This window comes from Podarcis erhardii (genome assembly GCF_964252035.2).
Source record: "Podarcis erhardii genome assembly, chromosome: 11".
NCBI lineage: Eukaryota > Metazoa > Chordata > Lepidosauria > Squamata > Lacertidae > Podarcis > Podarcis erhardii.
Window position 1 is genome coordinate 12,163,829 of NC_138501.1, and position 256,339 is coordinate 12,420,167.

The 256,339-nt window shown below is 43.4% G+C and overlaps 1 protein-coding gene and 2 long non-coding RNA genes across 4 annotated transcripts; 1 reads left to right on the plus strand and 2 right to left on the minus strand.

Annotated features, from left to right (window-relative positions):
• Positions 1-30,273: 30,273 nt before the first annotated feature.
• LOC309352273 lies at positions 30,274-35,234 on the plus strand. Its single transcript, XR_014161221.1, has 2 exons — positions 30,274-30,374; positions 34,894-35,234. It is a non-coding gene; the product is annotated as an uncharacterized lncRNA (long non-coding RNA).
• Position 35,235: 1 nt separating this feature from the next.
• ROR2 (receptor tyrosine kinase like orphan receptor 2) lies at positions 35,236-199,409 on the minus strand. 2 transcript variants are annotated; one of them, XM_081880397.1, is made up of 9 exons: positions 199,061-199,409; positions 81,568-81,645; positions 75,297-75,584; positions 72,934-72,964; positions 59,230-59,357; positions 48,192-48,506; positions 44,425-44,670; positions 39,964-40,166; positions 35,236-38,313 (listed from the first exon to the last, which is right to left on the minus strand). In XM_081880397.1, exons 1-9 carry the CDS (start codon positions 199,131-199,133, stop codon positions 36,874-36,876), a joined length of 2,802 nt encoding a protein of 933 aa, XP_081736523.1. In that variant the 5' UTR covers positions 199,134-199,409; the 3' UTR covers positions 35,236-36,873. The 2 variants fall into 2 exon arrangements, with proteins under 2 accessions (XP_081736523.1, XP_081736524.1); XM_081880398.1 differs by lacking the exon at positions 199,061-199,409 and adding an exon at positions 197,964-197,982.
• LOC309352254 lies at positions 154,372-155,812 on the minus strand. Its single transcript, XR_014161200.1, has 2 exons — positions 155,711-155,812; positions 154,372-154,595 (listed from the first exon to the last, which is right to left on the minus strand). It is a non-coding gene; the product is annotated as an uncharacterized lncRNA (long non-coding RNA).
• Positions 199,410-256,339: the final 56,930 nt, after the last annotated feature.

Below are 256,339 nucleotides of genomic sequence, written 5' to 3' on the forward strand. Positions count from 1 at the left end.
ACAAGTTTGGCTCCCCTAAAGAAGCTCAACATTTTCGCCCTGCCCCTCCAAAAATGGGCCTTCCCCCTTCCTAGAAAAAGCTCAGCAACTTTGACCTGAACCCCCAAAAAGGGAGTAGATCACTGCCAGTTTTTAACTCTGTGAGTCAATCGTAGTCTCCTGGGAGTTGGCCACCCCGATCTAGAGTTCCTATTGCAACTTCCAACCAGTGGCATATTTGCTCATTTGCAGATTTCATTTTTATTTTTTTATGGCATGTTCTCGGAAACTGTGGTTAATGCTTAATGTTGTGACATGCTGAATGACATCACTAGACCTCACCCCATGACATGACTGGGGCCATCCCATATGATATCACACCACGGGGTGGGGTGGCCCTCTAGGTTTGGGTCCTGAAATCTCAAGGTCTGGCAACTCTAATGCATGTACGCTTCTTAGAATCAGAGCCAGTAGAGACAGGTGACTGATTCCTGTCAGTCATTAGCTGCCAAATGATTTCTTGGAGTTAAATGCAACTGGGCCTACTGTACACTGAGCAGTGCTCCATACCAGATTTAAGGAAGCAAACAGATATTCAAATGTGTTCTTCCATCTTTGTCAGATTAGCCTCCTTCTTGCTTTCCAGAACTTCAGTGACATAATCAACCACGCCACAATTCATTTCATGAGCAAGCTGCTAAATAACTCACAGCTGTACTAGTCAGGACTCAGAACGAAACAGTCGCTGAAAGTCAATATTTGCTCAACCAAACAGGCCCATTCTAGCATAAGGTTTCCATGACCTAGTGAGTCAAACTGCCTGAAGAGGGCTGTGAATGCTGCATCTATGAAAGGCTGATTCATTTCAGAGATTTAGGAGATCATTATGGTTTGCTGCCGAGTGCCAAAACCCAAAAATGCCCATGCCCAGTCTCTGTCTTTTGATGGCAAGCCAGGAGACGACTGATGAGGCGGGAGATGGGTCCCAGAGACAGAAACAAAGACAGGCAAGGCCACAATTGGTGAGCGCCACTAATGACTATCAAATGGCCTGCACCCACAGGTGACAGAGTCAGGCATTCATTTTCAACGGGAGCTTTCTCTTCAGTTGTCATAACAGAAGCTACAGAGGCTGTGAGGTCCAGAGCAGGGGTCGGCAAGGTTTACCGGCCATGGGCCGGATTGCTCCCACAGAGATCGTCCAGGGGGCGGACTGGCACAGTGCAATGCCGAAAATCACTTCTGCGCATGTCTGTGGCACCGGAAATCGCTTCTGCGCATGCCCAGATGCCAAAAATCAGGCCTGCGCAGAAGCAATTTTTGGCGTCTGGACATGTGCAGATGTGATTTCCGGTATCTGCGCATGCACAGACATGATTTCCAGCACTGCTTGGCGAGTCCCTATGCCGTGCCGCGCTGGTTTAGTGCAGCGTGCAGGGGACTCACTGAGTGGGCGGCTTGGTTCGGGGATGGCTATTGGGCCAGTAAAACGGTCTTCTGCTGACCCCTGGTCTAGAGTATTGCTGGAAAACGTCTTGAAAAGAAACACAGAGCCGCCCTGAATCAAAAGTCAGACTGTCTACTTCAGCGAGCCCTTGTAGCTGAGTAAGATTGTCTTCCACCATCAGGGTCTTAACAGTGAGCCCGTAAGTGACTGTGGGGGCCAATTCTGGATCTGCACATCTTTTCACAGTGGGGACATAGGTTTCCGGATGGGAGTTGATCATGGTGAGAGTTTGCCAAACGTGCCTCTCCCCTTTCGTCCTGAGTTTGAGTGTCTTGAAAGCTTGTGACACCTTTGGTAAAGTCTGTTCTCCAGTTGGAGTGCTCTCAGGCCAGTGTTTCCCAGGGATATAGGCAACTTCAGTCTCAGGGGCCACATGTGGTCCCCCCAAATCCTCCTCTGGCTCCTCCCTCTTCCCAGGTGAAATCCCGCACTGGTCTTTCTCCATAGCCCCTTGAGTGTTTTCTCTGGTTGGACCAAGATAATTCATTTTGCTTGTTCATTTGGAAGAAGGATGGATATATGCATGCAGAAATCTCTAGCACTTGTGTGGGAAGAATGTAGCCTATTGTTCAAAGCCACTTTGACCTTTGGACTTTCCCCCTACATGCAGGCCAAAAAGGTTGCCCACAGAAGAATGTAGCTCTAGGACTCAATAAATTCCCCATCTTTGATATAGCATTAAGACGTAATATACTACTCATTCTGAATAAACTTGCGACCTCGCTTTTCTTTTTTCCTTTTTATTTATGATTTTCAATTTTATGCCTTTCAATAATTTTACAATCATTTTAACCTTTCAAAACTTGACTTCCTTCCCCCTCTTTCTGCGATTCCTTAAATTTATATTTTCTGCCTATTCCAAATCAACTCATTTATTCATCTACTTTAAATATATACTCTTACAAAACTGCAGGTTATTACAATAACCCTGCCAATGTACTTATCTGTTTACAGTTTATTTGTAAATATTCAATAAACCATTTCCATTCTATTATAAAAAGTTTGTAATCTTGATTTCTTATTCTTCCGGTAAGTTCCTCCATTTCTGCATATTCCATACGTTTTTGTCTCCATTCTTCTTTTGCTGAGACTTCTTCTTTCCATTTTTGGGCAAGTAACATTCTTGCCACTACAGTTACATACATGAATAAATTTCTATATCGTTTGGGTAGTTCTGGTATATACTACTCATTTTGGATAAACTTGTGACCTCGCTTTTCTTAATCCTTGAATTATTTATGCTCCTAATCTTAACTCCACTTTAATGGATTATTATTTTTAGTCTGGGAGCACATAGGTATTAAATATATATGAGAAAATGTTGCGCCTGGCATACATGAAGCCAAAATGCATTCCTGTAGAATGTTAAACATAAAAAATCAGGACTCTCACCATGTCTTCAAAGCATAGCTTGTCGTAAACCGTGTTTGTCAGCTTATGACGAAAACGATTAAAAATATGTCTGTTTTCAAACGTATTCTTTTCTTACTTAGTATTACCTGCCTGTTAGGACAAGGATAGTTTCAGAGTGTAATAAAGATGAAGAAATCGAGGTAAGAAATTACAAAGACTTTACTGAGGATTGTAAAGTTAATAGCCTTTATTAAAAGCATTTAATTTTATATGTTAGAGCATTAAACACAAGGAAAACAATCAAAACTCCCAGCGAGTATGTGAGCACAGAACACTTTTAAATTCTTAAACGGTTTATGCTGCGTCAAACACACAGCTATACTTGCATAGAATTTAAATAGCTTCTTTCATGTTTGGTATAGTTGATGGGCAGTTATTCATTAAAACACACTTGTGTGTGATAAAAATCCCTTTGCCATCATCAGAAACAAGAGAGGAATATTAAGCCACACAAACCATATATCCATGACACCACAGGGCGTCCTGACTCTTAGGTTTGGTGAACAACATTATGCATTTCCTGGGAATGCCAAAATATATTTTTCTACCAAAAATGAAGGTGAAAAGGTAACAAAATGCAGCTAGGCTTGATTCTGACCAATATTGGACAGGAAAGAATTTTGGAATGTTGAAAATCCTAGCCCATAAACTCAGGGATGGTGTGTCATGTTTTGCCGCCTGAGGTAAAAAATGAGGGGCTGCCACCTCCCTTACCTGGGTTGTGCAGCGGTGGTGGGTTCCAGCAAGATCTCACCAAAATCTAATGAGATCTCAGCAGATTTTGGTGAGATTTCACGACATTTCGGCATTATCTCACCAACAGCTGCCACTGCTTCTCTGCCTGTTTGCAGCCAGATCCTAATAAGGTTTCCTCAGCATAACTCCTATCACGACTGACCCAAAGCAGCAGGATTTACTATGAAAGGCAAGAAATTGTCAGGTTTTTAGGATGGAATCTACTGGCTGACGAAAGGTACTCATCAGCAAAATGGGAAGGGAGGCAACGTCTGGCAATTCCTCCCCTTCTTGATACCAAATGTGTTCCAGGAAATTTGTGGGACCCCTGAGCCAGATTTCAAGGGGTGTAAGGGGAAGCAGGAATTATTAAAAAAATGCCTCTTTCTTTGTTCTGATGACAGACATGTTCCATCAGCAGTAAAACACCCATTGGTTCCCTTCCTTATGTGGGTGAAGTGTTGAGATTTTCTGCCTCTGGTGCCAAAATGTCTTGCCTTGGCTTGGGCAAGGAATGGGGCAGGTTACGATTTACTGGGCTGCCTCAGATAGCCCATTATTTTCGATGAGCCTCTTGGGCTTGCCGATTGGAAGGTTGGAAGTTTGAATCCCTGCCAGCGCCGTAGCGTGGGTTGTCAGCACCCGGGGCAAGGCAAGTAATTTGCGCCCCCTAACCTGGGGCAAGGCAAGTAATTTGCGCCCCTAACCCCTAACTTGCCTCTGCTGCCAGCTTCTTGCTGCTGCCTGGGCTGGTCGGGTGTGGTTCTCTCCCGCGCTCAGCGCTGCGCTGGGCGGCCGCTGCACTGTCCCTCCCCCAAATAGTCCCTCCCTCGCTCTCTCTCCGCTCCGCACCCCAACGCATGCCTGGCACCCTCCCCCTCCACAGTGGGCGGCGACCCGGCAGCTCGGATCGGATTCGCACAGCCAGCACTGCAGTGAGAGAGAGAGAGAGAGCCAGGTAGGGGCAGAGAGCTGCGAGTGCGAGTGCGCCCCCCCCAATGTTGCACCCGGTGCGGCTGGCCCCCCTGCACCCCCACACTACGCCACTGATCCCCGCAACGGGGCGAGCTCCCGTTGCTCTGTCACAGCTCCTGTGAACCTAGCTGTTCAAAAGCATGCCAGCGCAAGTACCGTATTTTTTGCTCTATAAGACTCACTTTTTCCCTCCTAAAAAGTAAGGGGAAATGTGTGTGCGTCTTATGGTCCGAATGCAGGCTGTGCAGCTATCCCAGAAGCCAGAACAGCAAGAGAGATTGCTGCTTTCACTGCGCAGTGATCCCTCTTGCTGTTCTGGCTTCTGAGATTCAGAATATTTTTTTTCTTGTTTTCCTCCTCCAAAAACTAGGTGCGTCTTGTGGTCTGGTGTGACTTATAGAGTGAAAAATACGGTAAATTAATAGGTAGCACTGCGGTGGGAAGGTAAACAGAGTTTCCATGCGCTCTGGTTTCTGTCAAGGAGTCCCGTTGCACCAGAAGCAGTTTAGTACTGCTGGCCACATGACCCAGAAAGCTGTCTGTGGACAAACACTGGCTCCCTCGGCCTGAAAGTGAGATGAGCGCCGCAACCCATAGTCGCCTTTGACTGGACCTAACCGTCCAGGGGTCCTTTCCCTTACCTTTTTTACTCTGTATACAGCTAGGGTTGGATACAAGTTACCCCACAAGAAAAAACACCCTTCATGGAGAAATGCAGCCTAGCCTTTTCCCTAGCATGCTGTTTGGTTTGGTTTGTTTGGTTTGGTTGTGTGTGTTTTTTTAAAAAAATTTATTTATAAAATTTTCAAATTTAACAATAAATAATAAAGAAAGAAAAAACATTCCATTTGAATTATACATCCAAATCTAATCTTTCCACTTTCAGACTTCCTTCAGTCTATCTGGAAATTTTCATGTTTTCACAATTATTCACATTTCTTGCATCTATATTGTTTTGTTTTTTTAACCAAATTAATCTTAACAATTATTATAAAACAATATTTCTTTCCATTATTATCCCAGAGCTTCTTGAAAACCTACAAACGTTAATTGACCTTCACATATATTCTTAATATACTCTGTAAATTTATCCCAGTCCTCGGTAAATCTCTGGTCTCGCCGGTTCCGAATTCTGCCCGTTAGCTTGTCTAATTCTGCGTATTCCATCAACTTCATTCTTCTTTCGTCGGGATTTCTTCCTGTTTCCATTTTTGTGCCACCAAAATTCTTGCCGCTGTTGCTGCATATAAAAACAACTTCTCATCCTTCTTTTTTATGTCATTTCCTAGTATTCCTAACAGAAAAGTTTCTGGTTTTTTAACAAAGGATCAGCGGACCTCGGAAAATGTGATTTTCAAAACCTTTATGCACTCTTTTTTTCTCATACCATAAAAATGCTTGCCAACCAAATCTATTATCATATCCTTCTAGATCCTTGGTTTGGTTGTTTTGTTTTAGCAGATTATGAAACCATATCCTTTTCCCCATCTGCAGAAGTTGTACAGTCAAGCGATAAGCTTTGCCACATTTCTGCTGCATGTATAAACCAGTCAATTCAGTGGTGCTTCCTTCCAAGTGTTTAGGTCAGATTAACCTGCAGCTGCTGTTCTTCTACCCCCTGACATTAGAAGGAAGTCATAAGCAAGGAAAAGAACACATTAGCAAATCTCATGAGATGCAACTGAGGAACAGAGGAGTGAAAAGAGATAATAAAAAAACAGAATGTTCCCCCACGGCATAAAGTCCTGCAGCTGATATACTTGTTAATAGATGGCCATATAGTTTTCATCACTGGAGAGATGCACTGGGAACTATTGGGAGCTCAGATGTGTGAAAGCATTGTGGGGCCACATGGACTACCCTTGTTCCCTACTGAGAAGGGCCTGGCACCTGAGTTTCTTGTCATTTACATCCGGAGCTGAGACTGAAGAACCTTCTCAGATAACCTCACGGTATAGTGGAAAGGTTGATGCATGGAAAAGCCATCATACCGAGAGCCCTGAATCAAAAGATAGCCACCCTGAAACCATCAACGGGAGCTTCACCGCCATTTACAGGGAAGGAATAAAATAGAAGGTTTCTTCTTCTTCTTCTTCTTCTCCTCCTCCTCCTCCTCCTCCTCCTCCTCCTCCTCCTCCTCTATGTGGAGCTGGCTAAACTAACAGCAAAAATAGGAAACCAACATGGCGGACTATTCATGGGAGAATTGAAGCCTCCTTTCAAGGAGTTGAAGATAGCTTTTCAGTTTGGACTTTGGACATGTGGATTGAACCCGGTTGGAGACTTGACATACTGATTTGGCGCCAGGACACTGAACAACAGCCCTCTCCAAATAAGAGAACAATTGTTGGGTCAGTTTCCAGATTCACACATGATGTTAAAGGGGAGCAGACAGGATTCATTGTGTATTGTTTTTAACCCCCACCCCCGGCAGCCATTTTGTGTTATGCCACATTCCAGCAGCAGCCTTTTTTGTGTGTAAATAATTTTTATTAATTTTCAATTAATAATATTCCAATTGATATCAAATCAAATCAAATGTTGCCACATCATACAAACAATAATGTCAATTATACATCCGAATTAAAAAGGAATTTCAAGGGAGCTTCCCATGTTCTGGATGTCTAGAGAAAGTCTCTTTCAGTTGTTCCTGCATTTGTCTCTCTTGTTTTTTCCCCAGTTTCACCATTCTGATCTTAACGTCTTCTTCCAATCACAGGTGTGCAGCTTTCTATCGTGATTCATAAAGCCATAAATCTGTTTGAGAGGCATTTTCCCTGTGTTGTTCTTCTTTAAATGATATAAGCGCAGTCATCCCAGTTGCCCCTTCCTTCTGGGTGCTCTTGTTCTGGGTGCTCTTCCAACTCTTCTTCAATTAGTAAAATTTATGGCACAGCGACCTTCCAAGTCTTTTAACCAGTTGTTGCTCCAAATACAAATTTTCCAGAGAAAAACAATGCCGTGGGCTATATCTAACCGTTTCAGTAATTATTTGTTCATTGTTTTCCTCTGGGATCCAAGCCAGCTCCCCCTGGGCCCTGGGGGGAGCGAGCCACAAATCACAAATTCACCTTCACTTTAATCCAGGTATAAAGATAATCCATGCAGAGAAAATGCAGCTTTTGCATGAGATGTTCCCAATCTCAATTGATGTCTTTTGTCCCCCCCCCCCCGGGAGTTCATTTATTTTCTTTCTGTGCCACAGAACTGCCACAGCCACCATATTTCTCAGCCCGAGCCTCCTTCTTATCAAATCTTATCAAATTTTGCCTTGGGGCTCTCCGCAGATGGCTACACAGCCAAATATTAAATTGATTTTAAGAGTTCCCCCCACATTCCTGTTGAGTAATTACTTCTTTCTTGGTGAGGTATGCAAATGTAAGAATATAAAAGAGAAAATCACTCACCCTACTTAAATCAAAGCGCAGCGATGAAAGTCCATTTCAAGTCCACACCTTGGACAATCCTGTGATAGTTTTGTTTGGCAGGTCTTTTTTTAAAAATCTCCTTCTTTCCAGAACATGCCTGTTTCTTAGTCCAAATTTTAATGATTTTAGGAAACAGGAATCTCCCACTCATGGTGATGACTTTGGAGAGTTGCCAGTTCATGCAGTGCTCATACCCAGCGCCCCTGCCCCCTGCTGTAGCGAGCAGCAGTTACCAGACAAACTGCGGGTGACGGCCAGTCCCCCACTACCCTGGGGGTTTGGCAGGGCCAATTGCTTCCATATTAACCCTGAAAACCTGCACAATTGGGGTCTGGTGTTCTGGGAAAGCAGCCAACGGCCATGGCAGGAAACCAGAAACTGGAATCACTCCATCAAATACTTACGTACCCCTTAATGTCAGGATTCAGAGAATTGGCTTCCTCCCCCCGCCCCCGTGGCAGTAGAGAAGAAGATCAAAGAAAGGAATGTCTTACCAGTTAGAAACTTTCATAATCACAGTGAGAGAACAAAGAACACATCTCCTAGAAATGGCGGTGCTCCCAATTAAGGATCACCCCCCCTTCCGTCCCTATTTATCTACATCATTCCTATGTCTTGTAATCTGAGCTTGTACCCTCTGCGCTTTCTGTTCTGAGACTTTCTGAGCTCTTCTTGACCTTGGGGAGAGCGGATGAATGCTGTCCCGAGACTGTGAATCTGTTAAGCCTCTCTCTCCCAGTGTTTCTTCTCCTGGCTGTTCCCCATCCAGTATTTCCCGGCTTCTGCCTTCTGAACTATGTCCCTCTGAAAACCACTGTTCCAAATCTATACTGTCCTCCTGCTCCTGGGAAGATTGATCAGGATCAGGGGGAGGGGGTGGCTCCCACTATTTCTTCTTAGTGCAGCTCTCCTCAGCACAGTCCCTGGCACTTAAGCAATATTAGGTGGAGGTTTGTGGATTTCCCAATCTGTAGCATCAGATTGTTCCATAGAGGCAGGATGAACTATATTCCACAAATGAACCCACTTTCACCCCACAGAAGTCATAGAAAGCTGGTCACACGCTTTTATTTATTTATATTACTTTCCCTGAATATACAAACATGTAGAAAATTCAATTTCTTCCTCTCTCTCTCTCTCCCCCTCCCCCCATTCATTGATGCCAATTTCATTTCTTTTAAAGTGTTTATGGATTAGTTTCAGTCCGCAGATTGCAATTTATCGCATGAATAAAAATAAGGAGGAGAGCAAAACCCAATTCACTTTTTTTTTTTTCTGAAAAGAGAAAATGATGCAGCTGGGTGGATTAAGGTTCAGCTGGTTTGCACGCACGCATGGAGTTACCCAGTCACTTACAAAGACAGCAGTGTGCTTGAGCGTTTCAGAAGGCAGCGAACATTATACACATAAAAACTTCTAAAGAAATTGGATTCCAATTAAATGCATCTATTCACATCATAGTCTGTCTTGGAAAAATGAAACCCTGGATTGGATAGATAGATTTGGAGACCCATTTGTCTCAAAAGCCTCAGTGTGTTTTTACCCCTTTCATTTATTTAATCAAATTTTCGATACAAGCATACAACAAAAACCATAATAACAGTAATAACACAATTTGACAATTCAGATTTGGATACACTAATATACCTATGCCTCAGTGTATTATTTTATAAAGAAACCCCCAAAAACCCTCACTCCACCATCACATATTGTACAATTACCATCTCATACTGAATTTTGATATAAAATTAAGGGAAATCTTGAAAATGTACCCAATTCCTGCTAAGAACCAAACCTTTTATCACAATGTACATGAATAGGAATGAGTTGCATTGAGCCTTCAGTTGTACACTCCCTCTCCTCTTGCAAGTCTGAGGAGCAGTTTGAAACTTACCATGCTGTCCAGATCCAGAACTCTGGTTAATCTTAACCATGGTTAGTTTAAACAAGCCAGTTTCAGGAACCATGGCTTGACATTGGGTTGTTTTAAATGAAGAATTGTTAGTGCAAACCAGTTTATGTCTCCAGATGACATGACACATCATGGTTAATCAAAAGTGGAAGTGGAAGCATCCAAACATCTCTCCGACCATGTGGGAAGAAGGGAAGAGGTAGGGAGCCTGAGAGCCTGAGTCTCGCTACAATTTGCTCCTACCCTTGTAAGGTAAAAGGTAAAGGACCCCTGGACAGTTAAGTCCAGTCAAAGGCGACTATGGAGTTGTGGCGCTCATCTCGCTTCCAGGCTGAGGGAGCCGGCATTTGTCCACAGACAGCTTTCCGGGTCATGTGGCCAGCAGGACTAAACTGCTTCTGGCACAGTGGGACACTGTGATGGAAACCAGAGCGCACGGAAACGCCGTTTACCTTCCCGCCACAGCGGTGCCTATTTATCTACTTGCACTGGTGTGCTTTCAAACTGCTAGGTGGGCAGGAGCTGGGACAGAGCAATGGGAGCTCACCCAGTCACAGGGATTTGAACCGCCAACTTTCTAATTGGCAAGCCCAAGAGGCTCAGTGGTTTAGATCACAGCACCACCTGCATTCTACACAACTCTAAATCATTATTTAGTATGATAATATGAATGCAGGAAGGATCAGACAGCTTCTTAGCTTGTGCAAGATGACCTCAATAAATTTGTGTGAAGCAGGGCTCCGATTATAGCAGGGTTCAAATTATAGGGCAAAGCTCTCTCTCTCTCTCTCTCTCTCTCTCTCTCTCTCTCTCTCTCTCTCTCTCTGTGTGTGTGTGTGTGTATGTCTTTGGATTTAATTTGACCCTACAATTTTAGCCAAATCCTATGCTTTTCATGGCTTTCTAAAAACAGCAACTAAGGTGGCTACCCCTTTAGTCCCCACTGCAATAATGGTGTGGCCACTATGGTATTACATTTTTAACACTTTACTATGCAGCCCTATGAGATAGCCATATTGAGCATGAGAACAAGCCATAAAAGGCTCTCACTGAGGCAACTAGTTTTCTCGTTATGAACTCTTGCCGAGAAAAATGGGCGTTTCATTAGAGAACATCTGTTTATATTGCTTAATTATTCTACTCCACCTAATATATGCATATTAGGCACATGCAGCTACATCAGATCAATATCAGAAAAATGTGTGATCCATTAGCAGGCGACCCTTTGAGGTAGAGAAGTTTCGCTATTAGGAATATTATTGTTTTCCCTGTAATCTTTTGTCCCTCTTTGTGATTGTGATTGATGCTTTGCTTGATTAGGCATCTTTTTATAAGATGCCCCATGAGGATGATAGAAGTTGGAAGCAAGTCAAAAACATTTTCATCATGCGGATGAAGGGAATGATTTGTGAGAGAGGATTATTTTGGGCCAACTATTTTTATACACACGGAGTGGTTTATTTTTACAATGCTATTTGATTAGTTTCTTCGTCATTACTGAACAATTCCCAGAAGGTGGAGGCTTATGTGAATTCTTTATGAGATGACTGCTCTAAGTCCTGGATGCTTCTAGTAAGTTGCAGTGTCAAACATTGGCATTTTAGGGGGACGTTGTGTTATGATTTTAGGTTGTTTATATGTTCAATTCGGTATAATCATTTAGATATGTTTATTATCTATAAAATAATAGACAAATTTGACCATTCCCTTGTGGATTAATATATTTAAATTAAATGAGAGAGAAATGCCGGTCATATTTTCAAATATGCAAAGTGCTTGAAATCTTAATTTTATCTGACTTATCTTTGCGATAGAAACCCCAATGGGTAATTCATAGCATAATCCTCTATCCATTCAGGACTTAACCCGATTGATTTCAGGGAGGCTTCTTACAGGCAAGTGAGAGCAATTCAATTAATAATAATACTAATAATAATAATAAAATATTACCCGTATTTATAACCCGCCCATCTGGCTGGGTTTCCCCAGCCACTCTGGGTGGCTTACAGGACATTAAAAAATGTAAAACATTGGACATTAAAAATTTTCCAATACAGGGTTGCCTTCAGATGTCTTCTAAAAGTCAGATAGTTGTTTATTATCTTGACATCTGATGGGAGGGCGTTCCACAGGGCAGGCGCCACTACTGAGAAGGCCCTCTTCCTGGTTCCCTGTAACCTCACTTCTCTCAGTGAAGGAACCGCCAGAAGGCCCTCGGAGCTGGACCTCAGTGTCTGGGCTGAACGATGGGGGTAGAGACACTCCTTCAGGTATACAGGGCCGAGGCCATTTAGGCTTTAAAGGTCAGCACCAACACTTTGAATTGTGCTCGGAAACGTACTGGGAGCTAATGTAGGTCTTTCAGGACTGGTGGTGTATGGTCTTGATGGCCACAGTGAGTCTCCGATCTAGCTGCCGCATTCTGGATTAGTTGTAGTTTCTGGGTCACCTTCAAAGGTAGCCCCACATAGAGCACATTGCAGTAGTCCAAGCAGGAGATAACCAGAGCATGCACCACTCTGGCAAGACAGTCTGCGGGCAGGTAGGGGCTCAGCCTGCATACCAGATGGAGCTGGTAGACAGCTGCCCTGGACACAGAATTGACACACTTTCTTGGGAATAACTCCTGCTAAACAAATCCTGTTAGAATGGTCCACCCTTGAAGACTCATGGATGCAATGGGTTTCCAAACAGCTCAGGGAGCTTTTTCCAGCCTATATGACTGGCACTCCTGTCAGAGCCCTGGCCAACCTCTGCAATGTTCAAATGCCTTGGGCCACTGACATGATTGCTCCCGAGCACTCTTTGCCCACTTGGCTTCCTGGTATATGGCAGAGCTTAGGGCAAGGAAACAATTATCGTGTTTTTCATATTCTGCTGGGAGTCACCCAGAGTGACTCGGGCAACCCAGCCAGATGGGCAGCATAAAGGTAAAGGTAAAGGGACCCCTGACCATTAGGTGGCCGACTCTGGGGTTGCGGCGCTCATGTTGCTTTATTGGCCAAGGGAGCCGGCGTACAGCTTCCGGGTCATGTGGCCAGCATGACTAAGCCGCTTCTGGTGAACCAGAGCAGCGCACGGTTGTAGGAATGAAAACGGTAACACCATTTACCTCCCCACCGGAGGTAACACGGTAACACCATTTACCTCCCCACCGGAGCGGTACCTATTTATCTACTTGCACTTTGATGTGCTTTCGAACTGCTAGGTTGGCAGGAGCAGGGACCGAGCAATGGGAGCTCACCCCATCACAGGGATTCGAACCACCGACTTTCTGATCGGCAAGTCCTAGGCTCTGTGGTTTAACCCACAGCGCAATGGGCAGCATACAAACAATAAAATTATTATTATTATTATTATTATTATTATTATTATTATTATTAGCTGGGAAATGACTCAATGATGAGTGGAGGAAAATTCCAGTTGAATGCAATTGAACATTGGCGAGGGTTCATTATCAGGTCTACCTAGTGGCAGTGAAGGCAGCAAAGAATGCATACGAAGAAATACAGATATTAATGAACATTTTGGGGCATATACTATAATGGTTATAAGGGGTTGCTTATGCGTAAGTTACCGTCACTGCTGGCTAGATTGCCTGGTTAACCTTGTCTCGGCTGACAGCCCTTCACTCCGTGGCCGTTCAGTCGCTCGCAGAATCCGTCAGTGGACGTTTCTTGAGCCTCTTCCAGCAAAGAAGTTGTTTGACGCCAAGTCTCCTCCTACTCTCCCTGCGCGGAAATCTTCTGCGCAGGGAAGGAGTGGGCAGAGGTGTGCCCGTGCTCTCCCCACTAGTGTGCTGGTCCCAGGGGGGATGAGGTACTATTACCGTAGGCCAAGATCAACAGGGAGCCGGACGGGGTAGCAGGAACGATGGTAGGGCAGAAACAGGAAGCCAGGCGAGGAACCGGAACACTGGTAGGGTAGAAGCAGGAGTCCAGGCGGGGAACAGGAACACTGGTAAGGCAGAAGCAGGAGTCCAGGCGGGGAACAGGAACACTGGTAAGGCAGAAGCAGGAGTCCAGGCGGGGAACAGGAACACTGGTAAGGCAGAAGCAGGAAGCCGGGCGAGGAACAGGCACACTGGGAGTGCCGAACAAGGACTGGGTAAAGCAGATACTTCACAACGACGTTGCTCCCGCAACCTGGGACCGGGCTGCCTGACCTTTATCTTCTTCTAAGGCCGGGGGCGGTCCCGGCCCCCAGAAGCCCCGCCTCTCTTGGCCTTAAGGCGAGCACTCCTCCTGGGAGACACCAGTTCCCTTCGCCTCTCTGCCCTAAGCCTCTGCAGATCAGGAGAGGCCGAAGGGTTACTGGGCCCCGGGGGAGGCTCACCTGTAGCCACTGAGTCTTCCAGCACCTCTGGGGCCTGAATGATTTCACCTGGTGCCTGCTCTTGAGTTTCCTCAGCAACTAGGCCTTGCCCCAGTTCAGCCGGCCCTGGAGGCGGGGACTCCTGCGCCGGCTGGGATTCCTCCGGATCACTCTCAGACTCAGAATCCCAGGCCATCACACCATCCCCCCTCCCAGGCCCCCCCCTCACTTGAGGGCCCGGACCCGGCTTGCTGGGATACGCTGCATGAAACTCCCGGATGCAGGCAGGTGCGTGGACGTTGACCGCTGGTTCCCAGGAACGGTCCTCTGGCCCATACCCCTTCCAGTCAATGAGATACTGCAGCCTTCCCCTGCGGTATCGGGAGTCCAGAATGCGTTCCACCTCGTACTCAGGCTCTCCCTGCACCAAGACTGGCTGCGGTCGGGGACGGTCCGGGTGGAACTCGTCGGGTGGGGCCACCGGACTCAGAAGGGACCTGTGGAATACCGGGTGAACCTTCAGGTTTGCTGGCAACCGGAGACGGAATGCCACAGGCGAGACCTGGTCCACGATAGGGAACGGGCCGGTGAACCGGGCGTCCAGCTTCCGCGAAGGTCGAGAAGGGTGGAGGTGGCGAGTGGAAAGCCATACCAAGTCACCGACGTGAAGTTCCGGCCCCACCTGGCGGTGGCGGTCGGCCTGGACCTTGTACGCCTCCTTGGCCTGGTGCAGCTGCTCCATCAACAGCTGTTGCTGGGACTGGAGCTCCTGAAGCCACTCTGTCACCGCAGGGACCGTAGATGCCGGCAGCACATCCGGAAACAACCGTGGATGAAGGCCATAACTGGCTTGGAACGGGGTCTGCTGGGTGGACGCATTCACCGCGTTGTTATAAGCGAACTCCGCCAATGCTAGGTGGTCGACCCAGTCGTCCTGCTGGTAGCTGCAGTAACACCGGAGGTACTGTTCCAGTACCGCGTTCGCCCGTTCCGTCTGGCCATCAGTCTGTGGGTGATAAGCAGATGAGAGACAGACCTCTGTTCCGAGGGCCTGGTGCAAAGCACGCCAAAACCGGGACGTGAACTGAACGCCGCGGTCGGATACTACACGCTCAGGTAGGCCATGCAGGCGGAAGACATGCTGAAGGTACAGCTGCGCGGTTTCCTTAGCTGAGGGTATGGATGGGCAGGGGGCACAGTGCACCATCTTCGTGAAGTGGTCGGAGAAAACTAGAAGGCAGGTGCAGCCACGAGACGGGGGTAACTCCACTACAAAGTCTAGAGAAACTGTGTGCCAAGGACGTGGTGGAACCGGCAACGGCTGAAGGAGGCCGGGGGGTCGCCCGGTAGGCCCCTTGGCCCGCCTGCAGACGTCACAACCAGCGACGTAGCGAGCCACGTCAGCCTTTAAACGGGGCCACCAAAACTCACGGCTTACCAGATGGGTGGTCCGATACCGCCCAAAGTGCCCCGCCGCTGGAGCGTCATGGGTCATCCGGAGAACCTCAGCCCGCAGCGGCCCTGGTGGGATGTACAGGCGCCCGTAGTGCAGCAGAAGACCCTGATGCGAGACCAGCCCTGGATACTGAGGGCATGATCCTTCGGCCAGTTCCCGGAGTCGTTCCTGGGCCCAAGCGTCGACCCGCTGCTGTTCCCGCACCCGAGCCTGCAGTGGCTCGACCTCCTGGGTGGCCAGGAACGCAGCTGGTGGTAGGATCGTGGTGGGTGCTGCTTGCTGAACCGTGTCTGCGTTGTCTTCAGGTTTCCGGGACAGGGCATCCGCCTTCTGGTTTTGGGAGCTAGGGATGTAGCGGATCCGGAACTGGAACCGGGAAAAGAACAACGCCCACCGGATCTGCCTTTGGTTCAGCTTGCGGGTGGTCTGGAGGTATTCCAGGTTCCGGTGGTCGGTTCTCACCTCCACCGGGTGTCTTGCTCCTTCAAGATGGTGGCGCCAAACCTCAAAGGCCACCTTGATGGCCAGCAGTTCCCGCTCCCACACGGTATAGTTATGCTCCGCTGGAAGGAGCTGGCGGGAATAGAAGGCGCAGGGTAAGAGTGGCGCTTCCGGTCCGTGCTGCTGAGACAAGACGGCACCGAGAGCCGTACTGGAGGCGTCAGTCTCTACCACAAAGGGTCGAGAAGGATCCGGATGTTGCAAGATTGGCGCTCTCTGGAAACAGGCCTTCAACCCTTGAAATGCCTCCTCCGCCTCCTTGTCCCAGGAAAACGGCGTCTTGGGGCGCAGAAGCCGGGTCAACGGGGTGGTGCGGTGAGCATAATCCGCAATGAAGGTCCGGTAATAGTTGGCGAACCCCAGGAAACGCTGTAGGTCCTTGCGGTTCCGAGGTGCCGCCCATTCTCGAATCGCTGCCACCTTCCCAGGATCCATTTGCACCCCACCTGGTGAGAGTCGATGACCCAGGAAGTCCACTGACTGCTGATGGAACTCGCACTTGCTGAGCTTTGCATACAGACGATGCTCGCGCAAGCGCTGCAGCACGGTCCGGACATGGCCCTCGTGGCACGCCGGGTCACGGGAGTAAACCAGAATGTCATCCAAGTACACCACCACGTACTTGTCTAGCAAGTCCTGGAACACGTGGTTGATGTACCGTTGGAACACAGCAGGCGCGTTGCACAAACCAAAGGGCATAACCAGGTATTCAAACTGTCCGTACCGGGTCCCGAATGCTGTCTTCCACTCATCCCCGGCGCGGATCCGAATCAAATTGTAGGCTCCCCGGAGGTCTAGCTTGGTGAACACCTGCGCCCCTTGCACCCGCTCCAGTAACTCCGAAATAAGGGGCAAGGGGTACCGGTCTGGGATGGTAATTTTGTTCAGGGCCCGGTAATCATGGCAAAGGCGGAGCTCCCCACATTTCTTTTTAACAAAGAGCACTGGTGCAGCAGTGGGCGAGGTAGAGGGTCTAATGAACCCACGCTCCAGGTTCTTGCGCAAGAAGTCCTGCAAAGCCTCGCGCTCTGGCTCTGTTAACGAGTATAAGCGACTCACCAGTAGAGGCGCTCCGGGCTGGAGGTCTATGCCGCAGTCAAAGGACCGATGCGGCGGCAGCTGGTCTGCCCCCCGTTCCTCGAACACGTCGTGATAGTCCCGGTACTCAGCGGGGAGCGTCGCAGCCGCCTCCTCAGTGGGCGCAGCTGCTAGCATCTCAGTCTCAGCAGGAGAATTGGGGTCTGGGAAGTGTACAGTCCGTTTGACCCAGTCAATCTGCACATTGTGAGCCTCTAGCCAGTCCATCCCAAGCACCAGGGGGAACCGGGGCATGGAAGCAATATCCAGAGTTCGTATCTCACGGTGCTGCTGGAGGCACAGGACCAGGGGCTGGGTCTCTTGAGTGACGGCGCCCGAACGCAGTGGCCGTCCGTCGATTGCCTCCACCTGTACCGGTTCTGGCTTGTTCCGAAGTGGCACCCGATGCTGGGCAGCAAAAGCAGCGTCCATATAAGAGCGGGTTGCCCCTGAATCCACCAGAGCATGGGTAAGAATCCATGGCCCTCCTGGAGGGTATAGATGTACCGGAACCATAAGGTGTTGTAATTCAATTGGTGCGGCCCCATTCTGTGCTGTTTGGGACCCCCGGTAGCTAGGGCCATCAGCTACTGGGGTTGGCGGTTTCCCTGCGGCTGGCGTTTCTCTGGACAAGACCGAGCGAAGTGTCCACTTCCGCCACAGTAAAGACAGAGATTTCCCTCCCGACGCCGCGCCTTCTCTGCAGGGGAAAGGCGTGGCCGCACTGCCCCGAGCTGCATAGGCTCCTCCGTTAAATCAGTTGTGACCGTGGGGCTGCTGGAAAAAGCTGGTGCCGTGAAATGGAAGTGTCGGCGACCCCGGGCCTGACGACGATACTCCAACCGATCGTCTATTTGTAGACACCGTTGAATGAGAGTGTCTAGCGTGGTGGGGCGTTCCATTGTGGCCAAATGGTCCAGTACCTCGTCTGAAAGCCCCTCGAGATACTGGTCCCGCAGTGCCGAATCATTCCAGGTCAAGTCCTGTGCCAGCAGCCGAAACTCCGTGGTATATGCGGCCACCGTGGACTTGCCCTGTTTCAAACGCCGAATCGCCCGGTTGGCTTGACTCCCTTTCTGGGGATTGCCGAACGCGGCCTCCAAATGATTGCAAAACCCCGTATAGTCTGCCAGCAAGGGGGAGTCTTGCCTGAGTAGCGGCAACGCCCACTTGGCCGCCTGGTCCTTTAACAAACTAATCAAAAAGTGCACCTTGGTGCGGTCGTCAGGAAAGTTCCGGGCTCGCCCCTGAATATACAGCTTGGCCTGGGCCAGGAACATGGGAAAGCTGGCCGGGGCTCCATCAAATTTCTCAGGCAAAGCCACTGGGTACTTGCCAGGAGCCGGGGCGTCGGCCCCAGGAGCCGGTAGGGCCTCCAAGCGTTGCTGAAGTGCCACAACCGCGTCACTGAGCTGCTGCACGGTGTGAGTCAAGGTCTGGTTCCTCTGGGCCAAATCCACCAGTGCAGCCGCCTGGTCAGCCATGGCCTCTGGCTCTTCCCGAACGCACCCCTACGAAGGGGGAGTGCGGGTATGGCGGGAGCAAACTGTGCTGGTCCCAGGGGGGATGAGGTACTATTACCGTAGGCCAAGATCAACAGGGAGCTGGACGGGGTAGCAGGAACGATGGTAGGGCAGAAACAGGAAGCCAGGCGAGGAACCGGAACACTGGTAGGGTAGAAGCAGGAGTCCAGGCGGGGAACAGGAACACTGGTAAGGCAGAAGCAGGAGTCCAGGCGGGGAACAGGAACACTGGTAAGGCAGAAGCAGGAGTCCAGGCGGGGAACAGGAACACTGGTAAGGCAGAAGCAGGAAGCCGGGCGAGGAACAGGCACACTGGGAGTGCCGAACAAGGACTGGGTAAAGCAGATACTTCACAACGACGTTGCTCCCGCAACCTGGGACCGGGCTGCCTGACCTTTATCTTCTTCTAAGGCCGGGGGCGGTCCCGGCCCCCAGAAGCCCCGCCTCTCTTGGCCTTAAGGCGAGCACTCCTCCTGGGAGACACCAGTTCCCTTCGCCTCTCTGCCCTAAGCCTCTGCAGATCAGGAGAGGCCGAAGGGTTACTGGGCCCCGGGGGAGGCTCACCTGTAGCCACTGAGTCTTCCAGCACCTCTGGGGCCTGAATGATTTCACCTGGTGCCTGCTCTTGAGTTTCCTCAGCAACTAGGCCTTGCCCCAGTTCAGCCGGCCCTGGAGGCGGGGACTCCTGCGCCGGCTGGGATTCCTCCGGATCACTCTCAGACTCGGAATCCCAGGCCATCACAACTAGTTTCGGGCGAAGAGTCTTGGAGACCCCTCCTGCATCGCTCGAGAGCCTTGCCTCCACCTCTCACTCCGATGTCAGTTCCCTGACATCCACTAATGAATGTTGATGACCACATGTAAATGACCCGGGTGGGGGGAATTAGTGTTCTTCTTAATTTTTGGGCAAACACAAAATTTGTCTGGGATTGCCATTGTTTGGCAGTGGAAGTTGACATTTAATCAAGTTTAGGCAAGCAGCCCAACAAGAAGAAGGGTGTTAGCTATTTACTAAAAAAACACACCATAAGATATGTCTGCTGCCAGAGTTTCTATGGAAGACCAGAGCAAATTTTTATAGAGCAGTTCATGACACAGACACACAGGAGAAGAGAAAGCTAATATTTCAAATAGGAGCTACTGTGTTAAAGTACCTAAATCTTCATTCACTTCAGCAGAAGTGTTTTGGCTTTCAAAGTTGCGAAGCTTAGCACTTAGCGCTTCACCGGTAAGATTATACAAAATTGTTTTTGAATAATTGACATCCTTGAGAAGAGAGATTCCTGAAAGATCTCGGAAAGGAGCCGTGGCACAAAAGCATCTATCATAAAAAAAAAGACATTTTCTTGTTGCTTGGAAAGACAGGGGCAGGTCCCCTACTCTGCACACCTGAAAATCACTTTCCCCTGCGAGGATGCAACTACCTGTCGCCTTTTAAACTGTGCATGCTCTTATAACACGCTGGGTATTTGATATGGTGGCCTTCAGCCAAGCTATTTCAAAATTATTTCTGGAGAGCAGAATGCTACAGAAATGGCTTAGAGCAACTGCAGTAAACAAAGGAAAAACAACATATGGTAAAGGGGGCAGGAGGCGGAAGAGGAGCCCGAAGCTCTGGTTCACCTTACCGACAAGTTATTTTTGTTTTGCTAATGACAATGGATGCGAAAGATACTACTGCATTACATTCAGGCCCCATCTGCAGTAGTATTTTTTCCCCTTTTTTCTTTTTATTTGATATTTTTATTAAGTACAAATTAGAAAACATACATATTTACAACAAAAGAAAATACAAAAGCAAAAGAAAATACATATAACCAAGGGGGGAAAAATGGAGAATATTTTGTCTCTTCTCATATTTACAGTTATTTATACCTATATAAAATGCTATTCACAATAAAGGAGTGAAATGAAAGATATCAGAAAAAAAGAAAAAAAGGAACAAAGAAAAAATAAAGAAGTAAAAGAAAAAGATCATAGGTGAAATTTTTTTAAAGTAGATAAGTACTCACAATACATAGCCGTTTCCCATCTATATTTATATGCAATTGCATAATTTCATCTTGCCCTTATCTACCTTAAAGTGTTTATTTTTTTAAATAAAAAAAAACTTCCACTGTTTACCTCACGCGTTTTTAATAATCCGTTTGTCAGATCCTCTGTTCTTCATCTTTTCCCTTTGCATTTCCTTAATGTCTCACTTTGTATTTTTCATATTACACACAAGATTATTCTAAACACAACCAGATTTTTGTAATCGAGCCCTGGTTTTTTAAATAATCGTTTAAGAACTCCCATTCTTTCATAACCATAGTTTTGGATTTTCTCCTTATTATATCTGTCAGTTTTGCCTAGAACTAGTAAGTTTTTTTCTCTTTTACAACAGCTCTTTTGTGAAGAACTGCTCTTGCAGAAAAGAGGTGTGACAAAAATAAAAACAACCAGGGGCTATGCATGCTTTGCTTGCTAAACCTGCCAACACCTCCCTCCCCCTTTACACATGGCCAAGGGCCCCCCCTTGTTGTATATCACTAAAAACCCATTACCACCCAGTCCAAAATCCCTCAGACCATTATCCTGCTTCCCCAGGCTGCCTACCTGCATCTTCATCCTCTAAATCTTCTTCCTCTCCTTTTCTGGGCCTCCCCCCTGCTCACCCAGCAGCTCATCACACTGTAGATTGCAGTGCCACCTTTCTGTGGCCAAGTGAACTGCAGCATAACAACACACTTACAATTTTATATACAGTATTATAGAGAAGAGAAATTTGCCCTTGCAGGTACAAGAGGCGAGAAAGGGAAGGAAGCAGCAGGCTTTTATGAGAGCGATGCCAAACCTTTGCCTGGCTTTTATTTTTATTTTATTTTTTACTGCCTTTTTATGCAAATCTTATAACAACCCCCCCCCCTTTTGCATTTCAATTAAAAAAAAAATACCTGCATGCATGCTCACAAATAATCTCAGGATTCCAGAACTTATGCTGGGTTGAGAAGTAGCAAGAATACTTTTGACATTGGAAAGGACCATTGCTGAATAGGATTTACTATTCAGTAAATATTATAAAATGATTTTGGCTTTGCTGGATAGTATAGCACTACATTAAGGGCTGACGGGTGGCACTGTGGTCTAAACCACTGAGCCTCTTTTTAAAAATATTTTTTATTAAATTTCATATTTCCAAATTAAACACATCAAATCAATTAGTCCAAATTATAACAATACATATCATATAATCCAATTGTTTTCCAAATTATAAATTTTTGTGGGGGGTACCTATGCTTCTTGATTGGCAGGAGTCCAATCCTCGAATATTTGTTCTGCTTCCATATTAAGAATGATGTTTCCAGTTTCCTCTTCTCAATACTTGTCATTACTCATTTTCCTTTCCATTTTCCTCCGATATGCTCCGCAAGTGGGTTGAAAAAGACAGTCTGCGAGAAGCCAAGTTAGAGGGAACCAGGCAGAGGGCCTTCTCGGTAGTGGCACCCGCCCTGTGGAACGCCCTCCCACCAGATGTCAAAGAGAAAAACAACTACCAGACTTTTAGGGAAGTTTTTAATGTTTGATGTTTGATTGTGTTTTTAATATTCTGTTGGAAGCCGCCCAGAGTGGCTGGGGAAACCTAGCCAGATGGGCGGGGTATAAGTAATAAATTATGATTATGATTATGATTATGATTATGATTATGATTATGATTATGATTATGATTATACTGTGGGTGGGGGAGCTGTAAGAGGTATCTGCAGGTATCACCTCTTTCAGTGCTTAATCTGAAAAGGATCCTGATTGATTTCAAGGATTTATCTTGTACAACAAAATAATGAAAAGGGTGGCAGTGGGAGCAGAGAGATAAGATGACAGCTGTTTCTGGTTAGAACCTCTTTTGAGCAGAGAATATACTGTACTTGCCAAAGTAACACACTGCTCTGATGATCTATGACTGTGAGGAGAGGCAATTAATGCAGCAAACATAAGATTATTCATGCAGTCACTTCGGAATCAAATAAAGTTTTAATGGAATGAATCTGAATGCAAGAAGGTGAAAAAAATAAAGAGTTTCCCAATGTCTTTGTCCCATCTTTGTTTACAATATCCCCTCCCCATCATTTCAAAAAAATGTATTTCAATTATTTACGTCCTTGTTATTCGTTCATTCTCATAGTACTGTCTCATTAACTAGGATGTGCTCTCGATTCTCAGTTCCCCTTAAGTATTCGGGGCATTAATTTTACACAAGGAAACTCTCTCTCTCTCTCTCTCTCTCTCTCTCTGTGTGTGTGTGTGTGGTTTCATTTGGACATGGACTGAAAGATGTTACCTGCTGATGTTTCAGTGCAAATGAAGAACATGCATTCAGTCATCTCTTAGATCAGCCTTAACTGGTTTAGATGAAGTTTAAGGGCATATCTGAACGTGATACTTCTTAAAGGGGATTTAACTGCAAGATGGTCACTTGATTATAAAGACATTCCTGAAGGATAGCCGTAGCAGACTGCTGCAGAAAAATTAACAAAGAGTTTTGTAGCATCTTAAAAGACTAACACAGGGGTCAGCAAACATTTTCTGCAGGGTGCTGGTCCACTGTCCCTCAGACCTAGTGGGGACTATATTTTGAAAAAAAATATATATGAACGAATTCCTATGCCCCACAAATAACCCAGAGATGCATTTTAAATAAAAGGACACATTCTACTCATGTAAAAACATGCTAATTCTCAGACCATCCGCGGGCTGGATTTAGAAGGCGATTGGGCCAGATCCGGCCCCCGGGCCTTAGTTTGCCTACCCATGAACTAACAGCATAGGCTCAGCTGCGTCTGCTGAAGGCAGCCCTGTTTAGGGAAGCTTTTAAAGTTTGACTGACTATTGTATTTTAATATTTTGTTGGAAGCCGCCCAGAGTGGCTGGGCAAACCCAGCCTGATGGGTGGGGTATAAATAAATTATTATTATTATTATTATTATTATTATTATTATTATTATTATTATTTGCTGTTGTTAGGTGCTTCTTACTCAAAGCTCTCCAAGTGGCTTGCACTTAAAAACATATACACTTTTTACCATTAACAGAATTCATATAAAGCACCTGCAATTATATATACATAACCCTCCGCCCCACCCAAAAACCCCCACGAATAACCCTACGGCAAGGTTTGGCAGCGCAGTAACAGCAAAATAGCATTATCTCAGTCCATCTAAAGCCTGGGAGGGGAAAAGTACTTGATGCTGGAAAGATGTCAGAGAAACCACTAGGTGGACGTTGTTGCGGAGAACATGCCTCAGAGGCTCTCTAACTCCTTTTGAATTCAGTGGGGCTTACTCCCAAGCAAGTAGGACTAGGATTGCAGCCTAACGAAGTTATCAAGACATAAATGTTTGTGGGCTGACTTCATTAGGGCATCACTTCATTAGAAAGCTTATGCCATAATAAATGTGTCAAGTCTTTAGGATGTCACTAGGCTCTTTGCCAATTTAAGAAATATTTGTTAAATTGTATGGGTGATAGTCAGCGTTAGCCAGTAGACGCATTAACATCTGTGGACTTAGGGCCTACAATGAGCATAGCTAACACTGGAGATTATCCTATGAGCTTGTCAATTAATAAATATATTTATTTGCATATGACAATACAATCCATATGAACATTGTTTGTGCACATCAACTAAAAAGTAACATCATCTCAGGAAAGCTCTTTTCCATTCTCTCTCACACAGAAAAGGGGATGTCTTTCTCAATATGAGGATTGTGATTTGCAATTTTCATAAGTACTCATGCTGAACTTCCGTGCAAGAAAGCTTGCTGCCCAATTAATCAAGGCATCTTTTTATGCTATCAACTTTTTAAATATATCAGTTAATCAATTAATCAACTAAACACTGTAGTCCTGATGTTTGAAAAGAGGGTTCAGGATCCACTGTCATCCTTGATTGTTCCTGCCACCTCGTCATTGATCACCTTTGTTTCACCTCTTTAGTCTGAATCTGTTACAACATCCATCTTTGTTTCTCAGAAACCAGGGACTAGTCACACCAATGTGGAGGATGCCTGCAGCAGAAATAGGAAATCTGTGCTTATTCCCCTTAATATCCAGTATGCCTCACCCAAAGATTTCTTTTGTTTCCCCCACTTCAATGTTAAGTCACAGTTGCCATCTTTGATGCTTGCTGTTACCGAAGTCAATCGTTTTTCTGCTTCTCCTTCAGATAGCAGCCTTCACAGACACTGTAAGAAACATCACATTTCACATGCTTTCCTATTCTTAGTTACCGGTACTATTACAGAGGATTCTGAAAGTAGCCTGGTATTCAAGGTATTTTAAAATGGCCCATTAAAGAGAAAGGGGGGGGGGGAGAGAGAGAGAGAGAGAGAGAGAGAGAGAGAGAGAGAAAGAGAGAGAGAGAAGGACCTGTCTGTAATTGTGTAAAAAGCTTGTTATGTTTAATACCATCATAAACACAAGCAGTCACTGGCGATAAAATTTAACCTTTCATTTCGATGAGGAGTTATTGAATGTTTGGGGTTTTCCAGTTGCGCAGCAAGTGACCAGCATAGCAGTAAGTCCCCGATGGTGTAACAGATGCCTTGATAATTTAATTCATGTGCAGTTCATGAATATTCATGCATGTTACTTGAAAACCATTCAGCAAAGCAAACAGTTCCATAGCCTCGAGTCAAGGCGGGGGGAAGCGCTCATCATTGGCAAATGTTTTATCAGTTATTAACGTCCAACAACAAGCACCACATCCTCAGCGGAGAAGATTATTTTGTAATTGCTTTGTTATTGCTTCGCATGCTAGGAGGGCATACCGGTCCATCGGAATTGGGATGCAGAGAACAACATTGCGCTGCTAAGCACGAAGCCAACAATTGATTGCGGGCACCACCTTGTGGGAAAGCACACAAACTACATCGTAGGCTCACCAGTTCAGAATTTTACAACAAAGGCTCACATTACAGGTGTATTAGGTTCTCAACAGATGTCAATGCCTTCTTTCCAGGGCTGAGTGGAAGAGTTGAATAGCAACAAGATCAGAAAATACGGTCTTTAATGAAAAGCACATTCCTTCTGGATGATCTGATTGTGAGAATGTTATCAGGAGCCTTCTTCACTCCTTCCAATGGTCTTTCTCCACGGCAATTACAATTTCTTTACTACAACTGCTTAAAATACAATATTTCTCTATGTATGACTTGAAAGGGACGTGGGTGGCGCTGTGGGTTAAACCACAGAGCCTAGGACTTGCTGATCAGAAGGTCAGCAGTTCGAATCCCCGCGAAGGGGTGAGCTCCCGTTGCTTAGTCCCTGCTCCTGCCAACCTAGCAGTTCGAAAGCACGTCAAAGTGCAAGTAGATAAATAGGTACCACTCTGGTGGGAAGGTAAATGGCATTTCCGTGCGCTGCTCTGCTTCGCTAGAAGCGGCTTAGTCATGCTGGCCACATGACCCGGAAGTTGTATGCCGGCTCCCTTGGCCAGTAAAGCGAGATGAGCACCGCAACCCCAGAGTCGGTCACAACTGGACCTAATGGTCAGGGGTCCCTTTACCTTTACCTTATGACTTGAAAAACAAATCCCCCTTTATTTTTACTGTAGAGGAAGCTGCCTTATACCTAGTCAGACCATTGGTCCATGTAGCTCAGTGGTTCCCAACCTTTTTATTTTTTATTTTTTGCTATGCCCCACCTAAGCATCTCTAAAAACTTGACCCACCCCCGGTGACAAATAATTCTTATTATTCAAAAAGTGAGCTCCTATTCACATGAAGGAATCCCTAAAGGCCTTTCACTGTTAATAACTCATTCTCCAATTGTCCCCCTTAAAAATCAAATTGCCCCCCTGTGGGGCGTGTGCCCCATATTGGGAACCACGGATCCAGCTGAATGCTGGTGTGACTGGGAGTGACCGACCAGCATTTCAAACAGGAGTTGTCTTTGGCCGTACCACGAGATGGTGGGCTTTAGACAAGGGACTTCCTAGCTGCAGAAAATGTCCTACAGCATTTCCTGATATATAGTTCATTACAATGAGCAGGGTGTAACATGGTTTGCAAAGAACCCCATGAAGAATTCAGATCAAGGACCAATATTTGGACACTATGTAAAACACCACCCTCTGATCCTTAATCCACCTTCTCAGAAAAGTGTTTTGCACATGCGTAAAGGTAAAATGTAAAGAACCCCTGGACGGTTAAGTCCAATCAAAGACGACTAAGGGGTTGCGGCGCGCATCTCGCATTCAGGCCGAGGGAGCTGGTGTTTGTCCACAGACAGCTTTCCAGGTCATGTGGCCAACATGACTAAACTGCTTCTGGCACAATGGGACACCATGACGGAAACCAGAGAGCACAGAAATGCCATTTAGCTTCCTGCTGCAGCGTTACCTATTTATCTACTTGCACTGGTGTGCTTTGGCAGGAGCTGGGACAGAGCAACGGGAGCTCAACCCCTCTCAGGGATTCGAACTGCTGACCTTCTGATCAGCAAGCCCAAGAGGATCAGTGGTTTAGACCCCAGTGCCACCCATGTCCCGAATAAACAAGCACACAATCACTGATAGGTCAAGCCACTATTGTGAGGCTCAAAGCAATGAAAATGATGCCTCCTCAGCTGTTGCCATTGGCTGTGGGTTTCTTGTGATGTCACAAAAGCACCTATTTATCTACTTGCTCTGGTGTGCCTTTGAACTGCTAGGTTGGCAGGAGCTGGGACAGAGCAAAGGGAGCTCACCCCATCGTGGGGATTCGAACCACTGACCTTCTGATTGGCAAGCCCAAGAGGCTCAGTGATTTGGACCACAGCACCACCCACATCCTCATAAAAGTGTTTTGCACATGGGTACAGATACGCAAGCACTATCTCACTGAGTTATTTGAAGTTCAACAGATCACTCTCATTCCCAGGAAGAGAGAGAAATGGCAAAAACAGGATATTTATTGGGACGGTGTGACTTTTGCAGCTGCTGCTCAAGTTGCAAAACAACGAAGCATGAGATGGAGGGATGGAGAACTTCTGAAACAACAATGGGATATTAGCTCCGCCCACAGCATGATGGAGAACAGCAATGGCTGGGAAAAGATAGATATAATATTTTACAAGGACAAGAAGATACAACACGGACAGAATAACACGGACAGAATTGCCACACACAGGAAGAACAAGGATATAGTTTGAATGCTTCAACTGTAAGTTTATAAATCATTTAATGTGTCGATACAAATGGAAGTCATTAAATTTGCAGTTGTATAAGGGATTGTTATTTTGAGAGTAATTGAAATTAGTAAGATTTTGGAATGCAGAAATAAAGTAAATAATCAAACCATCAATTCTAGCACATGGAGGGCACCTAAATTGTATAATTTGGCATCTGAATGATTGGTATTATAATTTGGCATTGTTATAATGAGGCTCTTACTGGATTATTGTAATTGAACACTAATAAAAATTATTAGAGCCATGTGACTCATTTCATATAGACTCATACGAAAGGGACTTCATAGTCTAGGGGAATTTGTGGCCTTCCATTTGCTGCAGGAATCCCATATGCTGGTTGGGGCTGATGGAAGCTGGAGCCCAAACACCCACTTTCAGTGTGACAGCTGAAAGGCTGCAGCAATGCAGGAAACCTTCTGGTACAGCATCTCAGATAAGTGGATATAGAAAAAAGGTAAAGGTAAAGGACCCCTGACAGCTAAGTCCAGTCACAGACAACTCTGGGGTTGTGGTGCTCATCTCGCTTTACTGGCCGAGGCAGCCAGCGTTTGTCTGCAGACAGTTTTACCGGGTCATGTGGCCAGCATGACTAAGCCGCTTCTGGCGAAACCAGAGCAGCGCATGGAAACGCCGTTTACCTTCCTGCTGGAGCGGTACCTATTTATTCACTTGCACTGGTGTGCTTTGAATTGCTAGGTTGGCAGGAGCTGGGACCGAGCAAGGGGAGCTCACCCCGTCGCGGGGATTCAAACCGCCGACCTTCTGATCAGCAAGCCCAAGAGGCTCTGTGGTTTAGACCACAGCGCCACCCGCGTTGGATATAGAATCATAGAATTTGTAGAGTTGCAAGGGATGACGAGGGTCTTCCATCCCAACCCCCTGCAATGCAGGAATATTTTGCTCAATATGGGACTCAAACCCATGACCCTAGCATTAAGAGTCTTATGTTCTACCGACTGAGCTGTCCCAGGAAATGGAGCCTCTGCTTAAACATGGGTAATGAAGGAGAGTCCACCACTGATGCAGTGAGTTCCACACAGCCGCTATGTCAACAGTGAGCTAAAGCCGCTGTCAATGACGTTCATAGAAATAGTCAGCCTTGCACTAAGGAATGCAAGTGAAGAGCCTGTTGATTGTTCTGTGACATTACACTTTCTACAGCAATCTGCTGAACAACTGGCTATTAAAAGTCTGCCTCAAAGTGACAGATACTGAAGGCCTCTTCCTACCTTCAAGGACACAGGTATGGTTTTCCGAAGGCATGTGATCTATTTTTTTAGATACTTATAAGCATCATGTTGGGTCTGTCAAACAGCTGTTTGGGAGCAGAGAAGCAGCTGCTTTTTGAAAACAGTCATACTTTGGATTTCAAACAGCTTAGTTCCCGGAAGTGAATGTTCCGGTTTGTGAACTATTTTTGGAAGCCAAACATCCAACGGGGTTTCCGAGGCTTCTGGTTGGCTGCAGGAGTTTCCTGCAGCCAACCAGAAGCCACAATTTGGTTTTTGAACATTTTGGAAGTCGAACGGCCTTCTGGAACAGATTCCGTTCGACTTCCAAGGTACAACTGCATATGCATCTTCCTTCTGCAAGAGATGCCTCAATTACAGTTTTGTTAATATATCGTATCTCCTCCCTGTTCTCTTTAATCCAGGCTAAACATACCCAGCTCTCTCAACCGTTCCTCCTTTGATATTACCCTATTTGTGACTTTTGAGGGGGAACTGTCCGACATTTAAAAGCAGAGCGAGAAGTGACTTGTGAGTCACACATCTCTTATTTGTTCTCTGAACGACCCTGTGAATCAACTACTTGGCTGCAATTTGGGCCACTGACCTTGCTACAGACTATTTTGAGAGCCTCCTTTTTTATTTGATTAGAAGAAGAAAAAAGCCGCAACGTGGTCACTGAATTTTCCCCACACAGGGCAACACAAAATGTTCGTTGTGCATCAGATTATTGTAGTTTGGTGTTAGTCATATTTTCCAGCAGGTGGCTGCATAGACTCACTGTTCTGTACTCCAAGTCATACCATAATTACTCTTACTAATGGCAAATGTTAACACTGTGTGTGTGACTAATTTATTTATTTATTACATTTCTGTACCCCCAAGGAGGTGTGCACCTAGTTCTCTCTCCTTTCTCATTTTATGTTCTCAACAACCCTGCCGGGAACTAAGGGGAGTTAAGAGAGCCCAGCCTTGGGAGAGCACCACGTTGGCTACTGCAATGAGCTTCCGATGAGGCTCCATGGGGAAGCAGGAGCATTTTTGTCTGAAATGGGCCTCCTTGGAGAAATCAGTTCCAATATTCGGGATGAGAAGCCCGATTGAAGAGAGCAGTCAAGGTGTGTCTCTTCCCCCGAACATCTGAGCTTATTTCTTCCAGGCTTTATTTCTCTCACAAAGGCTGTGACAAAACCAAACTCTCACAGATAATAAGGATGATCCCTTCTTCCCTACTGAACTCTGGCTGGGAGCTCCCAAGTAGTAGTAGTAGTAGTAGTAATTATAATAATGATTATTTCTTATTTATACCCCGCCCATGTGACTGGGTTTCCCCAGCAACTCTGGGCAGCTCCCAACAGAATATTAAAAGCATGATGAAACATCAAACATTAAAAACTTCCCTAAACAGGGCTGCCTTCAGATGTCTTCTAAAAGTCAGATAGTTGTTGATTTCCTTGACATCCGATGGGAGGATAGGTGCCACTACTGAGAAGGCCCTCTGCCTGGTTCCCTGTAACCTCACTTCTCGCTGTGAGGGAACCACCAGAAGACCCTCGGAGCTGGACCTCAGCGTCCGGGCTGAACAATGGGGGTGGAGATGCTCCTTCAGGTATACTGGGTTGAGGCCATTTAGGGCTTTAAAGGTCAGCACCAACACTTTGATTTGTGCTTGGAAATGTACTGGTACCCAAGGTCTTTCAGGACCAGTGTTATATGGTCTTGCCGGCCACTCCTAGTGACCAGTCCAGCTGCCACATTTTGGATTAATTATAGTGTCCGGGTCACCTTCAAATGATGTACAAGTGATACATGACTCAAAATAAACTAGCTAAGATCTATAAAAATCTAGTGGCGCCAGCCCTGTGGAACGTCCTCCCATCAGATGTCAAGGAAATAAACAACTATCTGACTTTTAGAAGACATCTGAAGGCAGCCCTGTTTAGGGGTTTTTTAATGTTTGATGTTTTATCATGTTTTTAATATTCTGTTGGGAGCCACCCAGAGTGGCTGGGGAAACCCAGCCAGATGGGTGGGGCAGAATTATTATTATTATTATTATTATTATTATTATTAGCCAAGATGGTAAGCTTTGGTATTGCCAGAGGGGAGAGGATTGGAATGGAATCTGAGGCTGCCTGTAGCTATTGGAACTGATGGTTGTCACAGGTACCTGGAAGCCCTAGATGCTGTGGACGCGTCTTCATAAGTCCAAGAAATAATATTTTGTTCATGTGGTTACTCCATAAAAAAGATAATTGTGAACCACTGCAGTTCTTCAGAATATCACCTTCACTTGCTGTCTCTCATTCTTCCATGCAGGGTGTGTAAAATAAAATAAAATACTTAAAAGTCTCCCACTGGCAACTAGGGTTAATAGAGTTCTGTCCTCTATTAGGACAGTTTTTGGGAGGTTAATAATCCAAAGTTATGGCAACGCCTTTCTGTTACTACCCAATTCTGTTGCTACAGTTGAGCGGCAGACTGTTGTCATACTACATCTGTTTAATTCTGAGGGTAATTTGAAAGATAATTCAACAGTACTAAGTGCCTCAAGCCTTCTGAGAATTAAATCACTTTAAATGAACATAATTGTAAGATATTCTTATTCAACAGTGAAACGCATGTGGCAGCTGAAAAGTGGAGTGCAAAAATTAATGCATCAAACACAATGTTCAGTGTTTCACTTCAAACAGAAAATTCATTTCAGAAGTCATTAAAATTAAGAAAATATTAGCTGAGCATGCATTTCCAACTCAACCCCCATCATTGTATTAGAAGGATAATATTTCTGCAACAGAATGAAGCTTCTAGTTAGGTTTTTAAATTCCTTAATGAACTTACCATATGAATCTCCATCAAGCTGCCTGTTCAAGAAAGTCCCTTCCTGTCAGGGAACTGACATCAGAGCCAGAGGTGGAGGCAAGGCTCCCAAGCGATGCTGGAGAGGGGCCCAGCAGGGAGAGAGGGAGCTCATCGGCTGGGGAAGGAAATCAGCGCAACACCAGTAGAGAAGAGGGGCAGATGGGGGATTCGGAGAGGAGGCTCCAAGACTCTTTGCCCGAAACCAGTGGGGAGAGCACGGGCACTCCTCTGCCCACTCCCTCCCTGCACAGAAAACTTCCACGCAGGGAGAGTAGGAGGAGACTTGGCGTCAAACAACTTCTTTGCTGGAAGAGGTTCAAAAAACGCCCACTGGCGGATTCTGCTAGCGACTGAACAGCCACGGAGTGAAGGGGCTGTCAGCCACGACAGGTTTAACCAGGCAACCTAGCCAGGAGTGGCAGTAACTTACGCACGAGCAACCCCTTATAACCATTACACTTCCTTTTTAAAACTATTGATGATTGATGTTTCCACACATCAGCAGCTACTTTTAAATTCTGGCTGTGAACTGGTGGTTTAACTTTATGCCCTAAGCCTGTACCATTTTTAGGACTTTCTTCTCCTTCACTGTGGTGTTTGGAGGAATGAAACAGCCAAACAGTGAAATTGTCATGGATGGAGAGAGATCTGGCAACTTGGAGTGAACTCAGAGGAAAAAAGCTATCAAATCTCTGGTGCTTTACTAGGGAAAAGAAATGAAGAAGCATAAATGGAAGAGTTTCTAAAAGATAAGGATGGAAAACCATGGCAAACACAACAGGAAATGGGAACTGAAGATAAAGAGCTGGGTGCAAATTAATGGCTATATAACAAGAACTATGGAATAATATCTCAATATATTTGAATAATATCTCAATATATGATCACAGCAGAGAGATTCCTATATGGACAAAGACAGAAATATTTATTATTGTTTAATATGGAGACATGGTTGTTGAAGTTACTGGAGGCAAAGGTGATAAGTTCAATTAGAGAAAAAACATTGCTGGCCTGTATTAATTATAATAATTAGAGAACTCCTTTTGGACTTTTTGTGTGAAAAGGAAATTGAACAAATCTGTATTGGGAGCAATGAAGAAGTGAATTAAAATTGACAACACCTTGTTTCTTGACTCAAAATCCATCCTTAAAAATTCCTGTGCAAATAAATATATATAAAATGAAGAAGTTGTTTATGGATTCAGTAGCTAAATTAGGACATTAGACAGGAACAAGACGCAATTATCAGAAGTGTACAAAATTGCTAGAGATGGAATTTTGACCAATGGGCTTGTTATACAGAGATGCCACCAATGGCTGGGGATCTAAAATTCATAAGATCGGCAATGTTCCTATGTGTCTCCTATTTTTTTCTTCCAGATTTGGAATCTAGCACATATATGGAAAGCATGTCTTCAGTCAAATTCTTCCTCCTGGTTAGATATGTGTCTGAGATTAGTTCAACAAAAAATAAGGTTGGCAGTCTATTGGCCTCCTGAAGGTTGGTGGCCAAAAATACTGCTGGAGTCAACGATGATGCAACGGGTAAGGAGTTCTCTGGTAAGAATTAGGTAACCTACTATGTTAGGCAAGAGTGGCTCCCATTATCCCAACAGTGTAATTAAGAGTTCAGCAATAAGTACCGATGTCCTATAAGTCAAAAATTCAGACATTAGTGACCAAAGAAGTGGGCACTAAAGCACCTTCAAAACATTTTCAGAAAACATCTCAGTGCGTATGGGATTTATTCACACTAGTGGCCAAAATTGTGGAAACCTTTTGGGGAAAGTGTATTTCCGAGGTTTGATGGCTCATAACACAATGACAAACCTAGACAGCATCTTAAAAAGCAGAGACATCACCTTGCCAACAAAGGTCCGTATAGTTAAAGCTATGGTTTTCCCAGTAGTGATGTATGGAAGTGAAAGCTGGACCATAAAGAAGGCTGATTGCCGAAGGATTAATGCTTTTGAATTCTGGTGCTGGAGGAGACTCTTGAGGGTCCCATGGACTGCAAGAAGATCAAACCTCTCCATTCTTAAGGAAATCAGCCCTGAGTGCTCACTGGAAGGACAGATCCTGAAGCTGAGGCTCCAATACTTTGGCCACCTCATGAGAAGAGAAGATTCCCTGGAAGAGACCCTGATGTTAGGAAAGATGGAGGGCACAAAGAGAAGGGGATGACAGAGGACAAAATGGTTGGACAGTGTTCTCGAAGCTACCAGCATGAGTTTGACCAAACTGCGGGAGGCAGTGGAAGACAGGAGTGCCTGGCGTGCTCTGGTCCATGGGGTCATGAAGAGTCGGACACGATTAAACGACTAAACAACAACAACATAATTGGCTCTCTAAACATTCATGCTCAATGGCTACATTCAAATGAAGAAAAGTTATTGCATATCAACCTAAGAAAGTTGTGCTTCCTTTTTCTGGTTATTTGGCTATAACTTTTGATAGAATACAGATAATTGGACACACTTTGTTGCATTACATTCTTCATTAAGTTATCTTTCCACTGATATGTAATTTTATGTTATTACTCCAAAAAAGGTGGTGTTATGAGTAATCAAACCTCAGAAATACACTTTTCCCAAAAGGTTTCCACAATTTTGGCCACTAATGTATTTATTGCATTGTAAAGCTATTGAGATGTCCTCAGGTTGTGTCCTGTTAGTATGCTCTATGGATGGAAGGCTCTTTGACCCAGTGGATTCTTCCATCAACAGAACAGGGATCTTCAACAATTCCCCTCCTTTCTTGTCATCCCGAACCCAGATCTGTTGCAGAGGTTTGAAGGATCCTTCGGAACAGCATGGAAGGTGGCACAAGATCGCTGAAGATCGCCTTAGTCCCCATTCCTTTGGTGGAAGGCTCCACCAAATGAGATAATTTTCAGTCGACAGAGGGGCACTGCTTGGATGCAAAACATTCATTTAAAATGAACGAATGAATGAATTGGTCTCCCATATTGGACTTTGGGCATACAATTCTCTTTGTGCCGCCATGGCAATGCTCATGAATAAGAAAACGGGTGCATAGGAAGAGAAAGCTCTTAAATTGAGCTGCATTACAGTATCGAAGGTCATCAACACATTTAATAAACTAAATAAACTTCACTTTTATTTGTATGATTTATTGATATTCTCCAACTCGCATTTATATTAACAAGCAAGAGAGCTTCTCATTGTTTACCTACCAGTGCATAGCAAATTTCAAGAGATAAACTGGAAACCAGTTAAGCAGTTCCTGTTAATAAGACAGGCTGCAGATTGCAATGTGTGCTTCACGTAACCCAAATGTACTTCGCAAAGGCACAGTTTATTATGGTAAAACATGGCAGAATGGAAATGAGAATTTCCACATTTACAGTGTATTTTTTTCTTTTTTCTTTTTACAACATCTTACAAATTAATCAAATATTTATGTGCTGCTTTGTTAGATAGTCCATGTGATGGATTTACAGCCTAGAACTACAATGTATATGTAGCTACATTATAATACAATTCAGGGAATATTTATATTACAGAATGTATGAAATGTATGGCTATGAAATGTTTGGACCAGTATTTATCAACATATCAAAGCATACAAATCCCAATCCCAATAAAATATTACAAAGCATAATGTAAACAGTTAAGTTATATAGGCATTCTTTTCAAAGATCCAAATGCTGCAATAAAAAACCCATATAAAATGTAACAAAACATAAATTACATTTCAAAGTCTGTACATGATTCATCTCACAAAAAAGCATCAAACATGTATCCACACATTCTATACAATATTGCTTATTTTGGTCTTTAAAGATCTACAATCTCTAAAAATGTTCTTTTTAAAAAGAAAAACAAAGGAGGGCATGTGTTTTTCTAGCACCTTTTTAACTAAATTCAAAATGAGTTTAAAATTCTTATTGATCAACACGATCAATAATATGTGCTAATGTATTTCTGAGCCCTTTATCAAGATTTGACCACAACAGGTAAAAGAGGTTGGCTTATTCAGTTAGTGCAACGCCTACCAGATCACTTACTCTAGTTAGAAAAATATATTTGCTGCTAAAACGTATGTTATACTTCCATTCCTTTATAATGGAAATCAATTCACTTCTTCAGCGGGGGCGGGGGGGGGGATGCAATGCTCAGTCACTAAGATATACCAGTCATTCTGCTTTCTTACCTGAACTTCAGCTATATTTCAAATTTGGAAGAATATTCTTACCTGTCTCTTCTTACCTATATTTGAATAACCCCCCTGCAAATCAATTCTATCAAAAAGACAAAGATTCTGTTTGTAGGATGTCCCTTATACCTTAAGCACTTTTCCACATGCAGAACAACCCTGTGTGTTATTGTTGACCAACTCTCTCTCTCTTTTTTTTTGGTTACTGATTTTACCAGAATTCTTAAAAAAAAATATTACAATCAGAGTTCAAGATATACATGATGTGCAATGCATTTCCACTTTCTGTTGCACAGCAACAGTATATTATAAAAGCAGCCTCCCTGCAAAAACTGCAATCAACCCTAGATTCAGAAACAGCAATTCCCAATCTTCATATTTGCATACATCTGTCGGAAAGAAAAATCCTTTAAACATGATATGTCATTATTGTTGCATCTCAGGTGGTTTTGGATTATAGTGTGTGTAAAAGTCCAATGGGGGAGGGGAACACATTGATTATGCAAGTCAAAAGGACAACAGTCTCCAGTGGACTGAAGACGTGCCCCATTTTGTCTTTGTAGTAAGGCAACACCTCTAGGCTTCTGTCTGGAATTCTGCCTCGTCCATCTGAAGAGTGTCATTATCACCCAATAATTCTGTCTCGGGCACTGAGCCCTCTTCCTCCTCCTCTTCCTGGACCAGACTCTGAGCAACATCTTCTGCGGCGTGAGCATCATCTGCACCTTCAGACAGCAGAGCAGCCCTGTCTGCCACCGAGGCATTGGAGGGAGCGGTTGTTACGTATCCCGTGCTTGTGGAACCACTGCCACTGTGATGGGAGCCTGGTTTTGGAATCATCTGAGGAGCCATCTGCTGAGGAGCCATGTGCATAGGGATCTGCACGGGATAAAAATTGGGCAAATAAGCTCCGTAGGCTGGCATCGGTTGGTAACCATTGACGGGAATGTAGAGTTGAGGTGGTGGAACCATCGGCCGTATCTGTCCTTTCATTGGGATGAACTGTGGCTGAGGGAAAGCTTGTGCTTTCTGTTTCGGTCCAACGTACCTAGTGTTGCTGACATTGCTAACGGGGCTTGTGCTGAGGGAACTGGTTTGCGTGGTGTTGCTCGCCCCGGACGTTTGTGCCGAGCTGTTGTAATTCGACAAGTTCCCCCAGGTTCTCAGCCTGTTGTGGATGTCTTTGAATCTTGGCCTTCGGTTGGGAAATTCGTTCCAACATTCCAACATCAGCGAGTACATCCACGCAGGGCAGTCGTCGGGACACGGCAAAAACTGCCTGTTTCTTATCATCTCGATGACATCTTGGTTGGAATAGCCACAGTAAGGCTGCAAGCCGTAGCTGAAGATCTCCCACAATACCACTCCGTAGGACCAGATGTCGGAATCAATGGAAAACTTGCCGTACATGATTGCCTCGGGGGACATCCACCGTATAGGCAGCGGAGCATTCCCCATGAGTTTGTAGTAGTCAGCAGAATAGACTTCCCTGAAAAGGCCCAAGTCGGATATTCTCACACTGAGTTTGTCAAACACCAACACATTTCTAGTGGCTAAATCTTTGTGGACGACGTGATGGCTTGACAGGTATTCCATCCCTGCCGCTATCTGAGTCACAATGTGGAAAAAATCTGCTGGCTCCAATGTGGACTTCACGGTCTTATCGTCATCAGTGCTGCCGACGTCAGAATGAGGGGATCTCATAACCAAAAACTCATGCAGGTCGCTATGGGAACAGTAGCTAAAAATCATACTGATGGGCTGCTCTTTTGTCACTATTCCCAGTAAGCAAACGATATTTGGGTGCTGTAACCTTGACCTCATCATCGCTTCATGTTTAAATTCTTCCCGGAGGGCTAAGTCGGCTTTATCCTTGAGGGTTTTGATGGCAACTGTCTGCGTCTGCTCGCCTGGCGTTGCACCAAACAGGTGACCCTTATAAACTTTCCCAAACTTCTCCTCGCCAAGCTCCTCCATGAACCTCACCGTGGAGAGACTGATCTCTTTCAGCTTAGTCTGAAAATAAAACATACCCAAAATCATTCTCTTAATGGTTTCATTCTAAATCAAAGGAAAATGTTTATTTTTGAATAAACATCCACAAACTGGTTTTGAATACACATTCACAAACTTTTTATTGATAACAAGCAGCTAAATAGTTTGAGGATCTATACAACTGTGTAACATGCAGAAAACAGCATTTTTAGAGAAATCAAAGACTGGAACTGAGGGAAGTCAGGGGGTGGGGGTGGGTGGGTTCTGTTGGGGGAGGGGGGAGGGAGGAAAAATGGGGGGGAATAAGGATGATATGTTTCTGGATAATATGTTTTGTTTTAATTTTGAATAAAAAAGTTATTTTTAAAAAATCAAAGGAAAATGTTGCAAATTATTAGGTGGTTCTCACAAGAAGAAAGCTATGGATCAAAGTGTGCATTCAGCTTACGTTTATACTCAGAAGGATCTCATTTGTTTTACAAACACACACAGGACAAAATATTTCATGTCTGAGTATTTCAATAGTCTTAAAGCAGAAGTAAAAGAAACTGCCATGCGTTTAACAACAGGATCATCCCAGTGGCTTATGATTTTCCTCATGTACTAGAAAGCGATGTTACTTTTTAACACAATGGCCTTTTTGCTAACCCTAAAAGTCACAGGAACTGGCATCATTTCCACCTCAATATCTCATAATTGAAGATTTTCAATTCAATGGGCATGTGAATGGCTTGTGGAAACAGGCTTGAGTCCAATGATGGTTGTGTGCTATCTGAAAATTAGCGTGCACAGGGTGGGGAACTTGAATTTCACTAATCCCACTCCCAACTTCATCTAGCCCACTATGTCCCCAAGAAAGCTGCTCCTGATTTTTGAGGGAGCCTCTGGAACAGTGGAGGATAAAAGCTGGGGAACCTGCAGCCCTCTAGATCAGGCTTCCTCAAACTCGGCCCTCCAGATGTTTTTGGCCTACAACTCCCATGATCCCTAGCTAGCAGGACCAGTGGTCAGGGATGATGGGAACTGTAGTCTCAAAACATCTGGAGGGCCGAGGTTGAGGAAGCCAGCTCTAAGGTAAAGGTAAAGGGACCCCTGACCATTAGGTCCAGTCATGGCCAACTCTGGGATTGCAGCACTCATCTCGCTTTATTGGCCGAGGGAGCCGGCATACAGCTTCCGGGTCATGTGGCCAACATGACTAAGCCACTTCTGGCGAACAAGAGGAGCACACGGAAACGCTGTTTACCTTCCTGCCGGAGTGGTCCCTATTTATCTACTTGCACTTTGACGTGCTTTTGAACTGCTAGGTTGGCAGGAGCAGGGACCGAGCAACAGGAGCTCACCCGTCGCGGGGATTCAAACTGCCGACCTTCTGATCGGCAAGTCCTAGGCTCTGTGGTTTAACCCATAGTGCCACCCACTTCCCTATGAAGCCTGCTTTAGATATTGTCAAACTACAACTCCCATCATCACTGAAAACTGTCCATGCTGGGACTGTTGTACCTCCTTAAGGACCCATCTCTGGTCTAAGATATGGCATTGAGAGCTGCAGATGGTAGGGGAGGATTGGCAAAAATCGAGTTTCTTGCCTTGTGCAAGGAGATGCTTCCTGTCACTGTAAAGCTACTACTGGATAAAACCTGGTGTCTTTTTTTCTTGTTTAAATGGTACCTGTTTGTGCTGATTAATGAGAGGCATTTCCATATCCTGGCTAGGAGATGCCATCAGCTGGCGACGCTGAGGAGTAGTAGCAGATGTCTTCTGCTTGTTCCTGCACATACACACCAAGAAGAAAAGGCAGGCAATAACCAGAGGAATTGCTATGCTGGGTACCAGGATGTAGAGGATCCCCATCTTGCTGTTGTCACGTGGACCTGTTTGAAAAAAAATCACATTTTCAGGAGGAGTCTTAAACATTCACACGTAATGGAAATAAGTGCATGCACACAACCAGCACCAAGAGACTAAACTTCAGCACATACACCCGCACATGGAAACCCAGTGGTAAACCCAATAATAATATTGCATTAATTGCCAACAGATTTCAAATTCCTAAGAATAAGGGGCGAATACGGTCCAAGAGAAGTTGATATGCAAAATAAATACAAGCTCCATGGATCCAACCAGCACTCACTGGTCATGCATAGATAACACTCTATAACTGAACTTTCTGAATACACAAATAACAATGCTTTACAGTCACACCTTGGAAGTCGAACGGAATCCGTTCCAGAAGCCTGTTCGACTTCCAAGATGTTTGGAAACCAAAGCGCAGCTTCTGATTGGCTGCAGCATATTCCTACAGCCAATTGGAAGCCGTGGAAGCCCCGTTGGACATTCAGGTTCCAAACAACGTTCGCAAACCGGAACACTCACTTCCGGGTTTGTGGCGTTCGGGAGCCAAAACGTTCAAGTACCAAGGCGTTCGGGATCCAAAGTACGATTGCATTTCTGTTTGAAAGGATGCAATCCTATGCCACTTACCTGGGAATAGGTCCAACTGAATACATTGGGGTTTCCTTCCAAGGAAACACACTAAGATTGTGCCACATTATCAAGGTGTGGCCCAACAGCCACTCATATGGGCCACTACTAATAAGGCACACTAGCCTTGCTATAAGCCTGCAAACTTTTTTACTAGTATATTTGGGTTAGCCAACCTTTTCCCATTAGCCCACTGCATTTCTATATTGGGCACGGAGAAGGGGGCTTTCTTCCCCGATGGCCTGCTTTGTCCCTTAGAGACATCCCCCTCACTTGCCTATGGCCCCAGGTGAGTGCTTAAATAAAAAAGGTAAAAGGTAAAGGACCCCTGGACAGTTAAGTCCAGTCAAAGGCGACTATGGGGCTGCGACGCTCATCTCACTTTCAGGCCAAGGGGGCTGGTGTTTGTCCACAGACAGCTTTCCGGGTCATGTGGCCAGCAGGACTAAAACGCTTCTGGTGCAACGGGACACTGTGACGGAAACCAGATCACACAGAAACATCGTTTACCTTCCCGCCACAGGGATACCTATTTATCTACTTGCACTGGTGTGCTTTTGAGCTGCTAGGTTGGCAGGAGTACAATGGGAGCTCACTCCATTGCGGGGATTCGAACTGCAGACCTTCTGATCAGCAAGCCCAAGAGGCTCAGTGGTATAGGACTCTGATGCACATATAATTCATGCTCTCAGGAATGCCTTATTCATTCATTTGAGCAGGAAATGCAGCAGCTTCACATGCACATCAGCATATCCAGAGAGATATCACATTGGAATGAATAAGGCAGAATTCAGAGTATCCCCAGCAAATATTCATAGATAAAATAAACAAATGTTTCAACTAGCAATTATATATTTGCACAGTTAAATTTTATATGGCCTTTGCCCTCCTATGTAACTTTCCAGTTGGATCACTTACTAATTTCTGACTAAATTATAATAAAAGTAATTCAAGGTCTGAAATAAGAAGTGCTCTTTAGGAAAAATCTATAAAACCAACAGGACCTTGACTAATATGTCTGTTCAGCAGAGTCATGCAACAGAGTCTAGTTTTAATATTTATAGCCTACTTATATGTAAGAACCATAAAAGCAGTTCACAGGAAAATGCAACAGGACAAAAATGCAAAGTTAAAAACAACAAATCAGTAACAATAAAATGGAAGCAATTAATATATTAATACAAGATTAATAAATCAGGGAGAACATGATCCCATTGGGATTTTTGCTTTGTTTTAACTATTTATTTTGTGCTTTTATGCTGTATTTTTATCTTGTGAACTGCCCCGAGATCTTTGGATAAAGGGCGATATATAAATTTAATAAATAATAATAATTTCCCAGCTGTCATCTGGGGAAGTAGTACCACCCAGGAAGGCCTCTTGCATCCTTTTGCTGAGTGTGAAGCTCTGTCCTTTAGGACCATTTAGTGTGACACAAGAATGAAATACTGGTACATGTACAAAGCATTCATTTGCATGTTGAAATTTTAGGCTATACTCCCAAACTCTCAGATATGAAATTTGGCACACTACAGAGAACATTTTCTGAAGAGAGTTTATAATGCCAATCATCAATCACAACCCAGTTCACACATTATGTTAAACCATAGTTTAATGCTACAAAAATGGGTCTTCTTTCTTCCATGCCCTCTCTCCTCCATCTGTTACTTGCTGAAGAGAGGGGAGTGGGACAATCTGCTTCTTAGTTTTGAATGGCCATTGTTTCTTATTATATCTGCACTGCAACTCTGGTCAGTCATAAACCACAGTTTGAGCCTGGTTTTTCAATAAACCGTTGTTTAAACTAAATACAAATTGCCCTTGTCAGATGTAACAACCAACTGCAATTACCGTATTTTTCGCACCATAGGACGCACCGGACAATAGGACGCACCTTGTTTTAGAGGGGGGAGAACAAGAAAAAAAATTTCTCTCCCTCTCTGGCCAGAGGCCCTTCAGCGAAGCGGCAGGAGGCACTGCGCAGAGAGGGGGAGAATTTTCCCCCTCTTGTTTTCCCACTCTAAAACAAGGTGCCGTTCAGGCGGCTACCTTGGAAGCCTGGAGAGCGAGAGGGGTCGGTGTGCACCGACCCCTCTCACTCTCCAGGCTTCAGGTTCCTTTCGACCTGCTCTTTGGGGCTGGCGGGGGAAGCCCACCACCAGCCCCAAAGAGCAGGTCAGGGAGCAGTGGAAAGGCGCAGCGGGGAGGCTGCTGCCATAGTCGCGCGTCACCTCTCCAGCTGGGAGAGGGTCGCGGGGCTATGGCTTCTTTAGCCCCTCATGCGCTCTCCCAGCTGGAGAGGTGGCGCGCGGCTAAAGAGGATCCTGCCATAGCCACGCGTCACCTCTCCAGCCGGGAGAGGGTCGCGGGGGGCATCTTTTGCCCCGCGCGCGCTCTCCCGGCTGGAGAGGTGACGCGCGGTTATAGAGGCTCCAGCCATAGCCGCGCGTCACCTCTCCAGCCGGGAGAGGGTCGCGGGGCTATGCCATCTTTGCTCCATAGGACGCACACACATTTCCCCTTCATTTTTGAAGGGGAAAAAGTGCGTCCTATAGAGCGAAAAATACGGTAGTTTAAAAATGGACATGGGTGCTCTCAATCCATTCCTTGCAGCTGTGATTGAGGAGCGAGGAGGGCACAAGCCCAAGGAGCACTGAAGTTGACTCCTGTAAAAAAGTTAAAGGTAAAGGACCCCTGGATGGTTAAGACAAGTCAAAGGTGACTATGGGGTTGTGGCGCTCATCTTGCTTTCAGGCTGAGGGAGCTGGTGTTTGTCCACAGACAGCTTTCCGGGTCATGTGGCTAGCATGACTAATCCACTTCTGGCACAATGGAACACTGTGATGGAAACCAGAGTGCACGGAAATGCCGTTTGCCATTTGTCGAACCTATTTACTGTATTTTTCGCTGTATAAGACACACTTTTTCCCTCCTAAAAAGTAAGGGGAAATGTGTGTGAATCTTATGGAGCGAATGCAGGCTGCGCAGCTATCCCAGAAGCCAAAATAGCAAGAGGGATCGCTGTGCAGCGCTCCCTGTTGCTGTTCTAACTTAGCCCCTCTGTCTCTTCCCCCACCTCCCAGAAAAGCCCCCAAGAGCTGCGCTCCCTTTAAAGAGCTGCACAGAGCGTGTGTGTGGCTCTTGGGGGCTTCTCCCTCCTCGGGGAAAAGCCTGCAAGCGCCGCACACACACTCCACGCGGTATCTACCTGCACTGGCGTGCTTTCGAACTGCTAGGTTGGCAGAAGCTGGGACAGAGCAACGGGAGCTCACCCCACTGCGGGGATTCAAACTGCCAACCTTCTGATTGGCAAGTCCAAGAGGCTCTGTGGTCTTGACCACAATGCCACCCACACCCTGTACATTGTAAGTACAATCTACATAATCTTGACCAAGGACTCTTGGCAAACTTTCACCCAATAATAGGTAAGATCATTAGATAAACTGCAAACCTGAAAGATTAGTCTTGCTTTCCTCAAACCCAAGAACAGCAGCAGTACAGGCCATAAATTACATGCCCCCTGGCTTCAATGTTGACAAACAAAGAATGCATTAATACAAAATGGTGCAGCGAAAAGGCCTTTGATTTGCTTTACAACTATTTTTTTCTACAAACACTCTAGAAGCAGGGAAGAAAAATAATACATACTACAAGAAGGTACTTCACACAGTTCCATGCGTACGTTTTTGTTTTGCGTAAAACACCAGGGACCATCCATCTGGCTTCCAGGATTGCGACAGTATGCGTGTCCCCCTCCAAGCTCTGGAAACTCTGTGCTTGACAAGTGATGGGGATGAGGATGCTGAGAGTCCCAATACTGGCAATGGTGGCCTGACTTTGTGACACTGATGGTGCCTCTATAATCGGCTCCAGAGCCATTGTAACACTGGTGATCTGCAAGAAGTAGTTTGGCAGATGATTAACACAAAGCAATCCTCTCCTTACAAAACAGTTCCCCATGTCTAGTAAATCTGTTGTTTTGCCGACCTCTATGTCAGGAAAAGGCAAATTCCCTCTGTGGTGCAGTGCAGAAATGTATGCATCATCACTTCTTAGCAAACTCATCTGCTTCAACATGACTTAAGCCTCTTTTTTATAGAACAGCTTCACCTAAGATTAACTAACTGATCCAAAAGTGAAAGATGAGTGAAAAGGCTCTTGCAATAACAAACAAGAATAACCCAATATGTATGACTTTCCCATCAGCTAGACTATGCTATATGAATAAATTAATATATGAAACATGGACCACTTATAAACGCCATCTCCAACTCCTCGAAAGATTCCATCAGTGGTGTCTCCAAAAAATTTACACATCACTTGGGAGACAGGCGAACCAATGCCAGTGTACTGGAAGAAGCAAAGATCGCCAGTGCCGAAGCAACGATTTTCAACATCAACTGGTTATGGACTGGTTATGTTGTGTGGATGCCTGATTATTATCTTCCAAAGCTACTACTCTATTCTGAACTTAAAAATGGAAAGTGTATTGCTGGTGGTCAACAAAAGGGGTTTAAAGACTCTCAAGGCAAATCTTTAAAAATGTAGTATAAACATCAACAACTGGGAAACACTGGCCTGTGAGTGCTCCAATTGGAGAACGGCCTTTACCAAAGGTGTCATGGGCTTTGACGATCCTCAAACTCAGGACGAAAGGGAGAAAAGTGCTAAGAGGAAGGCACGTTTGGCAAACCCTCACCCTGATCAACTTCTGCCCTGAAACCTATGTCCCCACTGTAGAAAGCATAGCTGTCAATGTTTCCCTTTTTTTAAGGGGAATTCCCTTATTCCGAATAGGATTCCTCGCAAGAAAAGGGAAAAGTTGACAGCTATGGCAGAAGAATGTGTGGATCCAGAATTGGCCTCCGCAGTCACTTACGGAGTGAGTTTAAACTGTGTTTATGGAAGACAATCTTACTCGGCTATGAGTGATCACCAAAGAAGAAAAAGATGAATAAAGCAGCAATTCAGAAACCAAATAGGTCACGGCATGAAGGCCAACAAACCAATATCTGAACCACATAACTCCCACCAAAATTTGTATCCCATTTTTAAACTGCTGTTCCCCACCCCCTGCTTAGCCTCCTCTACTCCTTTTTAAAAATTCTTTTCCTTGTTCTTTCCCTGCAACTTTCTAATCCTCAGCCCTGTTCTTTATTTTTATCCTGTATCTGGTTTTGCTTCACTTCCATAAACACAACTGTACCAGTTTCATAATATTTATGTATCCCATTAAAAATTGCTCCAGTTGCACAAGGTGATCTGTACTGGCCTGCTGCCTCAGGCGTGTCATTTTGTGGGTAGAGAAATTCCCTTTCCAGAGATGTCAATGCTTCCCTTTTCCAGCAGACTTATTCCGCTGTGCATTCTTAACACCTCAAGCACTTCACAACAGCACAAAGGTTGTGCCATAGCACTGTGTATACATTGCATCTTACTGGAAACAATGAAGCTGGAAGAGGTTAATATGTACGAGGGCAGCCTTTTCTAACAGGGAGGTCTGGCAGTATCTCAGGTGCCTGGGGCAGCATCTGCATTCCTCTGGCAACAACCCTTTACATCATACAGAGAGAAGCTGGACAAGAATGATTTGACATCTGCTGTTCCTCTTTCTCACCAGCGGACTTCACTCCCCCCTTTCAAGTACGCCCCAAGCAGCCGAGAAAGAGAGAACATGAAATTCAGCACATTGCTTTTGCTTTGCAGAGGAATGCACATTTAAAGCATCACAATGGAATGAAACAACCCTTGCTAATTTTGCAAGAGAGTTTTAGGATTTCTCTTGCAAAAACACTGCACTGAAATGCAGTTCTTCTCTTGTATTCCTCTATTGTTTTACAGTCGGTGTTAGATCCTTTCAGATCAGAACAGAAAGACAGGATGCCAAATCTAGGTATGTTTTTCATCAGGGGAAACTTCACCATCCATCTTGCCTCCTTTGCCCAATCCAATGCATTGCTTTTTGGATACCTAACTGCTTGCTCTCAAAGCCTAAGCAAAGCTTACTTGCTAATTTAGACCTGAAAAGCAAAAGAGGAGCAGCCAACATTATCCTACCACCAGTAGCTGAAAGATCTTAAAAATGTAAAAATAGGAAAACTGTCCCATTAGAGCAAGTATGTCTGCCTGCACAATGGGAGTTCCTTTCCCACCCTTCTCTGCCCTCACCAATCTTTTCCAGGCATTTGAGAATTCCCAGAACAAAATGGCGGATGGGGTGGGGATGGGAATCCAAGAGGGAAAGGAAAGCTCTTCTTGCAGAAGTCCTTGCAGTAACGGGACAACATGATTAGATGCAACCCATACTTTGTAGCACAGTAGTAAAATGTACTTGGCCCGGAAGTCTAAACAATGTCATGTATCTTGTGACACATTAAAGGTAGAGTGAGGAAGCGAGGGCCCAAGGGCCACATAGCCTACTTTCACACAAGCTTCAGCCTAGTTTCAAGCCTCTTGCCAGCTTTTCTCTCTCTTTTTTGCCTCCCTTTTTCTATAATTTTTATTAAATTTCCTGTTTTACATTTTAGAATATTCATTTAAACAACCTTAAAATACCAGTGACTTCCCTTCTTCTCTTTCCATTGCTTTGAGTATCTCAAGGTCATGCCAAGCCAGGAGAGATAAATTCCTGCGCTCAGCGATCCGCTCTCCATCTCTCTCATTCACTTTCGTTTTTACCTCGTGTGTCTGAAGTCTTTTTCGAAAGTTTTGTAACAAGCTTTGCCTTATAGTAAAAGTTTTTCTTTTGGACCTTTGACTCTGCATGCTCTTTCTATTTATTTACTGCAAGACACTGTCCATCAGGATCATCTAGTCCAACCCACCTGCAGTGTAGGAATATGCAGCTTTTCCTTACGGGGATCAAACCTGCAACCTTGGCATCATCAGCACCACATTCTAACCAACTGAGTTTCCCAGGCTCTAATGGGTAATTTAATATGTTAATTAACTTATTCATCCTTTTTAAACACAATGCTTAAATGTATAAACCCAATTATTTGATTTTGAGAGATAAAGGTAAAGGGACCCCTGACCATTAGGTCCAGTCGTGGCCGACTCTGAGGTTGAGGTGCTCATCTTGCTTTACTGGCCAAGGGAGCCGGCATACAGCTTCTGGGTCATGTGGCCAGCATGACTATGCCGCTTCTGGCAAACCAGAGCAGCGCACGGAAACGCCATTTACCTTCCCACCAGAGTGGTACCTATTTATCTACTTGAATTTTGACATGCTTTCGAACTGCTAGGTTGGCAGGAGCAGGGACCAAAGAACGAGAGCTCACCCCGTCGCAGGGATTCGAACCACCAACCTTCTGATCAGCAAGTCCTAGGCTCTGTGGTTTAACCCACAGCGCCACCCGCGTCTCTGTTGATTTTGATACATTTGCACAAAAGAAAAAGCAAGAAAGATAACTTACACCTGTTGAGCCGATCTACAGGTATTCCAATCCTTATGCAGTTGGCAGCCTCCAGGGTTTCTGGCAGTGGCAGGTCTTCACATTTGGGTGGCTGGAGTTGCATCAGAATGAGCGGATTAGATCTAGCAATGTTGTATTCCTGCCTACAGAGGTCATTCTCCAGAACTTCACACTCATCCCGACAGAGCTCCCTTGGTTTAGGTGTCCGAGCACGCTCGTCGCAGAGAGGAAACACAAAGTGGCAGAAAGATGGGATGGCAAACTGAGAGCACTGATCTGATAAATGGGTGGATGTGCCAATCATGGTAAATGCAGCTGGAAAGAAAGGCAAGGCAAACATTAAGACTTACAGGCAAAAAATGAGACACAACACATTATGATTGATCTCCCACAACTGAAACAACTTCAAAGCAGGCTACCAAATTAAAAGCATTAATAAAAGAACTGAGAACATACTATGCTAGATACATAGGCATCTCATGTGTATAACCAAAGCTGATATTTTGACAACGTCACATTCACAGAGTACAAGAGGACTCATCTGCACTGCAAATTCCAGACTGATTTCTCTCTCAGATGCAGAATTTTCAAAAAATTCATAATCACGAATATTCCCAGAGTTCTTTGGTGTGAGAGGTGGTGGTCAAAGCAGTATAATCTGGTTCATGTCATTACACAGTCCTTTGCAACGGCTGAGTAAGTCTGATCGCACCTATATTGTGGTGTATATAATATGATCACCCTGAATTTCACAATGGTAGCCGCTTGAAAAAGCACCCACCAACAGACCACCCACCCCTTGGCAATTTTTCCTTTTCTACTGCGTGTTTTTCCATTTTCTCAATGGAAATTGCCAACAGTCCTTCATGCCTCGGTTGTTGAACATTTCGGAAGTATATGTTCCAGTCTTCTGAACAGATTACGTTCGACAACTTAGGTTCCACTGTATCCGGTCAGCCACCTCTGCATTTTGAGGCATCTTTGCATTGTCTCCCTTTGATGAGTGACCATCTGATGAGGCTCTTGACAGATCAGGATTGTGAAAGGAAAGCTTCACATTATCCTACTGGTTCCAAGCAGAGATGCTCAAACCTGTCTGGAAGTCGCACCCTGTATTCTGCCATCAAATCCCAGATGTGCTGAGGTTAGCGGTACTCACTGAGTGATGAGATAAAGCCCACAATGAACATGATCAAAGACATGTTGTTCCACAGTATAGCCTCACATGTTTCACTGCTGAGCCCTGGCACAGGAAGCGAGTCCCATGACTAAGCCCTAGTGAGGTCTGCCTCAACTCATGCTTTGTTTTGTTTTTAAATCACTATGCTGGATCAATGTATAACATACATTTTTCCACTCCAGAAGCTGAAACACGCACAGCACAGTTTGGAAGGAAAGAAACACTGGATGGAAATGTAATAATACATTTTTGGCGGATACACAAGCTAAGGAGAAAATAATATTGCAAAGTTCAGTTGCATTGTTCGTCATAGGTTGTATGTCAGGCATAGGCAAACTCCGGCCCTCCAGATGTTTTGGAACTACAATACCCATCATCCCTAGCTAACAGGACCAGTGGTCAGGGATGATCTTCGATATTTAAAAGTTAGGGAAATAAAAGACGTATCACAGGTGTGATACATGAAACAAGTCCCACCTACATATAAGTAGATTTCCACTTTCCCAATTGATCTATAGCTTTCAGCTCATGACAAATCTGTATGTCCTGCCAATGCAAATTGTGACAAGCAAGGAAATGACAGAATAATGAAATTCCTTAGTGCCCCAAGAAATTGCCACCTTCCCTTCCTAATGCATAGGCTGTTCCTTCCCATTGGCACAGTTCACACTACATGTTCATCATAACATGTTCCTTTGTTTGGCCTTTTATTCAAAAGCTGTGCTCACACCATAACCATAAAGCACATTTGAAGCATATTCCATCCCTCAAAGAATTATGGGCACTGGAGTTTGTTAATGGTTGCTGGGAATGGTCACTCTGTGAGGGGAAAACTACAGTGCTCAGAATTCTTTGAGGGAAAGTGTGTGTTCTTAAGTTACAGAGTGTACATTGCCTAGGACTAGAAATGCTTGTTTCAAATACACTTTTAAACTGGTTATCAGATCTTACACAAAAGCACATTCAAGCATGTGTGTATACTTACTGAACACACACACAGAGGTGTTCACACACTATTACAAACACATCTCTGCATGTGAAGGCAGCTCTCTGGCAGGCAGCTATGCTGCGAAGCAGGAAAAAGTCTACTGCCCCACTCTCGAAATGGAACAAAATGGAAACTAACTCTCCCTTAAAAAGGTAAAGGGGCCCCTGACCATTAGATCCAGCTGTGGCCGACTCTGGGGTTGCGACGCTCATCTCTCTTTATTAGCCGAGGGAGCCAGTGTACAGCTTCCGGGTCATGACTAAGCCGCTTCTGGCGAACCAGGGCAGTGCACGGAAACATCGTTTACCTTCCCGCTGGAGCGGTACCTATTTATCTACTTGCACTTTGACGTGCTTTTGAACTGCTAGGTTGGTAGGAGCAGGGACCGAGCAACGGGAGCTCACCCCGTCGTGGGGATTCGAACTGCCAACCTTCTGTTCGGCAAGCCCTAGGCTCTGTGGTTTAACCCACAGCGCCATTCGCGTCCCAACTCTCCCCTGGGTACTTTCATAAAATCATAGAATCTTAGAGTTGGAAGGAATGCCAACAAGAGTCATCTAATCCAACCCCCTGCAATGCCGGAATCTCAGCTAAAGCATCCATGACAGATGGCTATCCAACCTCTGTTTAAAAACCCCGAAGGAAGGAAAGTCCACCACCTCTTGTTGGAGTCTGTTCCATTGCAGAACAGCTCTTACTGTCAGAATGTTTTTCCAGATGTTTAGTTGGAATCTCCCTTCTTGCAACTTGAAGCTATTGGTTCGAGTCCTACCCTCCAGAGCAGGAGAAAACAAGCTTGCTCCCTCCTCCACATGTCAGCCCTTAAGATATTTGAAGATTGCTATCATATCTCCTCTTTTCCAGGCTGAACATACCCAGTTTCTTCAAGCACTCCTCGTAAGGCTTAGCTTCCAGACCCTCAATCATCTTGGTTGCCCTCCTCTGCACACGTTCCAGCTTGTCAACATCCTTCTTAAATTGCGGTGCCCAGAACTGGACACAGTATTCCAAGTGTAGTCTGACTAAGGCAGAATAGAGTGGTACTATTACAGTGGTACCTCTGGTTACGTTTTTCTGGGTTACAAACAGTTTCAACCCAGAAGTGAGTGTTCCGAGCTCTTGGAGGCCTCACCACTGGCTGGAAAATTTGGGATTCTGCAAGGGATTTTGGGATTTGTTCATGTGTTGTCTGCCCTGTGCCTTTGTCTCTGCTTTGCTCCTTTGTTTGGGGGACTTCTGGGGGACTCTGCCTTCTGCCATTGTTTTGGGGATCATGTGGGGTTTGGGGTTCAGCTACTGGTTGACTGTGTGACTGCAGAAATGGATAAAAGCCCCCCATTCAAACAATCATCAGTGCATGTAAAAAAAAAAGTTACTTTTTTCATCTACAATACTGGCTTATTTATTTTATAGTACAGCACATTGATTATTGCCTTCATTTTATGGATCAATGGTCTCGTTAGACAGTAAAATTTGTGTTAAAATTGCTGTTTTAGGGGGTGTTTTCCATTGTCTGGAACGGATCAATCCACTTTTCCATTACTTTCAATGGGAAAGTGCGCTTCAGGTTAAGAACAGACTTCCGGAACCAATTAAGTACTTAACCTGAGGTGCCACTGTACACCCCTTGATCTCTAGACACTAGACTTCTATTGATGCAGCAGCAGCAACCCCTCTCCCTCTCCCTCTTTCTCTCTCTCTCTCTCTTTTGTAATTGATGGGCTTATAGTGAGTCTGTTTGGTCTACCTAGTAGCTCTCTCGTTAATCATCCTATTGTCTTATCCACATAGTGTTCCTACACTCTTAGAATAACCTTTGAACTCAGTGGCAAAGATAGTACTGATTAATTTTCTTGGTTGGGCAGAGATTTTTTCAAGAAGCTGAGTAACTGAACAGAGCAATTCCCAAGATGGCCAAACCGGAGTATCACGGAGCTTATAGTCAGATTTTTGGGCTAGGCCCTTTACAGCAGTCAGGACCAGGTTAAGTGAAAAGTGTGAGTCTACCAGAAGAAACCTGATATTTGCTAATGACTTTGGTAAGCTGCACTAAAGATTATAATGAATTACCAAACGACTTCAAACAATGGCAAAGCATCCTTGAACAAGCCGGCCTTTAAAAAGAATGCAGATAAGAAGAAGGCCAAGATAAGTAAAGATTGTGGGCACACTACAAAAGGAATACTTGGAAGGGAACATAAAATAGTTGAGGAATTTTCATATTTGGGATAACTGCTGCCAGAGAATTTCCCTCTTTAGCAACCCTGGATCAAATTTGCTTGCTTCTATTCCTTTGCCGCTTTTTATTCAAATAAATCCCAAAGTGGCTTACATAAAAATAACATAATGGAACATCACGAATACAGCATAAATTGTATAGAATATTTAAGAAATCATCAGTAAAACAATCCCAAATACTGTAAAACAATTTCCAGCTATGTAACACTATTAACAAAACTAAAAAATAAGCTTAACATCACAGTTACACCAAAAATCATATTATAGGACTCACAAAGTACGACAGCATTCATATCTATAAAACAATATTAATGACATTATCAAAATAGCAACAAAACAAACAAACACAAATGGTTCACATCAGGAATCAACAGAAGGAAACTCAGTCAATAAAAGCAATGAGACTTAACTGCCTACATGTGGGAGGTCTCGAGTCATGCCTGAACACACCTGTTTCACCATGTGATCACATATGCAAATGTGAATTTACAATGCAGTCAGCAAGCAATTTCTGAAAGTGCAACCACAATTTGGTCACCTGCTACAATCACGTATCCGTATACTGCTCGTCAGTTTACATTTTACAGTTCTCTATGCCTCCAGGACTGAGGACATGTTTACTAAAAAAAACCCCCTAAAGCTGGTTGAAGTGAAAAGGTTTGTACACTTGCCCCATGATAATCTATAGAAGTTGCCAGCTGCTAAGTAAGAACCGCAGTACCTCAAGGACCGCCTCTTTCCATATGAACCTACCCAGTCCCTGAGATCATCTTCTGAGGCCCTCCTTCGTGTGCCTCCTCCTCGAGAGGTCTGGAGGGCGGCAAGACAAAAATGGGACCTTCTCTGCAGTGGCTCCCCATCTGTGGAATGCTCTCCCCAGGGAAGTTCACCTGGCGCCTTCATTACACACCTTTAGGCACTAGGCAAAAACGTTCCTCTTTAACCAGGCCTTTGGCTGATCCGATTTACATCCTATGCCCTTTTAACATGTATTTTTCAGGAAGGGGGGCTATTGAGTTGTTGTTTTGATTTTTATTATGTATTTTGTGGTTTTATATTTTGATTTTATTCTGTGAGCCACCCTAAGACCCCCAGGTATAGGGTGGTATAATAATAGTAGTAGTAGTAGTAGTAATATTTTGTGCAGTGGAAATGGAAGATGTCTAGAGAGCTAAACAGATGGGGCATATGAATGAGAAACGTTACAGAGATAATCCCATGCAGTTATTTCTATAATCTTCTGGACAGTGCAGTCATAGCTGTGTCAGCTGTACAAGGAAAAGCACCAGAGAATGAACCAGCTGTGGTCGGTACGATGGGAGGTTGGTCATCAACAGGCTCCAGTGTCTTGGGTAGAGAGAGGCTGGATGCTTGAAAGGAGCATATCACAACTGAGACTCAGAGCTCTCCTTGTAGAAAAATGCACAGTGCTATTCTTTGGCCAGGAATAACTCCGTGCACCATGTTACAAGTCAGAAAAATAGATCCAGTGGTTCAGAAGGTTCACGGTTCAATACAAACTAGTTCTCTCATGTTTTGTATCTCCTGTAAGAGGTGCTTGGATATGGAATCTCCTTGCTCACTACTGGCTGATGTCTGAACTTGTTTGCAAAACATCAGGAGCTGTATATGCATTGGGCAGATTAAGCAAGATAACATCCACGCTTTGTATATTTTTGCCATCAATTGCCTAGCAAATAATTCTTTTTATTAGATGACAAAACAAAGTACAGGCATTGAAGCGGAATATAGAACTCCCGTGGAAATTGGGTGCATGAAGATGGCGTTTTAGCAATATATGGCAACGCACACAAGTCCTTTCCAGTACTGCAAAGCAGCTTATTCCAATACTGACTTCCCTAAACACCGATAATAGATTTGCCCATGGCTCCTTTTAGAAGTACAGTGGTGCCCCGCAGGACGAACGCCTCGCAAGACGAAAAACCCGCTAAAGAAAGGGTTTTCCGTTTTGGAGGTGCTTCGCAAGACTAATTTCCCTATGGGCTTGCTTCGCAAGACGAAAATGTCTTGCGAGTTTTTCCGACTCCCCCCCCTTTCCCCCCCTTTTTCTAAGCCGCTAAGCCGCTTATCCGCTTATCCACTAAGCCGCTAAAAGCCGCTAATCCGCTAATGGGCTTGCTTCGCAAGACGAAAAAACCGCTAGACGAAGAGACTCGCGGAACGGATTCTTTTCGTCTTGCGAGGCACCACTGTTCAGGAACCCATGCGAGTTTTCTTCATTGCCAAAAACAGTAATAAGAGGTGTATTGCACAGATAAAATATACGAGTCAGCTGGGCTGAAAGAAGCCATGCCACACGGCCTCAGGGGGATAGGGCATTATTATTATTATTATTATTATTATTATTATTATTATTATTATTCTGAACTGCAGAAGGACACAGGAAGTTTAAAGACAGAAAAAAGACAAAAGCACAGCCTGTATCTCCCCTTTCTTTCTTTCTTTCTTTCTTTCTTTGCAAAAAAAGAGATATTTCAGAAATGTTTCACACTTTACACTGAAGAGTTTTACTACCACAGGGCTTGAAGCAGTCTTTTAAAATTAATTTTCCTGTTTGGACTGCAGATGTCACTATTTTCCATTCCCATAGCCACATGCTTCAGTGGCTTAAAGTGAAAACTAATGTAACAGTTACAAGTGTACACTTCCTTTTCTTTTTTCCTTTTTTAAAGAAGAACTGCCAGAAAACTGATTTTTCCTAGAACAAAAATATCTTTGTTCTAGTTCCCCCATTCTAAGATTTGCCACCTTCAGTTTGATTCTCATGCTTTTACATTGAACAGACTTTACAGTGAACTACTCATCGACCCAAAATATCTGGCACAACGATAGGAGGGAACTTCTATACTTTAAAAACAATGCATAATAAAGAACTGTCTCAATATTACAAGTGTCCCAAATGTGCACACTTTCAGGATCCCATGCCTTCAAAAGTGTTTTCCAAGGAGGCAAGGGGACCATCAGGTAATAAAGTAAAAGTTAAAGGACCCAAGGATGGTTAAGTCCAGTCAAAGGGGACTATGTGGTTATGGCGCTCATCTCGCCTTCAGGCCAAGGGAGCCGGCATTTGTCCATAGACAGCTTTTCTGTGTCATGCGGCCAGTAGGACTAAACTGCTTCTGGCACAACAGAACACCATGACAGAAACCAGAGCACACGGAAACACTGTTTACCTTCCCACCGCAGCGGTACCCATGTATCTACTTGCACTGGCATGCTTTTGAACTGCTAGGTTGGCAGGAGCTGGGACAGAGCAACAGGAGCGCACCCCCTCACAGGGATTCGAACCACCAACCTTCTGATTGGCAAGCCCAAGAGGCTCAGTGGTTTAGTCCACAGCGCCATCTGTGTCCTGAACAAACAAGCACACCATTACTGATAGGTCCACCCACCACTGTGAGGCTCAAAGCAATGAAGGTGATGCCTCCCCAGCTGTTGCCATTGGCTGTGGGCTTCTTGTGATGTCACAAAAGCACTTGGCAACTGAGTGGATATACAGGCAGGCCAAGGGGAAAGCCCTTTTCTATTTCCAGCAGGACACACCTGGCAATGGATGTGACATTCAGCACTGCCCAGGTTTCTTCCACTTGGAGGAGGCAAACTGGTGAATGGAAAGAGGCAATCCTCTGGCAGTGGGATGCTAGGGAGCAATAATAAGGCAGGTTTGCTTTCTTGAAGGCTGCTGGTATCTGTGGTTGGAAGCTGGCGGATGTCTCATGATGGACCTAACAGTAGCTTCTGGCACAATAGGACACTGTGACGGAAACCAGAGTGCACGAAAACACTGTTTCCCTTCCCACTGCAGAGGTACCTATTTATCTACTCACACTGGTGTGCTTTTGAACTGCTAGGTTGGCAGGAGCTGGGACAGAGCAATGGGAGCTCACGGGGATTCAAACCATAGACCTTTTGATTGGCAAGCCCAAGAGACTCAGTGGTTTAGACCATAGTGTCACCCACGTCCCATCAGGGTATGCAGCTGGAGTGCTCATTCTAGTTTTCCCTGGCTTAACTCCCGGTTTGCCTCTTCACTGTGGAAGCTATGATGGCAAGACCCGAGGAGAAAGCCAGAAAGCCTTGGTTATTTCTGCAGTTCATTTATAGACACATGTAAGCAGCCCATTTGGATTACTGTGTGCATCTCCTGCATTCAAGTTTGCTCATGCCTTTTCGCAGAGCACAGCTGTTCTTGTTTCTACATGTGGAGGAGCACGGTTCTCTGGATTATGGCTTATTACAAGCCCCGATAACTATGCGCACTGAATCACTGGACCCTTTGTATGTAACTGCAGAGTTGTCTGAAAAATCACTGGTGTACAACAGGAGCCTGAGCCTTTGCTGTGAAAACCTATTAAATAAAAGCAAATATACACCCTACGTAAAACTCTGAATAGGAGCACAGAAGTACAGGAGCTGACTGGCACTTCCTCTCCCGGGTTTCAGACAGAAGATTTTTCCAGCTCTAGCTTGGGATGCTGGGAATTGGACCTGGAACTCGGTACATGCCAAACATGAGTTCTATCACAGAGTCCCAGGCAGCCTTCCCCAACCTATCGCCCTCCAGATGTTTTAGATTCTACTTTCATCAGACTCGGCCACGTGGTCAGAGAAGATGGAAGTTTTGAGTTTTGAGTCCCAAACATCTGGTGGACATACGGCTGGGGAAGGTGGTTCCTGGAAGAGATCCACCATAGGAAGCATTTTATTTTTTGCAGTAGACTACAGAGGGTATATACAAATAGTTAAAAACAAAACAAAAGGTTGCATAGTGAGACCCAGTGTTGACAGGTATTTGATTCCAATTACTACTCAGGTATGTAACTGCTTTGCAAGAGCATTGATTTAGCCGCAGGGAGGTTAAATAACATTGTATTATTATTATTAATTATTAGGTAAAGGTAAAGGTAAAGGTAAAGGTAAAGGACCCCTGGATGGTTAAGTCCAGTCAAAGGCGACTATGGGGTGCAGCATTCATCTTGCTTTCAGGCTGATTGCCAAAGACTAGGACTAGCCGCCTGAGAAACAGTTTCTATCCAAATGCGATTTTGGTTTTAAACGCAGTGTAAGGTAATCCCTATGGGAGTATATTGTATTTAATTATGGGGTATCAGAGTTTTTAGGGGTTAACCAGGCTGGGATAGGTGGGATAGCAAGCTTGTTGGTTTTTGAATGTCTGATGTAGATTTTTTCAATTTCGTTGTTCTGTATGGGACAATGACAATAAAGATTATCGTATCGTAATTGATGCTTTTGAATTATGGTGCTGGAGGAGACTCTTGAGAGTCCCATGGCCTGTAAGAAGATCAAACCTATCCATTCTGAAGGAAATCAGCCCTGAGTGCTCACTGGAAGGACAGATCCTGAAGCTGAGGCTCCAATACTTTGGCCACCTCATGAGAAGAGAAGACTCCCTGGAAATGACCCTGATGTTGGGAAAGATTGAGGGCACAAGAAGAAGAGGACGAGATGGTTGGATAGTGTTCTCGAAGCTACCAACATGAGTTTGACCAAACTGTGGGAGGCAGTGGAAGACAGGAGTGCCTGGCGTGCTCTGGTCCATGGGGTCACGAAGAGTCGGACACGATTAAACAACAATGAAACAGTACTAAACTGTGATCTGCCATGGCTACCCTACCATGCTACTTGTAAGCAAAATACAAAAGTGCCACCACTGCCCACCACTAAGAGACATCCAGGAGCCCTGCAGGGCATGATGGTGGTCAAAAATCACTGGGCAGAGGCCTTGTGGTTTGTTTATTTTTGGAGGGGTGAGATCCTCCACAGTACCATGGTTTGTTGTTGTTGTTTAGTCAGTCATGTCCGACTCTTCGTGACCCCATGGACCAGAGCACGCCAGGCCCTCCTGGCTTCCACTGCTTCCCGCAGTTTGGTCAAACTCACGTTGGTAGCTTCAAGAACACTGTGCAACCATCTCGCTCTCTGTCGTCCCCTTCTTGCTAAAGTCTGGCACCAGCCTTGCCACGGAATAACACAACGTGAGCAGAAAAGAAACCTCATGAAATTCATCAGTCTCCCCCTGCAACACACAAGACATCATTCCACTTCAAGAGTTAATCCAGATACTCCAAATTCCTGTGCCCTATAAGAAGCGAACAAGACCATGTTCATCAAGGTGCCATAATATGAGATAGCATCCAATTATTCATGCAGGTCAGCAAAGGTGTCTGCTTTAGGGAAAGTATCCTCTTCTTGACCTGGGATCACTGCCTCCCAAACAGTTTAACCCTGGGGGAAAAAATCACACCGGTTTTTCCAAAAGAGGTTTCTTTTTTGTGTGGACAGCTCTGCATTCAGGCTAGAGTTGTACTCTTGTTGCCCCGAAGCAGGAACTAAAGTGAAGGGAGGAAATCCTTCCCCAGACATATATTAAAGCCCTGAGAGCAATTCTTTGCACTTCAAACTCCACCTTAGGAGGACTGCAAAAGCTACTGCATAATAGGGAAAACACATTGCAGCAATTCATTCTATGATGCAGGCTGTAAAAAGCTGTACCTAGTTTCATTTCCATTCATTACAGTGTTAAAATTGGATTTCAGGCTTTTGACTGAAATACAATGTTTTCGGACAAGGATAGAGGCGTGCAGGCTTACCAGTGATTCGGTTCTCGATTTCCCCTTGCATCTGGAGGGAATCCACGTAAATGGTCCTATTTCCGATGATGCGAGCACAAGCAATTCCCCTGTAAGGCTGGCAAAACCCATCTTCGTGGTAATCTTCCCTGCAAAAGACAAATTGGGGAGCCTGTAAGTACATCTGCAGATGTCTGCCTGTCCCTGATGAATTTTAAGAAATATGTCCTTCAACAGCAGCAGAGAAATGTTAAATCTGACATTTTACATTCCTCCAGATACTGGTCTCTCGCCTCAAGTTTTCACCAGACAATGTTTCTGGAAACAAGAAGGGCATCAATGAACATATTAATTCAAGGAAGGAAAGGGGGGGACCTTTTAAAAGTGAAAACAAGAATTATCTTAGAAATCCTATGCTAATGATAATGGGATGTGGCAGGTTATTCTATTAAAAGGCTGTACAACTGAGACCACAATGTGTATCATGTTACACCTCATAATACATTGCTGGCATTTAACGGCATGCGATGCAATTAGGCAAGCAGTTGTTTCTCTTCTCCTGCCTCCTCCTGCAATTCTTCATTTCCTGCAAGCGAATAGCAAAAGAGGCCTTGCCAAGATTTAATTAAAATATGGCATAATTCTGAACTATGGCTTAGATAAACAGAATGAAATCAGGGCTTAAACGTCCTTCTCTCCCACCCCCTCCTATAGATTTAATGCCAAATTCTTTTTTTTCTTCTATAGAACCTAATGCATATGTTGAATTACTGTCTGGGCTGCTAAAAATCTGCTTAATGTATCCAGCTTAAATGGAGTTGCTCCAGAGTACCATTGCTAGGGGGAAAAGGCCATTCCTTTTAATGCTAGGGATGGCGGGTTACTAAGACTTTGAAAGTTAATAATAATAATAATAATAATAATAATAATAATAATAATAATACCCCACCCATTTGGCTGGGTTTCCCCAACCACTCTGGGCAGCTCCCAACAGAATATTAAAAACACAATAAAACATCAAACATTAAAAACTTCCCTAAACAGGGCTGCCTTCAGATGTCTTCTGAAAGTCAGATAGTTGTTTATTTCTTTGACATCTGATTGGGGGAGGGCATTCCACAGGGTGGATGTCACTACTGAGAAGGCCCTCTGCCTGGTTCCCTGTAGCTTCACTCCTTTGGCCCTCCAGCTGTTTTGGGACTACAATTCCCATCATCCCTGACCACTGGTCCTATTAGCTAGAGATAATGGGAGTTGTAGCTCAAAACATCTGGAGGGCTGCAGGTTGGGGATGCCTGATTTGGTCACTACCGCATTTCCCCTGCTATTTTAGTCAGCAATTGCTTGGCTAAGTCAGACGGAAAGCCTCCTATTCTTAAGCCAGAGCATCAACATTTGTCCTTCTCACCAAAGAGATGCAGCCCAGGAGGGATAGTATGAAGACTTTCAGATTCCTGAACCGACTTATTTTCTTATAATGGATGTGTTAACTTTGCAGAGAAGGTCAAAGATGGGCTACAATAAATGTACGGTTTGTTGTGGCAATTAGGCAGCTGCATTGTTGTAATTATTGCTGCAATTATGGCCAAGAACAGCACAATGGTATTTGCAAGCTTTAGGTCAGCCAAGTTCATAGAACATAGGAACTAAATGGATGTAGGAAATGTTGAGCACAGACATCTATAATTTAATATAATGTATTTATGTAGGATGCAATATTTTTTTGAAAACGAAGCCCTTTCTGCACACGTGGAGTTATTGTTTCCCAACAAAACTTCAGCAGAAGCACCAATTAGGGCAATTTCTTCTCCCCTGACTGGTATTCAATACACTTTACAATAACTAAAGTCATCACAGAGTGTGGCACTAAACAGAAAGGGGAACCGATGTAACAAAACAGGAACAGCCTCATTCCCAGTTCATAAAGAGTTCATGTACTTTTCACTTAACCACACGGTAGTGACTCAGTTTCAAACCAGAGATTGCCAATTTGACTGAGGTTAAACATGAAATGAAATCTAGACCTTTCACATCTTCAGAGCCAAAACATGGCTTAAGGGGCCACCTAGAAGATCATTTTAATTTTGTCTCGGTAATGACAAGAATTCAAATGAGTGCTTTGTGTTCAGTAAATCTACATGATGCCGCTGGGAGAGATCATCAGGGGGTTTGGGCTGGGTGTTCATCAGTATGCGGATGATACCCAGCTCTACCTCTCTTTTAAATCAGAACCAGTGAAGGCGGTGAAGGTCCTGTGTGAGTGTCTGGAGGCAGTTGGAGGATGGATGGCGGCTAACAGATTGAGGCTGAAGCCTGACAAGACAGAACTACTCTTTTTGGGGGACAGGGGGAGGGCGGGTGTGGGGGACTCCCTGGTCCTGAATGGGGTAACTGTGCCCCCTGAAGGACCAGATGTGCAGCCTGGGAGTCATTTTGGACTCACAGCTGTCCATGGAGGCAGAGGTTAATTCTGTGTCCAGGGCAGCTCCATCTGGTATGCAGACTGAGACCCTATCTGCCCGCGGACTGCCTCACCAGAGTGGTACATGCTCTAGTTATCTCCCACTTGGACTACTGCAATGCACTCTATGTGGGGCTACCTTTGAAGGTGACCCAGAAACTACAACTAATCCAGAATGTGGCAGCTAGATGGTGACTGGGAGTGTTTTAGACCACAGCGCCACCCGCGTCCCATGTGGACAGAATGGCTCAATGGGGCTGGAACAGCCATTTCCAATCTAGCACCCTCCAGCTAATTGAGAGTACATCAGCCCCAGCCAGCGTGACCAAGCGGTAGGGATGATGGGAGAAGGTAGTCCAACAGCATCTGCAGAACACCAGTTTGGGGAAAGCTGGGCTTGAGTAAAGCTTTCACGGAAGTTTAGGATTTTGCTCTTGAGATCCAGAGGTCCGGGGCATTAATCTTATCCTCTTAATTTAAAGGAAGAACAGAATACAATTACCCAGAAATACAGCTCTAAAGGAATTACCAAAAGGGGTGTTATCAGTGCCCTTTAGCCTGAAATATGTTTCCTCTCAGCCTGATATATTATATTTTCTGAACCCAGCCAAAGAGAGTCATTTGAATGTCAAAACTGAGGCTAATTCAAGCTTTACATTCATGTTACAGGATATGGGAAATCCATTTGTGAAACTACCCTTATCAGTAACTGCAGCAGCACAGACCAACTTAAAATAGTCACTGTGGGGGGCGCTTCACACATGATATCATTTTGTAAGTACAGTGGCGCCCCGCAAGACGGAAAACTCGCTAGACGAAAGAGTTTTCCGTTTTGGAGGTGCTTCGCAAAACAAATTTGCTATGGGCTTGCTTCGCAAGACGAAAATGTCTTGCGAGTTCCTGCAGGTTTTTTCCCCTCCCCCCCTTTTTCTAAGCCACTAAGCCGCTTATCCGCTAAACCGCTAATAGCGCTAATCCACTAAGCCGCTAATAGGGTTGCTTCGCAAGATGAAAAAACCGCTAGACGAAGAGACTCGCGGAACGGATTCTTTTCGTCTTGCGAGGCACCACTGTATAAACTTAATGTACCCCCCGGACCACTTCAGCATGCATGTTTGAAAGCTTCCCTGTAAATAGCTGTCTATGGAAAGCTAACAGGCAGAGTTCAAACCTGAACTTCTCCCTAAAGTGCTAGCTTTCTACAAGAAGAGTCTGGGGTTCTCTTTTTAAACATGGAATAGCAATCAAGCATGTGATCACCAGCCCCCTTCACACAGTGTTAGAAACTGAGATGTGAACGCTAGGAGTTAAATGGCACCTTAAACCGAGGTTATGGGTGCAACAATGGACAGTCAAGGCGTGCATTCTTATAACAAGAATACAAAGCTGAAAATGAATGAACTGCAGCTAAAATATTATCTTCATTTTTCACATGGCCTAGTCCTTCCTCTGCCCACCCCCTAATATTCTTCAGCGGGTCTCTCCTTTCCCTCCACACTGCATTGCTAATCTGAAATCTTAGGCGCCGCACTGCAGCCAGAGCTCAGAAACTGCTCACACTAATAAAATTCCCTCTTGCAAAATGCGCCTAGAACAATGGGAGTTCCGAACACTGCAGGGTACGAAGGATTCTGCTTTGGGGGCTAACCATGGTTTGCCCAGTTTGAACACTGTTGCTAAGCACAGTAAGTAAATGAAGTAAAAACTGGAAGCTCCAGATATTTGAGTGTGTAAGGGGAGCAAGAAGGAGCAAACAAGCCAAACACCTGTTCCTGGAGATCCAGTATGATTTGCCTGCAGACCAGGTCAATAATCTAGATTTTTTTACCCTCCATTACCAAAGCTTTCTGCTATGTAAAACAGGATATAAAAGTAAAGCTTAAAAATATGTATGTTTCCTTAACCCAAGAAAAGTCATATGGATGCATCCAACAAACTTGTCCACTTAGCACAAGGACTTCTGCCTGTACAATGCATCTTCTTCTTCCCATGTATAATGTACACTCCTTAAGAGATTTGGTATAGAAGTATGGGGGGGGGAATCTGTGCTGGCAGTTTTCCCAACCCTCTGGAGCAGATCAGGCATGGGGGCAATGGGAAAGGATGTCCCACTGGCCAGGCGGAAGATGATGTTCTTGGAAACAAGTCATACAAGCAATACTCAACAAAAAAAGGCAGCAGTTAGTTGAAAAGGTGAGTCTTTGGGGCAATTATATTTGAAATACAGCACCTATTAAAGAAAAATTATATTTTATCTTCCAGAAGACTCCTGGCACAAAAACAATAACAAGTCTTGTGGCACTTTAAATTTATTAAGGCAAAGCTTTGAGGACTACAGGCCGCCTCATCAGATGAATGAAGCATTCTCCTGGATTACATGCCTGGGGGAGGTTAGATGGAAACAAAATGCAGAAAGTAGAGAGACAGTGCTAATTACATAATTAGCAGTAGTCATTCACCCATTTTGTGTGTGTGTGTGTGTGTGTGTGTGTGTGTGTGTGTGTGTGGATAGCATATATCCTGGTGTCGGTCATTTACAGCAGTGAAATTGCTCTCCTCGTGAGTAGGCAAAAACACACAGAGAGTGATGGTCCTTAAAATCAACAGCACCTATCCCTAAGCCATCGTTCAACAGCAGCATTACTCAATTCATTAGAACCAATAAATGCATTTAGGAAAGGCAATGCCCAATTAATGAATTAGTGACTAATGGAATAAAATGTGCTGCTGATTTTTTAAGTGGCCCTGAGATTTTGTTTCACTCATTAACTAAAACTCAAATCTGCAGACTTCACGTCAAAGCAATATTTGAAGATTTACTAGAGATAATTTCCTCTGTGCCATTAGATTCATGAGTTAGTGAAATTAGGCTTGTAGCATACTAACACCACCCAGACAAAGGTTTGAAAGATACCTGTAGAACAAAGGAGCCTTTCTTTACAACTCAAACAAGCTAAATGCAAGAATAAATGCAGGCAGAACCCCGGTGCATGTTAACTGCCTAAGATATCTATTATACACAGGCTGTCATGTGATTGAGCCGGAGGGCATATAAACATAATAACTATATTGTCTTCAGTAGCAAGAGAATAGGTAGGCACATAACCTAATCTACATTGAGAACATAAAATCATGCTATAAAGAAGGCTTACTTTACTCAGAACTGAAGTACGACAGATGCTGATATATATTATGTGTAATATAAGTAACTGGTGCTTCTCTGCAGGGATTTTTCTGCTTCTTTTATGTCTATTCCTTATCACTGCAGGCAGATAAAAGCTGCTCTTGTTCTTCATCTCTCGTCTGCCTTCTTAGGGGCCCCCAGTTTGGACAAACTCTATGGAGAAACATCGTTGCAGCATCTCTTCCTAACCCCCTTTCTGCCCCAAGCACCTTGAAATGAAAGCAGGCTGCTTCTTGCTGCCTACACCCCAAAATCACACCTAATATTATTTGAATCGACTGCTCTTGCCTGATAGTACGCAGGTTGCAGGAACAACCAATGCCAGAGAGAACAAGGAAGGCAAATTGTGTGGATTTCACCTCAGTTCTGGAAAGAACAAGTCTCCTGAAACAGTCGTGAGTGGGCTGTAGTGGTGTCAGTCATTTTTTGGACTGAATGGAACAGGAAAAATTGGAAAAGGGGTTCTCTAGCCTAGTGGCAGCGAACCTTTTAGAAATCAGGTGGCCAAACCGCAAACAAAACCCACTTATTGATCGCAAAGTGCCAACACTGCAATTTAATATTGGGTAATAATGATTGTCTGCATGTGCACATACAAATAAATATAATGTAAGGAAATGGGGTGAGATTAACCAGAGTTATTGATCTTTTCTTGGGAGGAGTGCCCTGAGTTCTTCTGCCTTTTTTGGGGGGGGGGCATTGTCTGGAGTTGTTGAGATATTTTTTTGAGGGGGGATTGCAAAGAGTTGTTGACATAATATTGGGGGGGGGGTGTTGCTGATAAATACTAACACACTTCAGCACGCAATGCTGAGGGGGGAAAAATACAAAGCTCGCAGGAACGAACAAATTAATAAAAAGCCCTTGACTCAGCCAAAAAACACACTCATTACCGCCGCTTTCTATCTCCTGCTTGCGGCACCAACCAATTACACCAAACATGGCGGGGGGGGGAGTGGAATGGCCAGAAATCAGCTGCTTGGCGGGCGCGCAACTGCACCCGACGCTGCTGTGGCCAGTGCATGCTCTACAGAGCGATTCCCACCTGGAGAGGCATTGGGGGGGCAACTTTGGAAAAACCCCAGGAATGGCGCTGCAGGGGCGATGCCACGCGTGCCCACAGAGAGGGCTCTGAGTGCCCACTCTGGCACGCGTGCCATAGGTTCGCCACCACTGCTCTAGTCAGACATGATGCAAAGTACATAGAAGACTTGAAGTGCAGGGCAGTGGCACACCTTTGCAAACACTTCCCCCCCCTTTACGCTCAGCCAGCGTGGTTGGGGGTTAGGGATGATGGGGATTGTAGTCGAACAACATCTGGACACCCAAGTTTGGGGAAAGCTGCTTTAGAACATAGAAGCTGGCCACACATTAACCTGCATTAAGGCTGCTATATCTTGAAGAAAAGCCATTGCTATCTGAAATTTAGTTCACTTAAACCTTGCCTCTGTTGCGCTTCTCCTTTAGTTTGGTGTTTCTTTCTTTGCAGGCCTCTCAATCTGCAGTGGCCAAGTTGCCAATTGTGGACTGATACTGCTTTTGCAAAATTCTAGATGCAGGTAGGCAGCCATGTTGGTCTGACACAGTCAAAATAAATAAAAAAATTGTCCAGTAGCACCTTAAAGGTAAAGGGACCCCTGACCGTTAAGTCCAGTCGTGAACGACTCTGGGGTTGTGGCGCTCATCTCGCTTTATTAGCCGAGGGAGCCGGCATACAGCTTCTGGGTCATGTGGCCAGCATGACTAAGCCGTGAAGCAGCGCAGCGCATGGAAACACCGTTTACCTTCCCGCCGGAGCGGTACCTATTTATCTACTTTTGATGTGCTTTCTTACTGCTAGGTTGGCAGGAGCAGGGACTGAGCAACGGGAGCTCACCCTGTCGCAGGGATTCAAACTGCCAACCTTCTGATCGGCAAGCCCTAGGCTCTGTGGTTTAGACCACAGTGCTACCTGCATCAAAGTGTGCATGCACACGGAAGCTTATACCCAGAACAAACTTATTTGGTCTCTAAGGTGCTACTGGACAATTTTTTGCTTTTGCAGAAGTTTGCAAATAATGGTCAATGGCTAATTAAATCAATTACACATTGGAAACAGTCAATGGCTAGAATAGAATAGAATAGAATAGAATAGAATAGAATAGAATAGAATAGAATAGAATAGAATAGAATAGAATAGAATAGAATAGAATCTTTACAATTTTCAGATCCAATGTGAATCCGTATGTGGGGGGGGGGGAGCCAACATGGTGCTCTCAGATGTTGTTGCATTTAAATCTCTCATCATCACTGGACATGTTGATGGGATTTGGAGTCCAACATCTGGAGAGCCACATGTTGTCTACCCCTGCATAGGCCAGTACATTCGTATCTTCAACTTCCCCATAGTTGAGCTACTTTTAGCATCCTTTTAAGCTACCCGAGAACAAAAAATCCTTCCAAAAAGAAATGCAATTAACTACTGGCAAAAGAGGTAAGGCAGTGTTCTTGTATTATTGAAATAATGGTGCCTCTGGCCACAGAGTCTGCTGGAGACATATAATCAGTCTATTGTAGACATGTGCGAGGATAGCAATACAGTAGTGAAAAGCAGATGTGGCTGCAGACGTTGATTCCTTATGAGAGTACATTAAACTATGGATCAGCTTTAAGCTCATTTCTATTGGCAACTGTAATGAATACCTTAGCAGGGGCAACTGGGGGGAGGCCCTAGGAATATTATGGTGTGACATGAGGATAGATACAGTCCAACCCCTTCTTATGTCTGCCTCTACTTGCGTCCATTTTGCCCAACGTCCGCGGCAAACCTGGAAGTAACTGGCAGGTTTGCTGCTGTTTGCGCATGTGCAGAGGTGGCCCACGATCACCTTTCACACGTGCACAGAAGCGGGCAATTGCTGCACTTCTTTCTTTCTTTGTTTTTTTCAACTACAGTGGTACCTCAGGTTACATATACTTCAGGTTACATACACTTCAGGTTACAGACTCCGCTAACCCAGAAATATTACCTCAGGTTAAGAACTTTGCTTCAGGATGAGAACAGAAATTGTGCTCTGGCGGCACAGCGGCAGCAGGAGGTCCCATTAGCTAAAGTGGTGCTTCAGGTTAAGAACAGACCTCCAGAACGAATTAAGTTCTTAACCCGAGGTAGGTGGTGCAAATCCCCACAACGGCGTGAGCTCCCGTTGCTCTGTCCCAGCTCCTGCCAACCTAGCAGTTCAAAAGCACACCAGTACAAGTTGATAAAGAGGTGCTTTTGTGACATCACAAGAAACCCACAGCCAATGGCAACAGCTGAGGAGGCATCATTTCCATTGCTTTGAGCCTCACAATGGCAGCTGGACCTATCAGTGATGGTGTGCTTGTTTATTCAGGACACGGGTGGCGCTGTGGTCTAAGCCACTGAGCCTCTTGGGCTTGCCAATCAGAAGGTCAGCAGTTCGAATCCCTGCGAGGAGGTGAGCTCCTGTTGCTCTGTCCCAGCTCCTGCCAACCTAGCAGTTCAAAAGCACACCAGTACAAGTAGATAGATAGGTACCGCTGTGGCAGGAAGTTAAACAGCGTTTCCGTGTGCTCTGGTTTCCATCACGGTGTTCTGTTGTGCCAAAAGTGGTTTATTCATGCTGGCCACATGACCTGGAAAACGGTCTGTGGACAAATGCCAGCTCCTTCAGCCTGAAAGCAAGATGAGCGCCGCATCCCATAGTCAAATTTAACTGGATCCTTTACCTTTACCCTTATTACTTGTCCAAAGATATATGGAACACTGCTTTCCATTTTCCTTTCCTCTTGTTTTCTCTTCCCCTAATGCCCAATCAGCATTCCATGCCTATCAAACATAACCAGTCTTTACTGAGCTATTTATATCCTCTCTTAGGGTTTTGTGGCTCCCCGGTCTTTATTTTCTTTTTCTTCTTTTTTTTGGACTTTTGTGAAGTTTTTGGTTCCCTCTAGCTTGCTGAAACACCCCGTCTGCTGTGTAGATAGTGTTATTTTAACTCAGGCATAGGCAAACTCGGCCCTCCAGATGTTTTGGGACTACAATTCCCATCATCCCTGACCACTGGTCCTGTTAGCTAGGGATCATGGGAGTTGTAGTCCCAAAACATCTGGAAAGGCCAAGTTTGCCTACGCCTGTTTTAACTACATAAGCACCCACTTTCATATGTTTGTTGTTATATATAGGGAAAAGTTAAACAAAGGCAAATAGCTTGACTATTCCCCCCCCCCATTAATTAAAAAGCTTCCACCTGACAGTCCCTTTGCTATTTTTGTGCTTTTAGCTCACTTATTTGCGACCAATTCAAGCTCACAACAATGGATTGCCATTTTGGATGGAGTATTTGGTTTGTTTTACAATAACTGTTGAAGAATGCCCCCTCAACAAATAATCAACAATGTGAGATTTTTAGAGAAAGAACATTTGATTTCCACCCCCCATCCCTGTTTTGTCAACAGAAAACACATGGCAATTTAAAATGGCATTTCTGAAGAATGAATTGTTCGATTAGTTTGACTGCACTTAAAAACTGACTTGATTTATACAATATGTGGTAATCTATTTAGATTTGCATTAGACATTCTAGAGGGCCTCAGCTTCATAATCGTGATAATAAGCAATGAGCTTAAGAACTGAATAAGGACATTCACATAATATTCAGAAACCAAAATATTGTGTTGGCTTAGTGTGGCACAGTGTCTTAAGCTCTGTTTCCACTGAATCAGCCTATGTAAAACTACGAAATGCCAAAAAAGTTCTTATCTTCTGCACCCATGGCTAATCAATATTAGGAAAGTTAAATATTTAAGTGACAAACTACAGTGGACACTCGGGTTACGAACATGATCCATGAGGGAGGCATGTTCGCAACCTGCAGCATTCACAACCTGCAGTGCCGCATCTGCGCACACACGGGTTGCGATTTGGTGTTTCTGCACATGCGCAAAGCGCAATTTAGTGCTTCTGCGCATGCGCGAGTGCAGAAACCCGGAAATAACCCGTTCTGGTACTTCCGGGTTTGGCGCAGTGCACAACCCGAAAACACATAACCTGAAGCGTCTGTAACCCGAGGTATATTTCCAATCATGTTACCAGAAATAGCTATGAACTACAATGAAATTAGGGTTAGACAATACATCTCTTAATTGGGAATCCACCTACAGGTGCTTTTAAAGAACACACTATTTCCTTAACACTTCTTATACCTAGAAGTGGGACCTGTAACAAAATGTTGCAGTGTGGAGTGCTCTGCTTGGGGTTCCACCCAGCTTCCCATGGCCTCTCCCAGTACACTCTAGTTCATGCCTCCCCCCATCCTGCAATCCAGTCCCCTCCCCCGAGTCAGTTAGCATTCTATGCCTGCTGCGCATTCTCAGTTCTGATTGAACGGGAATTCTAAGTTGTCTTCATTTCTGAAAGCCTTAGGGTTCCCCCGAACCTGCTAATACTTATTTTGTGTCTGTGGATGGTGCCATTTTGGTTACAAACAGATGAACACTTGGAGAATGAGTTCATTATTACAATATAGGATTAAGGTCCTATATAAGGTAGGACCTGAATGGGGTAACTGTGCCTCTGAAAGACCAGATGCACAGCCTGGGAGTCATTTTGGACTCACAGGTACCCATGGAGGTGCAGGTTAATTCTGTGTCCAGGGCGGCTGTCTACCAGCTCCATCTGGTACACAGGCTGAGACCCTAGCTGCCCGCAGACTGTCTCACTAAGGTGGTGCATGCTTTGGTTATCTCCTGCTTGGACTACTGCACTGTGCTCTACGTGGGGCTACCTTTGAAGGTGACCCGGAAACTACAACTAATCCAGAATGCGGCAGCTAGACTGGTGACTGGGAATGGCCACCGAGTTTATATAACACCGGCCCTGAAAGACCTACATTGGCTCCCAGTACGTTTCCAAGCACAATTCAAAGTGTTGGTGCTGACCTTTAAAGCCCTAAACAGCCTTGGCCCTGTATACTTGAAGGAGCGTCTCCACCCTCATCATTCAGCCCGGACACCGAGGTTCAACTCCGAGGGCCTTCTGGCCGTTCCCTCCCTGCAAGAAGTGAGGTTACAGGGAACCAGGCAGAGGGCCTTCTTGGTCGTGGCGCCCTTTCTATGGAATGCCATCAGATGTCAAGGAGATAAAGAACTACACAATTTTTAGAAGACACCTGAAGGCAGCCATGTATCAGGAAGTTTATAATGTTACATTTTTTATGTTTTTGTATATGCTGGAAGCCATCCACAGTGGCTAGGGCAACCCAGTAAGATAGGTGGGGTACAAAAAATAAAATTGTTGTTGCTGCTGTTGTTGTCTAGGAGGCTTTAAGGATACATTATACCTTGCCACTTATGTACTTAAGCCTCTTAAACTGACAAAGCATGATGACAGAAGCTGTTTCCAAGCAGAATCTGACAGGGGTTGCTTTTGTAGTGGCATGAATGTACCACTGGCATATGATCGGGAAAACTATTAAATGCACAATTGGAGCAGGATTTCTAGAGTCTGAGATTCTGGGATGGGTATTGGGAGTTTTGTGGGTATTCAAATCCAAATTCCCTCAACTTTTTTCCAGAGTACAACTCAATAGTTCCCAGTCATCTCTAATAAACATGTGAACGTGAAATACGTGAACGTATATGGGTGCTTTATACAAAAAAACAATACGTGAACGTATATGGGTGCTTTATACAAAGAAATAAAATCCTGAGTAGAAAATGGAGAACATGAAACAGCCCTGAAACAAAAGCTGAACAATGGACAATTCAACTCTTTATTGATATGTGTGTGAGTAACTGAGAGAATGAACACACGTTCTCCTATAAATTTCTGTCTCCATGTGGCCCCAAACAAGTTTAACCTTTTGGGGTGGGAAATAAGAACTTACATCTGAGTCATACATTCTGGCTGTCCTTCAGGCCCTTTTGATAAATGAGATAATACTCACACTTGACAATATTATGAATTTAGTTTCCAACTGTGCAGTCTTATCTCCTCAATCCTTGAGATACCATACAAGCAAATGTGTGCAGTTATATAAATGGATGCAAAATACATTCAGATATCTTGAAAGGGAAAGGGAAACATTCCCATTTAATATGAAGTTGAGATAAATTAGAGCCAAGAAGTACAAACCAATTTCTATTACAATGTTACTCAAAAATAACGTCTTCAGAATCTGCTTTAACTTGAGTTTTTGGGTAATAGTAAAACTATCGCCATACAAATACCATCACAATGTAGTGCTATATTGCCCTCCTAAAACATAAAACCTGCCTGCAGAAACAAGGCAAAAGAATTTTATCAAAGTGAAACCAAATAAAGCACAATGCTCTGCTTGTTTCCAAGTACCGTATTTTTCGCCCCATAGGACACACCGGCCCATAGGACGCACCAAGTTTTTTTGGGGGGAAATAAAGAAAAAAAAATTATTCCCCCCCCCCCAGGTGCTTGTGGGGCCGGCAGCGGGGAGAAGCGCTCTTCTCCCGACTGACCGCCTGCAGACCAGGTTCGGGGACGGCGGGAGGACGCGCTGCGCCTCCCAGCTGTCCCTGGAGCTTGCGGGGCAGGCAGCGGGGAGAAGCGCTCTTCTCCCCGCCGCCCGCCTGCAGATCAGGTCCGGGGACAGCGGGAGGATGCGCTGCACCTCCCCGCTGTCCCCGGAGCTTGCGGGGCTGGCGGCCGGGAGAAGCATGCGTCTCCCCGCCGTCAGCCTCCAAACCACATCGGGAGACAGCGGGATGGCAGCGTTCCGCCTCCCCGCTGTCCCCCAACCTTGTGGGACTGGCGCTGCGGCTCTCCTGAAATCTGGAGAGCAAGAGGGGTCGGTGCGCACCGACCCCTCTTGCTCTCCAGGCTTCAGCGAAAGCCTGCATTTGCCCCATAGGACGCACACGCATTTCCCCTTCATTTTTGGAGGGGAAAAAGTGCATCCTATAGGGCGAAAAATACGGTATCTCTTCAATCGTTCTGAAAAATAAAGACATAAGATGACTTCCATCTTCATTTAATGGTTCTATGTGAGCCTTTTGCATCAAAATACTAAGGGCACCCAGTAAATTAATCACAAGTAGTACTTACTGGAAATTGTGGTTCGGACTGTGTGTTGGACCTAGAAACGAATAAACAGAAATTATTAAATAGTTTTGGCTCTTGGAAAATACCATTAAAACAAGTACACTCTTTTTAACAATGCTTTTTCCTCAGTGTAGGGGGGAAAAGTATTTTCTACCCCACTATTATTTTGATCCAGCAATTATAAGATACTGATTTGCACTTCTGAAAGTAAGTGCAAATCAGTATCTTATAGTTGCTGGATCAAATATAGTAAATGAGGTTTTGTACACACAAGAAAGCATCTCTCTTGTTGGTCAATGCATCATTCTCTTGCTAAACACTATTAAAGCCAATTCAACTGTTAATACACGACTCACAGGTACTGCTGTAGGACCTTTGTTGCAAAAACAGATAATTATGAGATGCTGCGATTTGCTGTCGCTCGAGGTTCAGGTGGCCTCAGTGGCCTGGAGTGTTTTTCATTGGCTTCGGCTGGTGGCCCAGCTACACCCCATCAGGACAGGGATAGCCTAACAACTGTTGACTATGCTCTGGTAATCTCAAGGTTAGATTATTGCAAAGGGCTGCCTCTGAAGACAGTTCAGAAACTTCAGCTAGTGCAGAATTCAGCGGCCAGGTTGCTCCCCGGAGCAAGACGGTTTGAGCATATTACACGGATCCTGGTCCGACTGCGCTGGATACCAATTAGTTTCTGGGCCCAATTCAAAGTGCTGCTTTTGACCTATAAAGCCTTAAACGGCTCAGGACCACAGTACCTCAAGGATCGCCTCTTTCCATATGAACCTACCCGGACCCTGAGATCATCTTCTGAGGCCCTTCTTCATGTGTCTCCTCCTCAAGAGGTCCAGAGGGTGGCAACACGAGAACGGGGCCTTCTCTGCAGTGGCTCCCCATCTGTGGAATTCTCTCATCAGAAAAGTTTGCCTGCTGCCTTCATTGCCTGCTGCCTTTAGGCGTCAGGCAGAAACGTTCCTTTTTAACCAGGCTTTGGGTTGATCTGATTTACATCCTATGCCCTTTTAAAATGTTTTTTTTGGGGGGTGGGAGGGGGCTATTGGGTTGTTGTTTTTATTTTTATTATGTATTTTGTGGTTTTAGATCTTGATTTTATTCTGTGAACCGCCCTGAGACCCCCAGGTATAGGGCGGTTGTGATGTTAACATATGAGAGTGCTGGAGGTGAAATAGTTAAACAGGTTACCCAATCAGGACCCAGGGGGTGGAGTCAGAGGGACTATAAAACCAGCTCTGGGAGGGGAAAGGGAGGGCTGTTTGTTGAGAGTTGGGTGGCTGGTTGGAGTGGGAGTGAATAGCGATAGAGTCTGTGGGGAGGTTGAGTTAGGGTAGCGAAATAAGCTGAGTCAGGAACAGTTAGGGGCTAGGAAGACAAGTAAATATCTGAGAGGTGAGAGCAGGTAGCGGAAGTTATAGGTCTGGATAGGTACCCCATGATTGTAATTCACCGATACCGTTTATGAAACCACACGCTTGTTAAACTGCAATAAATAAACAGAAGTTTATGTTCCAATTGAACCCTGACTGGACTCAGTATTGTACCAGGTAGGGCCTGGGTGGTGGCAGTGAGAAATAAAGTGGTGGCACAGGGATCAATAGACGGTGAAACGTCCGGGGATCCTGAGTGATCGCCACAGCGGTATATAAATTTAATTTATTGTTCTTCTTCTTATTATTATTTATTTAAGTAACCTGTTGCAATTATTATAACAAATATGCATAGAGGATACGGCATCCTTCATAGTTAGTGCCATTACAACAAAGACTTCAAACTGGTCCGTACCCCAATACAAAACCCAGTGTGCAACTTATTACTTCAGTCAATACAGTTTTGGGGATATCCTTCGTACAGTAAAAGACACGTGTTGATTTTTAGCAAACTGTCAGCTGCTAGCTGCCACAGGCATCATGTGCAAAGATTGGGGCCAAAGCTATGAATACCAGATGGGGAACAGCTACTTAATTCTTCTGGCCAGTGAGAACAGAATGAGTTCAAGCAGTACTGTGAAATGTGAAGTAATGGAAGTTTGCCTCTCTGTGCCTTCGACTAAACCTTAATTCACATTTGTGCTGTTCTCTGAACTTCATATTTACAGACCATTCCATCTGTATCTACTTTCTTTTATTACTAGTAAATGGTATCAGGTTCAACCCAGACGTTCTGTGCTGAGGAGGACGCCTCGGGCAAGGACTTTATTGATTTTCTTTCATGTTGCAATTTATTTTCTAAAAGGGGGGGGGGGAACGAGCCAGTGAATTAATTTCTCATTTTGTGATTGTGAAAACTAGGAGCTAGTCTATAAAGCAATAAACCTAGCTATAAAAGCCACAGTTTAAAACAAAGTGACTCACCCAGCCTTACAAACAGAACTCCTGTTGCAGTGATCGTCTTCATCCCATTTGTGGCCACGCATTGATAATACCCCGTGTCGGTGGTGTCAAGATCTTGGATTCGAAGACGTGAGCCATAGTCTGTTTTCCTAATGGTGATCCTTCTTGGTTCTTGAACCACGGGCGCATCGTTTTTTAGCCATCTGACATTTGGTGATGGATTCCCTGCGACTTTGCAGTGGAGAATGGCCGTCTGGCCCTGGACTATGGTGATATTGTTTACTGGTTCCAAAAAGGTCAAAAAGTAGCCTGAAAAGGGGAGAGATCAAAAAGAGATCAAAGCTGAGCTGGGATAAGCAACTGCCTGGGGGCACTTATTTATGAACAGTTTTAGAAAATCATTTCAGGTCTGTGGTTTTTAAAATTAAGCATTATCTGTGCAGATAAGAGACATGATGATCTGAGACCTGGGTTGACAGTTCTTTGCTTCTGTAGAAACAAGTTCAACCCAAAAGTTTTCTCAATATGTACTCTGATTTGATTTGTCACTTGATCAGAAATCCTCATGCCTCACTTCAACAAATCATGACAGAGTTGGAATAATTAGGAAACTGGTAGTTTCAGCTTAAAATCAGCATGCTCAAAACATGCTCTTCAACAAAAAATGGTTACTTACAATACAAAAAATTCCTTCCAGTAGCACCTTAAAGACCAACTAAGTTAGTTCTAGGTATGAGCTTTCATGTGCATGCACACTTCTTCAGATACGAAAGCTCATACCAAGAACTAACTTAGTTGGTCTTTAAGGTGCTACTGGAAGGAATTTTTTGTTTTGACTATGGCAGACCAACACGGCTACCTATCTGTTACTTACAATATTCTGTTACTTCCTATTAACAAACACAAAATTAGGCAATAAAATGAAATAACAAGCCTTAAGTAGACATATAGTTCAAATCATTTCTAGTAAAAAAAAGTTTCAGTTTCAAATTATTGTTTTAACATTTTTATTCAGTTTTGTGAATGAATTTGCTCATAACACATAACACCCTGCCTTTTATAATTTTTTTGAGGCAGTACAGTAAATTGTTCCCACTCACAGAACACTGTTACACCTGCCTTTGAAATGGTGCAACAATCACTAACAGTTCTCAATATTTTTTTGCAGCAGTTTGAGATATCATGGCAAGGCTAGAGCCTGCAATGGATATAATTTAACTACAACTTATTTGGCTTGCTTTTGCCTATTGTTACCTGCTCCTTTTCTAGTAAAAAATGTGCCCCCTCCATTTTCTTTATTCATCATTTGCACACCTGCTGAGTTGTTGGGCTATTTCCTAGTGATGCACAAACAACCTCTGCAGTAGCAGGTCCTATGCCAAATTCATACCACAATTATCTTTAAAATCCAAATTGGGGGGGGGGGGGGAATAGGCACTCACAATTCATATATAAGAACAACTTGAAACTATATAAAAATAATACCCAAAATCATCAGCTGGACATTGCATTAAAAAATAGAGGGCCCTATCTCTTATACACCCTCATTAAAAACAGCTTTAAAAAGTTTTTACAGCCCACCTAATTGATAAAAAGGAGGGGGTTCAGCATATTAAAGGAACCCTGGACAGTTGCGGAACTCATCTCGCTTTTCAGGCCGAGGGAGCTGGCGTTTGTCCACAGACAGCCTTTTGGGTCATGTGGCCAGCATGACAAAACCACTTCTGGCACAACAGAACATCATGATGGAAACTAGAGCACACGGAAACAAAGTTTACCTTCCTGCCACACCAGTACCTATTTATCTACTTCCACTGGCATGCTTTCAAACTGCTAGGTTGGCAAGAGCTGGGAGAGAGCAACGGGAGCTCACTCGGTCGTGGGGATTCAAACCACCAACCTTCTTATTGGGAAGCCCAAAAGGCTCGGTAGTTTAGACCACAGCACCACCCACTTCCTGAATAAACAAGCACAGAATTACTGATAGGTCCACCTGCCATTGTGAGGCTCAAAGCAATGAAGATGATGCCTCCCCAGCTGTTGCCATTGGCTGTGGGTTTCTTGTGATGTCACAAAGGCACTTGGCAACTGAGTGGTTATAAAGTCAGGCCAAGGGAAAAGCCCTTTTCTGTTCCCAGTGGGACACACCTGGCAATGGATGTGACATTCAGCACTGCCCAGGTTTCTGCCACTTGCAGGAGGCAAAGTGGTGAATGGAAGGAGGCAATCCTCTGGTAGTGGGATGCTAGGGAGCGATAATAAGGCAAGTTTGCTTGCTTGAAGGCTGCTTGTATCTGTGATTGGAAGCTGGCGGACGTCTCATGATGGACCTAACAGTAGCTTCTGGCAAAATGGGACACCGCGACAGAAACCAGAGCGCATGGAAATGCCGTTTACCTTCCTGCCACAGCACTATCTATTTATCTAGTTGTACTGGTGTGCTTTCAAATTGCTAGGTTGGCAGGAGCTGGGACAGAGCAACAGGAGCTCACCCCATCGTGGGGATTCGAACCGCCAACCTTCTAATCGGCAAGCCCAGGAAGCTCAGCAGTTTAGACCACAGTGCCACCCTCCACAACACTAGCCAACACCGAAAAAACCCTATTTCTTCTGATTTCAGTTTATCCTCTCTTCCTAGAGAAGCCTTGTAGGGCTTTGATCACCATACATAATTCACTGTGCAAGTAATAAGAGCAACAGAGGGACAAGCAAGTAAGGACTCAGCAACGATATCACACACATGATGATTGTCAAGGCCTAGAACAAGGGTGGGAAAATTGTGGCTCACAGGCCAGATTAGGCCCACAAGGCCTCCATATTTGACCACAAGGCTGTGGACCACCTGAGTAGAGGAAGCAGAGATGCCACTGGGCCGATTGGGGGTTCCAGGCATTGCTGATGACCTGATAGTTAGCAGCTGCCAAGCTGATTGTCCGGGCTTGCAAAGCACAGTGCATAGAGCTAATCAAGCTCTGTCTGTGCAGGCAAAAAAAAGGGTCACCTGGCATTATTGTGATGGCCAGTGATTAACCAGGCCAGGGTGGCAGTTGTGAATAAGGAATTGGCCTACCAGCTGAATCCAGTTCCCCATGCCTGGATTATTATCAAGGCACAATTTTTGTTGGAATTTTATTGGAAGTTTTAAAGCAGAGGTTGGATTGTTAGCTATCACAGATGCTTTAGTTGAGATTCCTGCATTGCCAGGGTTTGGATTAGATCAGTGGTTCCCAAACTTTTTTTGGCCATGCACCCCAAAATCCTAAAATCCTGATGCCCCCCACCTCATGACATAAAATTCTTATTATTCAAAAAGTGAACTCCTATTCACTTGGAGGAAGCCTAAAAGGCCGTTCACTGTTAATAACTCATTCTCGAATTGGTATTATAGGTCAGGACATTAATAGGCAAGATGTTAAATAGTTTTTATATGCAACAACTGCGGCAAGAGTATTGTTAGCTCAGAAATGGAAACAAGAAGAAATTCCGACGAAAGAAGAATGGCAGACGAAATTAATGGACTATGCAGAATTGGACAAAATGACAGGAAGGATTAGAAACCTGCGGGACAGAAGATTGGAAGAAATATATGAATTATTTGAAGAGCAACTGTAATCAACAAATTACGCTAGTAGGACTAAAATAAGTTTTGTAAGGAGAAATAGACGAAGTGTTACAAAGTAGAAAAAGATAGAGATATTGGTTATGAGTTTGAAATGTAATAGGGAAGATAAGAAATGCATAACGAGAGATTAGATTGGAAAATTTTCAGACAGGATTGATGGAAGTCAAAAATTTGAATAAGATGTAAAAGTATGTTTAAGTACTGTTGAAAATGATATGTTAAAAAAACTAATAAAAATTATATATATAAAACTCATTCTCGAATTGCCCCCCCTTAAAAATCAATTGCCCACCCCCCCGTGGGGCATGTGCCCCTTGTTGGGAACCACGGGATTAGACAGTCAATAAGGGCCCTACCAACTGTATAATTCTATGTTTCTAGGATGGTCTTAAGCTGTTGGGCAGGCAGACTACATTCAGTTTGGTGGCCCTTCCATTCTTCAGAGACATTTCCGAAGTCTCACAGTTCATGATGATACTTGCATGCTTCCCCCACTGTACTGAACAATTCTCTCAAGAACTTATTTCCACAGTCCGATGCGTTTGGCTTTGCTTTCTGTTTCTCGTGCTGTTATAAAACCTTGACAACCTACCATTTGCATTTACAGGCTGTTTACATATTAATAGCTGCTTCCACAAAAGCAAGATACAAAATCCATCAAGTACCATAAACCACAGCAGGTGCCCAAATGTGTATCTAATGTAGCTGTTTCAAATACAACACATGGATTTGCATTTTATAACACAGCTATCCAGAGGAAGCAAACCAGTTTGCCCCCCCCCCAAACCCCCAACAACAACAACAACAGAGCAGCTTGCAAAATAAGGAGAAACAGGACTGGAATTAAACACATCCATGTTCAGCTAAAATGAAGACTGCCTTAAAATGAATGCACCGTATTTTAGTTCCACTGCGCATCAGCTGCTCGACAGGTTGATTCAAACAGGATAGGTGTGTGTTACGCAGCCAGAAAGCATGCAGTCTGGCAGAGAGCCAAGCGCAATTATTAGAATGTTCCACAGTATAACATTCCAAATTGCAATTCGTGCAGTGAAAAAGCTTGTAAAGGAAAAGGCCTGCGGTAATCAAAAAGTTGTTTTTAAAAGGGTGTTCTGTTCTGAGATGCTGGAGCGACGCAGAGTGCATGTCAGCGGTAGCATTAGGAACATAAGGTTCACTTATTCAACTCTCAGATGTTTAAAGATAAGTAAGCATACGCTAGAGTATCTGAAGTTCTAGTAAATTAAACTCAAATCACGGCAGAGTAAATTAAACCAAATTTTAGAGAAGGCTTTCTTGTTGGAAACATTTCCTAACAGATCACTTCATTCCTTCGTGCCCAAGGCTACTCGGGATATTTAGGTATAATTCACTTTGCCCCACTCCCTCAAAAAAGAAAAAAAGAAATAGCAGACAGAGATTTGGGTGTGCAAAGAATGTCTATATAAAAATATCTTTCAATTTCCCCCAGCTCATTTCTTGATCAGTGGCATTGAGTAGGCACGAGGCACAAAGCAGAAGAGAAGGTAACTGATTTAGGTGGATTGGATGAAGGAGGGATAGCATACGAGACAACTGCTGGAGGCAAAAGCGCTGATGAAAATGCTGGACAATTTTGCACAAAACGCAAGAAATTCAGCCATCGCAGCAAACCTTGAGGAATTTTGGCAAGGGAACCTGCTGGCTCCAGGGATACATTTGGCTCATTATTTTAAAGCAAACCAGCGTGATTCACACTTCCCAGGATTATAGTCAAATCAGAATGCAGTTGTCCTTCAGTTCTGGCACTTCTCCAAATTCTGCACTGCAGATCGTTGCTCAAAAAGGCACAAAACTTTGAAGTCGAATGTTTTGGTTCCCGAACACCGCAAACCTGGAAGTGAGCATTCCGGTTTGTGAACATTCTTTGGAACCTGAACATCTGACATGGCTTCTGATTGGCTGCAGGAGCTTCCTGATTCTTTAGCCACTTGTAGCATCAACCAACATGTGCCAGCTTCCAACCACGGATACAAGCAGCCCTCAAGCAAGCAAACTTGCCTTATTATCGCTCCCTAGCATCCCACTGCCAGAGGATTGCCTCCTTCCATTCTCCAGTTTGCCACCTCCAAGTGGAAGAAACCTGGGCAGTGCTGAATGTCACATCCATTGCCAGGTGTGTCCTGCTGGAAACAGAAAAGGGCTTTCCCCTTGGCCTGCCTGTATATCCACTCAGTTGCCAAGTACTTTTGTGACATCACAAGAAACCCACAGCCAATGGCAACAGCTGGGGAGGCATCATCTTCATTGCTTTGAGCCTCACAATGGCAGGTGGACCTATCAGTGATTGTGTGCTTGTTTATTCAGGAAGCTGGTGGCGCTGTGGTCTAAACCACCAAGCCTCTTGCATTAGCTAAAAACCTTGCAGTTTTTGCGGCCACCTGATCATCTTGATCTGCTAGAAGGAAGGACACAATAGCAATGGTTGAGCGACCCAACATGGACAATAGTAGAGGGGTAAGAACCTCACTCCTCAAATCTTTATAAAGAGTGCACATGAGCCACTGACTCAATACTGCCATCTCCACAGGAACATAAGCGTTTTTTCAAGGGGGAGAGGAGTAGATCATAAAACAAATCCTTTGGCTGTCAGGTTTTGATAGGGCTAGTATTTAAATAAACTATGATTACCTTTGTGTGTTGGCACTGGTCTGTCATGTCCATCCATTTGGCTTAAAGGATCGTCAGAATCCGGTATTTCCATTTCGCCTAAATAAATAAACAAAAATACAAAGCACTTAACACAAAATCTCGTTCAGATACTCAGCTTATCTTTTTCCTCTCTCACTAGGATGTTATTTTGACTTGCAAATTTGGTAAACTACAAAAATGCACATCCAAATTTATATCCATCGTCTTCCCAGGAGATCAGATCTTAGCTTTTCTTGATGACAGTCACCTCATTTCACGCCAGAGCATTAAGATTTATTTCCAAGAACAGGTAAATAGAACAGAAATGCTATTACCAATATGTGTCTGGTAAAATGCCCCTGCTATTCCAATATATGTGAGTTTTCCTTCCTTCTCACTTCCAAAGGGAAGTGGAACTATATGTTCCTGGAGTCAGAAAAAAAGGACACAGTATTTGATTGTGCTTTGGATTTCTTCTAGAAAGGGGCCTGGGAGTGACCAGTGTTTTTGAACTACCCAAAACATGTTTGCAGAATAATTGTTTGATGCACATACAGGTCTTTACTTGAAGAGATTGTGGTGGTTCCTTATGCCTTTCCCCCCTAATCTTCCATAAGTCTTGCACCAAATTCAAGGGCAAAGAACAAAATACAAAACAGAGAACTTTTGTAACTCTCTGCTTCTGTAATCCTCGTATAATCTAACTGTGGATTGTTGTCTACCTGCCTGTGTCGTCATCAATACCGCAAGGCATTCTTTGGAAATAATACACTAGGAACTGTACAGACAAAAGCTAAGCTCCAAGAAACGGTTATGTCATGGGACTGCAATCTGGATATGGCAAAAAATGCTTCTTTAATTAGTTTTAGAGCCTTCTTATTTAACTCCTATCGATAAAGGGGGAATGAAGAAAAGGAACACTGGTGCCGGAGATCTGTGTTATTCCTATCCACCATCTGAGCGGAACATGCAACAAAATTGACGGGCTGCTCTTGAAATACACTGGCCAATGGTTCCTTCATTTGTACAGAATTTACTGGCTACAGAAAAGTGACATTTAGAAAATTACAGTGGTACCTCAGGTTAAGTACTTAATTGGTTCCGGAGGTCCATTCTTAACCTGAAATTGTTCTTAACCTGAAGCACCACTTTAGCTAATGGGGCCTCCGCTGCCGCCATGCCGCCAGAGCACGATTTCTGTTCTCATTCTGAAGCAAAGTTCCTAACCTGAAGCACTATTTCTGGGTTAGCGGAGTCTGTAACCTGAAGCGTATGTAACCTGAAGCGTATGTAACCTGAAGCGTATGTAACCCGAGGTACCACTGTATCAGGAATTGACAGTGTACACACCCAAACTATAAGTCCTAAATATAATCCTCAATTTGTTCATATAAACACACACACACACACACACAAAATGAAAAACAGATATATTTTTTGCTTAGAGAAAATTCAAATTCCTTCCCCCTTTTTTCCCAATTCTTTAGCTATTTAGAGGAATCCTGGAGACAGGGAAACAGGAGGAGTAAATTGATGACCAGACACAGGGAGGCTATCTCATTTCCCAGCTCCCACCCTCCTGCATTCCTTCCTGATTTCTCAATCCCTCAAATCAAGATGGAAAGAGACAAAAGCATTTGCTCATTTTTTTTTTTTTAAAAAGAGGAACTTTAATAATAGCTTTGTGATATTCCTTCTTGTGCTCAGTGTGTTTATTTCTGGCAAAAACATCTATCCCCATATGTGCCTTATCAGTGGATAATTACAAGCCACAGAAAGTTTTTAAAAACCAACAAAAATCTGTATGAATAAGCTGCATTAAATTTATAAGATCCTCTTTACATTATGTAAATTATACATCACAGGCAGACATGTCATTACAAACTTTTCCCTTTAAAATTTACTTTTAGGGGGGGACAACCTTGACCTAGAAAAGTCACCTTCAAAAAAATCTATCCTCTTTTAAATTTTAGACCAGATGTTTTCAAATTGGAAGTCAATGCAATGCCAGACTTTGGACTGTGTGTCATAAAGACCATGAGACTTTGCCTGTACATTTTTGTGAAAAACCACCAATGAACCACCTGGCCCAACAGATACTCCTTTCCTTTCACAGCAGCAGTGTAACATTTAAAGTATTTGTAGATGTTTCAATAACTACCCGTGAATCCATTTCTTTCTACTGTTACCAGTACTCCTCTCACAGATTTTTATTTTCCTTTCCAATTCCCGCATCTTAATCTGTGATCCTCTTTTAGCAGATGAAAATAACACTGGCACATCCTATCTCTTCAACAAAGATGGGAAACCTCAGATTCAGGGGCCGAATGTGCCTTCTACACCCCTTGATGCGGCCCTTAGAATGTCCCCCATGCCACACACCTCATTGACCAAGCTTCACATTCTGAGTGTTTTTTTCTGACTGGAATGGGTCCTTGAATGATGCCTCTTACTTGTCTGGAAGGAGGACAGAGCAGGGTGTATGAGTGCAAAGAAACTAGCCTACTCTACAAAGGTCAAGGTTGCTCGAGTTTATCCCCAAACTTTTGCTTTTGAACCCACAAACAAAATACACTTCCTCATTTGCGCCTGGTTAGAAAGTTCCATATGCCCAGGTTCCAGTCAACAACTCAGAAATAGCCAGTGAATTAATACGGTCCAAATCCTTACCAAGATCTGACTCAACTACCATGCCAGAAAAAGTCATTGCTTATCCCACAATGGAGTCATGAACTTTCCTAATTTGGCAGGTAAAATGTAAAGGTAAAGGACCCCTGGACGGTTAAGTCCAGTCAAAATTGAATATGGGATGTGGCACTCATCTTGCTTTCAGGCTGAAGGAGCCAGCATTTGTCCACAGACAGCTTTCCGGGTCATGTGGCCAGCATGACTAAACCGCTTCTGGCACAAAAGAACACCATTATGGAAACCAGAGCGCATGGAAACACTGTTTACCTTCCCACCGCAGTGGTACCTATTTATCTAGTTACACTGGCATGCTTTTCAACTGCTAGGTTGGCAGGCGCTGGGACAAAGCAACGGGAGCTCACCCCATTGCAGGGATTTGAACCGCCAACCTTCTGGTCAGCAAGCCCAAGAAGCTCTGTGGTTTAGACCACAGTGCCACCTGTGTACAGGCAATGTCAGAAGCCTATTGGTCAAAAGTTATTTGGCCATGAAATCATATACTTGTGTTGCAGAAGAAAAACAGCAACAGAATAATTTAATATTGGTCCATATCACGGAAAAGAGCATTAGTCTATGGGAAGGGTGGGAAAGTAATACAATTAGCTAAGCTAATCAGATCCAGATTCTTGGCTTCAGTTCAGATCAAACCTTTTGCCCCTGCATTCACCCTTTATCTTACCCCTTTGTGATTCACAGCAATTAACCCTGAAGTCTCCAATTGACCATAGTTGCCTGTTACCAGTATACTATGGTTACCAGGTTCAGAACAAATCAGGATCTTAAACCAGTTCATTTAGTATCCTGGTTTGTTCTGAACATGGTAACCATGGTTTATTTGTCTGAACAAAACAGGAAACTATGGTCCATAAAGGGATGAGAAGCGGGGTGAGCGTGGGCAAGAGATTCCTGCATATCTCAGGTTCTAATGTCAATATATGACCATGTGCTCATGTCTCTTAAAGACGGACTTCCAAACTGAGGATCATATACAAACAGAATGGAAAGAACTACAATGTCCTGAAAATCTAATAAAGTATGGGAAGTGTTATTATTAGCAGAGCATTTTGATCCCAGTTTCTCCTTGCTGAAGTCATTCCCATAGTGTAGCCAAACACGACTCCTACCACCAGTTCATTCTCATAGGCATATATCCAATTCAAATAGATTCATTCTTCCCAACATTCTTCGTTATTTCCTTCTTATGTTTTTCAGCACGTAAACTATACAAAGCCCCTTTTACTGATATCGGAAGCCTAGCCATGATATTCCATCACCAAATGATTACAAATCAGTCTGTGTGGCAGCACAAAAAACCCCACACGTAGTGTTCAGCAGCACAAATGACCAGAGCTACTGTGGAACTCGGTAACTAGGATGTCAATAACCTTCTTCGAAAATCTGGCACAAGAAAGGATCCTTCAGAGCTAAACAATCGATGCACTAAACCCACAAAGGACCCCAAACGCAACTTGCTGATAATTTCTTTCTCAGACTTTTATCTGCAAGATAGTCTTGTGGGATATCATTGCTCTCCTTCATTGGTTGATTTATACACCGGTCGTAAAAATCCACACATAGACAGGTATGTGAAATGAACTGCTGACCTTTGGGGAAGGGTGCTAGGCAGTTAAAGTGAGCTGATGGCCAAATTTGACACGGCAGTTCCATTTCATTACCCAGGTTGAGTTAGGCGAAACAAAGGGACGATAGTTGCCACATTATGTGGATGAAAAACTTCAATGGATCCTGCAGCAGGCACTGTGGAGCAGGAGGGGTCACAGCAGTCCCAATACCATTCTAATACTGAACTCCGAGGTGTATGAGGTTGGAGCCAAAGGAATGACCGAAATCCGAATACATCCATGGCCGAATACATCCATCTATCCCACTCAAAAAATCCTTGTGTCATACCCTCTCTTTCTCTCCCTCTCCCTATTTCTATTTATTTTGTCCACTTGTGTCCTACTTTTCCAAAGAAAGCTTGGGGTGACTTAAAATAACTAAAGCCATTTTTAAAAAAAGAAAAGCCAACAGTATATTCTACAAACAAGAAACAAGTATGAGAAACAAATCCAGCAGCACGGTATTCATTTAAATAATTGAAAAAGCAACTTAGTCCCAAGCCTTCCAGAAAAGGGTGAGTTTTGCAATCTCTTTGTAAAGGTCAAGACAAGGGGAGGATTGTTGAACCTTCAAAGGGAACTCAGGTCACAGTTTCAGGAACACAGCTGTAAAGGCCATGCTGGTTCAAATGATCTTGGCCACTGATTTGGAAAGGTGAGCAGACTCATTCAGGGAGAAATGCTCTCCACGATATGCCCTGAGCTTCTAAGGACTTTTAAAGTCACATAGAATCACTTTGGGCAATGATGCCAAATGGTAACAGTAGCTCTTACCAGCTAGGGATCCAATAATGATGATGATGATGATGATGATTTATTTACCGTATTTTTCGCCCTATAGGGCGCACCGGCCCATAGGACGCACCTCATTTTTTGGGGGGGGAAATGAATAAAAAAAATTATCCACAAGCCTTGCGAGCCCGGGGGAGTGCCAGGCGCGCAAGGCTTGCGGATAGCTTCAGCGAAAGCCTGCATTCGCCCCATAGGACGCACACACATTTCCCCTTCATTTTTGGAAGGAGAAAAGTGTGTCCTATAGGGCGAAAAATACGGTATACCCTGCCCATCTGGCTGGGTTTCCCCAGCCACTTTGGGCAGCTCCCAACAGAATATTAAAAACACAAAAGAACATCAAACATTAAAAACTTCCCTAAACAGGGCTGCCTTCAGATGTCTTCTAAAAGTCAGGTATTTTTTTATTTCTTTGACATTTGATGGGAAAGCGTTCCACAGGGCGGGTGCCACTACCAAGAAGGCCCTTTGCCTGGTTCCCTGTAACCTCATGTCTGGCGGTGAGGGAACCACCAGAAGGCCCTCGGAGATGGACCTCAGTGTCCGGGCTGAATGATGGGGGTGGAGATGCTCCTTCAGGTAACTGGGCCAAGGCCATTTAGGGCTTTAAAGGTCAGCACACAAAAAATGAATTGTGCTCAGAACGTACTGGAAGCCAATGTAGGTCTTTCAGGACTGGTGTTATATGGTCTCAGTGGCCACTCCCAGACACCAGTCTAGCTGCTGCATTCTGGAATAGTTGTAGTTCCCGAGTCACCTTCAAAGGTAGCCCCATGTAGATCACTATTAATTTTTTATCTGCAAGCTGAGTAAGAATAGCGAGAGTAGTGTAGTTCGGGACCATTTACATAAGCTGATGCAAAACAGGAAAGTAAGGTGGATGGCAGTAGGGCAGCCTGGTGATGCAACAGTGGTGAGAATTGCAACTTGAAGGGGAAAGCTGTAGTCCAGCTTTCCCCGTCCTGATACCTCCCAGAAATTGTGGGTCTCCAACTTCCTTCAGCATGGCCGATGGTTAGGAATTTCGAATATACCTTCCTGAAGAAACCAGAGGCCTTTCTCCTGGGCATGGTCGGCCAGTTGGTGCCAAAGAAGGATAGAACTTTCTTTATGTATGCTACAACAGCAGCAAGAATACTTATTGCAAAGTACTGGAAGACACAAGATCTACCCACCTTGGAAGAATGGCAGATGAAGGTGATGGACTTCATGGAATTGGCGGGAATGACTGGCAGAATCCGAGACCAGAGAGAAGAGTCGGTGGAAGAAGATTGGAAGAAATTTAAAGTTTATTTACAGAAACATTGTAAAATTAAGGAATTTTAGAAGGAGGCTGGAATGAAGTTATGTGGCTTTAGCGGAAATATTATAAAGGATTAAGTTAAAATAGATTGCTAATGGATGAAAGGAGGAAAGGTAAAGTTACATTATATTAAGATAAATTATAGGATAAAAATTGGGAAAGATGGAAAGGATTTGCTGAAATAGCTAACAGAACTAGAATACAAAAAAGGGAGGTGCGAGGAGGTCAGGGAAGCAAGTAAATGAAAGATAAGTTATGGGAAGGTTCGCTGTATTTTTTTTATTGTTTCTATTTTTCTGTTGTTTTTTTACTATGATGTGTTGTTATGTTTTTGTTTAACTTGGAATTATGTATTTCTCTTTTTGTAATATTTAAAACTTTAATAATTTTTTTAAAGGAATTTCTAGCGAACAAAAAAATTATATAGTGTTTGATTGTAAGAAAAACTCTGAACAATGATGGCATTTGTAGCCCAACAACTTCTGAATCACTCCAGGTCATGACTATTCTAGACTTCCCCAGCTATGTTTTTGCTGCTGTTTTATTGCGTGCTGCATCAGTTGTGCTCTAAACCATCTTCATGCTCAGCATGTCTACTTGTGGACGAATCTGGTGGTAGTAGGTAAAGGTAAAGGAGCCCTAAGATGGTTAAGTAAAGTCAAAGGCGGCTATGGGGTGTGGCGCTCGTCTCGCTTTTGAGGGTAAGAGAGCTGGCGTTTGTCTGCAGACAGCTTTCCAGGTCATGTGGCCAGCATGACTAAACCACTTCTGGGACAACAGAACAGTGTGATGGAAACCAGAGTACATGGAAACACCGTTTACCTTCCCACTGCAGCGGTATCTATTTATCTACTTGCACTGGCATGCTTTCGAACTGCTAGGTTGGCAGAAGCTGAGAGAGAGCAACGGGAGCTCACCCCGTTGCATGGATTCGAACCACCAACCTTCTTGTTTGGCAAGCCCAAGAGGCTCAGTGGTTTAGACCACACCTCCACCCGCGTTCTACTAATCTGGTAGTATTGTTTTGGTCAGCTGAAGGGCAAATCGCCAAACACCTGAAAACTGGAGCAATTGTGAAATAACACGAGCCCCACATAAACACAGTTACAACACTTCACAAACCATGTCCCTCATTTTTGCTCACCACTATGAGAGTTCAGCTGCTCTCTGCCAAGCCAAATGAGCCACAATCTTCTCCCAAACCTGCAGCTGCAGGGTGGGGCAGTCATATCAATCCCTGCGATTTTGTGGCAATCTTCCCCCACTTCCCATCTTAAAGGCTGGGAAGAAGACAGTGGTGGTGGTTTATTTACTGCATTGTCACTGCTTTTGCAGCATCCCATCAGCACATGACCAAACTGAGAAGGATCTGGAAAGGGCGGCAGGAGCAAAGCAACTGCTTATATATACATTTCTGAAGGCCTGGGCCACACCCACTCCCAACGTGATTAGCTGTCCAAACTTCCCAGCTGCGAATCATGGCTCAGAGTTTAAGGGCCAATGGCAGAGGCTGAAATCCTGAAATGTTCTGTGATTGGACATCATGTATCGAATCAGAACACAGGGGCTCAGAATCTGTAGTCCAGACTCAAGTTCAGGCAAATACAGACCACTGAATACATAACAAATGCTATAGAAAAATTGTGGACCCAGGGGGAAAAAACTTTCCTTTCTTTCCTCTATGTGATTAAACAAGAATCCCCCCCTCACAAGTCAGAAATGTCAATAGAAGGACTTAAGCTGTGGATTTATGTCTGTGTGGAGATAAACTTTCTAACCAAAGCATGCTTTAAGAAGAGTGTTGAATGTGTAAGGGCTTTGGAATGACGCAGTTAAAAATACCGTCGCCATATTGGGAAGTTCTGTCGGAGGACTTAAGTCTGGGAGGAGAAATAGAGAAATAGAGCTGTTTTTATATTGTGGGTGAAACTCCTCAGTGGGATTTAAGAACGACAGTTCTGTGATTAATGATGGAAAGAGCAATGTTATCTATGAATGCGATGATATATGGAAACTATCTCGATTTGAGGATTGGATGAACGGAAAAATTCACACAGGATTATTATTGGTGTTTATCGGCTTAAGGAGATTATCAGAAGAGATCATAAAGAAAAAAGAGAAAATATACGAACAAGATGAGACTGGATAGAATTATGAACTTTGTTTGGACTGATCTGGACATTAACGCAGCAGCAAGAAGATGATCAGAATCCCCCTTCGGATCTTGAAATATGGGTCCCCTCAACAAAAATTTAAAATTCGGCTTTGTAATTCGGAATTTATGTGATGTGATGTGATTTGATTTGATTTGATTGGTCGGTTAAAAAAAATTATTTTTTAAAAAAAGAAAAATTGTGGACCCCTGTCTGGGAGAGGATCCATCTCTGATGTGTAATTGTATAATTGCCAACACAACATAATCTCACGAGATTTACAAAGCGAAAATATTTGATTATATTAATCTGAAGGATGACGGAAGGTTGATTTAGAGGGTATCGTAGACATAGCCTATTTCCTTAACATATTATTCTAGGAAATTATATGTGCAGAATAATTAAAACAGGGATGAAAATGAACCCCACTTGAGTTTAAATAAGCAAAGATGTGTGTCCAGATTAGAGGTGGGTACATGCAGCGATAATCCTCAAATCTACTGGTCACGTGGACAAATGGAAGAGGTTGTCTGCTGTTGGTCACAGGTCTATAAAATAATTTTCTGGAGGGACCACATGTGTAGGTGAACAACGCATGACAATAAATAAAAGTATCTTTCAAATGAATATCGTCAAGTTCTCTATTATTTCCTTGGCTGCACTCTCGTTGGCCCACCGTCAGTTATCAACGTCTCTAACTCCTCAGACAAAGGAGCCACTGTAGGTTTTTAATTCAGCTGCCAATCTAATTACTTTGGCTGCGAAAGGCAAGCTGCTTTGGGTTGCTGAATCATACCCTTTCATGGGAATTTATCCCCCAACATCTGCAGCTCCTGGCAACAGATATTTTTTAAAAAAATGGCAAAGGGTGTTGAAATGTCTACAAAGAGGCAGTTACTGCTACAGTTTGTGCATCCCTTTCACGGTGATGCAAGGATAGGACCTGCACTGTCTCCACAACTTACGGTTCCTGCCTGAAATAAAAACAACAGGGACAAATGGGCAAGCCGGAAGACTTCCTGTTTAAATTACATGATAAACACACACATGTAGAGGCATTTTACTTCCTTAAACAAGTAAAACTAATGATTTCAGTGTCAATTTATTTTCGTCTCATGCTGAATTCAGAGTAACGGCAATCTTGCCACATGGAAGATTGGAGCCAAATGACATCACCCGGACCCAGCTGGCAATGTGACCTAACGAAGGGATTTTGAACCTAAAAAGGACGACAACTTCTCTAGCAATTCGGTCTTCTACAAAGTGGCAGGCCACACGTACACACTGACAAAAGGCCATTTTATCACAGTGCAATCCTACAGATTCAGAACATAGGAGCCAACTCCTAGGGGGTGAGGTCCCTTTGCCCCCCCCTAAAATATTTGATGGATGTCCCCAAGTTGATTGACATTTTCAGTCAAATAATGTGTGTGCGCTGCATCATGTGATCAATTATGCTAGGGCACGGCTAACTCCCCGCCCCCAATATTTTATTGAAGTTGGTACCCCTGATTCAGAAGTACTGCTCCCAGGTACGTAGGTCCAGTGTTGAAGCCACAGCACAAATTTACTATTAAAGCATTGTATAACTTCATTCTTCATAAGCAGCCCTTAAAAACAGAATGTAAGGAAAGTCATTACTGTGCTCTTTTCTACCAAATGCCATGTTCGCTGAGATTAAAACCAATACAAAGGCATGTGCATAATATCAATAAAAGTAATTTTATATTAAAAAATAACACATTGGGCAATAAAATTCTGATTAGCTTTGGGACAGGGGAGTACATATTGTTTCTGCAGAAGGCAGAATGTTGCTTTCTTTTTTTAAAAAAAAAAAATCTTACCTCTGGAATGCTACACTTTATCAGTGCAGTTCCTTTTGGCAAAGAAACTCTAAATGAGAGAGCAAAGGCTCTTGGGGAGTTGATCTGAGGCTCTGTTGCCTGCCGCTGTTGAGACTTGGCTGACATTCAACAAGGAAAATTTGAACAACCTTCCTAGACTAATAAAGCAAGAGTGTGTTGAGACACAAGAAAAAGGCTCAAGGAGACTAGGGCATCCAATTCTCCCTTGTCCTCTCATACCAGTAAATTCTGGTCCTAGTTTTCAGGAAACCATGGTTTGTCATTTTGTCTGAACAGGGAAACTACAGTTTGATCCTGGTTTGCAGGCAAGAGCAAATCACAGGTGGTTCGGATGAAAGAGCAAACAATGACTTTACGTAAACAGGCTTTAAAAGATATTACAGTCATCATGAAAGCCAAACAGAATGAAAGTGAAACTAGTCTAGTAGGAACACTACATCCCATAAGACTCAGCTCAGACATAAAACCAAACTATGGTTTAGCACTACAAGAAAATGGCTTATGCTTGAGCACTCCCCATGCTCTAATACAAAGGGAGTCGCTTCTCTTTAGCAAAAACCATTATTTGCAGGTACAGTAGTACCTCGGAAGTCGAACAGAATCCATTCTGGAAGTCCATTCAACTTCCGAAAACATTCAACTTCCAAAGCATGGCTTCTGATTGGCTGCGGGAAGCTCTTGCAGCCAACTGGAAGCCGCGGAAGCCCCGTCGGACGTTCGGCTTCCGAAAGAACGGAACACTCACTTCCGGTTTTCGATCATTCGGGAGCCGAAACATTTGACTCCCAAGGTGTTCGGGAGCTGGATTGCTATCCAAGCCAGGATTGTAAATCACGGCTGACTTTGAAAGGTAAGAGAAAGCCATAGTTTGCCAGTATGCTTTGTACTAGAAAGGAAGTGGCAATCTTGGAGTGCACGAGGGCAAGAAACGACACAAAGCATGCTCACACAACCCCATGGAAGAGTAAAACATAACTTGTTTCTTCCTCCCTTAATTCAGACCGACACTTTGCTCCATTTATTAACTTCACAGCATAGTTGGTGCCCGAAAACTAAATTGTGTGGGTACTCAGCTGTGCTGTTGGTTTATTTGCATGAAGGTGTGCTACATAACTTGAGACAGCCATAACCACAGTAACAACATCCAATGCCATACACAGGTTGGGTATCCGTAGTTTGGTAGCACACCGTAACATGCCTTGTTCTCTGGACTAGGTTTGTGAGTTCCCCGTGCAGTTCCACAGGAGAAAAGATACACACATGCATTTGTTTCTGCCCTGTTGATTCCTGAGTAGGCCTCAGTTCAAAGAAACACAAGTCCCATTCAGAACAGAGGAAGAGATGTAGGCAAATTGTGCCCTCCCTAAAAGAGGGCACATGTTGCCGTGAGACCCGGAGACTGACCTCTTGGTTGTGGGTGGGTATATTGGACAGCCACAACACCTGATTGGCAGGTCCCTTGTTGCTGGGTTTAATCTGGCCAATGGAGTGCAGTCTAAACGGATTGAGGCCCCTATATATACCTATGCACATGACCCAGAGCTTCCTCTTTCAACCCGCCCACCTCTCCCTACTTTTATTTTATTTTTTTATTTTTTTATATAATATTTTATTAAGTTTTACAAAAGAAAAATAGATTAACAAACCAACAAAGTTCTGTCCTTCTTTGACACCAGTTGGCCGACCATACCCAGGAGAAAGGCCTTTGGTTTCTTCAAGAAGGTATACTTAAATACCTTTTTCAGTTCATTATAAATCATTTCCCAGTATGCCTTAATCCTTGGGCATTTTGCGATTGACCTTGCTATGCAGTTGTGTGACATCGGTCGTAGGAACGGGGCAGGGCAGGAATTTTCCCCACTTGGCTGATTGGCTGTTGCCATTTGGGTTTCACCTGCCGTGCAGCAAATCATCACAACTTGTAAGGTTGCGGATAGGCACTGGTTCAGGTGATAGGGATAGGAGAACATTCTTGCTTTCCCTATCTGAAGGGTATTCTGTTAAAGGAATCCAGGGACTAAACTTGGTTTGGTCAACCCCCAAGAGGGGGTTGTGCCCGTGCTTGAGTCCAGGGGAGCATCTGGGGAGTGAACAGAGTCTGTTCCCGGGCTTTCCACCTACCTCAGGTGTTCACCCTTGGCTCACCTATCCTGGAGCCCTGGGTCAGCACTACCTGCATGGCAGGGAGCTAGTCGAACCAGAGCCTATGCTCACTTTTCTGTAATCAATAAAGTTGTGGCCTAAATTCTGCCAAAACCCAAAACTAAAATTTGAGTCAAATGTGTGTTTATTTAGGGGGGAGGTCTCTGGGTCTGAACACGCAAATCTTAAATAACTCCTGATCACAAAATCCTTGGGAAATATGGAGGGTGACATGAAAGTATATGGACACATAGCTAGTTTCTGTTTTTTTTTTTAATAAATATTTATTAAAGTTTTTGAATATAAATGCACAAATAATAAACAATCTTACTTCTGTCACAAACATAGTTTCATCACTTCTTTGGACTCCCTCGCGTCTCCCGCTCCCATTTACATCGTTAAAAGTTTTTTCCAAACAAATTATCAACTTGTTTACAATCTCATGTCCACTCATTCAAATATAATCTAGCAATTCTTCCAAAAAATTTTATATTTTCTTTAGTCTCACTTATCATCAAATTTACATCTAATTTAGTGGTGGCCAATTTTTTATAATCTAGCATCCTTCTTAACATTCAACCAAATTACAATGTTTTTATAGATACATCTTAAATTTTTTCCAGTCTTCCTCCATCTTCTCTTCTCCCAGATCACGCACATATAGCTAGTTTCTGGACTGGTGGAAAATGCCCGTATGTTACCCTCATGTTACTCTTAGTTGTAGGGTGGGGCGAAAGGGGTCCAGAATGTCATTTTAGCCATCCAGCTGCTCCAACTAGGATGTCTCATTTAGAAGGGAAAATATACAATTTCTTACAGAATCTCAGTAATTTTAAGGGAGCTGATTAAGGGAAGTTGATTGCAGGGGATATCAATCTGCTCCAAGCCCTTATTTACTTTTGAAGTATTAAATATACCATCTAGATAACCATTACAGACATCTACTTGTAGAAACCACATCTGTTGCTGATCTTTAGCTTAGAAATAACATAGTTAAAATATGAAGTTAATGAATGAAGATCAGCATTAAACTGCACAATGAAATGAATATTTGCCTTCACAACAGATGGCAAATGTTGGTTAAGTATTATACCAAATAAAAATCCTTCCTGAAAATGAGGAAACATTCCAAAAACATTTCATTGGGTTGTAAATAAAGTGGCTTAAATGCACCAAATAGTACGGCTGAACACACCTGCAGCTCAAAGCACACCAAGAAACATGATAATTATCCATGACATTATTGCATGATTTATTACTTTACTGCTTCTGGCTGTGAGAACAACGCAACAACGCAACAAAAAACCCAGTCTCTCCAAAAGGCTGAAAATAATCATAGTTTATTGGCTAACACTCCATAAATCTGGCGAACAAATGATTTTTCAAGATTCCCTTTTGTGTGAAAAAGAGCAAGTATAAATATAATGTATAAGTAGTATTTGCTGTCTCATAGTGAAGCCTTTAAGGATAAGGCTATAACGAGATTATTTCTTTATTTCATCTGTTAAAAAGAACCCTACTGTTCCATGAAAACCATTAAGAAGTGCTTTGCTTCTGAAAGAACCTTAATCTGAAAACATTTTTAAATTATTATTATAAGAATGCAGTAACATGTACAAACACTTTTAAAACATTCTCCCCCCCCCCTTACATAATCCCCTGATATTTACAACTAAGGTTGGGGAGGTTCCACTGCAGCCTCCTATTTTATTTCAGGATTCATCATCATCATCATCATCATCATCATTTTATTTTCAATAGGTAACCCACAAAATTGATAGAGATAAAAATGTATAGACTTTTTAATCCAAAACTTTGCATGGGGCAAACCAGTATGTGTTTGTGTGTGTGTTTGTTTGTTTGTTTGTTTGTTTGTTTGTTAGCTTTCTTACCCTTCACCATAAAGTCCCACAGCAGGTTACAATATAAGACAAGTGAAACAAGTATGGCTGTTCCTAATCGAACACAACAGCATACAGCAAGAGAAGTGTATCCCTCGGAACAAAATATATTTCCTCTCAAAGACCATGGTAAAGGACCATGCCTTCAGCATGGCAAAAGCTAAAACAAAGTTGATAGACACACATCTGCAGGGGAGAGTTCCAAATTCTAGGCACTGTCGCAAAGAAAAGTCACTGTATTTTGAAATAGCTGAAGTTTATGGGGGTGGGCAGATGTGGAGGATTATCTGGTCCTGAATGGGGTAACTGTGCCCCTGAAGGAACAGGTGTGCAGCCTGGGAGTCATTTAGGACTCATAGCTGTCTATGTAGGTGCAGGTCAATTCTGTGTCCAGGGCAGCTGTTTACCACCTCCATCTGGTACGCAGGCTGAGACCCTACCTGCCCGCGGACTGCCTCACCAGAGTGGTGCATGCTCTAGTTATCTCCCACTTGGACTACTGCAATGCACTCTATGTGGGGCTACCTTTGAAGGTGATCCAGAAACTACAACTAATACAGAATGCGGCAACTAGACTGGAGTGGCCGCCGAGACCACATAACACCGGTCCTGAAAGAGCTACATTGGCTCCCAGTGTGTTTCCGAGCACAATTCAAAGTGTTGGTGCTGACCTTTAAAGCCCTAAATGGCCTTGCTCCTGTATACCTGAAGGAGCGTCTCCATCCCCATCGTTCAGCCCGGACACTGAGGTCCATCTCCGAGGGCCTTCTGGTGGTTCCCTCACTGCAAGAAGTGAGGCTACAGGGACCAGGCAGAGGGCCTTCTCGGTAGTGGAACCCATCTTGCAGAACACCCTCCCATCAGATGTCAACGAAATAAACAACTACCTTTAGAACTACTTTTAGACAACTACTTTTAGAAGACATCTTCAGGATTTGTCCTTCCAGTGAGCACTCAGGGCTGATTTCCTTAAGAATGGAGAGGTTTGATCTTCTTGCAGTCCATGGGACTCTCAAGAGTCTCTTCCAGCACCATAATTCAAAAGCATCAATTCTTCGGCAATCAGCCTTCTTTATGGTCCAGCTCTCACTTCCATACATCGCTACTGGGAAAACCATAGTTTTAACTATGCGGACCTTTGTTGGCAAGGTGATGTCTCTGCTTTTTAATATGCTGTCTAGGTTTGCCATTGCTTTTCTCCCACTACCTGATTTCAAAGTGTCACATTCTATAGATACAGATAGGTAGCCGTGTTGGTCTGCCATAGTCAAAACAAAACAAATTCCTTCCAGTAGCACCTTAAAGACCAACTAAGTCAGTTCTTGGTATGAGCTTTCGTGTGCATGCACACTTCTTCAGATACCTATGGATATCTTCTTCAGATACCTATGGATTCTATGGATAGTGGACCATAGGACGCAGAGGGAGATATCCGAGTCTGAGACCTACTCTTGGTCTCAATGAATAAACCATACATAAGGAACCTTCTTCATATGAAAGGACACTGGTCCACAGGAACTGCTCTCTCTCTCTCTTTGTGCCACCTCATTCTGTCCCTCCCTCTCTGTTCTCCCTCCTGTCTGGGCCACTTCCAGTCAGCATAAGCAAGACTGTGCATGACAGAACAATGTTCTGTCTCACTATAAGGCAGCTTTCTATATCCCCATTTCTTGTTTGGTCACCAACCTCGCAAAATTTGGTATCTCCCTTTTGGAAAGAAACCCATGTCTAAAATACGAAGGGTAACAATTGGTGCATGCTGTGCTTCCCTTTATTTACTGGTATTTTGAAAACCCAAAGCCTTCAAGCTCACCGGGGTTACTTCCACCACCAAATTTTCTACTACATAAGTCCTTAAAATTTCCTAAGTACTAACTCAGGGACATCAAAGAAAGTATTTGGTTTGAAAGCCTGCTACATACACACACTTAGATAAGATGAGGGCAAAGGATTATGTAGCCACTGAAGAACTTGGTATGGTATCTTTCCAAGAGCTGCTCCACAAATATTTGGAACTCGTTTCCCTTCTCTCTCCCTCTCCCCTCCCCTCCCCGAAACTCAAAGACTTTGTCTCTCTTCTACCTCTGGGTTTCTTTTCAGGGCAATTCTCTGGCACTGTCACCTGACTTCTTTGATATAGTAAACACTACAGCTGAGATCCAAAGAGCTGCTTAGGATCATGCAAGGAGTCTGATATCCCAGTAGACTTGGCTTTATCTTCTGCTTGGAACAAAACCCAATTTGCATTGCAAAACCCAAACGAAATTCGATGAAATGCAGCCCAAATGTAATTCTTTGATTCTATGAAATGAAGTCCAGTGAGGACCAAGCAGATTCAGTAGCTTTGCCATGTAGAGCAGCGGTTCCCAATTAGTAATTATGGTATTATGGACTCCCTGGGTGGGTGATGCAGATCCCAGGGGTCCATGGATCACCAATTGGAGAAGGAGTATCTCCATCCCCATTGTTCTGCCTAGACACTGAGGTCTAGCTCTGAGGGCCTTCTGGCAGTTCCCTCACTGTGAGAAGTGAAGTTACAGGGATCCAGGCAGAGGGCTTTCTCTGTGGTGGCACCAGTACTGTGGAACGCTCTCCCATCAGATGCCAAGGGCATAAACATCTATCAGACTTTTAGAAGACATCTGAAGGCAGCCCTGTTTAGTGAAGTTTTTAATGTTTGATTGTCTTTTTAATATTCTGTTGGAAGCCGCCCAGAGTGGCTGGGGAGGCCCAGCCAGATGGGCAGGGTATAAGTAATAAATTATTATTATTATTATTATTATTATTATTATTATTATTATTAACTACTGGTGTAGAGTGTTTGAAAGAATAACTGAAGCAGGAAAGGGTGGATTGCCCTGCTGTGAAGCAACGGCTAGCTGGAACTCTGAACAGCCAGCAACATCCATTTTAGGAGAGAGAACCTTGTCAGCATGTCTGGTTGATTTCTGTATGCATACTGGAGAAATGCCATCTCACTCTTCACCAGAAGTAGCAATATGTCTGGTACTCAAATCTCACCTTTACACATAATACAGTGGTACCTCAGGTTAAGAACTTAATTCATTATGGAGGTCTGTTCTTAACCTGAAACTGTTCTTAACCTGAGGTACCACTTTAGGTAATGGGGCCTCCAGCTGCCGCTGCCACACGATTTCTGTTCTCATCCTGAAGCAAAGTTCTTAACCCGAGGTACTATTTCTGGGTTAGCAGAGTCTGTAACCTGAAGCATCTGTAACCTGAGGTACTACTGTATCCGGATTTGGGAGAGGCGACATTCAAAATATCACACTCGTCACACTTGCCATAGCAAGAGTAATGAGCAAGATAAAAGGTATTTCTGCGGAATGGAAGCTGAAGATATATTGGGAGATCACTGGGGAGCGAAATTTAAGAAATTTAAGCAGGTTTCCTTCCCATCTCTCTTTCCAGCAAGAGTTGAGATGAACTATAAAACTGCAGTAGCTGTCAAAACTTTAAGTGTGTGTCCTCTTTTTTAAATAGTAAAGAATTTTGACTGACTCTGGACTTTTATGTTCTCATTACATTCATTGGAATGACTTTGATGAATAATCAAATTCAGCCAGCATGTTAAAAGCTGCTGCTGTACTCTTCTAAATCAAATCAGTCCCATATTTTCTTTTGCAAAGGTAGCATCCTGAACATTTTGTATTTTTTCTAAATTGAGACCAGTTTAAAAAGCACCCTTTAAATAATATGTCACTCCACAAATGTATTCAAGCAGCAAATAATGACTGAAGGGAGCTGTGTGTTTACTGAAAATGACAACAGTGCTCTAGAAGAAACTAAAATCTCTTGCAAAGGCTTGTCCGCAGAACATTTTAAGTTTTCAAGTTGCAGCCCAAAATTCCAAAAGTGCATGGAGTGTGTTCTCAAGTCTGGAATTTTTCTTATTAAGTTCTGGAAAAGTGCCCAGCTGGCCAGAGTTAACAGTGATTATCCACAACCATTACACCTGTTGGCAAAATTTATTGGTTCTCCTGGCACATAGGAACTCACAGAATACAACACAACTTCTTGTAACAGCCACCTGACTTGTAGTTCTTGCAAACCTTATTTAAGCGGCAATTCTTCAAATACTCAAGAGGTATCATAATCTATGGTACGGAAAGAGGTTCAGAGATTAAAATAGCTTTGAAAACCACAACCATAGTTCTCTCTTTTGTTGTAACCTGCAAAGTGTTAAAAATAATTAAAGGGAACTGTGGTGGAACCTCAAATGTAAGCTGCTGGCTAGAGAATAATTGTTCTTGTGAAGAACCAGACATCAAAATTGATGGGCAACCCTGATTATGAAAGGTGAATATTGGAAGCATAGGAACACTTGTATGACATTAAACTATTCGTGTTGTTGCCTGTGCAAATTCCTTGTTACAGCCATGTAGCCACTATGCACTTTTAACAAAAATATATCTACTGTGATTTGAAAAATGATTAGTAATTAGTGTGTTTAATAGGGGCCTCTGTGTGACCACGAATGTCAGACGAGAAAATGAGAGAAATCAAATGAAGGAAGGAAAAATATTTCTAAGGCAGGGATAACCAATGTAGTGCCATCCAAATATTGTTAGGTTATAACACTCATTATCCCTGACCACTGAACACACTGGCTGGGTCTGATTTGAAGGGTACCACATTGGCTGTAGTTTATGTTAACACCTTTCAAACTTAATTTATGTTACTGAATATTTAACGGTGCATTCAACATTTCATATATCCAAACTGATTTCCCCATTCAGCACCACAGCTAAAATGTTGAGATATCAATGCAATTCAGGAGGTGAGAGGAAGGGTGCTTTGATTTACAATGAACAACATGGTCTCGGGTTGATTAGAAATCCTTGGGCAAATCTTCTAAATGCACTCCACACAATAGCCCCAAAAGTCTATCACACAACACACACAGTCTATACCAGTGGTGGCCAAACTTTTTTCAAACAGGGGTAGATCTGATGAAGTGAAGGGCTGTTAGGGCTGACCAAAGGGCTGACCAAAGTTGTTGAACTTTTTTTAGGATTTTACCCCAGGAAATAAACTGCCACAAGGGCCATATTAAACCATCCGGTGGGCCAGATTAGGCCCCCAAAACGGACTTTGGACATGCCTGGTATAAACTGTGTTAAGAATTCAGAGGCTGCTGTAAATCACCAATGAGAAAAAGCTAATTAAAATGTCAGCTTCTGTTCTGCAACATGTTCTACCCAACAAATAAAGTTTGCGTGGCAACCAGCTATTGAAAATCTCATTTGAAGGTTATACGTATCTGGGGCTTACAAGATGTGGAGACTTGCAATTTCCATATAGGTTTTACACAATTTAACACTTGACAATGTAAGGTGTGTTGTGTGCGCTGAAAGTGGGTGGGGTGGGATGATAAATAACCACCTGATAAATAACCACCTGACATCTCTGGACCACTCACTGTTCCATGTCAAATATTCAAGAGAGAAAGAACAGCAAGCACCCCTGAAACATTATCTCCCCCCCTCCCCACACGGATGGTAGTGATTTATAAAAAAAAGCTCATCAACAGATCAAAGACAACTGCTATTTTTTTTCCTGTTCATGTGACAAGCATCCAAAAATGTTACACGCCACTGTATTTTTAATATATAAAGCTAACCAGAAGATGGCTCTAAAATGTCACAAAACAAAGTCAATTGCACCCTCCACTTCCTTAAGCAAGTGAAGCTGAACATGATTTGAAGTAACTGCTTTGCAGCAAGATTTATAACAAGCCAGCTTGCAATTTAACCAGTGGAAGGTGCCAAACGAAAGGAAAGACCATCTCATCCAATGTAGAAAATGCCAGGTCACTTTTACGTCACTTCTTGTGTCTATTTTCCCTTTCTTCCTGCTACCTTTTGCACTTACAATTCAGTTCAGAAACTGGTGAAAGTTGTTTTCGGGTATGATATTTTCTATACACCCAACCTGGTATCTGCACTGCTTAAAATGGCACTGAGCCAATGAAATTTAACTGGTGTCATGAGATGCCCTTTTAAAAATCGGTATATTTATTTGCCTTAGTTGGTTTTGGTGTTTGTTTGTTTTTAAAAATAAAACCTTTAAGTTATGCTCATTCTTTTTGGTGCCATTTCTAGTACTTTGCACAAGTTTGAAGGCATTCAGTTATGTGTACTAAAAGCCCAGAAAGTAGTAAAAAAACTAACAATATCATATATTCTATTTCTGTAAACAGTGGGCTTGATTTAAATGACCAGTTCCACTAGCAGATGCCCACATAAGAATTTTTGCTAGTACAACAGGGCCCCCACCCCCTCTTGTCCCAAACCTCTGTGCCCCCCCCCAAAAAAATTGGCTCATGGGGTTAAGCAGAACCCCCTGAACAGCATACAGCATAAGGACAGCAAATATTGTTGAAGAAAGTAAGCAGAAATTTTTGCACTTATGGATAGATAGATTTAGCATTACATTGAGTTGCTCTCATAATGTGTATCTTAATACTCTTCCAGGGAATTGTTTTAGAAAGAGATGTATCCTTATCCAAAGACTGTAGACATTGAAAGCAGCATTCGCAAAGTCCTGGCTTTTGGCAAAGTGACAAAATATACATTCACCAAATGTTGATTCCTACAGTTCACATCAGTCACACCTCTCAGTCTGTAAGGACCTACAAATTACAGCTGTTGAAGTTTTTGCATAACCTAAACTTGGAGCTCTAGAGAACTCTTACCTGTCTCAATTTATTTATATTCTTGTTAATGGAGCGGCTCACTATTTATACTAGTTGTTTAAACAGTAACAGTGCTGTTTTCCGGGGTTGCAAATTTGCATAGATATCATTAAATTTGAACAGATGCAGCAGTAGAAAACTTAGTTGGGATATTTCTTTAATTGAGAAAGCAATAATGCTAATGGAGATGTATACAATTAAGCTGGTTCCTATATATTCTTTTTTTATTCTTAAATTGTGGTGGTTTTACATCATGGCCCTTTTTTGAAAAAAAAGTTGAAACTTTTTGATATACAGTGGTACCTTGGTTCCTGAACAGCTTGGCTCCCGAACAAATCGGCTCCCGAACGTTGCAAACCCAGAAGTGTTCTGGTTTGTGAACTTTTTTTGGAAGCTGAACGTCTGTTTCAGCTGTCAGCATTGCTTCTGGGGCCAATCAGAAGCCTTGCCTTGGTTTGCGAACATTTTGGAAGTTGAATGGACTTCCAGAACTAATTTGAGTTTGGGAACCAAGGTACCACTGTACACACAAAACATTCCTTTGAGTAAAATTCGTCAATGAGTCCCACCCCACCCGTAAAACTTGCTGTACAAACTTATTGGGGGTTCACACTGCTGTGCCAATGCAACATCACAAACTATGGTACTGAATCAGAGTTTACAGTGGTACCTCTGGTTACGAACAATTAATTCCAGAGGTCCATTCTTAACCTGAAACCGTTCTTAACCTGAGGTACCACTTTAGCTAATGGGGCCTCCTGCTACCGCCGCTGCGTAATTTCTGTTCTCATCCTGAGGTAAAGTTCTTAACCCGAGGTACTACTTCCGGGTCTGCAACCCAAAGTGTTTGTAACCTAAGGTGTTTGTAACCTGAGGTACCACTGTACAGGCATTCCTGCAGCTTACTAGCCACAATTTTAGGATTATGGAAGTTAAAAATAAACTGTTTAGACTCTCATGGAAACCATTTGTTAGCAGGAGATAGTTGGCAGACACCGACTTGAGCTAATACACAAAGTATACATTTTCGTGTTTGGATTTGCCCCTCTGTTTTTTTCCATCATACTCCGTGAACCCAAAGTGGAATCCTAACCCTGAGAAATGAGATCTAGTGCTAATGTGTTGTGAGCTCATATGTTTGCCTGGATGCAAATGAGGCCTTCTAAATCCACTCAGTGCTTTTAAAACATATGGTAAATGCAATATTTTATCACCCTGGCCTTTTGGTTCTTAGCCCACCTAACACAGATGTCAGAGACTTCATAATTAAACTTAGTAGGGCTCACAGACCCAGCACGAAGGTGAGTGTTTATGACCTTAGTGAGATGGGATTTCCTTTCAGAAGCCAAGACATTAGTGGTGTGATCTTAACTCCTCTTATACAGAAGCTGCCATTGGGGGGAAAGATTTGCTATGATGGGAGAAGAGCAGATTGGGAACAGCCTTGCAGAAAGATAAGTTCTGATAAAGTACTGGATGTAGAATGAGAGGCCAATGTGGAATCTGTGATGGGACTGGGTTTCTTAGGAAAAGGGAAAATAAGTGACGTTTTCTTAGGTAAAAACACTGGTGTCCTTACATCATTCTAAGTGGCAGCTACCCGTATTTTTCGCTCTATAAGACGCACCAGACTACAAGACGCACCTAGTTTTTGGAGGAAAGCAAGAAAAAAAATATTCTGAATCTCAGAAGCCAGAACAGCAAGAGGGATCGCTGTGCAGTGAAAGCAGCAATCCCTCTTGCTGTTCTGGCTTCTGGGATAGCTGCGCAGCCTGCATTCACTCCATAAGACACACAAACATTCCCCCTTACTTTTTAGGAGGGAAAAGGTGAGTCTTATAGAGCAAAAAATACAGTAATTTTCCAGTGTACCTTGGGGGGGGGGGGCGGAGTTCGGATATTCTGCATGAAAGAATGGCTTTAATGGATTGCTGTTTCCCATACATTATTATTTGTATTTTGTTTGTTTATCATTTTGATTGATTTATAGATCACTTGCTATTCACAGATCTCAAAGCAATCTATGATATGGAAAAAATCAAAATGCATAGACATATTTCTAACTACAATATCAGATTATTTGCATTAACCCAAATACAGTAGCTGCAAGACCCACTATGGGGGAAAAACCTGAATATAAGGTAAAGTATACTTCTGTTTTGGATTTAATAACCTACTAGAAATTTTTATCATCAGTATTTGATAGGCTAATGTATATGTGAAAATAAATTTACAGTCTCCCTAAAATACAACCTCTGTATTATAACAGTCTCCTGAAGACATTTTATCAGGTCATACGTCTTTATCTCCCTAGCAATGTTCTATAAAGCATTTCTTAATTCATTAATATGAGCTGTCATTTCAAAAAGTAAACTGAAGCTATTATAAATAGAATGTGATGCCATGAAGTAGTGCTTGAGAAAGAACATTAAACATTTAAGGTAAAAGTGTATACATTTCCAATGTAGAATGAAGCACTAAATCAACTAAAACTTACTTCTGACAGACTAGTGATGAATTATGGGATTTTCACTAATCCTCAGATAAACAAAGTGCACAGTGTTCTGAAAGCAAGAGCTGACTGTTAAATCACACAGCAAGGATTTTGTTCCTCTGCTGGAAAATGTGATATTGCCTTGATTGTCAAGCAGACTGAAATACAAAATTTTCCAGCTGCCTTTTGTACATACAGACAGAAGAAAAATTATGTGGTAGAAGTCATAGGTGCACAAAGGACTGGACAATAATCAGCAATCTAGAACACAAGATCAGGGGAGAAATGCTTCTCAAAATAGGGGAAATGTATAAAGTTGGAATTATTTCTCCTTAAAAATATAACATTATTTCTGCCATCTGATATAGTACTTGAGGGCAATGTCATATATATATATTTTAAAAAGATAAAATTATCATTCACTGTTCTGTCCACTTTTGTGTCTGGGGCAGCCCACAAACGGTCAAGTAGCTTATTGGTTTAGAAAGGATTCCTTATATCTGGAAAATCACTTATTGTGGCATTTCATGAACTAGAAAGGGTTTAGAAATGGAAAGGCCTGGAAAAAAACCCCAGAAAATCTGGAAGAAAAACCCAGGGGTTTTTTTCCTGGTTTTTCCCAAAGCCATTGTTTTCCTGGAAAATTGGGGGGGGGGAGTGTGTGGAATATTCAAACTATATCAAACTGCGTTGGGTTTTTGTTTTTGTTTTCAATTTTCCCAGGAAAAAACATTTTTCCAGGTTTATTCCAGGCCTTCCTATCTCTAGTGGAGATGCAGTCAAAAGGATAGACAAACTCATCAGACATGGTATAACCCACTCTCTGTTGGTGATAAATTGGCAAAGCAAAATGAATAGCGTATTCAAACATGCCTGCCCATTAATGTGCCCACTTCATGCATCAGATTAAAAAAAAAAAAAGGTAAAGGTAAAGGACCCCTGGATGGTTAAGCCTAGTCAAAGTCAACTATGGGGTTGCTGTGCTCATTTTGCTTTCAGGCCGAGGGAGCCGGCATTTGTCCACAGACAGCTTTCCGGGTCATGTGGCCAGCAGGACTAAACCGCTTCTGGTGCAATGGGACACAGTGACGGAAGCCAGAGTGCAAGGAAACACCGTATATCTTCCCACCACAGTGGTACCTATTTACAGTGGTACCTCAGGTTACATACACTTCAGGTTACAGACTCCGCTAACCCAGAAATAGTACCTCGGGTTAAGAACTTTGCTTCAGGATGAAAACAGAAAGCGTGCTCTGCCGACGCAGCAGCAGCAGGAGGCCCTATTAGCTAAGTGGTGCTTCAGGTTAAGAACAGTTTCAGGTTAAGAACAGACCTCCGGAACAAATTAAGTACATAACCTGAGGTACCACTGTATCTACTTCCTGCTTTCGAACTGCTTTCAACCTGCTTTCGAACTGCTAGCTCGGCAGGAGCTGGGACAGAGCGATGGGAGCTCACCCCATAGCAGGGATTCAAACAACTGACCTTCCGATTGGCATACCCAAGAGGCTCAGTGGCTTAGCCTAAGATGGAAGCTGGAGGAGCCAAAAGCCTTAAGTCAAATATATTTCACTGTTGACCTGGCAAAAAGGATTAACTCCAGGTATTCATACCATACCCACTATTCAGCACTGAACCAAATACTGCCTACCAGGTGAAAGGGCTGATACTGCACCCCATAGTTGCCTTTGACTGGACTTAACCATCCAGGGGTCCTTTATCTTACCTTTACCCTTTCCTGAAAGTAGAAGTCCTGATCTGGAGAATGATTCTCCCAAGGACTCAGCTATAGAGGTGCTAATAAAACACTTTAAGTATGTTATGAAGTGCAATATAGAAATGTGACACTAGATGGCAATGGTGAGTAATGGCAAATACAATATAATTTATCAAAACGTTTTTAATTTAAAAAAAGCATTTTCGCAGTATTTTTTGTATGTGTATAGATTCCACCAAAGTCTATGCTCATGAATGGCTGCCTGACCCATCCTGACAATATCTACTGGCACATCCATGGACCTCATTAAGTTGAATATGAGTGAATAGCAATCAAAAGTGTCTACTACAAAGTTATGGTTTTCATAACCATCACGGAGATTTGAACCGCCAACCTTCCGATCGGCAAGCCCAAGAGGCTCAGTGGTTTAGACCACAGTACCATCTGCATCCCTTTACCTAGCTGGTATGTGTATTTGGTCAGGGATAATAGGAGCTGTAGTCTGAAACATCTGGATGGTACCAGGATGGGGGAGCATCCATTTTTTAACCCAGAGCTAGGGGACCTAGTGCCCTTGAGATGTTGGACTACAACTCAGCATGGCCAGTGGTCAATTGTAATCCATTTACATCTGGAGGGCCACAGGTCACCTTACTCAGGGAATCAGCCACATGAGCTCTGACTGGGGGGCCGGTCCTACCATTGGGCAGAGTGAGGTGGTCACTTCAGGCAACTATTTTGGGAGCTTTAAGGCTACCTTCCCAGAATACACTTTGCATACAAGCTTTTTTTCCCAGGTTTCCATTGCTAGATTTTAAACAACAAACAAAACTGAGTAAACAAATAACATTTGCCTTTCACAACTGACAAGATGAACATTCATTTTGTAATAAGATTGGTGCCTCAACCACAACATATTTTATAAGCAACGTATCTTGGAAGCATTTAAAATTAAACTACAGATGTGATTTAACAATGTGCAACATGTGTGGGGTTTTTTTTTTAGTGTGTGATATAAAGCATTTTTTAAATTAATAGGACAAATGATGGAGATCACATTTAAATTTTTGTATCAAACTGAGTTACACAGTTGCAATATGAAAAGCAATGCTATTTTATTATTTATTCAGCAGTGTGTGTGTGTGTGTGTGTGTGTGTGTGTGTCTGTAATTTCCAATAGCAGTTACCTTTTTTTTTTTTTTTTGCTCAGTCTCCTTTTGTTGAAATATTTTTGTTACTCTGGACCCACACAGCAGCTGTGCTCTCTCACTAGCTGAGAAATTAGAGTTTATCTGACAAGTTACAGGCCTTTAAAAAGGCTGGCAGACATATGCTGCACCAGATCACAGAATCAGTCAATTTAGGAATGTATTCATACTCATATAAACACTCTCATGTGCTTGTAATTAGTTATGGGGTTCCCTTTGGTTGATTACCAACAGTTATATCCAAGCAGCAGGTTCCTGTAAGGCTGTTTCTCTTTGGATGGTGACATACAGAATCTGCTGCAGAATCTCATTTCCAGAAATCCAGGATTTGAGGCCCTTTTCTGTAGAAATTTGCAGAGTTATGGCAATTGGAATTACAAAGGTATATTTAAAAGCAGCTGAGGGTACCTGCGGAAAAGTTCAAAGGAAATAATAGAATGGTTTTGAATGATGACTTTTACCTTCCCGCAGAGTCTGTGGTGTTTCTCCATCATATACTGTATTTTTCGCTCTATAAGACACACTTTTCCCCTCCTAAAAAGTAAGGGGAAATGTGTGTGCGTCTTAAGGAGCGAATGCAGGCTGCACAGCTATCCCAGAAGCCAGAACAGCAAGAGGGATTGCTGCTTTCACTGCGCAGTGATCCCTCTTGCTGTTCTGGCTTCTGGGATTCAAAATATTTTTTTTCTTGTTTTCCTTCTCAAAAAACTAGGTGCGTTTTATGGTCTGGTGCGTCTTATAGAGAGAAAAATACGTCTTATAGAGAGAAAAATACGGTGCTCTTTCTTCCCCTTATATGCCCATACCTCTCTTGCTAGTCCCACAACACTTTCCCAAAAGATTTTACACAACATTGAAAGATATAGCCTAACATATGCAACGGATCAAAAAAGAAATAAACTGTGTAAGTCAAACACCAACAATTTATTCTAAACGGTCAGGTTCATGGCCTTATAACATAGAAGACACTTCCTTTCATTCCTGTTCATTGTCTCTCAATCAATTCTCTTTTCAACTATAGAGGTGATAGCTATAAAGTGTATTGAGTGAGCAGCAAAACTATAGCCTATAACCCAATTCAGGCATTCCCACACCATTGGGGAGATGGAGGTGGCTATGCTAGCTCCATCTCTGTCCTTGTTGCCCTCCAAAAGTCTGAAGTATAACTTGGGGGATCATTACTACTCATGTAGTTGCCCTGAATGATCCAGAATCCTGATCTTCCAGGGTTCTAAACTGCACAGGGAACCGACATGAGTGGATCAGGCTCTCCAAGACAGAAGCTAACCTTCCAAGTTGTGATGGACGATAGGGCAGAAACAGAAGGGCAGACCTAGTCTGCTTGTCCCCACCCTCCCTCACATGATTCTAACTGGGTGAGGAATTGGAACTTCAAAATAGGGCTAAAATAGCTTTACCTCTGTATGAGAAAGGGGTATGGAAAGGGAAAAGAGGATATGAGATTCATTTCACAATGTTATTTACTTAGCGGTTGTATTTTCCTGCTATATAATGTTTGTGATGCAATTAGGTACATTTTGAGAGTGACAATATATTCTCATTTCAATAAACAGTTAGTAGGTGTGTGGTATTATTATTATTATCATTATTACACACACACACACACACACACACACACACAGACTGTTGCACGGGGGTGTCGTTGTGGTCTAAACCACTGAGCCTCTTGGGCTTAGAGGGTTGGTGGTTCAAATCCCCATCGCTCTGTCCCAGCTCCTGCCAACCTAGCAGTTCAAAAGCCTGCCAGCACAAGGAGACTAATAGGTACCGCTGTGGGGGAAGGTAAACAGCGTTTCCATGTGTTCTGGCTTCCATCATGGTGTCCCGTTGCACCAGAAGCAGTTTAGTCATACTGGCCACATGACCTGGAAAGCTGTCTGTAGACAAACACCGGCTCCCTCGGCCTGAAGCAAGATGAGTGTCACACCCCATAGTGGCCTTTGACTGGACTTAACTGTCCAGGGGTCCTTTACCTTTTACACACACACACACACACACACACACACACACACCCCACCCCACCCCACCCCATACCTGAAGGTCTCAGGGCGGTTCACAGAACAAGGTCAATGATGACAAAGTCAAGTGTATAAACACCATGCAATAAAAGTAAGAAATCTATGTTTTATATGCTTCCTTCCCTGGATAGCTAACCTGCTTAAAGTACCACACAAAAAAACTTGTTCAGTGCTGGCAAGCTAATGAACAACAGGTGGTTGGCAAGCCCAACAGGTCCAAATTTCTTGGAAATACCTGCAAAGGACTGGGTTTCCTTTCTATGAGGTTATGCTATTGCGTGTTCAGACCCAGAGACCTCCCCCCTAACTAAAAACACATTTGACTCAAATTTTAGATTGGTTTTTGGCAGAATTTAGGCCACAAGTTTATTGATTACAGAAAAGTGAGTGGTTGCATAGGCTCTGGTTCGACTAGCTCCCTCCATCCTTGCAGGTAGCGCTGACCCAGAGCTCTATCATAGGTCAGCCAAGGGTGAACACCTGAGGTAGGATAAAAGCCCGGGAACAGGCTATGTCCACTCCCCAGATGTTCCCCTGGACTCAGGCACAGGCACAACCCCCACTTGGGGGTTGACCCAACCAAGTTGAGTCCCTGGATTCCTTTAATGGAATACCCTTCACATAGGGAAGGCGAGACCATTCTCCCATCCCTATCACCTGAACCGGTGCCTATCCGCAACCTTACAAGTTGTGGCGATTTGCTACGCGGCAGGTGAAACCCAAATGGCAACAGCCAATCAGCCAAGTGGGGGAAATTCCTGCCGTGCCCCTGTCCTGACGACACATGACGGCATAGCAAGGTCAATCGCAAAATGCCCTAAATATAGGGAGAGGTGGGCAGGTGTTCCAATGCACGAGCCGAAAGAGGAAGCTCTGGGTCACGTGCATGGGTATTTATAGAACCCTCAATCCATTGAGACAGCACCCCATTGACCAGATTAAACCCAGCAACAAGGGGCCTACCAATCGGGTGTTGTGGCTGTCCAATATACCCACCCACAACAAGAGGGTCAGTCTCCAGGTCTCGCTGCTACACGTGCCCGCTTTTAAGGAGGACACTATTTGCAGCCATGCTCAATGTAAAGCAAGAGCAGTTTGCAACCATTGAAATGATCTTCCATTTAGGGACCAATGGCTATATCTGAGGACACACTGACTGACTCAGATCCTGCATGGATAAATTTGCCATCTGGGTTGGGCTTAATTGGAAATACAGCATCTTTAAGTCCTATTCATGCATCTAGTTATAGGTAGGTAGCCATGTTGGTCTGCCGTAGTCAAAACAAACTGTTAAGTTGTGGGCGGACATATCAGACGACACAGCGATTCTTCCAAAGCAGCTCTTTATTTGTAAGCTGGAACAGAACTGAACTGAGGAGCTCAGTCAGCCTGCTTAGTCAGCCAGAACAAAGTAAATGTTGCAACTTTCTAAAACTATCCAATCACTAAACGTCACTTTCGATCCTTCATTTGCATACAAACTATCCAATCACTGAGCGTCACTTTCGATCCTTCATTTGCATAACTATCTACAGTATTCCCCTGCTGGCCCAGGGTGAGAACTTCAGTACATAACACAAACAAACAAAAATTCCTTCCAGTAGCACCTTAGAGACCAACTAAGTTTGCATGCACATGAAAGCTCATACCAATAACAAACTTAGTTGGTCTCTAAGGTGTTACAGTGGTACCTCGGGTTAAGTACTTAATTCATTCCGGAGGTCCATTCTTAACCTGAAACTGTTCTTAACCTGAAGCACCACTTTAGCTAATGGGGCCTCCTGCTGTGGCCGCGTCGCCGGAAGACAATTTCTGTTCTTATCCTGAAGCAAAGTTCTTAACCTGAAGCACTATTTCTGGGTTAGCGGAGTCTGTAACCTGAAGCGTATGTAACCTGAAGTGTATGTAACCCGAGGTACCACTGTACTAAGGAATTTTTATTATTATTCTATTCATGCAGCCACAGAAGACAGATGCTATGCAAGTGTCTTCTCACTGGTGGGTCGAATTTAAAATAGGCTTAAAAAAAGAAAAAAAGATCTCAGATTGCCCTATAAATCATGCCGGATCCAAATTAACTACCTGTGTTGACAACAAGCATCTGAATCTGTCAATAAAAGTATAATTGAAAATTGCTGCCAGTTTTAGGACGAAGTAAGACTTTAAAGGCTTCATCGCCTTTGATGCAGCAAATGGATTAGTCTGATCCCTGCCTTATTGTCCTTCATGTTGCCTAGTGGTGTTTGGATAATGCTCCTGAAAGAGCAAGTAAGCTCTTATTCCCTTTGGCCTCTGGTTGAGAAACTGCACTTCTGTACCCCCTCAGGGCAACAGCTGCTTTGGTGCAATTAGTGCAAATTGACCCCATGATTGCAGGCTAACAGGAGGTAGCTTGCATTCCAGGCATTCTCCCTCCTTTTGCAAATTAAAGAGTGTCTGCCTGTTGAGAGGGAGAAAGAAAAACACCAATTCAACAATTAGGAGGTCATGCTAAAAGCAGGTCCGTTCTGAGGGAAAATAACTGCAGAAAACTTTGCATTGAGATAAACTTTTGATCTGGAAGATGCAAATTGATATAAGAGAGTATCAACCAACACTCACATCCTGAAACCTCCGTATATAAGTGATACCTTGCCAGGAGGAACACATTTATTACGTATTAGCTTACTATTACTAGTAAGGTTACTAGCTGAAGTTTAACAGATTACTCCCATTCACTGAAGCCAACTCTGAGTTTGCAATATGGGAGCATGTAAATTTGTTTATTATGAATCACCTATAATCACAGACCTCTAAGGAATTTACAGCAAAATAAAATACGAGGTAGCATACATCATATACAAAACTGTAGAGTACAGTGGTACCTCGGGTTAAGAACTTAATTTGTTCTGGAGGTCCGTTCTTAACCTGAGGTACCACTTTAGCTAATGGGGCCTCCTGCTGCCACCGATTTCTCTCAACCTGAAGCAAAGTTCTTCACCCGAGGAAATATTTCTGGGTTAGTGGAGTCTGTAACCTGAAGCGTCTGTAACCTGAAGCGTCTGTAACCCGAGGTACCACTGTATTGGTTCCCAAACTGTAGTCTGTGGGCCACCTGTGGTCTGCAAGCTTCATTCAGGTAGTCTGCAGAGTGTATAAAAATACAATTAAACAATACTGAATCTAGGACAGAACAGGAAATTACTGAGTGATCTGTGAAGATCCTCAGCAATTTTGAAGTGGTCTGTGGAGAAAACAGTTTGGGGGCCACTGCTGTAGAATATTAAACGTGACCAGATAAAATTAGCATTCAGGAAATACTTGCTAAATTAAAACTGTTTTTATGCCACACCCAAATCCATACATTGTCAGCATCTGCCCCTGAAAGGGTGTACAGTGGTACCTCGGGTTACATACGCTTCAGGTTACATACACTTCAGGTTACAGACTCCGCTAACCCAGAAATATTATCTCGGGTTAAGAAATTTGCTTCAGGATGAGAACAGAAATCGTGCTCTGGTGGCACTGCGGCAGCGGGAGGCCCCATTAGTTAAAGTGGTGCTTCAGGTTAAGAACAGTTTCAGGTTAAGAACAGACCTCCGGAACGAATTAAGTACTTAACCCGAGGTACCACTGTACTATAATGCAAGTGGTGGATCTTCTCTATTGGCATATAGAGAGATTTGATTTCTAGTGCATGAGGAACCTACAAAAGCCAGTCTATGGGAAATAAGAAAATATTGAGGGACCCAAAACATCCCAATGAGAGGTTAGCATGCTCAGTGGCTAAGGTAGCCACTTACACATTGCCAAAGAAGAGGAGGAGCTGCACTGCAGATATTTGCATAAATTCTGCATTTGTTGGAGCATTTGTACAGATGCAAATTTATGATCACTTGCTAAAAATTCATACCCTCCAACATTTTTCCAATGAAAATAGGGATGTCCCATTCCAAAATGAAAATTTTCCTATTTATACCCCACACATCTTACTGGGTTGCCTCAGCTACTCTGGGCAGTTTCCAATGTATATAAAAACATAATAAAACATTAAACATTTTTTTAAAACTTCCCTATACAGCAGGCTTCCTCAAACTCGGCCCTCCAGATGTTTTGAGACTACAATTCCCATCATCCCTGACCACTGGTCCTGCTAGCTAGGGATCATGGGAGTTGTAGGCCAAAAACATCTGGAGGGCCAAGTTTGAGGAAGCCTGCTATACTGGGTTACCTTCAGACAGCTCAGGGGTTGGATAACTCCAACATTTCTAGGGACATTCTAAGGAAAAGTGGGACATACTGGGATCAAATCAGAAACTGGGACGGCTTCTCTAAATCAGGGATGTACCTGGAAAATAGGGACACTTGGAGTGTCTGAAATTTACATAGATATTTTGTGAGGAAGGGTCAAGCTTCCTATTTTCCTAGTTTAGGTTCCTTATCTTTAAACAGGACTTGGACCAGAACAGCCCTTCAGATTTGGCCTCTTCAAAGTAGAACAGATGGCGTTCCTATCATGGAATGATGTGATGGTTGGGAAGGAGGGGAATGGAAATTCAGGAGGGGTAGAATAGAGAGCTTGCTGGACAGGTGTACTCCAAAATATAATCCTTTTGTTGCCGTCTCTCCAGTTGTGAAATCTTTCATTCCTAACACACATCTTACAACTTCCCTCCATTCTAACCGTGGCCCTACAAATGCAGTCAACTGGGCTTCTCTGTATCAGAGCACATCTAGAACTGCTTAATGACCTAGTTGCAGCCAGAGCAGCAATCTGCATTTAACTTCTGAGAGATTCAAATTTCATCTCTGCAAAAACAGTCTTTTTAAAAGAAATAGCAGCTGTGATGCAGAGCAGGTAGAAAAAGTTGCTAAGGAATACAGTGGTACCTCGGGTTACAGACGCTTCAGGTTACAGACGCTTTAGGTTACAGACTCTGCTAACCCAGAAATAATACCTCGGGTGAAGAACTTTGCTTCAGGATGAGAACAGAAATTGTGCGGCGGCAGTGGGAGGCCCCATTAGTTAAAGTGGTACCTCAGGTTAAGAACAGTTTCAGGTTAAGAACGGACCTCCAGAATGAATTAAGTTCTTAAACCGAGGTACCACTGTAGCTTTGGATGAAATTCTCATCTCCATCTTCTCCCATGAAAGTAAAACACCCTTATGCTGGAGGCTGGGGGACCTAGCCAACTCAACCATGCAGCTGGTCTCAAGTCCTGAACTAGGGAAGGGATGACAGTTCAGTGGAAAACATATACAGTGGTACCTCTACTTGCGTTCACCTCTGGTTATGTATCCTTTGGGATACATACGTGGAAAACCCAGAAGTATTTTTCCGGGTTTCGCCATGCGCACATGTGCAAAAGCGCTCTACGCGCAGCACACATGCGCAGAAGCGGCACCTCTGGTTGTGAATTCCTCGGGATGTGACTGGAGCTCCGGAATGGATCCTGTTCACAACCAGAGGTACCACTGTACTTGCTTACAAAAAAAGAGCCTAAGTTCAGTTCCTCCAACCCTGTACAGTCGTAGCTTGGTTGTCAAAGACCCTGGAACTCACACATTTTGGCTCCCAAATGCCACAAACCCAGAAGTCATTGTTCCAGTTTGCAAACATTATTTTGGAACCCAAACATCTGACGAGGCTTCTGAGGCCTTTGATTGGCTGCAGGAGCTTCCTGGAGCCAATCAGAAGCCGTGATTTGGTCTTCCAACATTGTGGAAGTCGAACAGACTTCCAGAACAGATTCTGTTCAACTTCCAAGGTACAGCTGTACAGTGGTACCTCAGGTTACATATGCTTCAGGTTACAGATTCCGCTAACCCAGAAATAGTACCTCAGGTTAAGAACTTTGCTTCAGGATGAGAACAGAAATTGTGTGGCGACGGCACAGCAGCAATGGGAGGCCTCATTAGCTAAAGTGGTGCTTCAGGTTAAGGGCAGTTTCAGGTTAGGAACGGACCTCTGGAACGAATTAAGTACGTAACCAGAGGTACCACTTTACTAGGAATGATAAAGTACCAACTCTGAAACCTGGGATAGCCACGGCTAGTCAGTTTAGCAATACTGAGCTCGATGGATAAATGTTCTTACAATAAGGTAGCTTCTTTTGCTTACGTGTGCACAGTGGTGCCCCGCAAGACAAACGCCTCGCAAGACGGAAAACCCGCTAGACGAAAGGGTTTTCCGTTTTGGAGGCACTTCGCTAAACGAATTTCTCTATGGGGTTGCTTCGCAAGACGAAAGAATCTTGCGAGTTCCCGCAGGTTTTTTCCGCTCCCCCCCTTTCCTAAGCCGCTAAGCCGCTTATCAGCTGTTCTGCTGATAAGCCGCTTAACAGCTGATCGCTAAAAGCCGCTAGACCGCTAATAGCGCTAATCCGCTAAGCTGTCAATGGGCTTGCTTCGCAAGACGAAAAAACCGCTAGACGAAGAGAATCGCGGAACGGATTATTTTCGTCTTGCGATGCACCACTGTACAAAAATACTTTTTTCTGAAAGAACTGTTCAGCACAAGGAATAAATGTTCCCCCACCCCCCAAAAAACACCTCGGACCTGCCTGAACTATGACATCATGTTTGGCTTCTAAGAATTCATGAGCAGACCAGGCAAATGCCACCAATTAAAAAAGCCAGCTCATATCAGAAGGTTGCCAAGCCCATAAAGTTTAACATTATTATTAGTAGTATTAGTATTTATATACCGCCGTATACCTGGAGGTCTCAAGGCGGTTCACAGAACAAAATCAAAATATAAAACCATGATATATATAATCAAAACAACAACAACAACAACCCAATAATACCCCAACATCTCTCCATAATGCCCATATTTTATCAACACTTGCCAGAATACGCTGAATACATTTTGTCAGTTCAACCAAAGTATGGACAAGAGTTCTGTAGGCCATTATGCTATACAACTGCAATGCATTGTTAACGTCTATGTTTTAATTTAAAGCCGAGGCAATACTTTACTGAAGTGCTATCAGTCAAAACAACAAAGTTCTAGAAATACAAAAATTGGTCTTGTTTACCTCTGCGTAACGTCAGCGCACGTGCAATTTTCAAAGCCAAAAACCGGCTTTAAAGTTAAATAAAGTACTTTCTAAGTTCTGTATTTCATGAAGACATGGCCCATTAGATGCAGCACAAAAGTTTACCTAAAAGTTCCATTTGAACAACTCCTCCTGACTCCCACAAGGTCCAAGATAAACAGTGCCCTAATAAAAGTTGATAGCATGGGCTCTGTTCAAGTGAAACCACGTTTATAACTTGACCAAGTGTGCTTTCTGCCAGGAAATTGTTGCTTTTCCAGTCCAGCATAAGAATGCTGGTCTGCCTTATGTCTGCTGGCAAAAATGTCTCTGTTTATGGGTGGGCTTAAAGAGGGAGGATTTTGAAGCACCATTGAGGCCTTAGATAATGGTTTGAGGATTAAGATTTGGTCCCAGGTTTTACAGCTCATGTCATGCTGCCCTACTACGTGAAACTTATTTAATAATTTTACTCGAGTTTTCTAATGCTTTTTTCCTCCCCCTTGATTTCTGTTCAAGGCAGTATCTTGCTCTTCAAATCCTAACAAAGTTTATAGCACTAAAACCGCAGGCATGCCTGATTTATATAACTCGCAACACAACGTCGAAAATCATCATGTGCTCTCTTGCTGAAGAGGTTATAAATGTTACGGTTTCTTGTAAGAAAGTGATTTGCATCTAAAAGTAATTTAATTTGTACTTAGGTTTCTGTAGCCTGCCAGGACATCGCGTCAGCTCTGCAAGCAGAAACATCTCGAGGTATTTCGCTAATAGGTCTTTCCAAACAATGAGTCCTTGGACTAAGCCATTGCAAATAAGTACCCTCTGTGCAAATTTGTCATTATGCACCTGTAGATTTTAGATCTCACACTAGGAAACTTCCTGATACAGTAGGTCAAGGTAGGCCCCTTCATTCTAGCCCCTCATGCGCTTTCGCTGCAGTTGGCCACACTGGGAGAGGGGCAATATAAGAAAACTGCCCCCATGTATAATTTATAGGCAGCGGTCACTTTTGCACTTTACCAGCTCACACAAAATTATGGCTTTGGCAACAGTAGGGGAAATATCCTGGCAGCAGCAGGGTAACTGAATCTTTAATACAGTGGTACAGTGGTGCCCCGCGAGACGAATGCCTCGCAAGACGGAAAACCCGCTAGACGAAAGGGTTTTCTGTTTTGGAGGTGCTTCGCAAAACGAATCTCCTATGGGCTTGCTTCGCAAGACGAAAATGTCTTGCGAGTTCCTGCGGGGTTTTATCCCTCCCCCCCCTTTTTCTAAGCCGCTAAGCCGCTTATCTGCTTATCTGCTAAGCCGATAAGCCGCTAATAGCCGCTAATAGCCGCTAATAGCCGCTAATCCGCTAAGCCGTCAATGGGCTTGCTTTGCAAGACGAAAAAACCGCTAGACGAAGAGACTCGCGGAACGGATTCTTTTCGTCTTGCGAGGCACCACTGTACCTTGGATCTCAAATGCCTTGGTACTCAAATGCCTTGGTTCCCAAACTCTGAAAACCCAGAAGTAAGTGTTCCGCTTTTCAAACATTTTTCGGAAGCCAAATGTCCGATGCGGCTGTTGGCTAATGTTTCCGGGGCACCTGCACCAATCAGAAGCAGTGCCTTCGTTTATGAACTTTCAGAAGTCAAACAGACTTCTGGAACGGATTAAATTCGAGAACCAAGGCACCACTGTACTTGGCACTTTTGTTTTTGCTGTTTATTTGCGTTTATGTTTTTGAGGCTTTTTTTGTTTAATTTCTATTTGTGACTGTGTGGAACCCCGTTCAGCTACTGATTGAGTGAGTGAGTGAGTGAGTGACTGGAAATAGATAAAATCCCCCCATCCAAACAATGACTATCATCAGTGCAGGGAAGAAAAAATAATTTAAATTTTTATCATCTACAATACTGTCTTATTTATTTTATACTACAGTACATTGATCATTGCTTTCATTTTATGGATCAATGGTCTTGTTAGATAGTAAAATCCATGTTAAATTGCTGTTTTAGGGGTTGTTTTTAAAAGTCTGGAACTGATTGATCCATTTTGCATTACTTTCTATGGAAAAACACACCTTGGTTTTTGAACGCTTTGGTTTTGGAACGGACTTCCGGAACAGATTAAGTGTGAGAACCAAGGTACCACTGTAATGGGATTAAGAGACTTGGGTTCCAGAATGGCCAATGAAAGTGTTGGGACAGGGAAAATGCACGAAAGTAAATCCACAAACACATATAACAAAGACTTGAAAAATAAGCCTTATAATTTCCTGCATAGCACTACAGTTTCTCTATATGGAAAGCTGTCCTCAGACACTGACTATGTGTGATAGTTGATTCAGTATGTACAGATTCTTTAATGAACTCCTGGAGTGGTGGCGGGGAGCTTAGTCTGCATAAATACATCTTTCAGGATTTTCTATGGATACTCTTTTCATTATGGAAAAAGCTACAGCTAAAGCATCAAGCAAAAAAATGAAACAAAACCCCAAGGACCTGGATTTTCAAGAGTTGACAGCCTCTTCTGTTGGAACCTGTTCTCCAATATATTTGGGTCTGGCTAATTGGAAATGTTATTCAATTAACAAGCATTTAATTTTCTTACGCTTCTAAACTTCAAGGATATTTTATATCAGTGAACTGTGTTTCTCTGCCAGAAGCATTAATGGAGTGTTGATTTAAATAAATTCCATTGGGGGGGGGGAGATGTTCTTGTGATGTGGGCTGTCAGAAATCTTTGTCATGTTATATTTTATTGTAATATTATAATAGGGTAAGTAAACATTTGATCCAATTTCTTTGAACAAAACTATGCTGCTGAAAGTGAGGAGGAATTAAAGAATCTTTTAATGAGGGTGAAAGAGGAGAGTGCAAAATATAGTCTGAAGCTCAACATCAAAAAAACGAAGATCATGGCCACTGGTCCAATCACCTCCTGGCAAACTGAAGGGCAAGAAATGGAGGCAGTGAGAGATTTTACTTTTTTGGGCTCCATGATCACTGCAGATGGTGACAGCAGCCACAAAATTAAAAGACCCTTGCTTCTTGGGAGAAAAGCAATGACAAACCTAGACAGCATCTCAAAAAGCAGAGACATCACCTTGCCTACAAAGGTCTCTATAGTTAAAGCTATGGTTTTCCCAGTAGTGATGTATGGAAGTGAGAGCTGGACCATAAAGAAGGCTGATCGCCGAAGAATTGATGCTTTTGAATTATGGTGCTGGAGGAGACTCTGGAGAGTCCCATGGACTGCAAGAAGATCCAACCTCTCCATTCTGAAGGAAATCAGCCCTGAGTGCTCACTGGAAGGACAGATCCTGAAGCTGAGGCTCCAAGACTTTGGCCACCTCATGAGAAGAGAAGGCTCCCTGGAAAAGACCCTGATGTTGGGAAAGATTGAGGGCACAAGGAGAAGGAGACGACAGAGGACAAGATGGTTGGACAGTGTTCTCGAAGCTGCAAACATGAGGCTGACCAAACTGCGGGAGGCAGTGGAAGACAGGAGTGCCTGGCGTGCTCTGGTCCACGGGGTCATGAAGAGTCGGACACAACTGAATGACTAAACAACAACAACAACAACAATGCTGCTGAAGCCCTGCACAAGAACTTCTTCAAGCACAATGGAACTTTCTTCTCTCTCTCCTCCCCGCACACTTAATGAAATTGATTTAGAGAAGGGGATTCTGATATACTTGCAGAAACAGAATGTTTGTAAAGTGGTACCTCGGGTTACATACGCTTCAGGTTACATACGCTTCAGGTAACAGCCTCCGCTAACCCAGAAATAGTGCTTCAGGTTAAGAACTTTGCTTCAGGATGAGAACAGAAATCATGCTACAGCGGCAGCAGGAGGCCCCATTAACTAAAGTGGTGCTTCAGGTTAAGAACAGTTTCAGGTTAAGTACGGACCTCCGGAACGAAGTACTTAACCCGAGGTACCACTGTAATAGTGATGTTAGAAACACCAAGATAAGGCTGGATAGAATTATGAACTTTGTCTGGACTGACTGGGACTGATTTGGACATTAACGCAGTAATAAGAAGATGATCTGAATCCCCCTTTGGATCTTGAAGTATGGGTTCCCCCAACAAAATTTAAAAATTTGGCTTTGTAATTTGGAATTTATGCGATGTGATTTAATTTGATGTGATTGGCCAGTTAATAATTTTTTTTTTTTTTTTAAGAACAGTTTCAGGTTTAGTACGGACCTCTGGAACGAATTAAGTACTTAACCCGAGGTACCACTGTAATAGTGATGTTGAATTCCACTCTTAATTGTTAAATTGCACTAAAAAAAGGAACAAAGATGGAATTATTAACCACATACAAAAACACAAGAGATAGGCTCTGCATATGAATTTCAGAAGTGTCTTTTTGTTACTGTTTAATGATAAGTGCATGAAGGAACAGGATACTTTCAGAAAGAACATTCAACAAGGATACAGTGTTGTAAGGACATAAGATGCTTCACAAGATTTTGGATTAAGATAGTGTCTACCCTGAGGAGACTCTAGTTTACAAAGAAGATTAGCTGGACAAGAACAGCTTAGAAAGACCATTAAGACAACGCGTTGCGGAAGATTTCTAAATACGGCTTCTGCTTGTTGAAAGATGATGGGATGCGCTTCTTTCAAACAAAAGGTGGCAGCATTCGGTCAAAACAGAAACGCGCACAACACCGTAAAAGGTCACAAAACCCGAAGAGGAAGGCATAGAGTTAAAGAAAGCAAAATAAATAAAAGTTATAAAATTTAAGACTCTGAAGAATATGGAGAACAGAAGATTGAAAGCTTGTTGTAAGGCACTTTGTTTTTTTGTTTTTGTTTAAATATATAGAATGCCACACTCTACACTGTTCATTGAGGGCAGAAATCCAATAGTCAGCCATAAGGGAACTGTAAAGGCCCTTCTTTACTTAGAATTGCTCAACACCAAGCTATGAACAAGGAGCGATTCAAGAGGATACAAGAGTTGAAGTACAGTGGTACCTTGGTTCTCAAACGCCAAAAACCTGGAAGAAGGGCATGGCACAAATGGGGTACCATGACTCAAAAGGTCCTCTTCCTGCTCATGCTCATTGGCAACATCAGGCAATAGACCTCTATGCAGGTCCTATCAGAGAAGACAGTCCTTGACAACTGCAATTCTGTACAGTGGTTCCTTGGTACTCAAACGTCTTGGTTCCCAAACGCCAAAAACCTGGAAGTAAGTGTTTCGGTTTTTGAACGTTTTTCAGAAGCTGAACTTCTGATGCGGCTGTCGGCTATTGTTTCCAGGGCACCTGCACCAATCAGAAGCTGCGCCTTGGTTTTTGAACTTTTTGGAATCTAACGGACATCTGGAATGGATTAAATTTGGCGTTTTGTTTTTGCTATTTATTTTGCATTTTTGTTTCTGAGGCTTTTTCGGTTAATTTGTTTTTGTGACTGTGTGGAACCCAGTTCAGCTAGTGATTGATTGATTGATTGTGTGACTGTGGAAATGGATAAAAGCCCCCACCCAAAGACTATAATCAGTGCCGGTAAGAAAAAAATAATAATTTTAATTTTTATCATCTACAATACTGTCTTGATTTTTTGTATAGTATAGATCTTTGTTTTCATTTTATGGATCAATGGTCTTGTTTGATAGTAAAATTCATGTTAAATTGCTGTTTTAGGGGTTGTTTTTAAAAGTCTGGAACAGATTAATTCATTTTGCATTACTTTCTATGGGAAAGCATGCCTTGGTTTTGGAACGCTTTGGTTTTGGAACAGACTCCCGGAACGGATTAAGTCTGAGAACCAAGGTACCACTGTACTGGAGTTGAAGTACCTAGAAGGCTCTAACATTAAATCTCTTTGTCTTCCTGGTAAAGCAAACACAGCTTTACAATGTATCTAAAACATGTGATCCCTGACCATGAGGTTTGGAGGAACGAAGGGCAAAGCACATTGGAGTATGCAGCTGGGATAGAGAAAGCCAGTTTACACACCTGCATAGGAGTTGCTCAAAGTACTCATTCCCTAACGAGGAATCAATATGACATACTTTCCACAGATGATGTAAATTCACAAGTGTCATGGAGAAAGCAGAGATTTATCTTGAGTATTGAAACTAACTGTGAGCCATAAATGTGAGTCTAGGGAATGCTATGGTTTCCTCCTCAGAGAAAGTACCTTGGAAATCCAGTCCAAAAGTAACAGCTTTCCTTTGTATTCATTCAATTACCATATTTGTTCCCTGATATCATTGCTCCCAAAGTCCTACCGGATATCCCACCTGGCGCCAAAAAGACGCACGTTTCTATGAACAGATGTGACTAGCTGGTATTTTCTCCGTTTGATGAACGATTGCTTTGGACTTTGCTCACAATCCTGGATCTCGGAAGAATCAGGTGTAATAATGACACCTATCTCTCTTTCTCTTTTGCATCAGATTTAGATGAGGCTCTGGAAGTATTAGTGGCAGGAATCAGTAATGGTCAGGATAGGGGGTCAAAAAAGTGAAACTCAGTCCCAAGAAGCTGGTGGTTCTGTTCAGGAAGTTGGCGTTCAAACTGTTCTGAGTGGGATTACACTTGCCTTACAAGAATTAAGTTCATACAGTAGATCCTGGATCCAGCTTGTTACTGAAGGTCCAAGTAGCCTCTATGGCAGAGATGGCCAACTCGGCCCTCCAGCAGTTTTGGGACTACAATTCCCATCATCCCTGACCACTGGTCCTGTTAGCTAGAGATGATGGGAGTTGTAGTCTCAAAACAGATGGAGGGCCAAGTTTGACCACCACTGCTCTATGAGCAAGGAGTGCTCTTCATTAGCTTAGGCTGGTATGCCAGCTGCCTTCTTGAGCAGAGATAGCCTGGCCACAGTTATCCATTCTTTGGTAATATCTGGGATTGACCATTGTATTTTTATTTTGAAATATTTTTTATTTGGTTTTACAAATGTAAGTTTATAATAATATCAAATACACATCCGTATGTAGAGATTTCTCTGAATCTCAAGACTTCCTACCATCCCATCCATGGGTCTTATTGTTAACAATTTCAACTGCATATTATTTCATAACCTATATTTTGTATCTATCCATAATTATCCAAAGTGTTTGTTACATTACAAGCGATATTAAAATCCTGCTAATGTTGTCATCTGCTTACAGTGGTCTCCTAAATAAATTATAAAAAAATTCCCCTTCTTTCCTGAAGTTTTTGTCTTCTTGGTTCCTGAGTTTCTGGTCAGTTTTGCCATTTCGGCATAATCCAACAGTTTGGTTTGCCATTCCTCTCTAGTAGGGACTCATTCGTAGGGACTCATTCTTCTTTTCACCTCTGGGCTAGTAACATCTGTGTGGCTGTTGTCACATACATAAAAAGTATTTTCTGCTTGGGATTGGCCATTGTAATACATTGTATATGGAGCTGCCTTTGACGACTCCTCAAAAACTTCATTTACTTCAGAATACAGGTAGTGGGCTGCTGATTCAGTCTGGTTGGGGCAATGGAGCCTGTGATGGATGCATCTACCTGCCTTTTCCAGGGAGCTCATGAGGTCCGTTAGTAAGCCTTGGAATCCAAGAGCTACTTGAGTCTACAACTTCTATTTTGTGAGCTGTGCTCATTTTTCCAGATCAAAAGCCACTGGAAAGGAAATTCCACTAAAATTGAGAAGTTCAAGGTGGGGAGTCTAGAGATGGCCACGGGTGAATGGGATGGTAGGAGGTTGGACCTCCGGAGGTTGACTTGAAAGTGTCTCAAATAAATTGGAAGGGAGGGGAGCCAATTAAGTGTTTGTTCCATTATTCATTCATTCATTCATTCATTCCCCGCCCATCTGGCTACATTTCCCCAGCCACTCTGGGCAGCTCCCAACAGATAAAACATGATAAAACATCAAACATTAAAAACTTCCCTAAACAGGGCTGCCTTCAGATGTCTTCTAAAAGTCAGATAATTGTTTATTTCTTTGAGATCTGATGGGAGGGCGTTCCACAGAGAGGGCGCCACTACCGAGAAGGCCCTCTGCCTGGTTCCCAGCTCTGACTAAGAAAGTTGAATGAACTTTATTACGGTCACAGACCAGGATAAAAAACAAAACAAAAACAACAACATATAAATAAAATAGCAGTTAGGATTTATTTATTTTTTAAACTGATAATTGTTAGAGCAAATAAGGACAAAGAAACAGGCATAGGATAAAACATCTGAATAAAATACAAGATTAAACACGGATAATGGATGGGTAAAAACTGATAATTACAACAGATAAGAACTAAAAACACGCCGTTAAAACAACTGTAAGAGCATAAGAACTAAAAGACTCCCAGTTAAAACAACTATAAGAGGCTGCAAAGTAGAAGCCTCTGAAATAGAGGACACTCACAACATTAGAAACTGATGTGCAAATATGGTTAAAACAGACAATAAAAACAATGTACAACAATAAATTTAGAAACAATGGACAATAATAAACTATCCCAGGGAGTTGACTCAGAGTCACCCATGGAACTGAGTTTGGGGATTTTCATGCCGGACTATTTTGAGTTGGGCGATGGCCTGCGCCTACAGATTTGTACACAAAATCTGACAACCATCCAGGTCATCTTCTGATCTTTGCCTAACAGCAAAAGGTCAAATTTTTGCTTTTGCGGGAGGTCGGCGAGCCTCACCAGTAGGGGATCAATGATCTTACTAGATGCTCAGAGACTTTGCACCTGTCCATTGGGAGAGATAGGAAGCCCAGAACACTTGTTCTTTAGATGTCCCTTTTATGAAGAGGCACGTAGTAAGACTAAGAAAGTTAATCACCATCCTTAGTCTAAGAGATTTCATATTCACCACTCATGATCTCAAAGTCCTGAATTCTTTCTCAGGCTTTCTCAGGTGGTATAGTCTCTCATGGAAATTCACACCCCTAGGAGGGAAGAACAGCTGACAATTCCTTCTTGGAAAGGGATATTTACCGTATTTTTCGCTCTATAACACGCACCCGACCATAACACGCACATAGTTTTTAGAGGAGGAAAATCCGTAGGCATGCCACCTGTAGGCATTCCCTCCATAGCACGCACAGACATTTCCCCTTACTTTTTAGGAGGAAAAAAGTGAGTGTTATGGTGCAAAAAATATGGTAGTTCCCCAGTAGGGGTGACTGACCACCGGTGGGATGACTGACAGCCTCCCTCCACAGAGGGAGACAGGGGACAGAGATGAACTATTGAGCATTGAAAAGGCAAAATTGGATAGTCTGCTCTCCCCACTATGCCTGCTGAGAGCGATACTAAACTTCCTCTATTAAATAAAAGTGATAGTTCAACACCATGTAACAGTTTCTGCCGCACTGCAGTCTTGCCTCCTGGTTTACTAGCCGAAACCCAATCTGGACATTACTGAACATAAAACATGTACCATCCATCAAAGCAAGTTTAAGGGGGAAATACATTTTTCTCATGGGAAAGACTCTTTTCACACTGCCCTCTATCCATGCATCAATCCTGCCCCCAGAAATCCATCCAAATTCTGACAAGGCCCCTTCTTCCTCTGCCCTCCAGCCTCTCCTGAGCTAAAAGGTCACACGTCGCGAACAATAACCACAACTAAATCAAGCAGCTCTGGAGGTTGCAAGATGAATCGTCGGAGCCTCGAAAGCATTAAATGCAAAAACGGTAAACTCATTCAACCAGAGGCCTCAAGAGCGCTATCACTTTTCCTCCAGTAATTGAAGGTCTCCTTCAGCAGGAAAGCTGCGTCGGTCTGCCTCAGAAGCCCTGTTCAATGTCTTTAGCTGCTGGTGTATGACTTCATGCCATATTTTGCAGCTGGAGGTAGCAGTTACCTACTGGCCATTTTAAAATTTACTTCACAGTTTGAAAGGTCACTTGCAACGTGAGGCAATGCTAAGTAATACTCCATGCACAAACATATACCGTGGTACCTCTGGTTAAGAACTTACTTTGTTCCGGAGGTCCCTTCTTAACTTGAAACTGTTCTTAACCTGAGATATCACTTTAGCTAATGGGGCCTCCCACTGCTGCTGCCCCGCTGCTACGCTATTTCTGTTCTCATCCTGAAGCAAAGTTCTTAACCTGAGGTACTACTTTCGGGTTAGCAGAGTATGTAACCTGAAGCATCTGTAACCTGAAGCATCTGTAACCCAAGGTACCACTGTATACAATATCAAAATTATCAATTACATTTTACCCTTTTCAGGATGATTTCCATGCAACATTTTCTAAACCACACCTTGCCTTTCTGAATGGAAAGCTTAAAAACAGACCCCCTTGGTGGACGTGGGGAGATATTTGTTACCTGGAGACAGAGAGCACAAAGAGCTCTAAATATTATTGGGGTATGTGCTAGCAATAATAATAATAATAATAATAATAATAATAATAATAATAATAATTATACCTTGCCCATCTGGTTGGGTTTCCCCAGCCACTCTGGGTGGCTTCCAACAAAATATTAAAATACAATAGTCTATTAAACATTAAAAACTTAAAAAGTAATAAGATGTCATAATATACTGATTGTCTTCTTCTAGTTTTCTGCTTCCACCTCTTACTTCCATGAGAGCAACCAAAATTATCTTCTGCCTAGCACTTCTGATTTAATTTATCTATACAAATTCCAGGCTAGAAAAGTTCCATTGTCTTAGTGCAGTGGTCAAAGATTTTCCCATTTGCTAAAGTACTTCAAAGACAAAGAATAAATATGGGGGCCTTCATAATATGCAGCAGGGGATGCTTATACAGTGGTACCTTGGTTTAAGAACAGCTTAGTTTATGAACAACTTGGATTAAGAACGCTGCAAACCCGGAAGTAGGTGTTTTGGTTTGTGAACTTTGCCTTGGAAGCAGAACATGTTTCACTTCCTGTTGAGTGTGTTCCATTTGAAAATTGAGTATCGCACTGTTATAGGAAAGCACGCCTTGATTTAAGAACGCTTTGGTTTAAGAACGGACTTCCGGAACGGATTAAGTTTGTAAACCAAGGTACCACTGTATCCTTTTATGCATAATAAATATCCATGCTTCTTTAAAGCTAGCAGCATTTTGTGGCCTAGAAAGAACATCTTACATTTGGATATTTCAATTTATGCAAAATAACGAGCCATGTGCTAGCTGATGCTACATGGCAGGTGTATGAGTGACAGTCTCGAGAGTCTAGACATTTTTTTTTCTTTAATGAAAAGTAGCCAAATGAAATGTGTGAGCAGGGCAATAACACAGGGGGGGGGTCTGCTTAACACTTTCCTTTTATGCTTTTTTTTCCCTACCCAAAACATCTCTCCTGCCTTAGCTAATTTTAGAACTATAAGAGATATAGACCTCTATTCCCCCCCCAAAAAAAAAAAAAATGGTGGAAACTAAGCTTGGGTTGATTTTGAGTTCTGCAAATGGTTGCAGAGATGTGGTTACTCTTCCTCAAACTCACAGCCTCCTGCAAGTACAGTCGTACCTCCGTTTACATAACCCTCTGGTTACGTACATTTTGGGATATGTGTGCAGCAAATCCTTAAGTATTTTACCGGGTTTCACCCTGTGCACATACGCAGGTTGTGGAAACCTTGGGATCTGACCGGACCTCTGGAACGGATCCTGTACACAACCGGAGGTACGAATGCACTTTTTTCCCCTTTTCTTTTCTTTTCTTTTTTCTTAAGGGGAAGACTACTTTAAATATCTGCCATACGGAATCTACCAGGTGACATTAAATGTTCCAATAGAACTGAAACTAGAGAGTAAAGGTAAAGGTAAAGGGACCCCTAACTGTTAGGTCCAGTCGTGGCCGACTCTGGGGTTGCGGCGCTCATCTCGCTTTATTGGCCAAGGGAGCCGGCGTACAGCTTCCGGGTCATGTGGCCAGCATGGCTAAGCCTCTTCTGGCGAACCGGAGCAGCGCACGGAAACGCCATTTACCTTCCCACCGGAGCAGTACCTATTTATCTACTTGCACTGGTGTGCTTTCAAACTGCTAGGTTGGCAGGAGCAGGGACCGAGCAACGGGAGCTCACCCCGTCGCGGGGATTCGAACCGCCGACCTTCTGATCAGCAAGTCCTAGGCTCTGTGGTTTAACCCACAGTGCCACCCGCGTCCCGAAACTAGAGAGTAGGTTCTGTTTAATTAGGTTGGAAGGTATTTCCCCCCCCCCCAACTCATCTCTTAAAAAAAACAAAAAAAGTTCCAAAGCAGTGATCTAAATGGAAGGTTTACACAAATGGGCAGCACTGCAGAACACACAGCTTCATGAGAAGATACGATATTTCGGCATGCAAATGTCCCATCCATCCATTAAAAAAAACAACTGAATTCAAATTGCAAAAAGGTGCAGAAAGGGCAAAAACAGCCCCCAAAAGAGCAATGAACCTGCAAAAACAGCACAAAAAGAGAGGGGTAATGTTTAGCAATCCCAGCAGCCTTTGCAGCTTGTGGAGAGTTGGAGTTTGAGAAAGGAGGTTTGGAGGGAGCAATTATGGTGGAGTTTGGTGGACTTTGGCGGAGAGGGTGTTTGGAGGCTTTTTAGATTGTTTCCCCACCATTTCACATGCAGTGGTACCTTGGTTCTCGAATGGCTTAGTTGACGAACAAATCAGATCCCGAACGCCGAAAACCTAGAAGTAAGTGTTCTGGTTTGCGAATGTTTTTCAGAAGCCAAACGTCCAACACGGCTTCTGCTTGAGTGCCGGAAGCTCCTGCTGCCAATTGGAAGCCGTGCCTTGGTTTACGAACAGCTTCAGGAGTTGAACGGACTTCCGACACCGATTAAGTTCGAGAACCAAGGTTCCACCATACAGTCATGATACCCAGAAACGTAACCCCTGTGGGAAAATGCCTATATACTTCAACAATAAGGGACACAGGTGGCGCTGTGGGTTAAACCGCAGAGCCTAGGACTTGCCAGTCAGAAGGTCAGCGGTTAGAATCCCTGCGACGGGGTGAGCTCCCGTTGCTCGGTCGCTGCTCCTGCCAAGCTAGCAGTTCGAAAGCACATCAAAGTGCAAGTAGATAAATAGATACCACTCCAGTGGGAAGGTAAACGGCATTTCCATGTGCTGCTCTGGTTCACCAGAAGCGTCTAAGTCATGCTGGCCACATCACCCGGAAGCTGTACGCCGGCTCCCTTGGCCAATAAAGTGAGATGAGCGCCGCAACCCCAGAGTCAGCCACGACTGGACCTAATGGTCAGGGGTCCCTTTACCTTTACTTCAACAGTGCCCATTTCAATCTATTCCTTTCCAGTTAAATAAAATTCACAGCCTCAGTTTGCACCATTTTGCTGCTTTGGACAGCAAAAAGAGGTGCACTTAAAAAAAGAGACAGGAGGATGATCAGTACTTTTCAAACTGAACTACATATTTTTAAAACGCCATATGCAGGGAGATTACTGCATCAAAATATCTGAGAAAGCAGGGGAATCAGGTCAAAATATAACCTAATATTTCATAATTAGACACAGCACCTTTTTACAATTGAGACATTCATAAAAATAAATGGACTGCTTCTACTTTGGAAAAAAGGAGAACAATAATATACAGTTATGCTGGCTACAGTAAAACTTTAACTCACTACAACTAAAAAGAAGGGTCCTTTGTGCACTGAAAAGGGAAAACTAGATTAATTTCTGTTCTAGCAGAGAGGAAAACCTAATAACCCAAACCTGGGCAGAAAGTCAAGAACGACATTAAAATAAAGATACAGAAAACATACACTCCTTGGGATCCTGATGACATCCATACTTCTTAGGAGCGCGAAGGCATACCTCAAAGCCTTTAATGATCCAAATATGGAACAATAGCACTTAAAACTTAATAATGTAATAAAATATGAAGCATTCTAAGAGGAAAAAATAAAAACCCTGGGACCAATTCCTGGCGCCACTGGTTAGAAAGGGAACCACAAATACAGTATATTTACAGCAAGATTTCAAATCATGCTGCATGTGCCAGTAGCTTTTTTCAGGCAACTGCGATTTCACCCCCACCTATCACCATCACTCCCTATCAGAGTTATGTGAAATTTAACAGGAAAGCTTCCTGTTTGCAACGAAGTTGTGTTGTGAGGTATGTTCCATTTCTTTGCAAGATTGCTTTAATTACCAGTAAAGCCAGCTTTAAAGCGCAGGCAAGAGATGGGAGATCTGGCTTGGAAAGCCAGGAGGAAGAAATATTTTCACTGGAAAGACATAGTACAAATATGAAAGGGGAAATCATTCATGGCTGAATCTACCACTGGACTTCCCAGTGTCAAAGCTCAGTTGTTGCAGACCAGGCATGTCCAAAGTCTGTTTCGGGGGACTAATCTGGCCTGCCGGTCAGTTTAATCTGGCCCCTGGGGCAACAATTTTAATCCTTAAAAAAAGATCAATAACTTTGGGGTAAAAATGTAAAAAAAAAAAAAAAAGGAGGGGGAAGAGCTCAACAACTTCAATCCTAAAAAAAGAAAAAGGTCAACAACGTCGGTCAGCCCTCACACATGTTTACTTCATCAGATCTGGCCCTCTTTGAAAAAGGTTTGGGCACCCCTATTGTAGACTCTTGCATAAAGCTTTTTTTTCAGGTGGGGTGTCCAGACTGTTCATATGAAGAAAGATGAACTTTAGCGAAAAGGAAAAGAAGATAAGGTTGAAAAATAAATGGCATAATAAACTGAAAGGAATAAAAGGAGGGAAATCTTAAAACTCTCATTTATCATTGCACTCAAGCAACCGTGATTACCATTTCCTCAACCCTCCCCTTTAATAAATCTTCACTATGTAAAGAAATTCTGAGATTGATGACAGGTGCTCTTGGTGTGAGTTGTTATAACTATCCCAACCTCCTATTTCCTGTTTCAGAGGATGGCAACTCAATTTTCATTTGCACAAATACCTTAGTTCCCCACAAAGAAGCCTACTTGGTTGCTAAACAGGACTTAAGGGCAACATAACTGCTCTTTAAAACCAATTTTAGTTCTATGCCATCAGAGATTTTGACTTCCAGAGGTGCTGCTTCTTTTGGTGGATGAAAGAACAGTAACCATCTATATATGTCCCTCTCTCCACAACACACACACGCACACACACACACACACACACACACACACACACACACACACACACAATTCAGTCAGTCAGTAATTTAGGAATGGGTGGGAAGAAGAATTCAGATATCTTTTGGTTCCCTATAGTCTGGCATTACAGAACCACAAACCGGTTTGAAGTCAGCAGAAAAGTGGTTTTAGCAATGACGGCATGTTTCCTAGCAACTTTCCAGCCCACAGTGAAGAAACAAGATGCCATCAAGTGTTTTGGCACCTTTGATTTATGTACATTTGACAAAAATGCTGAAAAATTAATCATCCTGTCAATCGTAAACTAATGTGGTTTTCCTTAACCAACAGTCATGGAAAGCTTTCCCAAAAGAAAAATTAATCTAAATCTGATACTAATGGGTACTGAAAGCTAGTAATTACCACTCTACTGCTTGCATTCAAGTATCTGCCTGGGTGCTGACTGCCATGGAATGATCATATTTTGTTTCCCTTTTTTATTACAAGATTAGAAGTGGAACTTTACAGAGAAAGCAGTCCCTCAAGGCCAAAACAGAAGAGCATGTGTGAACAGCTTCCTGTTGTTTTTTAAAAATATTTATACGAATTTTATATAACACTAATTCAGGAAAGCTCAGTTGTTTATAGAGCGTGGTGCTGGTAACGCCAAGGTTGCAGGTTCAAGCCCCGTATGGGGCAGCTGCATATTCCTGCATTGTAGGGGGTTGGACTAGATGATCCTCAGGGGCCCTTCCAACTCTATGATTCTATGATTTTAAAGGCCAAGGCAGGCTGCTTCACCTTACCTCATAGATGGCCAGGCTTAATGGCTTGATAGCTACCATCTGACAGCATCACTCAGGCCCGACATTGGCTTCTGCCTGGTGACTTCACTTGCTAACTTCAGCCTCCCAACATAATCACCATTATTATTATTATTATTATTATTATTATTATTATTATTATTATTTATACCCCACCCATCTGGCTGGGTTTCCCCAGCCACTCTGGGCAGCTCCCAACTGAATATTAAAAACACGATAAAACATTTAACATTAAAAACTTCCCTAAACAGGGTTGCCTTTAGATGTATTATTATTATTATTATTATTATTATTATTATTAAAATTTGAATACTGCTCTCCATTCAAAGATCACAGGGAGGTTCACAACGCGAAAATACAACATGAAAACACAAAATACATGAGACTCTTAATCTCAGGGTTGTGGGTTTGAGCCCCACATTGGGCAAAAGATTCCTATACTGTAAGGGGTTGCGCTAGATGACCCTCATGGTCCCTCCCAAACTATATTCTCTGATTCTATGAAACCAATATCCCCCCTCCTATGGGTTCCATCTATTCATGAATATCTACCTTCAACACATGACATTCTTGCACATGCTAACACCATTTTGAAACCTCCCATGGACTCACACAAACATATACAGCCAACATCCAAAAAGATGACATCCATTCATGTTTGTGCCCTGGCTTCAGTCCACAAATATCCACTGGCTTCTGTTGACTCTCTTCCAAAGGTGAACTTCCATCCACAAACATCTGTCTGCTTTAGCCTTGTAGCCTCCACCAACTTCCGAATCCAAAAGCCACTGGCTTCCATTCACCAACATCTGCCAGCTCCTCTTAGGTCCATCATGAGACGTCCACCAGCTTCCAACCACAGATACCAGCAGCCTTCAACCAAGCAAACTTGCCTTATTATCGCTCCATAGCATCCCACTGCCAGAGGATTGCCTCCTTCCATTCACCAGTTTGCCTCCTCCAAGTGGAAGAAACCTGGGCAGTGCTGAATGTCACATCCATTGCCAGGTGCGTCCTGCTGGAAATAGAAAAGGGCTTTCCCCTTGGCCTGCCTTTATATCCACTCAGTTGCCAAGTGCTTTTGTGACATCACAAGAAACCCACAGCCAATGGCAAAAGCTGGGGAAGCATCATCTTCATTGCTTTGAGCCTCACAATGGCGGGTGGACCTATCAGTGATTGTGTGCTTGTTTGTTCGGGACACGGGTGGTGCTGTGGTCTAAACCACTGAGCCTCTTGGGCTTGTCCATCGGAAGGTCCCTGCTCCCATTGCTCTTTCTCAGCTCCTGCCAACCTAACAATTCAAAAGCATGCCAGTGCAAATGGATAAATCGGTACCACTGCAGCGGGAAGGTAAATAGCGTTTCCATGCACTCTGGTTTCCATCATGGTGTTCCGTTGCTCCAGAAGCAGTTTAGTCATTCTGGCCACATGACCTGGAAACCTGTCTGCGAACAAACGCCGGCTCCCTCAGCCTGAAAGCCTGTTCTCATCCTGAAGCAAAGTTCTTAACCCAAGGTACTATTTCTGGGTTAGCGGAGTCTGTGACCTGAAGCGTATGTAACCTGAAACTATGTAACCCAGGGTACCACTGTAATAAGACTAACCTTAACGCTATAGCGTACAAAACAGAACACCACACCAGAACAAAGAGAGAGAAGATAAAGTAAGTGAAACCCAGGCTCCTTCTAGCCTGATTATTATAGTCAGCATGACCCTGACAGAAAGATAACAGAACCAGTTCAAACCAGCTGTACTCTGCTTATCAGAAGGAATAACCCAAACAAGAACCTTCTTCCTGTTTCTTTCACATAGAAAGAAAACTTCCAGAACCCTCTTGAATTAAGCAGAACTGGAAAGATCACACATCAGGTCAATATTTTCTGTACTAAGAAATGCAAACTGACAAAACTTTCTTAGAGGGCATAGGAGGTGGATAAGAGGAAAGGAAAGGTCAACTGCATGGGTAACCGTCCAATTCACACAACTTTAGATCCAACTGAAAGATGGATCTTTAAGGTTAGTTGATCTTTAAGGTCAGCTAAGACAAACATCCTAAACAGAGATTCACAGTTCCAAAAGAAATACAGTTGTACCTCATGTTGCGTAACCTCCAGGTTATGGAAACTTCGGGTTACGGCTGTGGCAAACCCGGAACTGCATACTTTCAGGTTTCGTCGCTCGTGCATGCGCAGAAGTGCTCTATTGTGCCATGTGTGCGCACGTGTCTAGTTGTGGATTTTTCAGGGTGCACATGGCACCCCTAAACAAATTTCGCCACTCGTGCATGCGCGGAGGTGCTCTATCGCGCCATGTGTGTGCACAGAAGCGACGTGTCTACTTGTGGATTTTTCAGGGTGCACATGGCACCCCTAAACAAATTAAATCCATAATCAGAGGTACCACTGTATTTAATTTCTCATAGAATTACATGGGATCATAATACAGGGGGAAAAACCCTTCCGGTACAATCCTACTCCTTTCCTTGACAATGAGACCAGGCAGCCTAGCACATTGCTCTCTCTGGCAAATAAGTACTAAAGAAAGTCGATGTCATAGTGGACTATAGAGAAAGCTGTAACTATAAAAAACCCAAATACTCCAGGCAAACCTCATCTGATTCTGTTCATTCCCATGCAAAACAATCCCAGGTGGCGCTGGAAAGAAAGGAAGTCAGCAAAAATTTATCGCAACCAATCCAAAAATTTTATTTACTCAGGTGCACATCACCACATCTAGACAAGCTGAGATTCATTTCTGAAATCTGTTTTAGTTCAATCTTTCTTTAATGATATTTGATATTTTTTTATTTGGGTGGGGGAGGGGGAGATAGCCTCGCAAAGAAACAAGTTTTGGTGCAGATTGCAAGAGCAGGATATAGTTTTTCGTTGCTACCACCAAATATACCCCCACAATGTACAAACCAGCTCCATCTTCTGAAGAGTTCAAAGTTCTCCTTTTGATGTTGACAGAAACCTGTATGCGGATTAATTCTGAAAAGGGAGGCACATACGTTTCCATTGTAATTCCTATGCTAGCATTTTGTGGTAGTGATGAAGTCCTTCCTAAATGAAAAACATATGCTATTTTTTATCATGGAATAAAGAAATGGCATTTATATCTTTTGTTGTTGTTAAATTAGGAAATAAGGGTGATTTATCACCTGTGACTCACCACTCAGTGAGTCTTAAAACTTATGTAGATGATGAAAATAAATTTTAAAAATAATTTTACTTTTAAAAATGCCTTATTTAAAAAATCCATGACTTGCAGTTCAACAGGAAAAAAATGGAAAACCAAGTATTAATATTGCTGTTCCAAAACGTGGCATCCCAAGTGTACAAAGGATTTCATATTTTGTATTTCAACATTATCCACAGGCAGTCCTAAATAAGACAACTAAGATAAGAAAGAGAGAAGAATTGGAAAACAATTTTTTAACTTCATAAAGACTGCAAAAATGTTAAACAACAAAGGGGCTAAATAAGTTGGAGATCCTCAAATGGTGACTTATTTTTGTTGGTGCTTACAGGCAAAATTACCGTTGAGATCCTGCTGTTTAATTCCCAATGCCCTTTGTTGGCATACATTTCTTGTTCCCCTTTGCCTATTCTTCATTTTCACCAATGACGGGGAAATGCAGTCTATACAGTTTTGCACTGAACTGTCAACACCACTATTACTTAAAAGATGGGATTTTGAGGCTGTTCAGCTGTATACCTGGGGAAAGGTGAAAATCACTTCCTGGAGGAGGAGGAGGAGGAGGAGGAGGAGGAGGAGAAGCAGAAGAAGAAGAAGAAGAAGAAGAAGAAGCAGCAGCAGCAGCATATGGATTTGATATCCCGCTTTATCACTACCCTAGGTAGGCTTTGAAACCCTTATAGATTGCTTCATTTATAGTTTTACGGTGCCGATGTGCCACACAGCGTGTTCTCCTTCATGGAGAGCACGTGTTGCGGTGGGTGCTAACAAGACACCCCACTGTTGCTGGGCGGGAAAAGAGTGTTGGCCACCATTTTAATTGAGTTCTTCTTGTTGCTGAGGAGTTTTAGATGTTGCCATTTTGTGATTGACAGCCATAGCCTTTATATGCCCTGAGCACAGTGTTGAGCTTCCTCTTTTCGCTGCGCGCATCGGATCACCCGCCCACCCTCCCTATTTTCAGGGTTGTTCGCTTGACCTTGCTATGCCTGTCATGGGGCCGTCTGCTTTTGGGGCCTGGTAGGAATTCTTCCATTTGGCTGATTGGCTGGTGCCATTTGGTTTTTGCCTACTACGTAGCAAATCGTCACAACTTGTAAGGTTGCAGTTAGGCATTGGTTATATGAATTGGTTGGTGGAGGGGTACGGATTGGCTGTGCCTGCCCCTCCAAAATGCTGCTGCTGCAAGGGTATTCCATTAAAGGAATCCAGGGGCTCGCCATGCTTTTGTCCAAACCCCTGGCAAGGGGCTAGGGCCAAGCAAGAGCCCCTGGGAGCATTTGGGGAGAGGTGAGGGCATGGTTCCCAGCTCCGTCTCTCACCCCAAAATGTTTTCCCTTTCTGACTTTGCAGGCATGTGAATGTCAGTCTGTCCCCATGCAGGGTCAGATAGTCGCAACCAATGCCTAAGCAACCACTCACATTTCTTGTATTTTAATAAAGTTGTGGCCAAAATTATGCCAAAAACCTTAAACAAAATTCATGTGTCAATTGTGTTTTATTTGGGGGTGGCTTGGTGACCTCAGTACACAACTTGAATCACAAGACTAGTGCTGCTAAATACTGGGAGACAGAACCACTTGATACCCGCCTAACATGGTGTGTGAAACCAACTTTAAATTAAAACTATAAACACGTTAAAAACGCCAAATAATTTATTGACGTGTGTTGCCAAGTTTTCCCTTATGGCGAGCCTAAGATGGGTCCACCTCAAACTTGGCAGAGTTTAGCTAAAAACAAAAAGGGTTGGAGGGAAAAGCGAGACCCAAGATGCGAGTTTTGCCCACTTCATTTAACTTAAGGCATTACTCTACAATTTTCATACAGCTTATTGCTCTTTGTGGGTAACTGCAGCTAGTTACGAACAGAGAGGGCTGTGGAATTAAGTCTGATAGAAGCATACATATTTCAAGGAGGAAATCTCGCTACGCTGTTTAAAAAGAGAGACTCCGAGGCACCACAAGGAGAACTTAACTCTTTCATAAGTCAACAGCAATGTGTACACAATCATACACTTAAATTCAGTTGAAATCAACCAACCTTCTCTTGGCGGTGGGGGCAGAATTGGTAGAAATAAGTGAGACTGTTTAAAAATATGGATTTTAAAAGTCCCTGTTTCTGGGGTTCCTTTTCCTACCATCCCAGCCAAACTTTACAGCATCATTTCTGGGGGGAAATGTTAAATATACTTTCTCTCCTTTTTTTATTCCCATGGTTAAAACAGAGTTGATTCATTCTCACAGCAGATAAATCTTTCTGACTGGTAATTATTCAGGAAAAAGGAGGCAACATGTGTGACAGGGTACCTTTTGTTTCACTTCAGCTCTGACAATCTGTTTTTCATTGAGCAGTGTTTTTAGTTCATTCTCCACAACATTTTTCTTTAATTATGATAAAAGACAGTAACTTAATCAAGCATAAATCCTGCCCAACTGAACATAAGAAAACAAAGGGAAATATTCGTGCAGGTGGCCTTTTCCTCTCAATTATTGGTTATACAGCACTAGAAAGCATTTGCAAAATTTGTTCTCCCTCAAAAACTGCAACTGTAATAAAAGAATCAACACTTCCACCCTGGTTATATTTGATCTAAACAAAATGAAAAAATTCTCCATATACTATATAAGCTCAGGAAGAAATTCCCAGAGCATTTTTATTTTGAAGTTGTCATGGCACTTATATAATTATTTTGTTATCTTGGTTGCCTACCTGGTTTTCTTCCTTTTTAAACAAACAAACTCAGAAGGGCTGTCAGAGTTTCAGGAACCACAAACCAATCTTGTTGCTCTGTGGCAAATGCCCGCTCCGTGTCCCTGGTGGCATAATGATTCCCAAGGCCAAAGGGATGTACCTCTCTCTCACACAAAAACAAAAACACACTAAAACTTTCATTTTGAAGCTTGTGTGTACAATGAAATAAAGAAACTAACAGGTAGCCAGTCTGTTGTTGTTGTTGTTGATTATGATTTTATTACTTATACCCTGCCCATCTGACTGGGTTTCACCAGCCACTCTGGGCAGCTCCCAACAGAATATTAAAAACACAATAAAACATCAAACATTAAAAACTTCCCTAAACAGGGCTGCCTTCAGATGTCTTCTAAAAAGTCAGATAGTTGTTTACTTCCTTGGCATCTGATGGGAGGGCGTTCCACAGGGTGGGTGCCACTACCAAGAAGGCCCTCTGCCTGGTTCCCAGCTCTGACTAAGAAAGTTACAGTGCTACCTCGGGATGCGAACGGGATCCATTCCGGAGCCCCATTCGCATCCCGAACGGAACACAGGACGCGACAGCGCGTCTGCGGGTCGCATTTGGCCACTTCCGCGCATGCGCGCTACATCATTTTGAGCGTCTGCGCATGCGCGAGTGGCAAAACCCAGAAGTAACGTGCTCTGTTACTTCTGGCTTGCTGAGGAGCGCAACTCAAACGCGCTCTACCCGAAGCACATTCAACTTGAGGTATGACTGTAGTTGTTTATTTCCTTGACATCTAGTGGGAGGGCGTTCCACAGGATTGGCACCACTACAGAGAAGGCCCTCTGCCTTGTTCCCTGTAACCTCATTTCTCGCAGTGAGGGAACGACCAGAAGGCCCTCAAATCTGGACCTCGGTGTCTGGGCTGAACGATGGGGGTGGAGACGCTCCTTCAGGTATACTGGGCCAAGGCGATTTAGGGCTTTAAAGGTCAGCACCAACACTTTGAATTGTGCTCGGAAACGTACTGGGAGCCAATGTAGGTCTTTCAGGACCGGTGTTATATGGTCTCAGCGGCCACTCCCAGTCACCAGTCTGGCTGCTGCATTCTGGATTAGTTGTAGTTTCCAGGTCACCTTCAAAGGTAGCCTCACATAGAGCGCAGTGCAATTGTCCAAGTGGGAGATAGCCAGAGCATGCACCACTCTAGTGAGACTGTTCATGGGCAGATAGGGTCTCAGCCTGTGTACCAGATGGTGCTAGTAGACAGCTGCCCTGGGCACAGAACTGACCTGCCCTTCCATGGACAGCTATGAGTCCAGAATGACTCCCAGGCTGCGCACCTGGTCCTTCAGGGGCACAGTTACCCCATTCAGGACTAGGGAGTCCTCCACACCTGCTCAACCCCCCGTCTTTCCTGGTGAAAGAAACCACAATCTCAGGTTCAAACCTAACACTAAGCTACCCCCATCCTGGTTTGTTTTCCCATGTATGCAAAAGGGGGAGCAAAGGGGGAGCAACTGGGCTGCATGCACAGTATGGTTTACTAAACCAAGAACCTTGGACTAAATGTTTTGTGCAAATACACCCATTGCCAAAATATCCTTGCACAAAGCAACTTTTGCCTATCAGGCTTGCCATAGTTAGGGCTGTTAGGCTTCCCAACCTGATTCTGCTCCCACCCTCTCTACCCAGCCCGTGAAAGTGTGAAAAAAGGCAACTGCCAAGTGAAAATGGAATTATATGACGTTCACAAAATCCTTTCGGGGACAGGGTGGGGAACCTGTGGCCATCTAGATGTTGTTGGACTCCCAACTCCCATCAGCCCCCGCCAACATGAACAAAGGCCAGTGATGTTGGTTGCTGGAAGTCCAAGAACATCTGAAGAACCTCTGGTTTTCCAGCCCTGTTTTCAGGGAACAATGTAGCTGTCAACCCCTTGAGAGAAACAATTGAGTTACCATTGCCCATTTGAGTGTACAGTGGTACCTCGGGTTAAGAACTTAATTCGTTCTGGAGGTCCGTTCTTAACCTGAAACTATTCTTAACCTGAGGTACCACTTTAGCTAATGGGACCTCCTGCTGCCACCATGCCGCCGCCGTGTGATTTCTGTTCTCATCCTGAAGCAAAGTTGTTTAACCAAGGTACTATTTCTGGGTTAGTGGAGTCTGTAACCTGAAGTGTCTGTAACCTGAAGCATCTGTAACCTGAAGCGTATGTAACCCGAGGTGCTACTGTGTTAATTTCTCTCTCTCTCTCTGTGTGTGTGTGTACACACACACACACACACACACACACACACACTGGGCTGATATGGAGGGTGGCATGGCATGCAACAGCTATGAAAAATCTCAAAGTACTTCAACTGAGCCAAGTTTTATACGGATGTAAAATATTTGCATTCTACACAAAAGTCTGGGTGGGTATGGGCGCAATTCTTTTCCCACACAACATATTGTGGTCAGAGGTATCCAGCTCTGATGAGCCCACTGTGAAAGGCTATCATTGTAAACATTTTGGCTTGGAGGCAAATCCCATGGAGATCAAACGGTCCTATTTCAAAATAAACATGCTTCAATTTTGATGTGCAAATAATCATAGTTTGCAGATCAGTATAAAAATAGTAGGAAATGCATTCTGTTTTTCAGAACCAAGACAATCAGTCAGATCTAAAGGAGGGTCATTATCCTTTATAGCTCTGTTGAAATAAAGGGAACAATGTTGGCATGACCAACACAGCAATTCTAATACCTAGATCTTCTGAAAGGGGTTAGGATTGGGAAAAGATGCCTCTCTATCCACAGAGAAGGGTGGGCACAACCACTAAAGAGCCCTCCTCCCCACACCAGTGTTCCCACTGGCAGTATATTTATATGTTTACTCAACCCTTCCACAATGGTCCTATGGTGGGTAACATTACAATATAAAACTGCAGATGAAACATAAAATATCGGCGCCACTTTTTCGTCGGAATTCAGCTTCCATTTTTCAATCTGTATCCATCCCATTACCACCTCCAGGCAATGGTCCAGCATCTGAACTTCCTCCCACGATTCGAGATGAAACTGAAAGATAGAACAGGGTGTCATCAAGATATTGATGACACGTCACACCAAATCACCTGATGGCATCTCTCAACAGATTAAAAAAACAAACCATAAGGCAGACACAGAGGCTAACTGCCAAAGTGCTCTGCAATAGTCCCTCAATGCTACTATCACAACACAGCCCCAAAGACAGGACTGAAAATAATATATTTGGGGGGAGGGGAAGCGGTGGTAAGGCATACACAGTCTTAGATCTGCTGATTTAAGATTTAAGAAGAGAGTCCCCGTGCTGTGCTGTGCTGTGCTGGTTTAGCCGGCTCGGTTCGGGGGCGGCTCGTGGACCAGTTAAATGACCCCTGTGGACTGCTTGTGGCCCATGGGCATTAGGTTGTTTACCCCTGTCTAAACCACAGAGCCTAGGGCTTGCCAATCAGAAGGTCAGTGGTTCGATTCCCACGATGGGGTGAGCTCCCGTTGCTCGGTCCCTGCTCCTGCCAACCTAGCAGTTCGAAAGCACGTCAAAGTGCAAGTAGATAAATAGGTACCACCCTGGCGGGAAGGTAAACGGCGTTTCCATGTGCTGCTCTGGTTCGCCAGAAGCGGCTTTGTCATGCTGGCCACATGACCAGCTGGCTGTGGACAAACGCCAGCTCCCCCAGCCAGTAAAGCGAGATGAGCGCCGCAACCCCAGAGTCATCCACAACTGGACCTAAAGGTCAGGGGTCCCTGTCCCTTTACTTTTACCTTTACCTCTGGACTAAAGAATATTTAACTTTCTCTGGATTCAATCCTACACTTGTTTACTTTTTGCTCTTATCAAACCTTTCTAAAAAAGGAATGCCAAATTTGTTATGAAATTCTACTCAATATTGATCCAGAGCAGAACTCTGACGTATAGTGAGCAGAGTAAAAACTTAAACACGTTGCAGAATTCCCAAACAATAGACCAGAGGCAATTAATATTTCATCCAACAGAGCTTTACTGCAACTGAAGGCAAATGAGCATAATGGTCACAAATCCAATACATTCAGGATTGGCACTGTCCATAAGAAATCCAGTTGAAGCAGACTTAACTTAAACTTACAATAACTTATAATAAGACTAAAACCTCAACACTAAGTATACTATGTACAGAACACCACACCAGAAGGAAAAGAGAGATAGGAAGAAAGTGAAACCCAGGCTCCTTCTGGCCTTTTTATTATAGTCAGCATGACCTTGACCGAAAGAGAAAGCAGAACCAGTTTAAGCCAGCTGTACTCAGCTTCTCTGAAGGTATAATCCAAACATCATGAACCTTCTGCTTGTTTCTTTCACACAGAGAAGCCTCCAGAAGCTTGCATAACCCTCTTGAATTAACTAGAATAGGAATGATCTCTACACATTAGATCAATACTTTCTGCACTAAGAAATGCAAACTGACAGAATCACCAACGGCTATACAATGAGGTCCAGTTCTGAGGGCCTTCTGGCAGTTCCCTCATTGCGAGAAGTGAGGTTACATGGAACCAGGCAGAGGGCCTTCTCAGTACTGGCACCAGCCCTGTGGAACACCCTTCCACCAGATGTCAAGGAAATAAACAACTATCTGACTTTTAGAAGACATCTAAAGGCAGCCCTGTTTAGGGAAGTTTTTAGTGTTTGATGTTTTTGTCAGGAGCAGAGACACATGCCCGACTGGCATGTTCTCTCCCTCTTGGTCGGTTGCTTGGGAGCTTCCAAAGCTTTCTTCAACCTGAACATTACAGTGACCAATGCCAACAGTCACCGGCATACCTAGGGATCCACAGAGTCTTTGCAGTTGCGTAACAGACCTCAGCAACTCAGCATTTTGGCTAATCTACTTTATTTACCTATAAACACACACGGAGCACTGCAACATGGCTCCCTTTCTCTCTAGCATCAGATAGCAAAGAGAAAGGACAAAGGACAATAGTCCCACTTCATGGAACACAGTAACACAAACATCCTGTCTCCGTCACTTCCCACTTTGTGGAGTCGAAACATACACCGTCAGATGATAGACAAAAATCCCATGACTGCAATGATGGAGCAGGAATTCTAACAGTTTTATTGTTTATAATATTCTGTTGGGAGCCGCCCAAAGTGACTGGGGAAACCCAGCCAGATGAACGGGGTATAAATTATTATTATTATTATTATTATTATTCACACAGTAACTCAGCAGTGATGGGTGTGCATCTGTGAACCAGCTCAGCTTCACACAGCAGTTATTATATACCAATTCATTAGTAATTATAAAAAAATGCCAACATAAAGTATTGCATCAACTCAGCCAAAGCAATCCTAAATTACCAGTGCCCTAATAATAAGCTTCATAACTAAGTCATACACTCTTTCAAAAATGTAAGATAAAATATTACAGCATTTCCATAACAGATGGTTTGTCTAAGGAGAAAGTATTTTAGCATGCAGTCAAAAGCCAAATCAAATGAAAAATGCGGTTGTCAAAAGGAAGATAATTCCTTCCCATTTTAGATATCTGGAATACATTATTTCAGGCAGCATGGAATTGCTTCTGGCTACAGTCGTGGAATAGATTTTAAGTGAAACCTGGTGTTGGTGTGCATAAATGTTTTCCCCAGGTGCACAAAACACCATCTAAAGAACATTCAGATCTATGGCCACCAAACTTGTAGTTGGTTTTCTTGTGGTGGCTGGATGAGGATTCTCTTAATTACCTGCAGTTTTTGATTATAGCAATTTTAGCTTCTATTTAATGTTTATGGTCCAAAGCTATTACTAGCTGCTTTAGTAAGAGCTGTTTCAAGGCAGTAAGTGGCCTTCTCGTACACAGCTGTAGGACAATCTATTGTGGAATATGAATACTTTCAAGGTGTACTTACGTAACCTACACAGACTTTAACACAGGAAAAGAATGAGAATACCAACTCAATTTCAGGAAATATGGTTATCTTTTAATCTCATTCCCCTTTTAAAGGCAAATTCACAGATTTCTGTGGAATTATATCCTAATATGCTTAAGACAGCAGCCTTACAACTCAGACCCGTGATTTTTTTGTCCTGAAATGATATCTCACATAGAAAGGCAGATTTTTCTCGTTTGCAGGCCGAGAGAATGAAGTTAGTTTCATGGGCAGAATTTTATATATTTTGTAATACTGAATATAAATTTCACTTTACCTAAGCGATGAACAATTGAGCTGTATCTGAAATTCAAGATGGAACCCAATATGGCTGTTCTCCAATTTGCAATTGTACCTCTGCCTCTCTCAGACAGCAACACCTGCTTCAAATGCACTCAAAAATTCAAAACGAGTAATGAAGGAAGCATATAATTTATGCTTCGCAGCAGAGACAAGTGAAACGAATGTCTAAGCATCTAAGATATAGCATCACCGCTGGCTGTGTGCTCTGAAAGAAGTGTCCTTTTCAGAAAATACAAGTTATAAATTACTTCTGACAAATTGACTTTCATCTGCCTTGTACAATGACAAGAACAGAGATACTACTCAAGACTTCACAAGATTCCTTCTTCCTGCTTTGCTCAGACTATGCCCCCAAGCCTTCCTCTGTTACTTACAGAAACCTGCAATTTATTTTACCTCAACAGGCAACGAAAAATCACCGCCAATGGGAAAGGTGAGTTAAAAACCTCACTCCTGCAGAAATTACCTTATGGAACCATGAAGATCATGCTTAAAAGAGCAGGTGTTTCTGATGTTTAAAATGATTTGTCTATTGGTTTATTTTCTGTCACAAATTCCAGATATGCTGGAGTTTGGGGAATTCTGTACATGTTTTCAGGCACTATCTCCTTAGCCAGGCATGTCCAAAGTCCATTTTGAGGGCCTAATCCAGCTGCCGGTCAATTTAATCTGGCCCCCATGGCAGTTTATGTCCTGGGTCAAAATCTCTGGGGTAAAATTGTAAAAAAAAATAATAATCCTAAAAACTCAACAACTTTGGTCGGCCCTCCCGCATGTTAACTTCATCAAATCTGGCCCTCTTTGGAAAAGGTTTGGGCACCCCTTGCAGAAAACCTTTTTTTCAGGTGGGATGTCCTTAGCTATTGGTTTACATGCTTCTAGGCTTAGATCTGACACTAAGATCCCCAGGCTTCAGCGAAAGCCTGTATTCGCCCCATAGGACGCACCCACATTTCCCCTTCATTTTTGGAGGGGAAAAAGTGCGTCCTATAGGGCGAAAAATATGGTAACCCCCACAAATTAACTTTAAAATCAAAACTTCATTATCACTCCCACACCTTTTTTATTTTTTTATGTTTTTGCAATTTCACTCTGCTAGGCCACTCCTAGCTTGGAAATCAATATATTATTGATTTCAAAATTCCAACATAATTTTTTTAAAGGTTTCTTTGTTACTGCATTCCAAAAACATAGTCTAATGTTGGAGTACACTGAATCCCGTAAAGTTAACTAAAGTTTCTCGTGGATCTATCAGGAAGCCTGAAGAAGAAAACAGAGGAGATGCTTAAGTGAAATGTTTATTATGCTCATATCATAACAAAAAACAATGCCTAGGTGAATTTCTGGGATGATAGTAAATAATGAAAGAGGTCCTATGTACTTCAAGGTCTAAAAACGCTTTTCTTTTAGTTTCTTAAATGAGTATTACAAATTAGAAAATAGGTGCTCTAAGTCAAAATAAAGCCAAGTAGAAACAGAATTGACCCCCTATTTCACCCCTGAGCTCCAACAGACCCTTGGCAGCACACAAAAGAATTTATGGTGGGAAATTACTAAAACAGAAAAAAACCTAACTCCAGTGCTCTTGAAATATAACCATAGAAAATGTAATTTATGATCAGGGAAATTGCAAAGTTATTTTCCATACTCTGTTTTCAGAAGTCACTGAGGACAGAATTGACCCCAGTTATCTTAGGTGTTTGGTAGTTTCACCTTCTCATTCCTTTCAATAAGGGTGAAATCAGATCATGGGGTGGTATGAGACACCACAGGTCAACTAAGCCCATAATTGTTGAGGAATACATGGTGTAGGAAGTGATTCAGGTTTTCTAAAAGAGCCCGAATTATGTTCTGGAAGTCTCTTCTCAAGGTCTTGCCACTGGGCCAATTGCACTGGAGAGGTGCCATGGCTCAGTGGCAGAGCATCTGCTCAGCATTCAACAGGTCCTGGGTTCAATCCCCGGCATCTCCATATGAAATCGTGGAGAGTCAGGGAGGTATAGGAAACAACTGTGTGTGTGTTATATTATATTATAATTATTAAATTTTCTGTTTTACAATTTAAAAGATTCATTTAAACAACCTTAAAATGTTCCATGGCTCATTGTGTGTATCATAAATCCCTGCATATTTTACATAAACTAAACCATTCAGTATTCTATTATTACATCTATCAAAACTTGTTTACACTGCTGATTTTATCTTAATGCTGCCCACGTTTTCAAATATACACAATTTCCCCCCATATATTCAATAAACATTTCCCCATCTTTTTTAAATGTATGTTCTTCTTGTTCTCTTATTCTATATGTTAAATCCGCAAGCTGCGCATATTCCATCAGTTTAAGTTGCCATTCTTCTTTGGTTGGGGCTTCTCTCATTTTCCATTTTTGGGCTAACAAAACACGGGCCACAGTAGTGGCATTCATAAAGAACCTTTTTTGACACCTGGGAATTTCCATCTGAATTATCCCCAACAAAAAAGACTCCGGGGTTTTGTTTTGTTTTTTTGGAAAAATAATTTTAAACTTTTTTTTTCAATTCATTATGGATCGTTTCCCAATTCTCTTTTTACCCTTTTACAAGTCCACCACATATAAGTCAAGTCATTTTCTTAGGCGACCTTCCTACAACACGTAGCCACAGCAAATGCAGACATGAACCTCACACTCTTGCTTTTGTGGTTTCAGTGAAACATAGGAAAGGGACAATTGTGCCTCCTTCCTTCAGGGAAATGCAGGAAGCTGCCTATCTATCAACCACAAGACCACCGACAGCAGTGGTGGTCATGTAGCAAGGTTAAAGCTTACTGGGAAATGATATACAGTGGTGCCCCGCAAGACGAATGCCTCGCAAGACGGAAAACTCGCTAGACGAAAGAGTTTTCCGTTTTGGAGGTGCTTCGCAAAACGAATTTCCTATGGGCTTGCTTTGCAAAACGAAAATGTCTTGCGAGTTCCTGCGGGTTTTTTTCCCTTCCCCCCCCCTTTTTCTAAGCCGCTAAGCCGCTTATCTACTAAGCCGAAAAGCTGCTAAAAGCCGCTAAACCGCTAACAGCGCTAATCTGCTAAGCCGTCAATGGGCTTGCTTCGCAAGACGAAAAAACCGCTAGACGAAGAGACTCGCGGAACGGATTCTTTTCGTCTTGCGAGGCACCACTGTATAATGAATTGAAAAATATGCTTAAAATAATGTTTGAAAAACAACAACCCAGAAGTGTTCCTTTTGGGAATTATAGGGACAGAACTACCCAAACTGTGGAGAAATTTATTCATGTATGTGACTACAGCAGCAAGAATGTTACTTGCCAAAAACAGAAAGAAGAAGAGGTCCCAGCAAAAGAAGTATGGATACAAAAACTTGTGGAATACGCCGAAATGGCGAAACTTACCGGAAAAATAAGAAATCAAGATAAACTTTTTCTAAAAGAATGGAAATGGTTTATTGATTATTTACAAATAAACTGTAAACAGATAACATTGGCAGGATTGCTGTAATAACCTGCAGTTTTATAAGAGTATATATTTAAAGTAGATGAATGCATGAGTATGTTAAGTTAATGTGGAATATGCAGAAAATATAAAAAATAAATTTAAGGAACCGCAGAAAGAGGGGGAAGGAAGTCAAGTTTTGAAATGTTAAAATTATTGTCAAATTATTGGAATGTATAAAATTGAAAAACATAAATCATCCTCATCAAGCAGAACCTGATAGATTTATGCCTGCCACACAGCAAAGTCAGGTACAGTTCTTAGGGGAAGGCCATACTGCAGTGGTATAGCATCTGTTTTGCACGCAGCAGGTCCAAGTTGCAAGGTAGGGCTGGGAACGGCCCCTATCTGAAACCATAGAGAGCCTCTCACACTGGCAGTTAGTGTAAGGTAAAGGTAAAGGGCCCTGGGACAGTTAAGTCCAGTCAAAGGCGACTATGGGGTTGCGGTGCTCATCTCGCTTTCAGGCTGAGGGAGCCGGTGTTTGTCCACAGACAGCTTTCTGGGTCATGTGGCTAGCAGGACTAAACCGCTTCTGGCACAATGGAACACTGTGATGGAAACCAGAGCGCACGGAAACGCAGTTTACCTTCCCGCCACAGCGATAACTATTTATCTACTTGCACTGGTGTGCTTTCAAACTGCTGGGTAGGCAGGAGCTGGGACAGAGCGATGGCAGCTCACCCTGTCATGGGGATTTGAACCACTGACCTTCTGATCGGCAAGGCCCAGGAGGCTCTGTGGTTTAGAGCACAGCGCAACCTGCGTCCCAGGCAGTCAGTGTAGACATTACTGACAGTCTTCTTCTCTGTGGTGGCTACGTGCTTCAGGAATGCCCTATCCTCACGAGATGCAACTGGTACTGATCCTGTGCCAATTGAGGACATAGCTTTTGCCCATGGGAGATTGATATGGTGAACCAGCTCTGAACTGACACATTGCTCTATCAGCCCATTTTTAACTGATTATTGGATTTTTTAAAATCTCATGTTCAAATTTTATTGTCATGATGTTTGGTTTGTCTCATAACCTGCCCTGGGATCATGGCAGATAAAGGCAGGATTCAAATTGAAATAAATTATTATTCGTTTGTTTAATTTCCATGTGAAAGCTGCCCTTGTTGATTTAAATTTAATAAACAAACAAATGCTTCAAAAGCTGCTGGAACTCACGACGCCACCATGAGCTTGTGAGGACTTAAGTTGTCACGGTTCTTAAATATCTTAGTTCTTAAATAATGGAGCTACAGAACATCTAGGCATCTGTGTTCGTTCGATGTGGCGAGGGACCCAAAACCACAGCAGGGCAATCCGACATGCCCAATTGCATTTCAGGGGACGCTGTGTTTATTTGCTATTGGCTGTAGCACCAAGGGCTCTTTTAAAACAAAAATAAAGCATATCAGAAGCTGTGACCACATTTTGTTAAAAAAAACCCTTTAATATGCTCATTATTGTTAAGATCTTTTAAATATAAACATTATCATTAGAAGACTTCAATAAGACTACTGCAATGCGCTCTACGTGGGGCTACCTTTGAAGGTGACTTGGAAACTACAACTAATCCAGAATGTGGCAGCTAGACTGGTGACTGGGAAAGGCCGCCGAGACCATACAACACCAGTCCTGAAAGACCTACATTGGCTCCCAGTGCGTTTCTGAGCACATTTCAAAGTGTTGGTGCTTACTTTTAAAGCCATAAACGGCCTCGGCCCTCTATACCTGAAGGAGCGTCTCCACCCCCATCGTTCAGCCTGGACACTGAGGTCCAGCTCCGAGGGCCTTCTGGCGGTTCCTTCATTGCAAGAAGTGAGATTGCAGGGAACCAGGCAGAGGGCCATCTAAAAGTCAGATATTCATTTTTTTCTTCAAAATATAGTCTGGCTCCCCACAAGGTCTGAGGGACAGTGGACCGGCCCCCTGCTGAAAAGGTTTGCTGACCCCTGGCTTTAAACTGAAGTTAATCCAACAAGCAGAATTTTAAGTTTGTGACATGAGTCTCTCCCCCTCCCCCAAATCCTTCAGACTGGGTTCCTCTCTTCTCCCGTAGAAAACAAATGGAGCTGCAGGAGGTTTATAAGCCCTTTGCCAGACCCGATTTATTTTCTTAAATAGCTTGCAAATTTAGTAATTGAGTTCTTCAGGAATGTACCTCCTAACGGCACTTCCTGTAGTATTTTAAATCCCAGTTAAGCAGAGCTTCCAAGCAGAATGCAAACATTCAATGCTGAGTGTGCAATAAGCTCCCATGTGCATAAAAGCATTCCTGATTAGAATTATCGTGTAAAATTATTCAATAAAGCCCTGTCGATGTGGTGAATGCTTGCATGCAATAGCTACCTGTTAAAGATATTACTTTTTTATAGTAAGTGCAGTTCCACAGAGCAGTTATGACCCCGTGTTGAATCCCAAAGTGTAGGGATGTAGGAAGCAACAAATATTGCAAGCCAAAGGGCATGGCCAATCATGTGGGTCGAAACCATCCAATAGAAACACTGCCAGAAAGGAGGTACCAAATCCAGCATTGCATGAGCTCTTCGAGTGCAGCTTTCTTCCGATTAAAGTGCAGAGTGTTTGAGGACCGGGACATTTGCAGGGAAACCAAAATGCTTCTTTACAACGCTACTGCACTACCAACCTTACTGTATGCTTGTGAAACATGGACCACTTAAAAACGCCATCTCCAACTCCTTGAAAGATTCCATCAACAGTGTCTCCAAAAAATTTTACACGTCACTTCGGAAGACTGGCAAACTGGAAGAAGCAAAGATCACCAGTGTTGAAGCAATGATTCTTCAACATCAACTTCATTGGACTGGTCATGTTGTGCAGATGCCTGATTATCGTCTTCCAAAGCAACTACTCTACAGTATTCCGAACTTAAAAATGGAAAGCATAATGCTGGTGATCAACAAAAGAGGTTTAAAGACTCTCTCAAGGCAAATCTAAAATAATGTAGTATAAACACCGACAACTGGGAAACACTGGCCTGCAAGCGCTCCAGTTGGAGAATAGCCTTGACCAAAGGAATCATGGGTTTTGAAGACGCTCAAACTCAGGACATAAGGGAGAAATGCGCTAAGAGGAAGGCATGCTTGGCAAACCCTCACCGTGATCAACTCCCGCCCGGAAACCTATGTCCCCACTGTGGAAGGATGTGTGGATCCAGAATTAGCCTCCACAGTCACTTACGGACCCACAGTTAAGACCGTGTTTATGGATAACATTCTTACTCGGCTACAAGTGATCGCCAAAGAAGAAAAATACCAACTTGGTTAGAGACATCCATGTGATCAATCCCATTTATGTTGTTATAATAGCACTCCCTGCAGTAAGGAAGCATGCTGCCCGCAAGACTCTGGATATCCCAAGTCTAATGCCTCCTACAAAGGAGCCGCCTCCAGCCATTGAGAACATCCTCCTTTCCGTTTTTGTTTTTTTTAATAAATATTTATTAAAGGTTTTTTTTTTAATTACAGTACAAATAACGAAACAAAGTAACACATATCATAAACATATTTTCTTAACTTCTTTGGACTTCCTCACATCCCCCGCTCCTGCGTTCCTAGTTTCTAAAAATTTAATCAGCAATTTATCTCCTTAATTCCATTCTTGTTATCTAATTTTCCAATGTTGTGTCTCTAATTTTAGATATCGTTTGTTCAAACCTTAAAAATTTAAATTTAGCCTAATACTTATCCAAAATTTGTCTTTTCTTAAATTTAACTTATCTTCATACTTCACTTCATCTAGCTTAATGGTGCCAAGTTATTTATAATCTAGCATCCTTCTTAACATTCATACAATTTACAATATTTTTGTAGATAAATCTTAAATTTCTTCCAGTCTTCTTCTACCGTCTCCTCTCCCAGGTCTCGGATTCTGCCAGTCATCTCGGCCAGTTCCATGTAGTCTATCAGTTGCATCTGCCATTCTTCCAGTGTGGGTAAATCTTGGGATTTCCAGTGCTTAGCAATGAGTATCCTTGCTGCTGTTGTTGCATACATAAAAAATGTTCGGTCCTTCTTTAACACCCTCTGGCCGACAATACCCAGAAGGAAGGCCTCTGGTTTCTTAGGGAAGGTATACTTAAATACCCTTTTCAGCTCATTATATATCATTTCCCAGAAAGCCTTCACTCTAGGGCAGGTCCACCAGAGGTGAAAGAACGTTCCTTCACTTTCTTTACATTTCCAACATTTGTTATCAGACAAATGGTATATTTTTGCAAGTTTGACTGGGGTCATGTACCATCTATATACCATTTTCATAACATTTTCTTTCAAAGCATTACATGCAGTGAAATTCAACCCAGTGTTCCACAACCTCTCCCAGTCCTCAAACATGATATTATATCCAATGTCCTGTGCCCACTTTATCATAGCCGATTTGACCGTTTCATCTTGTGTATTCCATTTTAACAGCAAGTTATACATTCTTGAAAGTACCTTAGTCTTAGGCTCTAACAATTCCGTTTCTAACTTCAATTTTTCCACCTGGAATCCTAACTTTTTATCAAGTTTAAAAACTTCTTTAATCTGAGCGTAATGTAACCAATCTCGCACTTTGTCTTTCATTTTCTCCTGACTCTGCAATTTCCAGTTATCTCCATCTTTTTCTAATATTTCCCAATACTTCGGCCATTTGGCCTCCATATTGAGTCTTTTCCGGGCCTTAGCTTCCAATGGTGAGAGCCACCTTGGAGTTTTATTTTCCAATAAGTCTTTGTATTTTGTCCAGACATTAAACACTGCTTTTCTGACAATATGGTTCTTGAAAGTCCTATTGATCTTAACCTTGTCATACCATAAATATGCATGCCAACCAAAAGCATTATTAAAACCTTCCAAGTCCAGTACATCAGTGTCTTCGAGAAGCAGCCAATCTTTTAGCCAGCAAAAAGCTGCTGATTCATAGTACAACCTTAAGTCTGGCAGGGCAAAGCCCCCTCTTTCTTTCGCATCAGTTAATATCTTAAACTTAATTCTGGGCTTTTTGCCCTGCCAGACAAATTTGGAAATATCTCTCTGCCACTTCCGAAAGCACTCTGTTTTGTCCACAATCGAGAACATCCTCCTTTCTGGGAACGCATCTGAGAGTCTAATGCCAAGCTGGCTCTCAGTCCGCCCCCATCTCCAAGGACTGGCAGTGTCATTGCAAACAAGCTTTGCAAAGCCAGCCTACTGGAAGGAGAGCTTGTTTGATTCCTGCATTGCAGGTGGTTGGACTAGATGACCCTTGTGGTCCCTTCCAACTCTACAATTCTATGATTACTAGGTGCTCAATATATATTAGCCTGATTCTCCAAGTGCTCTCTTAGTCCAAATATTGAGGAGAAGGAAGCAATTATAAAATAATTCACTTATTGAGATTCTACACCCCCCCCAATTGCCATTTTCATTTGTTCTTTTTTCACATAATAGCAAAAAACTAGAGTGACATTCTCCCCCCCTCCCCTGGAACTGCCCTGAGACCCCCAGCTATAGAGTGGTATATTATTAATAATAATAATAATAATAATAATAATAATAATAATAATAATAATACTTTATTTTGGATGAAAACATTGTATTTAAAATTATTGTTAAGGGGAAAATGTTATTGATTTTTTTAAAGAACAATTTAATCTATGATTTAAAGCTGATTAATGCATAATGATGCTCAGTCCAAACCTGTATTTTTTCCCCCCTTTTTCATATTAGGCTCCCTTCATTCCGTCACCATTATACATGGGCTGTGCTGTTACAGTGAAGAATTCTTTAATCACTTCTGACATGCGTCCACTTTCCTACTTGGCTTGGCCCCAGCAAACAGAGTCGTGCTCTACCTCACTTAATTTCTCTCCGTAGCCTTCCCTTTTCCTTTGGGTAACATACCTCATTTCAAAGGTTACAACTTGCCACGAGATTCATCTAGAGAGGAAGGGCACAGCTGGCTCAGGAACAAGGTTTTTCTTGGATTCACACTGTGCTCAATATCTAAAGCAAAGAGGTATCCAGGCTCAAGGCTCCCTGGAAATTTCCCCTTTAACCTAAACACGCTTTTCTCTAACTATAGATGTTAAGGGGTCTTATTGTGGTCATTCAGCTGTTTGGGGGAAACACAGTGCACATATTCTGCAGAGGCATGGGATGGGAAAATTTTCCCACTACTATGCTTTTTTCCATGGAAAAGTTTCCATTACTAAAATGCATTGCTTTCTAAAATTAAACAATACCAATGAACCTGAACAGTTTCAAAGCACAGTTAAAGAATAATATTTTCCTCTTCTTGCAGCCAGTGCAGGATAACACCACCCACATAGTGGTGTTCTAGTGCCCACTCGAGAAAGGGGGTAAGAATGGGGCGTGCTGGCACCTCTCCACTGTTGCCAACCATGCCTTCCAGCCAGTGACAGAAACTAAGCTAATCGCCAAATGGTTTCTTATACGAAGGTTGCAGTGGCCACAACAGAACGTCTAGGCACCATTTTCCCCCCCTCCAGTGAACTTTCTTGTTATGGTTATTATTAGTTTCATTTCTATGCTACTTTATATTTTAAAGGGGAAAAAACTCAAAGCGCTCTACAACACATTAAAACATCAAATAAAACAATTCAGAATAAAACCAATGCAAGCTTAAAGGAAAATATTTTTCCTTTTTGCTTTCCCCATATCCATGTACCTACTTAATTTATACGGCTGCCCCATAACAGAAGTACTGATAAAACAGATAAAAAAGGTAAAGGTAAGGGACCCCTGTCAAAGGCGAGTATGGGGTTGTGGCACTCATCTCACTTTCAGGCCGAGGGAGCCAGCGTTTGTCCACAGACAGCTTTCCAGGTCATGTGGCCAGCAGGACTAAACCACTTCTGGTACAACAGAACACTGTGACGGAAACCAGAGTGCACAGAAACACCATTTATCTTCCCACTGCAGTGGTACCTATTTATTCTATTTGCACTGGCATGCTTTCTAACTGCTAGGTTGGCAAGAGCTGGTACAGAGCAACGGGAGCTCACCCCATCACAGGGATTTGAACCGCTTACCTTCTGATCAGCAAACCCAAGATCAATGGTTTAGACCACAGCACCACCCATGTCCCAAATAAACAAGCACACAATCACTGATAGGTCCACCCGCCATTGTGAAGCTCAAAGCAATGAAGATGATGCCTCCTCAGCTTTTGCCATTGGCTGTGGGTTTCTTGTGATGTCACAAAAGCACTTGGCAACTTTTTTCCAAGGGGAAAGCCCTTTTCTGTTTCCAGCAGGACACACCTGGCAATGGATGTGACATTCAGCACTGCCCAGGTTTCTTCCACTTGGAGAAGGCAAACTGGTGAATGGAAGGAGGCAATCCTCTGGCAGTGGGATGCTAGGGAGCGATAATAAGGCAAGTTTGCTTGCTTGAAGGCTGCTGATATCCATGGTTGGAAGCTGGCAGACGTCTCATGATGGACCTAAGAGAAGCTGGCAGATGTTGGTGAATGGAAGCTAGTGGCTTTTGGATTCGGAAGTTGGTGGAGGCTACAAGGCTAAAGCAGACTGATGTTTGTGGATGTCGGCTGATGGAAGTTCACCTTTGGAAGACAGTCAACAGAAGCCAGTGGATATTTGTGGACTGAAGCCAGGGCACGAATGTGAATGGTTATCATGTTTTTGGATGTCGGCTGGAATATGTGTGAGTACATGGGATGTTTCAAATGTGGTTGAGGCGGAATGGTGTTTGCATGTTCACGAATGTGATGTGTGAAAGAATAGATGAAACCCATGGGAAGAGGGATATAGGTTTCAGAGAATAAGGAAATCAATTTTGGGAGGGACCATGAGGGTCATCTAGCCCAACCCCTTACAATGCAGGAATTTTTTTCCAAATTTGGGGCTCAGCACATGACCCTGATCCTATCATTTCTGTTACTTCTTTCCTCTCATGTTCTTTAAGGTTTTTTAATAGCAACCCTGAAATTAAGAGCCTCATGTATTTTGTTTTCATGTTGTAATGTTTGGGAAAGATGGAGGGCACAAGGAGAAGGGGACGACAGAGGACAAGATGGTTGGATAGTGTCTTCGAAGCTACAAACATGAGTCTGACCAAACTGTGGGAGGCAGTGGAAGACAGAAGTGCCTGGCGTGCTCTGGTCCATGGGGTCACGAAGAGTCGGACACGACTAAACGACTAAACAACAACAATGTTGTGAACTGGCCTGTGATCTTTGGATGAAGGGCTGTATTCAAATTTTAATAGCAGTAATTGTAGTAATAGTAGTAAACTTGCACTGGAGCTGGGACAGAGCAACGGGAGCTCACCCCATCGCGGGGATTCGAACTGCCAACCTTCTGATAGGCAAGCCAGGGTGGAGCAGTGGTTAGAGTGTTGGACTAGGAAGAAGAGTTTGGATTTGATATCCCGCTTTATCACTACCCGAAGGAGTCTCAAAGCGGCTAACATTCTCCTTTCCCTTCCTCTCCCACAACAAATACTCTGTGAGGTGAGTGAGGCTGAGAGACTTCCAAGAAGTGTGACTGGCCCAAGGTCACCCAGCAGCTGCATGTGGAGGAGCGGAGACGCGAACCCGGTTCCCCAGATTACAAGACTACCCCTCTTAACCACTACACCACGCTGGCTCTGTGTGGACCTGCGATGTCTGGGTGACTTTGGAGTCAGTCACAATCTCCTTACCTATTTCACAGAGTCCTTGTAGGGATTAACTGAGCAGGGGGATTCTTTAATAAAAATTATTTTTTTAAAAACCCGATCTGTAGAAAACACAACCTGAAGAAAGAGACAATGCATGTACTTTTGTAAACAAGGAAAATCTTTAATAAAAATTATTTAAAAAACAAAAACTGAGGAGGGGGGTGAACCATGTACTCCTTGGAGAAAAATGTGGGATATAAACACAGTAAATAAGCTCTTCTGCGTAAGGAAGCTGGTGAGGGCACCCAAATGAAAATGTCAGTCACCAACCTGGCATCCAGAGTTCTCCACATAGAACCCGCGCCAGTAGCAAAATGCACCTGGCTAATTTCTAACACTGGCCTTCCCACCACCCCCCGATTAGGCATTAGTGTGAAAAGTTCCTATATGAGCTCCTGTGTGCACTCAGGGACTTTGAAACAATTGAGTGTTTCCAAATACGTGGAGCAGCTCTATACACATAGGCCCTATTCACAGCACTGCTGAAGGAGAGGCAACAACAGCAGCAGCAGCAGCAACAACAACAACAACAACAATAACAACAATAATAATTTATACCCTGCCCATCTGGCTGGGTTTCCCCAGCCACTCTGGGCGGGTCCCAACAGAATATTAAAAACACGATAAAACATCAAACATTAAAAACTTCCCTAAATAGGGCTGCCTTCAGATGTCTTCTAAGAGTCAGATAGCTGTTTATTTCCTTGACACCTGATGTGAGGGCATTCCACAGGGCAGATGCCACTACCGAGAAGGCCCTCTCTCACAGTGAGGAAACCAGCAGAAGGCCCTCGGCACTGGACCTCAGTGTGCAGGCTGAGCGATGGGGGTGGAGATGCTCCTATATTGGGCCAAGGCCATTTAGGGCAGGCATCCCCAAACTCAGCCCTCCAGCTGTTTTGGCACTACAACTCCCATCATCCCTAGCTAACAGGACCAGTGGTCAGGGATGATGGGAGTTGTAGTCCCAAAACAGCTGGAGGGCCGAGTTTGGGGATGCCTGGTTTAGGGCCTTAAAGGTTAGCACCAACACTTTGAATTGTGCTTCCAGCAGACACAACCTCCCTCTGCAATGCATACACACTGTGAGAAACATGAACACACCCCTAATGAGTACAGGATCCAGGGCTAAGCTCAGGGAAGTCCAAGCTGAGGGGCAGGGAACCTCTGGCCTTCCAGATCTTTTTGAACTGCAACTTCCATCATCAGTGACCATTAGCCATGCTAACTGGGGAAGATTGGAGTTACAGCCGAAAAACATCTGGCAGGTCACCGGTTCCTCACCCTCAAAGTGAAGCGCTCAATAAATACTGAACTGGAAGTTATGTTCGCACTTAGTTAAGTATAAAACAAAAACAGAAAAACCCCTACTTTAAAACACATACAATCCTCTAATATGTCCCTGCAGAATCATATTATTTCTATAATAGCCACCAGCTCATGCTCTGCAAACCATTTGATCAGACAGTTGTTCTCTAAAACCAGCAACTTGACAAGACACCCAAAATAGTAAGGTGACCAGAATAACTTTCACCAGAACTATTTTCTATTGGCAAAGTGTTCACATGTGATGTTTTAAAATTTAACAGATGTTCACTGTTCTGCTAGATTTATGATATCCACACTGCATTTTGTTTTGGACACAGATAATCTAATTCTCATATCTTGATCATCAAGCTTCTTATGTAAACGTCTATATATTTTACCTTTTAAATATTCTGGTGTATAATCGTGTTAGTCTTTTAGATTACTTACTGTCAATTTCTATCCTGTCCTCACATTAAGGCCATGGAAGGTACAGTAATAATAATAATAATAATAATAATAATAATAATAATAATAATAATAACAACAACAACAATAACAACAACAACAACAACAACAATAAAGTTGCATACTTAAAACTGGACAAAGGTCCTGGGATTTAGTTCCAGAACTACTTTTAATTTTAAGAGCCAGCAGCGCGATTTGCTATGCTGTAGTTAAAGTGAAACCTGTCTCTTTGGAACAGACTTCCTTTGTCCCAGAGCCTGTCTCCCCAAGGCTTAGCAATTCTAAGCCTTTCCTTCCCAGTTGCCACCAGCTCTTCCACACACTGAGACCCTACAGGAATATTCTGTAAATAAACTGGCACTGCATATGGGACAGGTAGCATTTCTGAAAATACTAGCTGGATTTCAGCCTCCCACCGAGTATGCTAAATATTTTTTCAAGGGATACTCAACTACATTTTCTCGAAGTGTCGCCTATCAAGAAAATTAATGACATTTTCCCTGCCTGATGCAGAGGTTGCAGGTTACACTGCGGTCAATGTGACATTACGACTATGCCTGACTGGGTGCCAATCTATATAAATCAACAGAATCAAGTAGTACAGCTTCTCTTGGATTGTACAAGACCAGGAACAGTCTCACCATCTGAATGGCTCTTTAGAGAAAATGTACACATCTAGCACAATAACAGAATACCAGCTCAGAACTGCAATACGTCAAGGACTGTATGAACCTACCCAGACCCTGAGATCATCTTCTGAGGCCCTTCTTCATGTTCCTCCTCCTCCTCCAGAGGTCCAGAGGGTGGCAACACGAGAACAGGCCCTTCTCTGCAGTGGCTCCTCGTCTGTGGAATGCTCTCCCCAGGAAACTCCGCCTGGCACCTTCATTATACACCTTTAGGTGCAAGGCAAAAACTTTCCTTTTTAACCAGGCCTTTGGTTGATCTGATTGACTTCCTATGCCCTTTTAGAATGTGGTTCTTTTTGGAGTTTTTTTAAAAATTGGGTTATTGTTTTTGGTTTGATTTTATATGTTGTGGTCTTGTTTGTGAACTGCGCTGAGACTTCCAGGTATAGGGCGGTCTATAAATTGAATAAATAAATAGTAGAAAATTTTCATGTGGAAAAGGCAGGCTAACCTCCTTCCTCACATGCTAGCTTTTGAAATACTGGGGTATTTCTGAATGGGGATCAGCCCAGGAAACTCTGTTATGTCACTATTCTGTTGCATTAGTTTCAAGTCCCTAAGCCTGTAGCCTTCCATATATCGTGGGAATACAATTCTCATAATACCTGACCATAAAGGTAAAAGTAAAGGACCCCTGTATGGTTAGGTCTAGTCAAAGGTGACTATGGGGTTGTGACACAGATGTCACTTCGGGCCGAGGGAGCTGGTGTTTGTCCACAGACAGCTTTCCGGGTCATGTGGCCAGCATGACTAAACTGCTTTTGGTGCAATGGAACACTGTGGCAGAAACTAGAGTGCCATTTACCTTCCTGCTGCAGTGGTACCTATTTATCTACATGCACCGGTGTGCTTTCAAACTGCTAAGTTGGCAAGAGCTGCGGCAGAGCAGCGGGAGCGCACCCCATCACGGGGATTCGAACCGCTTACCTTCCAATCAGCAAGCCCAAGCTCAGTGGTTTAGACCACAACACCACCCATGTCCAAAATAAACAAGCACACAATCACTGATAGGTCTACCTGCCATTGTGAGGCTCAAAGCAATGAAGACAATGCCTCCCAGCTGTTGCCATTGGCTGAGGGTTTCTTGTGATGTCACAAAAGCACTTGGCAACTGAGTGGATATAAAGGCAGGCCAAGGGGAAAGCCCTTTTCTATTTCCAGCAGGACACACCTGGCAATGGATGTGACATTCAGCACTGCCCAGGTTTCTTCCACTTGGAGGAGGCAAAGTGGTGAATGGAAGGAGGCAATCCTCTGGCAGTGGGATGCTAGGGAGTGATAATAAGGCAAGTTTGCTTGCTTGAAGGCTGCTGATATCCATGGTTGGAAGCTGGCTGATGTCTCATGATGGACCTTAGAGAAGCTGGCAGATGTTGGTGGATGAAAGCCAGTGGCTTTTGGATTCAGAAGTTGGTGGAGGCTACAAGGCTAAAGCAGACTGATGTTTGTGGATGTCGGCTGATGGAAGTTCACCTTTGGAAGACAGTCAACAGAAGTCAGTGGATGTTTGTGGACTGAAGCCAGGGCACGAATGTGAATGGTTATCATGTTTTTGGATGTCAGCTGGTATATGTTTGTGTGAGTACATGGTCAGTTTCAAATGTGGTTGAGGCAGAATGATGTTTGCGTGTGCACAAATGTGATGTGTGAAAGGTAGATATTCATGAATAGATGGGATCCGTGGGAGGCGGGTATTGGTTTCATGGAATCAGAGAATTAGGGAATCGAGTTTGGGAGGGACCATGAGGGTCATCTAGCCCACCCCCTTACAATGCAGGAATCTTTTGACAAATGTGGGGCTCAAACCCACTGGCATGCTTTTGAACTGCTAGGTTGGCAGGAGCTGGGACAGAACAATGGGAGATCACTCCGTCACGGAGATTCGAACCGCCAACCTTCTGATCAGCAAGCCCAAGAGGCTCAGTGGTTTAGACCACAGCTCCACCCACACGTCCCTACCTAACCATAGGCTGTACTGGCTGATAGGAATTGAAGTCCAGCAGCACCCAGAGCACCATATATTTCTCCATCCCTACTCTAAAGATCAGACTTACGATTAAGTGAATTCCCTACCCCTGGAGATATGCCTAGGTCTGAGAAGGTATAACTTCATTGCTTGCAATTAAGGATCCTATTCACATGGTCACAGAGAACCACTTTATTTTGCACAGAATAAAATTTTGGAGATTTATTCCCGATTCAGACATCTAACAAAGTTCTCCAGGTAACTGAATCCCCACATTCTTTCCTGAATTGGGGAGGAATAAAATAAAATCTTTAGAAATGAAAAGTTAAAAACAACAATGGAACAAAACCCTTTCAAAATGAAGGCACGGAAAGTAGACAGTTAACAGAAATGTACACAACAGTCAAATGACTTTGCCATTTTTCTCCATAACTGATTGTGCAGCAAGGTGCAGAGCAATAAGTGAAAAATATCCTCCAGCAAAAGGTTATCAACTTGACATGTTTTTCCTGTAATATTTTTAATCCCTCTAGGACAACACTGCATTGGATTCAGAAGAATCTTAGAGGTTATTCTTTCCCTCTTACAAAAGATATATTGTTTCTGTATCTTTATTTTCTATACACTAGCACTGATGTGTAAATATTTTTGTTTTAAACATGGATTTGTTAGTTAATAAATTCCTCAGAAAGGATTGGCATAGTTTCTACTACTAAAATAAAATACAGTGGTACCTCGGTTTTTGAACGTAATCCGTTCCAGAAGACCATTCGACTTCCAAAACCTTCGAAAACCAAGGTGCAAAGGGCGGTCTGCAAATTCAGTAGAGAAAATTGGGGGGAAAGTTCAGCGGACAAGGTGTGTTCAAAAACAGAAGCATTTACTTCCGGGTTTTCAGTGTTCGAAAACTGAAACGTTCAGCTTCTGAGACTTTTGACAACCAAGGTACCACTGTATGCTTTGAAGGTCTAGTCCTGAAACACTGTTTCACAGTCCTGAGACACTGTTCCTAATACAGCTACATTTCCCTTTGCTGGATTGGGGCAATAATATCATTTATACAAACGCAAAGAAGAGCTAGGGTGATATCCAGCCTCATACTCAGAGTAGGACCCCCACCCGCACAACAAATTATTTTAATGTGTCTACTCCAAATATCACCACTAAAACACTGTTGTTCCTAGCTTTATTGTTTTCAGCAGCGTAACTCGTCTACGGAGCTATTTTTTGTTAAGAGCTATATCTGCTAGATGGGGGATCAGATTGCCAAGAATCCACCACTGAGAGACGCAAACAATCTGCTATCACAGAATTACCCTTGACAATGGTATAGCTAAGCCTTCAAAAGAGAGTGTGCAAATTATGAGATATCCCTCCCAATTGAAATCAATGGACAACCCAGATGACTTATCTCCCCAATTCCTCCTCTCTCCCCACAGCCACAACAAAGGATAAAACTCTGGATAACTTTTGCAGACTGTCTTGGCACAGGACCAGGGCTATAGAAATTCCAGCTAGATAACTCAAATCTCAAATTTTAAGATGCAAAACTTTGAGGCTCATCACTGTAAAGTTATTAAGGTAGAACGAAGTGAGGACTTGAGGGTGGGAATCTTTATACAAAACATGCAGGGAGAGCACTAAATGAATAAATATTACCACACCACCATTTATATCCTCCAAGGACTACAACTCCTCTGGTGCAAACTGTGCTGCCAGAAGCACCCCCCCTCCAAAAAAAGCCAGGTAGGGGGCTCATCAGGGAGACCATCGAAACAGGACCCTTGTACCTCCTCCATACTTCTTCCTCACAAAATTGTCCTATCCTTTCTTTCAGGTTGCTAATGTCTTATTTTGTGTATATTTCCAGTATTCTGTAAGCCACTTTGAGGAGTGCATTTTAATCCCACACGAGAGGACTGTGTTATTTTAAAATTTCCAGAACAATAATTAAAACAGTATGTCCACAACAACGCCAGAAAATTAGCGTGCCAAATATTTCCCTGCATGCTGACTGGGCTGTGAAAGGAGCTAAATGGTAGGCAACAAAAATCTATATCTTCCAGCCTGACTATTAAATGGTTCTAGTGATTCATTACAGTGCTCATCTGAAGAAGTAATTTGTAATTCTGAAAAGCTTGTGTTCGGGTATATTTTCACTTGGGAGATAGGGGATCATTCACTTGTGTTTCCATTTATTTTAATTCTAGACTCCACCAAGACCCAAGTAATATTCACATAAAATAGGGCTCCTGAAATGGCATAGAAGATATCCCACATGAAATAGCTCTGGCCGCCTACCATTTTGTGCTGTGGCAATTTATGCAATAATAAAACGTACTCTCGAGGTCTGTGTGTTGAAAGTCACATATGAAATGCAGCTGATGGTACAACTAGAACAGACATTTCCATCTTGGGTGGTCTGTCACACCAGCTTCTTAGCAGATCGAGCTCTGGGTGACCAGACCAGAGGACTACACCGTGTAGTCTATGGGTTATACAGAAAAAGCCCTCAAATCACATGGACCAGCACATGGGCGTTCTACAGAATACTGCTGGGTTAGCCAAAATGTGGAATATTATGGTGTAGGACTCAAGTTCACAATGTGGTTTATTGGACCCTGGTAATTAGGCAGATTAATCTGAAACTGAAGACAAAGCTTTCCAACTCAACTTTATAGAGCATATAATTTTACTATTAGCCCTTTCCTCTTGTATATTATTCAAATCAGATAAAATAAGTCTTTGTAACTACTTGGTACAATTTGTGTTATTTAAAAAGAAAACTACCATGGCTTAATCTCTGCGAATCTTAACATTTTGCACATGTAGTTTTAACATTTCTTCCTGCGTAACTTGTTTCTTTTGCACTGTTACCTACACAAAAATCTGTGTCCCTTAGGCAGTAGTTGTAAGTTAGGAAATGTAAGTAATAATGAAAAATAACATCAAGAATCCAACATAGTTCTTCCAGGGATGTATTTATTAAAAAATTTATACACCATCCTTCAGCAGAGCTTATAGAGGATGATTTGTTTTGTAGTATGCGCTCCCAACAATACAACCCTATACATGTACATGTTTACACAGAAGTAAGGCCCACTGAGTTCAGTTAAGGTTCACTTTCAGGAAAGTGTGCAAAGCATTGCAGTCTAAAATGCACCAAGTTTCCTCCACTTTAATAGAGAAAAGTAAGAAACCAGGACTGAACTAAATATAAATATCTCATGAAAAATAAGGTTTAGATGAAAAATAAGGTTTAGAAATAAGTAAAAACTAATGGTGAGGATTTGCTGAACAATTTGAATTGGAATACAAGAAAGTGAGGTATGAGGAGGTCTGGAAAATAAGTTAAAAGAAAATAAGTAATGGAAATTTTATGTGTTTTTCTTTTAATTATTTTTGTATTTTTGTACTTTTGTATTTTCATTATTTTTTCTTTTTTTATTTTACACTGTATTATTTCTTGAAAACCTTAATAAATATTCTAATATATATATATATATATATATATATATATATATATATCTCTACGTAGCTCCTCTCCCAGTTTTACATGTAGTGCTTTTTAACATCCCAAGAGAAGTACCTACATATATTTATGAAATACATAACCATGGAATCCGTTGAAAAAGTAGCTGGCATTACAGTTTTTAAATTTATGACAGACAATGGAAACATTCCAATGACCATCTTGCAAGATCCTATCGTGAATACTTTGCTGAACATATGGAATAGTATTATAGGATGGACTTCTACAACTCCCAGACCAGTTTCGTGGCTGACAAAAAAATGAATGGAGACTAATTTCCCAATGGGGATGAGAACATCTGTCTTCCCTGACTTAGGAGGCAAATAGGTTGGACACACATATTAAACTATTTCAGGAGGAGGAAAACTGTAAAAAACCATCACAGTCCATTTCTCAAATAGGTACATTTTGAAAAAGTGTAATTGCTTAGTGTACAATCCAACAAGAACTTCTGGAAGTCTTCCTGAAATGAGAGATAGATTTGTTTCCTTGACACTTGCATAGAAAAACTTCCTAGTAAGGTAAGGTAAAGGAACTCTGGATGGTTACATCCAGAACTCTGGATGGTTACATCCAGTCAAGAGTGACTATGGGGTTGTGGCGCTCATCTTGCTTTCAGGCCAAGGAAGCCAGTGTTTGTCCACAGACAGCTTTCCAGGTCATGTGGCCAGTAGGACTAAACCGCTTCTGGTGCAATGGAACACCATGACGGAAACCAGAGTGCATGGAAACGCTGTTAAGCTTCCCGCCAAAGCGGTACCTATTTATCTACTTGCACTGGTATGCTTTCAAACTGCTAGGTTGGCAGGAACTGGAACAGAGCAACGGGAGCTCACTCCATCACAGGGATTCGAACCGCCGACCTTCCGATTGGCAAGCCCAAGAGACTCAGTGGTTTAGATCACAGCGCACCCACATCCTGGAGACTTCCTTGTACATTGTGTTCATGAGTACTTGGTGTACAACAGATTTGATGTGAACTACATTCTTCCCGATTCGCAGTTCAGTCCCTAACAGCTCAATGATTGTGCATGGCTACTCAGAAGCAAGCCCTACTATGTTCAGTGGGACTTCTTTTAGGGAAGTGTGCCTAGGATTGCAGCCTTAGTAATTATACTATCTCTCTCTATATATAAACAACTGGGGTCTTGCTAATCCCCCTGCTATTCCCCTACATCAGAGGTCAGCAAGCTTTTTCAGCCATGGGCTGGTCCACCGTCCCTCAGACCGTGTGGTGGGCCAGACTATATTTTGGAGGGGGGGGGAAATGAACAAATTCCTATGCCCCACAAATAACCCAGAGATGCATTTTAAATAAAAGGACACATTCTACTCATGTAAAAACACGCTGATTCCCAGACAGTCCGTGGGCCGGAGTGAATAGGCCTTAGGTTGCCTACCCCTGCCCTACATTAACCGCCATGGGGGCTTCCCCTTCATTCTCCATGAAACTGTTAAACCACCTTTTTACCTTCCCAACCCTGTTTTTGAAGCCACTTCTTTCTTTTAATTCAGCAGCCCTAATTCACTGGTTTTAAGCAACAGCAAAAGTTTGAGGGCCGAGTTTGCCTATGCCTGTCCTAACACATCTTTTGTATTACCAATTTTTTCCTTAAAATAAATTCTTTTTCTTGTTTAACTTCCCCAAGTCTTCAAGTACCAAAGGTTTTTTTAAAAACAAAACACAAAACACAAAACACAAAAGTTAGCCAGTGGTTAAGAAAGTGTTCGCCGCAAGTATGCTGAGAGAGAGACTGGCTTAAGTTCTGGCCTGATAATTAAGTTGCAGAAAGAGGCACAGGTAATCGAGGCAACCTAACTGCCGTATTATAATTTAATGAACCTTCAACTAATATTAGGGTATGAAAGAACAGATACTACATTCCTGCCATTCTAACCTGTCTGCAGCTTCCAGTAGAGAAAAGTGCGGACGAGGATACAGGGCCCCTCTTCATGAAAACAAATTTCATTAGTAAGTTTCAGAGCAAGTTAAATGTTCAGATGACATGCCTGACATTTAAAATGTTAGCTGAAAAAACACTTTTTATCCTGAAAGGAAGAGAGACAGAGAGAAACCAGATGGCAAGGGAGGAAAATCAAACAACACAAGGGTTATTCAATTGCATTCGCATGGAACTCTTAGCTGGCTGCAAAAAGAGCTCCAGCCGAACCTTTCAAGCACAAAAACTTGGGAGTGCATACATGTATTTCCCAGGACATTTCCATGCATGGGATGGGAAGCCAGATATGTGAATAGCACACCCACACAAGTTCCATATGAATCCCCAACAACCAAGCAAAACAGCAGGATCTCGAGAGCTACGAACAATTTGTTTGCCAGAAACCGTTTGTCTGGTGGGCGAGGTTTGTAGCAGCAACCTCTGGGACCAACAAAAAGGCACTTCTTTAAGCACCCATGCTTGTGGGACACAAAATTGTGCATGGTGACCAAAATACAACAGGCCCATAGCTCTGGCATGCTCTCTCACAGATGATCATAGAATCATAGAATCATAGAGTTGGAAAAGACCACAAGGGCCATCGAGTCCAACCCCCTGCCAAGCAGGAAACACCATCAGAGCACTCCTGACATATGGCTGTCAAGCCTCTGCTTAAAGACCTCCAAAGAAAGAGACTCCACCACACTCCTTGGCAGCAAATTCCACTGTCGAACAGCTCTCACTGTCAGGAAGTTCCTCCTAATGTTTAGGTGGAATCTTTTTTCTTGTAGTTTGGAACCATTGCTCCGTGTCCGCTTCTCTGGAGCAGCAGAAAACAACCTTTCTCCCTCCTCTATGTGACATCCTTTTATATATTTGAACATGGCTATCATATCACCCCTTAACCTCCTCTTCTCCAGGCTAAACATGTCCAGCTCCCTTAGCTGTTCCTCATAAGGCATCGTTTCCAGGCCTTTGACCATTTTGGTTGCCCTCCAAAATGGTATTCTGGCTTCCTTCTGTGACTGTTTAGGCTTTCATCTTTTCAATATCATTACTTTTAAAGCAAGTTCCTATTTAGCTCTTTTATTGATGGAGACAGAAGGTAAAAATCTGCAGGCAGCACTCCACCCAATATCTCACAAAGTAATAAAGCTCTCAGTGTTCAGTCAATAAGTACAAAAGCGTTCAGGTAATCATTAAGCACTTGCACGCTTCACATTTTATTTTTAAGGGTGCTAAGGTATTTAATAAATTAACCTTTAGCCTATTAAACTACTATAATCTAGACTGTGCCACGCAGGTTCCCAAATTGTGGGCTGCAGTGTACTAAAGATAATCATGTGCCTTCCAGATAAATATTTAAAGGCGCACACTTTGAAAACTACAAAATACATCTCTTAACAAACCTTCCTGGAATTACTTCCCTCCGTTTCGCTGCCACAAACACAGACCTATATCTACTATTATTTCTGGTTATTTGTTTGAAATATTAGTTAAAGAAGCATGTATTTAAAATATTTTAAATATTACTAATATTTTAAACAATTACCAAGTCGAAATTACATGTGATATTAATTGTGTGAATGCAATTAACATGCACATTTTAAAAACGTAAATACTACTTTGCATTTATTTATATATTTATATACCACTTTTCAGCCCAAAGCAATGGACAGCATATTGCAACAAAATACACAGTAGAGTGCAATCAAATGTCAATCCATCAAAACAATGTGAAACATCAAAATCACAACATAGGAGGACCACAAAATGGCAGCCATGGGAGTACGAGCTGTATCACAATCTCAGGAGGCAGAAAGCAATTAGTTCAATGCTTCCCCGCATTCTGAAGTGTAGAAAGCTGTGCTCTCCTCCCACCAATGCTGTTGTTTCCAACTGAAACCAGTGAAATCTTCCCTCCAAGAGCAAGTAAGAACTTTGCGGGGGGGGGGGGGATTTTGTGCGGACCACAGCAGCGGATGGTTAAATTTTCCCTTCCTACCCTACTGTGGTGCAGATCCTGCTTAAAACTCCCTGTGGCTACAATTTCTGCTTATAAATGAGCTTAAAACGCCAAAAGCAAAGTAGTCTCGGCATTTACTGCTGTGTAATAACCTACCCGCTGCAATTCCAAGTGATGCAGAATACAGTCGTGCCTTGGAAGTCAAACGGAATCCTTTCAGGAAGTCCGTTTGACTTCCAAAATGTTCGGAAACCAAAGTGCGGCTTCTGATTGGCTGCAGGAAGCCCAATCGGAACCCACGTTGGATGTTCAGTTTCCAAAAGAGAGTTCGAAAACCGAAACAGTCGCTTCCAGGTTTCGATCGTTCAGGAGCCAATTTGTTCAGAAGCCAAGGCGTTTGAGATCCAAGGTACAACTGTACAACAGTTCATGTTACCAAACATCCCCACCTCTGCCAAATTCTATAAATATAGCCCAACATCTGTTACCAAGATACTATGACACGTCAAAGCATACCGGTACATATTCATAATCTGCAACCAGAAGAAAGAAAGGGTAGTAAAGAATTATGCATTTTTATTACACTACTAGTCATGACAGCTATATGTTGTCTCCAGTATCAAACATGCTGTGCCTCGGAATATTATTGTTGGAGAACACAGCTTGGAGGTCTTGCTTGTGGGTCACCCCCATTTTATTCTCACATTAAACTTGTGAAGAAGAGGAGGTTTAGAAATGGTTGCTGACCCACAGACATTTCTTCATGGCTTCATGTCTGAGTGGCAATTTTAACCTAAGTAGTACTAATCCTATATAAACACTCTAACCCAGGGTGCAAGGTAAAAAGTTAAAGGTAAAGGATCCCTGGACAGTTAGGTCCAGGCTAAGGCGACTATGAGGTTGCAGCACTCATCTCACTTTCAGGCCAAGGGAGGCGGTGTTGGTCCACAGACAGCTTTCTGGGTCATGTGGCCAGCAGGACTAAACTGCTTCTGGCACAACAAAACACCGTGACGGAAACCAGAGTGCACAGAAACGGTGTTTACCTTCCAGCCTCAGCGGTACCTATTTATCTACATTTACTGGTGTGCTTTTAATAATAATAATAATAATAATAATAATAATAATAATAATAATTTTTATTTATACCCCGCCCTCCCCAGCCAAGACCGGGCTCAGGGTAGCTAACAACCAATATAAAAACAAATTGATTGAAGTACAACTTAAAAACAAGATTAAAATACAACATTAAAACTTTAAAACATTAAAATGCAGCCTCATTTCAATGGAAACTCACATCAAAAGCTTTTTGGGGATGAAAACATCAGGTCTTTACCAAAGCTAACTATCCAGACTGGTCCTACATGGGCCAGAAAAAAGCCAGGGAAGTCCCCAGATAGGAGTTCCATCACAGGAGGAGAAAGGGAAAAAAAGGGGGGGGAGGGAATCAAATTGATTCCAAGCCAAAGGCCAGGCGGAACAACTCTGTCTTATAGGCCCTGCGGAAAGAAATCAGATCCTGCAGGGCCCTGGTCTCGTGAGACAGAGCGTTCCACCAGGCCTGTGTTGAAAAGGCCCTGGCTCTGGTTGAGGCTAATCTAACTTCCTATGGGCCCGGGACCTCTAGGGTGTTGCTATTTATGGACCTTAAGGTCCTCCGTGGGGCATACCGGGAGAGGCGGTCCTGTAGGTTTTCGAACTGCTAGGTTGGCAGCAGCTGGGACAGAGCAACGGGAGCTCACCCCGTCGTGGGGATTTGAACCACTGATCAGCAAGCCCCAGACTGGCATATATTGCGTGAGCTACTCACAAACAGAAGTAGATGCCTACTAATGCTACCATCCTTGCCTCTCCTTGACGTTTAGCATAAACTGAGAAAGCTGGCAAGGGATGGCTGCCCTTTCCCTGCCAACAATTACCATAGGCACTGAAGAGTCCCACATTTGGAAGTCTGATCTAAGATCTGCTCCACCACTGGTTCATGCCTGAAGCAACTGAGGAGTTGGGAAGTTGCTCAACTCCCTTTCTCATGTAAAAATTGGACACACTTTGCACTTGAATGGGGACTGAATCAGCAGAATCAGCTGCCATGTTCCAGTCTATTTAGGCCATAGGGGAAATGGGAGTTTTCGAATACACCAGAAAAAAGGAAGAAGAAACTGAAAACCAGCAAGAAACAATGAATTCAGAAGGAAGGAGATCTCATCCTAATTGCTTCAGAAAGGGAATGCACTACCTTGAGAGTCTGCAAAACCTGCTTCTCTAGAGGTTTTTGGGAGGAGATGGGAAAGCCATCTGGCAGAGGTATTTTAGGTATAGGATATCCCACTGCTGGAAAAATCCCAGATGCCTGAAAATGCGGTGCTGATTCCTAGGCAACTGAAATGATTTCCCAGCTCTGGGAGTTCCACTGCACTCAATGACCCACCAAGTTCCAGCCAACATTACGACTCTAGATGCAAAGCAGGTATGCACAAGTGTTAGGCCAAAGGGAGCTGCAACGCCTCTTAGAGAAGCACAGGGAGAAAGCTTATAACCGCCTGTTGTTTCAGTATGCACAAGGCTTGAAACAAAGGAAGGAGAGGGTTGGATTGTTTGCAGGAAAGAAAGCAGGCCCAGGAAAGGGCAACCAAGTGGAAACAAGCTATAAATACCCAAAAGGATTCTGGAACAAGAAACGACGTGGTAGGAGTTCAGAGACACAGGTGCTTCTTTCTGAGCTCAAGCCAACACACAATATCCAGATTTTTAAAATGTATCAACACATGCAATGTATCAACCTTCTGCTGGTGTATTTGAGGGCCACTTGCAACCCTCAATGCATTGGGGTTGTTTTCTAATGCTTATCGTCTTATTCAATCTCCCCAACCCTTTCTGCAAATGGAACATTTATTTAAGACTTGCATTTGGAAAATCTGTACATGAAGGAAGTATTTCGAAAACTCTGGAAAAGCCCAGTGGAAAAGTAACTGTGTTAGCTCAAGTTTTATTACCTTAAAAGTGAACAGAAAATAAACAGATTCAACAGAACACAAAATCATCCCTTATCCCCGCCCTTTTGCATTACAAAAGTGAGAAGTAGAGCTGTTAAGTGGTAAAAGCAGGTCATCGCATGGAAAGCACAGCTGCATCGGCCAAAACTCCAGCACATGTTAAAAGGAAGCAGAGGAGGGACATGGCTGGTATTTTATTTATCTTTGGTGCATCAGAGAAACCAGAAAAGTCTTGAAAGACTTTTGTGAGTGTTTGGTATTGGGTGGGGAGGATGTGGGGACAGACGGGACTTTATTGTCACCAAATGCATTCCATGTCATCTAGATTGGAGCGCCAATGGATTATCATGTCAAGGGCTGATTTCAATTCATTACCACAATGATTTTGGCGAGACAGAGCACAGAAAGAAAAAATTGAAGTTAAACCTCTGCAGCGCTAGGACACATCAAAGAAAGTCTGGGTGCTTTATAAAATACATTTATCAATTAATTGCTCAGAGTCCCTTCACACAAACATTCTTCACAATGTTTTCTTCTATGGGGAAAGCACTGTAGACAACAGCAAACATTTCTACTTAGCTAAGCTGCAACCACTGGACATGGCAAAATGCACACATGTGTACTCATCGCATGTGTAGTATTTCTTTTTATTTGTTTGTTTGTTTGATTTTGATTTTATTTTGACCAAGTAATCATAAATAAATAAGAATAAAAATGTGCAACCCACCACTGAGACCATTCCATTGTAACGAGCCAACCTCCCAAAACTTCAACACCTCTTTTGGTTTGACCCCTTTCCCTTTTAACACTATAAATTCTACAAACACCTTCCATATCACCTCAAAATCATTTCTCTTGCATATTCCCAGTCTTACCTTAATGGCACACGCTAATTTATCATTAATATCCCACACCTCTTTATACCATTCTTCCATTTTATATTCTGCTTACCCCTTCCACTTCCTAGCTATAATAATGTGTGCAGCTGTCAATAAATTTGTGAGCAAGTCCTTCAAAGCTTGCAAACCTTTCACCCCATCGTAAATTGATAATAATGCTACCCCTGGACTTTGGGTCAGCTTCAACCCAGTGTGATTTCTGTTATCTCCTTAAACACACTTTGCCAAAAAAATTGTACATATTTACACACACACCCAAACCACATGTGAACATAATTCCCTGTTTTCTGCAATCCCTTCCAACCTAACACCGAATATTCACATGTAGTATTTCGACAATCAGCTATATCCACCCAAGGCATGGCCATGTGAAGTTACCCTCACCCAGATGTCTGAAAATACTGGGTGCCCAAAAGATGCCAACAACACTGAATTTAAGCAAACCTTTATCCAGTGTGTAAGTTCTGACAGACAGTCGATACACATGTTGACTACAGCTGATCATCCACAGTCTCCTCATTTTCCCCTATCCCAAATTGCAATAAGAACAGAAATACTCTCATGACCAGTTTCTCATATTTCCTCATATGAGAAGACCACCCAAAAAGTGCTTTATTGCAAAGACTGAACTGTTTGGTTTCCCTAGAAGTAGAACGACTTTTATCTCATGGAGTAGACTATTAATACCACAGAACTGAAGCAAGAAATACACATGTAAAGTCCTGGTGGAATTCTAAACTTCTGAGCGGCTTACAATTAATAATGAATGGGATCTGGAGCCAATAATAACAGTTACTACACAAGAGTGGTTTTTTGTAGCGGATAGAGACTAAGGACAGGTGGAAGCCTAAATAGCCAAATTCCAATCGGGCCTGGAAAGTGTTTTAAAAGATACAAACTCCATTATGAATTGCCTAAAACACACCCATTCACACAACACGGAAGTGGAAATTATTTATTTCTTTTTTTTATAAATATTTATTAAAATTTTTGAATACAAATGCATAAATAATAAACAACATTACTTATATCATAACATAATTTCATCACTTCTTTGGACTCCCTCACGTCTCCCGCTCCCACTTGCATCGTTAAAAAGTTTTTTCAAACAAATTATCATCTTGTTTACAATCTTATATCCGCTCATTTAAGTATAATCTAGCAATTCTCCAAAAGGTTTATATTTTCCTTAGTCTCACTTATCATCGAATTCAAATCTAATTTAGTGGTGGACAATTTTTTATGATCTAGCATCCTTCTTAACATTCAACCAAATTACAATATTTTTGTAAATAAATCTTAAATTTCTTCCAGTCTTCTTCAACCCTCTCTTCTCCCAGGTCTCGGATTCTGCCAGTCATCTCGGCCAGTTGCATATAGTCCAACAGCTGCATCTGCCATTCTTCCAGTGTGGGTAGATCTTGCGTTTTCCAGTTCTTAGCGATGAGTATCCTTGCTGCCGTTGTTGCATACATAAAAAATGTTCGGTCCTTCTTTAGCACCTTCTGACCGACAATACCCAGAAGGAAGGCCTCTGGTTTCTTAGTGAAGGTATACTTAAATACCTTTTTCAACTCATTATATATCATTTCCCAGAAGGCCTTCACTTTAGGGCAAGTCCACCAGAGGTGAAAGAATGTTCCTTCACTTTCTTTACATTTCCAACATTTATTTTCAGACAAATGGTATATTTTGGCAAGTTTAACTGGGGTCATGTACCATCTATATATCATTTTCATTACATTTTCCTTCAGAGCATTACATGCAGTGAAGTTCAGCCCAGTGGTCCACAACCTTTCCCAGTCCTCAAACATAATGTTATGCCCAATGTCCTGTGCCCACTTTATCATAGCCGATTTAACCATTTCGTCTTGTGTATTCCATTTTAACAGCAAGTTATACATTCTTGATAGTACCTTAGTCTTTGGTTCTAACAATTCTGTTTCCAACTTCAATTTCTCCACCTGGAACCCTAACTTTTTGTCGTTTTTAAAGACTTCTTTAATCTGAGCATAATGTAACCAGTCTCGCACTTTATCCTTCATTTTCTCCAAACTCTGCAATTTCCAATTGTCTCCATCTTTTTCTAATATTTCCCAATATTTTGGCCATTTGGCCTCCATATTGGGTCTTTTTCGGGCCTTAGCTTCCAGAGGTGAAAGCCACCTTGGAGTTTTGTTTTCCAATAAGTCTTTGTATTTTGTCCAGACATTAAATACTGCTTTCCTGACAATATGGTTCTTAAAGGCCTTATTGATCTTAACCTTGTCATACCATAAGTATGCATGCCAACCAAAAGCATTGTTAAAGCCTTCCAGGTCCAGTACATCAGTGTCCTCCAGAAGTAGCCAGTCTTTTAGCCAGCAGAAAGCTGCGGCTTCATAGTACAGCTTTAGGTCTGGCAGGGCAAAGCCCCCTCTTTCTTTCGCATCAGTTAATATCTTAAACTTAATTCTGGGCTTTTTGCCCTGCCAGACAAATTTAGAGATATCTCTCTGCCACTTCCGGAAGCACTCTGTCTTGTCCACAATCTGCAATGTTTGAAACAAAAACAACATTTTTGGCAATACATTCATCTTAATAGCAGCAATTCGGCCTAGCAAAGAAAGCTTCAATTTTGTCCAACTGTCCAAGTCTCTCTTAATTTCAGACCAACATTTTTCATAATTATCCTTAAATAGACTCAGATTTTTTGCTGTTATATTTATCCCTAGGTACTTTACTTTTTTAACCACAGTTAGTTCTGAAATTATTTATTTCAATCCCAATGTGAACGGTTATCCAAACTTTTCCATCTCTCACTCAGAAATGTCACGTTCAAACTACAGCACTTAATGGTAAATGAGAATACAAAGTATGCGGTTAACAATGAATGTCTAGGATCTTAACAGTAAAATAAAGAGCTGTGAAACTTTTTCAAATTAAATTTGATGCATTCCACATTTTCGCTGCCGGAATAGAGCAGGAACTCTTGAGGAGATCATATTTAAAACAAACCAAGTTTTTTTTTGTGGTGAAATGTTGTTATATAACTATGCAGATGTTATATGCAACAACAACAACAAAATCAAACTGCAAATCTAGTCCTATGCTGACAGCTGTCAGTGAGCCAATTTTACTTGATATGATGGGCCTGAACCACACACTGAGGAAATGATATACACATTTAACGTGCATATGTGCATGCAATACTATCAAAACGTATCATTTCATCCAGTTACATCCCAGACCTCAGACATGTTAGACAGTAACTTAGACACTTAGAGCAAATTTGGGTCAAGAATATGCCATGAGAGCCCCATGTCCCCCCAAAATGGCTGAAGCCCAATCCAAGTGAGAGTAATTCATTAATAAACTGTAACAACAACAACAACTGTGACCTATCTAGAGGAATAGGCTTTCACATCGTCATCTCTCATTAGGTAAAAAGGACCCCTGGACAGTTAAGTCCAATCAACAGCGACTATGGGGTTGCGGCGCTCATCTCGCTTTCAGGCCAAGGGAGCCGGCGTTTGTCCACAGACAGCTTTCCGGGTCATGTGGCCAGCAGGACTAAACGTTTCTGGCACAACAGGACACCGTGATGGAAGCCAGAGGGCACGGAAACGCTGTTTACCTTCCTGCCGCAGCGGTACCTCTTTATCTACTTGCACTGGCATGCTTTCGAACTGCTAGGTTGGCAGGAGCTGGGACAGAGCAACAGGAGCTCACCCTGTCGTGGGGATTCGAACTGTCGTCCTTCCAATCGGCAAGCCCAAGAGGCTCAGTGGTTTAGACCACAGCACCACCCGTGTCCCTAATCTCCCATTAGGAAAAGTTTTCAAGCAGAAACCTAAATCCACAGCTCTGCCATTTCCTCAGGTACCCTCATTGTTCATTAAGCAGACATAGTCCTCACAGAAACTGATCAGTAACAACAAAAGGCACATTTTGAAGCTAGCACTCAACTAACTTAAAAGCAGAGCTTGGATACTGATCATGCGCTAATAATAATAATAATAATAATAATAATAATAATAATAATAATTTGTTATTATTTATTCCCCAGCCACTCTGGGCGGCTCCCAACAGAATATTAAAAACACAATAAAACATCAAACATTAAAAACTTCCCTAAAAAGGGCTGCCTTCAGATGTCTTCTACAAGTCAGATAGCTATTTATTTCCTTGACATCTAACGGGAGGGCGTTCCACAGGGTGGCCGCCACCACTGAGAAGGCCCTCTGCCTGGTTTAGAGATTAGGGCTTCTATAAAGTTCAGACCATTATGAAAGTATTGTCTTGATTCCCCTGAGATCTCCCAAGGGTGTCGTGGATCTTGATTACCTGGAATTTGCCACAACTTCCACCAGATCATCCCATGGAAACACAGCTTAGCAAACTAACAGCTTTCAGCCTGATACAGACTGCCTTCTTCTTCTTCTTCTTCTTCTTCTTCTTTTTTAGGAGGGGTGTCAAAGAAGGGTTAATAATAGGACACCAATTAAGTGCGAGCCACAGCAGCATGTGCTGTCATATACATACCTACTGAATGGTATTTCCTCCTTCACCATCATTTGAACCAGCCCTTAATGTAATGGAAATTAAATGATGGTTATTTTATTTAGATATTTTCAGCAGGCTGAAGCCCCTTAGAGCACAGTCTCTCTCAGAAACAAATTTAAACCGGTTTGGGTAAGTTCAGCTGATGGTGCTGGAAGACATTCTCCACAAATGTATAACATCTAACAGCCAAGCAAATGCAAAAAAACTTCTGTAGTTAGGAAATATACTCAACTGCATAAGATGTAAAAAAAAAAAAAAATTAATTCTGCATTCTAACTTGCTGGAAGGAGAAGCCATGAATGATATCCTATAGCTAAAAATATTTGTTTTTTTCCTGTTTAAAGGTTAACTTGCATTAGCTCTCAGCAAATAAAGGAATGTCTGAAAAGTTTTGGGGGTTTTTTTGCATTTCATCTTAAAGTACAATTTAAAGCTGCCCTGAGCTTCAATTAACAAATAAATTATTTTTTCTCCCCCATTCCAGAGGCTAAACTGACCAGAGTAGAGATATCTTATCACTTCATTAGTCTCTTCTTAACCACCAAACTATGACCAATGCAGGATAATTCATTGTACGACAGAATATACAACGAACACGTTTTTGTACTTTTTTGCGCCCTCTCTCTCCTTTTACAAAAGGCAATGTAAACCATAACACTTGCAAAAGAAAAGTCCAGTGAGGGAAGACAATGGGACAAGGTAGAAGAAATAAAATTTTGGACATTTTTCCAACGTAAATTTCATTACCATTTGGCAGTCTCTGATCTGACAGGACTAACTCAGAATCAGATGAGAGACCAACCAACCCTGTCAGTTCAAAGACAAAGAGCAGTAGGACTCCTTACATACACACCTTCCTATAAAACAATGGAACAAATAAACAAATTAAAAATGGAAACCTGCCCTATTTCACTAATTCATCAATTAGATGAAGTAAGGGGTGTGTTATGAAGGAGCCCAGCTTTGCAGATGACGCCAAATTCTTCAGGACAGGGAAATCGCAAGGAACTACAAAAGGCTCTCCCCGAATCTGGTGAGAAGACAACAAATGGCAGACAAAGGTCATTAGAAGTGCAAAGTTGATGCACACTGGAACCAACAAATTCTTACTTCACACATGGAGCATGAACCATCTGCAGCCATCCAGGAAACAAATATTCCGGGGTCACTGTTGTGACTTTACTAAAAGTCCAGCTCAACATATTGACTCATTCTCCTCTCACACAGAATTATCATCACAGAAGGTGTAGACGAGAAACCCATTGGCTCCTCCTCCACTGGTTACCATTCCTGCATGTGGGGGCATGTGTTCGAGTCTGAGTGTCTGCTATGGGGAGATTGTTCTATTCAAATACACATCCCCCTATGGTTCCTCCAAGCCCTCTGTCCCCTACACACAATGCGTTGGAGGATAAATGGAGAGCCTGCTGTTGTCAAATACCTCCCTGTGTGGATTAGAACCCAGTTCCGCAGCAGACCTTCACCCCGCAATACACATAAGGAGAGAATGAGTGAACTGGGTACATATGGGCAACGCCAGGATTCCAGCTGACCATGGGTGCCGAACCTGGAACCTGAGAGATATCAGGCATGATTCAACACAATAAAACAGTGAACAGGGTGGCGATACAATGACTACTAGGGAAGCAGGTGGCACTGTGGTCTAAACCACTAGGCCTCTTGGGTTTGCCAATCAGAAGGTCGGTGGTTCGGATCCGCGCAACAGGATAAGCTCCTGTTGCTTTGTCCCAGCTCCTGCCAACCAATCAAAAGCACACCAGTGCAAGTAGATAAATAGGTACCACTGTGGCGGGAAGGTAAGTGGCGTTTCCGTGCGCTCTGGTTTCCATCACGATGTTCTGTTGCACCAGAAGCGGTTTAGTCCTGCTGGCTGCATGACCCAGAAAGCTGTCTGTGGACAAATGCTGGTTCCCTTGGCCTGAAAGCGAGATGAGCACCGCAACCCCATAGTCGCTGTTGATTGGACTTCACTTCACTTCCAGGAACTTCACTTCACGACTTCACTTCACTTCCAGGAACTTGCCAGGACTAACAGGCGATGAAAATGGCATTACATACATCTATATTTATGGTGTTGACACTGATGGAATTGAGGTCCAGAAATTCAGGGTCCACTAGCAAGCTCTCTTCTTCTTCTTCTTCTTCTTCTTCTTCTTCTTCTTCTTCTTCTTCTTCTTCTGACAGAATCCCACCCACTGTACCAAGCTCAGAGAAGGCCGTGGCTCTCCCAGATCATGGCGGCACTGAGATCCTTTAAAGTTTTCAGCCTTTCTCAACCTGTGGGTCCCCAGATGTTGTTGAACTACAACTCCCATCACCCCTAGCTAGGAAGGCCAGAGCTCAGGGATGATGGGAGTTGTAGTCCAACAACATCTGGGGACCCACAGGTTGAGAACCGCTGCAAGTTTAAATGGAGATTCTAGAAAGTGATTCTGGTACCTAATGTATACAAAATACCTGAGCTATGTCCCCTTACTTACACATATACAGTCGTACCTTGGAAGTTGAACAGAATCCGTTCCGGAAGTCCATTCGACTTCCAAAACGTTCGACTTCCAAAGCATAGCTTCTGATTGGCTGTAGGAAGCTCCTGCAGCCAATCGGAAGCCACGGAAGGCCTGTCGGACGTTCGGCTTCCAAAAGAATGTTTGAAAACCGGAACACTCACTTCCGGTTTTCGATTGTTCAGCAGCCGGAACGTTTGACTCCCCAGGTGTTCGGGAGCCGAAGTACAACTGTATAAAAATTCTCACCACACCTATTAATTATAGCTACTACCTCCCCCACCTAAAAAAGAATGAAAGAACTGTAATTCTCGAGAGCTTAGGAAATGCTTTAAAAACACAAAGGCATCCTCTGACCACAACAGGAAAGATGTGGGATTGGGAGTCAAAACAATGAGAACCACATAGGCATGGCATGAGTTTAAAGCAAGCCACGCCTTTGGTTAGCTACATCACTCATGAGTTGGGCTACACAGGGACAAGGACCCCAAATGATCAAACCTGCCTGCTGACAGAAAAGCCAAAGATCATTTACTGGGAAATCTGGGGAAGGGAGCAGACTAACATGGAAGAAGATCTAGACAAGCCTATGGCAACCTGGTTGCCCATCTATGTCTACTTAAATTGTCAGTCTCGGTCTTTTCTTTTTCTTCTGACCTCACTGCTTGCAATTCCTTCATGTATGTATACAGTGGTACCTCAGGTTACATACGCTTCAGGTTACAGATTCCGCTAACCCAGAAATAATGCTTCAGGTTAAGAACTTTGCTTCAGGATGAGAACAGAAATCGTGCTCCGGCAGCGTGGCAGCAGCAGGAGACCCCATTAGCTAAAGTGGTGCTTCAGGTTAAGAACAGTTTCAGGTTAAGTACGGACCTCCGGAATGAATTAAGTACTTAACCCGAGGTACCACTGTACTTGCAAGTGAGGCTTACACTTCATGCACAGGATAAAGTGGCTCTAGTAAATTACTGCTTATGCCATAATAAATCTTCATAGTATTACAATACTAGTTTCCCTATAAAATCATATAATTGTAGAATTGAAAGGGACCCTGGGGTTCATCTAGTCCAGAGGTCGGCAAAATTTTTTAGCCGCGGGCCAGTACACTGTCCCTCAGACGTTGTGGCGGGCTGGAGAATCGGCACCGGGGGGGGTGAGGCTGGAAGAAGAGGTGAGGGGGGCAAGTAGTCCTCCACCCCACCCCCCAACCCCAGCCGCTGCGCTTACCTTCCCTGGGGCTACCACTGCCACTGCTGCTTCTTGTGGGTAGGCAGAGCGAGCTCATACGCTCCGCTCTCTGGCCCACAGGAGCACCAGGGCAGGGTGGCAGCGGAAGGAAGATGAGCGGCGCAAAAGATGTGGCTCCAGAGAGGGGCTGCTTAAAATGGTGCTCAGCCAACTCAGTCCAGCCCCCTTCCTCCTCTAGGCAGGGCAGGGAGAAGCCAGGAGGAGGGAGGCAGGAGGCGCCGCCGCAGTGTGTGTGAGGGAGGGGGAAATGGAATGGCGCAGGGGGGGGGAATGGCACAGCCTGAACAAACAGACTCCCCATGCCAATCCACGAACAGTCCGCAGGCCAGATCCTGAAGGCAATTGAGCCTGATCTGGCCTGTGGCCCTTAGTTTGCTGACCCCGATCTAGTCCAACCCCCTGCAATGGAGGAATCGCAGCTAAAGTGTCCATGACAGATGGCCATCCAACCTCTGCTTAAAAACCTCAAATGAAGAAGAGTCCACAACTTCCTGAGGGAGTCCTTTCCCCTGTCAAGTAGCTCTTACTGCCAGAAAGATTTTCCTGATGTTTAGTCAGAATCTCCTTTCATGTAAATTGAATTTATTGGTTCAATATATTATTGTTTAAATATCACTTACATTTATTCTTTATGACACTTATTCCTAAGTGCTCTCAAAACTCATTCAGGGCTATAATCAACAATGGTTTTTTAAAAAATCTTTGGCAGATTCCTGAAAACTAGATGTAATACATTTCCTTTAAAATTTATTTAAGGAAAGGAAGAAGTGGCTGGGGAAACCCAGCCAGATGGGTGGGGTATAAATAATAAATTATCATCATCATCATCATCAAGAAAGAACCTTCTGCCTGTCAGACCAATTGAAAAAGAGCATGTTTTATATAAGATCTGAGCATGGAGTGTTCTGAAAAGTTTATGTGCAACGGCAACAAGCCCTAGAAAGCTGTTCTCATGCATCTTTGACCAGGCATAGAATTCACATCCCAGCACACAACGGTAAGCACTGTAAAAATACCATTTGATAACATGTGATGCACACAATGGGAGTGTTCAGAAAATCATATTGCAGCTTAATAAGCTGAGATAGGAACAAGGTTTTGGGGCGCACATAAAGCCCATTCGTCAACCAGAAAGTATCCCATTAATTACAGGTTCCCATTTAGTCCAAACTCGTAAACCATAGTTCACAACTTCAGGAAAAAAGTTGGATGTTAAGCCAACTTCAATTCATGACTTGATATCTTGGCTTGTTCTGAAGCTATCAACCATAGCTTCCTGGTTTGGGTAAAACAGGAAAGTATTGTAAATTAAAAGCTTTCTGGTTTGGTGGTTTCTTTGCTCAGGAAGAAGAGCAATGGGGTTGTGTGTGGCGCCAAATGGATCGTTCATATTTCAGCTTATTACACCCAGATGTGATCATCCAGGCACTGTATACTCATGGGTAAGTATACTAAGCACAACTGGCTTGCAACAGACAAGAGACCCATCTTGCACAAAATCGTTGAATGGTCATCATCACATGCCCAGAAGCCTAGAGGAAAATCTGAATTCACTTGATGCAATTTTAATTTGAACTTTTTTAAAAAAAAATCTATTAACTATTTCCACATTAAATGTTCTGAACCTGAAAAATATTATGAATGATCTTCACAATGCAAAATATAAAACATTTTCTGGGATAGTTTTATGATTCAGTTAGACAGTTATGAGGCCTGTGTTGAAAAGTTAACTTTCACACTCAATTAATCCCAACTCTAACCTGCTGCAGAACCCTGGCTGAATTTATCTTTTCTTTACACAGCATGCAAAGCCTTTTAGTTAAATACACAAAAGTATAGAAAAATAATGTCAGGGCATTAAATTGGGAAAAGCAAGCAAATTCAGTTACAGCAGCCACTTCACTGTGAAATAATACTTACCAGATGAACTGTTACTGAATGGCTTAAAACTAGTCTAGCACATTCAAGCAGGATTGGCCTAAACTACTGAAGAAAATGTTCAAGTTACAGCTATTAGGGGATGTATTTGGGAGTTTGGTAATGCAGGATATGCAAGCTTTTGAATTTCATGTAACTAAAGGCAGGCACAAAACAGGTAACTCAGTGGTTCTCAAACTTTTTGCAGTGGCGGACTCCTTGCAGTAAAATCTTTTAAATTTATACTTTTATACTGGGAGAGCAAGCAAGGGAGAGTCAGACAGAGCAGCAACTTTGAAAAAGAAGAAAAGAAGCTCTTATCATGCAGAGTTCTTCTTATCTTAAAGGAGCAGCATATTTAACCCTTGCTGCCAGGCTGCGGCTCACAGCAAGGTGCTAGGAAAGGTACATGGGTTTCAACAGCACATTTAACCCAGGGGCAGGGTGGCATGGAAAGGACAGCACTGTTTACCTGGCTTTCTAAAAAAAGCATTGTTTACCTGGCTGTCCATAAACCCCATTTACAGCATAATGTGGATGGGGGAAGATGGCTTAGAGCAGCATTGTCCAACAGGTCAATCGGGATCAACTTCTTGTTGTTGTTGTTTAGTCATTTAGTCGTGTCTGACTCTTCGTGACCTCATGGACCAGAAGCACTCCAGGCTTCCAATGCCTCCCGCAGTTTGGTCAAACTCATGTTGGTAGCTTCGAGAACATTGTCCAACCATCTCGTCCTCTGTCGTCCCCTTCTCCTTGTGCCCTCCACCTTTCCCAACATCAGGGTCTTTTCCAGGGAGTCTTCTCTTCTCATGAGGTGGCCAAAGTATTGGAGCCTCAGCTTCAGGATTTGTCCTTCCAGTGAGCACTCAGGGCTGATTTCCTTCAGAATGGAGAGGTTTGATCTTCTTGCACTCCATGGGACTCTCAAGAGTCTCCTTCAGCACCATAATTCAAAAGCATCAATTCTTCGGCGATCAGCCTTCTTGATGGTCCAGCTCTCACTTCCATACATCACTACTGGGAAAACCATAGCTTTAACTATATTGTTTCTTGGCGATCTGTCAATCTCTCTCTCCCCACAAAACAGCTCTTTCTCAGAGCCAACATGCAGGGCCTCTCTTTCTCCCTCTCTATGGAGGAGGGGAAGCAAGTGGGCACAAAGAGGGCAGAGGCAGGGCCGTCTTACCCATATCTTACCCATAGCCGCTAAGGGTGCGGGGCACCTGGGCACCGGGCTCTCAGGGATGCCAGGCCAAGAGTCCGGAGAAGAGCCTGCCCATCGGTCGGAGTGCCGCAGCAGGCTCTTCTGCTGCGGGCGGCTCTGCGTCGCGAGTTCGGGGGTGACCAAGCCATTGAGATGCTGAGGCGGCCAACCGGCTCCTCCTTTCTGTGCACCTGGGTCTGGGCAACTTGGGGGGGGGCACTGGGTGGATCTTTGCACCCCGGCGCAGCATATGCTTAAAACAGCCCTGGGCGGAGGCATATGCAGACAGAGAGGCTGGGCAAGAGAGAGAAGCCCTGCGCGCTGGCTCCTCGAGAGAAAGGGCTGGTTTGGAGAGAGAGAGAGATGGTGCTGGACCTTCCAGGATCCAGCTCTCGAGGAGAGGACTGCCTTGCCCCCCTCCCCACTGTAAAGCGATGAGCTCTCTCACTGAGTGCAATGATTGAGCGCGTGGTTGCTGAACAACTCCAGGCACGCCTGGAGGATGCGGACCATTTGGATCCCTTCCAATCGGGATTCAGGCCTCATCATGGGACTGAAACTGCATTGGTCGCGCTGGTTGATGATCTCCGGCGAGCTAGGGACAAAGGTGAGAGCTGTTTCCTAGTTCTGCTGGATCTCTCAGCGGCCTTTGATACAATCGACCATAACATCCTTCTGGACCGTCTAGAGGGGCTGGGATATGGGGGCACTGTTATACAGTGGTTTCGCTCCTTCCTCCTGGGCCGTGTTCAGAAAGTGGTGGTGGGGGATGAGTGTTCAGACCCCTGGGCCCTCACTTGTGGGATGCCTCAGGGTTCCGTCCTCTCCCCCATGCTTTTCAACATCTATATGAAGCCGCTGGGAGAGATCATCAGGGGGTTTGGACTGGGTGTCCATCAGTATGCAGATGATACCCAGCTCTACCTCTCTTTCAAATCAGAACCAGTGAAGGCGGTGAAGGTCCTGTGTGAGTGCCTGGAGGCGGTTGGAGGATGGATGGCGGCTAATGGATTGAGGTTGAATCCTGACAAGACAGAAGTACTGTTTTGGGGGGACAGGGGGTGGGCTGGTGTGGAGGACTCCCTGGTCCTGAATGGGGTAACTGTGCCCCTGAAGGACCAGGTGCGCAGCCTGGGAGTCATTTTGGACTCACAGCTGTCCATGGAGGCGCAGGTCAATTCTGTATCCAGGGCAGCTGTCTAGCAACTCCACCTGGTACGCAGGCTGAGACCCTACCTGCCCGCGGACTGTCTCGCCAGAGTGGTGCATGCTCTAGTTATCTCCCGCTTGGACTACTGCAATGCGCTCTACGTGGGGCTACCTTTGAAGGTGACTCGGAAACTACAACTAATCCAGAATGCGGCAGCTAGACTGGTGACTGGGGGCAGCCGCCGAGACCACATAACACCGGTCTTGAAAGACCTACATTGGCTCCCAGTACGTTTCTGAGCACAATTCAAAGTGCTGGTGTTGACCTTTAAAGCCCTAAACGGCCTCGGCCCAGTATACCTGAAGGAGCGTCTCCACCCCCATCGTTCTGCCCGGACGCTGAGGTCCAGCGCCGAGGGCCTTCTGGCGGTTCCCTCATTACGAGAAGCAAAGCTACAGGGAACCAGGCAGAGGGCCTTCTCGGTAGTGGCACCCGCCTTGTGGAACGCCCTCCCATCAGATGTCAAAGCGATAAATAACTACCTGACATTCAGAAGACATCTTAAGGCAGCCCTGTTCAGGGAAGTTTTTAATCTGTGATATTTTAGTGTATTTCTGGTTTTTATGGAAGCCGCCCAGAGTGGCTGGGGAAACCCAGCCAGATGGGCGGGGTACAAATAATAAATTATTATTATTATTATTATTATTATTATTATTATTATTATGAGGCTTACTCCCAAGTAAACACACGCAAGGGAGTGGGGGGACCCTTCTTGGCTGCTGCCATCCCATCCACACAGGGAGGGGTGCATGGGTGAATGTGCAGCCCTGCGTGCTAGCTCCTCAGAGAGAGAAAGGGCTGGTTTAGGTTTACTCAAAAGGAAGGAAAGGGTGGGTTGGATCCAGGTGATTTCTACGGGTTTCATCCAGTTCTTAAGGTGGTGCTTGAAGGCTGTCAATTCTGCAGTTCAGTTTACGCAATTTCTGTTTCGAAATACAGTGGACCCTCCAGATACGAATTTAATACGTTCGTCCTTATGTACCCCTGAAAAGTCCGCAACATGAGGCGCTGCTTCTGCGCACATGCGCAGCACGATAGAGCACTTCTGCGCATGCGTGCACGGCAAAACCCAGACGTATACACTTCTGGGTTTGCCACATTCACAACGCAAAAGTTACGTTACCAGAAGGTAACATAACCCGAGGATCCACCGTATGGGGGACACCCTGACTCATTTGAAAAACAGCAAGAGTCCTGAGGTACTTTAAAGACTTAACACATTTATTATGGCATGAGCTTTTGTGAACAACAATCCCTGCATCATGTTCTGATTATGTAGGACCCTGTCCTCAATGTAATTTCCTTATGTTATTACAAGTATACAAAGTACGCATTTTTTAAAAAATATTGATTTATGAGAAACTTTCCTAGTTTTATGGAAGCGACTGTCATTTGTTATTACAGTGGTACCTCGGGTTACATACGCTTCAGGTTACAGACGCTTCAGGTTACAGACTCCACTAACCCAGAAATATTACCTTGGGTTAAGAACTTTGCTTCAGGGTGAGAACAGAAATCGTGCAGCAGTGGCACTGCGGCAGCTGGAGGCCCCATTAGCTAAAGTGGTCTTCAGGTTAAGAACAATTTCAGATTAAGAATGGACCTCCGGAATGAATTAAGTACTTAACCCGAAGTACCACTGTATTTTTATCATAAGCTCAGTCAAATATAATCTGTTTAACTTGAAGAATGACCATGGGAGAGTGTGGTACATCACTGCCCGTTTTTGATACTGGTCTCAGGCAACTTATGGTTGGACATACCTGGCTTAAAGCATGTGGCACCTCTGCTAAAACATGCACAGTGGGTTCAATGTTCTTATTTTGATGTACAATGTCCTGAACTTGTGTTCATGATATCTTAAAGGGCAGTTATATCCCACCTCGATCACCTGCAGCAATGCAGTTAGACATTCCCTGTTTTGCCGAGGCTCAACTGGCCTCTGACTAGAAGTCAGGCATTATGGGATGCTGATTCCATGCTGTGGAACAGAATCCCCCCCCCCCCCCGTATCCTTGCATTTGACTTTCAGGTGTCTCTTGCAGACTTTTTTTATGCCACCAGGCCTTTGCAGCTGTTTATTTCTTTTTTAATCAGCCAGTGAATGATTAGCTGAATTGTTGCAATGGTTTTTTAAGTTTAATGTTGCACACCACCAGAATGTAGTTGATATAATGGTATAGAAATACTTCAATAAATAAACAAACAGTTTCTATGTCTATATAAGGAAAGTCTTTACAGTCTGCTTTCTTAAGTGGACATTAAGCAAGAAGAACACAATTCATGTACAGTGGTGCCCCGCAAGACGAATGCCTCGCTAAACGAAAAACCCACAAGACGAAAGGGTTTTCCGATTTTTAGCGGCTTCGCAAGACGAATTTCCCTATGGGCTTGGTTCGCAAGACGAAAGCCCATAGGGAAATCTCCGGGGACAGTGGTGGAAGCGCAGCTCACCTTCTCCTCTGTTCCCGGACCTGTCCTGAAGACTTGCGGTGGGAGGAAGGTTTTCCTCCCCACCGCCAACATTCAGAACAGCATTCTGAATGTTGGCGGTGGGGAGGAAAGCCCTCCTCCCACCACAAGCCTTCAGGACAGGTCCGGGAACAGAGGGGAAGGCGCGCAGCGCTTCTCCTCTGTTCCTGGACCTGTTTTGAAGACTTGCGGTGGGAGGAAGGTTTTCCTCCCCACCGCCAACATTCAGAAGGCTGTTCTGAAGGCTGGCGGTGGGAAGAAAAGCCCTTCTCCCCCACCAGCCTTCAGAAGAGTTCCCTGCAGGGTTCTCCACGCTGTGGATAGCAGCCTGCTGCCCCTATCCGCAGCTTGGAGAGTCCTGCGGGGAAGTCCTGCAGGGCTCCCCAAGCTGCAGATGTCTGCCCCGCGCGAGGGGTGCTCTGCTTCAGAGCGCCCCTCGCGCCCGGCAGCAGGCTGCTATCCACAGCCTAGGCAGCCCTGCAGGAACTCTTCTGAAGGCTGGCGGTGGGAGAAGGGCTTTTCTTCCCACCGCCAGCCTTCAGAAGGCTGTTCTGAAGGCTGGCGGCGGGGAGAAAAGTCCTTCTCCCCCCGCCAGCCTTCAGAAGAGGTCCGGGGACAGACTGTCCCTGGACCTGGTCTGAAGGCAGTCTCCCTAGGAACGCATTAATTGATTTTCAATGCATTCCTATGGGAAACCGTGCTTCGCAAGACGAAAAACTCGCAAGAAGAAAAAACTTGTGGAACGAATTAATTTCGTCTTGCGAGGCACCACTGTATCAACTAATATCCTGAGTTCCTGTTTAGATTGTATGTTTTGCTTACTTCAGTTCGGTTGGCGATTCTATTGAGTTCTATCTTTCTATTGCTAAATCTGAAGACCACAACCTCAGTTCTTTTCAACACTAGTTTAACCATGGGGAGAAGAGGGTACAGTAATACAGATGCATCATAATCCTATTAATGTTTATCCAGGGAGTTAGTGGTTTCTTCCATTTTGCAGTGGTACCTTGGTTCCCAAATGCTGTCAACTATTGTTTCCGGGAAGCCTGCACCAATCAGAAACTGCACTTTGGTTTTCTAACATTTCAGAAGTCAAACAGGCTTCCAGAATGGATTAAGTTTGGTGCTTTTGTTTTTGCTATTTATTTTGCATTTTTGTGTTTGAGGCATTTTCGGTTAATTTGTTTTTGTGACTGTGTGGAACTCAGTTCAGCTACGGATTGATTGATTGATTGACTGATTGATTGAGTGTGTGTCTGCAGAAATGGATAAAAGCCCCCATCCAAACAATGACTTATCATCAGTGCAGGTAAGGAAGAAAATATTTTAATTTTTATCATCTACAATACTGTCTTATTTATTTTATAGTACAGTACATTGATTGTTGCTTTCATTTTGTGGATCAATGGTCCCGTTAGATAGTAAAATTCATGTCAAATTGCTGTTTTAGGGGTTGTTTTTAAAAGTCTGGAACAGATTACAGTGGTACCTCGGGTTACATACTATTCAGGTTACATACGCTTCAGGTTACAGACTCCGCTAACCCAGAAATAGTACCTCGGGTTAAGTACTTTGCTTCAGGATGAGAACAGAAATCGTGCTCTGGCAGCGCAGCAGCAGCAGGAGGCCCCATTAGCTAAAGTGGTACCTCAGGTTAAGAGCAGTTTCAGGTTAAGAACGGACCTCCGGAACGATTTAAGTACTTAACCCGAGGTACCACTGTAATTCATTTTGGATTATTTTCAATGGGAAAGCACCCTTTGGTTTTGAAATGCGTGGGTTTTGGAACTGACTTCTGGAACGGATTAAGTTTGAGAAACAAGGTACCACTGTACGTGCACATCTACAGTCAAAGAAAAACAAAAGCAATGGCTTGCACAATGAACTGGATTGGAATAAATAGTATTGCTATAACATAATAAAAACCAGCAGTGTCACTGCACAATCATTTAAACAAACACCCCCACCCACCCCCAAAAAAGCAGCAGTAGCTGTTGCTAGTGGCATCAAAACTTCCAACAGAAGCCTGACAGAGAGAAAGAAAGAAGCCTTAGACTACTCAGAAGTCTATTTCAAGTATGATACCATGGCAGCTCTATAAAAAGCTCACCATTTGTAAGCGAGTAGGGGACCTCCAACGTTTTGCTCTCAGTTGGCCCCTAAATCCCAGAAGCAGCAAGACAGTGCAAAGTGAAAATTCTCTCATGCTGCCTCCCACCTTTTTGGCTGCCCATGCCAAGGGAAAATAACAGCACAGCTGCCAGTCTTTGGGCTCCAGAAAATGCCTGACCTTGCTATGTTCTTAGTCTGGCTGGCAGAGAAGGAACTGAAGGGAAGAAAGAAAACTGTGAGTTCACAGCAACAGAAGAAGGGGTCCAAGGAGTAGGGAATCATTTTTTTGTCAGAGAAAGGAATTATACCAATTATTACACATGGAGTTATGGGCACTATTGTAATATTGTTGAGGGGGGGTGGTTTATGGGTTGATAGAGGTAATGTTTGATATGGTGAATGGTAGCAGCGCTTGGCTGGCTGACACCCTTTTAAAATGTGTTGGGGAGGAGGAATTATTGGGTTCTTCTTGTTTTTATTTCTATTATCTATTTTGTGCCTTTAGATTGTGATTTTATCATGTGAACTGCTCTGAGACCTGCGGGGATAGGGCAGTATATAAAATTATTATTATTATTATTATTATTATTATTATTATTATTTATTACAAAGAATGTGATAGAAACATGTTGTCACCAACAGCTTGGTCCAGGTTGGAGGAGCCTCTTGACCAACCAATCTCTGGTGATCAAAGCAGCCAGATAATTTAGTAGTGCTTTCTTTTCTGTTATTCACAAGAGTCAAAGAGCTTTCTTGAATATATCTTTCTTCAAAAGGGTTAGGGGGAAAAACTGAGCGAACAATGACCCCTTTCCATGAAACAACTTGCTATTGTCTCGCAGGATCCTTTCATTCAAGTTCATCACATTTTGGCAACCTGGCTACATTTATTTTTAAATTTTCATCTGTCATATAGATACATCCAGAAATGCAAATCAAGAAGATTTCCCCCACACAGTTGAAGCAGCTGTCAATAAGTGTGCAAGGAATCGCAGTGTTAACTAGCTTATTTGGCCATACAGTGGTACCTCGGGTTGCATATGCTTCAGGTTACATACCGGTACATTTCAGATTACAGACTCCGCTAACCCAGAAATAGTACCTCGGGTTAAGAACTTTGCTTCAGGATGAGAACAGAAATCGTGCTCTGGCGGCATGGCGGCAGCAGGAGGCCCCATTAGCTTAAGTAGTGCTTCAGGTTAAGAACAGTTTCAGGTTAAGAACAGACCTCCGGAATGAATTAAGTACTTAACCCGAGGCACCACTGTATTCAATAGGGTAGGTTATTTGATTCAATATTTGTATGATGCTTTTCCAATAACCAAGCAGAGCTCAAAGCATCTCTCAAAACTTGAAATGTGTCTAAGCATGAAAGCTGATGTTATTCTAACCACCTATTTGCAGATTTCAAAATGAAACATTAACCTAGTAGAAACATTTGTTTCTTTTTCTATGAATACAGAATACCTTCTGATAAGCTACAGGTTTCGTTTTGAAGTGAGGGCGCTGGAGGAAACTTTAAATTACATGTTATTTTTTTAAAATACAAAATGTAACAGGGTAAATCAGTTGCCACCAACCTGGTGCCCCCCAGATGTTTCGGACCACAACTCCCAAGAACTGAGCCCAAAATATCTGTAGGGTACCAGGTTGTTGAAAGCAGGGCAAAAGACTCAAAATCAGACAAAAAGTTGCACAAAAGGTAAGCTGGGAAGGGACCTTTAACTTCAAACCTCTCCCATGGTTCAGTCAAAACACAAAGAAAAGACGATCATTTATGTCAAATTGCTATTTGTTCCAAATGGTTACAGGGTATGCTACAGGAGCCAGCAGTCTAAATAACAATAAAAAACAGGATTAACAAACAATGCTGCCTCTTTCATTGCAGCAAAAGCCTGTCATTCGTTTCCTTTGAAGCCCTAACTAGTTTGTACTCACTGGATTAGAAAAGACTTGGGTACTTGCATACTTTCCAGACATACTGAGCTTAATGACAGCTTCCTTTTATAAAGAAACAAGGCCAGGGAGAACAAACAAGCTTAAATTGCACCTCCTTCCTTTACACAAGGAAGCCTACTACAAAAGTAACAGAATTTGAACCAAAGTAACAGTAAAATATGGAACAAACATATCAGAATTCAAAGACATTCTAAACCATGGACACTAGCTAGATGTAGCTAGATGTAGCCTGTAAGATGTTAGCTATGCTTATAATGATCAGGGCTCTGAGAAAAACTTAGTATTCTTTTCTGGAATGTAATTATATATTTCAGGTGCTACATGCTTCTAACTTATGAGTTCACCGAATACAAACTTTTAACTTGGCAGTTGTATCCAAACTACACGCAAGAGGCCTGAAATCTAGGGCACATTTATCAAGCACATTTTGCAGCACAAGGAAACAAAAAACTTTTTTACATTTTAATCTTAGCCACCCAGAGCATGAATGCTCATTTCGTAATTAGTTATCAAATTGCTTCCATACATCCGACTAATACTCAGCGCTGTTAACACCTTGCCCAGAGTGAAATGTATTTTTTAAAAAAGTAGGATCAGCTTTCCTGCAAACAACTGAAAGCTTCCTAAATAGGATTAATCTGACAAGTTTGTCAATCTTCCATTCTTCCCCTACCGCCACATTTCTGTGCTTTCCGCAAAAGACAAGATTGTGGAATCCCAGCATTTGTGACATAACTACTGCTTAAAAAAACACACAAAAACCAGCACATGCCCTGGGAAGAACTATTTTTAGTGGAAGTCTTAACTGCTTCTTTGACCCAAACTTAAGATTCTTTCATTATCAATTTAAGTGTAAAACAAAGGAGATGGATTTTTGTAACTAGTGAAACGGTTTCACATTAAAGTCTGCAATACAAAATTCATTACAAACTGAATGAATGACAATCTAAGTGGCATTGCTCATGGTGTTAGTTATCCAACAGCCATATTTATTCAGGAATAAGTTCCACAAATTTCAGTGCAACTTAACTCTCAGATGTGCATAGGACTGCTCAGTTGTAATCCGACAGGTTGGGTCCAGACTTAGTTATGATCAGAATAAACCCCTTGAAATTTACTGGTGTTTTGTTGCTGATTTAAAACATGTTCTGTTACAACCTACTGAACCCAAAAAAAGACAAGCCGTATTTTAATTCAATGTCATTTACTTGCCTACATTTATTTGAATGAACTGCTGGATCCCAGGAACATTGGCTCAGAATATTTGTGCGCCCGTAAGTTCCACTTAATAGGACTTACTTCAGAGTAGCCAAGCATAGGGTTGCATTGTTAGGCCTCCACCATGTACCCACAAAAATCAAGCCACCTATTGCAGTACAGTCATACCCTGGTTGTCGAACGGAGTCCGTTCAACTTCCGAAAACGTTCAAAAACCGAGGCGGGGCTTCCGATTAGCTGCAGGAGCTTCCTGCACTCGTGTTGGAAATTTGGGTTCCAAAGACCATTCGCAAACCGGAAAACTCACTTCCAGTTTTACGGCGTTCAGCAGCCAAAACGTTCGAGTCACAAGGCATTCGAGAACCAAGGTATGACTGTACATATGTGAATGGGGATGATCATGTGATCTGATGGGCACCCCAAGGGGTGTAACTATTAGGTTTAAAAGGACTATGCCAGCAGTCGGCAATCTTTTTCAGCAGGGGGCCAGTCCACTGTCCCTCAGACCTTGTGGCGGGCTGGACTATATTTTGAAGAAAAAAATGGACGAATTCCTATGCCCCACTAATAACCCAGAGATGCATTTTAAATAAAAGCACACATTCTACTCATGTAAAAACACCAGGCAGGCCCCACAAATAACCCAGAGATGCATTTTAAAGGCAGGCCCCACAAATAACCCAGAGATGCATTTTAAATAAAAGGACACGTTCTACTCATGTAAAAACATGCTGATTCCTGGACCGTCCGCAGGCTGGATTTAGAAGTCGATTGGGCTGGATCTGGGCCCTGGGCCTTAGTTTGCCCACCCATGGACTATGCAATCAATGAAAGCAACTGCATGCACACACATTCATGTGATATTTACACACATATGTGAGATTATACCATAGAGAAGCAGCTTCCATGTGGCTTGGTGAGTATGACTGAAGGAGGTCTTACAGCTAAAATGAATTAAAGAGTGCTTCCAGATGAATGTTTACTGTGATACCAGTGCTCTTCAGTCATGCAAGTTGTTTTTTTTTTTTTTTGCAGTGTCTTTTTTTTGGGGGGGGGGAAGACACTGTTGGCATCAAAATGCCACTCAGCATGTATTTTCCCTATTTAATCCAGATTTACCCTATTCACAGAAAATGGGATAAGTTAAAAAGAAGCCATACTGCTGCTCATGACTGATTTGCAATATCAGTACAATCTGTTTCCAATATTAAGCCCCCATCTGAAGCACCCTAAAAGTGCATAAGATCAGAACATTATACTGCAATTTTAAATAGGTAAACCCTGTTAAGAGTGAAGGGAACACTGTTTCTGAGCGAACAGTGCTAAACATCAGTCTGAAATGCACCCCATTTTCTCCCTAATGTTTCCAATTAACCTTTTTTTTTTGCAATTAAGGCATGAAGGTACAAGTTACACTCCTATGGATCAAGAGGAAGGCTTAAGTCTCTACTTATTTAGGGTATAGCCCCAAATAAAGATGAAACAGTAAATTTCTGTGACTTAATTAGCTGTATACCTCCAGATCATACCATCTTTTGGATCTTTACAGTGGTACCTCGTGTTACAGACGCTTCAGGTTACAGACTCCGCTAACCCAGAAATAGTACCTCGGGTTAAGAACTTTGCTTCAGGATGAGAACACAAATCGTGTTCCAGTGGCGCGGCGGCAGCAGGAGGCCCCATTAGCTAAAGTGGTGCCTCAGGTTAAGAACAGTTTCAGGTTAAGAACGGTCCTCCAGAACAAATTAAGTTCTTAACCCGAGGTACCAATGTTATTACGAAACCATGGTGCATGTGTAATACAAACTCTTCTCCACCACCATGCAAATAGCCTATCATGTTTGCTGAAACCTCCACAAGAGCGTCTGATTATGTGGAGGCTCGGTTTGTGAAATTAGGCCCCTCAAAAATAGGGAAAGAGAAATCAAGCAAGCAAATCTCTGTGCAATTGGGGCTCATCTATGGATGCCCTGTCTAACATGGGAGAGTTTTCCATGTGGTCAACAAGAGTGGCTTGCACAGCACCAACCCATCCCTGTTCAAGTATAAACTATGTTAAGTCCCACAGCTGGTAAGGCAAACTTATTGCACTGAAATTCAGAGAGGCCAGTCCCAGCAAGAGTCGTTTTGTCAAAGTAAACCACAAACATATGTGGATATTTTCTACGCTACTCAATAGGCTGGCACTCTTTGTCCCTTTGAAGTACAAACTTCCAACACATCCCACGAAGAGGCTATACCCCGAAGAAAGCAAACAAATCCTTCTCTATCTGAAATTGTGTGCAACATGTTGTTGTTTTTTAAGAGAGTCAAATCATTCCACAGTAAATAAGGTGCGACCACTACCTGGAAACAGCAATTTAGAATCTCACACTAAAAAACATTTTTGCAGATGGAAGAGACATGAGATTCTTTAAAAATAAAAATAAAAAGGCACTTCTGGGAAAAAGACTTGAAAGCTGACCCCTAACCTTGCTGATTTCTCAATCAAAATATTTCCAGTATTTTGCAAAAACGGCATTCCCCCATGATTTTTAATTTTTATTTTTTTTTTTAAGGAGAAAGAAGAACAAGTATTTATTCATAATAGCACAAAGGTCAGTCAAGTTATCGGAGCAAAAGTAACTCTTGTTAAAAAGAACAGGGCTCCATTATGACACTGAGTGAAGGGAGCTGCCTGAAATCTGTCAAAGGAGGAAGGAGAACCTCTTGCGGTGAGAAACAAGGGGCGGGAGACTTTTTGGAGCTTTCAGGGCTGGCCCCCTAAAACAGATCCAGCTGTTGAAAGGAAATAGGGTTGGGGTGGGAGGTTATATCTCACTTTGTGCCTGGAACTTCCAGCCATCCTCACTCCAGCAGCTCCCAAGTCTTTTTAAAGAGCATGCAGACATAATTTCTATCATATTTTCAGCCATTTCTCAGTCCTGGGGGTATTTCAGTCTGGGAATGATAAAAGTGCCTCCCCAACAGAGACAAAAGCCCACAGGAGGGAGGGGGAGAATCCAGGGTACTTGCAACTTGTGTGTATATATATATAGCTCTTGTTGATTTTGCAACCTTGCCCTGAGTCCTTCAAGGCAGCCATAAGGTTTTCCCCTTAAAAAAAGCCAGAAATGTTATCTCCTGCCCTATGCTAAAGCAACAAATGGCAAGACCCTGGGACCCTAGAGCTGAATAACAGGAAATCTAGGCATCTGTCACCTCCTGGGGGGAGGTAAATGGATTAGAGGGTTCAGCAAAAGGAAGAGAAAAGTTCTTTTAAACATGCAACTGATTAACAGGCCCTCTCTAATCTGCAGTTTGGGCCTGTTATTTTTCTATTGGGGATGGGATCCCTTTTCAGGGCAATCAAAGTTAAGGCATTTTTTTAAAAAATAAAACCAAACAAAATGGAAGCTCCACTGGCTACCTGCCAAATTACCCCGCGGCCAAGTGATTAAGCATGATTCAAAGGTGTGGGGAATGACTTTGTATTATTTCTCTGTCATTGCTGGGCAAATCTAGCCAAAGTTAAGAGTGCAAAGGAGCCACACACACACACACAAAATTACTTGGAAAGAGGATGATTGGCCATAGAATTATTTTGCCCCAGGATCAAAGCCTCAGTCTAACCTAAGTCTTAACAGCGCCTGGGGTGGAGGGGATAAAATGCAAGGCTGAGAAGAAAGCGCCACAAATCCACAGCTGGACATAAAATGCAAGATCAGGCAATTGCTTTTGCAAGGACTGTTAAGTCTTCCACCAGTCTCATATTCACTCTGCACACTCCCGGCTCCTCCCTCTCCGAAGAGCTCCCATAAATCTTGCTGCTGTTAAGGCAGGGAGAAAGAGAGATGCCGGACGAGCTGGCAAGCATTCAACAGCAGCAGCCAGCCAGTGTGCAAGGTCAGATGTTAATAGGGCCGCTTGAATTCAGGCTCTCCAAACAATCGCAAGGCTTGTTGAACCGAATCCTAATGTTTCCTGATCGCCCGGGCTTCCCCCCCCTCCCCCCGCTCTGTGATCCTCTCTGCACTCTTTCTGGGTTAGGTCAGTCAGGTAACACACAGGAAATGGGACTCACAAAAAGCACTCCTGGGAAGGGGGGGGGGGAGAAGGGCAAAACTCCAAAACAACAACACACTATCCCCACTGCAAGAGAATGCTGATGGACTTTCTGCCCATTATGGGTTCGGTTTCTTGGAAGCGCCATGCAAGAGGCAGGCACTCCGCTCCCAAAACATTTTGTCTGCCCTCTCCCAAAACCCCACTGGAAAATAATGTGCAATTAAAAGGAGGGAAATCCCCTTTATTTCCTCATCTCCACAAGGTGAAAACTTCACGTCTCCTACAGAGGCGGGGGCGGGGGCGGGGGGGCGCGCGTAATGCTGGATGGAGCCGCGTAACTCTGCCCAAACTTTCCAAACCACCATTACGCATCATGATGCTCACCTTCCCCATCCCATCTTCTCTCCCTCTCGGTGGGGAATACTGCGATGTTTTTATTTTGCACAATAAAGTATAAGAGGTAGGGGGTGGGGGTGGGATGGAGAGAGAGGAGGGCAGGATGGCGCTGCTGGGCTTTTGCAGATGAAAGGATTTGGCAGGGCAACTCCCAACACGAGTGCACGGACGTAAATGTTCAATGGTGCTTCAGGAGAGCAGCAGCAGCCCCCAATGGACTCTGCAGGGCGCCTTTCTGCGCGCCAAGTACAATTCAGCCCGAGATTCGACCACGATCCTTCGCGTAACCCAACGAGACGGACTGTTGCGCCTCAAGATGCGCGGATCCTGGGAAGCAAGCCGCCCCGCCCGCTTTCCTTCCCAGTAAGCATTAAAAAGGGCACCGCTCCAAAAGTCCTACATAGGTAACTTACTTCCGAGTAAGCACACAAAGGGCGCATCTTCGAAAGTCCTATCCAGATAACTTACTTCCGAGTAAGCATCAAAAAGCGCGCAGCTTCAAAAGTCCTACCTAGGTAACTTACTTCCGAGTAAGCATACAAGCGTCAAAAGTCCTACCTAGATAAACTATTTTCTAGGGGGCGCGGTGGCACGTTTCCTAGGCTCCCTCGTCCTCCCCCCTCCCCCGAAGGTTGCCGTTGTACCCGAGGTGAAAAGGCACCAAGCAGGACTACTCGAGTGCAACCGGTTCGCCCCTCGACGGAGCTGCCACGGATTCCGATCGGGCTACTCCCGAGTTAAAAAAATTAAATAAAATCGCCTTTCTACTCCTCCTGCACGCCTTTGCCTAGACAGCAACTGGTTTTCGACGTCTCTTGGGGGCGAAGTCTACACAGGGCTACTCGAGAGTAATCCTCCCAGCCGAGGGAGTCCAGAGAGCTCTCCCTTCCAAGGCATAAATGGGGCTGCTCTGGAGCGGCGCGCACCCTCGACGGCATCCCGTGGCACGGGTCTACTCGAGAGCAAGCCGGGGGTCGGCCGACGGGGAAACAGGCGAGCCGTCGGGGCGACTCCGGAGTAAGACCGGCGGTGGTGGTGCTGCTGCTGCAGCCCGAGAGCCGCCGTCGGGGCGCTTCCAGCCTTACCTGCCGCGTCGAGGAAGAGGACGAAGGCGGACGCCGCCAGCACGGCTACGAAGGTGGCGCTGGCTGCCCCCATGCTGGCGCCGGCCAAGAGAGAAGGACGAAGGGGCCGCCGCCGCCGCCGCCGCACAAAGAGCCCTTTGTGGCCGCCCTCGCCTCTTCGGCTGGCGAAGGTGGCGGACGCTGCTGGCGGCGCTTCCCGAGGATGCTGCCTTCTTGCGGGCTCCCTGGACGTCGAGCGACGGAGAAGCTGCTGCTGCTGCTGCCGCCTCCTCTCCTCCTCCTCCTCCCGCGAGCGGACGCTGCCCGAGGGGAGGAACGCGGCGGCGGCGCCGACTGAGTCCGCCTGCTGGGAGCGCGCCTCCCTTCGCCCGCCGGCCAGCCCAGTCAGCCCAGCCAGCCGCTGCTCCTCGCGCGCACGGAGCGAGCGCACGGCAGCCCCCAAGGGAAGGCGAGGGGCGGGGAAGGCGCGCCCCCGACGCCGCTATCGCGATCCCTCGCGCCGAGCGAGCGGAGAAGCAGGGGGCGCGCCGCCGCGAGGCGTGAGGGGAAGGGTGGCCGGGTTCGGGCAGGGGGCGCGCATCTGGAGGAGAGCGAATGGAGATCAGAAAGCACAGAGTTGGAGAACTGGAAGGGACCTTCGCGGGTCATTTGTGCAATCGAATCTTTTGCTCAGCATGGGACTCGAACCCACGACTCTTCAATTAAGTCTCATGCTTAGAGTTGCCATATTTCAGAAAGGATGAGGGCTGCCGTATTTTAAAAAGTAGTAGAATCATAGAATCATAGAGTTGGAAGAGACCACAAGGGCCATCGAGTCCAACCCCCTGCCAAGCAGGAAACACCATCAGAGCACTCCTGACATATGGTTGTCAAGCCTCTGCTTAAAGACCTCCAAAGAAGGAGACTCCACCACACTCCTTGGCAGCAAATTCCACTGTCGAACAGCTCTTACTGTCAGGAAGTTCTTCCTAATGTTTAGGTGGAATCTTCTTTCTTGTAGTTTGGATCCATTGCTCCGTGTCCGCTTCTCTGGAGCAGCAGAAAACAACCTTTCTCCCTCCTCTTATGTGACATCCTTTTATATATTTGAACATGGATATCATATCACCCCTTAACCTCCTCTTCTCCAGGCTAAACATGCCCAGCTCCCTTAGCCGTTCCTCATAAGGCATCGTTTCCAGGCCTTTGACCATTTTGGTTGCCCTCCTCTGGACACGTTCCAGTTTGTCAGTGTCCTTCTTGAACTGTGGTGCCCAGAACTGGACACAGTACTCCAGGTGAGGTCTGACCAGAGCAGAATACAGTGGCACTATTACTTCCCTTGATCTAGATGCTATACTCCTATTGATGCAGCCCAGAATTGCATTGGCTTTTTTAGCTGCCGCGTCACACTGTTGGCTCATGTCAAGTTTGTGGTCAACCAAGACTCCTAGATCCTTTTCACATGTACTGCTCTCAAGCCAGGTGTCACCCATCTTGTATTTGTGCCTCTCATTTTTTTTGCCCAAGTGCAATACTTTACATTTCTCCCTATTAAAATTCATCTTGTTTGTTTTGGCCCAGTTCTCTAATCTGTCAAGGTCATTTTGAAGTGTGATCCTTGACATACTATTTACTAGATTTTTTAAATGTGGGTTTTAAAACTGGTTCTTACATTAGAATTTACAGTTTGTGGAGAATATTCTCCGGAGAGTTTTCTAGCAGAGAATATTCTTGAAATTATTCTCATTCTCGAGAATATTCTCCGGAGAATATTCTCACCTCACATCACTAGGCAAAGAATTAGAAAGTGGGCAGGATTCTGGGGAAAATGACTTTGGAAATCTCACCTGCCATCGAACCCAATACACAATTTTAGCTTCAGGCACAATCCCTGGCATATAACCCCCCATGTAAATTGTGGACTTTGCTGTACAGTGTAATGGGCCCAGAATATCCTCTTGGCGCCCTTCAAAGGCCTACGAGTTCCCAACCACAAATTAAAAGTCTATTAAGAGCTAACTAATCTGCATTAAATCTTAGGCCATCCTTTCTCTGAAGTGATTTCATGTCTCTCCTCCAGGGCTGTTCCAGTAAAAGGACAGTTTGCATGTTTATATCCCTGGAAACTTGCAGCACAGCAGGAGAGGCATGTAGGAAGTATTCCTCCATGCGAAAAATCTCCTGTGTCTTTTCTCATGGGACCAGTTTCTTCAGTTTGACTAGTTCTGGTCAGCACAGACGAGGAGGGAGTGAATTTTTAATTTCCTGGGAAATGGAGCTTCTGCCAACCTTGAGTGGGAGATTTACTGCAGGCAAGCCAGACCTTCCCTTAGTTGTTAAAAAAGAGAATTCCTGACTTAAGATTCTTTTTTTTTGCAGTGAAGAAAGCAGGGGTCGACCTCAACTGAGTGATCCTTCTCCGTGCCCTCTAACCCACGACTCCTTTAGATCCGATTCTGTTTTTCGTCTGGGGTCATGAAAGAAGGGCATTTCTTGCTCAGAAATAACTTGCTGCTTACTCTATAAAGGTAAAGGGACCCCTGACAATTAGGTCCAGTCATGACTGACTCTGGGGTTGCGGCGCTCACCTCGCTTTATTGGCCGAGGAAGCCGGCGTACAGCTTCCGGGTCATGTGGCCAGCATGACTAAGCCGCTTCTGGCGAACCAGAGCAGCGCACGGAAACGCCGTTTACCTTCCTGCCGGAGTGGTACCTATTTATCTACTTGTACTTTGGTGTGCTTTCAAACTGCTAGGTTGGCAGGAGCAGGGACCGAGCAACGGGAGCTCACCCCGTCGCGGGGATTCAAACCGCCAACCTTCTGATCGGCAAGCCCTAGGCTCTGTGGTTTAACCCACAGCGCTGCCCGCGTCCCGCTTACTCTATATTCACCCACATTTCAAGAACATGGCTTCACCCAAAGAATCCTGGGAGCTGTCATTTAACCCTGCCACAGCTACAATTCCCAGTACCCTTAGCGGCGGTATCAAAATTCTTAGCAGCAGTATCGGAAGTCATGTACTTTAAATGTGGAAAGTTAGGGTATGGGTTAGTGGAAGCTCCCCTATAGGGCAAAGTGGGGCACAGCCCTCCCAAGATTCTGATTCCCCAAAACCTCCAGAAAGCATTATCCTTGGCCAAAGTCTTTCTGTGGCTTTTCAAAGCCAAAGTTCAGTCTCTCTCTTGTCACCCAGAGTTACAAGGTGTGACTGGAAAGTTCAGTGAATGGTCACAGAAATTGGACAGCGATAAATATTTGAACATATACCTTGCAGGCCTTCAATGTAGGCCCCCTCGGATATAATTCACCATTGACAACGTCCGTAGAACTGTTGGAAACTTCTGGAGAAGTCCTCTTTTCGCACTGCTTCCAGTTCCCTCGTCACAGCAGCTTGGGCGTGTGAAATGTTGGGAAATCTGTGCCCTTTCAGTGCAGATTTCAGTTTTGGAAAAAGAAAGAAATCCGGTGGGGCCAGATTGGGAGAATATGGAGGGTGGGACAACTTAGTAACCTTAGTAACGATCGTGGTTCAAATCCCCGCGACAGGGTGAGCTCCCATTGCTCGGTCCCAGCTCCTGCCAACCTAGCAGTTTGAAAGCACGCCAAAAAGTACAAGTAGATAAATAGGTACCACTCTGGCAGGAAGGTAAATGGCGTTTCTGGGCTCTGCTCTGGTCTCGGTGTTCCATTGCGCCAGAAGCGGCTTAGTCATGCTGGCCACATGACCCAGAAAAACTGTTTGCGGACAAACGTCGGCTCCCTCGCCTGTAAAGTGAGATGAGCGCCACAACCCCAGAGTCATCTGCTACTGGACTTAAGTGTCAGGGGGTCCTTTACCTTTTTTATGCAATTCTTCGGCCACCATGAGGACGGTCAAATGCCAATCCCACATCAATAACTCACGATCTCTGTTGACATCTGTCGCCTTTCTGCTCATTGACGGTCTTCCAGACCAAGGGTCATCTTCAATGGTTTGCCAACCTTCACGGAGAGGCTTAAACCACTCATACACTGTCTTTTGTGTTAGAGCTTCACCTGAGTACACAATTTGTGAGCATTTCGTGGGTTTCCGATGCCGACTGTATGTTTGAATATTTCTCGCTGTCCAATTTCTGTGACCATTCACCAAACTTTCCAGTCACACCTTGGTATTATTACAACATTTACTCAGAGTCAGTATTGTGTAGTGGTTAGTGTGTTAGACTAGGACCCGGGAGACCAGAGTCATTAGGTTCTTGTTGTTTTTATTTTGATTATATTGGGCCTTCTCGGTAATGGTGCCCACCCTGTGGAACGCCCTCCCTTCAGATGTGAAGGAAATAAGCAGCTATCCTATCTTTAAAAGACATCTGAAGGCAGCCCTGTTTAGGGAAGTTTTTACTATTTAATGCTGTATTGTTTTTAACACTCAATTGGGAGCCGTCCAGAGTGGCTCGGGAAACTCAGCCAGGTGGGCAGGGTATAAATAATAAATTATTATTATTATTATTGTTATTATTATGTATTTTGTGGTTTTATATTCTGATTTTATTCTGTGAACTTCCCTGAGACCTATGGGTGTAGGACAGTATATAAATTCTATTATTATTATTATTATTATTATTATTAATCCCCAGTCATCCATTCCATGACCCTCTTTATGTGACCTTGGGTCAGTCACTGTCTCAGCATAATCCCCCTTACAGGGTTGTTGTGGGGGAGAACTATATATACCACTGGCAGATGAGATGGATGTGGTCCCACTAGTGCAAGCTTCCTCAACCTCAACCTCGGCCCTGCAGATGTTTTTGGCCTACAACTCCCATGATCCCTAGCTAGCAGGACCAGTGGTCAGGGATGATGGGAATTGTAGTCTCAAAACATCTGGAGGGCCGAGGTTGAGGAAGCCTGCACTATGGTGTATGGTTTTTACCATCATGGACCCCTCTCTGTTAGGAATGTTTGTGTGGCCTCCCAACCCACAAATCTAGCGATTTTGATTGCTCAGTAAAACAAAATAGACGGGAAAAATGAGAAATAACTTTAGGACACATTGTAAAAAATGATTTGTGAAATGGTGTCTTTTTTTTTTAACGGTCCCGCTTATTCTTTAAATGATAGTAAAAATAATAATCTTAAAATATTGATGTGATGATATCTAATCCCTGATATGTTAATCAGTATAGTTTGGCTAATTATTAGAAGCAGTGACATGAAACAGGAAATGATTTGTATGCCCTGTGGTCATGCCTGTACGGCAAAGCGTTTGGATAAGAATCCATCAATGAATAAGAGGAATAATTGACTTCATTAGAGACAAATCCTCTTATAGTCTTCTTGAGTTACATTGAGAGGAAATCTCCCATTCTTGTAAAAATCTGAATCAACTTATGCTGACAGCAGCTCATGTATTAATCACTCAGCTTTGGAAAAACTCAAAGACGCATGCTGCAGATGACTAGATAGCAAAAGTTATGAGATGTTTTAATGACCGGCAAGCTTTCCCTTGAATTAAATACAGTTGATGGGGGAAAGAAAATTGTATGCAGGAATGCGCTGAATATTTAGTATACACACAATTGCGTAGAGAGCCACAAATATTTAAACGATTTGGTATATGTTGATAACAGTCTTATGGTAGACGTTTTTGGTTATGGCATGCAACAATAATATGGACTGAATGATGGGTAAGTGGAAAGAATTGCTGCATCTTCAGTAGATAGTTTATAGCTGGTGTTTTCCTGGGATTATCTTTTAATACTGTGCTGATTTAAACACACATACAAATATAGATTTTAAATAAATAGTAATATTAAAGGTAAAGGGACCCCTGACCATTAGGTCCAGTCGTGACTGACTCTGGGGTTGTGGCGCTCATCTCGCTTTATTGGCCGAGGGAGCCGGCGTACAGCTTCCAGGTCATGTGGCCAGCATGACTAAGCCACTTCTGGTGAACCAGAGCAGTGCATGGAAATGCCATTTAGCTTCCCACCACAGTGGTACCTATTTATCTACTTGTACTGGTGTGCTTTCGAACTGCTAGGTTGGCAGGAGCAGGGACTGAGCAACGGGAGCTCACCACATTGCAGGGATTCGAACCGCCAGCCTTCTGATCGGCAAGCCCTAGGCTCTGTGGTTTTTAACCCACAGCGCCACCCGTGTTAATAGTAATATGAATAGTTACTAGTTAATAGTTAATAGTAATATTACCAATCAATATATAACAGTAATATTACCAATCAATATATAACAGTAATATTACCAATCAATATATAATAGTAATATTACCAATCAAGATAGACTTAATCAAAAAGACTAATAGATTAGTGAATCAATGAGCAGCAAAATCTGAAAGCTGCTGGCAGGACATTGAACCATTTTTCCTCCCATTGATTCCAGCTGGAGGAATTACCTACACAATCTTCAGGGCTGGTGCAGTCTGTCTCCCGTTCCATGGGGAAGGTGTGTTAGTGGAAGGACCTGGGATTCTGCAAACCCACAGCCTCTCCCACTAGTCCCATGACACTCCTTGGAAATGCATCTTTTTTTCCCAAGCTCCAAAGTCCGAGGGCTTACCTTTCAACAACCTCACAGAAAAGTCTTACAAGGTTGGACCTCTTAACTGCAAGGGCAGGACTCCTTTGCTGACCTCTGAAAGGGAGTTCTGAAGAACAATGTTTCATGGAAAGCCTTAAGGGGGGACTTGTATCTGGGTAGATGTTGGGGACACTGAGGTCCAGCTCTGTGGGCCTTCTGGCGGTTCCCTCACTGTGAGAAGTGAGGTTACAGGGAACCAGGCAAAGGGCCTTCTCGGTGGTGGCACCCGGCTTGTGGAATGCCCTCCCATCAGATGTCAAGGAAATAAACAACTATCTGACTTTTAGAAGACATCTGAAGGCAGCCCTGTTTAGGGAAGTTTTTAATGTTTGATTTTTTTTTTAAATTAATATTTATTCAGATTTTCAAGATACAAAAACATTTAAAGCATAAACAAACAAAAACAGAAAAAAGGCAAAAGAAAAAAAGAAAGAAAAGTAAACAAGATTCAAAATCACTTCATTTCATTATCTTGTGTCTTAGACTTCCTCATACCTCCCTTTTTTGTATTCCAATTTAATCATTGTTTCAGCAAATTCTTCCCATATTTATCAAAAATAGGGAATAATTTATCTTAACAATCTATTTCAAATTTATCAATATTACCTTTAACTTTATCTTTACTTTCAAAACCATATACCTTTAAATTTAGACTTTAAATTATATTTATACTTATTATCTTCGAATCTTTCTACTAACGCCAATTATTTCCTTTCCGCCACAGTCTATTATTTCACAAATGTTACTCAGAAATAGCCAAATATATAAAAGAAAGTTCAATTCTAGTTTTGTCCATCGTCCCTTTCTTCCTGGTTTCGGGTTTAATGTTTGATGTTTTATTGTGTTTTTAATATTATTTTGGGAGCCACCCAGAGTGGCTAGGGAAACCCAGCCAGATGGGTGGGGTATAAATATGTTGTTGTTGTTGTTGTTGTTGTTGTTGTTGTTGTTGTTGTTGTTGTTATGCTGTAGATATCCTTAACCAGTTGACCCCCTGCTAAAATAGCTGCCCTGTGGATTTGCAGAACAGGAAGGTGGGATATAAATATTTTAATAAATATGCACAGGAAGAGTCGCATCTTACAGGATTAATGTGTTTCAAAGTGCTGTCACTCATGTCATGTGTCAAACAATATGAGGGTGGGGGAGGAAAATATTTGTGGAGGGTTGTAAACTTTGAAGCCTGCATAAATAAAAGTATGGCTATGGATGTGGCTTTACCAGTTTGTTTTCTTATTCTTAACTGCAGCCTGATCATCTATGTAACTTCTAAGTGAAGTGATCAAAAACCAATTGCTCTTTCTAACAAACTGTCCAGATTCATTATAAGAGCACAACGCAGTCTTAAGAAGAAGCTGTCCCAGAGAGCATGACCCTCTCTTGAAAACACAGGGGGATTACATTTCACTAATTTCACTGTTAAAAGTAAATTTGTGTAACTTTACCCAATAAGGGACTGAAAACTCTTTCTGTTCGTTCTTTGAAACTTGCAAAACATTTCAAAAGTGATTTATTGCAGTTGTCAAAGTCTTTTGGACAAGAACTCAAACAGTATGTTGTCTTGCTTATTTTAGTTATTTTGTTTTGTATGCATGTAAAGAAGGCTTCAGTTGGGAGGAATCATTCTATAATGCAACCACAGAAATATTCTGAGCAGATTTCGCAGGAGGACACGGCTAACAAAGCAGCATTCTTTGCCTGGAGGTCAGCGGTTCTTCAGGCTTGTTTAAGAAACTCTAGGGGGTATTTTTTAATCCAAAGTCCATTTTCCATATTGCCTCAGAACCATGCAAACATTCTCCTATGTGTCTGTAGGTGTTGGGACTTACATTTAAAGCTCTAAATGGCTTGGGCTTTCCTATGTCTTAAGATTGCCAATTGCATTGCACCGAGAGCATTTCTTACAAGAAGAATGTTTGTAATTAAGAAGTTTTAATTTTATTGTACACCACTTAAATAAGAAATTTTAAAGCAAAATATACATATTAAAACATCATCAGCATCTTTTTGGCACCAGCTTACGACATTTTTATTCGCCCAGGCATTTGTATTACAGTGGTACCTCTGGTTGCGAACGAGATCCGTTCCGGAGGCCCGTTCGCAAATATGAAAAGCCCGCAACCTGAAGTGCCGTATCTGCGCAGGTGCGTGGCGCAATTTGGTGCTTGTGGGAGGGAGCAGAAACAAGGCAGAGGACAGAGCTCTGTGTGCTGTGCAGTTTGCCTTGTACCCCCTAAGCCAGGCGTAGGCAAACTCCAGCCCTCCAGATGTTTGGGACTACAATTCCCATCATCTCTGACCACTGGTCCTGTTAGCTAGGGATGGTGGGAATTGTAGTCACAAACATCTGGAGGGCCGGAGTTTGCCTATGTCTGCCCTAAGCTAACCTGCTGCTCTCATGTAATGTGGAGAACATTGTCCCACTTGTAGCCAGTGTTGAAGTCAAGTGAGGGAGGCAGGAATATTGTCCGCCTCAGACGGCAAAATCTCTTGGGTTGGTCATGATGAATCTGTAACAGAATGATTGAGTGCATTCAAGCAACTTTAGCTTTGTCCTGTATTTAGGATAGGAAGAAGCACAAAACAGTGCATTCACTAGTGTGGACACAGGGGAATCTACCCAGGTTTCATCAAGCTGACTTTCATGGTTTGAAAATAAAACAAATGGTCAGTGCCTTAGATCCAGAATTGGCCTCCACAGTCACTTACGGACTCATTGTTAAAACCGTGTTTATGGAAGATAATCTTACTTGGCTACGAGTGATCGCCAAAGAAGAAGATCTCTGTATCATCGGAAGAAAGTTATGTTGAAATAAATATGCTGTTTCCAAGCAAATGTTTTCAGGACCCACATTATCCACAAATTCTTTCTTAAATGCATATTTCTTCTATCTCCATTAATATATTTTCAGACATTAGCTCATCAGATGAAACAAGGTCTTCTTAACAAACATTTAAACTATAATAAAAGGGTTGGTTGTTCAGCTGCCACTGTGTTGTTTTCTCTCATAGCAAACGGGTCCTCCTCTAGAAACTAAATAATAGATAACACATTAAAACTTTATAGTGATATCTCCATGAATCTTTAAACATTTGCTGTCACTTACTGATTTTAGTTCCGACAAGGAAAATTACTGGTCAGTATCCTTTTCTGAAAAGTCAGTTTGCATTTGTGAATTTTGTCTCAATACAGCTGTTTTGGGCAACTCTTACCTACTGAGTATAATATATGGATGATGGAAATAATAACAAAAGGAGCAGCATTCTTGCCCATTTTAAAATAAATTATATTTTTATTTATAAAAGTTATAGTGTAGTGAAATGGGTAGAGAGGCTACAAATTCCCAATGAGCTGTGAACCTCACTAGGTGACCTTGGGCTAGTCACTGTCTTTCATGATAACCTACTTCACAGGTTTCTTGTGATGATGATGATTATAAAATTAGGCTGGATTTCCCCAGCCACTCTGGGCAGCTTCCAGCACATAAAAAAACAAAAAACGTCAAACATTAAAAACTTTCCGATACAGGGCTGCCTTCAGATGTCTTCTAAAAGTTGTCTACGTCAGAATTAAAATGGATTCCATCCCAGAAGTCCGTTCGACTTCCAAAATGTTTGGAAACCAAGGCACAGCTTCCAATTGGCTGCAGGAAGCTCCTGTAGACAATTGGAAGCCGTGGAAGTTGCGTCGGATGTTCGGGTTCCAAAAAATGTTTGCAAACCGGAACACTCACTTCTGGCTTTGTGGCGTTCAGGAGCCAAGGCGTTTGGGATCCAAGGTACGACTGTAGCTCCTTATCTCCTTGACATCTGATGGGAGGGTGTCCCACAGGGCAGGCACCACTACCGAGAAGGCCCTCTGCCTGGTTCCCAGTAACTTCACTTCTCACAGTGAGGGAACCGCCAGAAGACCCTTGGAGGTGGACCACAGTGTCTGGGCTGAACAATGGGGGTTGAGATGCTCTATCCCTATTAAGATAAAATAGTGAGTTGTAGAATCATGCACACCACATTGAGCTCCATGGAGGAAAGTTAGGATACACAGTCATACCTTGGAAGTCAAACAGAATCCGTTCTGGAATTCCGTTCGACTTCTGAAACATTCAACTTCCAAAGCTTGGCTTGTGATTGGCTGCAGAAGCCCCATCAGATGTTTGGCTTCCAAAAGAACATTCAAAAACTCACTTCTGGTTTTTGATTGTTCGGGGGCCAAACGTTTGACTCCCAAGGCATTTGGAACTGAGGTACGATTGTATGTGTAATGATAAATATAATGACATAATTATATTTGGGGCCCATGGTTTTGCAAGCTCCTATTCATTTAAATGGGGCTTCTCTATTCCCTAGTGCAGAGAAACCTCCTGGTGGATTGCGTCCTTTAAAAAATATCTGACTTGCTCAGCATAAAAAACTGGAACTGTATAGACATCCTTCTTGCTAACTTCCCACCGTCAAAGCCAGCTGACTCAAAAACTCGCATTGCTTCCAAGACGTGCTTAGACTTATTACCTGGCAAGTCACCAAGAGAAGGTTTTACACACTTGAGAAGCAGACACAAAGAATGTCGTTCTGTGCACCTTTGCACAGCGAATACATTAGACTGAGACAGTATTGGGAAGAAGTCATCATCTGTTATTCAAAACCAAACGTTGCTATGAATGCAGAGGGGGATGTGGTCTCTACAACTCATGCTCTCAAATTGTGGAGCAAACTTGCTCAAATGTTTGGCACTGTCTCTGTTGTGCAGCTGACGGGCTTTAGATCTATGGCAGATCTTGACAGTTCTCAGCATCTGATCTCTTGACAATTCCCTTAAAATGCTACATAGGTGTTATTGTATCCCAGTGCACATAGCAAAACAGGAGATGGATCTGTGAATTGATAGAGGGGGTGTAGGTTTTAAAAATCATACTTCCACCTAGGGTGGGAATGCCCCTTGCTTGACATGTATTGGGATGATGTAATCATGGAATCATCTTCATAAAACGTGAGTCGCTTGTTAGACTAATGTCTTAACTTGCCCTTGTCTATACCTCTCATGCCCCTGTTGTACCTTGTAACTTGTGCCTTGCCTATGTACCAATCTGAATGATGCATTAAAGCTTTTGGCAGAAACAGCGCTGCGAGCTGGAGTTCATTGTCTGGCAGTGAAGGCCAGGACAGGTAGATGGATTGGGAAAGATCTCTGACTGAGGGCAGAAAACACACTATGCAAAAATGCACATAGCAACCAGCCCAAAGGGGTGAGTGTGAAATACAGGAAAGAAGTGGCGCTGTGGTCTAAACCACTGAGCCACTTGGCTTGCCGATCGGAAGGTCAGCGGTTCGAATCCCTGCGACAGGGTGCGCTCCTGTTGCTCTGTCCCAGCTTCTGCCAACCTAGCAGTTTGAAAGCATGCCAGTGCAAGTAGATAAATAGGTACCGCTGTGGCGGGAAGGTAAATGGCGTTTCCATGCGCTCTGGTTTCCATCACGGTGTCCCGTTGTGCCAGAAGCAGTTTAGTCCTGCTGGCCACATGACCCGAAAAGCTGTCTGTGGCAAACACTGGCTCCCTCTGCCTGGAAAGCGAGATGAGCGCCACAACCCCATAGTCGCCTTTGACTGGACTTAACCATCCAGGGGTCCTTTACCTTACAGGAAAGAGTGCTTGAACCTTTTACTCTCTCTTTGAAACTGCTCCATTCAAAGACTGCTTTTCATGAAAATTAAGGAGCCACCAAGGTGTCATGAAACACACTTGTGTATAACTTGTAGTTAGGCCCGAGGTCTTGGAGAGCTGCTAGGTGACATGGACAGTATGAGGCCAGATGGATCAATGGTCTGACTCAGCATAAGACCAGAAACTCCAAGTGTCCCTATTTTCCAGGCCCAGATTTACAGAAACTCTCCTGATTTCTGATTTGACCCCGGAATGTCCCATTTTTCCTTAGGATGTTCCTATTTTCATTGGAGAAATGTTGAAGGGTATGGAGTTATGCAACCACCAAGCCAAGGAGATAAGTAACTATACAACCTTTAGAAGACATCTAAAGGAAGCTCTGTATTGCGAAGTTTTAAAATGTTTAATGTTTTATTATGTTTTTATATATGTTGGAAGCTGCCCAGAGTGACTGGGGCACCCCAGTCAGATGGATGCAGTATGAAATTATTATTATTATTATCATCATCATCATCATCATCATCATCATCATTATCATCATCAGTGCTTTTTTCTAAAAAAAATGTTTAGAGGTACTCTCATTTCGACTCAAGTAAAATCTCCCTTTTATAGTTCTAATTGGGAAAAATAAATACAGTAAATGGACAAAAGTACAAAAATTCATTAAATGTTTAAGGGGGATGCGTACCCCTACATACCCCCAGAAAAAAGCATGGATGATGATGATGATTAGATGCCCTTATTTTAATTGGAGAAATGTTGAAGAGTATGTAAGACTTCTTTGTTGGTTCTCACGATGCTCACACGTCACACAGCTGAGATACCGGTAATCAACCCCCCAAATCTTAGCCTCATGAAGGGTAAAACCACCCACCATATAAATTCCTACTCCATGCTGAAAACATAAAATAAAGGCCCACATGTACAAAAAAGCAGACAGCTTCTGGTTTGCTCACCCTATTCCTTTACATCTTTAGAATGTATGCTGGTGCTCTTCAACATCTGGTCCCAAACTGTTTGCTTTCCATTTGATGAAAAAACATCTACGCAGAAATCTGCTTCCATGACCATCTGGTTTTAAAATGTGTCTGATGCTACAAGCCATAGATGCTTTCCGATAGTTGACTAACACCCCGATCCTATGCATGCTTTCTGAAAAGCGAGTGCCAATAAATTCAATGAGCCTTCCTTCCCAGTAAGTGTGCTTAGGATTGTAGCCACATACTTCAAAACCATCGATAAACTTTGGACAGATTAATTTTTTTAAAAGCCTATTTTATATTTATATATTGACTCGTTTCTTCATGTTGCTGTTGAGATCTGGTGTTGCTAAGGCTTTAGTTCGTAAAGTTTCCAATGGTCTCATAATTGCTTCCAGAATCCAGAGAAACTTTGTCTGGCTCAGCACACTCAACCTACCACAAATGTTGGTTGTTTATTGGGGGCCTGCCCCCCCACTAGTGTCATGGAAACAGCCATGGCTGAAACAGCTCCCCCCCCCCACTTAAAATGCACGGTTGGAACTAACGAGATAATTGGTCCCGCTTTTGTAAAGTTATCACTTCCCCAGCAGTTGTTATATCTAATTTAGTTTGCATTGGCAGAACTGTCTTAGCACCAGGTTCGTGCTCCTTCATTCCAGAGGAATGCATCTAGAATTATCATCTCACACTAATTTTGTGTCTACGGTTGTTAATATAGGTTAAAATCATCATTCAGTCTAGAAGAATACATTGAAACTAGGGCTGGAGAGGTGAGGGGTCTGCCCTCTTAAACATTATTTAACCACTGTGGTTGCTTAAAATGTATACAGTGGTACCTCTGGTTACGTACTCAATTCGTTCCAGAGGTCCGTTCTTAACCTGAAGCACCACTTTAGCTAATGGGGCCTCCTGCTGCTGCCACGCTGCTGGAGCACAATTTCTGTTCTCATCCTGAAGCAAAGTTCTTAACCTGAGGTACTATTTCTGGGTTAGCGGAGTCTGGAACCTGAAGCGTATGTAACCTGAAGTGTATGTTACCCGAGGTACCACTGTAAAGGGAAAAATACTGAATTGTATCCAGTGATCATGGCCTTCAGCAGCCAGCAGAGACATTGCCAGGGGTGAATTCATGGGGTCCAGGGGTCTGACTTTGGAGTGTTTCCAGGAAGGTTATTAATTTCGGGGAAACTGAATTGGATTATGGTCCTAGTTACCGTGGAGGATATTACTTTGGGAGGCTAAATTAATTCAAATGACTTTAGCTTGCCTCTTGTGACATTTAAAGTTAAACTCGTGTCTATGCATATGAATTAGAATTTGCAAAGATCATGCAAATTTGTGTCTGTAGCGCTTTTAAGTACCTATCCATGCCCCTGGCTATCGCTGAAAGTGTTTCTGCTTGCGCAAAGTGAGGCACCCAATTTTTGCCAATCCTTTGCCACCGCAGCCACCTGCAGCCTCTGAAAAGCAGTTTCTGGGGATTGAGGGATGTTCTAGAACAGTATAGGATACAGCTTAGAAAACTGAAGGAGAGGGAGATCAGGGACAAGTGCCATAGCAAAAGCATTTCCTGCTACCATAAAGCCACCATTTAGATACAGTCCTATGTTATTCAGAATGTGATCCTAATTACAACCGGTGTTTGTGTGTGTGTGTGTGTGTGTGTGTGTGTGTGTGTGTGTGTGTGTCTATATCTGTTTTCCTTAACAAATGTTGCTATCTTTTGTATTATCCAGTGCATTTAAAAGTTGCACAATAGGCAGAAATTCCACAGGTGACTCTTTTGCATCACACAAACTTCACGCCATGGTATGTTTCAGTTTCATTCATTCATTCATTCATGACCCACCCTTCCTCTAAGCAGCTCAAGGCGATACAAAAAACTAAAGTGCTGCACCAACAAGCACAAAATAACTCCCCTGCAGTGCCACAAATCCAACTCAGTGGTGTAACGTTGGAAAATGTCGGTCACTTCTCCTACCTGGGCACTTATCATTCCACAAGGGCTGACAATGATGCTGAAATCCAGCATCACCTGAGCTCTGCGAGTGCGGCTTTCTCCCAATTGAAGTGCAGAGTGTTTGAGGACTGGGACATCTGCAGGGAAACCAAAATGTTTGTTTACAAAGCTATTGTACTACCAACCTTACTGTACGCTTGTGAAACTGGGACCACTTATAAACGCCATCTCTAACTCTCAAAAGATTCCATCAACGGTGTCTCCGGAAATTTTGACACATCACTTGGGAAGACAGGCGAATTAATGCCAGTGTACTGGAAGAAGCAAAGATCACCAGTGTCCAAGCAATGATTCTTCAACATCAACTTCGTTGGACTGGTCAAGTTGTTCATATGCCTGATTATCGTCTTCCAAAGCAACTACTCTATTTCGAACGTAAAAATGGAAAGCATAATGCTGGTGGTCAACAAAAGAGGTTCAAAGACTCTCTCAGGGCAATTTTTTTAAAAAGTAGTATAAACACCGACAACTGGTAAACACTGGCCTGCAAGCGCTCTAATTGGAGAACAGCCTTTACCAAAGGTGTCATGGACTTTGAAGACACTCAAACTCAGGATGAAAGGGAGAAACGTGCTAAGAAGAAGGCATGCTTGGCAAACCCTCACCGTGATCAACTCCCACCCAGAAACCTATGTCTCCACTGTGGAAGGACGTGTGGATTCAGAATTGGCCTCCACAGTCACTTACAGACTAACTTTTAAAACCATGTTTATGGAAGACAATCTTACTCGGCTACGAGGGATCGCGAAAGAGAAGAGACATCGCTCTCCTCCTCTTTATCTCCACAATAACCCTGTGATGTTAGTTAGGCTGAGAGATTGTGACTGGTCCAAGGTCACGCAATGAGTATCATGGTCAAGTGGGGATTTCAACCTGGTTCTGCCACTCCCACTCAAACCATTTTTGAGAGCCAGGGTGGTGTAGTGGTTAAGAGCGGTGGACTTGTAATCTGGTGAACCAGGTTTGCGTCTCCGCTCCTCCACATGCAGCTGCTGGGTGACCTTGGGCTAGTCACACTTCTCTGAAGTCTCTCAGCCTCACTCACCTCACAGAGTGTTTGTTGTGGGGGAAAAAACAAAATAAAAAAATTCCTTCCAGTAGCACCTTAAAGACCAACTGAGTTATTGGTCTGCCATGGTCAAAACAAAATAAAAAAATTCCTTCCAGTAGCACCTTAAAGACCAACTGAGTTAACTCAGTTGGTCTTTAAGGTGCTACTGGAAGGAATTTTTTTATTTTGTTTTGACCATGGCAGACCAGCACGGCTACCTATCTGTAACTGTTGTGGGGGAGGAAAGGAAGGAGAATGTTAGCCGCTTTGAGACTCCTTCGGGTAGTGATAAAGCGGGATAACAAATCCAAACCTCCTCCTCTTCCTCCTCCATTCCACTGCACTGACTCTCATGCCCTGTCTCACCTCTGACTTCTGCCTGTCAGAAGTTCAAAAGCCACGAAAAGTGAGAACAGAACAGATGGCTGAACAGCCTTTGCAAATATCTTCTGTGTTTGCTTTCTTCTTATAAAAGATCATGAGACAATTGCTGCTTTTTTCGTTCGCCGTGAACAACACAAGCCTTCCCGTGAAGCTGCTGCACTTTGCTACGAGATGGGATTTTGCTGCCATTGCCCTCCTTTGATCTTTCAGTCACTCTGTGTGATATTCCAAGCTCTCACACTGAATAAAAAGGACATGAGGAACTGCCTTCTCTTTTCTCAATCCATCTCACTCAAGACTGCCTGGTCTAATCAGCAACAGTTCCTGAAAACATCTTTACAAGCCGTGCTGTACACTGCATAAAGCACAATTTTTATAGCTTATTTTTATTCTCATTATTCTATAGCTAAATGCATGCAGCAGCAAATGGCAGCCTTTCTAATGAGCACATCCAGGTAAATTACAGGCCAACCCTGTGATAGTTCTTCATACCCAATTCATTGTAATCCCCATCTCTTTACACCAGCTGGTGTATAATACAGGAAGCAGTTTCCCCAGTTATATCATGGAGGTCTTTGTTTCCTCAGGTGTAAACATGCCCTATTTTTATACAGTGGGATCTCATCTCCCAAATGCCTTGAGAGCCGAACGTTCCGGCTCCTGAATGGATGAAAACCAGAAGTAATTGTTCCGGTTTTTGAATGTTCTTTGGAAGCCGAACGCCCTGTGTTGCTTCCGTGGCTTCTGATTGGCTGCAGGAAGCTGCTGCAGCCAATCAGAAGCTGTGCCTTTGTTCCTGAACTGTTTCAGGAATCAACCAGACTCTCAGAATGGATTAAATTTGGGAACCCAGGTTCCACTGTATCTGTAAAATACGCAAAACATTCAGATCCCATTCCAGTTGTCGCATATTATTGGGGGAGTGTGTTGAACTCCAACACAGTGCATACAGGACTCATAACACTTTGGGTAAAATTGAGTGAGATGTGACCTTCTCTCAAACTGAAAGTGGAAACTTGTTTTTACTACTGACACAGCAAATTGTGGTGAAATCAATCACTGTGTGGAGAGCCAGGATATGACATAGGCTTCACTTATGTTCTTACTTGAAGGCTCAAAATAGGACATGGGCAGGGTGTAGGCTTTCTGTGTGGAAGTCCAATTCACCCTGGATAAGAAAGTGCTTTTTAGCATGACATAGGGAGCCATACTAGTCTAGTGCAGCAAAACCACCCAAAAGTCTTATGAAACCTTTAATTATTATCATGTTACCATGTTGTTGTTGTTTCTCATCACAATAGGACTTGTGCAGTTCTTATTTAGGAAAGTGTGCTCTGTCACATGTGCAGAGTGCCGTTGCCTCTATTTCTTCCTAAAAAAACTTTGGCAGGATTATTGTAACAACCTGCAGTTTTATAAGAGTATATATTTAAAGAAGATGAATAAACGAGCAAATTAAGTTAATTTGGATATGCAGAAGATATTAAAAATAAATTTAAGGAACCGCAGAAAGAGGGAGAAGGGAGTCCAGTTTTGAAATGTCAAAATGATGGTACAATTAGTGAAATGTATAAATTTGAAAAGTATAATTTTTAAAAAAAATTAAAAATGCACTTCCATGATCAGGGAGAGAACTTCTATGTAAGGGAGCCCAAGTATGATTTTGCACAAGATTTACTCCATATTTCTCATACAGAAATCAATGCCAAGCATAAGTTTTTGAATTCATTTTTCTTTACACCTACACATCTGTTGCCCAAAAACTAAATACAAAAAATACAAAAACTTTTAAAATGCAAGGAAAACTTGCTTCCAGTTGCAAACAGATTTCCTCTCCCCACACCCCCTAAAATAAATAAAAGTAGTTGAACTATTCATCGTCCAACACCTTTTTCTCTAAATTCAAAGAGCGAAGCATTCCAACCAATAGACAGAGGTCCTGATTCCTGGTTCACTGGATTGATTCTACCAGTGCATATGGACAACACCAACCTCTCTGGTGCCTCACTCCTCTTCCTCCTGGTTATTAATAGTGACAACCTTCCCTGCCAGATTTCATAGAATTTCCTGGACTGGACTTTCCTTCTCCCATTTGCGGGTCCTCTGGTTAATCATTTCCTCCTGCATCTTTTATAATAATCCAAATCTTTTACCTCTCCATTACAGTGGTACCTCGGGTTAAGTACTTAATTCGTTCCGGAGGTCTGTTCTTAACCTGAAACTGTTCTTAACCTGAAGTACCACTTTAACTAATGGGGCCTCCTGCTGCTGCCGCGCCACTGGAGCACAATTTCTGTTCTCATCCTGAAGCAAAGTTCTTAACCTGAGGTACTATTTCTGCGTTAGCGGGGTCTGTAACCCGAGGTACCACTGTATAGCAAAAATTCACCATTAAACTACAAGTGTTATTCCAATCCTACTAGCAATTTTAACTGTTGAAAATGTTTTTTAAGATTAATTGTAAACTTCCCCCTTTCTTTATTACAATTTTGGTTTTCCTGATTTCTGATTCTTCTGGTCATTTCAGCCATTTCAGCATAATCCATCCACTTCATCGGCCATTCTTTTCTGGTCGGGCCTTTATACTCTGTCCATTTCTGGAGCAATAACATCCGTGCAGCTGTGGGCATATACATACACAACCTTTTCTGCTCCGTTGGTATTTTGACACCTAAAATTCCTAAAAGAAAGGATCCGGGCTTTTTAGAAAAAGTTATTTCAAACATTTTTTTCCAGTTCAGTATACAGTCGTACCTTGGTTTTTGAACAGCTTAGTTCACGAACAACTCCCCTGTCTAATGAAACACATAAGAAATAAGACAAACGATAAAAAATATTGTAAGAATGTATTAGAAAAAAAATATAAAGAATAAGCTAATAATGACAGGTACATTCATTATCAGAATGAGAGTATACACTGGGATATGATAGGAAGTTCAATTACATTCTTTTAATTTATGTTAGTAAATAGATAAGAAAATAAGAGATAGTAAAAATATAAATTAAGTTTAATTTCTGTAATTATATAGAATATTGCTTGCATATGGTTTTTGTTTATACTGTTTATATTTTTGTTTATTCAAGAAGATGTACACCATATTTGTTATATAAGATTGTCAACAAAGCATCAATAAAATAAAATAAAATAAAAAGTTCACGAACAACTTGGAACTCAAGCGTTGCGAACCCGGAAGTAGGTGTTCCGGTTTGTGAACTTTGACTTGGAAGCCGAACGTCCGGCGCGACTTCCTCAGCTTCCAATTGGCTGCAGGATGTTCCTGCAGCCAATCGGAAGCTGCGCCTTGCTTTCCAAACGTATCAAAAGTTGAACAGACTTCTGAGATGCATTCTGTTCGAAAACCAAGGTACTACTGTAATGAGTAGCATTTTCATTCAAACCAGTACAGCTACTGCTTTCAGCTACAGACCAACATATCTTAGAGCCAATCTCAATCTGCTGCTCATCTATGGCATGGATTTTCCACACCAACCCTGATAACTATGTAAAACAACCTCAGTAGTTCAGAAAGGACTTTGATACATTGTGCGCCTCCCCGAAGTAATTTCCTAAATCATTAAAAAATATTTGGAAGGCATCTCTCCCCTTGTTTCCTTCTCTTTCAAGTCCACACACAAAGCATCTGTCTCCGGGTTTCTCTTGCCCCTGTAAACACGCCACATGTTGCTGAAACAGATGTTGGACAATTCCATGCAGAAGACAGATGCTGACGAGCTTTCATGTCATCAGAAGTGATATGTGGGAAAGCGGTACACACTATAATATTTCTGGCATTTCCTCTTCCAAAACACAAAAGCAAAAACTCAACACTTAACTTTTTTATTATTTTTTGGGAAAAAAAGAGCAGCTCAGATACGTTCAAAGGAACAGATCCCCAGCGATCTGCATTAATGAGATCCTGAGTAGTATTTTGCAGTCTGAACTCTCTGACCCCTCATAAAAACCAGAAATACCTTTTGTTCTAAAGGAGAGGAGGAGGGAATATTTCACTCTTAATTTCTCAGGGCCTTGTTTCTACAATTTAAATATGGAAAATTGCAACGGTGCTAGAAATGCAGTTTGATGGTGCTGAAAAATGGGGTGGATGCCATAATGGTTCCTTCAAAAAAAACACATTAAAAAATTGATAGTTGCTCAAAACCAAACTCTCCTTTTTGTAGCTATTTGTAGCTTAGGTGGAATTTTTTTCCGGCTGCTCCCACCATGAGAACGGAAAGATAATGATAACTTTTGCTGTTATTATTGGTTGGCATACAGCATGTAAAGCAATGGAGAATGCTTTAAGTTGAAGCATCAAAGAATTTTTACAAGCTTGGCCTGGAGGTGTTAGTTTTAGCATGATGCAGCCATCATGCTAAAACTAAGCAGGGGTAGGTCTGGGCAGCGGCTGGATGGGAGAGTCTTTCATAACCCGCAATGTATTATTTTGAGTCCCAGGGAAGAAAGGTGGGATATAAATAAAGCAAATTACTAGGTGGAATTCAATAGTGAGGTGGAGCTCTGTGCTACATACACAAATGCTTTACCGAGTGACATGCACAGCGCATAACCTGAGCCTTTAGAAATGTGGAATGAACTCAATCCAAGTTCTCGTCATGAAAAGGTGAAATCGGCAACCCTGCATACATTTTCCAAATTCGGCCTGCATGTGGTAAGTTATCTGTGCCTTGGGGAAGAATAAAGAGCAATGTTTACTTTTGAAATTCCTTCCAGTAGCACCTTAGAGACCAACTAAGTTTGTTATTGGTATGAGCTTTTGTGTGCATGCACACTTCTTCAGATACACACTTCTTCAGATACCTGGAGAAGTGCATGCACACGAAAGCTCATACCAATAACAAACTTAGTTGGTCTTGAAGGTGCTACTGGAAGGATTTAAAAATTTTTGTTTCGACTACAGTAGACCAACACAGCTACCTACCTGTAACTAGTACTTTTGAAATGTTTAAGATTTTATTTTTTGCTTTTCGTTAACTTTGCTTCTGTTAAATATGTCTTCTGTAGTTGACCTCCTTTGTAATGTTTTATTTTGAAATCGTTGAGATGGTATTTTGGTTTCCTGTTAATTGTGTTGCATTGACTGCGTGCTGCGTGCTGCGTATCAGATTTTTTAATTTAAATCAGATTATTTTTTTTAATGGATTTTTTAAATAAAATGCTTTTGGAGGAAAAATCTTTCTAAAGATAGTTTTCTATTTAAGTTACATTATAGTCCAAAGGCAATTCATCAGGAAATAAGGATTTGTTTTAAGTTTTTCATGTGTGCTAAAACTCACTCTGTGTTTTTTAAAAAAGAAATGTTTAACCACATCAGTTAACAAACATGGATACATATGCTATAATGTTATTGTTTTGGCTAAATAAATTGTTTAAATTGTTGTTAAGGAAATGACGATTTGTCCCCTTCCAATAAAGTACAGCACTTCCAATAAAGTTGCCCAAATATAAGCAGCGAACTTATTAAACCTCACCATAATTTCATAATTATCTGTCTATGTATTTCTAATAGTATAACCAAAACAGTAATTTTTGATATAACTAAAAAACTACTTTGAAAATTTATTTTTACAAAAATGAAATCTTCATCTGGTTGTAAGTATTAAGATTATACCAGCAAGAATGAGATTTTCTGTAAAAAATAATGATGATTTAAATCAAGTCTTACTGACGTGATTTAAATTGATTTGATTTAAATCAAATCCACCCTGGCCCAGAGGCACCCTGTTCTTTAATTTTAAACTTTATGTCTTTTGCAGCTGGCTTACATGGAAATTACCTTTTTACCCATTCAGACCATTGGGCCGTCTAGCTCAATGATGTCTATACAGTGGTACCTTGGTTCTCAAACGCCTTGGTTCCCATACAATGAAAACCCGGAAGTAAGTGTCCCAGTTTTCAAACATTTTTTCTGAAGCCAAACGTCTGATGCGGTTGTCGGCTATTGTTTCTGGGGCGCCAGCACCAATCAGAAACTGCACCTTGGTTTTCGAACATTTTAGAAGTCAAACAGACTTCCGGAACAGATTAAGTTGGCACTTTTTGTTTTTGCTATTTATTTTGCATATTTGTTTTTGAGACTTTTTTGGTTAATTTGTTTTTGTGACTGTCTGGAACCCAGTTTAGTGACTGATTGATTGTGTGACTGTGGAAATGGATAAAAAAACCCCATCCAAAAAAATGACTATCATCAGTGCAGGGAAGAAGAAAAAATAATTTAAACTTTTATCACCTACAATACTGTCTTATTTATTTTATAGTACAGTACATTGATTATTGCTTTCATTTTATGGATCAGTGGTCTCATTCGATAGTAAAATTCATGTTAAATTGCTGTTTTAGGGGTTGTTTGTAAAAGTCTGGAATGAATTAATCCATTTTCCATTACTTTCTATGGTTTTGGAACGCTTGGGTTTCGGACTTCTGGAAAGGATTATGTTTGAGAACCAAGGTATATCCTGACTGGCAATGACTCTTTGGGGTTTCAGGCAAGATTCTCTTCCAGCTCAAAAGCACCTTTTATCATATGCGGTGGTCTTGTAAGGTAATAAAGGCATTCTGGGAAATGATATATAATGAATTGAAAAAAATGTTTAAGATAACTTTTATTTTATTTTTTTAAAAGAGGCTTTTCTATTAGGAATTGTAAGTGCCAATATTCCAAGGGAGCAGAAAAGACTTTTTATGTATGCGATGACTGCAGCATGGATGCTACTAGCCCAGAGATGGAAAGAAGATAAAGTCCCTACCAGAGAAGAATGGCAAATTAAATTGTTGGACTATGCTGAAATGGCAAAACTGATCGGAAAGCTCAAGTACCAAGAAGTCCAAAACAAGGAATGGGATTTTTAAAAATAATTTATCTTGGAGACCACTGTAAGCAGACGAGAACATTAGGAGGAGTGCAATAACACTTGTAATGTAACAAGTACTACGGAGATAATGGAGTTATAAAAGACATAGATTGCTGAAAAAGATGCAGTAGAAAAAGTTTAACTTCAGAACCCCTGGAGGGGAAGATGGGAAGTCCAGAGATCCAGAAGAATCTTTCTATTATGGATGTGTGCTGTGGTATTATTATAATTGTATATTTGTAAAACCAAATATATATTTTTTTTTGGGGGGGGGAAGGATTCTCTTCCAGCCCTACCTGGAAATGTCAGGCATTGGACCAGGGAGTTTCTGAATGCAAAGCAGATGTGTTGCCACTGAGTTGTGCAGTCCCTCTTGATGGCAGATGTTGGGGTTCTGTTATTAATTTAATAAATTCTAGAGAGAGAAACACACAAAGGAGATGCAACCAGTCCAAAGTGGGCTTATCCCTGCCCCCAGGTGCATAGATGAGAAAACTGCAAAGATAGAACATCTACATGCAGCCGCTGGGAGATGTCATCCGGGGGTTTGCGTTGGGTGTTCATCAGTATGCAGACCCAGCTCTACCGCTCTTTCAAATCAGAACCAGTGAAGGCGGTGAAGGTCCTGTGTGAGTGTCTGGAGGTGGTTGGAGGATGGATGGCGGCTAACAGATTGAGGCTGAATCCTGACAAGACAGAAGTACTGTTTTGTGGGGACAGCAGGCGGGCAGGTGTGGAGGACTCCCTGGTCCTGAATGGGGTAACTGTACCCCTGAAGGACCAGGTGCGCAGCCTGGGAGTCATTCTGGACTCACAGCTGTCCATGGAGACGCAGGTCAATTCTGTGTCCAGGGCCGCTGTTTATCAGCTCCATCTGGTACGCAGGCTGAGACCCTACCTGCCCACCGACTGTCTTCCCAGAGTAGTGCATGCTCTGGTTATCTCTCGCTTGGACTACTGCAATGCGCTCTATGTGGGGCTACCTTTGAAGGTGACCCAGAAACTACAGCTAATCCAGAATGTGGCAGCTAGACTGGTGACTGGGAGCAGCTGCCAAGACCATATAACACTGGTCTTGAAAGACCTACACTGGCTCCCAGTATGTTTCCGAGCACAATTCAAAGTGTTGGTGCTGACCTTTAAAGCCCTAAACGGCCTCGGTCCAGTATACCTGAAGGAGCATCTTCACCCCCATCATTCTGCCCGGACACTGAGGCCCAGTGGCGAGAGAAGCCAAGTTACAGGGAACCAGGCAGAGGGCCTTCTCGGAAGTGGCACCTGCCCTGTGGAAAGCCCTCCCACCAGATGTCAAAGAGAAAAACAACTACCAGACTTTTAGAAGACATCTGAAGACAGCCCTGTTTAGGGAAGCTTTTAATGTTTAATAGATTATTGTATTTTAATATTCTATTGGAAGCTGCCTAGAGTGGCTGGGGAAACCCAGCCAGATGGGCAGGTATAAATAAATTATTATTATTATTATTATTATTATTATTATTATTATTATTATTATCACGGAACACTGTTTTGTCATCTCTTCTTCTGGGCGTAGCCAGGGACCAACCAGAACCGAAATGGGGCAAAACGTGGCCCATTAGGAGAAAGACAGACAGGAGCATCTGTAGGTGGCAACTTTTTTGGCCTTCTTCCTGAGAACATCTGGTATTTGTGCTTAACGCACTGGAACCACAGTGGAACATCAAACGAGACACCCATACTGCAGTGGAAAGATATTCCCCAACCAAGACGATGAGGTATTACTGCTTGCTCAGAGTTTGGTTTTGCTTATTTGGGAACATATTCTGTGGACAGCTCTCCACATTTCTTTTCTCATCCCTCACCACCTACATTTATCTAGGTCATTTCTCTTGCCCCGTTGTCACAGGGATTAAGATATAGTCCTGCTTTCAGAAATAAAGTGCAAGATTCGAAGGGTGTTTGCTTTTAGTAAAAGCTGGGAAATGCAGAGTTTTTCAAATACGCTCACATTTTAAAAATAATGAATGTTCGGCAAAGTTCTCTTGTGCAGGGCACATAAGAAACTTGCTTAATTTGCTATATGAAGTGTTATGTACTAAGTTGAATAGGATCCAAATTGCAACAGTCTGATTGGTCCTAGAACAGACCTTCACAGCGCAGAATGCCATACGCCACCACCGCTCAGCGCCATTCCACCCTGCCACCAATGGCCAAGCAGAGTGCATGGTGCTGACCACCAAGGACACCCTCCATGACACAAGGGGATTGGGAGTACCGCCTGGCCACATTCCTTCTAGCACAGCACAGCACCCCCAGCTCAACGACTGGCCGGAGCACCGCTGAACTACTAATGGGCCGGTGCCTCGCAATCAGACTGGACCGCCTATACCCCAACAGAACTGTGATGGCCTGGGATTCCGATTCAGAGGCTGAACCAGAGGAATCCCAGCCTGCACAGGAGTCCCCGCCTCCAGGGCCGGCTGAACTGGGGCAGGGCCTTGATTCTGAAGCGCCTGCACCTGTGCCGGATCCTCAGGAGCAGGCACCAGGTGAATCCACTCTGGCTCCAGAGGTGGTTGAGGACTCAGTGCCTGCAGGTGAGTCTCCCCCTGGGCCCAGTAACCCTTCAGCCTCTCCTGAACTGCAGAGGCTCAGGGCAGAGAGGCGAAGGGAACTGGTTTCTCCCAGGAGGAGTGCTCACCTTAAGGCCAGGAGAGGCGGGTCTCCTGGGGGCCGGGACCGCCCCTGGCCTCAGAACAGATAAAGGCCAGTCGGCCCGGTCCCAGGTTGTGGGAGCAACGTCGTTGTTGAGTACCTGTTCCTGCCCGGACCCAGACCTGACTCTCCAGTGCTCCTGTCCCCGCCCGGCTTCCTGCTTCGGACCTCACCCCGCTCCTTGTGGACTGTTTCCAGGCTAGTGACCCAGGACCGGACTTTGACTACGCCAATGGTAACCTTTCCCCCGGGACCAGCACAAGAACTCAGGATGAGGTAGTGATGGGGAAAGGCAGGAACCCCCGGACCTTCGTGGCCCAGGACCAGGTGTACATAAAGAATTTCAGGGCAGGCCTGGCATGGGTACCCGCCACAGTCACCAGGGTCACTGGCCTCATGTCGTACAAGGTGCTAACGGAGGGGGGGGGGCAATGCTGGCGCCGCCACTGCGACCAGATACGGTGACGATTCCCGGGAGAAAACCAGTAGGAGGACAGGTCAGAGGAGTCCCAAGGGAACAACGTGGCAGTGGGGCCCGTAGAGCAGGAGGGGCCAGCAGGAGAGGCAGAATCAGTAAATACAGAGAGGACCCTCGAGGCTGAAAGGACATCGGAACCAGAGCCAAGACTGAGCGAGCCGGTTGCGCCACACCAAACAGCCCCATCACAGCCAGAATCCTCGGAACATGAGCCAGAACCTGAACCCCTGACCAGGGAACGCCCCAGGCCGCAGCGCACACGTAGGCGGCCAGCGTACCTTGAGGACTATGAATGCTACCTTCCAGGCAGGACTAGAACTTAGAGGGGAGGGGTGTTATGTACTGAGTTGAATAGGATCCAAATTGCAGCAGTTTGATTGGTCCTAGAACAATAGGATCCAGAATGCAGCAGTCAGATTGGTCTGCAGGAGCCACCCAATCCAACTCCAGGTGGAAGTGAATCCGCAACCTGATTGGCCTACAGGAGAATCCCGGAATTAGCCAATCACGTGGGGCCCACTGTGTAAATAATGTATATAAAGCAGACATTTTGGGGGAATTTCCATTCCTGCTCACTACTATGAGCTAAAAAAAGAGCATGAAATCCACACTCGACTCCGAGTATATTTCATGAAGCAACTTAGTTCATTTGCTTTTCAGCAAGGATCTTTGCAACATGGCCCTGCATGCTTCATTGCTTCTAACCCATCCCTCTTATTCAGATACTTGGCCCTTTTCTCTTGGTCACGTTGCAGTGCAACCAAGACATGCTAAGGCTTTTATATATAGGAAACATAAAGTGAGAAAAACTGATGTAACATGTTCTACAACTAATATTCCCTACAAGGATTTATAAAGATTCGACCTTAGATTTTTTTGAGTTTTTATAGCCCAGTTTATAAGAAAGAGAGATGAGCATGTTCTGAAGGCATGAAGTATCAAATCTTCTTGTTCTGTGTTGTAAAAATGAGGTGATCCAACATTATATGGTCATTATTGATATGTTGTGATACTTAGGAGCACTTCTTTTCTTGTTCTTGTTCTTGTTCTTGTTGTACTATACAGTGGTACCTCAGGTTACATACGCTTCAGGTTACATACGCTTCAGGTTACAGACTCTGCTAACCCAGAAATAGTGCTTCAGGTTAAGAACTTTGCTTCAGGATGAGAACACAAATCGTGCTCTGGCGGCGCGGCAGCAGCAGGAGGCCCCATTAGCTAAAGTGGTGCTTCAGGTTAAGAACAGTTTTAGGTTAAGAACGGACCTCCGGAACGAATTAAGTACTTAACCCGAGGTACCACTGTACAGTGGAACCTCGGTTGTCGAATGCTTTGGAAGTCGAACATTTCGGCTTTTGAATGCCAACAACCCAGAAGTGAATGCTTCCATTTTCGAACACGCCTTGGAAGTCGAACGGCTTCCGAGGTGCATTTCTCCATTTTCTCAATTACAAATGCCAACCGGCAATTGTGCCTCAGTTGTCAAAGATTTCGGAAGTCAAACAGTCTTCTGGAATGGATTACGTTCGACACCCTTGGTCACTGTACAACTTTTAGAAGACATCTGAAGGCAGCCCTGTATTGAGAAGTTCATAATGTTTGATGTTTTATTATGTTTTATATGTGCTGGGTGGCTCTCAGATGGGCAGGGTATAAATAATAAACTGTTGTTGTTGCTGCTGCTGCTGCTGCTGTTGTTGTTACAGTGGAACCTCGGTTGTCGAACATAATCTGTTCTGAAAGACCGCTCGACTTCTGAAACGTTCGACAACCGAGGCGCAATTGCCAGTCGGCGTATTCCTTTTAAAAAATGGAGAAATGTGCCTCAGAAGCCGTTCAAAAACGGAAGCATTCACTTCCATGTTGTCAGCGTTCGTGTTCTGAATTGTTCAGCTTTCAAAACTGTATGATTATTTCCACCCAAGGCATGCTAGAAGAGAAGGCCTCTGTGTTGGAACTGTTCTAGGGATGTTTCCATTGATGCGGTCTTGAATTCTGAAACAGACTGAAACCCCCACACACTCATCAAAACACAATATCCAAATGCAACCATAATAAGCAACCAGTTGCTAGTGCAATATGCCTGATAACAACATGATCAACTAATGCTCATATTTGGAAATCAAGGTGCACAATAAGGAGTGATAAAAAGGTTCTTGAAGAAGGCTAGGGTGCTGAAAGCCCAGAATTTCACAGGGTCAACTATTTCACCCATAACTGCCTTAAACACATTTTCCTCTCGGCCATCTGGACTAGGGGAACACTGGCGGAAGATGAAGGAATTTGCATGTGTATTGTAGGGACTGGATTCACTCTTTTACTGACCTCCCAGATAGCATCTGTGCAGATGTGTTGCTAGGTTTAAGGCTTAAGCATTAAGCAATGGAAATATCTGTAGTTCAGCCTTCAGCTTTGTGCAATTCATCATCACTCGTCTTGCACAGAAATATTTAGTATCCTGTGTAGATGTCATTTATAGGAAGAAAATAGCCAGTGTGAGTTACTAAAATAAATTTCATTTCAATTTCTAGCCCGGCCTCCATCTATTCATGATCCCAGGTTGGTTAATATCAATACAATTCATCTTAGCACCATTAAAACATAAAATAAAATGTACAGTATCAGAATACAATTTTACAGCAGATCGATAACCAATCATTTGCAGTTTACTACCTTAGGTTAACTAGCTCTGAAAGCCTAGGCAGATAAGTGAGTCTTTACCTGGGGCTGAAAGAGGAGGAACAGCAGTGCCAATCATATATTAAGGAGAAAGGAGTTGCATTAACTGGGTGCCACCACAGAGAAGTCTCTGTCTCATTAAACTGAACTCATTAAACTTGTCCCCTAAAGATGGGACAAGGAGGAGGACATTCCCCTGCCCTGATCTTGGGGAAGCTGGTAAATCAAAAGGTCCACTTTTAGTCCAAGTCCTTTTGGGTTTTATAAGTTACCTTGGATTTGACTACATAGCTTTTAGGCAACCAATACAGGCCCTTAAGAATTGGCGTTATGCAAGTTTGACTTGCAGAGTTGATCAGAATTCTGGGGTCTGCATTATACATTTATTGTGATTCCACCCAGAGGCGTAGCGTGGAGGACTAGGGGGGCCATGGCCCTGGGCAGACATTTTTAATGGCACCCCCACAACAGGCATGGAGCCCTCGCAGCTGGAGGCAGGTTGGTCTAGTGGGCAGGTGGATGGAGGCAGTGGGCAAGGAGGCAGGCTCCATTCACCCTCCATGCGGGCTGCCAAGTCCACCAGGGGGTGCAACAATTGCCCTGCCCCAGGCACCAGCAACCCATGCTATGCCACTGATTCTACCCCACAAAAACCATCCACAGTATCTTTAGTTTCCATAGGAGATCAGAATTCCCAAACTTTAGGAATCATGATTATTCACTCATTATTATCAGTGGCGTAGCGTGGGGGGTGCCAGGGGTGCCGGCCGCACCGGGCGCAACTTCTGGGGGGGCGCGAGTCCAGAGGGAAGGGACAAGTTCCTTCCTCCGCCGGGCTCCCTGCCGCCACCGCCAGCCTCGCGCCCTAGTGCGCGCGCGCCCCCCGCCGCCGCCGCTGCGGCTGCGCTCCACTCACTGCTCGCAGGAGGAGCAGCCGCTGCAGCAGCGCCGCCGCCGCCACCAACGCCTGGCCGGCACGGGCAGCCTCCGCACCCCGCCGCCGCCGCCATCCCCTCGGCCCAGCCACAGGCGGCGGCTGCTTCTGCCGACTGGGGGGGAGGAGAGCTCCGAGGGGCCTCGCCGCGCCCTGCGCTCCCCAACACCCTCCGAGAGGAAGCCGGCGGGCGGGCAAGGGTCTCCCGGCTGAAGGGGGCGCCGCTGGCTCCGGCTCTCAGCGCAACTCTCAGCTGGGGGGGGGGGTCGGGCGAGGACGGAGCGCGGCTGGAAGCCCCCGGTCCAGGCCGGGGGGAGGAGAGGCACTCGCCAAGCCCGGATCTGGAGCGCCTCGGAGCGCGGGCTCCACCTACAGCCCAAGGAGAGGAGGGGGCGGGGAGGCGCCCGAGGGGAGGGGGCTTCGGCTGCCTCGGCCCGCGGGGGCGCCGCAAATAATAAATTTAATAAATTCCTGGTGAGCCTTAAGGGGGGGTCCTTGGCTCCTTCGCTCGCCCCCAGCCCCAGTGGCGTAGCATGGGGGTGCAGGGGGGCCGGCCGCAACATCTGGGGGGGCGCGCTCGCACTCGAGTGCTAAAATCCAGGGGTTAGGGGGCGCAAATTACTTGCCTTGCCCCGGGTGCTGACAACCCACGCTACGCCACTGATTATTATTATTATTAAATGTCCTTGAATATTAGTTCCCCAGTGATTGTTGGCCTCCAACTGTCCTGTCCTGATCCCCAACTAGCATGGTCAGTAGTTAGGAATGATAGGAATTAGAGGTCAAATGCATCAGGAGAGTCACAGATTCACCAGTCTTGCCTTAAGGGTAGAGGCCAGGCAAACTATTTTCACTGGAAAGTGCACTGCTAAGTTTGAAGGACTCCTAAGACAGAGGTGCTTTGGGGTTTAGACTGTGACTTTCTTGAAGTACAAATGGCAGAGGCTTTCCCACACTTGAGCAGCTGCTGAAAAGACAGTGTGATAATTGTAAATTGCTTAGAAGGATAAGATATAAACGTTGTCTGCACATCATCAGTAACTCACCAAAAACAGAACAAATTTGCTGAGGTTTCTTGCATCTTTATTTCTTTTAAAGAGTGTGACAAATGTAGGTTTCTTTCACAGTGCTGAACTGCTAATGGGTACAAATAAGGAGTCGTGTGACTTTTAAAGAGACCTTGAAAAATGTCATAGCTTCAACAGCTGGAGATTTACAGAATACCAGAATTCCCCACATGCTAGGGTTGATTTGTACGGCCAGTTCGATATGGTGGACAGGATGATTAAGCCACCAGGAGATTGTTGCTGTTAGAAATTGTGGTGAGTTTTGTGCATGCTCTTTAATATTCTCCTGCCTGATTGCAAAATTTAACTGCAGACCACCAATGCCCTGAATAATGAGTGTGAGATGGTGAATTGTTTATTTGCTCATTCATTTGATTTTTCATCCTGTCCTACCTAAAAGGAGCACAGGGAGGGATTTGAGATGCTGTTTTAATCTACTCTGGGAGGCTGGTTAGGATAACAACAACAGCAGCAGCAGCAACAGCAGCAGCAACAACAACTTAGGCCCTATACAGCCTAGGACCCTCGTACTTACGGGACCGGCTCTCCTGGTATGTCCCATGGAGGACCTTACGGTCTTCAAATAAAAACATCTTGGAGGTCCTGGGCCACAGGGAGGTTAGGCTGGCCTCAACCAGAGCCAGGGCTTTTTCGGCCGTGGCTCCGATCTGGTGGAACACTCTGCCACAAGAGCGTTGTGCCCTGCGGGACTTGACATCTTTCCGCAGGGCCTGCAAGACAGAGCTGTTCCACCTGGCCTTTGGCCAGGGCACAGCATGACCCCCTCCTTCTATAATCCTCTTAGAACTCGAGCCCAATGGTTGCCATTAATGTGACTCTGAATTGATTTTAGAATTGAATTGATTTTAGAAAATATTTCAATTAATTGATTGTGATTTTATGTAAACTGTGTTATTTTTACTTGTTAGCTGCTCTGAGCCCGGCTTCAGCTGGGGAGGGCGGGATATAAATAAAAAATATTTATTTATTTATTTATACATACATACATACATCCATACATCCCCCCCAGCCACTCTCGGCAGCTCTCAACAGAATATTAATAATAATAAAAAAGTGATAAAACAGATTAAAACTTCAAACATTAAGAACTTCCCTAAACAGGGCTGCCTTCAGATGTCTTCTAAAAGTCAGATGGTTGTTTATTTCCTTGACTTCTGATGGGAGGGTGTTCCACAGGGTGGGTGCCACTACTGAGAAGGCCCTTTGCTTGGTTCCCTGTAACTTGGCTTTTCATAGGGAAGGAACCGGCAGAAGACCCTCGGCGCTGGACCTCAGTGTCAGGGCTGAATGATGAGGATGGAGACGCTCCTTCAGGTATACTGGGCCAAGGCTGTTTAGGGCTTTCAAGGTCAGCACTAACACTTGAATTGTGCTCAAAACACACTGGGAGCCAATGTAGGTCTTTCAGGGCTGGTGTTATATGGTCCCAGTGGCCACTCCCCGTCAGCAGTCTGGCAGCCACATTCTGGATTAGTTGTAGTTTCCGGGTCACCTTGAAAGGTAGCCCCACGTAGAGGCATTGCAGTAGTCCAAGGATAAGAGACAATGACCGGGCCAAAGTCACTAAGTCTTACAACTCAGTAAGGATTTAAATATCCAGTCCAGTACCATATTAACTAGTTCCCTGTGATGGAACTAATGCATACTTTTTTCCTACAGCTGCTGGTGGTATGTGGGATAATTCTGATGGGTTTGTTGCTGCAGATACATTGATATAAAACCTCCCCTCCCTGAGTGCTGTATGAAGATCTGATTAAAATCTCCTTCTCCATGTCTGTTTAAAACAAAAAAACAATAAGACATGTTTACAAGCTCCTCTACTTAACATCTAGTTTGGGTCTAGGATTGTGCACTTAGCATTGACTGTGTTTATGATTTTAAGAGTTGTTTATTTCTTGTAATGTCTTTTATAGGTGCTTTAACCATTTTACATCTTGAGCAGTTTCTTTTGCAGTGGTGATGGAATTTTGGCTTTTTAAAAAATGTAGTAAGAATCTAGATTAATATTTTTAAAATAAAAAATAGCACATTCCAAAGTTGCATTTTGTGAAAAAAATACTAGTGTAGCAAAGTTAACAGTCGTCTCTAAGCAAAAGCTTAGTACTTTTGATTCGAAATCCCCAAAGCCATAATCACAGGCAGGAGTTCTTTAAAAATATATTAAAGACATCCATCTAAGTTTAATTGTATTAGCTATTATGCATAGTCCCCCCCCCCAGTCTAACCAAGGAACTGATTTTTCCCATTAATGCTAAATTCCAAAGCTTCTTAATCCAGCATTTTACTCCAAGGACTTCACTATCTTCCCATGCTTTCATTACACGTATCATTGCCAGAAGATACTGAATAACCCTCCTGTTTATGACCTCATAGATGTATCCCATCTGAATCATCTGTGGATTTTCTGGCAAGCTTATACACCCCATCACACATGTATCAGTTTTATCACCTCTTTCCAGAAACATTTTCTTTACAGCCATTCCCACCTAATATGAATAATATTCCCTTCAGAACACTGTTTTCTTAGCCTTTAGCTTGGCCCAAATGTGTGGTTTTTAAAAGACTCAAAGGAATATAATGCAATCTATAGATCATTTAAAAATAAGATTCCTTGAACCAAACCTACACAGCATTAGACTTATCAGCTAATTGCAGCCCGTTGGGAGGATTCCAAATTTCCATTGTTTATAGCACTTTCCCTCCTCTTCGTCAGAAATCTGAAGTCTTCCTTAGAGCATAAAAAGGGGGGGGGATAGGAGGATACGGTCATCACTGTGGGGTGAAAGACATGTGGGGTGTCATTGTTGTGTGGGGGGGCTAGGCCTGCTCACCATCATGCCCAGTGGTCAATACTCCCATGTCTTCAGAGTGTATTGGAAAGTGTGTGTGCATGTCGATTGGGCCAAGGCTCCACCTTTTATTAAGGCACTCTACATCACAGAGCCACCTTCTGGTGCACCTCAAGGGCACAAATGGTGCACATCCCTGCATTCTTTCAGTGTAGTCCGAGTCCCGTGCGTCTCTGCGTTGTTCCTTCTTATCCCCGATTGCCTCTGGGACCCTCTCTCTAGAAGCTGGATTCCCCCCTCCCTTTAGTTCCTTATTACAGTGGTACAGAGCCAGTGTGGTGTAGTGGTTAAGAGCGGTAGACTCGTAATCTGGGGAACTGGGTTCGCTTCCCCGCTCTTCCACATGCAGCTGCTGGGTGACCTTGGGCCAGTCACACTTCTCTGAAGTCCCTCAGCCCCACTCATCTCACAGAGTGTTTGTTGTGGGGGAGGAAGGGAAAGGAGATTGTTAGCCGCTTTGAGACTCCTTTGGGTAGTGATAAAGCGGGATATCAAATCCAAACTACTACTACTACTACTACTCTTCTTCTTCTTCTTCTTCTTCTTCTTCTTCTTCTTCTTCTTCTTCTTCTTCTTCTTCTTCTTCTTCCTCTGGTTACAGACGCTTCAGGTTACAGACTCTGCTAACCCAGAAATAGCACCTCGGGTTAAGAACTTTGCTTCAGGAGGAGAACAGAAATCGTGTGGTGGCAACGGGAGGCCCCATTAGCTAAAGTGGTACCTCAGGTTAAGAATAGTTTCAGCTTAAGAACGAATCTCCAGAACAAATTAAGTTCTTAACCCGAGGTACCACTGTATTGGTATTTTGCATTCTTTACCTGAAAAACACAGCAATATACAAAAATATCAATGACAAAACAGCAAGTTTATTTTCTACGTTAAAAAGAATCACAGTGGTGGTATCTGAAATTAAGTATTTTAATGGACACAATAAGTCATGTGTTGAATTTTGTTATATATTGTGGGAGGGATGTGGGTGGCGCTGTGGTCTAAACCACTTAGCCTCTTGGGCTTGCCATTTGGAAGGTTGGCGGTTCAAATCCCCACAACAGGGTGAGCTCCCGTTGCTCTGTCCCAGCTCCTGTCAACCTAGCAGTTCGAAAGCACACCAGAGCAAGTAGATAAATAGGTACCATTGCGGCGGGAAGGCAAACAGCATTTCCGTGTCCCATTGTGCCAGAAGCGGTTTAGTCATGCTGGCCACATGACCTGGAAAGGCCAGCTCCCTCGGCCTGAAAGCGAGATGAGCGCCAGAACCCCATAATTGCCTTTGACTGGACTTAATGATCCAGGGGTCATTTACCTTTACCACACACACACACACACACACACACACACACACACACATATTGTGGGGCCCCAGGAAGATGTTGCCAGGAGCAACAAAGAGCTCCTGCTTTATGGTTATGTGTTTTTCTTAAATTAAAAGTAGTTGCGACTCTACTGATCTGTTTGACCCAGTAACTACCAGCTCATCCTTGCAGAATGTTCTAGTGATTTACATGTTTATACAGCAGTACATCCCACTTTCTCCAATGGACTTTCTTCTAGTGAATTGGCACACACTGCAGCTTCCGTTTTCGTAAGATTGTACCTTTGACATGCATAATAGAGCCACTTTAACAGCAGCAACAAGGGGTTTCTTCCCAAACAGCCCTAGGGAGGCATATGGAGCACTCTTCCATCAGATGTCTGACTTGTGGAACAACTATCTGACTTGTGGAAGACATCTGAAGGCAGTTCTGTTTAGGGAAGTTTTTAATGTTTGACTTTTTATCGTGTTTTTAATATTCTGTTGGGAGTCGCCCAGAGTGGCTGGGGAAAACCAGCCAGATGGGTATATTATTATTATTATTATTATTATTATTATTATTATTATTATTACCAGGCAAGTCACAGGATGTAAATAATCATGTCTGCATTGGGTATAGGGTGGTATATAAGTTCAATAAATCATCACCATCCTGCTTATAGGCTTCCCTCATTGGCCACCATGAGAACAGGACACTGGACTAGATAAGTCTTCTGTTCGATCCCGCAGGGCTTTTCTAATATTGAAGCTGTTTGGACCAATCCTATACAACAAGCCATTATGATGTTTTGCCTGGCTTATAGGGCTATTACTTCAGCATAGCAAGAAGGCCTGCCAACACATATGTTTAGAACCAAATTGCCAGTGCGCAAATGAAGGCATAAGATGGCCAAGTAAATTGAACGTGCCGTTCCAGGAAGTCTTGGAAACTCTCATTAGCTTCAATGGGAATTACATAAATACATCCAGAGAAGACTATACCCCCCAAAGTTTCTATTTAAAAAAAAAAAATCAAGGATAAGTTTTTAAAGGCAGAGATTTGAATCAGCATTAAGCAATAATTGTCCAAGGATTTTGATTTGATCCACACTCTGTGGGGTGCTTTCGGTTATTCAAACCATGTGTTATCTGCCTGGTATTTAGGTCCAGTCCTGCTGCTGTCAGCATTTATTTTAAAATCTGATGCAATATATTAAGTTGATTTGAAGAACAACAACTAGAATTTGTTGGGCTGGGGGTGGGGGGGAGAGACTTGAAACAAAGAACTGAATGAGATGGAAAGCTTATGGAAATAATAAAAGCTCCAATGCTAGAAAATGAAATGGCGTGTTCCCAGGGGAACAAGTTTACAACCTTCTTGGCAAATCCTAATTAGACATATGTAACAAAAGTAACGTAACCAGCTTCTATATAAACAAAAAACATGCATACCTTCCAACAAAGGGATTACATTTTAACATCCCCGTATTTTGCAGAATTACCATATATAGAAATATGAATCACAGTCATATGGCGCTGAGCTTGGAGCAAAACACTTCCTTAGAAGAAAGGGCCATTCATAAAAGATGCATCCTTTATCAGGACGTCATTTACCAACTTTATTTTTCACGTGGAGGAAGAATGCAGTCACATTCACGTTTACAAGGTAATCCTATCAGCATTTCCCCCGTGGAAGAACTCTTTGGACAGGCTTTTGTTTTTGCAAAGTCTTTAGAGAGACAAAGCTCATATTGTCAGCTGAGGAATCTTACCGCAAATAAAAGTTTATGCCAAATGCCTGTCTATATGGCTCTAACAGGGGACCTTAATGGGTCCCTGCTAGGACACAGGGAGGAGATGGAAAGGGAACCCAGAATTTCTCAAAGCAATTTAGATGTTGTTGTTCTTTAGTCATTTAGTTGTGTCCGACTCTTCGTGACGCCGTGGACCAGAGCACGCCAAACACTCCTATCTTCTACTGCCTCCCGCAGTTTGGTCAAACTCATGCTGGTAGCTTCGAGAACACTGTCCAACCATCTCGTCCTCTGTCGTCCCCTTCTCCTTGTGTCCTCAATCTTTCCCAACATCAGGGTCTTTTCCAGGGAGTCTTCTCTTTTCATGAGGTGGCCAAAGTATTGGAGCCTCAGCTTCAGGATCTGTCCTTCCAGTGAACACTCAGGGCTGCTTTCCTTAAGAATGGATAGGTTTGATCTTCTTGCAGTCCATGGGACTTTCAAGAGTCTCCAATTTAGATAGGATTAAAAAAACAAAAAACCCCAGAGCATACACTACAGGAAATAAAATACCAAATTTATAAAAGTTAATGCATTTTCTTTTCTTTTCTTGTATTCAGGAGCAAGGTTTGCCTAACGTATGGCCTAACAACCAAACTCCAACTTTTGTGAAACTTCTCTGCCTGATATTGGATAGCTCTGTTAGTAGAGCATGAGACTGTTAATCCGAGGGTTGATGGTTTGAGCCCTATGTTGGGTAAAGATTCCTGCATTGCCGGAATGCAATCGTGGTCCCTTCCAAGTACAATCCTCTGGTTCTACAATCACCTAGAGGTGATTCTGATGCCACCCATCAGGAACCTAGGAGAATGACTGGAAATAGACCTCACCTGGATTTAAGACTTGCAATATGAGCAAATAACATGACTGTCTCGCCAGAGTGGTGCATGCTCTAGTTATCTCCTGCTTGGACTACTGCAATGCACTCTATGTGGGGCTATGTTTGAAGGTGACCCGGAAACTGCAATTAATCCAGAATGCGGCAACTGGACTGGTGACTGTTAGTGGCCGCCGGGACCACATAACACCTGTCCTGAGAGATCTGCATTGGCTCCCAGTACGTTTCCGAGCACAGTTCAAAGTGTTGGTGCTGACCTTGAAAGCCCTAAACAGCCTTGGCCCAGTATACCTGAAGGAGCGTCTCCACCCCCATCGTTCAGCCTGGACGCTGAGATCCAATGCCAAGGGCCTTCTGGTGGTTCCCTCATTGCGAGAAGTGAGGTTACAGGGAACCAGGCAGAGGGCCTTCTCGGTAGTGGCGCCTGCCCTGTGGAACGCCCTCCGTTCAGACGTGAAGGAAATAAGCAGCTATCTTATACTGAAAACACATCTGAAGGCAGCCCTGTTTAGGGAAGTTTTTAATATTTAATGCTGTGTTGTTTTTAACACTTGATTGGAAGCTGCCCAGAGTAGCTGGGAAAACTCAGCCAGATGGGAGGGGTATAAATAATAATAATAATAATAATTATTATTATTATTATTATTATTATTATTAATACTAGCTTGGAGCTTTTATAACTTTGCCAAACCAGATTTCATTGATATTAACTCAAATCATTTTGTACCAGTTGTTTGGTCTTTGCCATGCGTCCAATATTTGGAGACACACACACACACACACATTAGTTGATTACTAATCAAGCACATGGCAAAATTATGATCACTTTTATTCCTATCATAAGTCTAGAAACAAGCAAGAAGTGTGTTCAAGGTGTGCTGTTATCACATAATAAAACATTTCCCAACATAATGTAATTTCTTCTTGGTTTTAATTTGAGTCAGATGCAACAATAACGGTGAGCCAAAATAATTCCTGGTTCAGTTAACTTTTACCCCCCCCCTCCCCTTTTGCAATGATAAAAAACATGAGTTCCCTGCCATTTCAGTTTTTTCTTCTTCCAGATGACTCATTTTCTGGGAAAGAAAAGGAGAGTTTGACATGAAACAACGAGAACCCAGACCTACTTACTTCCTTTCCCAGAATCCTTTGAGGGAGGAGACTTAAGAGAGACTTTTTATGGGTTGTGCAAATGTGAGGAGGAGGAGAAGGAGGAGAAATCCTTCTTTTTTCTCCACTCAGAATAAAAGCTGAGGATTTGCCAGAGATCCCCAGAATCTTGTACGATACCGTTGGCTATGCCTTCCAGCTGCTAATTCTGGCATAGAAACAAACTGGCATAATAACAGCTTTAAGTACAGTCTAGTTAGCATCCTCATCTATCTATGCCTCCATAAGTGAAAAGTGAAAAACCTTCCTGGGTGGCAATATGGAGGCTATAAACCAAACAGCTATATTTCTAAAACAATAGGAGTACTGATTGGGAAAGAAAACCACAGATGTTAAATGTGCTGCTAAACCTTCTACGATTAAAAAAAAAACGTTTTTGGATTATCAATTATAACTGACCACCTAAATTATGTGGCGCACGAACACATTCACAGCAACAGACTTTGGTCTTTCAGTTTTCAGTGACCCTGTATGAGGCCGAAATTCGGTGCCCCCTTCTCCCACCTTCCATTCTGTGTGCAAGGTAAAGGTAAAGGGACCCCTGACCACTAGGTCCAGTCGTGACCAACTCCGGGGTTGCGGCGCTCATCTTGCTTTATTGGCCGAGGGAGCCGGCGTACAGCTTCCGGGTCATGTGGCCAGCATGACTAAGCCTCTTCTGGTGAACCAGAGCAGTGCACGGAAATGCTGTTTACCTTCCCGCCGGAGTGGTACCTATTTATCTACTTGCACTTTGATATGCTTTTGAACTGCTAGGTTGGCAGGAGCAGGGTTCGAGCAACGGGAGCTCACCCTGTCGCAGGGATTCGAACCGCTGACCTTCTGATCGGCAAGTCCTAGGCTCTGTGGTTTAACCCACAGCGCCACCCGCTTCCCTATTCTGTGTGTACCCTATGTCATAGTTGCAGTGCCCTGCATTGCCCCCTTGGCTCAGCGCCCTGTGTGGGAATCTGGTTGCACTGCCCTAAATCTGCCTCTGCACACAAACACACACAGAGAGAGAGTTGTTTCTTATAGACTTCACGCTTGAACTGTATCCCCCCACCCCATGAAAAGAGCATCTTAATGCAAGAATCTTAGGAGTCAAACTAGATGTGATATAGCAGGGCCACAGAATAGGATGCCTGACAAAACTGAGGGGTGGTAGATCAAAGCAGTCGTGGGGAGAGTATGCAAGTTGGGGATGTGGTTTTAAACTTATCTCCTCACACCATTTCCAGATGCCACACACACACACACACACACACACACACACACACACACACAGGCAGATGGTATTTCTGCAACAGAAACAATAGCAACTTTGAGAAGTGGTCTAAACTGGGGAAATGGCAAAGGGGGCAGGGGAATTCAGATTCCCAGTCTGAATAGTGGTCACCTGCAGCTGTTTTGGTGTATCAAAGCAACAAAACAGTTTGCAGTTCTGTTCCTGCATCATTTGGGCCAGAATAGATAAATCGGGTCCTCCCTTTAAGAGGGCACGTATTGTGGTGAGACCTGGACAACCGACACCCTGTGTTGTGGGTAGGTACAATTGGTTAGCCACAACACCCGACTGGTAGGTCCCTCAAAGCTGGGTACAATCTGGCCAATGGGACACAGTCTAAATGGTTTGAGGGACCTATTTATGCCCATGCACGTGACCCAGAGCTTCCTCTTTCGGCTCGTTCATTGGAACACTTACCCACCTCTCTCTACCTTTAGGGCTTGTTGCGCTTGACCTTGCTATGCCGTCGTGTGTCATCTGTCGTTGGGACAGGGGCACGGCAGGAATTTTCCCCACTTGGCTGATTGGCTGTTGCCATTTGGGTTTCGCCTGCCATGTAGCAAATCGTCACAACTTGTAAGGTTGCGGCTAGGCTCTGGTTCAGGTGATAGGGATGGAAGAATGCTCTCGCCATCCCTATGTGAAGGGTATTCCGTTAAAGGAATCCAGGGACTCAATGGTTTGGTCAATCCCTGTGAGGGGGTTGTGCCCGTGCCTGAGTCCAGGGGGATATTTGGGTGGCGGAGAAAGCCTGTTCCCAGCTTTCTGCTTATCCAGGTGTTTACCCTAGGCTGACCTATGCTGGTGTCCTGGGTCAGCGCTACCTGCAACGGTGCAGAGAGCTAGTCGAACCAGAGCCTATGCAACCACTCACTCTCTGTAATCAGTAAAGTTGTGGCCTAAATTCTGCCAAAAACCAAAACCAAAATTTGAATCAAGTGTGAATTTATTTAGGGGGGAGGTTTCTAGGTCTGAGCACGCAAGAAAACATCCCTTCAGAACCATTAAAAAGAACAGTTAAAATCACAGACTCTTTTACTTCATATAAACATCATTGGAATATTAGAAAGTGGTTTGCCACCTAGTGAAAATCTTGGCCCCAGGAGAAACATGCCCTGTTTGGGTGCTCAGTGTCCGTGCTTCATTTCTGAGCTGTGTGTGTTCGTGAAGAGAGCCTCGGACACACAATAATACATGTGGCTACTTTTTATTTATTTCAATTTTGTTACAAACCACTTAAGCTTTAAGACACGTTACCAAGCTGTATACAAAGAATAAAAACACCAACACATGACAACATAAAATAAAGCCAGTATAAAAACCACACTAATTCCACATATCCACTTGGATCATAGAATTGTAGAGTAGGAAAGGACCCTGAGGGTCATTTAGTTCAACCCTCTGCAATGCAGGGCTATGCAGCTGTCCCATATTAAATTCCTGGGAGTTTCCCTCAGTGAAGACCTCACTTGGAAAAACAAGATAACTCAGGTAGTTAGGGAGGCCCAACAGAAACTCCATTTCCTCAGGGTCTTGCAAAAGAGCAATGTTAAACAACAATTGATGACCTCCTTCTACCGGTCCACAATAGAAAGTGTCCTCTCATATTGTATCACATTGTGGTACGTTGCCTTGACAGCCACGGACAGAAAGTCTTTACAGAGGGTGGTGAACACAGCACATGATACCATGGGCTGTCCTCTGAGCCCACTAGATGACATCGCAAGGGATTGTTGCCGTAGGAGAGCGAGAAAAATTCTCAGGGACAATTCACACCCCGGCCAGAAGTATAATCAGCTGTACTAACAGGCTAAAAAACAGTTTCTATCCGTGGGCTGTTAGGCTGCTGAACGGAAAATAATATAGTGCGACTGACTTTTGGGGTTGGTGTGTTGTGCAACAAGCACACAGAGTGCAATGAGACTGAGTGTTTGTGTGGGGAGGAGGGAGGCTCGGTTAATTTCATTGTACACAGGTTGTACATTGACAATAAAGATATTATTATTATATGGGGATCAAACCTGCAACCTTGGCATTAAAGGTAAAGGTAAAGAGATCCCTGACCATTAGGTCCAGTCGTGACCGACTCTGGGGTTGCGGCGTTCATCTCGCTTTATTGGCCGAGGGAGCTGGCGTACAGCTTCCAGGTCATGTGGCCAGCATGACTAAGCCACTTCTGGTGAACCAGAGCAGTGCACGGAAATGCCGTTTACCTTCCCGCTGGAGTGGTACCTATTTATCTACTTGCACTTTGACATGCTTTTGAACTGCTAGGTTGGCAGGAGCAGGGACCGAGCAACGGGAGCTCACCCCATCGCGGGGATTCGAACCGCTAACCTTCTGATCGGCAAGTCCTAGGCTCTGTGGTTTAACCCATAGCGCCACCCACATCCCTTGGCATTATCAGCACTAAACTCTAAGCAACACAGTAACCATCACTATATGCAACCCATAGAATCATCCAGGAAAGCATGGGTCAAAAGAAAAGCTTTGAGTGTGCACAGAAAACATGTAATCATTGACACATGCTGTATTTCCAGGGGAAGGGAGTTCCAGAGAGCAGGATAATGGCAAGATGAATTATCAGAGAATGCAGCATTATTTGTGGGGCTTGATTGCAGTGTCCAGGCAGGTGTGTAAGGAGAAAGATGGACTCTCAGGTAGCTAGTTTATCCTGGAAACTGCAATTAATCCAGAATGCAGCAGCCAGACTGGTGACTGGGAGTGGCCGCTGAGACCATATACCGTAACACTGGTCCTGAAAGATCTACCTTGGCTCCCACTACATTTCCGAGCACAATTCAAAGTGTTCGCGCTGACCTTTAAAGCCCTAAATGGCCTTGGCCCAGTATACCTGAAGGAGCGTCTCCATCCCCATTGTTCAGCTCGGACACTGAGGTCCAGCGCCAAGGGCCTTTTGCCATTCCCTCACTGTGAGATTACAGGGAACCAGGCAGAGGGCCTTCTCGGTGGTAGCGCCCACCCTGTGGAACGCCCTCCCATCAGATGTCAAGGAAATAAACAACTATCTGACTTTTAGAAGACATCTGAAGGCAGCCCTGTTTAGGGGAGTTTTTAATGTTTGAAGTTTTATCAAATGGATCATTTTACAGTTGTTGGTCGCTCTGAGCCCGGCTTCGGCTGGGGAGGGCGGGATATAAATAAAATTTTATTATTTATTATTATTATTTATTGTGTTTTTTATACAGTGGTACCTCTAGTTACGAACTTAATTCGTTCCAGTCTGTTCTTAACCTGAAACTGTTCTTAACTAGAGGTGTGCTTTCGCTAATGGGGCCTCTTGCTGCCGCTGCGTCGCCGGCAGACGATTTCCGTTCTCATCCTGGGGCAAAGTTCTCAACTCAAGGCAACTCTTCCAGGTTAGCGGAGTTTGTAACCTGAAGCATTTGTAACCTGAGGCGTTTGTAACTCAAGGTACCACTGTATTCTGTTGGGAGCCACCCTGAGTAGCTGGGGAAACCCAGCCAGATGGGCAGGGTATAAATATATTATTATTATTATTATTATTATTATTATTATTATTATTATTATTATTTACTACTACTACTACTACTTCTACTTCTGTTCAGGAAGTGAATTAATGTGCAAAGGTTGGAGGTGGAGCAAGGTGTCCCCATCCCATTAATTCATTGAACATGTTTTTTAAAATGCTTGAACAGAAAAAGAAAGGAGTGGTTTTCTATGTTAAAGAAAAATGGAATCCAAAATTGATATTTAAAGATGAAGAGGAAAGATACATTGCAGTTGAGATTACTGCACAAGGCAAAAAATATTTATTGCTGGGAATTTATGCACCAAACGATGGCAAAGCAGAATTTTTCAAGAATTTGGAAACAAGACTTCTGGACTATTTGGATTATAAATTAATCCTAATGGGGGATCTGATTGGAGTTGCATCAGCTTTAATGGATAGGACACCGAGACAGAAAATATTGAATGCTGGCAGACTACCAAAGACTTTTTTTGATATGATAGACAAATTTGATCTGTCAGATATATGGTGAATTAGAAATCCAACTGAAAAAGACTTCGCATTCTATTCAGATGCAAAAAGAAGTAAATTGAATTAGTTAACTCTATTAGAAAGTGGATATTGGAAAATTGCTAAAATGAGACTCAACAAAAATCAGTTAGGAAGGAGTCGAGGAAGTCATTTAACAATGGAAATTAAGTTGGATTTTTAAATGTAAGAAGTTTTGTATGTTTGTTTGTTTTTCTTTTTAACATGTTTTGTTATTTTGTGCTGTGTTATATTTGTTATAAATCTGAAAAAAACTAATAAATTTTTTTGAAAAATAAAAAATAAAATGCTTGAACAGGGTGTATTTACTGCAAGAGTAGTTAACACCCTTTAGGGTTTTTTTGTGGGTGAGGGGGGTACTCCTGGCCCACCCAGCAATTTTTTCTGCCTTCACCATACCCCATTGATTTGGCAACAGTGGCAAAAGAGTGGGAAACTGCTGAGGCTCTTTCCTGAACAATATGGGATGAGGCATGTTGGTTGCTCATGGGGAGGTAAAGGTAAAGGTAAAGGTAAAGGTAAAGGTAAAGGTAAAGGTAAAGGTAAAGGTAAAGGTAAAGGTAAAGGTAAAGGTAAAGGTAAAGGTAAAGGTAAAGGTAAAGGTAAAGGTAAAGGTACCCCTGCCCGTACGGGCCAGTCTTGCCAGACTCTAGGGTTGTGCGCTCATCTCACTCTATAGGCCGGGAGCCAGCGCTGTCCGCAGACACTTCCGGGTCACGTGGCCAGCGTGACAAGCTGCATCTGGCGAGCCAGCGCAGCACACGGAACGCCGTTTACCTTCCCGCCGGTAAGCGGTCCCTATTTATCTACTTGCACCCGGAGGTGCTTTCGAACTGCTAGGTTGGCAGGCACTGGGACCGAACGACGGGAGCGCACCCCGCCGCGGGGATTCGAACCGCCGACTTGACGATCGGCAAGTCCTAGGCGCTGAGGCTTTAACCCACAGCACCACCCGCGTCATGGGGAGGAGGATGGCATAATAGACTTCCATGAACGTCCTTAACTTCTCGTCACATTTGAGATGGAAACAGGGCACTTTCCTCTTCCCCTTCCAGTCCTCTACAGCCAAAACTTGCTTAGGAGGGGCCCCTAACCTTCACAGAGGCTTTTCTGGGAGATGCCAGGGTGGAAGAAGGGGTGAGAATATTTCACTTTGTGAAATTCTTATAGTTACCTTATATTTGCATCCTTGCCACCATCTTCCCTGATCAGCAATTTATCTCTGCATGACACCCAAAAGCAGTTACTGCTCACATAACTACGCTTCCAAAGGAAGCCGGTACTTAAATCTCACTAGCTTACCACTTCTCAGGTTAATAAAAAATTGTGATCAAAACGAAAAGCTTTTCAATTAGCGCTATGTGTTATGATACTGTTAAAAACAGAAAAACCTTGTGGGATAGTTCAACAGAATCACCAATACCTTCCACTAGCATTTCTGCTGCTATAAGTAACCTTCCATCCCAAAGCATTTTTACGGAATAGAAATGGACAAGTCAATTGCCCCCTTTTCCAGATAAAATGCTCAAAATATGCTCTCGTGTGAGAGTTCCAGAAAGGGAACTCTAAAATGTAGGGGTGGAAAGAAGACTTAAGAAATTATTACCAACTTAATTGTCTTCAGTAGCTATCAAATTATGATATTTTAAAAATTGCAATTAAAATTCTTCTACCTGCTTATTTTTTCTTTTAACCTTAACATTAGAATTTTTTTTGTTTGTTTGTTTTGTTTTTAAATTCATAGGCATGAGAAGAAACACACTTCTGGAGTTACAGCTTTGGGTTTAAATAATGACTTTTAGACAACTGTTTCTTATTGTTATATATATATATTTGTTTTGTTTTCACTGAATAAGAATGCGCTTTGTGCTTTGTTCTCCCGTGGTGGAAATGTGTTCTGTATTAAAGTTCCGGGATAAACGTGAACAGTCCCAAATCGCAACCTTCAGCTTTCTATAACGCAAGAGCTAAGGGAAGATAGTGAATGTGGTTTTATGACCAACAGATGGTGTAATTGGTGTCAGAGATGTTTTTATGTTAAGGGGTTGCGGGTTCAGCTTCCATCTGGAACCTTCTCTGATCTACTGTATATCTAAATGATTAAAGGAGCTGCGTGTATACAAGGTCAAAGACATAACCACCTGCCTGGAGGGGGGGAAAGTGTTACTTTCTCAATTTGGCAATTAATTAAGCTTCAGTTATGCTCCATTGACTCCCTAGAATAGGCCCTCAGTGGTCACACTGATATAGCTAGCAACAAGATCAAGTCTCCCATCCAAATGAATGATTCCCCCATGCAATTTTTCTCTTTATAGGAAGGTGAGGAAGGAATCTTAAACCTATAAATTCCATTGTATGTTCTGGTCCAGGGACAATTTTCACCATGGCCAAGTCTCAAATGGAAACAATGGAAAATTCAATGGCACCTAATGTTAACCCCCATTAGGACTTTTAAGTAAGTCTGCACAGAATTGCATTTTAAGTCTCACTGAACTTAAGTGAGGCTCCTGTCCAAGCTAGAAGTGCAAAAAAGAGGACACAGTGCCGACTCTCAATTTAAATACCCCTACTATATGTAGGTTGGGGACGTGGGTGGCGCTGTGGGTTAAACCACTGAGCCTCTTGGACTTGCCAATTGAAAGGTCATGGTTCGAATCCCCGCGAGAGGGTGAGCTCCTGTTGTTTGGTCCCAGCTCCTGCCAACCTAGCAGTTCGAAAGCACGCCAATGCAAGTAGATAAATAGGTACCCCTCCGGCGGGAAGGTAAATGGCATTTCTGTGCGCTGCTCTGGTTTCACCAGAAGAGGCTTAGTCATGCTGGCCACATGACCTGGAAAAACTGTCTGCAGAAGCGGACAAACACCGGCTCCTTCAGCCTTTAAAACAAAATGAGCGTCGCAACCCGAGTCATTCGCTACTGGACTTATTGTCAGGGGTCCCTTTACCCAGTGGCGTAGCATGGGTTGTCAGCACCCGGGGCAAGGCAAGTAATTTGTGCCCCCTAACCTGTGGGTTTTAGTAGGGGCAGAGAGCTGCGAGTGCGAGCGCCCCCCCAGATGTTGCGCCCGGTGCGGCCGGCTCCCCCTGCACCCCCCACGCTACACCACTGCCTTTACTTTTTACTATATGTAAGTTACAGAAGCTGTGATATATATTGATGAGCGGGGCAGGAGAAGAGAAGAGGAAGGCAAGTCTTCAGCCACCAGTTATGCCTATGTCTCATCCAGAAAGAATAGCCAGAGACGTTTTGGAAAATTTTAAAAATCCACCTGGACAGAAATTTTACCCTGTAAAAAGACGACATATCCTGGAAAAAGATGACACATGGCAACCCTCTCATTGCTCATGACAATTTAACCTTAGCTAAACGGGGGCTTGGATCTTAAGATTGGTTGTTGCCAATCCTAAATGATAGGGGAACACAATGGGCAAATGATCCAAATGACAAGTGGAATACTGAGAGCCTGGTCACTTATTACGCAGGCAAAACAGACGGATGGGAGAGGGAAGAGGAAGAAAGGATTAACATGAGGAAAGGCACATACAGTACTTAAATTACACCTCTCTGCTCCTTTTGGAGGCTGAGCAAGGGCTTTGTAGATTCGGTGTGCAGCCTAGCATTAATGCAGGGGATGGACTAGGAGTGAGAAAGCACTGATTGCCAAATCACTGCCATCCAGTATGGCGAAATTACACAATTTACGTAATTTTACCTAATGTTGGTACATTATTCCACTCTGTTTCAGTGCAATGGAAACAGAATGCAAATAGGGTGGAAGGGATTAGGTTTGCAGACTGAAAGCAACGACAGTGAATGTCAACTGTTTTCACCTATTGGTTTCTGTTCCAGATTTGGGACGGATAATCGGACACCAGCCATTTCCCCTCCCCTTTCTGTCAGAATTCTCTGACCTCCCTAACTGGGAGGCACACAATTGCTTGTTATGAGCACACACGAACCGCAATTGCTAAATGAAAACAATTGCCATTCACCGTGTGCTAGCTTTGTTTTGCTGCAGTTCTGACCTGTGTGGGTCTGTGAGTGTTGGCTTATCATTGCAGATAACAATGGTTCTCAAAGTGAACCATTCACAGTGGGATCAGGTGTTAAACAGGGTTGTGTTATTGCCCCAACTCTATTCATTATTTTCATTGCCATGATCCTACACTTTGTCGAAGGGAAACTCCCCACCGGAGTAGAAATCATATATCGAACAGATGGAAAGCTCTTCAATCTGAGCAGGCTGAAAGCAAAGAGTAAGGTTACCATAACTTCGTCATAGAGCTTCAGTATGCTGATGACAACGTAGTGTGTGCACGCTCAGAGGATGACCTCCAAACCATCCTAAATATCTTTGCAGAAGCTAAGAAAAGCTTGGCCTATCACTCAACATCCAAAAAACCAAAGTGCTGCACCAACAAGTACAAAATAACCCCCTTGCAGCACCACAAATCCAACTCAATGGTGTAACGTTGGAAAATGTTGATCACTTCTCCTACCTAGGAGCCAACCTTGATGCCAAAATCCAGCATCACCTGAGCTCTGCGAGTGCGGCTTTCTCCCGATTGAAGTGCAGAGTGTTTGAGGACAGGGACATTCGCAGGGAAACCAAAATGCTTGTTTACAAAGCTATTGTACTACCAACCTTACTGTATGCTTGTGAAACATGGACCACTTATAAATGCCATCTCCTTGAAAGATTCCATCAACGGTATCTCAGAAAAAATTTACACATCATTTGGGAAGACAGGTGAACTAATATCAGTGGACTGGAAGAAGCAAAGATCACCAGTGTTGAAGCAATGATTCTTCAACATCAACTTCGTTGGACTGGTCATGTTGTGTGGATGCCTGATTATCGTCTTCCAAAGCAACTACTCTATTACGAACTTAAAAATGGAAAGTATAATGCTGGTGGTCAACAAAAGAGGTTTAAAGACAGTCTCAAGGCAAATCTTTTAAAATGTAGCATAAACACTGACAACTGGTAAACACTGGCCTGCGAGTGCTCCAGTTGGAGAACAGCCTTTACCAAAAGTGTCATGGGCTATGAAGACACTCGAACTCAGGACTCAAGGGAGAAACATGCTGAGAGAAGGCATGCTTGGCAAATCCACACTGTGATCAACTCCTGCCTGGAAACCAATGTCCCCACTGTGGAAGGACGTGTGGATCCAGAATTGGCCTCAACAGTCACTTAGGGACTCATTGTTAAAACCATGTTTATGGAAGACAATTTTACTTGAATACAGTGATCACCAAAGAAGAAGATGATGATCCTGGCCCCATACTGCTTGCCTCCTGCTCTACAAGCAAGACAATAAGATGCACTGCTTGTTAAGAGGACAAAAAATGGTCTACATACATACATGCAAAACTATTGTAGGAAAACAAGTGTTTTATTTCACTGTTCTGAAGTTGTAATTTAACTTGTCAAGTTTCTGGCTGAAAGAGAAAGCAAGCCTGAAACAAACTCCAGAAGGATATTTCAAGCCAAGCAGGGGAAGAAGTTGGTTTTTTAAAAAAGGTTATTTCCTCACAAAACAGATTTAAAAATAAAATCTATGTCTATCACAACTAAAGCAAGATGTAAACGGACTGGTTTTTAAAACAGCATGAAAAGAGTTTCCCCACAATCAATTTTCTAGTGTTATCTTGTGCTCAAAAATAGCATCTACATGCTGCTGACAGAACTGAGCCTATTTTGCTCATGTCAGTTGCGGCCACAGTTAGTTTGGCTTTGGGTTTCTGTTTACTCTCTCCTGTACTTCTAAATCTACTAAATTGTATTTACATATATTCAAGAATTGCACTCTGAAAATTCAAACACTGGTATCGAGTACAGGATTTTACATCCTCTAGAGACGTTTGTTTTTGTGCTCTTTAAAGCAAGTTTCTAGTCTTTAAGGCTAAAAAACTAAAAACCCAAAGTCTAGAAAGCTTGATGAAATATCAGAAGGGGGCCCAACTGGAGTTGGCTAAAAGAAAAACCATTATTGTTCTTGCAGGCTCTGAGTGTAATGTTTCAGTAGGAGTATATGTCCTCAGAGGACATTTGATGGCTGGCTTTCTTAGGAATGATACTCAATTCTAGAATCTCCCGCCAGTGAAGGGTATGACCCAGAGTTCTCCACTCCTGCCTCAGAGTGAGGATTAGGGAGTATTAGATATTAATATTTTCATAGAATCACATTTATGCATTCATTCAGTCTTTTTAATGCATTCATTCAGTATTATAACAGTAGAACCAAACATCCCAGGTATGCAGCGCTACAAGTGAACAAAAAATACTTTTTGGCGCTTTTTCAAGGGCTGAGCAAGCTGAAAGAGCATTCTAATCCACACTCAGGAGAGTCATAAAAGTGCAATATTCTGAATATTCTTGGCCCTGATCAACCAGTTTCGTCTTCATTTATAAAAGTTGTAACGCTCCGGCAACTTGCTGCAAAGGAATCTTTCTTTCCCTCTCGCCTTTTGCTATTTGTAGATACCGAGTCAGTTTTCCAATTAGAGCTATTTCCCAGACTTTGCTAAATCATTGTTTCAACATATGCACTTGCAAATCCTTCCACTGCTGGGCTATTAAGAGTTCTTGCCTGTTAGCTAGCTTTGTTATGGAGAAGGAAATAGTTATGCTAGGTACCTGATGTCACTAGTACTGTACCTAGTGACATCTAGTGATATATACCTAGTGATATATGAGGAATGCATGTGGATGCTTAATAGTGGTAAATTGATACATCTATATTCCCAGTTTCAGTGGGTCCAGTGTGGGTGAGGAACCTGTGGCCAGATGTTGATGATGGAACTGTGGTCTAAACCACTGAGCCTCTTGGGCTTGCTGATTAGAAGGTTGGTGGTTCTAATCCATGACGGGATTAGCTCCCGTTGCTCTGTCCCAGCTCCTGCCAACCTAGCAGTTCGAAAGCACGCCAGTGTGAGTAGATAAATAGGTACTGCTGTGGCGGGAATGTAAACAGCATTTTCATGCGCCCTGGTTTCCGTCACGGTGCCCTGTTGCACCAGAAGCGGTTTAGTCATGCTGGCCACATGACCCAGAAAGCTGCCTGTGGACAAACGCCGGCTCCCTTGGCCTGAAAACAAGATGAATGCCCCAACCCCATAGTCACCTTTGACTGGACTTAACCACCCAGCGATCCTTTACCTATGGGAAGAAAAACCATGTTCCTGCTGTTAAAGTGGCTGAATAGTTAGAGACTCTACTATGCATTGTCAAAGGTACAATCTTACAAAAACTGACCCTGTCTGGGTCTGATGGGAGTCAGGAGTCCTACAAAATCTTAAAACGGCTCAGGTTCGTCATCCCCAGAGTATAGATTGAGGCATGCTAATCAGCTCCCAGTATGTTTCGGAGCACAATTCAAAGTGTTGGTGTTGACCTTTAAAGCCCTAGATGGTCTTGGCCCAGTACACCTGAAGGAGCATCTCCACCCCCATCGTTCTGCCCAGACAATGAGGTCCAGCTCCGAGGGCCTTCTGGTGGTTCCCTCACAGCGAGAAGCAAAGCTACAGGGAACCAGGCAGAGGGCCTTCTCAGTAGTGGCGCCCGCCTGGTAGAACGCCCTTCCATCAGATGTCAAAGAGATAAGCAACTACCTGACATTTAGAAGACATCTGAAGGCAGCCCTGTTCAGGTAAGTTTTTAATGTGTGACATTTTAATGTATTTTTAATCTTTGTTGGAAGCCGCCCAGAGTGGCCGGGGAAACCCAGTCAGATGGGCGGGGTACAAATAAATTTATACCCTGCCCATCTGGCTGAGTTTCCCCAGCCACTCTGACCTGACCTGATGGAGAGAAATGGATGCCATTTCCTGATTCAGCAGTGCAAAAATACCCTAAATCAGTTATAGAAATCTAGACAACATTCAAAAAGTAAAAAATTGTTGCCCAGTGTTGTTGTTGTTGTTGTTGTTGTTATCATTATCATCATCATTATTATTATTACTCCGTATCACTCCCAGTGTATTTTTCCATGTATTGAATGAGGTTTTTTGACAAGAAAATCATGTCAAAAAAGTGGGGTTGTCCAATACATGGATAGTGGCATGGGGGTGGGGAGATGCCGCTGAGTGCAGGGAGTGATCTGGGGGCGCTGGCTAGTGGCGCATAGCTTCCCCCGATGCCGCTGCACATGGGAAGCACTCTCTGGATCATTTCCCACATGGGGGAAGGTGCCCTCTGGCCAACCAGCTGGCTGGCTGGAGCGCAACTTCCCTCGATGCTGCTGCACGAGGGAACACTTCCTACCTGCAAGCAGGAAATAATCTAGGGGGTGTTTCCTGCCCGCAGCTGCATGGGGGGAGAGGCTCAACAACTGTGGGCCATCTCCCCTCATTTTCTTAAAATTGAGTCCCCCCAAATAGGGGTGGGGGTCTTATACATGAGGGCATCTAATAGACGGAAAAGTAAGGTATATGCTGCCTAAATATTTTTTTCTGTTTGGGGTGGGTGGGGTGGCAAAGCAGGGAACCCCATTCTGCTGCACTTACAGAATCCAGAGAAGTATGAGCATGCAAAATATTCAAGGTGGTTTACAATCCAAAAGAGAACAAAGCCAATACAAGATATTAGCTTCTCTTGCCTTTTGGCCCAGAATCTCAAAATAGCAAGTTACAACTACCAGAATGTAAAATGCGGAACACTGCAAAATGAGTCTTACAAACCCTAACCTTAACCCTTATGATTGTGAGAGGTTCTTTATTTGCCATGTTTCTCAATGCCTTCTTTATTTTCATTTTTTATTTTATAAATAATTTTTATTTGGTTTTACAATCCATTCACACTCATATTCATCCGTAATAAAAAAATTACACAAGATTCTTCTGAATCTCCAGACTTTATTCCTCCCCTCCATGGGTTCTTTGAATAACTTTTAAACTGCCTAAGTCCATCCAATTTACAGTCCTCCATTGTGTCCAAAATCTATGTATCATTGCAAGAGCTATTTAAAACCTGCTAAAGAGTTCAGGTGTTTACAGTGGTCTTTTGACTATAATATAAATTTGTCCCATTCTTTGTTGAAGTTTTGATCCTCCTCGTTTCTGATTTTCCTGGTTAATCATACCATCTCTGCATAGTCCAATAGTTTCGTCTGCCAATCCACCCTGGTAGGTATTATTTCTCTTCTTTTTGGCGTGATGTCCAAGGCAATGTAACAATGGACTTTAACAGTGTAGCACCACTTTCAATCAATGAGAGCAATAAGGGGATGTTGTACCAATTGATTTACATTGAGTGAGGGGCTTCCTCTATAGCATGGGGAAGCTGTAGGCCTCTGAAACACAGAGATGGGGAAGGAAATAGAGGAGTCTACTAAATCTAGCTCTAATGACCAATTTGATTTATTAACGCGGATTTCTGGCTTACTTTAATTGTACATGCTTTGAATGGATCAGTGTCTAGAAGAAACTGGTCATTTTATATATATATAACACAGCTTTGGTCCAATCGCCATACATACGCGCTTCCAGACATTTCCTTTTATTGGAGCCCTGAAATTGTTAAGTACACAAATGCTTGGGGTTAACCCTAAATATTTCCTTTGCCAGAGTAGCATTTACGGCTCCTGCACATTTTGTGAATCATCACAGGATGCAAAACTTGGTTTGCAGTAGCAGCTTCAGAGATTGGCGAATGCCAACACCCCACAGCCCCTTTTGAAGTAATAAAGACCAGATGGGGTGACAAAAAGACAAGACGAAGACAGCCCTCCATTCTTTGCCGCGACCAGGATCACATTTCTAAAGTGCAGAGGAAGTCAAAGCTGTTCCCGCATACCAGCACTCTGAACTCAGTATTCTTGTTGTGTTTTACAGTTCCCAACCTCCAAATAAGCTTCAACTGAGAAGGATCAACTTTACTGTTCGAAATCACATTGTTGTTTTCTAAATGTTGCCCTTGATTTAATTTTCAGGCATTGAGGTGGCAAGGAAAAGGAAGCAACTGTACACCAACAGGCAATCTCATTTACTTGTATAAGGGCTGCTCTGGCACCAGCCGGTTTCAATAAAACATCACTTTTTAAGACATTTATTCTCTCGTCTAGCTGCTGGTACAAAACTATTAAGGACCAGTATGACAAACCTAGACAGCATCTTAAAAAGCAGAGACACCACCTTGCCAACAAAGGTCCGTATAGTTAAAGCTATGGTTTTCCCAGTAGTGATGTATGGAAGTGAGAGCTGGACCATAAAGAAAGCTGATCACCAAAGAATTGATGCTTTTAAATTATGGTGCTGGAGGAGACTCTTGAGGGTCCCATGGACTGCAAGAAGATCAAACCTATCCATTCTTAAGGAAATCAGCCCTGAGTGCTCACTGGAAGAACAGATCGTGAAGCTGAGGCGCCAATACTTTGGCCACCTCATGAGAAGAGAAGACTCCCTGGAAAAGACCCTGATGTTGGGAAAGATGGAGGGCACAAGGAGAAGGGGACGAAAGAGGACGAGATGGTTGGACAGTGTTCTTGAAGCTACCAACATGAGTCTGACCAAACTGTGGGAGGCAGTGGAGGACAGGAGTGCCTGGCGTGCTCTGGTCCATGGGGTCACGAAGAGTCAGACACGACTAAACAACTAAACAACAACAACAACATATCTGTGGACAGATTGACCTAGGGATATCTTACCATGATGATTTCTTTGCAAATACTTCTAGTCGGGAGCAGAGTGCGAGTATATCCTTCACTCTCTTCTCTTAACGTCATTTGAGAGAAGGCAACTATGGGTCAGCACACATCCTTAACATTGGTTTAAACAAGCGCACGCACACACACCTTTTGGAGTTCATACACAACACAAACAGTAGACCCTATAATTTTCTCCATCAAAGACCCCAAGGTAAAATATTTCTCATAGGAGAGCAATGTCAAAAAGAAATCTAATTGGGATTTTCATATTGTTTTCAGAGAAACCCTCAGCATCCTATGAGGGGTTTGCCACTGAGAAAATAGTAAAGGAATCTAAGCTTCCCTTCAACATAGCCAGTCTACTCAGTATGGATTTTTTCCTCACTGTGTACCCACAGGGAGTTTGGGGTACACTCTCCCACCAAGAATGTACAGCATGCTCTAGGACAGGGGTACCCCCAAATGTTGCTGAACTCACACCAGCCCCAGACAGCATGGCCAACGGCCAGAGATTATGGGAGTTGTAGTTTGGCAAACATATTTAAAACCACAACTTCTGTTCTTCATCTGACAAAGACACTTTAGCATTGTCACGGACAGTAATAATCTAGTATACTTTTGAAATATCAGTTTGCCAAGTTAGGTAAAGTAATCCCGCATTACAAACCTAGAGGCGCAATCAGATGTGGGGACTATTGTATTAGTTTTCCTGGCTATAAGGCCATTGTTTCTGTCTTGTTTTCTAATGTACACTGCCTGTTATTATATGGAACTGATGCTTTTTGACTGATATACTGGCACGCCTCTCTGCTTCCTTCTGCTAAAGTTGTACACTATTTTGCTCATTTTGTTCAGTAAACATTTACCAAGAAAAAACAACAACTGGTTTTTAACACAAATCAAAACTGGAAACATACCTTGAATGCAAGTTCAGGACTGACTTTCTCTTCCACTTGTGCTTCATGCAGTCTGCATTTTGTCACTTTGGTTTAAAGCAGCACCTATGAGTTTGTCTATATTCTCACACACATATCCTTTCTTTATCAACCCCACCTCCACTCCCACAAAATCATGAAAATTGTAAACAGTTGCAAAACTGGGATGAGGGATATTGCTGATATTATTTAGGGAAGCTTTTAATGTTTAATAGTAAAGGTAAAGGTACCCCTGCCCGTACGGGCCAGTCTTGACAGACTCTGGGGTTGTGCGCTCATCTCACTCAAGAGGCCGGGGGCCAGCGCTGTCCGGAGACACTTCCGGGTCACGTAGCCAGCGTGACAAAGCTGCATCTGGCGAGCCAGCGCAGCACACGGAAACGCCGTTTACCTTCCCGCCAGTAAGCGGTCCCTATTTATCTACTTGCACCCGAGGGTGCTTTCGAACTGCTAGGTTGGCAGGCGCTGGGACCGAGCAGCGGGAGCGCACCCCGCCGCGGGGATTCGAACCACCGACCTTTCGATCGGCAAGCCCTAGGCGCTGAGGCTTTTACCCACAACGCCACCCGCGTCCCTTTTAATGTTTAATAGACTACTGTATTTTAATATTTTGTTGGAAGCCACCCAGAGTAGCTGGCGAAACCCAGCCAGATGGGCGGGGTATAAATAATAATTAATTATTATTATTGTTACAGGAACTAGCCAATAGGTGCCAGAGACAGATGCCATTTGGCCACACTAGACACTTGTACAACTCAGTCTCTTACTGCAGCTTACTGCAGGATATTAATATATCCTGCATCCAGGAAAAGGCACTTTCAGACTGCCTCACCATCAGGAAAGCAGAATGCTTTAGCTTTACATTAAAAAAATCACAACACAGAAAGTGATAGGACTGTTTTTATCTAGTATTTATCTGGAAATCCATACCATTATTTTTATTTCTGCCATTTATACACTTTCCAGCTGACCATGTCCTCTGGCTGCTTCAGATATATTTTTTTAAAAAACCAACCCAATTAATAAACCACATTAATACAATAA

What these genes read in the sequence shown, in the direction of transcription:
- ROR2 (XM_081880397.1), bottom strand. Translation starts at nt 199,133, where the DNA reads ATGGGGGCAGCCAGCGCCACCTTCGTAGCCGTGCTGGCGGCGTCCGCC. An exon ending in ACCAGTGCCAACACACAAAG is followed by an intron (nt 75,585 to 81,567) that starts GTAATCATAGTT and finishes TCCCCTTTTCAG; the next exon opens with GCTACTTTTTGACCTTTTTG. An exon ending in AATCGAGAACCGAATCACTG is followed by an intron (nt 48,507 to 59,229) that starts GTAAGCCTGCAC and finishes CTTTCTTTCCAG; the next exon opens with CTGCATTTACCATGATTGGC.